The 288,358-nt window shown below is 37.2% G+C and overlaps 2 protein-coding genes across 17 annotated transcripts; both read right to left on the bottom strand.

Moving 5' to 3' along the window:
- Positions 1-141,021: 141,021 nt before the first annotated feature.
- On the bottom strand, positions 141,022-245,343 carry IL15 (interleukin 15). Of its 16 annotated transcripts, none has more exons than XM_055384736.2 (9): positions 244,532-244,801; positions 224,987-225,108; positions 192,279-192,492; positions 154,695-154,805; positions 153,601-153,698; positions 152,158-152,242; positions 146,176-146,220; positions 144,198-144,335; positions 141,022-141,444 (listed from the first exon to the last, which is right to left on the bottom strand). In XM_055384736.2, exons 4-9 carry the CDS (start codon positions 154,704-154,706, stop codon positions 141,334-141,336), a joined length of 489 nt encoding a protein of 162 aa, XP_055240711.1. In that variant the 5' UTR covers positions 154,707-154,805; positions 192,279-192,492; positions 224,987-225,108; positions 244,532-244,801; the 3' UTR covers positions 141,022-141,333. The 16 variants fall into 16 exon arrangements, 15 of the variants coding, with proteins under 15 accessions (XP_055240711.1, XP_055240709.1, XP_063561632.1 ...); XM_055384734.2 differs by lacking the exon at positions 244,532-244,801 and adding an exon at positions 244,056-244,468; XM_063705562.1 differs by lacking the exons at positions 192,279-192,492; positions 244,532-244,801 and adding an exon at positions 245,235-245,343 and having other exon boundaries at positions 154,695-154,793.
- A 22,769-nt stretch (positions 245,344-268,112) lies between these two features.
- LOC129533069 (T-box transcription factor TBX1-like) lies at positions 268,113-276,028 on the bottom strand. The gene is made up of 2 exons (XM_055384728.2): positions 275,343-276,028; positions 268,113-272,452 (listed from the first exon to the last, which is right to left on the bottom strand). The coding sequence occupies exons 1-2, from the start codon at positions 275,748-275,750 to the stop codon at positions 272,435-272,437; spliced, it is 426 nt and encodes a 141-aa protein (XP_055240703.2). The 5' UTR covers positions 275,751-276,028; the 3' UTR covers positions 268,113-272,434.
- Positions 276,029-288,358: the final 12,330 nt, after the last annotated feature.

Genomic DNA, 288,358 nt, shown 5'->3' with positions numbered 1-288,358 from the left:
TTTCAAAAAATTTCCCTTTGTTTTAATATTCAAACATACCATTTTAGCATGGATATATTACAGCAGGTAGCTAGTAGGACATGAGCAGAGCAGGAGAGGGATTCCCCTATCCCCCTCCACCCACTCCCCCCACCCTCAACCAAGGATATCAGGCAACCATTAGGTGATGGTCAGGCAGTTGTTAACTTTCTCTCTAATATAATAATCGGTCACAACCAGTGCCAGGGAAAAGCAGTCTTCCAATAAACAGAAACACCTGAAACGTGATCAGCAGCTTTCCAATAAGATCTCAGAAGTTGGGAGTTGGGCAAATGTCCTCAAGCATGTGCATTAAGAGACAAAAATGGTGGAGTTTAACTGGCATATGACCTTCTAGGGACATTTGACTGGTAAGGGAAAAATACCTCATGTGAGAATGCATACAATTCCAGTAAAAACACTGTGCATGCTCCCCTCCCAAGAGCTAGCAGGCCACTGCACATACAGACAGCCCACCCTAAGGAAAGAATCAGGGGATAAGGAATATAAGACCCCAGAAGCATGCTGATATGGTTTGGCTTTGTGTCCCTATTCAAATCTCATCTTGAATTGTAATCCCAATGTGTCTAGGGAGGGGCCTGATAGGAGGTGATTGAACCATGGGGGGCAGACTTCTGCTTTGCTGTTCTCATGATAGTGAGTGAGTTCTCATGAGATCTGATAGTTTAAATGTGTGTGGCTTTCTTTGCTCGCTCGCTTTCTCTTCTGCTGCCATGTAAGACATGCCTTGCTTTCCCTTTGCCTTCCTCCATGATTCTAAGTTTCCTTTCTCTCCAGCCATGCAGAGCTGTGAGTCAATTAAACCCCTTTTCTTTATAAATTACCCAGTCTTGGGTAGTTTTTTACAGCAGTTTGAAAACAGACGAATACAGAAAACTGGTACTAGGCATGGGGCACTGCTATAAAGATATCTAAAACTGTGGAAGCGACTTTGGAACTGAATAACATGCAGAAGTTGGAACAGTTTAGAAGACTCAGAAGAGGACAGGAAGATGTGGGAAAGTTTGAAACTTCCTGGAGACTTGTTAACTGGTTTTGATCAAAATGCTAATAGTGATATGGACAATGAAATCCAAGCTGAGGTGGTCTCAGATGGAGACAACACAAATATTGGGAACTAGAGTAAGGTAACATTTGCTATGCTTTAGCAAAGAGACTGGTGGCATTTTCTCCCTGTCCTAGAGATCTGTGGAACTTTGAACTTCAAAGAGAGGATTTAGGGTATCTGGTGGAAGAAATTTCTAAGAAGCAGTGTTAAAAAGTGGCCTGGTTGCTCCCAACTACGTATAGTCATCTGTGTTCACAAAGAGGTGATCTGAAATTGGAACTTATGTTTAAAAGGAAAGCAGAGCATGTAAGTTTGGAAAATTTATTGGGACCATGTGGTAGAAAAGAAAAACCCATTTACTGGGGAGGAATTCAAACCAGTGTTTTCAGAAATTTGCATAAGTAAAGGGGAGCTGAATGTTAATCCTTAAGACAGTGAGGAAAATGTCTCCAAGGTATTTCAGAGATCTTCATGGCAACTCCTCCCATCAAAGACCTGGAGGCCTAGGAGGGAAAAATGGTTTTGTGGACTGGGCACAGGGGCTCGCTGTTCTGTGCAGCCTTAGGACATGGTGTCTTGTGTCCCAGCCATTCCAGCTCCAGCTCCAGCCATGGCTAAAAGGGGTCAAGGTACAGCTCAGGCCACTGCTTCAGAGGGTGCAAGCCCCAAGCCTTGGCATCTTCCACGTGTTGTTGGGCCTGCAGGTGCACAGAGGGTAAGAGTTTGGGAGGCTCTGCCTAGATTTCAGAGGATGTATGAAAATGCCTGGATGTCTCAGCAGAAGTCTGATGCAGGGGCAGAGCCCTCATGGAGAATCTCCACTAGGGCAGTGCAGTGGGGAAGTGTGGGGTTGGAGCCCCCACACAGAGTCCCCCCGGGACACTGCCTGGTGGAGCTGTGAGAAGAGGGCCACCATACTCCAGACCACAGAATGGTAGATCCACTGACAGCTTACACCATGGGCCTGGAAAAGCGGCAGGTACTCAATGACAGCTTGTGAAAACAGCTGTGAGGGTATACCCTGCAGAGCCACAGGGGCAGAGGTGTCCAAGACCTTGGAATCTACCCCTTGTATCATCTTGACAAGGATACGAGACATGGAGTCAAAGGAGATCATTTGAGAGCTTTAAGATTTAATGAGTGCCCCACTGGGTTTCAGACTTGCATGGGACCTGTGGCCCCTTTGTTTTGGCCAATTTCTTCCATTTGGAATGAGAACATTTACCCAATGCCTGCACCCCCATTTTATCTTGGAAATAATGAACTTGCTTTTAATTTTATAGGCTCATAGGTGGAAGGGATTTGCCTTGTCTCAGATGAGACTTTGGACTTGGACTTTTGGGTTAATGTTGGAATGAGTTAAGACTTTGAGGGACTGTTGGGAAGGTGTGATTGTGTTTTGAAATGTGAGAAGGATATGAGATTTAGAATGGTCCAGAGGTGGAATGATATGGTTTGGCTCTGTGTCCCCAGCCACATCTCATCTTGAATTGTAATCCCCATGTGTCAGTGAAGGGGTCTCATAGGAAATGATTAAATCACAGGGATGGACTTCCCCCTTTCTGTGCTAGTGACAGTGAGTAAAGTTCTCACAAGATCTTGTTGTTTGAAAGCGTGTGGCACTTTCTGCCTCGCTCTTTCTCCTGTAGCCATGTAAGACATGCCTTGCTTCCTCTTCATCTTCTGCCCTGATTGTCAGGTTCCTGAGGCCTCCAAGCCATGTGGAACTGCAAATCAAGTCTTTTTTCTTTATAAATTACCAGTCTCAGGTAGTTTTTTTATAGCATTGTGAAAATGGAGTAATACACACGCCAGTGTGTAAAACTCCAGTTCAAACCACACAGTTGATTTCTCAAGTTGCCTGCTTGGCCCTCTTCCAAGTGTACTTCACTTCCTTTCTTTCCTACTCTAAAGCCTTTTAATCAACTTTCACTCCTATTCTAAACTTTACCTCATTCTTTCATTCTGCCTTATGTCCCTTGGTTGAATTTTTTCCTTCTGCAGAGGAAATAATTGAGATTGCTGTAGATGTGTGCAGATTCACCACAGATAGCAAATAGGTATGTGCTTTTCCTTAATGCTCCTCTTTGACCTATTATGGGTTGTTCAGTCTGAGACCTTTCATATTTTTAAAATTATTTAAAGTTTGCCTATTTCAATTAGTTTATTTTTCATAACTAATCTAGCTTGATTTTTAAAAACTTTCATACCTTAATTATTCCTAATATTTTCCCTTGTCCCTTTTCATATGTTAATTTGGATAATTTTATATTCTTGGTCCTTTTGTTCTAGTACTTGTGCTCTAATAGAATCTTTAATAAAGCATGTTTAATTTCTTTTGAAATATTTGAACTCTTCAAAGACTTATTATTTTAGTTTGTGAGCTTATATCCCATGAGAATACTGGCTACACTGTCAGGCAGTACATGCAGAAGAAAAGCAGTCTCCAGTCTAGTGAGCTCCAGTCACCTCCTGGGATGAAGGAGCTGGATGAGCTCTTGGGGAGAGAGCCCCAGAGACCAAAAGATAAACAGAACAATAAAAACACTCCTAATTCCCGCAAATATGGGAGAAGTTTATTAGGAGAGCCTCTTCAAATTATAATTTACTAGCCCTTGGAGAATTTGAATAGGGAGGTATTGGAAGTAACTGCTTGAAAGTATTTTTTTTTTTAAATCTCATCTTCATAGCTACAAGACTTCTTATCAGGCATGAATTTACTTCTGATGGTAACTGGACTAGAGCTTTGAGTAGCAGCCAGTGCAAAGATCAGGAACTGTTTGTCCTGAGGCAATGTCAGGGGAGAAGCAAAAGCAGAACTTTAAACAGTTCCTTTATTTGTTGTCTTCCCACAGCCTCACCTGGCTATTTCCTTCTTCAGGGAAAAGCTGCATCCCTGCACAAGGGTTCAAAATAATGCCTCTCATGCCAATAATTTTTAAATTATTTTCTACATTTCTTTGTTGTTATTGTTTTGTTTCTCCACTTTAAGTGTTCAAGTATTGAGCTTGGGAAAGAAAGCCAGCTATCTCTCTGGTTTGACTTTTTTTTGTAGGAACCTTGACCTATGAGGGCATCTGACAACTAAAATGAGTGACTGAGGCATAACTCTTAATCACTGAGGTTTATTAAGCCTGCTTATGGTGCATCCGGGAAAAAGACAAGCCACAGACACATGTATGGCTGTTTCTCCAAAGAGGTTTTCAGGAAATTTAGTATTCATATCTTCCCTTAGAGTTGGAGGGAGAAGGTATGTAGGGAAGGAGGTTAGGCAAATAGTTAACATTTCTGTGAGACTTTAGTTAGTGCCCAGTAAATCTACATTTTACATAAGACAAGGTGAATGTTTGAAAAGAAAAGTGGAGTAAAGGAAAAACCAATTATGCAGATATCTCTGGGTAGGTGGGGGAAATGAATCTGGCCTTTATTCTCCACCTGAGAAGAAGAGCTTGTAATGACAGTATCAGTGTGGAGTTTTAGGAGCTAAAATTAGATAGCTCCTAAAGGTTATAATTGGCATGTGATTGTTTATGGAAAGCCAGCAAAAGATTTATTTCTGAAAGACCTGTGGAGGCAGTCCTTCAGCAGATGCTGGAGGCCTTTTATCTATCCATAGGGATCTGGCTGAGACATAGTATTAGTAACAGATATTCATTTGGAAAAGAGTACTGCAAGACTCAGCCTTTTTTCCTTTTGCATAAGAAGTTTGGGGGATCCTGAGATTGTTTTATTTTCCTTTGCACATCTTAATGTGGAATATTGCTCCAAGATTTTTTAAATTAAACTTTTTATTTTTTATACAGATAGATCTTATGTATTGTGCTTTACTTCGCTTTGCAGATACTGCATTTTTTTTTTTTTTTTACAAATTGAAGGTTTATGGCAACCCTGCATCAAGCAATTCTATAAGCACCAATTTTCTAACAGCAAGTGCTCACTTCTTGCCTCTGTCATATTTTAGTAATTCTTGCAATATTTCAAACTTTTTCATTCTTATTATATCTGTTATGGTGATCTATAATCAGTGATTTTTGATGTTACTATTGTAATTGTTTTAGGTGCCATAAACCGCATCCATATAAGAGAGCAAACTTAATCAATAAATGTGTGTGTCCTGACCTCCCCATCAATCAGCCATTCCCTCATCTCTCTCCCTCTCCTTGGACTTCCCTATTCCCTGAGACACAACAATATTGAAACTAAGCCAGTAAATAACACCGCAATGACCACTATGTTCAAGTGAAAGAAAAAGTATCATTTCTCTCATTTTAAGTTAGCTAGAAATGATTAAGCTTAGTGAGGAAGGCATGTTGAGAGCCCAGATAGAGTAAAAGCTAAGCCTCTTGCACCAAATAGTTCCTCAGCATTACTGTGTCATTTTACATTCTACAATGTGTGAGTGATCCAGGTTCTCCATGTTGTCACAAGCACTTGGTATTGTCACTGCTTGCTATTTAAGTCATTCTGTTAAGTGTTTAGTGATATCTCATTGTTTTTAATGAGATATCATTGGTCTGAATTTGCATTTTACTGGTGGCTAATGAATTTAAGCAGCTTTTCATGAGCTAAGTTCCCATCTGTTTTTCTTTGGTGAAATGTCTCATGATTTTTGCCCATTTTTAACTTGATTATTTGATTTTTCACGGTTGAATTATGATATGTGTATGCATAGGTATATAGTATCTAGATACTAATCCTTTGTCAGATATGTAATTTCCAGATATTTTCACTGAGCTTATGGCTTATATTTTTATCGCTTTAAAAAAAATTTTCACAGAGCAAAGTTTTTTAATTTTGATAAGTATAATTTATCACCTTTTAATTTTACATATCTTACTTTTGATGTCTAAAAACTCTTTGCCACAGTCTAGATCCCAATCCCCCCATATTTTTAAAAAAGTTTTATTTTTACATTTAAATCGTTTATCAACTTAATATCTGTACAAGGTATGAAACTTAGATGAATGAATATATTTTTGCCCATATAAGTCTAATTGCCCCAGCACCACTTGCTAATTTGTTGAATTACTTTTGCACCTTTGTCAAAATGATTTGTGTTACTACTGATTACAGTAAAATTACAGTGTGATATTGATAAAGAATGAACACATAGATCAGTGGAACAGAGTAGAGAGCACAGAAATAGACTCATACAAATATAGTCAACTGATCTTTAACAAATGGTAAAAGGAAGTTCGACGGAGAAAGGATTGTCTTTTCAATCCTTGCAGAATGATCTGCACAACCTAAAAGAAAATCTGCTGACACAAGTGCACAACACTGGTAAATGAGATAAGCTTCCTGATACCGCTGCATGCTGGCCTCACAGGACACAGTGAGCCTGCTTTCATACCCAGTACATTGTTACTACACCCAGCATCTGAGAAAGTCACCATACAAAGGCCATCTATAATCAAGGAACTTATACAGAGTCTTTGCCACTGAAAGAACCCAGAACCAAAGCCAAATATTCTGCACAACACACATTATAGTCACATCCTCAAGGGAAGAAAAATCCCATCAAAATGCAGAAAGTTTAAAAATATGGAAAGATAGCTTATCCAGATGAGAAGAAATCAGAGAAACAATTCTGAAAGTATAAAAAAACCCAGAATATTTCAACACCCCCAAAGGACCACATTAACTCTCTAGCAATGTGTATTAACCAAAATGTACTTTTTGAAATATCAGATAAAGAACTCAAAATATTGCCTTTTAAAGAAGGCCCATGATATCTAAGAGAAAGTTGAAAAGCAACACAAAGAATTCAGAAAAACAATTCAGGATATAAAAACAGACAGACATTATTTTTAAAAAAACAAAAACAGAACTTTTGGAAATTAAAAATTCACTGAAGGATTTACAAAATAGAGTTGAAATCTTCAAGAATAGACTTGTCCAAGCAGAAAAATTATTTTATAGGTGGTAGACAGGTCTTTTAGAATAACCCAGTCAGATAAAAATAAAGCAAAAAGAATTTACAAAGACTTTGAGAAATACGGGACTGTGTAAAGCATCCAAACATACGATTTGCAGGTATTCTTAAGGGAGAAGAAGAAAAAGTAAAAAGTATGAAAAAACAGGTAAGGGAATAATTCAGGAAAACTTCCCTAGTCTTGCTAGAGATCTAGACATTCAGATACAATAAACTCAGAGAACTCCTGAAGGATACATTGCAAGAATCTCACCAAGGAATATAGTCATCAGAGTATCCAAAGTAAACATGAACCAAAAAGTGCTAACAGTGGCAAGAGAGAAGCATCTAATCATCCATAAAGGAAATCTCCTCATACTAACAGTGGACTTCTCAGCTGAAACATTATATGCCAGAAGAGACCGGGGTCCTGTTTTCAGTCTTCTTAAAGAAAACAAATGCCAGCCAAGAATGTTGTATTCTGCTAAACTAATCTTCACTAATTAAAGAGAAATAAAGTCTTTTTAAGGTAAGCAAACACTAAGAGTTCATCAACACTAGACTCGTCCTGTAAGAAATGCTCAAAGAAGTTCTAAACGTGGAAATGAAAGGATGATTCTCATCATCACAAAAACACATGACAATGTAAAACTCACAGGTTATATGAAACAATTACACAATTGAGACTGCAAAGCAACCAAGTAATAACTAACATTATGGCAGGGACAAAACCTCATGTACCAAAACTAACCATAAATATAAATGGACTAAATGCTCCACTTAAAAAATATAGGCTGGCAGAATGGATAACAAAACAAGATCCAACTATATGCTGCATAGAAGAAACCTACCTAAATGGTAAAGACATTTACAGACTCCAAATAAAGGTGAGTAAAAAGAGACTTCATGCAGACAAAAACCAAAAGTGAGCAGGAATAGCTATGCATATATCAGATAAAACACTTCGAATCAACAACAGTTTAAAAAGACAAAGAACATCATTATATAAAGATAAGGAGATGAATTCAACACCAGAGCACCCAGACTGATACGACAAATACTACAAAGTATTTGTCTAAGGCCTAAGAAAAAAATACAGATCCCAATAAAATTATAGTGAATGTCAATACCCCACTGACAGCGCTAGACAGGTCATTGATGCAGAAGATCAAAAAAGAAATTCTGGTTAAATTGGATGCTAGACTTAACAGATATTTACAGAATTTTCTACCCTAGAACAATAGGATATACATTCTTCTTGCCTGCACAAGGGATAGTCTCAAAAATTGACCATGTGCTAGGCCACAAGGAAAGTCTTAATAAATTTTTAAAACTTGAAATAATATTAAGTACCTTATTCGAACCACAGGGGAATAAGACTATAAATTGACACCCAGAGGATCCCTTAAAACTACACAAATACTAAATAATCTGCTTTTGAATAATTGTTAGGTCAAAATGAAATTAAGGCAAAAATCGAAAAATTTTTGGAAAGAATGAAAATAGAATCACAACATACCAAAACCTCTGGGATAAAGTAAAGCAGTGCTAAGAGTAAAGTTTATAATGTTGATGTCTGCATCAAATAGGTAAGAAGATCTCATATAAACAACCTAACATTGCACTTAAAACAACTAGAAAAAGAAGAACTAACCATACCTAAAGCTAGCAGAAGATAATAAATAACAAAAATTAACAGAACTATATAAATTGAGATTTAAAAAACACAATACAAATGATCAATGAAACAGAAAGTTGCTTCTTTGAAAATGATAAAATTGGTAGAATACTAGCTAGATTAAAAAAGAAAATAGAGAAGATTAAAATAGGCACAATAAAAAATGATAAAGATGTCATTACAACTAATAGGAGAGAAACAGAAAAGCTCATCAGAGGCTACTATGAGCATCTCTATGCACACAAAGTAGAAAATCTAGAAGAAATGGGTAAATTACTGAAAACATACAGCCTCTTAAGATTGAACCAGGAAGAAATAGAAATCCTGAACAGGTCAATAATGAACAGTGAAATTGAATCAGTTATTAAACATCTGCCTGGGGGTGGTGGGGGAAAGCCCAGGGCCAGACAGCTGGATCCCAGCCAGTTTATTTCAAACATGCATGGGAGAACTGAAACTAATCTTACTGAAACTGTTCTAAAAAATCAAGGATGAGGGAATACTCCCTAACACATTCTACAAAGCCAGCATCACCCTGAAAGCAAAGCTAATTAAGTGTACAACATGAAAAAAATATACAGACTGGCAGGGCACGGTGGCTCACGCCTGTAATCACAGCACTTTGGGAGGCTGAGGCAGGCAAATTACAAGGTCAGGAGTTCGAGACCAGCCTGGACAACTTGGTGAAACCCCGTCTCCACTAAAAAAATACAAATTTTAGCCGGGCATGGTGACGTGCGCCTGTAATCCCAGCTGCTCGGGAGGCTGAGGCAGGAGAATTGCTTGAACCCCAGAGGCAGAGGTTGCAGTGAGCCGAGATTGCACCACTGCACTCAGCCTGGACAAAAGAACAAGACTCCATCTCAAAAAAAAAAAAAAAAGAAAAAAAGAAAAAAATATACAGACCAATATCTCTGATGAATTGTAACATATACACCACACTAAACAATATGTTATAAGGGAAACTGGGTAGGATGAGAGGCTATATAGGACTTTTCTGTACTTTCCACTCAATTTTTTATAAACCTAGAATTTCTTTTTTTGAAATAAGTCTAATAATAAAAGATAGTTGGGCATATTTTATGGTTTGGCTTCTGCAATTTTTATTCTGTTCCATTGAGCTACTCTTCTACCAATACTATGCAGTCTTGAATACTCTACCTATACAATTAGTCTTGAAATCATTTAGACTGATTAAAATTCTACTTTATTATTAATTAAATAAATCATTTTAGCTATTTTACTTCCTTTGTTTTTTCATACACATTTTAGAATAATCTTGTCTGTATAGAGGAAAAAATCTTGTGTAATTCAATAAAAGTTACATTAAATCTCTATATCATTTTGGGCAGAATGAACAGTTCTATCATGTTGAGGCTTCTTATCTATTTGATTTCTCAGCACTTCGTAGTTTCTAGAATACTCTTGATACCTCATACAGTCCTCTACATGTCTTGTTAGATTTATACCTAAGTGTCTCTTTTTTTTCCTGATTTTAGTGGTATTGTATTTTTAATATTACTACCTTGCATTCTTTGCTACTATTTAGAAATATATTAGGTTGTTGTAAGAGTAATTTCCATTTTGGACTGTGAATTTTAAATCATTATAATTAGTCTCAAACATATCTTTATCAATCAAAATAGGAACCATTACAATCAACACATTTTTGCCAATAAGAAATGTTTGTTTATTCCTGTAGTGTAAAAATCTGTGCTTCAGAATTTGATGCAATCTTGGAAAGCATTTTCTGCACCCTACTGGTTGTGGAAGTGTTTTCCCTGCAAAAAGTTGTTGAGATCCTTGAAGAAGTGGTAGTCGGTTGGCGAGGGGTCAGGTGAATATAACAGATGAGGCAAAACTTTGTAGCCCAATTCATTTGACTTTTGAAGCATTGGTTGCGTGACATGGGGTCAGCCGCTGTCACGGAGAAGAATTGGGCCATTTCTGTTGACCAATGCCTGCTGCAGGCATTGCAGTTTTCAATTTATCTCATCGATTTGCTGAGCATACTTCTTAGATGTAATGATTTCGCCAAGATTCAGAAAGTTATTTTGGATCATACCGGCAGTAGACCACCAAACAGTGACAAAGACTTTTTTTGGTGTAAGTTTGGCTTTGGGAAGAGCTTTGGAGCTTCTTCTCAGTCCAACCACGGAGCTGGTTGTCATATAAAATCCACTTTTCATCACATATCACAATCCGATTGAGAAATGGTTCATTGTTGTTGCATAGAATAAGAGATGACAACACTTCAAAATGACAGTTTTTTAAAATTTTCACTCAGCTCATGAAGCACCCACTTACCACTTTTCCAATTTGCTTCAAATGCCAAACAACCATAGAATGGTCGACATTGAGTTATTCAGCAACTTCTCATGTAGTTGTAGGAGGATCAGCTTCAATGATTGCTCTCAATTGGTCATCAGCTTCACATGGCCGGTCACTATGCTCCTCATCTTCAAGGCTCTTGTCTCTTTTGCAAAACTTCTTGAACCACCACTGCACTGTACCTTTGTCAGCAATTTCTGGGCTAAATGCATCGTTGATGTTGCAATTTGTCTCTGCTGCTTTATGATCCATTTTGAACTCAATAAGAAAATCGCTCAAATTTTCTTTTTATCTAGTATCATTTCGAGTCTAAAATAAATATAAAATAAAGAGCAAGTAATAAGTCATTCGCAAAAAAAAGCGAGAAATGTGCGTTAAAATGATGTACAACATAACCACATTTATTTAAGAATGTATTCCAATATCAAACAGCAAATTTCAACAATGCAACAACCGCAGTTATGTTTGCACCAACCTGATAATGGAGCTTTTTATGTTTATGAAACCTTGCTGAAAGCACTTACTAGTTCTAGGGGTTTTATTGTGTACAGCCCTTGAAAGTCTCTGTAGACAATCATGTTATCTGCAAAGTATGTAAGTTATAAAAGTCTAATTGGAGTATTTAATCCATTTAGTTTTAATGTAATTCTTCATATTTTAGGGCTCAAGCCAACCATTTTATTTTTGGTGTTTTGTTTATCATCTTTGCTTTTTATTTCTCTGCTTACTTTTTCCTGGAGCTATCTTAAACATTTTTTATAATTCAATTTTGATTTATCTGTAATATTTTTAAGGATGTCTCTTTAGACAGCTTTTTTATTATGAGACTATTTATGCTAGAAATAAGATTCTAAATTGACTGTTCTTTTTTTTCAGTGCTTGCTGTTTTTAATAATTTTTCTTTATCTTTAGTTTTCAGAAGTTTGACTACATGTTTCTTGGCATGTCCTTTGTTTTTTTCTTTTGGGAGTTCACTCAGCTTCTTGAATCTATAGGATTGTGCTTTATGCCAAATTTGGGAAGTTTTCAGTCATTATTTCTTTGAGTACCTTTTTATTCTCTCCCTTTTTTATCTTTCTTCCAGATGTAGATGGCATGAGAGTCAGAACTTTATTATAGTTTCACAGTGTTCCATAGTGGGCCTATCCTATACAAGCCTATCCTCAAAGTCCAAGGAAGTTGAGAGGCCAAAGAAAGAGGCTGGCATATCCAGTTTCTCAGAAATACATGTTTAGTAAGGGCCTACAAATAGAAGCCATGTCTGTGTTTTGGGCTGTGGTGAGACCAGGTGGTGGAACCTCCCACATTCCGAAGGGATGTGTAGGACAATTGAAGTACAATAACATCAAGGTTGTTTTGACCTAAGAGCAGGATTTACAGTAAGTAAGTGCTCTTCGCCAAGAAACAAAAGACATACTGGAAATCTTAGAGGCCTTCCTAGAATAGGGGTTAATCAGATGTCAACATGGTGGATTAGCCTCCAAGATGAAGTTGCTTTAGCCTCCACATACAGGTTCCTAAAGCTCTATTTTTTTCTGTCTAATTTGTTTTACAGATTAAGTAATTTCTTTTTTCTATCTTGAAGTCCACTACTCTTCTTTCCATTCTATTCAATTTTTTGAGCCCATTCATTGAGTTTTTTTATAGTTATGGTATTTTTTAGTTCTAAAATTTCCATTTGGTTCTTATTTATATCTTCTATATTACTGTTGAGATTTTTCTTTTTTCTGAGACATTCTGATTTTTTCTCTGATATGTTTATAAATTGCTCATGAAAAATTTTTATGATGACTTTTAAAATCTTTGTCAGATATTTCTAACATTGTTGTCATCTCTGTTTTGGCATCTGTTGATTGCCTTTTTTTCATTTTTGAGATCTTTCTGATCCTTGCCATAATGAGTGTTTTTCAATTGAAACCTGGATATTTTGGGTGTTTTATGGAACTCTTGTTCTTATTTAATCTTTCTGTTTAGCTGTCTTATTTTGACACCATTCTAGCGTGGAAAGATGTGAGCACCACCTACTGCCAGGTGAGGATAGAAGCACAGGTTCCACAATTAGCATGCATTGACACCTGAGGGTAGGAAGAGTCCTCATTGCTGCAGGAAAAGGATGGAGTTGTAGCTCTCCAGTAGGCCTCCACTGAACATCGCCTTGCCTGGAAGGGATAGGAGTGCCTTTTAACTGCTCCCCTCAGAGCCTCTGCCTACACCAGAATGGAGGGGTCTTATTACCACTGGCGTTGATGGCAATCCTGATTCTCTATTTAACTTCCTCTGATATCACTCCAGTCAGGAGTGGGTGGAGGTCACCTTATGATGGATAGAAATTCTACATCCACAAGTAGTCACCACTGACATCAAGGGGAGGGAGATGGCTCATTATCTACCCAATAAGGATGAAAGTCCTGGCTTTCTAATTGGCCTTCTCTGACACCACAAAGGAGGAATTAGGTGCCTTATTACAGCCTAGAAAAAGTGGAAGTTTACTTCCCTACTCAGTGGAAGTCTACTTTCCCCACCCTTACTGGTAAGTGTGGAGCCACAGTTCTTTTCTGTGGTAGATGGCTAGAATAAAGCATTTACTGTATAAAAGATTTTTGTCTTGCTAGGTTGTTCCTTTCCTGGTACTTTGGCTAGAAAAAATGGCCTTTTATGGGTCTCTTATTTTCTGTATCTGTTGGTGTTTGCCGATTGCCAGCTTCTTCAACTGAGATATATGAGGCAAAGAAAAAACCCAAGTAACTTACCAGAATGTTGTTCCTTGAATCCAGAGTTTGCTAGCTAGTCTGTCTTCTTTTTCTACCTTCAATGTCTTCTTATGTTTGTTTTATATGTAATGCCCAGAGTTTTTAGTTGAACTTAGTAGAAGAAATAAGAAAAAAAATATGTCTACTCCATCTTTCCACAAGCAGAAGTCCTTCTCCCTGATTTTAAAACCTCAATTTACCAAGAAGTTTAGCTACAAATTTTACATACAAAAAAGTTAAGTATTAGTCATTTGCTAATCTGGCCACTAAACATTTGAGTGCAGCTCTTTTCCCTGTTTCGTCATAAAGGCTTAACACCTCCTTACACAAAAGATCTTCCACTGATTTTTGGAGGTGTTTTTTAATATTAACATTATCAAAACTACAGAGGTTTTCATTTTGGCATCATAATTTTAACATTTCAATGAAGAAATAAAAATTTGCCCTTGTTTATTTAAAAGGCTGAATAATATTCCACTGTGTGGATATATCACACTTTGTTTATTCATTTATCTGTCAATAAACATTGCTAAAATAATTAAATAGGAGGCAATTCAACTGAGGCAGCTTCAGTGCCCTGAGATCCAATATAAGCAACCTAAATCTAAATTGAATGCCTTCCTTGTAACTAATTTAGAGAGAGAGAAAATTTAAACTTAATCAATCAGAAACCATTAACTAACTTCAAACTGCATAACTAGAAATTTCCACTGGGTAATCCAAATAAGGCAACTACATAACTATAAACAATTATTTTCTTTGCTTTGCTTTCCCACTCACCTTATAAAACCCTGTCTTTGAAACCTTTCCTCCCCCACCAACTAGCACCACAATTGAGTTCTGTCCAATTCATAAATTGCTGTTTGCTCAAGTAAACTTTTAAAATGATTAATGTGACAGTTTAAGTTTTAATATTTCGGTTATTTTCACATCTTGGCTATTATGAATAATGCTGCAATGAATACAAGAATGCTAATATCTCTTCAAAAACCTGATTTCAATTCTAGTGAATTGAACCAGAAGTAGGATTGCTGGATCATATGGTAGTTCTATTTTTAATTTTTTGAGGAATCTCCATGCTGTTTTCCCTAGTGGCTGTACCATTTTGCATTCTCACCAACAGTGTATAAGGGGTCCCAATTTCTCCATATCCTTGTGTACACATATTATTTACCCATTTTTTTTGTCTTGTTTTGCTTTGGTTTTATTTATAATGGCCATTGTAGCGTGTATGAGGTGATATCTCATTATGGTTTTGATTTACATTTCCCTAATGATTAGTGATGTTGAGCGACTTTTCACATACTTGTTGGCCATTTTTATGTTTTCTGTGGAGAAATGCCCATTCTCCTTAGCCCATTTTAAAATGAGGTGTTTATTTATTTATTTATTTATTTTACTATTGAGTTGTAGAATTTCCTTATGTACTTTGGATTATAACCTCTTATCAGACATATGGTTTGCAAATATTTTTCCCATTCTATTAGTTGCCCTTTCACTCTATTGATTGTTTATCTTGCTGTTTAGAAGATTTTTAGTTTGATGTCATTTCACTTGTCTGTTTTTGTTTTTGTTGCCTATGCTTTTGGTGTCATATGCATAAAATCATCCCCAAGAACATTGCCATGAAGTTTTTTTCCCCTATGTTTCTTCTAGAACTTTTACAGTTTGGGACCTTACATGTAAGTCTTAAATCCACTTTGAGTTCTGGATTTGCAACAATGCAGATGAACCTTGAAAATAGTATGCTAAGTGAAATAAACTAGTCACAGAAAGACAAACATTGTATGACTCCACATATATGAGGTGTCCAAAATAGTCAAATTTATGAACTCAATGAAAGGGCAGTTGCCAGGGCCTGGGGGTAGAGGGAATGGGGTTGCTAATCAACAGGCATAAAGTTTAAGTCAGGCAAAATACTAAGCTCTAGAGACCTACTGTGCAACATTGTGCCAACAATAATGTACTATACACTTAACAATTTCTTAAGAAGGGAGTAGATCTCATGTTGTGTTCTTAACACAATAAAATACAATGAAATGAAAGTTAGCCTTGAGGAGGCCTCTTGTTTAAATTGGAAGGAACTGCATTGATAAGATGTTTTCTTGGGAAAACTCTTTACTAGAAAAGTAATGAAAAGACTGAGCTTTAGATCAAGATTTTTTAAGTCATGAGTCCAGCAAAACAAAACAAATACCATGACAACAACTCAAACTGAGTTGTCTGAACAGATTATAATAAGGGTACTTTTAATATTTTGGCCTGGGTTCAGATAAAGGTATTTGGGGCTGTGGACTAAAAGCTGTTAAAAAAGAGGCCTGCCTGCCTGCGTGCCTCCCTTCCCTTCCCTTCTCTTTCCTTCCCTTCCCTTCCCTTCCTTCCTTTCTTCTTCTTTCTTTTTTCTACTTTTTAGTAAGGATGAGTAGGACATAGACCACACCAGCAACTTCAGATTGAGAAAAGAGATCTACATAATATCACCCTCTAAGAACAGGTGTTGGGGTAAAATCAGGGAAATATCAGAGTTTATATCAAGTTTTAAGTTTCTCATGTAATGAGCTCTCCTGTTTTGTTGTTGTTGTTTGGTTGTTACCATTGAGTCTTCAATAAGGTTTTCTTAAATACTTGAGCCGTGAGTGATGTTTGAGGAAATTAAAGGTCTGAGTTACTCCCCCAGTGGGGTAGAGCTTTGCTGACAAAGGACAACTGCTAGAGTCCCAGCTCTGACATTCAGTGCTGATCACCAGGGAAGCCGGAAGAAGGACCCAGATGAAAAGGACTATGGGAAGAAGAGGTTGTGTTCTCTGCATTGCATTCTGTTATATGGGAAGGGTGAAAAGCAGCAGTCCCCTAAAGTCTAAAGAAAGTGACAGTTTTCAAGTTATATCTCCTTTTCTTTATAAAATATTTTAGCATCTTTGCAACTTAGACCGTATCTCATTTCTATTAACCAGCCATAGCATTTTCCAGAAAACTACCAGCCCCTTTCAAAGGTCATGGCTGTCCTTTTCCCTATTGAATATTTAAGAGTGAAAAGAATTGTAATTGCAAATGGCCAGCTATTTTTAAAGATTCAAGCTTTTCCTCTTCCCTCAACACCCCCACCAGCCCCAGCACAGAGTGAAGTTTATTCTCAATTAAGTTCTCCTGTGCCTTATCCAGCCTGGCACAGAGATAGGCAGGCTGGGGCAAAGATAGGGCTCCAGTGGCTGAGGGGCCTCTCAGGCCATGCTGTGTCTGACTCTCCCAGCCTAGCTGAGTCCACTGCACCTCTCTGCATTGCCCTGGGGAGAGAGAAGGAGGTGCAGGTTTCTGAGTATTTCCAAATGGAGTGTGAAAATCAAGAGATACATGTATTTATATGCAGTGGCATCTTAAAAACAAACAATGACAGTATTTGTCTCAGTTTTAGTTTTCTACTATTCCCTTGATTTTTGAATTTCTGCTAAATATTTCTTACCTGTTAGCTTTCTATTAATCAGAACCTGGATTTGTGATTGCGCTTCTCTCTGAAATATGCTGGCCTGATTATACACTGGAATGATGAGAAAAGCAACTTCTAATCATTAGCAATGTAAGAAATTCCTGAAAAACATTCAGTGATCACCTGTGAAATGTGGACAGTGATACTAGTCCTTGAATACATGTAGAAAGTAACAAGCGTAATATCAATTTCCTTGCAGGATGAAGCTGTCTCACATATGATAAACCTTTCATTTCACAGGCATCATTCTCTGTTTTCTGGTGCAAGGAAAATCAAAGGTCCTCTCATTAGTTTATTAAACTTCAATTCAGTTCCTAGAGATTTAATGAAATAGCCAAGGTCTAAATGCTAGATAAGCTACTCATTTTATAAAGTGTTTTCCTACAATATATTATTACATCCCTCCCCTGCTTTTTTTTTTGTTATTGTTGTTCAAAACAAGGCAATAGATTAACCTCTCCTCCTTCCTTCTCTGACATCCAACTTGATCTTATTCTATATGCATTAACTGAAAGCTGTTTTTATTATTGAGAAATCCTATGGCAACGTGACATAGGTGTTGCAGATTACATGTCAATTGTGAATACTATGTAGTAACTGCCTCCATTTGTCTTGGTCAGTTTGGGCTGCTTTAACAAAGTACTATAGATTGGGTGGCTCATAAACAACAGAAATTTATTTTTCAGAGTTCAAGAGGCTAGAAGTAGGAGATCAGAGTGCCAGGTTAGGGCACTCTGATGGTAGGGCTTTGGTGAGGGCTTCTGGGTTGCAGACTACCAACTTCTCATTGCATCCTCACATGATGGGAAGAGGACAAGCTAGCTCTCTGAGTTCTTTTTAAAAGGGCTGTAATCCCTTTCATTCTTATAGCCTAATTACTTCCCAAAGGACCCACTATCAGGGGAACCAGCCCCCAATATTTCAGCATACATTCTTTCTATTTTCCCTAAGTGTCGGTCAGTCTGAGAAATAAAGAGAAAGAGTACAAAGAGAGAAATTTTATAGCTGGGCCTCTGGGGATGCCATCACATATTGGTAGGACAATGATGGCGACCCCAAGCCACAAAACCAGTAAGTTTTTATTAGGGATTTTAGAAGGGGAAGGGATGTACGAACAGGGAGTATGTCACAAGGATCACATGCTTCAAAGGGCAATAAAAGATCACAAGGCAAGGGCAAAATTAGAATTACTGATGAGGGTCCATGTCCTGCTGTGCATGCATTGTCTTGATAAACATCTTAACAGGAAACAGGGTTCGAGAGCAGACAACCAGTCTGACTAGAATTCACCAGGTTGGAATTTCCCAATCCTAGCAAGCCTGAGGGCACTGCAGGAGACCAGGGTATATTTCAGTCCTTATCTCAACCGCATAAGGCAGACACTCCCAGAGCGGCTGTTCATAGACATTCCCCCAGGAATGCATTCCTTCCCCAGGTCTATCAATTATTAATATTCCTTGCTAGGAAAAGAATTCAGCGATATTTCTCCTACTCGCACATCTGTCTATAGGTTTTCTGCGAGAAGAAAATTATGGCTCTATTCTGCCCAATCCCGCAGCAGTCAGACCTTATGGTTATCTCCTTTGTTCCCTGAAAATCGCATTATTCTGTTCTTTTTCAGGGTGCACTGATTTCATATTGTTAAATACACATGTTTTACAAACAATTTGTACAGTTAATGCAATCATCACAGGGTCCTGAGGTGACATACATACTCAGCTTATGAAGATGATGGGATTAAGAGATTAAAGACAGGCATAAGAAATTATAAGAGTATTGATTGGGGAAGTGATAAATGTCCATGAAATCTTCACAATTTATGTTCAGAGATTGCAGTAAAGAAAGGCATAAGAAATTATAAAAGTATTAATTTTGGGAACTAATAAATGTCCATGAAATCTTCACAATTTATGTTCTTCTGTAGTGGCTTCAGCCGGTCTCTCCATTCAGGGTCCCTGACTTCCCCCAACAACCCACCATGGGAATTAGATTTCAGCATATAAATTTTGAGGACACACACACATTCAGTTCATTACACCATTATTTCACAGAAAGTTAGGTTTTATGCAATTATAATTCTTTTCCTATGGAAGAATCCTTTTCCATTATACTTCATTACCTCAAAGTGGCACTTAAATCTTCCATTGACTTTTATAACAAAGAATACAGTGTGATATGTCCCCCTGAAAAATATATTACTCATTATTTTGTTCCAGTGTTAGTATAGTATGTTTTAATAATATGATTTATAGCACAATGTTGTAATATAATTTATTTATGACAATTAACCAAATGATCTTTTGTCATAAGTTATCAAGGTTAGAATTATGGTTGTATAAATAAACTTTCTGATACAAATTTCTTTTTTAATTATTTCCATATATACTGTTCAGTATACTATGAATATGAAATTGTTTATTACTGTATATTTGTTATCACATTGTTAAGAAAAAATATCCAAAACTTCAAAATAGAGCAAAAGGATGACTGCGTGTCTTCTTAATGCTATTCTGGGCCGTTGCCTAACAGATCCACCTGAGAATTCTCTATGATATATCTTTGTTTGAGTTTCTAAGTAACACTGATTAAATCTCAGATTCTGTGAAGTTACATGTTAATTTTTTTCAGAAAGAGATACAAATGATTTCTGGCAGTTAAAAAGATAAGTCCGTAAGTTATGGTTTTATTGCCCTATAAGATATTAACCAGTTTTTTTCTCACCTAGAAAACTTATTTCACATTTTAATTTCTCTATTGATTATTCAAATCTCTGTTCTTCAAGTACTCCTTGCAGCAACTTCATCTGTATTTTGGTTTGCTCTTTCTGAATGAATCAAAAGTAGCAATAGAATTTACCTTTGCTAACTTATTTTTCCCCTTACTCTGATTTTTTGTTTTGTTTCTGTTTCATGTTCAACTTTGGTTCTGGTTTTGGTTTGCACAAAGCCAATACATAGTTATCTATTAGGGACATTGAGTATTTATTATCTAAGAATGTGAGACTATAGGAAATCTGGTTTGTAGTTATTTTGTTTGTACATGTTTCCAGTGTCCTCTGGTCATTCATATACATGTTCAGTGATTCATTAGAAGGTCTCACAGGACTCCAGGCACCTTAATTGTACTCATGGCTATAGTTTACTACAGCTAAGACATAAAGCAGAATTAGCAAGGACAAAAAGCCTCATCAGGAGGGATCTGGAGAGATCTAGGCACAACTTCCAAAGTTCTCCCTCAGGAGGGTGTGCAATACATGCCCCTTCCTCCAGCAATGAACTGTGGTAACATGCACAAAGTGTTTCTGTCTGGGAAAGCCTGCTTTAGACAGAGCAGAAAGTTTTTATTGGAGGTTGGTCATGCAGGTACTCTCTACCTGTGCTACCAGCCGCGGTTATCAAAAGCCCAGACTCCCAGAAGGAAAGCAGGTGTTCATCATAAATCACATTGTTTGCACAAACACTGTAGACAGGCTGGTACATTAGAGTTCAGTGCCCCCAGGCATGCAAAACAGCTTTATAAATTAGTCATGTGGGAAACATTTCAAAAGCCAAATTTTTAGGTGCCAGTCAAGGTCAGCCGCACAAGCAAGCCCTTCTACAGAAATGTGAGAATTAGGAAACATCAAGCTTGCTGCGTTAACATTTTCTCACATAGCATGTTTACTATTATGTACATTTGGACTCACGCCATAATCCCAGCACTTTGGGAGGCTGAGGTGGGTGGATGACGAGGTCAGGAGTTTAAGACCAGCCTGACCAAGATGGTGAAACCCAGTCTCTACTAAAAATACAAAAATTAGCCAGGCACGGTGGCGGGTGCCTGTAATCCCAGCTATTCAGGAGGCTGAAGCAGAAGAATAGCTTGAACCCAGGGGGTGGAGGTTGCAGTGAGCTGAGATCGTGCCACTGCACTCCAGCCTGGGTGATAGAGTGAGTCTCTATCTCAAAAAAAAAAAAAAAAAGAAAGAAAATATGTGACGGTTACCAGATATGTTTTTTGAGATCTGTACTTTGGTATCTTAACCAGTGAGATTGTTTGTCCTGCATTTACTTTTTTATTATTATTATTGCTTTACAGATGTTTTCATCTGCACTTCGGACTTTCCTTCAGGTAAGCTGAGAGGAAAAATTCTGTCTCAGATGAAGAAAAAAAAAGTATTAAAGTATGTTGAAAAAGACAAACCTGGGCCAAAGGCTCGTAGTAGATTGAGATGAGGATTAAGAATTGACTAGGCTGGGTATGGTGGCTCACGCCTGTAATCCCAGCACTTTGGGAGACCGAGGCGGGCAGATCACGAGGTCAGGAGATCGAGACCATCCTGGAGAACACAGTGAAACCCCTTCTCTACTAAAAATACAAAAAAAAATAAAATAAAAATAGCCGGGCGTGGTGGCAGGCGCCTATAGTCCCAGCTACTCAGGAAGCTGAGGCAGGAGAATGGCGTGAACCTGGGAAGTGGAGCTTGCAGTGAGCCGAGATTGCGCCACTACACTCCAGCCTAGGAGACAGAGCAAGACTCCATCTAAAAAAAAAAAAAAAAGAATTGACTATTGGATTTAGCAATAAAGCATTTGACTGCATTTACTTTTGGTCCATAGCTGAAGTTGCTTGTCTGAAGCTGCATGCTGTCTGCCATGGACTGAAGTTTGTCCCCCACCAAATTCATATGTTGAATTCCTATCCCTCAATGTAATGGTATTTGGAGATGGGGTCTTTGGGAGGTAATTAGGTTTAGATGAGGTCATGAGGGTAGGACCCTCTTGATGAGATCAGTGCCCTTATGAGGGGACACACCAGAGAGCTTACTTTCTCTCCACCATGTGAGAAAACAGTGAGGAGGTGGCTGGCCATCTGTAAGCCAGAAAGCATGCCCTTAATAGAAGCCTACCATTCTGGCACCCTAATATCAGACTTCCAGCCTCCAGGATTGTGAGAAAATGAACTTCTATTGTTTACGTATGTAAGCCACCCCATCCAGAGTATTTTGTGATGGCAGTCCAAACTGACTAAACACAGTCTGTGTGTCTATGTGCCAATAATTAAGCAAAACTTTTGCTTCTTATTGTCTGAGCTTAAAATATTTTCCTATTTTCAAAGTATGTGAATAAGCAGAATTATAAATTCTATTAAATGAAAGATCTCTGTTTCTAAGTAGCTTATAGAGACTAATAAAAGTATAATATATACATTTTTAAATGCTGTCATGACTCAGTTTTAAGGCTCTGGCTAGAGGCCAGTCTGTTCTCCATCTTAAGAAGTTGAGTAAGTTGCTTAACCACTTTCCACATTAGGCCATCATACATCCTCCCTAATTTCCCTGAGGCCAGGTACCAGACAACTAGGGACACACCTTAAGCCCCAGAACCCACCAAAATCATTCAAATTATCCTATCCAGGGAGCCTGTGAAACCCAGCTAATCCCACCAGACCTGCAAGACCTGAGCTGCCCCTTACAGCCACAGCTTGTTGCCACCTGTCACAGGGCACCACCTCGTGTGGCCATGCCTGGCAGTGTTGCAGACCTTTCTCCTTAGTTCAGCTAAAACTGGGTTCTTGTCATGTGACCAAGAAATATTAGGCTTGCGGACACATAGAAGGGTGAGGAGCAGAATTTATTTGGAGAAAAGGAAAAAGGAAAAATAACTCTCAGCAAAGTGAGAGAGAGTCCTGCTAGCAGGTTTCCCACCTCACTGATTGAATCCCAGGTTCCCACCCAGGAAATGAAAACACCAGGCTCCTCCCTGCTGCAAATGGCTTGAACTTCCCGAGGCTCCACTCCGTCCTCCCAGTGCACAGGTGGGCATTGTTCAGAGAGAATCAGTTGGGAAAGGGTGGGCTTCATCTGAGACCAGCATTCTGGGTTTTCAGCCTTCAGGCTGTTTCAGGCTTGTGAAGGCGGGGTTTCGCTGGGTATCCTTGGCTGCCTCTTGTCTCTATCAGCAGGCTTCTCTTGTTGGGAAGTGTAAGTAACAAAGAGTCCTGCCTTTCATCTATCTGAGTGTCAGTGTGCTGGTTCCGGCCATGAAAAGGATATTACCAAACATACAGTGTACATAACACAAGAAAATAAAGAGTTCCCAGGAAAAAATTTCTATTGCTTGGTATATACTATTATTGGTTTCTCCCCCTCCACCAGAGAATAAAGCCCTAATTTCCTAAGGCATCCTTTGTATATAATTAACTTTTCTCTGATGCATCTACATTACTATTAGGTATGTACTATCCTTGGGAGAATTGAAAAAATAGTCACTCAAATTATTTTCTGTGTTCTGTGGTTCAGTGAGGAATTCCACTCTAGAGAAACTATCTAAGCTTTTAGGGTTAAGAAAGAAAAACTTCTCTCAGCAATAGCTCAGTAATTTATTTATGTAGCAATTCACATTCATATGTTCAAAACGCATCCATGGAAAAAATGAGATTGGCTTGATGAGTTTTAAAAACAGTTATATATCTTTTTCCTGACTTTTTCAGTGTAAAGTATAGAATAAACCTTTTTTTATAAGATTTGGGTTTCTTTTCTCATGAAAAGACTGTTAATGTGAATGTCCTAAAATTCTATATTGGTTTATTCTTCAGATTAATGAATACTCTTCCATATAAACATTAAGATTATAAAACACATCAAATTATGTATTCAGTTAATCAAATTATAATTCCAGCAAACTTTTAGATATCAATAGTGATTGTGTTATTTTTCCATTTGTCAGTCTAAACCAACCAGGATTCTGAGTTAAATTTAAAATCTTGATTAATATCATAATTAATACATAATCTTTGGAGGCACGGATAATTTCTAAGCAACACAGAATACTGAAAATTTGATTACCAAGCATAGTTTTTATTTAAAATGTTACAGAGTGACTATACCTTTGAGATATGTTCAAGAACATTTTTATTTTTGCCACTTTAAGAGTGTCAAAGGAACGTGTGATTTTAGAGGTTGTGTAATGTGTACTCATGAGTTTCTCTGGTCTGCCAAAATACTTGTGTAAGACAGAGAGTTCTCAATCCTGCCTCCCACTTTTTGTTGTGAAGTAGAACTTTGTACTTTGGTGGAAAGTTTTAATTGCCATAGATGAGCATGACTCTAGATGGAAAAATTATGGCAAATAAATACAACCATTGTATGCAAGGTAATGAAATGTGTTCTTGTTTTTTAAAGGAAAAAGATAATAGTTTTATTCTAAAATAGTGTGTCAAGATAAGTAGGTATAGAACGTTGTGTAAGGTTTTAGGAAAATAAACTTTTTTTTTGGTCTGGGGTTATATCCCCAAAAAGTATGAGTCTGAAAAGAAGCAATGGAATGTGTTGGTACACTTTTGATGAGTTTTCTTATCAAGGGAAAAAACAAGTTTGTGAATTCTTTACTACCAAGGCCTTGTAGTACTCAGTTCCTCTGAACAAGAAATGATAAAAGGTTAATTTTTAACTTTTGTGTAATTTTCCATACAACAGAAATCTTGCACCTCATCAGAATAACTTTTTTTGTGCATTTTCCTTGCTTTGATTATCTACCCTTGATCATTTTTTAAAAAGTTATTTCTGAAAGAGCTAAGGTCTGTTAGAATTAGGTTACCTTTTGCTATATCTATTTTAAAATATTCTTTTGACATCATGATTAATAGGTAGCCAGGCTACACCCATTTATTTTTCTTAGTCACCCATGTTCCTCTCTTAATCAAGGGTCTAATCTCCTCTGACAACTCTTTTGATTTAGCCCTCCTTAAAAAGAGATTGTACATTTAAAGAAATTAATATCAAGATATCTTTTATACATAAATAATGTTTGGGGTATTCCAAAAGTCTCTGGATAACTATAGAGGTTCTTCTTTCACCTTATTAAGGGAGAAATACTAGTAATAATTAGGTTGTTTGATATACTTGTTATTTCTTAATTAGTTCTTATTTGATGTACTTGGTATTTCTTAATTAGTTCTACCCTATTGTAAGAGCTGCATAGGAAGAGCTGTGAAATCAAGAGAATCAAGAGACACTGAACTTTTTCTAAATTAGTTTTGTATGGGAAAATATACTAATTCAAATACATTTCAGAGATTATCCCAAACAATTGAAATGAGTGACTTAGGCATAAGTCTCAATTGAGGTTTATTAGGCCAGCTTTAGGGTGCATCTGGGAAAAACAGCCACAGACACATAAGTGGCTGATTTTCCAGAGAGGTTTTCAGGAGGGTTAGTATTTATACATTTCCTTAAAGGGCACAGGGAGAAGGCACCTAGGAAGAGGGGAAGGTAGGCTGTAAGGCAAATGGTTACAAGACTTACTTAATGCCTAGTAAACCTACATTTTACATAAAATAAGGTAAATGTTTAAAGAGAAAAAGTGAATAAAAGAAGACTCAATTATGCAGTCTTTGTCTTCATTCTGCACCTGGGATGATAAGATTATAATAGACATTAACAGTGTGGAATTGAAGAGACTCTAGTTTTATAATAGGAGCTAGACTTAGACTGTAGACTTAAAGTTACAATTGGCATATCCTCGTTTATGAGAGGCCAGCGAAGAATTTACTTATGAATGATCTGTAGAGGCTGTCCTTCAGCAGATGCCTCAGACCTTTTGCCTTTCCATGGGAATCTGGCTGAGGCATGTTAGGAGCAGATATTCACTTGGAAAAGGATGCTGCAATTATCTTCTCTTTTGCACAAGAAGGCTTGGGGTCTGGATATTTTTAAATTCTTACTTATATCCCTATTATAGAAAGAATTGGAAGGCTCCAGGATTTAGGCAATGCTCTCACAGTTCATAATATGTTTTACCTTTAGAGGAAATATGGATCAAATCTTTATGATATCACTATCTATTATAACCCAACAGAGAATTTTACTCCCATTGAATCTTACAACGTTGCTTAATGTAATAAATTAATCACCAACAGATGATTTATACTCTCATGTCTACCTGAGGACTCATTATAAGCTACAGTTTAGGAATTTGGTCCTCAGAAAAGAATCATGTTCTGAGAACATCATGGAAAAGACTACCAGCTAATTCAAGGCATAGACTTTTGGATATCAGGGGACTGACTGAAGATTTCCAAATTTTTTTTTAGTCAAGAAACAGGCAATGTTATGAAGGCTTGGGTCAGATTGGTGACCCAAGATCTAATAGAACAAATTCTTGTTTGACCAAAAGAGTCAAACTCTGTAAAATATTTTAAAAGGTTTATTCTCAGAAAAATATGAGTAACCAAGGCCCACAGCACAGCCACAGGAGGTCCTGAGAACATGTGCCCAAGGTAGTTGGGTTACAGCTTGATTTTATACATTTTAGAGAACAGAAGTTATAGGCAAACATCAATCAATATGTGTAAGGTGTACATTGATTTGCTCTGGAAAAGTGAAACAGCTCAAAGCTGTGGGGTGGCAGGGGATGGGGGGGCATCTTTCAGGTCATATGTGGACTCAAAGATTTTCTGATTGGCAATTAGTTGAAAGAGTAGAAAAGTTATTATCTAAAGACCTGGAATCAATAGAAAGAAGTGTCTGGGTTAAGATAAAGAATTGTAGAGACCAAAGTTCTTATTATGTAGATGAAGCCTCCAGGTAGCAGGCTTTATAGAGAATAGATGGTAAATGTCTCTTATCAGACTTCAAAAGGTGTCAGACTCTTAGCTAAATCTCTCCTGGATCAGGAAAAACATGGAAAGGGAAAGAGATTCTCTACAGAATGTAGATTTTTCCCACAAGTGATAGCTTTGAGGGGCCATTTTAAAATATGTCAAATAAATCTACTTTGAGGTAAAATACTTAAATTTCTTTCAGGGCCCACTATCTGTCATGTGATGCTAGACTATAGCCAGTTTGAAGTTTGGTATCTTCTTGCCACAAAAAGTCTTAAGATCTCCGTTTTAATGTTAATTCTGTTCAGTTGTGGCTGAATTCTAAAGGGAGGAGATTATATTGAGGCATGTCTGACCCATTTTTTCCATCATGGCCTGAACCAGTTTTTCAGGTTTACTTTGGAATCCCCTTGGCCAAGAAGAGGGGTTCATTCTGTCAGCTGGGTGTCTTAGAAGTTTATTTTTGGTTTACACATTGATGAAGTAGGACTGAATGAGCTGGTGAGGAAAGTCTAAATGTGATTTTTCATTTTGAAATATTATTGGTCACATTTTTTAGTGTACTATTTTCTGATGGAAATCTGTTGCTATTTCTTTGTAGAATATGCATTTGCAAACTAAAATGATACTTTAAAAAGTGGTGTCTTTTTCCCACTGACATCTCCAGGAACAGGAACAAATACTGAGTCTCTACTTTTCATGGCAATGTACTTATTTGCGTAGATGCACTAAGATTCTGACCTCCTTTTTTACCAGTATGTAATTAGACAAATCCATTGTGAATCAAAGACACAGTGAGAATAAAACTCACTTATTCACATAAGAAAAGCCCACAATTAAGGAAAAGGGATTGTATTTCATGTATGGAAGCAATGTCTATAAATCCTTTCCAGAATACTGGTATGATAACAGGGTTCCTGCCTTACAGATATTAAGGAAGTTTGTTTTCTGACAGTTCAGGAACCCTGTTATTCTCAATGAGAGAATTTCACTAACATTACATATACTGCAAGCAAAGTTTGGTGGAGATGAACCCCTTGCTTGGTTCCTATACTTGAGAAAGAAGAGCAAATAGAGGCTTTTAAAAGTTCAATCCTACATTCTTGATGAAATCCCACATATAATTTAATTCTCTGACAACACTTTATAATCACAAGGAAGGTCTGATAAGATAACACCCAAATTTGTAAACAAGTAAGCTGGTTGATGCTTGCCTTTTCAATGTCATACTGAAATGTTGTCTAACATACTCAGCCAAAGATTATTTCTCTATACAATGTGCTTTAGGTTGACTCACTATTTACTCATGATTGGGTTTAAACTGGGTGCAATTATATGATTAACAAAACTTATTTGTTAGAGATGCAAATAATTGCTATCTAATAGAAAAAGGTTGCTATTCTACTGTAGGACATTAATCACTTTTGTTTCTGACTTAAACTTGTTTCAGTATGCCTTTCTAAATTGACTATATAAATCTCTTTGATGCTTTTTGAAGTAGTTTAACCATTCTGTTAGTTCCTTCATTAATGAGTTAAGTATATTTTTGATGGCTTCTCACCACACTATTTATGTGTTTCATGACTTTAAGTTTCTTAAAATTATAATTCAGTGGCATAGTAGTTTGCAAAGCTAACAATTCAGATATAGCTATTAGTTCCTAAATACTATATTTGCTATTTAAGTAAGGAAGGTGCCATCTAGCATTGGGAAAGGTAGCACTTGATTATTTTATATTTGCATGTTTGTAAATACATAGACACACATCTTTATTAAAGTAGCCAAACATAGCATTCACAAATATAGTTAAGATTTAGTTAAAGACAAATACCTACTAAGAATTATTCTATGTCCCTGTTACAAGTCTCTCTTCTCTTTGGTTTATTGCTAATAACATCATTGTCAAATAATTAATTCTGCATTTATTTTATCATATACCTCCAATGCAAAATTATTCTTCACAAATACTTGCTTTTGCGTGGACTATTTATTCACTGTCATGTGAAAAGGCTTGGTGCCATTATTGCTTCTGTTCTGTTGTTTACCTTTCCAGATTTTATCTATTCTTCAAAACTCAATTGACAGCCCTGGATTTATGAAACTTTTCCTTAGCCCTTTTAATAAAGTTATTTGCTTCTATAGTTCCAATCATATGTCTCTATTTTATTGGTTAGCATTTATATTACAGTTATTTATTTGTATGTTTTTCCCATTTGATGTTGAGAATCATGCGGACAATAACTTTGTCTAATGACTAAATAAAATTTGACCTGTCCCACAAAGCCTACTAAATTGAATCAATCCTTTCCCTTCTCAAGCATCCTATAATATTGACAGCCTCACTGATTATATTATTAAACATGTGCTACTTATGATAGCTGTTGGATTTTTCTCCTTAACTGTATTTTAAATTGCATATGGTAAGCATTTAGTCTTTTTTTTTCTTTTTTCTTCAAATGAACTTCAAACACATTGAAGGCAGAATCTGTGACATCCTGCTTGCTATATGTATTCCAAAAGGCATTACCATATTGTCTTACATTACAGTAGATACTCCATAAATATTTTGTTGATTTTGATTTTGACTCTTACATATTGCTAACTTCAATTTTTGTTCATATCTGAGTAGAGTACAACTTTCTAAAATTCTCATAAATGTCAGGATTTTAAACAAATATTTTGTTTTCTTTGTTTTATGGGACATGCACATAGTCCAGAATATAAGGTTTTCTAGAAGTATGCCAGTATGCCAGTATTTTTCTTTGCCAGCTGTGACTTCCCTTCTATACTCAATCTGGAAAAATTTGAAACTGTTGCTTCAAGCTAAGCTTAGTAGACAATTTTTTTTCCCATGTACATTAGACTCTACTTCATTCCATAGAATATAAGCAGAAATTTGGGGTCAATAGATAGCAATAGTACAAATTTCAGTAATTACTGTCTGTTTTGTTTTTCTGGTCAACAATTGTATGTCCACGCCAACTCCTTTCAAATCATATTTCTAGCAGGTAATGGATATTAATTAATATGCATCACTTATAATTATTGTTTATTGATTGTTTATTTTCTCATTTAAAGTACTGTGCAGCCTGCCTTCTGATGTTTTAAATAAGATTTTGACTTAATAAATAGTTACCAGATATGGCATCTAGAATTTCAAATCTCTTTTAAGTTTTTTTCTTATTAGTCTTTCATCTTTACTACTTTACCAAAGTTGATTTTAGCAAAGTCACCAGTTTTCTACACTGTGCTGAATCCAGTGGTTAATTTGTCATCCTTGCTGTACTTGACCAACAAGCAGCACAGGCCACAGGTAATCACTTCCTCCACTTCTACGCTTTCTTCGCTTTCAGGGTACTGTACTTGTTTTTTTCTCTCTATCTCATGAGCTCTCCCTCTGTCTACTCTGATGATTCTTTCCCATTTTTTTGATCTTTTAATGTTTTGATGTCCCAGGGACTTGGCTATGTTCTCCTACTTATAGTTTAGGTAATTTAATCTAATCTCATTCAGTACCATGGTTTTATATGTCATTATGGGCCAAAAATTCTGTTTCTCTCATGCACACCTTTCATCCACTTGAATATATTTTAAGTATCTTCAATTTAAAATTGCCCAAAATGAACTTGAAATTTTCCTTCTAAGTGCATTCTCCTCATAGTCTTCCCCATCCCAGTGTTTGTCAATGTTATCCTTCCAGTTGCATGATTTATTTTCCTCTCATACTTACATCCAATTCATCAGCAGTTCTATTTCAGAATATTTTCTGACCATATTTCACCATATTTGCCGCTATCATTCTGGTCCAATCAAGGATCATTATTGTAACTATTGAAGTAACTCCTAAGTGTTCTTTCTGCTTCTGACTCCCCATCACCACCTTTTTGTTTATTCTTACACAGCACTTAGGGTATTCCTTTTAAAAAAGTCAGATCATGTCACTCATTTAAAAATCCCCACCTCAGGACATTTACACTTACTAGTCTCTCTGGCTAAAACACTTTTTTTTTAACACCCATAACTTGCTTCCTCTTTTTCCAGGTTTTAATCACATTCTTCATAAGTCATTCCTTCACCACCTTGCTTATAATTGTAATACCACCCCTACCAACACATACCAACTGCTTTCCTCCTTCCATAAGCCTTTTCATTTTCTAACATACTATGTATTTCACTAAAAAATAAAAAACAAATGAAATGTTAGCCTCATCCTCTCATTATAATGTCAGTTCCATAAAGGCAGGCATATCTGAAGGATTTCTTCACTGCTATATTTCCGGTGTCAAGAGAAGTACCATATAGAGGGGATCAGTAAATATTTATTGAATTACTTAATTAATTTTTTAAAAAACATAGGATCAGACTACAATAAGCTCTGAAATTAATACATCTGTATTTTTCATCTGACAGTTGAAAATTAGATGCCATTAAAATTAAAGCATATTATAGTATTTGAATATAGCATCACGTTTAATCCAGAATATAATTAATTTATATATCCTTCAATTTACAAAGGATTTGTAACAGTTGTTTCTATTTGGATGTTGACAGTTATTTGAAAACTGTGATGGGACACTCAGCCTGTCAACCTTGAATTATGAAATTTGGAACATAAGATTAAGTATAGCGTTTATTCAAGTGCAACACTTGGGGATAGCCACCTGGGAAACATAGACTCCAAAAGAATGGGCCAGCGTTTTAAAGTGGGGAAGTTAAGGTTTTACTTATGTAGGCAGTTAACAGGGTTGCAACATTTTCCTTACAAGGTGGGTAAATACCTTAAGTGATTATCAATTTGCTACATTCCAAGGAAGATTGCTTTAACATTACATTAGGAGAAACAATGGTCTTAAGGGGTCTTAACTCTGGCACTATTTGGTCGTTTCTAATCATTTACAGGACAGGACTGAGGAAGGGATTTAATCTGTAATCAGAGAGGCAGAAGTTGCAGCTACAAGCTACGTGACTCAGGCCACATAGCCATATTCGACTCGAGGCTCAAAATAATTTAAAGTTCAAACAGCTTTAAGTTTGAATTACTTAATTTCACATTTTTCCCTGATCATCAAGATTTTTCAAAGAAAACGTCATAAACTCATAAATGGTTTTTGCTCCTTTTATGTTCAGGAGCTTCATCCCATGTCACTAGGAAGGCTCATTGCTAGAGTCATGTACCATGGTGAGGTGAGTCTGTTAGGCTTTAAAGCTGATGATGTATAGGCCAAATTTATAACACAAGTCAGGCTACACAGTCACATCTTTGATCAATGTAATTATTTGATTGAGTAATGTTCTCTTGGCCTCAGCCACTGATCTTAAGCAAGCAGAAATACAAATCATGAGTAACTTAATAACCAGAAAAATGACAAGTATCCTTATGATTATAATAATAACAACTTGAAGACTAGAATGAAATAGATAACTTAGTCCTAAGGGTAATCAAATAAGCAAGTCATTTAGAGGATCAGTGTTTCTTATGTCTTGTAGTGATTTAGATTTTGCATTATTCTCTCTAGTTGAGTTTCCATTTCTCCAGAGGTGTTAATATAAGTACAACAAGTGGTATGAATTACCACACAGACATCCTCTTTTTCAGCCAATAAATAATCCAGGGGAATTCTATTATCTGGTACTACCTGGGTTAAGGAATTTAAAGATCTTTGTTGAGCTACAGCTCCCCTTTTGCTAGAAGAATAGTAGCAGTTTTTAAACTGCTATAAAGAACTTCCCTGAGAAGGGGTAATTTATAAAGGAAAGAGGTTTAATTGACTCACAGTTCTGCATGGCTGGGGAGGCCTCAGGAAACTTACAATCACGGCAGAAGGGGAAACAGTCACCTTCTTCACAAGGTGGCAGGAGAGAGAAGAGCAGGGAAAACCACCACTTATAAAACCAGCAAATCCCATGAGAACTCACCCACTATCACGAGAACAGCATGAGGGAAACCGCCCAGATGATCTAATCACCTCCTACCAGGTTCTTCCTTTGACAGGTGGGGATTATAATTTGAGATGAGATTTGGGTGGGGATACAGAGCCAAACCATATCACTGACTAATGGTGGTTGATAGGTTTTGAATCATGTATCTATTGATATGGACTCCAAGCACTTGGAATTAGTATTCTCAAAATGCTTTCATGTATATTACCATCATACTTTGCTAATATAGTTGTCTTCACTCTGTAATGGAGAAAAAAGGAGAGTTCTTTCATATTTTCATGCAGGGACAAGACAGGCACAAAATGTCCCAAAAAGCATAAGCCCTCTACCTGCCAGCTACTAAGGAAATAATGTGCCCATCCTTGTATGGGCAAATCAGTTCTGATGCCACATACAAAAACATAGCCTGGGGAGGCTGGGTGTGGTCGCTCATGCCTGTAATCCCAGCACTTTGGGAGGCCAAGACGGGCAGATCACCTAAGGTTGGGAATTAGAGACCAGCCTGACCAACATGGAGAAACCCTGTCCCTACTAAAAATACAAAATTAGCCAGGTTTGGTGGTGCATGCCTGTAATCCCAGCTACTCGGGAGGCTGAGGCAAGAAAATCGCTTGAACCCCGGAGGCGGAGGTTGTGGGAGCAGAGATTGTGCCATTACACTCCAGCCTGGGCAACAAGAGTGAAACTCTGTCATAAATAAATAAATAAATTAATTAAATTAAATAAAAACATGGCCTGGGGGAGCACAGGTGATTCTACTAAGAAATTATTGTTAATAGACTCACTCATGGGGAGTGCTGAAAATACCAAATTAAAACATCAGTTTCTTTCTCAGCAAGGATTACAGAATACGTTTACATGGTGGCTTACTGATTTATTGTTGGTACTGTTTAGCCTGTAGTACAGGGATCGAGGAGGTCCATGGATATAATCTAGGTTAAAGCTTGGGGCAACCGCTAACAACAAGAGACAAATTAAAACAGTGTTTCAGGATAGGAAGAAGTCAGACCTAGGAAATTAATCCAGAGGGGAGTTGCTCCAAATGAGTGGTGACATTAAGGAGATCTTAAAAGTCAATGACAAACATTACTAATGACATATATTAGTCGTGAATAGATCTAGGAATTATATGGCAGATCCAACAATCAGATAGGTTTCTTCCAGTGGCAACACTGTGGGATAGTTTAACCAAAGTGTTACCATGTCATTCTAGGCATTGAGACAAAGGAACAACCATAAGGAAAAAAAGGGGTTCATTTTTTTAAAAATCAGACTATTAACCCAACAGCTCTGCAAAGTCCTAAATAACAATTATTTCTCAAAATGTAACAACAGTTCAAAAACTTCAGCAAGTTGTGACATAGACTTCCAGCAAACCAGGCCTGGGGTCTTGAGATTTCGCTGTCTTCATCAGGTGACATCTTCTTATCCTTGTGTTGACTCAATTTAAGTTGGAGGTCATTTTCCAGTGAAACATTCCACTCAGGAGATTCAGTCTTCTTTAAATGAGAACTATAAGTGCATGAAACTACACCTTCTAATTTTGCAGCACAGGGGTTAGTAAGAAGTACCTGATAAGAACCTCTCCATCTTGGTTGGAGAGTCCTTTAAAATAAGTCATTTTTTTTTTAATTATACTTTAAGTTTTAGGGTACATGTGCACAACGTGCAGGTTTGTTACATATGTATACATGTGCCATGTTGGTGTGCTGCACCCATTAACTCGTCATTTAACATTAGGTATATCTCCTAATGCTATCCCTCCCCCCTCCCCCCGCCCCACAACAGGCCCCGGTGTGTGATGGTCCCCTTCCTGTGTCCATGTGTTCTCATTGTTCAATCCACATCTATGAGTGAGAACATGCAGTGTTTGGTTTTTTGTCCTTGCGATAGTTTGCTGAGAATGATGGTTTCCAGCTTCATCCATGTCCCTACAAAGGACATGAACTCATCATTTTTTATGGCTGCATAGTATTCCATGGTGTAAATGTGCCACATTTTCTTAATCCAGTCTATCATTGTTGGACATTTGGGTTGGTTCCAAGTCTTTGCTATTGTGAATAGTGCCACAATAAACATATGTGTGCATGTGTTTTTATAGCAGCACGACTTATAATCCTTTGGGTACATACCCAGTAATGGGATGGCTGGGTCAAATGGTATTTCTAGTTCTAGATCCCTGAGGAATCGCCACACTGACTTCCACAAGGGTTGAACTAGTTTACAGTCCCACCAACAGTGTAAAAGTGTTCCTATTTCTCCACATCCTCTCCAGCACCTGTTGGTTTCCTGACTTTTTAATGATTGCCATTCTAACTAGTGTGAGATGGTATCTCATTGTGGTTTTGATTTGCATTTCTCTGATGGCCAGTGATGATGAGCATTTTTTCATGTGTCTTTTGGCTGCATAAATGTCTTCTTTTGAGAAGTGTCTGTTCATATCCTTCGCCCACTTGTGGATGGGGTTGTTTTTTTCCTGTAAATTTGTTTGAGTTCATTGTAGATTCTGGATATTAGCCCTTTGTCAGATGAGTAGATTGCAAAAATTTTCTTCCATTCTGTAGGTTGCCTGTTCACTCTGATGGTAGTTTCTTTTGCTCTGCAGAAGCTCTTGAGTTTAATTAGATCCCATTTGTAAATTTTGGCTTTTGTTGCCATTGCTTTTGGTGTTTTAGACATGAAGTCCTTGCCCATGCCTATGTCCTGAATGGTATTGCCTAGGTTTTCTTCTAGGGTTTTAATGGTTTTAGGTCTGACATGTAAGACTTTAATCCATCTTGAATTAATTTTTGTATAAGGTGTAAGGAAGGGATCCAGTTTCAGCTCTCTACATATGCCTAGCCAGTTTTCCCAGCACCATTTATTAAATAGGGAATCCTTTCCCCATTGCTTGTTTTTCTCAGGTTTGTCAAAGATCAGATGGTTGTAGATATGCGGCATTATTTCTGAGGGCTCTGTTCTGTTCCATTGGTCTATATCTCTGTTTTGGTACCAGTACCATGCTGTTTTGGTTACTGTAGCCTTGTAGTATAGTTTGATGTCAGGTAGCGTGATGCCTCCAGCTTTGTTCTTTTGGCTTAGGATTGACTTGGCAATGTGGGCTCTTTTTTGGTTCCATATGAACTTTAAAGTAGTTTTTTCCAGTTCTGTGAAGAAAGTTATTGGTAGCTTGATGGGGATGGCATTGAATCTATAAATTACCTTGGGCAGTATGGCCATCTTCACGATATTGATTCTTCCTACCCATGAGCATGGAATGTTCTTCCATTTGTTTGTATCCTCTTTTATTTCATTGAGCAGTGGTTTGTAGTTCTCCTTGAAGAGGTCCTTCATGTCCCTTGTAAGTTGGATTCCTAGGTATTTTATTCTCTTTGAAGCAATTGTGAATAGGAGTTCACTCATGAGTTGGCTCTCTGTTAGTCTGTTATTGGTGTATAAGAATGCTTGTGATTTTTGTACATTGATTTTGTATCCTGAGACTTTGCTGAAGTTGCCTATCAGCTTAAGGAGATTTTGGGCTGAGATGATGTGGTTTTCTAGATATACAATCATGTCATCTGCAAACAGGGACAATTTGAGTTCCTCTTTTCCTAATTGAATGCCCTTTATTTCCTTCTCCTGCCTCATTGCCCTGGCCAGAACTTCCAACACTATGTTGAATAGGAGTAGTGAGAGAGTGCATCCCTGTCTTCTATCAGTTGTCAAAGGGAATGCTTCCAGTTTTTGCCCATTCAGTATGATATTGCCTGTGGGTTTGTCATAGATAGCTCTTATTATTTTGAGATACGTCCCATCAATACCTAACTTATTGCGAGTTTTTAGCATGAAGGGTTGTTGAATTTTGTCAAAGGCCTTTTCTGCATCTAGTGAGATATCGTGTGGTTTTTGTCGTTGGTTCTGTTTATATGCTGGATTACGTTTATTGATTTGCGTATGTTGAACCAGCCTTGCATCCCAGGGGTGAAGCCCACTTGATCATGGTGGATAAGCTTTTTGATGTGCTGCTGGATTCGCTTTGCCAGTATTTTACTGAGGATTTTTGCATCGATGTTCATCAGGGATATTTGTTTAAAATTCTCTTTTTTTGTTGTGTCTCTGCCAGGCTTTTGTATCAGGATGATGCTGGCCCCATAAAATGAGTTAGGGAGGATTCCCTCTTTTTCTACTGATTGGAATAGTTTCAGAAGGAATGGTACCATCTCCTCCTTGTACCTCTGATAGAATTCAGCTGTGAATCCATCTGGTCCTGGACTTTTTTTGGTTGGTAAGCTATTAATTATTGCCTCAATTTCGGAGCCTGTTATTGGTCTATTCAGAGATTCAACTTCTTCCTGCTTTAGTCTTGGGAGGGTGTATGTGTCGAGGAATTTATCCCTTTCTTCTGGATTTTCTAGTTTATTTGTATAGAGGTGTTTATAGTATTCTCTGATGGTAATTTGTATTTCTGTGGGATCGGTGGTGATATCCCCTTTGTCATTTTTTATTGCATCTATTTGATTCTTCTCTCTTTTCTTCTTTATTAGTCTTGCTAGCAGTCTATCAATTTTGTTGATCTTTTCAAAAAAACCAGCTCCTGGAATCATTGATTTTTTTGAAGGGTCTTTTATGTCTCTATTTCCTTCAGTTCTGCTCTGATCTTAGTTATTTCTTGCCTTCTGCTAGCTTTTGAATGTGATTGCTCTTGCTTCTCTAGTTCTTTTAATTGTGATGTTAGGGTGTCAATTTTAGATCTTTCCTGCTTTCTCTTGTGGGCATTTAGTGCTATAAATTTCCCTCTACACACTGCTTTGAATGTGTCCCAGAGATTCTGGTATGTTGTGTCTTTGTTCTCATTGGTTTCAAAGAACATCTTTATTTTTGCCTGCATTTCGTTATGTACCCAGTAGTCATTCAGGAGCAGCTTGTTCAGTTTCCATGTAGTTGAGTGGTTTTGAATGAGTTTCTTAATCCTGAGTTCTAGTTTGATTGTACTGTGGTCTGAGAGACAGTTTGTTATAATTTCTGTTCTTTTGCATTTGCTGAGGAGTGCTTTACTTCCAACTCTGTGGTCAATTTTGGAATAGGAAATTGACCACAATAGGATGTTGTGCTGAAAGGAATGTATATTCTGCTGATTTGGGATGGAGAGTTCTGTAGATGTCTATTAGGTCTGCTTGGTACAGAGCTGAGTTAAATTCCTGGATATCCTTGTTAACTTTCTGTCTCCTTGATCTGTTTAATGTTGACAGTGGGGTGTTAAAGTCTCCCATTATTATTGTGTGGGAGTCTAAATCTCTGTAATTCTCTAAGGACTTGCTTTATGAATCTGGGTGCTCCTGTACTGGGTGCATATATATTTAGGATAGTTAGATCTTCTTGTTGAATTGATCCCTTTACCATTATGTAATGGCCTTCTTTGTCTCTTTTGATCTTTGTTGGCTTAAAGTCTGTTTTTTCAGAGACTAGGATTGCAACCCCTGCCTTTTTTTGTTTTCCATTTGCTTGGTAGATCTCCCTCCATCCCTTTATTTTGAGTCTATGTGTGTCTCTGCACGTGAGATGGGTTTCCTGAATACAGCACACTGATGGGTCTTGACTCTTTATCCAATTTGCCAGTCTGTGCCTTTTAATTGGAGCATTTAGCCCATTTACATTTAAGGTTAATATTGTTACATGTGAATTTGATCCTGTCATTATGATGTTATCTGGTTATTTTGCTTATTAGTTGATGCAGTTTCTTCCTAGCCTCAATGGTCTTTACAATTTGGCATGTTTTTGCAGTGGATGGTACTGGTTGTTCCTTTCCATGTTTAGTGCTTCCTTCAGGTGCTCTTTTAGGGCAGGCCTGGTGGTGACAAAATCTCTCAGCATTTGCTTGCCTGTAAAGGATTTTATTTCTCCTTCACTTATGAAGCTTAGTTTGGCTGGATATGAAATTCTGGGTTGAAAATTCTTTTCTTTAAGAATGTTGAATATTGGCCCCCCACTCTCTTCTGGCTTGTAGAGTTTCTGCCGAGAGATCTGCTGTTAGTCTGATGGGCTTCCCTTTGTGGGTAACCCGACCTTTCTCTCTGGCTGCCCTTAACATTTTTTCCTTCATTTCATCTTTGGTGAATCTGACAATTATATGTCTTGGAGTTGCTCTTCTCGAGGAGTATCTTTGTGGCATTCTCTGTATTTCCTGAATCTGAATGTTGGCCTGCCTTGCTAGATTGGGGAAGTTCTCCTGGATAATATCCTGCAGAGTGTTTTCCAGCTTAGTTCCATTCTCCCCGTCACTTTCAGGTACACCGATCAGATGTAGATTTGGTCTTTTCACATCGTCCCATATTTCTTGGAGGCTTTGTTCATTTCTTTTTATTCTTTTTTCTCTAAACTTCTCTTCTCACTTCATTTTATTCATTTGATCTTCCATCACTAATACCCTTTCTTCCAGTTGATCGAATCAGCTACTGAGGCTTGTGCATTTATCGCATAGTTCTCCTGCCTTGGTTTTCAGCTCCATCAGGTCCTTTAAGGACTTCTTTGCATTGGTTATTCTAGTTAGCCATTCATCTAATTTTTTTTCAAAGTTTTTAACTTCTTTGCCATGGGTTCGAGCTTCCTCCTTTAGCTTGGAGTAGTTTGATCGTCTGAAGCCTTCTTCTCTCAACTCGTCAAAGTCATTCTCCATCCAGCTTTGTTGAATTGCTGGTGAGGAGCTTTGTTCCTTTGGAGGAGGAGGGGTGCTCTGATTTTTAGTTTCCAGTTTTTCTGCTCTGTTTTTTCCCCATCTTTGTGGTTTTATCTACCTTTGGTCTTTGATGATGGTGACATACAGATGGGGTTTTGGTGTGGATTTCCTTTCTGTTTGTTAGTTTTCCTTCTAACAGTCAGGACCGTCAGCTGCAGGTCTGTTGGAGTTTACGGGAGGTCCACTCCAGACCCTGTTTGCCTGGGTGTCAGCAGCGGAGACAGCAGAACAGCGGATATTGGTGAACAGCAAATGTTGCTGCCTGATCGTTCTTCTGGAAGTTTTGTCTCAGAGGAGTACCCGGCCATGTGACATGTCAGTCTGCCCCTACTGGGGGGTGCTTCCCAGTTAGGCTACTCGGGGGTCAGGGACCCACTTGAGGAGGCAGTCTGTCCATTCTCAGATCTCCAGCTGCATGCTGGGAGAACCACTACTCTCTTCAAAGCTGTCAGACAGGGACGTTTAAGTCTGCAGAGGTTTCTGCTGCCTTTTGTTTGGCTATGCCCTGCCCCCAGAGGTGGAGTCTACAGAGGCAGTCAGGCCTTCTTGAGCTGCGGTTGGTTCCACCCAGTTCAAGCTTCCCGCTACTTTGTTTACCTACTCAAGCCTCAGCAATGGCAGGCACCCCTCCCTCAGCCTCGCTGCTGCCTTGCAGTTTGATCTCAGACTGCTGTGCTAGCAATGAACGAGGCTCCATGGTCGTAGGACCCTCTGAGCCATGCGCAGGATATAATCTCCTGGTGTACCATTTGCTAAGACCATTGGAAAAGCGCAGTATTAGGGTGGGAGTGACCCGATTTTCCAGGTGCCATCTGTCACCCCTTTCTTTGACTAGGAAAGGGAATTCCCTGACCCCTTTTGCTTCCTGGGTGAGACGATGCCTTGCCCTGCTTTGGCTCATGCTCAGTGTGCTGCACCCACTGTCCTGCACCCACTGTCTGACACTCCACAGTGAAATGAACCCAGTACCTCAGATGGAAATGCAGAAATCACCCGTCTTCTGTGTCGCTCACACTGGGAGCTGTAGACTGCAGCTATTCCTATTCAGCCATCTTGGCTCCTCCCCAAGAAGTCATTTCTAATAGACAAAGTCTCCTAGTTGAAGTTGTGATCCTTGAGTTCTTCATCTCTCAGGCAATCACTATGGAAGGAAGCTTTTACTAAATTATTGTTTTTACTTAGATGTTTTATAAGGCTGCTGCAATAATATAACATATTGTCTTTTAACATCATAGATTCACAATTTCCTGGAGACAATTTCATAGGTTATAAACAGCTGGTGTTTACCAAAGGTGGTCAATCTTAGGCTAAGCAAAGCTAACAGAAGACCTTTGGCCAAGGAATTTAAAAGCTTCAGTTAATTTTGCCAAATGAGTTTTGATTATTCTGTTTGTGCATTTCACTATCACAGGTGACAGGTTGACATGCACAATGGAAATGTTGAAGAATCGACCAGATTTTACATATTGACTGAACTATTTGTCTAGTGAAATGAGTACCTCCATTGCTATGAATTTCTAGAGGAAGTCTCCAAGCAGGAATAATTTTCTCTGAGAGAATTTTACTTACCACGAAGGCTGTTGCTTTTCTACATAGACATGTTTCTACCCAATAAGAACACATACACATCATCACTACAATGTATTGCATCCTTGTCATGGTGTAGCTGAATAAAATCTAATTGCCATACCTAGAAAAGGCCTCTGGTAAAGGAAAATGACCTTGATAACTATATAAAGCTTTTCCTGGATTGTACTTTGAGCAGATATGGCAGCAATTGTACATCTTATGAGCAACAGTTGAAGACGGCTTTTAATAATGTTTTTTTCCCAAGTAATCATTTCATCAGGGCTCCAATGAGTTAAATCATGCACATAAGTTAAGATGGATGACTGTAATTTTGTTACAAGTATGGGAAGGCCATTTGGTTTATATCATAACCTGGGGTCAGAAATGTATGCTTCTCTTTTTGTTTCCAAATTTTCTTGTTCTGTTTTTGGAGCTTTGGATTGAGAAAATTTTATATCAAATGTTTCTTCAAATACTAAAAAGGGTTGCTTTTTTTTGTTCAGATACATTTAGGGTAGGCCTTTTTGCTAATTTTTATCTGCTAATTTATTTCTTTTGCTTTCTGTAATGTCTGACTTTGAAGGGCCTGGAATCTTGATAATGGCTAATGATTGTGGCAATAGTATGGCTTCCAATAATTCTGAAGCCAGTTATTCTTTTTTTATGGACTGATTGGAAGAGGTTAAAAATCCTCTGTTCACATGGAATTCTAAAGTCATGAATTATCCCAAAAATGTATCTACTGTCTATACAAATATTTATTATTTTTGCCAATTGACAAGCTCTAATTAATATGATTAGCTCTGCTTGTTGAGCTGAGATTGTTTCTAGTAGCTAAGCACTTTCTATTGCTCAATTAAAGATACCATAGTATAACCCGTCACATATGTTCCAAATTCATCTTTTAAGTAAGATCCATCTGTAAACCAAACAACATCAGTGTTAGTAAGGGGAGTTTCTTGCAGAAAAATGAGAGAGAAGCTAGTTAGTTAAGATCATTGCAATCATGTGGCATTTCCTCTCAAGGCAGGGGCAGAAGAGTGGCAGCATCAAAATTGCTATTACATCTGGAGACTGGAATATGATGAGCAGAAAGAAGAATTTCCTAAGAAGGCAGTCAACTAACTGAATAGTGTTGGGTGTGATGCAAGTTTAGAAGCACTTCTACAGAAGGTGGAACAAAGACAGTGAGGGAGATTCCATCACTATTTCTTCAGTTGCTGGTATTAACAGGATGGTAGCAGTTATTGCTCTCATGCAAGGTGGCATTCCATTACCCAAAGGGTCCAGATGTTAACTATGTAGTGTATCAAAACAAATTTCTTAGGGAAGTCAAAATTCTAAAAGTCTGTTCTTAATATTTGTGAAAAATAAGTTGGGATCTTAGTATATCCCTGAGTCGTGACTGTTCATGTGTATTTTCTGTCTTCCCAACTGAAAGTGAAGAGAAATTGACTGTCTTTATCAGTAGGAATGCTAAAGAATTCACTACACAGGTCTATTACAGTAAATACTTCACCTTTAGTTAGGATGACAGTCAACAATGTATATGGGTTTGATACTAGTGGATGTGAAGAGATGATTATGTTATTAATTGCTTTCAGATCCTGTAGAAATCTCCATCCTCTACCATTTGATTTTCTTACAGGGAGGATTGGAGTGTTACATGGGACTGTACAAGGGGCAATCAAGCCTCTTCTTATATAATCTAAGACTATAGGCCTCATTTTCTCCATGGCCTCTGATCTTAGAGGGTATTGGTTAAGGTTCAGAAGAGGTTTTGATGGATCAATTTGAATTTTGATTGGGGCAGCCAAGATAATTTTCCTAATACCAGTGGAAGATTCTGACCACAATTGATTGGGTACTATTATTAATAGCTCTTGTAATTCTTCATTATTTAATAATTTTGCCTCATCCATGGCAATATGAATTGCAATTCCTAAATTGAGATGATTAGATTTCAAAAACTATTTGTATCTAATAACTCTATTTTATCTTCTAATTGTAAATACAGTTCCCCCTTTTGAGAGGATTTGTGGGTGGACGCTTAGGAAACCAAGTAGAAAACTTGTGTTCCCAATCTAATTGAAAAACTATAGGTTCTGATTTATGAGTTTATATACGAGTATTTATTACACTCACCATCTGTAATTATTTCTTCTACAAGGAATAGGACTTTGAAATAAGATGAGATTATTACTCTAACATAGTTCAAGTGTCAATAAGAGTTGTGTTTATTCTGTATTTAAAATAATTCCAATTTCCCTGAAGCTATTCCTACAGAGAAAAAAGAAGGTCCCTTTGATGATCTTGGAACATCCTTATTCTTCTCTTTCTTTGGTCTATTGCTGCTTTTTTTCCATTTTAATTTTCCACAATCCTTCTGAAGCATTTTGCAGTGATTGCAAAGTAGGGGAAAAGATTACTTTTGAAATTTAATAGGCCATTGAGGGGCTATGAGTTGGTTGGACAATTATTTTAATTGTAAACTCATAACCCTATTTGCTGTACCTCTTTGTTTAGCTTTCCTTTTTATTTTCTTTGGTTGGAACATGGGACATTGATAGTCAAAATTAAGCATATCATGAGTTTGACAGGTAGCCCAAATGGGGCCATTGTATCTTTATTATAATTTCCAATTTTTAATCTAATTTGTTTATAAAGTTTGAGTTAAGAAGAGTATTATTTTGTTGGCTAGCCTAACTTTCTTTTGATAGGTCTGAACATTGTTTAAAGATTTTTTCAAATCTTTCATAGTATGACATTACAGGGTCATCAATATCTTGTTGGCATGGTTATATTTTGTTCCAGTCAACCACTTTTTAGAAAACTAAGGGAAGAGCATCAAGTAAAGCTTTAGCAGTAGTGTAGGCTTATTGGGGATCTGCTTCAGAAAATGTGTGCAAGTTCTCTAAAGGATTTCTTCAATTCATGTTTGCTATCCAATCTTTGTCTTTACTTTCTGACAGCAATATGTGAATCAGTTGATACAGATCAGAGAATCTGGGATCATAAGCTTGGATATTTAATTCAAATTCTCTAGAAAATCCAACAGGGTCCTGAAGAGGATCAGGGAATTCTTTAATCATGCCCTCGAATTATACCTTTGACCATGGTTGGACATAGAATATTTCTGAAATTGAGCCAGAACAGCAGAAGGAGGAAGAGGAAGGAGAGGAAAGTCTAAGCAAGGATGTTCTGAAAATGGAGGATAAATAGAAGGATGAGCAGACAAAGGAAAAGAAATTTCAGGAGTCTGTGTTCAATTCAGAAATTATTTTAGACAATTTTTTGTTTCTCTTACAAAGGAATGACTTTATCAGAACCTCTTTTGGAGGTTTCTAAGTACCACTGAAAATAGCTCTACCACTTGTGTTTTGTTTTGTTATTTTAGAGCGAACTTTTTCTAATTGAGCATGCAGATAAACTAGTTTATGTATTTCAAAGGTACACCATTCTGGCCACTGTAATTTGGAGTCATTGCAAGTTATGTGTGACAAATTTTCTAAACATTTGCATGAAGAGGTGCCATAATTATTAAACATGAATTCAGCTGATGTTTCTAGATCTGGTAAAGAAGGAAGACTTAGTTTTAGATGCATGATTACCCATAATTTCTATTTTCCTCTTGAAGATCAAAAGACTTCATGGAAGGTTTTTGTACCAAGTCTGCTGACTGTGGGAATAGTTTCTCAAGGTGTCACTCTTGAGTTGGTTCTTCCTTTTTATGAATCTTAGTGGTCCTAAGTAACTTGGGTGCTTAAGGCACTAGGGGATCAGCCTTTATGCATGCCCACCAGATTATGCAAGCTTTCCTGTATGTTCTTCTCAAGGGATTTCCAGTGAGAATATTTCATGTCATGAGTGATAGTGATAACTTCCAACACTCCCATAAGATGTTTGTCACCTAAGATGCCTCTCAGCTGGAGGAACAGTGGCTCTTATATTTAGGACTTATTTTGACCTCACAGAGAGTCTTTTATAATTTTGGTCACTCAGGAAGAAAGTTTAGACTTGTCAATTGAATTCGGCTCCAGAATTTGGCCAGTTTTAAAGATTTACAAACTATGCTTAACCCACAAAGACTCATTTCCTTTTTTCAAAGAGAAACTGATTTCTCCTTGATTAAAATTTTGAATGAGAGAAAAAGTTATAGAAACATCAACAAGTAATTCAAAATGAAACTTTAACCTTAGAGAAAGTGAAGTTAAGATGAAAGTCACAAATCTTTGATCAGTAGAATCTCTAGAGAATACCAAACGAAACACTTCTGCTTAGCAATACAGCTTCAATTCCAACACTGTTGAGGAAATGTGTATAGCTGAAATAATGTCCAACTTCAATCACACCAGGAAGTTCAGATCCCAAAAGGGGCCTTCCTTTACACTTTCATCATGATTCCCCAAGAAACATCCTATCAGAACATCTATTCCAATTTCAAATTACCTTTACAGAAAATTTTCTTTGCGTTGGTATTCATTTCAAAGTTGTTAGCCTTCCAGAAAATGTTTTCCAGACACCAAATTGAAATCTCTAGTGGTTTGTTAATAGTTATTTCCTCTTGTCCCAGCACATTAAAAAAGAACAACTAATCATCAATCTCATCTTAAGATAGTAAATGACTGACTAGTAATAAATGCACTGTTATTCTGCTTAAATCTTACATATATATATACATGCATACATATATGCATATATATTTGTATTTGTTATTCAAACCTTCAATATTATCAACTGCCTTCAAAAATCTTCCCCCTATAACCATCAAACATTGCTCTTACATTTAGAAAAGGAAATAACAAAGAAAAGATAATACTAAATGAAACCTGTGTAGGGAGGAATACACAAACTCAGTTTCTCCCATTATACTCTCAAAACACTCTTCTGACACCAGATTCATGGGAATTTCTCCCCAATAGCAAACAAGCACTCAATTCTGCAGTGGACATCAGCTGGGTGTCTTCTAATTAAATACAGTTTTGACATGATCTACCTGGAGACAGTATCAGATCCTGCAGTTTGAGAGTTCGGTCCCACAAGAGTGCCCCCATCCATTTCCTAGGCCCAATGCAGGCCCCAGGTTGTTTTACCTATACTTCTGACTGGCCAGCAATAGATCGTGATTCCCATGATCCCCTCCTTGGGATTATTAATTTGGTGGAGTGACACATAGAACTCAGGGAAACGCTTATGTTTACTGGTTTATTACAAAGGATGTTACAAAGGATACAGATGAAGGAAAATATAGGGCAAGGCATGTGAGAAGAGGCGTGGAGCATCCATTCCTTCTCTGGGCGAACCACCCACAGGAACCTCCACGTGTTCAGCTATCTGGAAGCTCTCTGAGCGAACCACCCACAGGAACCTCCACGTGTTCAGCTATCTGGAAGCTCTCTGAACTCAGTCCTTTTAGATTTTTATGAAAGTCTCATTATGTGGACATGATTGATTAAATACTTAGCTATTGATAATTAGCTCAATCTTGAGGCCCTCTTCTCTCCGTAGAGATTCAGGGATGGAGCAGAAAGTTCCAACCCTCTAATTATGTCTTGGTCTTTCCTGTGACTAACTCCCATTCTGCAGCTACCTAGGGGCTGCCACCCATCAATTAACTCACTGGCACACAAAAAGACATCACTTTGGAGATTCCAAAGATTTCAAGAGTTGCATAATGGGGACAGACCAAATACATTATTTTACAATATCACAATACCTTAGAATATTAGACTTCATCATTAATGAATATTAGGATCTATTTTCCTAATTGTGACACTAATTATCATTGACTGAAAAATGACACAGATACTATTATAAGAAAATAACATTTAAAAGACTCTTTTCCAACATTACCTTCAATGGCTGAAATCATAGAATCTTGGAACTGGAAGGCACCTTAAAATTACACAACTCAATGTTTTATTGTTTGAATTACATGGACAAAGTGATTCTGTCAGTTTTTTCCAAGCTGACACAAAGAAAAGTGACAACCAGAAAGGAATGTCACACAAATAGCTTATTTTTGGAGAAGAGCTATCATGCCCTGGATACTCCTTTTAAGGTTTGTCCCTGTCCAAGAGCAGAGAGAAAAAATTCAAACAAAAATTCACATTACCTTGTGTTACTGTCAGAAGGATACCTTTATCCCTCGATGCTTTAACCCTACCTGAAACTCAGAGTATTTGTATGGAATTTGCTTTTCTTTTTCCTCTTTGAAATAACAGGTCTCAAAGCAACAGCAGAAGAAAACCAAGGTAGGAACTGCAGAGAACATAGAAGATCATAGCACACACATTTTTGCTCATGCCTCATGGGCTTTTACAAATATTGCCTTGAAAGGTGCCTAAAAAAGCTTGAGAAATGAGATAAACCATTTCAATTTTAAAGACATCAGGGAAGATTCCACATGCATTTCAAGCTTGCATTTTATAACTTACTTGATGGTGATGATGATGATGATGATGATGATGATGATGATGAACTGAGTGCTTACTTTCTGCCAGACACCATCCAAAGTACTTTCCATTATTAACCCATTTGTACTCCTAACACTTGTATCAGATAAATGATACATTTATTACCATTTTACAGAGAAGGAAACTTAAGCACAGGAAGGTTAGGAACTTGTTTAAGATTAAGTGATTCAAATGCTAGCTTACATAGACATTTTTTTCTGCAACATTTTTCTAATGTAAGCAGATATCATATCTCTTCTGAGAAATTCTGTAACAGTGATATCATTGGTTTGATTCACTGGCTATTTATTTCTTTTTTTCTTTCCGTTGTTAAGTACCCATTTGGTAATCAAACAGCAGTTATTCTATGGACCAGAGACTTCAGCTAGTCTCTTCTCTCTCTAAGCAGACAGATATTTGCCCAAAATTAATTTCTTTTTAAAATAAACTTTATCTAAAGCAATTTTAGATTTGTAGAAAAATTGCAAGGATTATACAGTGAGTTTCTACATACACTACACCCAGTTTCCCCTATTATTTACATATTAATACTAGTATAGTACATTTGATACAGTTAATGAACTGATACTGATATGTCATTACTAAAGTCTACACTTTATTCCAGCTTCTTTAGTTGTTACCTAATGTTCCGTTTATGTTCCGGCATTCCATCTATGATATCACATTGCATTTAATTATTATGTCTCCTTAGTCTATACTTGGTTAATAGTTTCAGGAAATTTGTTTTTGTTTTTGTTCATTCTTTGAGGACTTCTACATCAACAGTCATGTTATCTGTAAAGAAAGTTTTATTTATTCTTTCCCAATCTATATGCCTTTTATTTCCTTTCTTTGTCTTAATGACCTAGCTAGGAATTCCAGTATAATGTTGTCTAAAAATGGTTATGGACATTCTTACTTCATTCCTAATCTTAGGAGGAAAATGTCAAGTTTCTCACCATTAAGTATTATATCAGTTACAAATAATTTGTAGGCAATATTTGTCAAGTTAAGGATGCCAATCATATCAAGTTGATTGATGGTGCTTTTCAGGTTAACTGTAACCTCATTTTCGGCCTTCTTGATCTATCATTACTGAAAGAGGGGATGTTTATGTCTTCGCTTATAATAGCAAAAATTGTTTTCCTTCGCAGTTGTATTAGTTTTTGCCTCACATATCTTTATTGGCTGTTGTTAGGTGCAAAAACATTTATAATTGTTATGGCTCCTTGGAGAACCCACTCTTTTATCTTATTTAGTGTGACTGTTTATCCATGATCATTTTTTCTTGTTTTGAAGCCTACTTTGTCTGAAATTAACATGGTTGTTCCAGCTCTCTTTTGATTACTTTCAGCATAATATATCTTTCTCCACCCTTCATTTTTTTTTTGAGATAAAATTTACATAGCATAAAATTAGCAATTTTAAAGTTATTTAAAGCAATTTAAAGCAATTTAGTGGCATTTAGTCTATCAACAATGTTGTGCAACCACCACCTTTGTCTCATCCCTAAACATTTTCATAACCTAGAAGGAAACGCCATACCTAATATGCAGTTATTCCTCAATCATGTTTCCCTGCAGCCTCTGGTAACCATGAATATGCTTTCTGTCTCTATGGATTTTCCTAGTCTGGACATTTCATACAAATGGAATCATAATATGTGGCCTCTTGTGTCTGGCTTATTTCATTTAGCATAATGTTTTTGAGGTTCACCCTTGTTCTAATGTATATTTGTACTTTATTATTTGGATAGCTAAATAATATTTCATTATATCTATATACTTACAATTTGTTTATCCATTCATTCATTGATGGACATTAAAGTTGTTTCTACCTTTTGGCTAAGGTGAATAGTGGTGCTACACACTTTCACTATTAACCCGAATCTTTATATTTAACATAGGTCTCTTCTAGACAGCTGTTTTTAGGTGTTCTTTTTTTAATCCATTCTGACAATTTCCATCTTTTAATTGGTGAATTTAGACTCTTCACATTTAAAGTGATTATTGATATATTTGGATTGTTTGTAACCATTTCTTATTCATTGCATTTGTTCCTTATTTCTTTTTCCCTCTTGTCTGCTTTATGGTTTTAATTAAGCATATGTTTATTATTTTATTTTAAATCCCATCTTATCCTATCAGCTTCACATTTTTACAACAAATTTTTAGTGGTTGTCTAGAGTGCACAATATACATTTTTTAGTAATCTATGTCTACCCCCAAATTATGCTATACCATTTCACATGTAATGCAGCTATCTTGTAACAGCAAATTCCCACTTCCTCAATCCTTTCCCTTAAGTCATTGCTCCCATTTATTTTAGTCATCCATCTCCTATAATCACCCATTACATTGTTATTAGTTTTTACTTTCAACCAACAGTCATCTTTTAGATCAATTATGAATAAGAAAAATAGAAGATTTTAGTTTACCTTTCTTTATTCTTTCTATGATGTTCTCTCTTTCTCGATGTACATCCAAATTTCTGATCTATATCTCTGTCCTTCTCCCTAAAGAATTTATTTTAGATATACAACCATGTCGTCTGCAAAAAGGGACAATTTGACTTCCTCTTTTCCTAATTGAATACCCTTTATTTCCTTCTCCTGCCTAATTGCCCTGGCCAGAACTTCCAACACTATGTTGAATAGGAGTGGTGAGAGAGGGCATCCCTGTCTTGTGCCAGTTTTCAAAGGGAATGCTTCCAGTTTTTGCCCATTCAGTATGATATTGGCTGTGGATTTGTCATAGATAGCTCTTACTATTTTGAGATATGTCCCATCAATACCTAATTTATTGAGAGTTTTTAGCATGAAGGGTTGTTGAATTTTGTCAAAGGCCTTTTCTGCATCTATTGAGATAATCATGTGGTTTTTTCTTTGGTTCTGTTTATATGCTGGATTACATTTATTGATTTGCGTATATTGAACCAGCCTTGCATCCCAAGGATGAAGCCCACTTGATCATGGTGGATAAGCTTTTTGATGTGCTGCTGGATTCAGTTTGCCAGTTTTTTATTGAGGATTTTTGCATCAATGTTCATCAAGGATATTGGTCTAAAATTCTCTTTTTTGGTTGTGTCTCTGCTCGGCTTTGGTATCAGGATGATGTTGGCCTCATAAAATGAGTTAGGGAGGATTCCCTCTTTTTCTATTGATTGGAATAGTTTCAGAAGGAATAGTACCAGTTCCTCCTTGTACCTCTGGTAGAATTCGGCTGTGAATCCATCTGGTCCTGGACTCCTTTTGGTTGGTAAGCTATTAATTATTGCCACAATTTCAGATCCTGTTATTGGTCTATTCAGAGATTCAACTTCTTCCTGGTTTAAAAAAAAAAAAAAAAGAACTTATTTTAAGATTTCCTGCAGGGCAAGTCTAATGGCAATAAATTCTCTCAGTATTTGTATATTTCAGAAAGTATTTCTCCTTCAGTTTAAACAAATAATTTGGCTTAATATAAAATTCTAGGTTAGTGACTAATTTTTCAACACTTCAAAATTTCACTCCCCTGTCTTCTTACTTGCATAATTTTGGAAGAGATGTTCACTGCACTTCTAATCCTTATTTCTCTCTGGATAAGTTCCTTTTTTCTCTCTCTCTTCTGGCTCCTTTGTTTTTAGCATTCTGCTATTTGAATATGATATGCTTAGGTGTAGATTTTTGGGTATTTATTCCATTTGGTGTTTTCTGAGCTTGCTGGATCTGGTGGTTTGTTATGTCTCATTAGTTTTGGTAAACTCCTGGCTATTATTACTTCAAATATTTCTTTTTCTCTGTCCCCTCTTTTTTTTCATGTTGTAGACCAACTATGCATGTTTGATAATTTTTGAGGTTGTCCCACATTTCTTGGCCATTTTGTTGTGGTATTATTATTATCATTTCTTTTTGCATCTCTTTGCACTTGATTTTGGAAAGTTTCTATTTGCCTATCTTCAAGCTCACCGATTCTTTCCCTGGCTATTTCCAATATAATCATGAACTCATCAAAGTTATTCTTCACTTCTGTTCCAGTGTTTTTGATTTCTAGCATTTTTTTTTATTTTTCTTAGTTTCCACTTCTCTGCTTATATTACCTATCTGTTCTTTGATGTTGTCTACTTTTTCAAAGTTCCCTTTTTGGGCTTCTCTTTGTTCATTACTCTCTTTCCCTTGGTGAACTTACCAACTCTTATGGTTTTGTCACAAGAAAGCCAATGAACCCAGATTTTTATTTGTAGCCCTATTTTTTAAAAATCCATATCCACATATCTTATAAACTTTTATAGACTCTAACATAAATGGTCCAACATTATCTAAAATGAACATATCCAAAATATAATCTCATGTCACTTCCATCACACTTCCATCCCCAATTTCCCTTGTTCTACTTCTGTTAATGTGACCATCATTAAGCAAGAAAAAAGATCTTAAATTGATCTTTGATTTATTTCTTAACCTCAAAATCTACTAAATAATTTATTAGATTTCTTTATTGTTATGGTTATTTCCTCCTTCCCAATTTTACTTGCAAGCTCAAGTTCAGGCTATCATTAGGTTTTATCTTGGCTTTTACAATTACCTTCTCATTGTCTGGTGATCCCTCATTTTTCTCTTCAAACAATGAATAGATTTATTTTTCAAATTGCCACTCTGATCATATTATTACATGTTATTAGCTATTTTAAAATCCACCAATAAGTCCCTGTTGGATACGAGAGTAAATGTGGCTTCCTGTGGAACTTGGCATCCTTCACAATGTGATTAACCCCATCTTTCTAGTCGTTCCTTCTTTCAGTGTTCACATTCCCACAGTTCATCCAAAGTGAACTGCTGTAGATTCTGCCCTAATTCCCAGCCTGTGTGTTCGTTTTATTCTATTTTTCAAGGTTGATTTTGGTTTTTTGAATCGTTTTTCTTTCTCAACATTCATATCACATTTTATTATTATATTTTTTAAATTTTACTTTAAGTTCCGGGACACATGTGCAGAAAGTGCAGGTTTGTTACATAGGTATATGTGTGCCATGGTGATTTGCTGCACCTATTGACCCATTATATAAGTTTTCAACTCTCCCCCACCACCCGCCAACAGGCCCTGGTGTGTGTTGTTCCCCTCCTGTGTCCATGTGTTCTCATTGTTCAATTCCCAACTATGAGTGAGAACATGCAGTGTTTGGTTTTCTGTTCATGTGTTAGTTTGCTGAGGATGATTGCTTCCAGCTTCATCAATGTCCCTGCAAAGGACATGATCTCATTCCTTTGTATGCAGTATTTAACCAATATTGCATAGTATTCCATGCTGTATACGTACCACAATTTCTTTATCCAGTCTATCATCGATGGGCATTTAGGTTGGTTCCATGTGTTTACTATTGTAAATAGTGCTGCAATAAGCATACATGTGCATGTGTCTTTATAGTAGAATAATTTATATTCCTTCGGATTTATACCCAGTAATGGAATTGCTGGGTTAAATGGTATTTCTTGTTCTAGATCCTTGATGAATCACCACACTGTCTTCCACAATGGTTGAACTAATTTACATTCCCACAAACAGTGTAAAAGTGTTCCTATACAGCCTTGACACCATCTATTGTATCCTGACATTTTAATAATTACCATTCTGACTGGTGTGAGATATCTCATTGTGGTTTGGATTTGCATTTCTCTGATGATCAGTAATGTTGAGCTTTTTTCATATGCTTGTTGGCCATGTAAATGTCTTCTTTTGAGAAGTGTCTGTTCATATCCTTCGCCCACTTTTTGATGAGGTTGTTTTTATTTTCTTGTAAATATGTTTAAGTTCCTCATAGATTCTAGATATTAGACCTTATTAGATGGGCAGATTGCAAAACTTTTCTCCCATTCTGTAGGTTGCCTGTTCACTCTGATGATAGTTACTTTTGCTGAGCAGAAGCTCTTTGGTTTAATTCGATCCCATTTGTCAATTTTGGATTTTGTTTTGATTGTTTTTGCCATTTTTGTCATGAAGCCTTTGTCCATGCCTATGTCCTGAAATTGCCTAGATTATCTTCTAGGGTTTTTATGGTTTTAGGTTTTACATTTAAGTCTTTAACCATCTTGAGTTAATTTTTGGGTCCAGTTTCAGTTTTCTGTATATGACTAGCCAGTTTTCCCGGGACCATTTATTGAATAGGAAATCCTTTCCCCATTGCTTGTTTTTGTTAGGTTTGTCAAAGATCAGATGGTTGTAGATGTGTGGTGTTATTTCTGAGGTCTCTGTTCTGTTCCATTTTTCTATATGTCTGTTTTGATACAAGTATCATGCTGTTTTGGTTACTGTAGACTTGCAGTATAATTTGAAGTCAGGTACCGTGATGCCTCCAGCTTTGTTGTTTTTGCTTAGCACTGTCTTGCTATATGGGGACTTATTTGATTCCATATGAAAATTAAAGTAGATTTTTCTAATTCTGTGAAGAATGTCAAGGGTAGTTTGATGGGAATAGCACTGAATCTGTAAATTACACTGGGCAGTATGGCCATTTTCACAATATTGATTTTTCCTATCCATGAGGATGGAATGTTTTTCCATTTGTTTGTGTCCTCTCTTATTTCCTTGAGCAGTGGTTTGTAGTTCTCCTTGAAGAGATCCTGCATGTCCCTTGTTAGCTGTATTCCTCAGTGTTTTATTCTCTTCATAGCAATTGTGAATAGGAGTTCATTCAGATTTGGTGCTCTGCCTGTCTATTGCTGGTGTATGGGAATGTTTGTGACTTTTGCACATTGATTCTGTAGCCTGAGACTTTGCTGAAGTTGCTTATCAACTTAAGGAGTTTTGGGACTGAGATGATGGGGTTTTCTAAATATAGCATCGTGTTGTCTGCAAACAGAGACAATTTGACTTCCAGTCTTCCTATTTGAATACCCTTTATTTCTTTCTCTTGCCTGATTGCCCTGGCCAGAACTTCCAATACTATGTTGAATAGGAGTGGTGAGAGAGGGCATCCTTGTCTTGTATTGGTTTTCAAAGGGAATGCTTCCAGCTTTTGCCCATTCAGTATGATATTGGCTGTGGTTTTGTCATAAATAGCTCTTATTATTTTGAGATATGTTCCATCAACCCTACTTTAATGAGAGTTTCTAACATGAAGGGATGTTTAATTTTATCAAAGGCTTTTTCTGCATCTATTGAGATAATCATGTGTTTTTTGTCATTGGTTCTTGTATGTGACAGATTACGTTTATTGATGTGCATATTCTGAGCCAGCCTTGCATCCCAGGGATGAAGCTGACTTGATTGAGATGGTTAAGTTTTTTGATGTGCTCCTGGATTCAGTTTGTTAGTATTTTATTGAGGATTTTTGCATAGATGTTCATCAGGGATATTGGCCTGAAATTTTCTTTTTTTGTTGTGTCTCTGCAAGGTTTTGTTATCAGGATGATGCGGACTTCATAAAATGAGTTAGGGAGGATTCCCTCCTTTGCAATTGTTTGGAATAGTTTCAAAAGGAATGGTACCAGCTCCTCTTTGTACCTCTGGTGGAATTCAGCTGTGAGTTCATCTGGTCCTGGGCTTTTTTTGGTTGGTAGGCTGTTAATTACTGCCTCGATTTTAGAACTGTTTATTGATCTTTTCAGGGATTTGACTTCTTGTTTGTTCAGTCTTGGGAGAGTGCATGTATCCAGGAATTTATCCATTTCTTCTAGATTTTCTTGCTTATTTGTCTGAGGCGTTTATAATATTCTCTGATGGTAGTTTGTATTTCTATGGGGTCAATGGTGATATCCCCTTTATCTTTTTTATTGTGTCTATTTGATTCTTCTCTCTTTTATTCTTTGTTAGTCTAGGTAGCAGTCTATCTATTTTGTTAATTTTTTCAAAAAACCAGCTCTTGGATTTACTGATTTTTTTGGAGGGTTTTTTTGTGTCTCCATCTCCTTCAATTCTGCTCTGATCTTAGTTATTTCTTGTCTTCTGATAGCTTTTGGATGAGTTTGCTCTTGCATCTCTAGCTCTTTTAATTGTGATGTTAGGGTGTTGATATGAGATCTTTCTAGCTTTCTAGTGTGGGCAATTGGTGCTCTAAATTTCCGTCCTAACACTGTTTTAGCTGTGTCCCAGGGATTCTGATACATTGTCTCTTTGTTATTGCTGGTTTCAAAAAAGTCTTGATTTGTGCCTTAATTTCATTATTTATCCAGGAGTCATTCAGGAGCGGGTTGTTCGATTTCCATGTAATTGTGTGGTTTTGAGTGAGCTTCTTAAATAGTTCTAATTTGATTGCGCTGTGGTCTGAGAGACTGTGTTATGATTTCACTTCTTTTGCATTTGCTAAGGAGTGTTTTACTTCCAACTATGTGGTTGATTTTAGAAAAAGCACCACGTAGCACTGAGAAGAATGTGTATTCTGTTGATTTGGAGTGGAGGGTTCTGTAGATGTCTATTAAGTTCACTTGATCCAGAGCTGAGTTCAAGTCCTGAATATCCTTGTTAATTTTCTGTCTTGTTGATCTGTCTATATTGACAATGGGGTGTTAAAGTCTCACACTATTATTGTGTGGGAGTCTAGGTCTTTTCATAGGTATCTTAGAACTTGTCTTATGAATTTGGGTCCTCCTATATTGGGTGCATATATATTTAGGATAGTTAGCTCTTCTTGTTGAATTGATCCCTTTACCATTATGTAATGCCCTTCTTTGTCTTTTTTGAACTTTGTATGTTTAAAGTCTGTTTTATTAGAGCCTAGGAGTGCAACTCCTGCTGTTTTTTGCTTTCCATTTGCTTGGTAAATTTTCTTCCATCCTTTTATTTTGAGCCTCTGTGTGTCTTTGCATGTGGGATGGGTCTCCTGAATACAGCACACCAATGGTTCTTGACTCGTTATCCAAATTGCCAGTCTGTGTCTTTTAATTGGAGCATTTAGCCCATTTACATTTAAGGTTAGTGTTGTTATGTGTCATCATGATGCTATCTGGTCATTTTGCACACTACTTGATACCATTTCTTCATAGTGTCACTGGTCTTTATATTTTGGTGTGCTTTGTAGTGGCTGGTACCAGCTTTTCCTTTTCATATTTAGTGCTTCCTTTAGGAGCTCTTGCAAGGCAGGCCTCATGTTGACAAAATCCCTCAGCATTTGCTTATCTGGAAAGGATTTTATTTCTCCTTCACTTATGAAGCTTAGTTTGGCTGGATATGAAATTTTGGGTTGAAAATTCTTTTCTTTGAGAATGTTGAATATTGGCCTCCAGTCTCTTCTGGCTTACAGGGTTTCTGCTGAGAGGTCTGCTGTTGGTCTGATGAACATTGCTTTGTAGGTGACCTGGCCCTTCTCTCTGGCTGCCCTTCACATTTTTTCCTTCATTTCAACTTTGGAGAATCTGATGATTATGTCTTGGGGTTGATCTTCTTGTGGAGTATCTTAGTGGTATTCTCTGTGTTTCCTGAATTTGCATGTTGGCCTGTCTTTCTAGGTTAAGGAAGTTCTCCCAGATAATATCCCGAAGTGTGTTTTCCAGCTTGTTTCCATTCTCTTCATCTCCTTCAGGTACTCCAATCAATCATAGGTTCTATCTTTTTATGTAGTTTCATATTTATTGGAGGTTTTGTTCGTTTCTTTTCATTTTGTTTTCTCATTTCATTTTCTTTTCATTTTGTTTGTTTCTTTTCATTTTCTTGTCTGCGTGATTTATTTCAGCAAGGTGGTCTTCAAACTCTGATATTTCTTTCTTCCACTTGGTTGATTCAGCTATTGATACTTGTGCATGCTTCATGAGGTTCACCTAATATGTTTTTCAGCACCATCAGGTCATTTATATTTCTATCTAAACTGGTTATTCTAGTTAGCATCTCCTCTAAACTTTTATCATGGTTCTTAGCTTCTTTGCATTTGGTTACAACATACAACATGCTCATTTAGCTCAGCAGAGTTTTTTATTACCCATCTTCTGAAGCCTACTTCTGTCAATTTGTCCATCTCATCCTCTGTCCAGTTCTGCACTCTCGCTGGAGAGGCATTGTGATTATTTGGAGGAGAGACACTCTGGCCTTTTGGATTTTCAGCGTTTTTTAATTGATACTTTCTCATCTTCATGAGTTTGTCTAGTTTCCATCTTTGAGGCTACTGACCCTTGAATGGGGTTATTGTGGGGACTTTTTTGTTGTTGATGCTGTTGCTGTTGCTTTCTGTTTGTTTTTCTTTCAATGGTCAGGTTCCTCTTCTGTAGGGCTGCTGTGGTTTGTTGGGAGTTCACTTCAGGCCCTATTCACCCGGTTCACTGCCATGCCTGGTCACTCAAGGAGGCTGGAGAATAGCAAAGATGGGTGCCTGCTCCTTCTTTTGGGATCTCTGACCTCAAGGGGCACCAACCTGATACTAGTATGATCGCTGCTGTATAGGGTTCTGGCAACCCCTGTTGGAGTGTCTCACTCAGTTGGGTGGCATGGAAAACAGGACCTGTTTAATGAAGAACTTTCACTGTCCCTTCGTGGAGGTGGTGTGCTTCTCTGGGGGAAAACCCACTCGTCTGGGCTGCCTGGATACCTCAGAACATCTGCTGGTCTGCAGAGACTCTGGCTACCCCTCCCTCTAGAGGCTCAGGCCCAGGGAGATCAGGGTTCTGTCTCTGCACCCCTGGGTGGAGTTTGGAGTTCTTGTAGGGAGGCCCTGCCCAGTGAGAAAGGGAAGAGTCAGGATCAGACCTGAAGAGGAACTCCAGTTACAGACTGCCATAGCTGGTGTGTTGGGCTGTGGGGGACACCTCTTGGGACTAAGCTGTCCAGACCCCCTGGCTCCAGCAGGAAAAAAGTACAGCCTGGAGGTATAGAGATGGCTGCTGCCCTTCCCATGCCCAGGGAGCTTAGCGTGTTAGGTAGTTATCAGTCCCAGTGCTGACTGCTCCCTCTCCCCCAAGGAGCAAAAAAGGCTTAAATGCAGGCAGCTGCAGCTGTGGTGCTGGTTGCTCCTCCCCTGGGAACTCAGCAGGCTTAAGCAGATTCTAGCTGAGAGGCTGTTGAGAATCTGTGTGGCTCCAGGGTTGGGACCCTAGACCCCAGTGGCGTGGGTTCATGAATGGGATCTTCTGATCCATGGGTTGCACAGTTCCCAGGTTGGGTACCATGTTCACTCACTGCTTCCCTTCGCTAGGGGTAGGGGCTCCCCTGCCCTGTGTGGCTTTCAGGTGGGCCCCCACACCACACTGCTCTTCCTTCCTCTCTGTGGATCACACCAGCCACCTAGTCAGTTCTGATGAGAGAACCTGGATACCTTGGTTGCTGGTGCAGGATTCACACACTATTATGGTTCTTTTCAATGGGAGCCTCTGATCACCACTGCTTCTAGTTGGCCATATTAGCCCCGCCCCTCTGTATCACATTTTAAATGAACTATTTCTTTACTTTTTATCCTTTTAATTTTATCCTCAGATTGAAGAGAATCCTATTTCTCTGAACCTCTATAAAAATAATTGTAAGTCTGAAGTTATCATTTTATTTCTTGTTTTAGTTACATATTTCACTTTATCTTTACCTTCCTCAGCCACTGTTTGCAAGCTCTTAAGAACAGAGACAAAGTAATATTCATCCTTATATTAAGTTCTCAGTACACTTCATAGCACTTAATAGTTATTTAATATGGGTACATTTCAAGTAAACAAATATACATTTTACCCTCTTTTTTGTCTCAGCTATATAGAATGTACATTTAGGATAATAAAGAAAGAAAGAGGCTCTAAAAGTGAAATATTTGTTCTAGTTTCACCTTAGAAAACCAGAGTTTGACAGCTTCACAAAGAATTAAATAACAAGTCCTGATCATGAGGACCATCTAAAAAGAGCAGGTGATGGCTGGGTATCAAAAGCTCCAGGGTCATAGCAGCTAGCAAATTCATGTAGACATTGTATGCCTAATGGTAGGTCTTAATATCATAGCTTCAATTGATAATTACATATACTAAGGTTGCTCAAAGTTTATTGTTTACTTCAAGACTAGCACTGCCAGTTATGAATCAAATGTATTAAGAAATATTTTCTCTTGGTGTTTCATAATGAGAAAGTGTCTTCATGCCAATAAACTTCTCATGTGATTGATGTTGGAATGCAGAGCTCTGATGGCCTTAGGAACTGCTACTGCCAAGGCCCATACATCTTGGAAAATCACTGATGCCTGAAATGTAGCTTAAAAGTGGAAAAATAAAGAGGTAAATGAAGTAGACTACAGTAAGGTAATACTCCAGGGCCAAACTGTGACTTTGAGGAGATCAAAGTGTCTTCTAGCCTCCTGCCAAACATCAGTGCTTGTGTTCACCTTATTTTTGGACTTTTCAACTGAAATATCTGAGAGCTATCTTAAGTTTGAAATTTTCTACTGTCGAAGAAAAAAATGTGAAGGCCAGGATTTGGGGTTTATTCTTCTTTTGTCTTGTATTTGCATTCATGGTATTACTCAGACCCCATGATTATAGTTCATCCATTAAAAATGAATAATTTAGTGATAAAAAATTTTTATATTTTCTTTTGTTTTTGTTTTTTTTGAATCATTTTGTAATCAGTCATATTTGAACACTGATGTGAAAGAAGAAACTTTTGTTCCCCATAACTTCAACCTAGGTGAGAAAAACACTGTGCTTTTTCCCATACCATTTTATTAAATTTATGAGATCCTTTTCATTTCTGCTTTTATTCTTTGTTTCTTTGTTGTTGTTGTTGTCTTCACTTGTACAATTGTCCATGAATCTAAATAAATTTTTGTGCCACCTACATATAAAGATGAATTAGGTTTTTAGCCCATAAGAAAATTATAATCTAAAGAAAAAAGTCACATAAAGAAACAAATACAATAATATTAAGTTATGGGTACTCTGGTCTAAGTAATTACTGAATACAGAGAAGTTCCAAGGAAGGTACTGATCAGTTTTACCTGGGTTGGTGTCAAAAAGTCTTTACAGAGAGAGTAACACATGAGTCTTACATGTTGGACACATGTTTGTAAGCAGGATAATAGGTAAAGGTCATTCTGGTTTCAGGATGAAACATGATTGATAGCTTGGCAGTGTCCACGTGGTACATCAAGGTCATCACCCATCACAATGTATGATGAGAGTACAGGGGACTAGGACTGTGGCAGTGGATAAGTCTAGGTTACTCATGTAGGATGAGTTTCTTGGCATTATACTTAAAAGCAAATGTTTCTCTTCTCTTTGTCTTCAACTCTTTCTAGTTTTTTTTTTAATTCCCATGCTAGTGCTATGAAATGTGTTCTCTAACTATCAATTAATTCTCTAGCTTGCCCAACACATTTTTAAATTTTTGCTTCTTAACCCTTACTTGCTCTGATCCTGTTATCTAAGGCTTGCTTTGTTTTGCAATTGTTTGTTCCCAAGCATCTTTAGATAATATATGAAGTTACAAAGGAGATTTTAAAATTCATACACTGGAACCACATTATCAGGAACAAATTAGCATTGTCAATATATTAGTTGAAGTTAGGGAGAGGAGCAAGTGTCAATGTCTGTAATTATCATCTCCAAATATAAAGGAAATAAAGTTTACATCTACTTGCTTATCTATTACTATATTCCCAAAAAATGACTAAATGGGTTTTCATCAAATTTGCCCTGATCTAAAATGTAAAATACTAGATGTCAAGTATCAATCACGGGATAGGGGGAGGAGTCACAAAGAAGTAGACTTTCTTTTTTTTAATCACTGAATAAGGTTTAATGAGAAGCCCGTCTGGTTTAGTAAGGAGAAACATGCCATGTTGTTAAAACAAAGTACACAGAGAAAACAAACAGAGCTTCAAGTCACAAGTCTTGAGAGAAAATGCTTTGAATTCCAAACAGTGATTTTTCAATTAAACTATTTCTCACATGGGAAACTCCAATTAATTGCTCCAAAGTGAGTTGAATACAAATGCATTTTACTTACTTATGTACGCTTCCTTGACCATCTGTCTGTCAAAGGCTATGATTCTCCCGATGGACAAAAGATTGGCCAGAATTTCTATTATTTATTTAACATCTACCAGGATGTTTCAGGCATAGTCTGTAGGCCCTGTACTTACATAGTGGCTTTTTCCTCTAGCTATTCCTACAGACCTGTGCATTAGGTTATATCATTGCCATTTTATAATTTACATGACAAGACTCAAAAAATAAACATTGTAGCCTAAGTCACATCAGAGGGTTCACAAGCAGACTTGGTATCTTGCTCGAAACCCCACACCTATAGCACATGGATTCTAGTTAATAAACTAGATAGAGCTCTGTTTAGAGGAAAGTTGAAGCATAGTATTATTTACACATATTAGAAGCAATCCATTCTGACTCTGGAAGACAAAGTCTTGAGAAAATAGGACTTTGATTCTGGCACTAGGAGTTAGTTAGCCTGTAGCTAGCAGTTGCATTTATAGACACAAGAGCCTCTGAGTCAGCAGAGGTCCACTGATATTCATGTGCCTCTGCATATAAGATGTCCACAATTGGAGAAGAATTGGAGAGTGAACTATTCTTAGGAGAAGTTTTGTTTTCCCACTCTTGTCCCTCACTTGCTGTGTAATCAACTTAATCCAATATTCCCTCAGCCATCCTGTTAAACTAAAATTAAAAGCAATATTCGTGGCCATCTAAAGAATTTCTAAAGGATTTTGACATACTCTAATGTAATGTATAATATAATCACCTAAAGCTACAGTTCTTTATATCAGGCATCTCAAAAAAATATCCTGGCAGTGTTATAGCTTCTGGTCTCTAGTATATTTTTCAAATACAATATATTTATTTCTCAGAACATTCAACTCAATGTTCTTCTCCAGGGAAAATAATTCAATCGGAACCCCAAGCCTTTATAGTGTAGCACTCCAGAAACGAGTGGTATTACTGAGAAAATAATTGTTTCACTAGATAACTCTTTAAAAATAAAAGCTGCCACAACACCCAATTTGAGTAGAATATAATACACTATTACAGAAATAACTAATTTAAGTATAGAATCAACAATAGTACCTTATTTCCAAAATTACAGTTTACATAAAGCTTTCTCAGAATTCATAATTCTATGTTTATTTTAGAGGCTAGCTAAAGTGATATCAAATAATAAATGAAATTATAACTTCAGATTTTAATCTTAGAAGTCACAGTGAAAAGTGGAGTGGGCTTCCTTTTTATTATACCTTGTGTGTTGAGGGGTCCCCCAGACCATCCTGGGTCTGATGATTTCTTAGGAGGACTCACAGGACGCAGTTTATAGTTGTACTCATAACTGTGATTTATTACAGCAAAAGGATACAAGGTACAATCAGCAAAGGATAAAGCCACATGGGGCCAAGTGTGGGGAAAACCAGGTACAAGCTTCCAAGAGTCCTTTCCGAGTAAACTAATGTACTATGCACTTAATTTCTCCAGCAATACACGAAATGTCATCTACCAGGGAAGGTCTTTAGAGACTGAGTGCCCAAAGCTTTTATCGGGGGCTAGTCACATAGGCACTCTCTGCCTGGCATGTAGCAAAATTCTAGACTCACAGAAGGAAGCAGTTGTTCGTCCTGAACCACATTATTTGTATAAGCATTTTGTAGACAGTGAGTAACTCACCAGTTCTGGGGATGGTAGGAGCCTTCTCCAAATCCGAGGTCCCAGACATCTGCTAAGGGCTAGCTTTGCAAACAGGTCTAATGCTCGCTGTCCTAAGAACTGCAGTCTCAGGCCTACTATGTTAACTCCTTTTGCATACTTGGCTAGCTTGAAAGTCAAACCACTTCTAGCCCTTGTGGCTCATTCACTTGCCCAAAGAGATCCTAGACAGACAGACTGAAAATCATAAGGAAAAAGATGAGAAGAAAAGCAGGCTCATTAAAACAACATCTTGTGAGGATTAATGAGCTATTCCCCCAGGGAGAGGCTCAAGCCTCCACTAAGAGACTGCAATTTCACAAGGCATGTGATGCTGTATCTGATGATGAGAGCTTAAAAGTGAGGGGTACTGACCTTTCTCAAGTGCATTTGCTCTCAGAAATAATAATTAATAATGAAAGATTCAAATCACAGTGCTGACATCATTTGGCATGAAATTACCCTTCTCCTTATCAAAACCTGAGCGATAGTCTTTTTTTCTTTTCTTTTTTTTTTTTTTTTTTTTTTTTTTTCCTTTTTTAAATTCCTCAGGAGGAACACTAGGCACCTTCACTGCCTGGTTTTACTGTTCCCCAGCAGCTCAAGCTCTAAGATCAGCAAGGGTAAATTCCAATTGGCCGACCTCACACTATGGCACAGGGATAATAGGAACTAATTTAGTTCTTCATGATGATATGATAATGCTCCTTCTCAGGGGGTATGAAATGGAAATGAGCTCCTTTGTGGAATACCAAGAAGGAGGAAATCATGGAACTGGAAAATAAGTTTGGCTTTTCGAGGCTAAATTTTGCTCCTTTTCTGTAAACCCTAAAACTGTATTTGCATAAGGCTTGGATTAAGAGTCAGCAGGAAAAAAGTAAAGGAAAAAGAATGCCTGCAATTACCACTGTGACAGTTCTCCATTTTCCCCTGGGGACCAGGGTATAAGAAGAAAGAAATAGATGACAATTTGCTAATTGTTCTGAAGTGTTTTAGACAGGTCTGATTTTATGCTAAGGAACAAAATTAAATTCTCTGAAATACCCTCTCCAACAAAAGAACTTCTCCCCAGGGAGCAGAGGAAACCAGAAGAAACATTTAAGGGTGAGTTTCTGCAAATTGTTCCTACAATCTCCATTCTTACCTCATAGGTTTTGAAAAAAAATAAATGAAGATAATTTGGGGAAAAATTAAAACATGCATCCATAAATGGCCTCTCAAGTGCTTTATAAAGACTTTCCCCTTGCTGTTTTAGATAAGATTCTGATTTATATTCGAGGTATCCTGCTGTCTTTGTCTTTCATCACAAGCAATAAAAAGATAAAAGCCATCTTTTATAGAGCTCTCCCACAATTTCAAATTTTCATATTCCTACGTATTCATCAAAAATCTAAAATATTTTTTAAAATTGTTCATTAAATAACATTGGAGGGATTTTATGTTTATATTATTTTGTGATTTTTAAAGATGGAATTCCTGAAAGAACCATCATCCTGACAAACCCTCATGTGAGTCCCTTTCATTTCAGGCTGCTGCCGTTTTCCTTCAGAGCCTGACACCTCTGTTGATGCCATCCCTTAGACTTATGTCTGTGTTCTTCATGATGTCTTTCCTCCAAAAGGAATATTTCATTCCTGGTGACTGCCGTAAATACATTTTAAATGTAAAGCATTTCCACTTAAAAAAAAAGATGGACTTGGCTAAATTTTTATGAAGACATTATAAAACAGGATTTTGAATTTGATTAAATATTTGTATTTATTATTATCATAATTCTTGCTGTAAACTCATAAAGTAAAGCTTGAAATGTGGTGACAAATAGATGCAGGTCACTTCATATTAATTTGTGCTGTGGTAACATGTGTACAAAACTAAGCAATTTAGACAGCCCTTGCCTTAGAGAAGCTAAACAAAGGATATTGAAAAACCAAGAGAGACAGCTGGGTGACAGCACAAACTAAAGCATTATGTACAGACTTTGACCAGACATGAACTTAAGCCTGGATCAGATTCTATCTATAAAACTTTAGGTTGAAAATATTTACAAGGTGCCAGCTCTCCAGACATTTACCTAACATTATTTTACCTGCCATGCTTCCCACTGGAGATATAAGGATGAGATTGCATTTTATACCTTGTCCAAATGTAAGCCCACGGTGGAATTCTCAAACCTACTTCCTTATTCTGTATTGGCAGATTATTACATTTTTCTCCTCTCAGAAATGGAAATCAAGAAGACATACCGATAAGTTGTCACATGGTGTAGAAAAATGTTTTAATGTAAAACAAAAAGTGAATTTTGGGGCCGGGCATGGTGGCTCATGCCTGTAATCCCAGCACTTTGGGAAGCTGTGGCAGATGGATCACCTGAGGTTGGGAGTTCAAGACCAGCCTGATCAACATGGAGAAACCCTGTCTCTACTAAAAATACAAAATTAGCTGGGCGTGGTAGGGCATGCCTGTAGTCCCAGCTACTCGGGAGGCTGAGGCAGGATAATTGCTTGAAGCCGGGAGGCGGAGGTTGCAGTGAGCCAAGATTGTGCCATTGTACTCCAGCCTGGGCAACAGAAGAAAAACTCTATCTCAAAAAAAAAAGTGAATTTTTGGGGGACTAGTCAACACACCCTGGCTAGAAAATAGTTATAAGTTTTCATTGTGTCACTTTTCTTAAGAACGATAAAGAAGGTATTCCAGTAGTAATTAGATTACTTCTTCTCCTGACCCTTGAGCAATTATCCTTTCTTTGATTAATTTTTAGGAAGAAATAAACCAGTGAGGGTTGACCCCTGAATCCTACTGCCACCATACAGTATTTCCATAAGAGGATAACCTAGTTAAGTGAGGAACTATTTCAAACTGGAATGAAAGAAGGACCACAGGAAGGGTTGCAGTCACAGCTGACCCAATAACTTGTGGAGTTCAGTGAAAAATGGAAATTCAGTTTCCCTTGTTCAAAAATTGTTAAGAAGTATAAGATAGTGACAGCAGAGAATTAAAAAAAAAAAGAGAGAGAGAGAAAAAAAAAGCTTGAGACCCTTCTGAGTGTGGGTCCTTGTGTGACTGTAGAGGTTGCAGACCCATGAAGCTGGCCCAGGTTACAGTATCAGACATGCGTAGCTGGAACCAATCTTTCTACCCCAGCCGAGGACCTATGGTAGGATCTGATTCTGCATACCAAATTTCCTTCTCCTCTTACAGAGGTCTCCTTTTCAGGGTCCTTTCTAGGTTCCTCTGTGACCTGTTTGTTATTGGATATGTATGCCACGCAACCAAACACTTACAATATGTCTGTATATTTAAAACCAAATGTAAAACAAAATCCAGATTATTTTCCAATTATAGGAGCCTCTCTACCTTCTATGTATCCAAGAATGGAAGTGGACATACAGGGAAATGGGCAATAGTCAGCCATATAACAGGGCCACTGAAGACCTAATGCGGGATACATTGGAAAATGAAAGCCACTGTCTGACTCATCAGCCAACCCCCTCACCCCTTTGCACCTCCCTAAATATGCCATACGAGGAGCCTTAATACATATTTAGCATCTTTACAGCAAACTTGCTTCTTAGACCCAGCAGTCCGATAAGTTTGGATGCAATGAATAAAACAAATATTGCATTGCCTGTTTTTCTGTGTCCTTATGCCAAGGAGATGTGCTTCAGCCCCAGTGTTTTCATTCCCTCCTACCAATTTACATTTTCTATGGCTTCTATGCCTAATTGCTTGGTTAGGCCTTAATTTGTTAAGAATTAAGCACACACATTCACATGCAAATTTTCAGTGCCTCTAATTGTGGTGACCAGGGACCACATTAACTTCTGAGGCAACCCAGTTGAAATTGGTGCTCAGCCCACATGCCGGCCTCTGTTTGTACCCCAGTGTGTAGTTTCAGAATAACCCCACACTGAGTCATAAATGAGTAATTCAGTATGTTCAACTCCTCTTCCTTTCAAAAATCCAATCACATCAGGAAGAATAAATTCTGCTTGACAGATTGATAAAGATTTGGGGGAAAATATATTGAAAAGGGCGATGGGGTTTTACTCAGCAGCTCAAGTTAAACCACCTTCATCTCTTATAAGAATAGTAGCAATGAAATTTGTTCTCGCCTTTCTCAAAAAATGTAATTAGAATGCAGGGAGAAGTATATGAAAGGGATAGGATTATTTATAAAAGTTTTAGAATAAATCTTTCTGGGTCAGGAGATTTGCCCAGTGGCAAGAATTTAATACATAAGCATAATTCCTTAGAGAACTTTTGCTCTAGGGATTTCTTTCTCCTTTAACCAGGGGAACTTGAAGAAATGAAAAATTTTAAAGACATGTAAGAAGCGGATGGGCAAAACCCAATTTGATCTCTACTGTAATGGTATTACTCCATTTTTGCATTAAAGAATAATACCTATAATGTAAAGATTATGCCAAGTACTCTATAAAATAATACAAACCTTGAGGCAGTCAACCCGGACTTGCTTCCAATTGCACTTGGAACGACACACACACACAAAGATATGCCAAGAAATGTAGTGTCAGCAAAGCATGTGGGGCTGGCAGTTTAAAGAAGGAGGAAGCTGAGTCTTACCCCCAAAATAAAGAAACCAATTATATAGGATGAAAAATATAGTTCAGAGCTTTGAAGGGTCTATCATATGTTTATAGTGAAAGTATGAAATGATCACAAATGCGGCTTCCTTGACTGAAAAAAATGTTTGTGTGTATATAGGTACAGTCATGCATTACTTAATGACGGGCATATGTTCTGATAAATGCATCATTAGTCGATTTCATCCTTGTGCAAACATCATAGAATGTACTTACACAAACCTACATGGTATAGCGTGCTACACACCTAGGATGTATAATATAGCCCATTGCTCCTATACTACAAACCTATATAGCATGTCACACCACTGAATACTGTAGGTCATTGTAGCACAATTGTAAGTATTTATGCACCTAAACATACCTAAACATAGAAAAGGTACAGTAAAAATACAGTATAAAAGATATTTAAATGGTACACCTGTGTGGGGCATTTACCATGAATAGAGCTTGTAGGACTTGAAGTTACTCTGGGTAAATCTGTGAATGAGCGGTGAGCGAATATGAAGGCCTAGAACATTTATTTTACACTACTGTAGATTTTATAAACACTATACACTTAGGCTATACTAAATTTATTAAAACACTTTTTATTTAATAATAAATTAGCCTTAGCTTACTATAACCTTTTTACTTTATAAATTTTTTAAATAGTTTTGTTTTTCACTCTTTTATAATAACTAATTAAAACACAAACACATTGTAAAGCTGTACAAAAATACTTTCTTTCTTTATGTCCTTATTCGATAAGCTTTTTTCTATTTTTTTTAACTTTTTGTCTTTTTGTTGAAAACTAAGACATACCTGGGTGTTGTGGAGGGGGCCTGTAGTCTCAGTTACTTGGGAGGCTGAGGCATGAGGATCACTTGATCCCAGCAGTTCAAGGTTGTAGTGCACTATCATTGTACCTATGAATAGCTGTTGAACTCCAGCTTGGGCAACATAGCAAGACCCCATCTCTAGAAAAAAAAAAACCTAAGACACAAACACACACATTTGCCTAGGCCTACACAGGGTCAGGATCATCAATATCACTGTCTACTACCACCTCCACATCTTGTCCCACTAGAAGGTTTTCAGGGACAATAGTATGCATGGAGACGTCATCTCCTATGGTAACAGTGCCTTCTTCCAAAATACCTCTTGGAATAATACTTCCCGGAATAACAGCAACAAACAAGTGTAATTTGAAATTAAAAATATAATACCATTAACATTAGCACCACCAAAATGAAATACTTAGCTGTAAGTCTAATAAAATAGGTACAAGACCTATAAAACAGAAACTATAAAACTCTGATGAAAGAAATCAAAGAACTGTAAAACTGAGGCTGTTCTACAGTTAACTTTTTAAAATAAATAGAACACTCTAATATAACCATAAAAAGTATAATATAGTAAATACATAAATCTATAACAATTTATCAGTATTAAATATTATGTATTGTACATAATCAAATGTGCTATATTTTTATATAAGTGGCAGTTCAGTAGTTTATACCAGCCTCACCACAAATATGTGAGTAATGCCTTGTACTATGATGTTTGAATGGTTAGGACCACTGTGGTATATGCAGTCTGTTAAATGCCATTATATGGAACATGACTCTATACATACAAATATGTGTATCTATAATATATATATGAAATATATATAGTCAGCATAGTATGTATATCTTTTGAGAGAATTCTGTATGTAGAGTCACTGAAAATGTGTCAATGTCCAGCCAAACATCCATATGTGAAGCCCAAATTTCACTTTCATAACATTTCATGCTGACCTATATCTCTGTTTCTATCCACAGAGAAAGGTCAGAGACCTAACCAGAAATAGCAGTTAGGTTTTATCTCACATGCCAAGTCTATTATAGTGGCTTTCCAGGGAGCTGGGTTGAGAAGAATTATGTATTTATGTCTGAGATCAGCAGAAAAAGATTACGATGATTGATTAGTGATGTCTATCATGGCACACAAGAGAAAAAGTTACTATAATTTTTTATCTTTGTTCTGGACTTAACCAAGTTTTGGAAAATTGATGGAGGGCTTCTGAGTGGTCATGTTGTGCAGAAATTCTGGATGTGGTTTAGCCATCGTGGAGGTACATGACCTGCCTTCAAGAGTGACCCATCTTACACACCTGGTAGACAGGGAGAAGCATTCACTTTAAGGCCATAAACTACCTGGCTGCTCCCAGCTAATGACTGAGCATGGTGAAAGTAGTGATCAGGTGATTTTTACTTGATGAGGGACTCTTCTAAGGAACAATCTTTCCCCCAAGGCTCCTCATCTGCCGGGCTTAGACTTTCTTGGAGATGTACTGCCTTACTCTTCTTATTCAGTCCTCTGTCCCTTCTTTTCTCTTTTCATAAGTGTCATTCCTGAGTGTCATCTGAAGGTTCTTGCTGCCTGCTTCTCCTTCCTCTCCTCTCTCTCCATTCTACATTCTTCACAAGTGTTTTCCCAATTAATATCTTGCACTTCTAATTGCCTACAGTGTCTTATTCCCAGAGAACAGGAATTGATACACTTGGGAATCAAGTTACCCTCAAACTTGGCAGAGTACCTCAACAAAATAAAATTTATTTCCTCTATCCCTTATTTCAATAATGTTTAAGTAATATTTATATTAATTGATGCATAGCTTAACACAGATGCTCCACTATATAAAACTTTCATAGAAACAAAGCTATGTGCCTGAGCAATAATGCATCATCAGCATCCACCACTAATGGTCCAATTGTGGAGAATTACTTTGGGTGTCTGGACCATGGATTCTGTATACATCTTACCCAGCCTGAAAGTAGTGAAGATTCGATGAAGCACAAGGAAAGAAAAGGAAATCTATACTTTGTGTCTCTTCTGTTCCTGACATTAAGCTTGAATTTGACCTACATTTCTAGGACAGAAATGATTACTGTATCTCTTACTGTTGGTTCAGAAGACCTCAGTTTTGATTATGATAAAGTAGCTTGCATTTTTAAAGTGCAGTTTATACCAGGATGTATATTATATGCACCTAGTTCTTATAATTTTATCACTTAAAGTCAAGGCATTGCACCGACAAGTTTCATCAGCCCCAAATTATCAATTTAACATTAACTCAGTGGATGGCACAGAAGCTGTCATATCCCCCTTTATTTCCTATGCCCATGTGGCCTCCAGTCCTGGCTTTGTATATGTTGGGTTGGTTAAAGATAAGGGAGACTTCACCAGTTGGATTATTTTTCCCATCGTGGCATGCCTTCTTGGGCTTGGCCTGTATTCAGCTCTATTCTCACTATTCCTTCAGGAATCTCCAGGTTTTGTCACTCCCTCCCTCCAGTAATATAAACGTACATGATCTGCTCTCTTTTCACCACCCGCTATATTTCTACATGAATAAACATGGCTGTGAAATGACAAAATCAAACCCATAATCTTTAGTCAGTTCTGATAACTATGAGTTTATGGTGTTGGAAAAGCTCTTTTACAGAACACATTTATTTTATAAAGAAACATTTGCTATTTGCTATGTATCTCCTTTAAATAGCAAATGATTTTCATTGTATTTAATATGTGATATATATTTTATATACATATTCATGAGCATTGTGGAATCTCTTTAAACTTTGTTCCTCGATGTTTACATTTATACTCTTTTAAAAAAATGGAGAGATGGCGTCTCACTCTGTTGCCCAAGCTGTTGAACTCTTGGTCTCAAGTGATCCCCCTGCCTCAGCCTCTCAAAGTGCTGGGATTACAGATTTGAGCCACAGCACCTAGCCTAAATTTATACTTATTAAAATCACAAGTAAGGAAACTGAAGGAGAGGAAGCCCAAGAAAGAAACTTGCAAACAGCATTGAGATAGAAAGCTTAGATTCTTCTAGACTTGAACAGAATTACATCAGATCTTCTAAAGAAAAAAAATAAAGTCTAACTTAGGCACATGTGTTATAGGCAAATGAATAAATAGCTTCACCTTATAGTGGGACAGAGCTTAATGATTCATTTCTTAGGCAACAGCAGGATATTTTCCTGTTGGAATTTTAAAAGCCTATTCTTTGTGGTGAATGATGTATTTATTTTTTTCATTCCTCCCATATTATTCCAGTTCACTGCACATGCTTCTAAAATTCTTTTCATAGGACTGAATTTCGTTCTTTTGGAGAATCCCTCTGAGAATCAGAAAAAGAAATGAATATCTGTAGATCTGGTTTCAGATCATATTTTTGACTCATCACTAATGTAAGGAATACTATTTAGAGACTAAAAGATACCAGATTCTTGGGCAGGGGTTGACTGCTTTGTAACTAAAGTACAGATGAGAGTTTCTATAGATAAAATCCTACAAACTTTGTTTGTTATCCACAATGCACTTCTGGAATTTCCATTTCTTTATCCATAGTACTGTGATGAGGCCCAAATGGAAAGATAAATACGTCATTTTAAAGGCCACATCATTGGATATTTGTACTTAATTTTTGACCATGTTAAGAAAGTTTGGATCTATTGTTCAAATCTATAGTTATTATTTAGTTAAATTTGTTGGCAGAAGTTTAATACTAGAGGGAAAAGTATCTCTAGGATTTCTATTCATAGAAAGAAAATCAGTGACTTAAGTCTGAGATACGGGTCCTTAAAGCTTTTGATTTGATATATATGGTCATCCACTAAACCAATAATTAAAGCTACCTTCATGCCTTAAGTGTCTATGTCAGCTCTCAACATTATGAGCAAACTTTTCCTACTTCAAAGGTATAAAGTAACATTTAATATTTATATTAAAGTAATACAAAGTAATTTAATGTATATTGAATGTATATGTAATTTATTTATTTATTTTTATTTAATTTATATATAATTTAATGTATATAGTAATTTGATATTACTCGGTAGTTTCTAGGGAGATAGTCTGTCAGGCTCACTATACGGAGCAGACAGGCACTGCAGTCAAAAGGACGAAATTTCCTTTATAGAGCATTGATGCTGCTAACCTCAACTGCAAACTCTTCCTTCCCACATTCTTTTTGGGCTGTGACTTATTCAGGGTATTAACTTCTCATTTCTAGTTCCCTGCTTTGGGCTCATATCCAGCTTCATTTATTTTCTGGCTGTGTCATCTACTTCACCTCTCTAAGCTTAAGATGCCCTGTGCATAAATGAGGTTATAATGCCAAATGCAGATAAAGGGGCAGTGCTATGGTCTGAATGTGTCTGTAAAATTCATGTGATGCAAACTTAATCCCCAATGCAATAGTGGGAAGGGGGGCCTTTTGAGAGGTGTCTAGGTCATGAGGACAGAGTCCTCATGAATTAATTTATGTTGTTATTAGAAAGGGCTTGCTGGAGTAAGTTCACTCTCTCTAGTCCTTCCACCTTCCGCCATTTCAGGATGTAGCAAGAAGGCCTACACTAGATGCCTGTGCCTTCATCTTGGACTTCCTGGACAGAACTATGCTAAATAAATTTCTGTTGTTTATAAATTACCCAGCGAATGGTATTGTTTTAGCAGCATAAATGAACTAAGTAGTAATATTTTAAAAATTACATATAAAGTATTTATCAAAGTGTTTAACAAGAATAAAAAATAACCATTCTTTTTAGGCTTTCTAAGCATAATAACCCAGATTTGAGATACCACTCCAAAGAGATAATTTCACATACAGAAAAGACCATATGCACAAAGATGCTCAGTAGTGATAGTAACAGAAGTGAAAGATTGGAAACAATGTATAACAACACTAGATAATGCTCATAGATTGGTAAATAAAATAAATTTCATGCAATCATGAAAAATTATGACTGTAGGTTAAAATATAAAAAATAATATGCAAAACTAAATTTACTATGTGGTTGAAGATATGTAAGAATATGAATGTGCAGAATAATACACTGAAATTATATAATTGATTCTCTTAAAGTGATGGATTATAGATAATTCCAAGATGTTGTTTCCTTGGTTTTTCAGAGTTTCTACAATGTGGTTATATTCTTTTATAAACAAAATTGTACGAAGAACCTCATCATTATTTGAGGTCTGGAAGCCTGGGGTGGTGAAAAGAGAAAGTTATCTTTTCTTAGCTGGCTTTACAACTTTGGAGATTACTGGAGTGGAGCAGCTTCAGTATCAAGGTGGCTGAGGGATGGAGGTAACATGAACCGAGAAGGCTGAGGGTGAGGTCCAGTTTCAATCCTGAAAAAGGCAGGCCAGAGCAGAAGAGTTTTTTCATATTATTTCTACTTCTGATGAAAAAAAAAGCACACAATGTTTTTAAAGTTTCTATTAGCCCACGTCATAACCATTACCAAAAGCCCAAGAAATCATAAGTACCAAGGGGCTTGATTCTGCATTATAAGTCTTTAAGTGGTAAATACTTCACATGGGTACCTTGGGATTAGTTCATTTTACACATACATTTAAAATAATCTTAACCTACTCAGCAATTCTACACGTTCAGCCTCCTCTCAACCTCTAACCTCTATTATTTTATGATCCCCAATTACTAGCCCCAAGTAAAATACTCTCCATGTCATTTTTGCTTTTAGTAATCTTATTTTTTAACTATCATTATTTTCTTTTTCTGTGTCAATTTATCCCTTGCTCTCTTAAATACATTTCATGGTCACGTACCCTGATCTCTCTAGAATCCCTATAATACTGGAGCAGGTTTTCCTAAAAAATATTTCAGAAAATCACTTCTCTTTAACCTCAAAAAACTTTTTCAAATGGACATTCTTCATGCCCCTAATACTTATGTTTCAAAACACTTTAGAGAAGGAAGATAGCCCTTGTTCCCATCTGCCATTCCCAGTTATTTATGTGGCTTCCTTTGACCCACAAATTCTCTCTTCAACTCCAAAATATCCTTCTCACTATTATGAAATCTACTTGTGCAAAACCTAGTACTAGAACTGTGAGCCCATTTCAATATTTTTGTATTTATTTATTTAACATTTTTTGTCTGGGTACAATGACTTATTCCTGTAATCCCAGTGTTTTGGGAGGCCAAGGTGGAAGGATTGCTTAAGACCAGGAGTTCAGGACTAGACTGGGCAACATGGTGAGACCGTATCCGTACAAAAAAAATTTTTTTTAATTAGCCAGGCATGATGGTGCACACCTGTAGTCCCAGCTACTCGGGAGGCTGAGGTGGGAGGATCTTTTGAGCCCAGGAGTTTGAGGCTGCAGTGAGGTGTGGTTGTACCTCTGCACTTCAGTCTGGGTGACAGAGAGAGACACCATCTCAAAAGAAAAAGATAATAAAGTAATACTATGAATAACTCTATGCCTGCAAATTTGATAACCTAGATGAAATGGAGCAATACCTTGAAAGACACAATTTTCCAAAACCCACACAAAAAGAAATAGACAATTGAAATAAGCTTTTATCTATTAATAAAATTGAATCAATAATTAATAACCTTCAAAAACAGAAAACACCAGTCCCAGGTGGGTTTGCTGAAGAATTCTATCGAACATTTAAGTAGCAGATTATACCAATTCTCTACAACCTCTTTCAGAGGATAGAAGCAGAGGGAATACTTCCTAACTCATACTAGAAGACTAGAATTAGACAAATACATTAATTACAAGAAAAAAACTACAGATCAATGTTTCTCTGAATATGGATGTAAAAATCTTCAAGAAAATATTAGTGCCCAAAAAAGAATTTTTAAAAATTATATATGATGACCAAGTGTAATTTATCCTAAGTATGCAAGATTGTATCAACTTTCAAGAATCAATAAGTGTAATTCATTACATCAAATAGTCTTAAAAAGAAAAATCTATATCAACAGAGGCAGAAAAAAACATTTGACAAAATTCTACACGTATTCATGACTTAAAAAGAAACCTCAGTAACCTAGGAATAAAGATAATTTTCTCAGCTTGATAAATAATGTTTACAAAAAACATACGGGTAACATAATACTTAATGATGATAAACTCAATGGTTTTTCACTAAGGTCAGGAACGAGGCAAGATGTCCTCTCTTAGAGGCACTGCTTTCCAACATTGCTCTGGAAGTCCTAGATAATATAATAAGACAAGAAAAAAAAACGTAAAAGGTGTAGAGATTGAGAAGGAAGAAACAAAATAATCTTTATTTGCAGATGATATGATTATGTAGAAAATCGTGATGCATTGACAAAAATACTGTTGGAACTAATAAGCCATAATAGTAAGATTGCAGGATACAAGATTAATATGCAACCGTCAATTGCTTACCAATACAGTAGTCTTGGTTTATCTATGGTTTTGCATTCCACAGTTTCAGTTACCTGCCATCAACCCTGCTCCAAAAATATTAAATAAAATATTCCATGAAGAATTCATAAGTTTTAAATTGTATGCCATTCTGAGTAGCATGATGAAATTTTGCTGTGTCCTGCTTTTTCCCACCCAGTATGTGAATCATCTTTTTGTTCAGCTTATTTGTGCTGTATATACTACCCACCCATTAGTCACTTAGTAGCTATCTTAGTTATCAGATTTAAAAAAGAAAGCACAATAGTATCTACACGATTTGGTACTATCCATGGTTATAGTTATCTACTAGGGATCTTGGTATCCCCTGTGGATGAGGGGGGACTAAAGTATACCAGCAATGAAAAAGCGTAATTTGAAATTTTAAAATACAATACCTTTAACATTGATACCCCCAAAGTGAAATACCTAGCTATAAATCTAATAAAATATGTACAAAATCTATAAAAGGGAAACTATAAAACTCTGATGAAAGAAATCAAAGAACTAAATAAACGAAGAAATATTCCATGCTCATGAATGGAAGCACTCAACATTGTTAAGATGTCACCTCTTCCCGACTTGATATATAGATTCAGCGCAATCCCAGTCATATTTTCTAGATATTAACAAACTAATTCTAAACACTCAGAGTAATCAACACAATACTGAAGGTGAAAAACAAAGTTGGAGGACTGACAATACTCAACTTCACGCCTTATTATAAAGCTATAGTAACCAAGACAGTATGGTATTGATTGAAGGACAGACAAATAGATCAATGGAACAGAATAAAGACTTCAAAAATATACTTACATAAATATAGTTAAGTGATCTCTGACAGATAATCAAAGGCAATACAATGGAGAAAAGATAGTTTTTGCAACGAATGGTACTGGAGCAACTGGACATCTACATGGGAGAAAAAAAAGAATCTAGTCACAGACCTTAACGGTCTTTACAAAAAATAATTCAAAATGCATTACAGACCCAAATGGAAAATGCAAAACTGTAAATTCCTAGAAGATAATACAGGAGAAAATATAGATGACCTTGGGTTTGACAATGACTTTTTAAATACGATACCAAAGGCACGATCCATGTAAGAATGAATTGATAAGCTAGACTTTATTGAAACTAAAATTTTATGCTCTCTGAAGTTACTGATAAAAGAATAAAAAGACAAGCCACTGTCTAGGAGAAAATATTTGCAAAAGACATATATGATAAAGAACTGATATCTGAAATATATAAAAAACTCTTAAAACTCAATAACAAAAAATATATAATTAGATTTTTAAAATAAAGACCTTAACAGACATCTCCCTAAAAAAGATATACAGATGTCAAAAAAACATATAAAACATGTTTCACATCACAAGTAATCAAAAAATGCAAATTAAAACAATAAGATACCGCTACACTTATTAGAATGGTCAATATCGAGAATACTGACAACACTAAATGCTGATGAGGATGTCCAGAAACAGGAACTGTCATTCGTTGCTTGTGGGAATACAAAATATTAATAGTAAACCCACTTTAGAAGATAACTTGGCTTTTTCTTACAAAATGAAACATGGTCTTATGATATGATCCAGCAGTCATGTTTCTTGGTGTTTACTAAAGCAGTTGAAAATTTATGTCCATGAAAAACTGCACACAGATGTTTATAGAAGCTTTATGCATGATTTCCAGTATTTGAAAGTGACAAGGATATTGTTCAGTAGGTTAACAGGTAAACTGTGATAAATCCAGACAATGAAATATTATTTAGTGCTAAAGAAATGAGCTATCAAGCCATGAAAAAATATGAGAGAAACTTAAATACATATTATTACATGAAAAAAGCCAATGCAAAATGGCTATATATAGTATGAGTCCAAGTATATGACATTCTGGAAAAGGTAAAACTTTGAAGACAATAAAAAAAATCATTGGTTTCCAGGGATTAGTGGGGAGAGAGGGATGAATAGGCAGAACACAGAGGATCTTTAGGGAAGTGAAAATACCCTGTATCATCCATATTGATGGATATATGTTGCTAAATACTTGTCCAAACCCATAGATGTACAACACCAAGAGTGAACCTTAATGTAAACAACTTTGAGTGATAATGATGTGTAATGTGGGTTTATCAATTGTGACAACTGTAACACTCAGGTGGCAGGTGTTGATATTGGGGAAGGCTATGCATGTGTGGGGACATGGGGGAAATGTGATACCTCTGTGTCTTCCCCTCAATTTTGCTGTCAACTAAAACTGCTCTAAAAAATGAGTCTTAAATCAATCCCCGGGGGGTACTGCTCTTCAGAGAATGCTTCCACCATTATGACCACCCTAAGGCATGTCACCTCATATCTATTTATCTCCTAGTCATTATAACATCTTTAGTTTCCATTTTGACATCAACCCAAACTTCAAATTCAATATGACCATATCTGAATTCATCACCCCTTCCTGTCCTTCAGACACACTTGGGGCATTGTTCTCCTCCCCTGGCTGATAATGGCCCCCACTACTTTGACTCACTCACCACCCAGCCAATCCAAGTTATGCTCATTTGTTCTGTTGTTGTGCCTCTTGGCTCACTCCTTTCCTTTCCAAACATAATTTTGCATATATTTTTTCTATTCTCTCAACAATAAGCCAAGGGATTTTATCCTTATGTTACATATGAGCACTCTGAAGGCCTGAAGATTCAGCATATTGCCTGAAGAACACAGCTAGCTCAGGGCAGAGTCAGAACTGGCACCCAGAGCCAACTGACTCCAACACCCATGTTCTTTCTATTACAGCAAGGTGTCCCTTTAGCAGAAGTCGAAGGTGGAGGTATCTTCAGTTGTAATAAAAAATTATTTAAAATTATTTAATATACATTAAGAAACATACACTAGTTAAGACTTAGTCCTTTTTCAATTTGTTTTTAATCTTTTAAAATAGATGGAGAAAGTCCTATTTGGTGCTAGAATACAATTAATATCTCTCTAGAACTTGCTATTCTTCATTTTCAATAAGAAGAGATCAGGCCTCAGGCTCAGAACTTTGGTAGGCAATAAAATCTAGGTAGAATTTACTGTTTTGTTTTTATGGCAAATGACACTGCTTTTATTCTATTTTTGGCAAATGACCATGGTTTTCTTAATGCAGTAAGGGTAGTAATATATACTTTTTTCCAAAACTAAATGTATTTGAATTTTAAAAGTGAGTCAATGTCAAAAATATATTTAGTAAATAACAGGACACCTGCTACTCAAAATCACAGAATTCATGATGGTAAAATATGAATTGCTGAAATATGGGAGGTAAAAATAAGCATAACAAAGTTGTTTTCTGGAATATTGACAATTTTTTTGCTTATCATTGCCACAGTAGTTCTTCAGGAACTCATTTTCTCAATGGCCTTCAACAGGCTTCCTTCTCACTATAGGCTTATTTATTTCAGAATAAGAAGGCCCTTAGATGTCACCTAGACCAACCTTCCATTTTATGGAAGAAGATTGAGGCTCAAAGAAAGAAAGTGACTTCTTTAAGGTCACCCAGAACATCATAACTGTTTAGTGACTAGAGCCTAGGTGTCTTGATCCCTCATCCACACTGTCTTATCAGTGCCAAAGTGCTTGAATTACATACATCCATCACACACATTCATCATTACACACTCTTCGTTCCCATACCTGAATTAGACTCCAAGCAATCTCTGTCAGATTCAGCAAGAACATTAAGCACTATGCCCCAAGACATTTGTTGCATTGTATTTAATGACCTAATTTCTCGCTTATGTCCCTCAAAGAGTAATAGCTAGGTACCATCCTGGGAGAGTTGGGAATAATAGTCACTCATATGATTTTCTGTGGCTTTAATTCTTTTGCAAAATCCCAATTGGAAAAAAAAATCACAAAAGTACAGTAATCAAAACAGTATTGTACTGGCATAAGACAGATATATAGGCAATGGAACAGAATAAAAACACCAGATATAAACGCACACATATATGGTTAAATAATCTTAGACAAGAATGTCGAGATTATACAATGGGGAAAGGATAGTCTCATCAACATACAGTGTTGAGAAAACTGTCTACCCACATGCAGAAGAATGAAATTATATTCTTATCTTTCATCATACACAATAATCAACTCAAAATGGATTAAAGACTAAAATATAAGACCTGAAACTATAACATTTCTAGAAGAAAACACAGAGAAAAGTTCTATAACATTGGTCTTAGCAATGGTTTCTTAGACAAGACACCAAAAGCACAGATAACAAAAGCAAAAATAAGACAAGTGGAACTATAACAAATAAAAGCTTCTGTGCAGCAAAGGAAACAATCAACAGATTGAAAAGACAACCTTCAGAATGAAATAAAATAACTGTAAGTCATGTATCTAAAAAGGTTTAATATCCAAAATATATATTAAAAAACTCCTATGGCTAAATGGCTAAAAATCCTCCAAATAGTCTGATTAAAAAATGGCCAAAGGACTTGAACAGACATTTCCTCAAAGAAAATATGCAAATGGCCAACAGGTATATAAAAAGATGTTTAACATCACTAATCATCACGGAAATGCAAATCAAAATCATGATGAGATATCGCCTCAATACTTGTAAGGATGACCATTACACCAAAAAACAGAAAATAGCAAGTGTTGGTGAGGACATGGAGAAATTGAAATTCTTGAATACTGTTGGTGGAAATATAAAATGATGCAGCTTTTATGAAACCTCAGCTGCTTCATCTACAAACAGCTGAAATGATGCAGCTGTAATGAAAACAGCATGGAGATTCCTCAAAAAATTAGAAATAGAACTACACATGATTCAGTAATCCCACCTCTGGTATTTATCTAAAAGAATTAATTAAGATCTCAAAGAGATGTTTGCATTTCCATATTCATTGCAGCTTTATTCACAATAGCCAAGAGTTGGAAACAACCTGAATGTCTATCAAAAGATGAATGGATAGACAAAAATCTGCTATACACATACAGCGGAATATTATTTAGCTTTTAAAAAGAAACAAATCCTGTCATATGCTACAACCTGGATAAACATGGACGAACCATGAGGAAATTATGCTAAGTGAAATGAACTAATCACAAAGGACCATTGCTTCATGATTCCACTTACATGAGGTATATAAAATAGTTAAACTCATAGAAGCAGAGAGTAGAATGGTGGTTGCCAGCAGTTGTGGGGAGGGATAAATGTAGAGTTGTTCTTCGATGCTACTATAGACTTAAGTAAATTGTGTCCCCATAAAATGTATAAGTTGAAACCCTAATGACCCCAACTGGTTGTATTGCAGACAGGACCTATAAGGAGTGATTTAAATAAAGACATAAGGGTAGAGCTCTGATCTGATGTGATTAGTACCCTTATCAGAAGAGGCACCAGTGTGCTTGCTCTCTCTCTTTTTCCTCGAGTCCACAAAAAGAGGTCATGTGAGCACATGGCAAGATGGAGGCTTCCTACAAGCCGGGGAAAGGACCCTGAGAAATTGATAATTCTGGCACCCTGATCTTGGACTTCTAGACTCCAGGACTGTGAGAAAATAAATAGTTGTTGTTTAAACCCTCTTTTTAAATGTATTTTGTTGTGGCAGCCCAAGCTTACTAATACAAATGGACATAAAGTTTCAGTCATGCAGAACGAAAAAGAAATTAGAGTTATGCTGTACAGAAATGTGCAAACAGTTAGCAATACTGTACTATACCCTTAAAAAATTGTTAAGAGGGTAGATCTCACATAATGTGTTTTTACCCCAATAAAAAAAATGTGGTGGTAGACATTTCTATGAAGTCTCATGTACCAACGTAGTCCTCTTCTTTAAACCCCTTTTCCTACTCATATTCATCCAAATCATTTCACCCTCTCTAAGCTCAGATTTTGTCAATTGTTGCCTATATTTTATTATATTGCATCATTATTTTTGCATATTATTTATTTCATTATTTTAGTGTTCCATTTATTACATATTATTTATTGTATTTTTTTACTTTAAAAAATTGATTTGAAGAAGTAGTAGAAACACGTGGTATAAAATCCAAAAGATACAAAAGGGTATGCAATGGAAAGTCAGTCTTCACTCACCTCTGCCCCATGTCTTCTGGTTACCAGCTGTCTTCTCAGAGACAATTCCTTTTTTTTTTTTTGACACAGAGTCTCGCTCAGTTGCCCAGGCTGGAGTACAGTGGCGCGATCTCGGCTCACTACAAGCTCCGCCTCCCGGGTTCATGTCATTCTCCTGCCTCAGCCTCCCGAGTAGCTGGGACTACAGGCGCCCGCCACTGCGCCCGGCTAATTTTTTTTTGTATTTTTAGTAGAGACGGGGTTTCACCGTGGTAGCCAGGATGGTCTTGATCTCCTGAACTTGTGATCCGCCCGCCTCAGTCTCCCAAAGTGCTGGGATTACAGGCGTGAGCCACTGCGCCTGGCCAACAATTCCTACTTCTTGTATAGTCTTCTAGGTGTAGTCTATGCATAGACAAAGATATATACACACACACACACACACGCACACACACACATATATTTGTTTACACAAATGATAGTACATTTAACACAGTGTTTTGCACCATCCTCTTTTCACTTAGAACTATGTCTTGGAGATTATTCCATATAAGTACATACAGGTCTACCTCATTCTTTTTAAGACCAACAATAAAAGACGCATTTTTAAAAACAATATAAGTTATGTCTATACCAAAAATCATAAGATTAAGCCCTGGGTTCCAATCTCAGGTCTACCATTTACTAGATATGTTACCCTAGGCAAATTGCTTAACCTTTCTGTGCCTCAACTTCTTCATCTATAAAAGAAGGATAATATTCATTTCCATGTCATAGCTTTATTAAAAGAAAATAAATTAGTCAATACACACAAAATACTTAAAATGAGTCTAATGCATAGTAAGTAAAATGTCAATACACATAAAATACATAAAATGAGTCTAATGCATAGTAAGTAAAATAAGTCAATACACACAAAATAAAATGAGTCTAATGCATAGTAAGTACTCAACATTTTTCTATCATTATTTATCCTATTCTCTGTTAAAATATATTTAGAATTTATAAATATATTTATAATTTTTTGATGTCACAAATAATTTTGCAATTCATATTTTCATATAAAGTCATTCTGCACATATGCAAGAATATCTGTAGGATAATTTCTGAAAGTAGATATTTTCTAGGTCAAATGGAACATGCATTTTATATGCTCATACACATTTCCAAGCTACATTCCATAGAGACTGTAATAGTTTATTCCCTTAAACAGTGATATGAGTGCCTCTCTCCTCTCATCATCACCATATGACAGCTAAAGAATGATACTGCAGCATAACTCTAATTTCAATTACCTTTTTACATTAAGCATATTTTTATATGTTTAGGAGTCTTGTTTATTTTCTTTTCTCTTTTTTAAAGATTAATCTATTCATACACTTCCCTTATTTTTTATTTCTTTTCTTCATTTAACTATCAAATGTTTCTAAAACATAGGTAGTTAGTGAAGAACCTTTAACTCATTTATCTTTTTACTAAAATTGCAACCTCTGTCTCAAAATTACTTAGAAGCTGCTCTCCTGATTACTCCCTTTAATCATCTTCTCAGTGAGGATTCTCATTCTTTCTACAGTATTGAGCGTACTTGCCCATCCCACTTCCTGGGGCATTCAGGAACTTCTGGGATACACAGTGGCTTTTCCTGGGAGCTCTCCTTTGCTGTTTTTGACTCTCAATGGTGACCACATGGCCCTTCTGCTAGCTAAACTTAGGTTTACCATATAATTTGTTATCCAACCCAAGGATATCTTTGAGAGAAAAAAGGTGCTTTTAATAAGCATTCCATGGCAATAGTTGTCAAGAGGTTCTGTCTCAAGCAAACCAGGACATATGCTCACTCTAGTCAAGTCCCTTAACAATTTCCATTAAATACTTTATTTTTTTCTCAAGTATCCAGAGCTTTCTTTTTTATAGCAACTACCACTTATTTCTTGAAGTTGCACTTGCTAAGATGAGGTGGATACTAGAGTGTGTTCATCCAAATACCCTGCTTCCTTGGTGCAACCCAAATCAAACATGTAATCGCTTGGAATTTTAAGAGTTGTTTAACCAATAAGTTTAGGGGTATAAGAAGGGGCATATTATCAGATAAAGTAAGCATGCTTATGTCTGAAATAGTACCTAAAGGGACAACTTCAGATGAAGCATGCGATCAGGGAAGATTAGCTGACTTCTTGAAGGTGGATATCCAAGGTATTTCTAGAAGCTCAAAATGACCACATCTTTGCAACAGAAGATAATAATAAGTTTAGTTTTGAGCCATCTGAAGATCCTGTCTTAATATTGTGATTGCTCATCTAGGAAAGGCCACAAATGTTTTAAATTTTCTTAACCAAAAGGAATTCATATTTCACCAGACAAGGAGACCCTCTTAGAACAAGAGGTCGGAGGTGGTCCACTGATCCGTGATACTGTAGACATTGAATTTCTCCCTCGGAGAGGCAGCCCATCTACCCCACAGACCTGTAAGCTGTAGAGTTGCTTGTGGTTTTCATTCAGGTTAAATTTGGGCTGCACCAATCAATTTGGTGAATTGATTGATTCACCAATCAATATGTGAATTTTCCACATTCACATATAAGCCTGGTTTATGGAGGCAGCCTTGTGCTTTTTGGGTAGTTGATAAAAGAACTTTCTTGTGGCTGGTTACTAAAATGTGTGGTATAAAGACTGTGCTTATGGAACAGAAATTCAGAAGATTGGAAGGGATTTGCCTCTACAAATAAGTTTGGTGTAGGGCAAGTTAGGACCTCCTGCTATAAAGGTTTCCTCACTCTAATAAATTTCTTCATAGAGACCCATCTGAAGGCAGAAGAGGCCCAATGGGGACAGAAGAAATCAACAACTTCAAATACAACGTTGTCTCAAGATATAAGTCTATGTCCGTCTGTAGTTTGGTATAAATCAGAACTCTTATTCATTTGTATATAATATGAATCTCCCATGCTTTCCACATATGGATTTGCCAGCAGACCAAGGTAGAAGGCCCTGGAAATGAAAGGGAGGGAGTTTATTCGAGGGGATTTGCAGTGGATATATACACTGTGGAAAAAAAGGAATAATTGTTGAAAAGAGGCAGGGCAGGAAAAATTTTATATATCAAGTCCAAAGAGGAAGATGAGGATAAAATTAGACAGTAAAAGCGCAACATTGAAAGGTAGTGGAAGCAAAACAACATCAGATGAAAAGATTGATTTTGGATGAATAGTTTAGGACATGGGGTAAGGGTGGAGGTGGGAAAAGAAGCTCCTCTTCACCAGTGTGTGTTTAATAAAAATGTCTGATAGCTAAAATGTGTGACATACGAGTAAATATGGTTGGAGCATCTGAATTCTGTGTGGGATTTTCTCGACCAAAGCTATCCAAAGTCTAACCTCATGATTTCACAGTGAAATAGCCACTCTTACTCAAAATCTTCCTTTCTTCCAGGCACAGAGTCACCTAGGATCACACAGATCTAGCTATTCTACTTATTTTCTTCTCTCACCTCTGGGTACATTACTCCATTTAAAAGATGGGCTTTAATTATACCAGTGACTGGCTCAAAAATCTACAATGATTTCTACAGTTTCCAAGAATAATATTGAAAGCATTCATCACATTCCTTCCACCTCGAGCCTGGTACAACACATTGAACCCAGTATACTCTTAGCAGATGTTTATTTTCAAAATTTACAAATGTGTGATTTTCAAAGAAAGCCAATGGTACACATGAAAGCATTATTACCTTCTTATTATATATTATTATATAGTTATATTATATTATATTATCAATGAGGACCATGAGAAAGACAAAGAGAAAGTTGCACAATGACAGGGGAGAAAGAAATCAAGAATGCCTAGCTCTGACGTAGCCTCAGAATGCCATAGCTATCTCATTAGAACATGCTTCTTTCCTATCTGCTGGGCTACTGAAGCAGGCCCAGCATCCTCCGTATTACTGAGGCCCAGAGTCATTTATCACATCTGGGGTTGTTTCCACTGAATCTCTGGAGTAAGATGGAATTCTCTGCAGAACAATCCATTGCACACCAGAGCCAGCCTGAGGTTCCCTAGGGGCATGAGCATAGCTTACTTCCAAGATATTTCGGTCATAATGGAAAATAAGAGGTGGACCTGATTGCACAGTGAGGATGTTTTATAGATGTAGGAAAAAATGCAAATCTGTAAATATATAGGGTTAACTCTATAGATAAAGTGTTATAAAGGGTTAACTCAGAAGTCTTGGGAAGTTCAAACCCTGTATATTACAAAGAAGGGATTGGCCTTTGCTGGCTCCTAGGAGATAACCTCAAATTTCATGACGGATGCTGCTGACAAGAGTGTCTTTGTATAACTGGGGACTTGGTGCACACCAGAGAGTTTATGCTAACAATGTGAATTATGGTGGGGTCTTGGGCCACACCATATCAGTTTGACCTCTAGAGGAGCTACAGACAGTAACTAAGTGAAGCATGTGGGTGCTCCATGCTTAAGTGACCAACCCCCAATTAAAACTCTGGACATCAAGTCTCCGGTGAGCTTCCCTAGTTGGCAATATCCTGTATGTTTTATCACACATTATTGCTGAGAGGATTAAGTGGTGTCTGAACAACTTCACTGAAAGAACAACTAGAAGCGTGTGCCTGATCTCTCCTGGACTCTGCCTTATGCACCTTCCACATTTGCTGATTTTAATCTGTGTCCTTTCATTTCAATAAGCCATAACCGTGAGTATAACAGTTTTTCTGAATTCTGTGAGTCCTTCTCAAAAATCGTTGAACTTAAGGGTGGCCTGGTGGACCACTGACACAATACCTCTTGGTGATTTATTAAGGGGAAATAAGGGAAATTAAGGGGAAATCTGAGAGCACCCAGGTTACATGAAGGTGGTAAATGGACTTGCAAAATAAATTTAGTAATTAGCATTTGTACTCATACTTTATAGTTTGCGACTTGTTCTCTTTTGAGCCCTCCAAGACTCTATGAATGAATCATTCTCATTTTTTAGAGATGAGCCTGTATTATTTATCACTGTACAAGAAATTTTATTATTTATTACTGTGTAAGAAATATTTTTTACTGTGTATTTTACAACTTCTGAGTGTCAGGAATCCCAGAGTGGCATAGCTGGATGGTTTTTGCTTAGGGTTGCTCATAAGGTTTTGATCACCTGGGACTGCATCATCATGTAAAGCATTGATTGGAATTTCATTCTTTGCTTCTGAGAAGACTCACTCCAATGGCTATTGGCTGGAGTCCTCATTTCCTTGATTGTTGTCTGAAAGTCTCAGTTTCTTGCCATATAGGCCTCTCCACAGGGTTGCCTAAGTATCTTCAAGACAAAGCAGCTGGCTTCCCCTAAAGTGAATAAGGGAGAAGGAATACATGCCTATAACAGCAGCTTGTCTTTATCACCTCATCTCACAAGTGTCATAACATCATTTCTGCCATGCACTATTGGTCACAAAGGTGAAACCTTGTCCAGTGAGGAAAGGGATGACCCAGGGGCTCATTAAGGGTTATCTTGGAGGCTGTCTACTAGAGGCACTAGAAATTTGGCTAACAAGTATAAGGTCACATGTGAGTGGCAGAGCCACAAATGAATTTCTTTTGATTCCAAATTCCTTGCAAGACCTCTCACAACTGACCCATGAAAATTACTTTTCGCTATAGGGAAAGAGAAGCAGATGACAAGGTCTAATCTAATCCTTACATCAAAACTACAAGTAAATATTATCCCATTTTATAGATCATAATAAAGAGATTCAGAAAAGTTACACTGCTATAGTTATTCTGTAATAAAGTTGAGGAATAAAACCTAATTTGTAATGATCTCAGATGTATCCATATTCTATTACACTAAGTTGCCACTGTATTGTGCCTTAGGAGCAATAGATAAACTAAATCACCCATCTTACTTCTCCATTTCCCTCCTTTTTTTATCAAATTTGAGATGTTAATGATTATATTATTAAGAAAGATATAATGTTGCTTATTAAATTATGAGTTAATGCTTTAATGAATGTCCTACATGATTTATGAATCAGTCACACTAGCCTCTTCTTCCTTTGAAATTTCTTTTACCTACTGTGAGGAACTTGTCAATTTCTCTTGCCTTCAGTTACATTGCTTAGAGTCTAATAAGCAATCCTTTTCACATAGCCCAGTAACAAAACATAATCAAGCTTCACTGTTTACTTGACACTATTTTCTTTCTTAAACCTTTGGCCTTCGCTTTGAAAAAAAAAAGGAGGAGGAGGAGAAGGAGGACGAGGAGCAGGAAGAGGAGGAGGAGGGGGGAGAGGAGGAGGAGGAGGAGGAAGAATAATAATTTTAATTATCCCTCCAGCAATAAATACTTGCTTTGCTAAGAGCAAATTTATGCCCTGCTTTACTGTTTCTATTCCTTTTTGCTTACACACCAACTTTTCATTCAATAGCTAATTAGATTTTTTTCTTTCTTCTTCTTTTCTTTTCTCTGTTTTTTGTTTTTATTTTGAGGTAGGGTCTCACTCTGTTGCCCAGGCTGGAGTGCAGTGGTGAGACCATGACTCACTGCAGGCTTGATGCAGACTTGACCTTCCAGGCTCAAACCATCCTCCCACCTCAGCCTCCTAAGTAACTGGAACTACAAGCACTTGCCAGCACGCTGGGCTAATTTCTATATTTTTAGTAAAGATGTGTTTCACCATGTTGCTCAGGCTTCTCTTGAACTCCTGGGCTCAAGCAATCCACCTGTCATAGCCTCCAAAAGGCCAATTTGATTTTACCTGCATAATAGGTACAATGTACATATCAGTAAGTTAATGGAAGCAATGACAAATAAGTACAGTTATGACCAAATGGTGGACACCCAGCTGGCTGGGAATGATTGTAAAATGTCATTGGTGCTATGACAAACGCTGATTCCCAATTTGTTAAAATATCTAACTGTCTTGGAATCAATGAAATTCTATCATTGTCCAAGTTTTACTCCAACAGTGGTTGTCTGGACACACTCTAGTAAAATTTCAAGGTGAGAATCAATCTAGCTAAAATCAAGTCAGGCTTCTTTTACCTTACTTACAGCCTCAAGCAACTTTTATGTCAAATTATGTTTGGGATCACTCAAGAATAAGTGAGAAATCAATCCAAAATACTAAGCCTGATGTCCAAAAACGAGTTAGTCATGCATCCACATAGCTTATATTAATATGCAGTAGATCTCAACTGACAGAGGCTGACAAGCCTTATTAGGGTAAACTGTAAAACAGAAACAGTTGTCTTTGAAAAACAAGGACCTATGAATCTTCTTGGACCAGCAAGTTCAGGGAAAGTGAGTAAACTCCCAGAAAAAGATCAGGAATGGGTTCTGAGATCTAATGAAGTGAGATGGGTGGAGTGGCAAACATCATGTGTGGTTATATCACCCTGGCATAGTCACAAACATTTAGGAGACCTCTTTCATTTATTCTACAAGCAGTTGTTTGCTGTTCAGCTACAAATATTTTAGACACAATATAGTTTCCTATCTGCTGCCATAATTAACTATAAGCTAAGTGGCTTAAAACAACACAAATGTGTTATCTCATAATTTCTAGAAATCAAGATTCTGACACAAATCTCACTGGCTCAAAATCAAGGTGTTTTGCAGGGTTGTTTCTTTCGGGTGGCTCTAGGGATGAATGATTTCCTTGCCTTTTCCAGCTCCTAGAGGTCCTACTCTTCTTCAATCAGAGCTTCCTCTCTCCATCTTCAAAGCCAGCAACGTTGCATTCATCTATGCCTTTTTTTTTCTGTAGCTACATTTTCCTCTGGCCTCCTCTTCTGCTTCCCTCTTCCACTTTTAAGGACTCTTGGAGTTACACTGGGCTTACCCATACAATCCAGGTCCTATTTCAAGGTAATCTGATTAGCAACCTTAATTCCATCTGCAACCATTAACTCCCTTGTGCTATGTAGCCTAATATATTTACAGGTTCTGGGATTTGAATATTGGCATCTTTAGGGTGAGGGGCATTATTCTGCCTAACATGCTACTTTTGCTCTTGAGATGGCTTGTTATGTGATTTACAAAATAACCATAAAATTTGAAAATTTATCTTGGAGTGCTAGAGACTTTAGGCTCACTTATTTCACAAAGAGTATTTTTTCATTACTTACCACTGATTTGATGAAAGACCACCAGATTGAGTTTTAAAATGGAGATTATACTCTCTTTCCTGCTATTGCCTTTCTGGGGCAAATCACATTACCTTTCTGAATCATACTTTCTCACCCCTAACATGAGGGTAATTTTATATTTCTATATAGGAATGATGACATAAGCAAATATACACTAAAATATTGTCATTGCTACATAAATATAAGGCAATTTATCTATTAGTAATAATCTTGGTAATAACAATTAGAGTGTTCCCAATTTAACTACCAGTTTCTTGTGTCAGAGCTTCAAGGTATTAAATGTTCTAGAAGTTAAAGGCCCATACAAAAATGTTTCCTGTGTTTTTGATATGGTTTGGCTGTGTCACCACCCAAATCTCATCTTGAATTGTAGTTCTTATAATCTTCATATGTCCCGGGCAGGACAGAATGGGAGGTAATTTAATCATGGGGGCAGTTACCCTCATGCTGTTCTCGTGAGAGTGAGTGAGTTCTCATGAGATCTGATGGCTTTATAAAAGGCTTCCCCCGCTTTTGTTGGGCACTTCTCCTTGCTGCTGCCAAGTGAAAAAGGACATATTTGCTTTCCCTTCTGCTATGACTGTAAGTTTCCTGAGGCCTCTCCAGCCATGCAGAACTGTGAGCCAATTAAACCTGTTTCCTTTATAAATGACACAGTCTTGGGTATGTCTTTATTAGCAGCAGGAGAACAGACTAATACAGTAAATTGGTACCAAGAGTGGGATGCTGTTTTAAGGATACCCAAAAATGTGGAAGTGACTTTGGAGCTGGGTAACAGGCAGAGGTTGAAACAGTTTAGAGGGCTCAGCAGAAGACCAGAAAATGTGGGAAATTTTGGAACTTCCTAGAGACTTGGTAGGCTCAGAAAACAGGAAGATGTGGGAAAACTTGGAACTTCCCAGAGATTTGTTGAATGGCTTTGACCAAAATGCTGACAGTGATATGGACAATAAAGTCCAGGCTGAGGTGGTCTCAGATGGAAATGAGGAACTTGTTGGTAACTGGAATAAAGGTGACTCTTGCTATGCTTTAGCAAAGAGACTGGTGCCATTTGCTCCTTCCCTAGAGATCTGTGGAACTTTGAACTTGAGAAAGAAAATTTAGGGTATCTGGCAGAAGAAATTTCTAAGTGACAAAGCATTCAAGAGGAAGCAGAGCATAAAAGTTTGAAAAAATTGCAGCCTGATAATGAAATAGAAAAGAAAATCACATTTTCTGGGGAGAAATTCAAGCCAATTGCAGAAATTTGCATAAGTAATGAGGAGCTGAATGTTAACCACCAAGACAATGGAGAAAATGTCTCCAGGGCATGTCAGGGAGCTTCATGGCAGCCCATCCTATCACAGGCCCAGATGCCTAGGAGGAAAGAATGGTTTCCTGGGTTGGGCCCAGGACCCTACCTGCTATGCACCCTGGGTACATGGTACCCTGAGTTCAAGCTGCTTCAGCTCTGGTTGTGGTTAAAAGGGGCTGCCCATGTGCCAAGCTGATTTTTAAATTTTAAGTTTTCTTGTAGAGACAGGGTCTCTCTATATTGCCCAGGCTGGTCTCTACCTCCTAGCAATCCTCTCACCTTAGCCTGCCAAAGTGCTGGGATTATAGGCATGAGCCACTATGTCAAGCCATGTTTTATTTTTAAACAATTTATTTTTGTTTAATTTTGAAATACATAGTTTACTACATAATTTTAAATAATTTTAAAATAAATGTATTTTATTTAAAACCATTTATTTTAAACAATTACATTAATAAAATAATAATTAAGTGATCATTTTTCTTTCACACCATCTTCCTAAGCTTTATTCACTTCCTTTCTGAAATGCCTCTCAGTCAGGCTTTCTACTCACCAGGCCTATGGAGATAAACTCAAGCTGATGTCCTGCCATTGTTTGGTATCTTTGTACTCCTTGTGGACAGGGGTAGAAGAGCTTAGAGTCAGTGACAGTTAACTTCCTTCTTCTACAGCAAAACTATGAGCATTATATTTATAGAAATCTCTGGTTGGCAAAATGCTTAATGTTTTTTCCTCAGAAAATAATAATACAGTTTTTCAATTGTTCAGCCAGTGGAAAGGACACAGTCTGCCTATTCAAAATTTTCATTTTCCCTCCAGTGACTATGTTTTTAGTCTAATCTTTGTTAATTATTACTGGTTACTACTTATATCTGTTTGTTTGTTTGTTTGTTTGTTTGAGTCAGAGTCTCACTCTGTTCCCCAGGCTGGAGGCTGGAGTACAGTGGTTTGATCATGGTTCACTACAGCCTCGACCTCCTGGGTTCAAACAATCCTCTCTCCTCAGCTTCCCAAGTAGCTGGGACCACAGGCATGTGCTACCACACCCAGCTAATTTTTATATTTTTTTGTAAAGAAATGGGGTTAGATAAGGGGTTTCGCCATTGTGCCCAGGCTGGTCTCAAACTCCTGAGCTCAAACAATCTGCCCACCTCAGCCTATCAAAGTGCTGTGATTACAGGCTTGGCCCACCACACCTGGCCTCAGATTTTAAGGACATATCTTTATCTTCTCTTTTAAGATCTTTTCTTTAATCAAGAAAAGCATGCAAATGCTCTTAGACTAAACTAGATATTAATTTTACAATTTATGGAAAATTACTAAGAATACAGTCTCCTTTTAGAACTTTTTTTTAAAATGTGAGTTTTATCTCTAAAATCTCCTTCTGTAAGTCTAGGGTGTATATCTGTTCTGAGTGAAATCATATAGTGACTATAATTTAAATTAATTCCAGTAAACAAGAAAAAAGATTACTATATATTGAAATCAGCAAATCTAGCTCTCTCCTACAGCCCCTCCCTCCAGAATAACTCACTTTTCAGCATTATAATTCTGGGTATGATGTTCTCATTTCACTGTTACCTCTTATAGCATTGGGCTCCAGGGATGCAGAAAAACATTTTCCCAAATGATTTTCAAACTCAATCCATCCTTCAGTAATTACATTTGTAGATAATGGGAAAGAAACCATTAATGCAGAGTGCTTTTAAATCATAATTAATTGCACATGCAAATTCACTGCTAAATTTGGATGCTCAATTAGACAGTTAATTACATTGAAAATGAAAGTGTGCCCTTAAATTGACGGCCATGGGCCCTGGCCCACCTGTGTGCATCCTCTCACTTAAACAAGCAATATTCTCATTTCTTGATGCAATTGTAAGTAAGGAAAGAAAAAGAAGTACCACCTGGAGAGAGTGGAAGATGTGGCCAATCATAACTGTTACACAATTTACATCTCTAATATGGATGCTCTATTTTAAACAAGATCCTCTGAAAATGAGGCACCCTGGGGATTCCAGGAGTCTTAGCTCCTTCTAAAAACACTTAACTTATGGAGGAAATGCTGTGTTTATGCAATTGTTCATTTTTTGAACACTGTATTAGTCTGTTCTCATGCTTCTAATAAAGACATACCCAAGACTGGGTAATTTATAAAGGAAACGGGTTTAATTGACTCACAGTTCCACATGGCTGGGGTGGCCTCAGGAAACTTACAATCATGCCAGAAGGGGAAGCAAACATATCCTTCTTCACATGGTGGCAGCAAGGAGAAGTATCAAAAGGGGAAAAAGAGACTTATAAAACCATTAGATCTCGTGAGAACTCACTCACTATCACAAGATCAGCTTGAGGTTAACCACCCCTATAGTTAAATTACTTCTCACCTGGGCTCTCCCACGACATGAGAGGATTATGGGAACTACAGTTCAAGATGAGATTTGGGTGGGGACACAACCAAACCATATCATTCTGCCTCTGGCCCCTCCCAAATCTTATGTCCTCACATTTCAAAACACAATCATACTCTTTCAACAGTCACCCAAAGTCTTAACTCACTCATTCAAGCACTAATTCAAAAATTCAAGTCCAAAGTGTCATCTGAGACAAGGCAAGTTTCTTCCACCTATGAGCCTGTAAAACCAAAAGCAAGTTTTTTACCTCCTAGATAGAATGCGGGTACAGGCATTGGGTAAATACACCCATTCCAAATGGGAGAAATTGGCCAAAACAAAGGGGTTGTAAACCCCATGCAAGTCTGAAATCCAATAGAGCAGTCATTAAACCTTAAAGTTCCAAAATGATCTCCTTTGACTCCATGTCTCACATCCAGGTCCCGCTGATGCAAAAGGTAGGCTCCCACAGCCTTGGGCAGCTCCACCGCTGTGGCTTTACAGCCACTTCTGGCTGCTTTCATGGACTGGTATTGAGTGTCTGCAGCTTTTCCAGGTGCGTGGTGCAAGCTGTTGGTTCTGAGGTCTGGAGGACAGTGTCCCTCTTCTCATAGCTCCACTAGACAATGCCCCAGTGGGGACTCTGTGTGGGGACACTGACCCCGCATTCCCTTCTGCACTGCCCTAGCAGAGGTTCTCCATGAGGGCTCTGCCCCTGCAGCAGACTTCTGCTTGAACATACAGGCATTCCCATACATCCTCTGAAATCTATACAGAGATTCCCAAACCTCAACTCTTGACTTCTGCCCACCAGCAGGCCCAACATCACATGGAAGCCACCAAGCCTTGGGGCTTGCACCTTTTGAAGCAATGGCCTGAGCTGTACCTTGTGGGCCTGCAATCCCAGCTACTTGGGAGGCTGAGGGAGGAGGATAAATAGAGCCCAGGAGTCTGAGGCTGCATGAGCTATGCTTCCACCACTGAACTCCAGCCTGGGTGACACAGCAAGACCTTGTCTCTCTAAAAAAGTATAAAATAAAACATATGTGTGTGTGGTGTGTGTGTGTATGCTCAACATATACATTTTTAAAAGAATGAAAACCAAACAGAGCAATTTAAAACCATAGGTGAAAGTTTTCTCTCCCCCCTCAGACTCCTGGTTCTTCTCTCCAAAGGTGATTACAGTTAGCATCTTTCATGTATTTATGCAGACAAAAAATACATGTACTACAGTTTAAAATCATAGACAAATTTTTATATCATATTACAACCAGTCTCTATTTTGAGCCTTAATTTTTTTCCAGCATTAAAATAGCTTGGTTTTCCTTGCATATCAAGACATCTAGATATACCTCACTCTTTCTGAATGGTTGCTCTGAATACTATTGAACAGATATATTTGAGTATTCTCTTAATGATGAACATCTGGATTTTTCTAGTTTTCTATTTTATATGCAATAATGTTAATAACATTTATATAATTAAATTGCATGCTTTAGTGTAAATATATAGAGAATAAAGTTTTAAACACGAAGTTACTAGGCCAGTCGCAGTGGCTCACGCCAGTAATTCCAGCACTTTTAGAGGCTGAGGCGTGTAGATCACTTGAGGCCAGGAGATGGAGACCAGCCTAGCCAACATGGTGAAACCCCGTCTCTACTAAAAATACAAAAATTAGCTGGGCAAGTGCCGGGTGCCTGCAATAAGTTGCTGAGTCAGATGATACATGCATATGTCCATTTTAAATTTTAATAGGCGTTACCAAATGCACTTAAGAACACACCAGACCAGGCACAGTGGCTCACACCTGTAATCCCAACACTTTGGGAGGCCAAAGCGGGTGAATCACAATGTCAGGAGTTCGAGACCAGCCTGGCCAGCATGGTGAAACCTCGTCTCTACTAAAAATACAAAAAATTATCCGGACATGTGGCACATGCCTGCAGTTCCATCTACTTGGGAGGCTGAGGCAGGATAATTGCTTGAACCCAGCAGGCAGAGGTTGCAATGAGCTGAGGTCGCATGCCACTGTATTCCAGCCTGGGCAACAGAGCCACTCCGTCTCAAAAAAAAAGAAAGAACACACCAATATTCATCATCACAAACAGTGTATGAAAATGATAAATTTTTCCAACACTTTTAATAATCTATTACCAATATTTTAAAACTTTCCCCAAGCTAATGAAAAAATATATTGTTTTAATTTTCATAATTACTCTTGATGTTGCATATTTTTTACCTGCTTATTTTGGCAGTTTGGCATCCTTTGTTGTGAATGGCTCATTTGTACTCTTTTTAAATTTTTCTTCCTTTAAAAATAACTTTGAAAATTGATTCATAATTACTTATATTCTGGAATATAATCTGTTGTCAGTTCTATATGCAACAAATGTTTTCCATTCTCTATTTTCCCCCAGTGCTGCTTGCTGATGTCTTGTGCTCTGGGGTGCTGAGATATCCTCACTTTGTGCTACTCATTGTACTTAAAAAATATTTGGAGAAATTATTTGAAAAAATTATTTGAGGTCTAGGAAAAGGAGACTTTATACAAAGAGGATTTACATGTGTGTTACAATGTGACGCAAAGGTGCTACTAGCTCAAGGCAATCTCAAACCAAGTTCACGGCTTAAGTTTCCCATACGCCACAGAATGTGACCATTGGCTACTGTTGCTGTGTGTGTGTGTGTGTGTGTGTGTGTGTGTGTGTGTGTGTAACAATTTATGGTGAAGAAAGTCTCCACTATCATGTACATTACACCCCTTATCTTGTTCAAACCTTCAGCTTTGTCATTTGTTTCACCTTCCTTATCCTGCACAGATCTGAAAACAAAGTTCCTCTTTCTGGAATGTCAAAAGTTCTTAAGGCTAAATGACATCTGAGTTCTACTTCTTTCCCTAGAATCCCTGCTTTGCTTTTCCTTCCACTCTGTCCTGGTAATTGCTTACTTTGTTGTCAAGTACTTGATACTTTTCAAGAAGATTGTTAAAATAATGTATTCAGCATTTTTTAATTGTAAGCAGTGTTAAGATTTGTTTGAATAACTTAATTTTTTATGACCTTACCTGAAAGTCCTCTGCTTTTATCTTTATTATGCCTACTCTTCTATTCAGAAGAATATGGTGAATTTTCTGCTCTTTTTCAAGTTTCCTAAAATTAAAGTAAAATCGAATTATTCTCAGTTTTGTGTTTTTTGTTTTTTTTCCTAGTGAATGTTTTATGTGTATGATTTTTTCTCTGAAAACTGCTTTAGCTGCATCCACTGGTTTTGATATGTAGTTAATTTTAAATAGCAATTTAGTAATAGTAATTTCTTTTTAACCTAAGAATTATTAAATAGATTTCCTTTTTAAGATGTCATTGTTTATATTTTTATGGCCACTTCCATCTTACTAATTTTTTATTTATATTATTTTGTGTTACTAATTATAAACTAAGTAATTTATGTCTTCTGGAAGTATAAATATTCACTTTTTGGCTTAATACTTAATTTTTGTAACTGACACTTAAAAGGATTGTGTATATTTAAAAGGTTTCCTTTTTCCGGGGTTGGAGGTGAGTTTATGTTTCTCTGTATTTGTTTATTCTGTAGATATTTATTTAGTGCTATTATATGCTAAGCTCTGCCCTAGACTGTAAGGAAAGAATAATCAATAAAACTGATAATATCTCTGCCCTCAATATAATTGACATTCTAATGGAGGAGACTACCAATAAATAAATAAATAAAATGTATTTTTAATAATAATATCTATGAAGAAAAATAAGGCAGTGTGAGGAAATGGAGACTAACAGTGGTGCTAGTCTTACTAGGGTAGCCAGGAAAAGTTTCCTTCACGCCAGATATTGACAAGAGCCCTGAAGGCAATTAGAGAAGGTGCCTGTGGAAATCTTGGAGAAGAACATTCTGGAATGAAGGAACAGCAAGTTATTAGATACAGCTCATTAGTTATGTTATTCCAGTATTCTATTTCTTTACTCATTTTTTTTTACTGTTTTCAATTTCTCAGGAAGAGATTAGAAGATGTTCTTAAGATGGCTACTATAGCCAGATTTTGTTAATATCACAAATGTTTCAGAACAAAAATAAATTGAAAATCCAGCTATAAAATAAATGTGTAAATATTCTGCTGGTCCTCAAAGTGTTTACCTCAAATAAGTAAATGGGCCTGGGTGGGTGTTGACTTCTGGTATTAATGCAATTCTCTTCAGCATAAAGCTCTTCTAATTCTAGTCAACAGTTAAATCATTTTCCAAGTACCCCAAAGTGAAATCAACTAGTCGACAAAACCAGACACACAGTCTCCCAAGGATGCTTCTCATTTAAGGGAAAGACAAAATAAAGGAACCATACCACCCACACAACCGGGGGAAAAGCCACAAATAGCTACCCCAAAAATAGACCTAGCCCACAATTCTTAAGTATAATAGGATAACCAAGGATAACCAGGCATACGAGGAAAACAGAGTCATAAATCAGAAGACCAAGATATACAAAAAGAAGAAACAAGCCTTAGGTAATACAGGAAAGGCAAAAGAACTTAAATCCTCTAATTATTATCCTCAGAGAAATCTGTGGAGATACAACAAAGTACATAAAAGTAAAAAATACAATTACTGGCTGGGCGTGGTGGCTTATGCCTGTAATCCCAGCACTTTGGGAGGCTGAGGCAGGCAGATTACTTGAGGTCAGGAGTTTGAGACCTGCTGATCAACATGGTGAAACTCTGTCTCTACTAAAAATACAAAAATTAGCCGGGCGTGGTGGCTCATGCCTGTAATCCCAGCTACTTGGGGGCTGATACATGAGAATAACTTGAATGCAGGAGTCAGAGATTGCAGTGAGCCGAGATCTTGCCACTGCACTCCAGCCTGGGAAACAGAGGAGGGTCTGTCTCAGAAAAATGCAATTGCTAAAATTCAAATGTTAATAGAAGAGCTAGAAAACACTAGATTAGCTAGAAAAAGTCAGACATTCTGGAGAATTAGAGGGAAAAGTTCAATTCACAATATTATATGTATGAAAAAGAATATTAGAGACAGTGAACATGTTGCACCAATATCCAACTAATAAATATTCCAGAAGAAAAAACAGAAAAAATAGAGAAAATAAATATATCAAACTGAAGAAAATTTCTTTAGATAAACACATTTATTTAACGATGTTATACAGCCTCATATACTATGCTAAAGAATTTGGAATTAATTATATAGAATTATAGACAGTAGAATCTATAGTCTATAGACTATAATATATATAACCAATGAAAAGTTTTAAGCATGTAACATAATCAATATTTCTTAGGAAAAGATTTCCTATTGTCAATGTGGATTATGGACAGGTTTTAAAAAGTAGGTAAATGTTTTGGGAGTTTTTTTTTAACCAGTTTCCTTCATATATATTCTCTTTTTACAACAACTATATAGAGCATAGGTGTTATTATTTCCATTTGACAGTTTAGATCTGGAGAGATGCTGTAGCCCATATATTGCAGATCTGAACCTAAAGCTCAGTTTTTCTGATTCCAGTATTGTGTTCTCTTCCCTCTCAAGTATTCTTTGTCTCTGTTGACATTTCATATCCATATATGGCACCATTTCTGTAATAATACTTCATCTTAAGTCAAGTAGAAAATTTATCTTTGATAAATCTAAGGATATGTCAGAGACTCGCTTGCTGTTCAGTTAAACTCTTTTCTCTTATTCCTGGGAACACAGCTAGATGACATTTTCTAGATCCCTTGCAGTTAAATGTTGCTATGAAATGATTTCTAGCCAAGAGAATGCGAAAGGAAATTGTGTACATTTCTTCTAAGCTTGGCACCTAAAAACCTCTTGTGCTCCTTCCCCTTCTGCCATCTTGAAGCATCCGGGGGACACCTTGCAAGCCAAATGCTAAAGATAGTAAAGCAGTAAGACAGAAGGAGCCTGACTGAGTCATCCCTAGCGGGGGTCACCTCAAAATTCAACTACCTCTTATAGGTTTCACATGAGAAATAACTCTCACTTGGGGGAAATTACAATTATGCTTATTATAATTATATGCATAAATGTTGGCTAACTAAAACAAAAAGAAATCTGGAATCCACATGTCAAGATATTTAATCCTTCCATTGTCGAACAAGTGCCCAGAGTAAAAAAGGCCAATATTTTCCAAAATCTATAGTGAATCACAAATATACCTCTATTAGTTCACTGTAGTTCATTATCTTATCTTGCCTACATTGATCAAAACTTTAATTTTCTAAAACAAATGAAGTATAAACCTGCAAATTGAAAAAAATCCATACTTTAATAAAGTTTCATTTGGATTTTCTTTTGGATGTTCTTTCATTTCCTATTTACTCCTCAGGGCCTCTTAGAATATTGCCAAGTTGGAATCGTTAATTGTAAGTAGCCATTTGGAATTGCTTAATCAATGCTGACTTACAACCGAATGCAGAGAAAAGCCTCATTATCACAGCTACTTTCTGAATGAATTCCTAAGTATGTATAGCTCAGTGTTGCATGTAATTTTCTTTTTTATTTTTCTAGATAATCTCAATTAAACTGATTAGAAGTAGATCTATGTACATAAAGTATACAGATAAATTTTCTTTTCAGGAGTAGAGGATTTATTTCTAACGAAATATTTACCCTCAATGTGTCCAACCTCTTCACAATCTCTTTAGAGCTTCATCTAGCCCTGGAAGTGAAGTCTACAAGAGCACAAATGTGCCAGTATCATGGTGTTATGATTTTAGACAACTACATATTTTTTTAAAACTTAAAATAATTTGGTAATGAAAAGATCTAGAAAATTTTCTATCCAAGCAACAGTGGAGAAAATGTATGTGTGGTTTCATCATGGCCTCTATGTATTGCCAGGGTTATTGCCTCTAAACAGAGTTATGTGTAGATGTTAACAGCACTGTCGTTCAGTTAGGCTCCCCTAGGAATGTTGCGGTGGCTCACGCCTGTAATCCCAGCACTTTGGGAGGCTGAGGCAGGTGGATCAACTGAGGTCAGGAGTTCAAGACCAGCCTGACCAACATGGAGAAACCCCGTCTCTACTAAAAAATACAAAATTAGCCGGGAGTGGTGGTGAATGCCTGTAATCCAGCTACTTGGGAGGCTGAGGCAAGAGAATCACTTGAACCCGGGAGGTGGAGGTTGCGGTGAGCCAAGATCGCACCATTGCACTCCAGCCTGGGCCATAAGAACGAAACTCTGTCTCAAAAAAAAAGAAAAGAAAATAATACTGCATTTTATTTCAGTCAGTAATGATTTCCTTTACAAAAATAAAAACATATATTTAATACTGTTCAAATAATAATTATATATTTAATATAATTATTTTATATTATAAATTTTATATTATATTAATTAATATAACATAATATAATTAATATTAGAAAATAATAATATATTTAATACTGATTAAATAATCATGTTAAAACAAACATGATTATTAAGATGTGCTTATTTGATAATTAGAGAGCTCATTTATTTAACTTATGCCCCTGTGCTTTAGAAAAATCACAGCCCCTATATCTTTTAGTGTGTTATCAAAAGTTTTAAAAGCATGTGTATCCTTACACCTTTCTTTGTTACTTCAGAGCAGTCCCAGGATCACATTCCTTTCAGGTAGTGTCTTTATACTTTTTCATTGAATTACATTTATGAGTGACACAAATAAACTAAACTACTCTGTAGATATTAATAGTTGTTTTAAAAAGTAGCGTGCATGACCCAAACAAAGGTTAAAGGCTGTATTCAGCTGATAAGCATCCGGCAGCCCCGGAAGACAGGTACTTCTCTGAAAGGAGGCAGGTTGGAGTTTTAGAAGATGAGGAGAGTTTTGGCTCAAGCGGCAGTTTTCATCTTTGACTGCTGTGAAACTTGCAGTTGGAGGTTTTTTGTGGGATTTTTTTGTGCCTCTCACTCAGGATTGTTAGTGCAATTCCATCCCCATGCCTGTCATAACAGTACTTACCGAGAATGGTTCTTGCAAGCCCTGTGGTTTGTTGGTTAAGCAAAATGTGTGTGTCTGTGTGTGGGGGTAGGGGGAGGGGGACGCGTATGAAGGTAGCAAATAAACAAAACAAAACAAAACATAAAAACAAGAAAAAAAGAGAAAATTAAAAACAAAAGGAGACAAGGGGAAAATTGAAAATATTCTATTATATCTATTTCAGTCCTTTTAGATAGTGTGCAAAAGAAATATGCCTCCTATTCCATATGCTTTTTCATTCATACTTTCCCTTCTGTTTTGATCCACATCAAGAAGAAAAACATCCTTACCATGTAACATGTCTACATTTTTACACGTGAAAAACCACGGTGACTTCCTATTTAGAGTAGCACAATTTTCTATTTTATTCTTCCTGTAAACAAACCACCTTTTTGTTTGCTTTTTAAGTTTCTTTTCTGCCTCATACGTGGAGTTACTGCTCCAGTTTGCATTTCATGCTTGTTTACACATTCAATTCTTCCCTTACCAACATTGCTAGTACCTTGAAACTTTTTCGTAATCTCCCTTTTGACCCAGAAGACTTTCTTAAAGATTCTGGAATTAGAAAATCTTGGTAATATTTAGAGCATGACTTTTAAATGCTCATTTAAAAAGCACACATTTTTAAACAGAAAACATTGCATTCCCTATACATAGTAATAACTGAAAAATCTACATTGGTAATAATAGGGCTATTAGTGTTAGAGTGGTAGTCCTTTCAAGTTTTGAGCCATGATTCGGTTCTGTACATTTGGATTTTTTTTTTGAACATAACATACTTTGCATAAAAATGAAACAGTCACAGCCTTATTGGAGTTCAAATATACAAATGCTATCTTGAAACTACTGGTTAGTTTATTATCTCTCCTTATTTCATTGCCCTTCCCAGAAAAATATGACTTACATACATGGAAACAAATGTGAATGAAACTCAGTAAGTCTAAATATTATTCCTCTTCTTAGAATTTACAATTTATTGGAATTTTCTGTGCTTTTTAAAAACAAAAATTTCTGACAAAAGATGATCTGGTAATTTTCAAGTTTCTTATAGCAACTTAATAACCTTAATAACTTGAGATGAACAAGTTATTAAAGGTTGATTCATGATTAGTTTATAGTACAAACTATTAAAGTATCTTATAATATTAATTTAGACATAAGGCATTTTATTCTACACTTCAGAACAGACATGTCTGACCATCAAGGAGATGGACCTAGCACTTTGCTAAAGTCCAGTAACTATTAAATCAATCTGTTTGCTCTCTTGATGGCTTAACCTGCCCAAGAAAGCTGTTAAATATGTATTAGGCTGGTGCAAAAGTAAGTGTGGTTTTTTTTGCCAAAAACCACACTTACTTTTGCACCAAGCTAATGTATTTTACTTCCTTAAAGTCATTCACAAGAGACTAACCATTTATATGTCTTACATCAAGAGGGTGCCGTGGCATTTACCTGCCTGAAGTTGAGAGAGAAGCATACTTTTGGTAACTGGATAGTAACCTCACAAGCATAAAATAAAACTACTTGTTAGGTCAGCAATATGCATCAGACTCAGGCCAGGAAAGTCTATTATCTGCAGAGTTTTTTTCTTTTTCTCTTTCTTCCATTATTTACGGCATGAACTTCTTGTGCTGCCATCCATTGAATTTTCATAAACAGAACTGAATCATGCTGTTATTCCATCAAGGACTGGTGTGGATGATCTGAAAAATGAAAGTGGTTGATGCATGTGTAGAATGGAGGGTATATGTTCTCAGGGAAAATAAAACTGTCTGCTGTCAGTTCATTCCTAAGTACTCGTGATAATTAAATAGCGTTTTGTGACCATTTCAGTTTTAGCCAACGTTTTCCACTCTCCAACTTAGATTTGCACATTCTTTCTACTTAAATATGTTCCTGAGCCCCAGTTGTTTGGGGTCCTGTTATTTTGAATTATGATACTGAACAGTGAATAAAGAAAGAAGAATTTTCTATTTCATTAGAGGGCACTGATTATATGACAACTGACATAAAAATAAACTACTTCTCAATACTTCAGCACTAGAACATAGTAAATAATGCCATCAATGTGTTTTATGTATAGTCCTTCAAAGATGGGGATTTCTACTAGAAGCCTTAAAGGGTTGAAGTTTATCTTGGTTTTAGTGAGAAACTGAATTTTCAGATTATCAGCTTGGAACTGTTCTAAAGGCCTCAATGATTTGCTGAGCATCATCAAGTGAAAGAAGGACACCTTAATGGTCTCCAACCACTCAGGAAGAAAGCACAGACAAAAGGACTGATAGACAAAAGGAAAGAAGGGAGGGAGGGAGGGAGGGAAGGAGGAAAAAAGGAAAGAAGGAAGGAAGGAAAGAAGGAAGGAAGGAAGGAAAGAAGGAAGGAAGGAAAGAAGGAAGGAAGGAAGGAAGGGAGGGAAGGAGGGAGGGAGGAAGAGAGGGAGGGAGGGAAGGAGTGAAAGAAAAAGGGAAGAGGACAGGTGGAAAGCAGGGGAAGGAGGGTATATACGGTCAAGACAGCTCCATTCTCTAACCCATGGTTTTAATATTGAGCTTGCATAAATTCTCAGAGAATAAGCTTCTATAAGTTTACATCTTAAAGGACAAAACTTTTTTCTCTCTCTTCTGCTTTCTCAAGTTGGAATAGGGTAGGTCATCCTGCAACTGCTCAAATCCAGTCCCAGGGAATATGAAGACACTCGTTTCAGTTGTCCCTAAGGCGAAGACAGAACTTCTGGAATCTAAAAACCATCCCAGTTCCAAAGAATTTGCTCTCTGTTCTTGTACTTCTTCCCTTATTCTTCAGGTTAGTTTAGTGATTGAGAGAGCCAAAAAGACCTCATCCGCATCAGGTTGACTCCTATAAGATTCAGATGGGAAGATGAGATCAATTCATTTGCATGAAATTTAATTCCTTTTGAATCTCTTTGGGGGATGGGAGATGGCTAAAATATGGAAGTAAACAAGATTATCATTCGGAGAAAGAAAATGTGTACTGAACATAATTAGTAAGAGTGGTCAAAGGAAACAATATTAACCTGCGGAGCTCATATGGGCTTTTGGGGGTCAATGAGGAGGGACTTTATTGAAAATTTTTGTGAAATAAAATTGCCCTTCCAAAATTTCATTATATTTGAAAGTTAACAGCCTAAAACTGTTGCACATTTCAAGCTGTTTGGTGAGTCTGGAAGCTTTGTGATTCAGATTAATCCCGTGGTGGCTGCCTCCACCCCCATTGTTTTCTTTATTAGGAAGCAAAGATTCCCATATGTTTCCGTGTAAGACAGAATGACTCAGTCATTTTATATTTAATGCACCCTTGGATAGCTGCTTTAGATTTTATATGCCAGTACAAGAGCACAGCAATTGACTGTGACACCGTCTGTTGATGAAATAAAGAGACTGGCCCTGGAGACAAGAGAGCTTTATGTTCTGGTTGAAAAATGCAGAAAACACGAATTTGATCAATGCTGTTATTTGCCAATATCTCTAAAATGGACTCTTGGTTCCAGAATTAAGTTTAATCAAATAATAAAAGTGTTGAGATTGCCTTTATCAATATGGAGGTCATGTGCAAGGTGCTTATCCCCTAATACTCCTCAGGAACCAGTAGTATATTTACAAGAATTCATGGTGGGCAATGAAAGAAAGAACTATGTGAGAGGACTTCCATTTATCTCAAGATGAGGTCTGCCGGCATTACTTACTACCACATTCTTTTCTCTACAAACTACACCTTCCATACATGTAGAAGAACCTTGCTTGAGGTATATAGTTTGTAGGGATCTTCAAACATCAACCCAGAAAGTTGGCATAAGAAAAATACACTTACCTCTGTTTCAGTCAATAATTTTCTTTTTTTTTTTTATTTTCTTTTTTTTTTTTTTTATTTTTGAGACGGAGTCTCACTCTGTCATCCAGGCTGGAATGCAGTGGCGCGATCTCGGCTCACTCTCATGCAAGCTCCGCCTCCCGGGTTCACGCCATTCTCTTGCTTCAGCCTCCCGAGAAGCTGGGACTACAGGAGCCCGCCACCACACCCGGCTAATTTTTTTTTTTTTTGTATTTTTAGTAGAGATGGGGTTTCACTGTGTTAGCCAGGATGGTCTCGATCTCCTGACCTCGTGATCCGCCTGCCTCAGCCTCCCAAAGCGCTGGGATTACAGGCGTGAGCCACCACACCTGGCCCATTCAATAATTTTTTATTCACTTTATCAGGAGTTTTACCACAATTCATCCAGTCAAAAGACTTGATCCTTGCCAAAAACCTAAATAACACTTTACATTCTTATCTTTAAAAATCCATGGTCACCAAGTCCCATAGATTCTACCCCCTTGATATTTCTTAGTTCTGCCTCTTCCTGCACTAAGTTCTTAATTTATTCCCAAGCTCTGCCTGCATTATAGAAATAGATTCATAATTAATCATCTGTACCCAGTGCCCCCCCTCTTACCTATAAAACCATTGTCCAAAAAGTTGTCAATGTAAAAAATTGCACTGGACAAAGCAAAATACATTTTTTACTTTAATAAATTCTATTTATTGAAGGCTGTGTAAGACTAATCAGACTATCATTTATTCAAGACAATTGCAGAGGGAAAAGAGACTAAACTCAAATCCACGGAAACAAAAGCCCAGAAAGTTTTTAGGAGCTGGAGTGGGGGGACTTGTATGTCATCTGTGTTTGCTAATTGGCCTAACCGAAAGAGAAAGTAAGCTTTCTCCTGTCTTCAGGACAGGTGGTAGTTTTACAACTTGGAGCAAGGAGCCACTGAAGTTAAGTTTCTACCTCACCATGGAGGCTGAGAGAAAGGGGTGCTATCTTTTTGGATGATTACACTTCAAAGAAATGACTCCAAGGTCCTTAAGGAAGACATGCCCTGGGTTGTAAACCTGGCAACAGGCTTTTTAAGGAGATTTATATTCACTCCAAAGTGGCAGAGAAAGAATTTGTCATTAATAGTTTTCTAAAGTAAATGCTATAAGAAAAGAAAGCTCGGTGGGGTCTATAGTCAGAAAGAAATCTATGAGAGTGAGCAGGAGTTGCATATTTTTCACATTATCTTCGTGCTCCCATCATAGTGTTAGTTACTTTGAAAGTTCTCCTTTAATATTTTTCAACTAAATTAAAGGTGCAGTTGTTTGAAAAATATAAGGGCTTACAAATGGAATTCTTAAATTTCTCAATGGTAGTAAATCATCAACTTTTGAGGATAAATTTTAAAAATAATGTAATTTGGAAGTATTTTTGAATAAAAATTAAACCAATATTTTAAAAACCTGTAATAATTATTCTTTCACTTAAAGTTTAAAATTAGTTCAGAAGGTTTTATGCAAAAAGCACATCACTTAAGTAAAAGCCTAGTTCTAAGAACTTCCAAGGTCAATGCTCATTTATATAAAAGACATAGAATATGTTTGTTAACAAATTAGTCTCAATATTCTAGGGTGTTTGGAAAGCACCTCTGAGTAGGGTTATGTCTCTGTGAGTTCATAATAATTATATATTGACTAAATATTTTGGAATATTCTCATTGTTTAAGGCACCATAACAAAACAGGGTTTAAGTCCCGTGGCTTAACCAGTTTGACACATTTACAGTACTGTAAAATCATGCTCCGCTGTGATAATGAATCTGTTAGTCAGGCTTCTTGTAATGTTCAGACACTTTCCTGCTAAACAGCTGCTTTACTGCTTTACACCTGCTAGTGAATGAATTACATTCACTGAGTTTGTTTAGTTCAATTTAAATTTAGGGATCATATCTGAAAACATGAATTATTTAAATCTCCCAAGTCTTTGGTGGAAAAAAGAGATTCTTTAAAAATTCTTTCAAAGATAACTGAAATCTGGCTACATTAAGTTAATGCCATGGAGGAGGAAACATGTCAGGTCATGACTATTTGATAAAAAATAAAACTAGAAAACTTTAAAACATATTTTTGTTGAATATAATTTACATACTGTGAAATACAGAAATCTAAAGTGTATATGTCAAAAATTTTAATAAATACATACATTAGTATAATCTTGATCTCTGTCATATTTCAGAATTTTGTTTTTTCTTTTTCTTTTTTTTTCTTTGAGATGGAGTCTCACTCTGTGGCCCAGGCTGGAGTGCAGTGGTGCAATCTCTGTTCACTACAACCTCCGCCTCTCAGGTTCAAGCAACTCTCCTGCCTCAGCCTCCCTAGTAGCTGGGATTACAGGTGCCTACCACCATGCCCGGCTAATTTTTGTATTTTTAGTAGAGACGGTGTTTCACCGTGTTGGCCAGGCTGGTATTGAACTCCTGACCTCAAGTGATCTGCCCGCTTCAGCCTCCCAAAGTGCTTGGATTATAGGCATGAGCCACCATGCTCGGGCAAGAATATTTTTATCACCACAGAAATTTTCCTCATACCCTTTCTCAGTTAAAAGCCCACCTACAGCAAACATCCTAGATGTGTCATGCTTATTCTAGAAATTCATATAAATGGAATATTACATAAGTAGTTTGTTGGTTCTATTTACTTTCACTTAGCATAGTGGTTTTGGTGAGTCTTCCAATAGGAAATTTCAAAATTCACCCACCTTTATGTTTTCCTTTTTATTACTGATGAGTATTTAATCGTATGACTATATCACATTTTGTTAGTCCGTTCTCTTATCAGTGAACACCTAGGATGTTTCTAATTTGGGGTTATTGTAAATAAAGTTGCCATAAAAAATCATTGTATGGGTATACCCAGTAATGGGATTGCTGGGTCAAATGGTAGTTCTGTTTTTAACTCTTTGAGGATCCACCACACTACTTTCCACAATGGTTGAACTAATTTATACTCCCTCCAATAATGTATAAGCATTCCCTTTCCTTCTCAACCTTGCCAGCATCTGTTGTTTTTTTGACTTTTTGGTAATAGTCATTCAGACTGGTGTGAGATGGCATCTTATTGTGGTTTTGATTTGCATTTCTCTAATAATCAGTGATATTGAGCTTTTCTTTAAATTGTTCTTCCATAAAGACACATGCATGTGTATGTTCATTGCAGCACTATGCACAATATGAAAAAAATGAAATCAACCTAAATGCCCATTAATCGTAGACTAGATAAAGACAATGTGGTACATATATACCATGGAACACTATGCAGCCATAAAAAAGAATGAGATCATGTCCTTTGTAAGAACATGGAGGAAGCTAGAGGCCATCATCCTTAGCAAACTACCACAGGAACAGGAAACCAAATACTGCATGTTCCCACTTATAAGCGGGAACTAAATGATGAGGACATATGGACACAAAGATGAGAACAACAGACATTGGGGCCTATTTGAGGATGAAGGGCAGGAGGAGGGAGAGGATCCGAAAAAAACAAGGTACTAGGCTTAGTACTTGGGTGATGAAATAGTCTGTACAACAAAGCCCTGTGACACAAGTTTACCTGTATCACAAACCTATGCATGTGCCCCGATCCTAAAAGTTAAATAAAAGAATAAAATAAATCTAAAAGTCCTTGTATCTAAAAGGAAAATTGCTGAGTTGTATGGTAAGTATATGGTTAACTTCATAAGAAATTGCCAAAATCTTTCCCAAAGTTGTTCTACTATTTGATGCACCCCAAATCAATAAATAAGAATTCTAGTTGCTCCATGTATCTTCCAACATTTGGTGTTATAAATCTTTGTCATTGTAACTATTCTAGATGGTGTACAGTAGGTTCTTGCAATGGTTTCGATTTGAATTTTTCTGATGGCTAATGATGTGCAGCACCTTTTAATATGTGAATTGGCCATTTGTGTATCTTCTCAAATATCTGTCAAGTCTTTGCCCACTGGGTTGTCTTTTTATTATTGAGTTGTAATTGTCAGATATTTGTGTTAAGACTATTTTCTCCAGTTGGAGCCTCATCTATTTCTTTTCTTAATGGTGAAATTTTGTGAGTGGAAGTTTTAGTTTTGATGAAGTTCAGTTTATCAATGATCTTCTTTTCTGGTTAATGTCATCTGACTCTGCTCTAAGAAATCTTTGCCTAAGCCAACATAGTGAAGATTCTCCTATGTTATCTTCCAGAAAAGGGTCCCCAACTCACTCCGGTACTAGACCAGGGCCTATTAGGAACCAGACCACAGAGCAGGAGGTGAGCAGTGGTAGAGCAAGCAAAGCTTCATGTTTTTCGGTTTTTTTTTTTTTTTTTTTGAGACAGAGTTTCACTCTTGTTGTCCAGGCTGGAGTGCAGCAGTGCGATCCTGGCTCACTGCAGCCTCTGCCATCCCAGCTCAAGCAATTCTCCTGCCTCAGTCTCCCGAGTAGCTGGAATTATAGGCACCTGCCACCACACCGGGCTCATTTTTTGTATTTATAGTAGAGACAGGTTTTCACCATGTTGGCCAGGCTGGTCTTGAACTCCTGGCCTCAGGTGACCTGCTCACCTTGGCCTCGGTGGCTCACACCTGTAATCCCAGCTTCGTGTGTATTTACAGCCACTCCCCATCCCTCGGATTAGTGTCCGAGCTCCACCTTCTGTCAGATAAGCCTCAGCATTATATTCTCAAAGGTCATGAACACTATTGTGAACTGTGCACGCAAGGGATCTAGGTTGCATGCTCCATCCATCCTCCATCACCTGGCCCCAACATCTGTGGACAAATTGTCTTTCACAAAACTGGTCCCTAGTGGCAAAATGGTTGAGGACAGCTGTTCTAGAAGTTGTACAGTTTTAGCTTTAATTCTAAGTCTATAATCCATCTCACATTACTTTTCATTATGATGTAACATTTTTTCTCCTATATGAATATCCAATTCTCCAAGCAGTATTTGTTCAGGTGGTAGAAAGCCATTTCCTGGTCTGCAATGTCAGCCTGGTTGCCTGTAAGGGATTCCCTCAGTTTTGTTTTCCTTATCTCAGTACCTCTGCACTTATGTGGGTGGTTTCTTTCAGCTCTTCTGGTCCTCCTTTGATGGCTGACTCCTGTCACTTAGGATCAAGGTAAAGCTTGGAGTTCCTGTGAAGTTTCTCAGTTCTCTTTCCTGTCCTTATACTTAGGCAGGACCCATACGTGTATGCCTCAGAAGGGTCCTGCATCATCCCCAGTCATAGATTGCTGCTGTCCAATATTCAGCATAAGGCCTGGGATATGGGAGGGGTTCTCCTTTTTATTTTTTTCTTGAGATGGAGTGCTCCATCACCCAGGTTGGAGTGCAGTGGCACGATCTCGGCTCACTGCAATCTCTGCCCCCCGGGTTCAAGTGGTTCTCCTGCTTCAGCCTCCTGAGTAGCTGGGACTACAGGAACCTGCCACCACCCAGCTAATTTTTGTATTTTTAGTAGAGACGGGGTTTCACCATGTTGGCAGGGATGGTCTCGATCTCTTGACCTCATGATCCACCCGCCTCAGCCTCCCAAAGTGCTAGGATTACAGGTGTGAGCCACTGCACCCAGCCAGGGGAGTTTCTCTTAGTTCTTTGCTCTGCCCTCAGACTACAGCAGGTTGGCAGCACTTGCACTGTGAAAGGGTCTCAATTCTCCTTCCTTGCCAGCTATCTTTCTGGTGAGTGTTCAGTGAAGGCCTGTGTTAAAAAGTTGGCAGGCAGCGTAGGTTCTGCTTGTCTACAGGACCCTCAAGGTCTCTAAACTCTTATACCAGCCTGTACTTAGCCTTTAAAAATCCTTAAAAGTTCACCTGTTTTCTTCCTGCTGTGTCTATGGAAGTTTCCTCTTCTCCCTGCTACTTTACCAAAGATGAAAACATCCATGGTTTCCGTATCTCCTAAGAGGACTGGGCATTTCTCATACTTTAGTTCATTATGTTACTTTAAGAGTTTAAGTATTTGATGGGTTTAAAATATTTCCTTTTAGGTTATCTAGCTTGTTTTTATTTTGTGAGTGGCTGATTTCATCAAAATTAAAACTATGATACAGGGATAGTCTTCTCCATCAACAAATGTTTTAATGTCAGAGGAGATGTCTTCTGCACTTAGTTTCCCAAAATATTTAAGACAGTAGAGGTTGTAGCCGTTCTTGCAGTCACTAAATCAGCAACTTCTTGCTCTAAAGAAAGGCATTTTATAGGATTTTCAGCAGTTTTGTAATGTACATATGTATATTGCTAAGGCTTTCTTTTAATTGTAAAATCACTTATCCTTGATGACCTCAAAATACTAACACATCATGCAAAATGTCATATAAAATAATATGACTTCCAAGTTGTACTGGTCATTCCACTGTTACTGATGTTATTTGAGGTAATTCCTATTAAAACAAAAAACAACAGCATGGTCTTTAGCAGAATAAATTGCACAATTGGCTTGGCAGTAAACAGAATTTACTTAGTCACAATAATTAAATGTTGAGTATCAATGTAACCAGAAATTTTGATTTTGATATATTGACATGAGACAAAGCATATGGTGGGAACCAGGGTAAATGTAAGTGTAAAATTCTCATCTGCAAGAGAAGAGAGTCTGTAGGTAATGCCTAGAGCTGAAATATCAAGAAATAAGATACTTTAGCAAAGTATAAACTTGAGAAAAGTATTTTGAGAGAAGTCAAATACTCATTGAGCCATCACTTTAAACTAGATTGTTTCAAGAAGAAAAGGAACAGATTTGCAATAAATTTCCTTTTTTCTCACTTCCTCCCACTTGTTGGGTGGAGAACTGCTAAGCAATTAAATCCACTTGTTGGTTTTTCAAGATTTGAAAAACAAATTAAACAGAATTTTTCCACATATCGACTCCAATTTTTCTTTGTCTGAGTGGTCCACTCATTTTTACTTAAATGTGGGGAGCTCTTACAGTTGTTGCAATGCATATAGTCATAATCACATAAGTTTTCTTGGAATTTCTTTCTAAGAGAGGTTAATACATTTCTAACAAGTATGCTTTCTTGGAGATAAATAATAAATATATATAAGCTTGTACCTTAAATCTTCTTTAAAATCATTTGACATTATTAAATGCAGGTCCCAGATATCCTGTCCTTTTCACCTTTAAAATATAAAAAAAGTGAAAACAAACTCTAATCTACAGATGTGTAGAGAAACTGTGCTTTTAGGTATCTAGATTGTTTGGCTCACTTGAGACAAAGGCTGATGTCTGATTCTTACATAAATGCTGTTAGCTCTGCTCAGAGAAAAACTATGCTAGTGTCCTTGTGCTTCTTCTGTATGCATAGACACAAATCTCAGTGACACCAGCATAAACAAGCTGACAGGAGGATACGGTTTAAGAATTTACAAGATTTCTAACTGCCAATAGGCCAGGCATCCTCAGGCAAGCACCTTGTCTCCCTGTAGGCAAGGTAAGTAAGAATCCAGCTTTTATTTGGGGACTTAATTGTTGAGCAGCAAATCAGAACAAAGGGAGCAAGTAAAGTTCAAATGGTTGGTCAAGTTCAGGCTCTGAGAGGCTGGTATATGTGTCTCTATGAGAGGAATATAGCCATTCTTGGCAATGAACAGGTCACATCTTCCACCAAGGGACCCTTTTCCAGAGAGCAAATGCATGAGCTTTCCTGAAGTTTGCTTGCTTCTCTAACTCTCCTTTACCTTTTCTCCATTCAGTATTAAAGCTTCTTATCACTGACACACTCTTTCATTAGTTATGTTAAACTCTTCCAAAAAACTTTGCAAAACCCTAATTCACCATTTTATGCAGAATAACACTTTTCCCTTAAATTTTCATCCCAATCTAATATTTAATATTATTTTTCCACATATTTACTTGTTAGTATTGCTAATAACAGCAGAATGCTCTTGATCTGCTCAAATAATTAAGAATGACAGGCAGATCAAAAAACCAAAAGAGGATAGAGAGAGTCCAGGAAGGTATCTAAGTATATATGTAGAAAAATAATCACATAATAAAATACAATTTATTTACCTTTGGGGGAAATAATTAACTGATTATTTCAAATAATTTCAAAACCCAAAATGAAACCAAAAACCTACCTGGAGGAAAAATACATGGATTTAAATTTAAATTTAGGCTGAGAAAAACCTGTCCAAGTAAGATGTCGGGGCTGGAACCATAAATAAAACATTTGATAGATTTGACCACCACTACGGCATGGACATTAAAAAACTTCCTGTCAAGACATGATAAATGTACTTGATAATATCCTCTGAGTCATTTTCATGTTCACAGCCCTTTTTGAAGGAAGTACTCTACTCTAGGTTTCATGAACTGATAGGAGAGGATGCACAAAAGAAATGATGAAAAGGTAAAGGTAAAGTGCTGGTCTATTTAATATTGGCCAGTGCTTAATATCCTTCCTGCCTCCATCCTCCTACATAAACACTGACACACTGGGACCAGGCTGAGAATAGGCCAGGAGTCTTAGGTAAGACTTCTTAGATCCTATTCTCTAATCTTTGAATGTGAGTTGGCTTATCCACCCAACCACAAGAACTTGGAGCCAAGAGACAGATTTGTACTTTCAACTTACCCATGTACTCAGTCACAACCAGAACAAAGAAGGCCAGGAGTATGGCTAGTCTGGAGAAAGCTAGATAGAAGGCTATCCTTCTGAGTCAGGTCAGGTCAGACTGAAATACAGAACACCAGATGTATAAGACAAGGCAGGAGGCCAGGATGCACTTAGATCCAACTTTTAAATTAAAGACCTTAATTACTAATGAACAGAAGCCCTGTAAAGTGCTCTGTGGCCACTTCAATTAGCCACTCTTTCTCCCAGAATAGGATAGAGAATGGGATGTAGAAAAGTCAGATGTATCTCCCCCAACACTTCCCTAAATGTAGAGGCTTGGGTTGTGTTCAGTCTTTCCTGTGGGTGAAGTGGAAATGTGAGAGGGGATAAAAGACCCACTCAACAATAATGTGTCCTTAAAAATATCCATATCCTTTGATTGAGAGGCAACTATCTTACACGATTAATTGGACATAAATAAAATGATTTATCTCGAGGATACTCATTGAAAAGAGTTTGTAACAATGGAAGTATAAAATGACTAAGGTGCAACAATAGAAAAAAAGACTTAGAAACTGTATTATATTAATATGATAGACTGCTATATGGCCATTAAAATGAGGTTCACGATAAGTAAGGTAAAAATTTACTAAGTAGTAAATACAATATAAACTCTTTTAAAATGCACATACAAAAGAATGGAAGGTTATTAAAAACAGTTCACAGTGATTACCTCTAAGTGGTAGCACTGTATGTGATTTTAATTTTTTTATTATTAAAATCTGAATTATCCAATTTTTCTGTAAAAACACATAAGGTTTATATAAGTTAAGCAAAAACATTAATGAAAGAAAACAATCGATTTGGTCAATTATAATGAGAGGCACATCTCTGTCAGAAGTCAGGGAACAATATAGGTACCTGGATTGTGCAGGAACCACTTCCCTACAACTCAGTAACTGGCTCAGTAGGCTTACTGGGGGCTGCCTCTTATTAGGAATTATTATGGTCTCTCAAAAATGGGTTTCTTCTAAAATAAATGCTATCTGGCTTTACCTTTCCCTTTTTGACCCTACATTATTCACTATTACCTTCAAACGATCTGCTTTTGGAGATCCATAGATTCATTCATCTATTCCTCTAGTCACAAACATTTGCAAGTGGAATGAATATATGATTTACTAGTGCCCTGGGAAGGCAAAAAAGAAAACAGATTTCTCCTGAGACAAATTTGCTGCAAACTTGATGCCTATTTTGGGAAACAAATCATCCCTACTTGAAATAACTTGATTACACTTGCAAGATAATATTCTAACATGGCATCATGCATAGATTTTTGCTGAGGGCTGGAAAGAGTGGAACAGACTTGAATGACCTAGAGCGCCATGGTAAAAAGGTTTTTGGAGAAGGTGTGGCTTACCCCTAGCCTTACTGGGGAAAATGGCATTTGGCTTTGCAAAAAAGATATGACTGGCATAGCTGATGAGTAGGAGAGGAGAAAGTTTTAGTAAAATAGAGAGACATGAGGCTGGAAAATTAAAGTGTGGTCATTTGATGAAAAGTTTCAGAACCCAGATTGAGGAAGTGATTATTTGATTTCAAAGACAATAAGAAATTTTTTTGAACTTGTTTTCATAATCCAAGTCTTTTTAATTCTTCCATGATTTTTTCTATGGAGCTCATTGCTGGGGGCTAAGGGGGGTCAAGGGTGCCTCTTTTTAAATTTTACCATTTCCAGGTAATATCATCCCCAAACAAGACCCCCTCCAGGACCACTGATTAGAGCTGTGCAAGTTGGATTCTAAAGATCTGTTCCCAGACTCACAGAAACACCCTGTAACCCCCAAGATGCAGCATGGTAAGGCTCAAAGATGTTCTGTTGGATCCTTATGCTAAAAAGGACTAGTAGGTTTATGTAATGGGGAAGGGATTAGAGGTCTGAGTCAGTATGTGTGTGTGTGTGTGTGTGTGTGTGTGTGTGTGTGTGTGTGTGTGTGTGTGTGTATGTGTGACGGGTGGGGTTGACTCTCCTTTTCTCTTGGGGCATTCCTCTTCTCCTGGAGTTGGTAATATAAGCAACCCTAAGAATGCTTGGGCAGGGTAGTGAAATAAAATTTCCTCTATCTAAGGATTAAACAAATGTTCCATTCTTTGTTTTTCCCCACTAATGTGTTTTCTTATCCTGTTGGCCTTGGAGCTGAGCATTGAGATTCAAAGAATATGCTTGCAGGATAAAAGACAAGAGGAACCATAGTGCTATCATCCAGCATAGCTCACAAGGATTCCCTACTGAGGCTTAGAGGAGCCAAAACCCAAGCCAGTGATAGCTATTTATGTTTATGCAAGTATCTCTGTCTACTTTCTTCTTTTGTACATATATCTTTCTCAGAAACCGCTCTGGAAGAAGTGGCAATTGCAGCTAGGTTTTGGCCTTTCAGCAGTTGTGCAATAAAATGGTTGCAGGGACCAGGGAGTTACACAAATGTGAAAAACAGGCTGGTGTGGTGAAGCCTGTGACGACAGAAGACCTGTCCCATTGATAAGAAACACTGGGCTAAGATGAGTATTTTATAGAACCACAAAGTGACCTCAGAAAGTCATCAGGATCTCTCAGAAATGTCTAAAAATGTCGCAAACACAAAAGATTCCAAGCCACCTTTAAAGACTACCAGAAAAGCTAGGGGTGATGCATTTTGATCATTCTTCCCAGGGTATAGCAACCTCCAGGTGGAGTGAAGCAGCAGAATTCCATGGCTGATTGTTCAAAACTAGTCTCTTTGTGGACTCTGCCTTCCTTTTCAGATACCAATCATCCTTTCTCTTTGATTAATTTTCCAGTGTGTGATTGCTAAGACATTAAAGCAAAATCATCTGGAGTAACAATTTTGTTCTTAAGTTATTTAGGGAAACAGCTGTACAGAAAAGATCAAATTATTAGTCCTTGAGAAAAGTGATGATGGGAAGAAAATGAAAAATAATTTTGCCCTTGCTTTAAGAGAGAACAATCTGTGCAGCACTTAAGGTAAAATAAATAAATAAATAAATAAAAAACTTTACTCCAATCTGAGTCTAGAATGAGAGATTTATGCACTGAACAGGGTGGTTGACTTCTACCACTGTTCTGTAAGAGGGAGGATGATTGAGACAGTCACAGGGGCAGAGAGACAGCACCCAAGAGGTGAAGGTAATGAGGACAAAGTGGCAACAGCAAAAAATTCAGTGGTCAGAGTAAAGGTATTGGAGTATCCTTTTCCACGTACTTTTTTTGAGTAAACTTCTACTCATCCTTTAAATTTTTGGCTTCACCTTCTCACCTCCTTCAAGAAATATTCTTTAACCTCTACCAGGCTCCTTTCAAGAGTCAGCTCCTATAACACTCCCAAGAATAGATCTAAGGTGCACTTCCATTCAGTGCTCTATTGGGTTAGAGAGAGACATTAGTTCAAATTCTTAACCTGCTTCTTAATACATATGACCTTGGAAAGATTGGGGTTTTGTTGTCTTGAAGTGGAAGCTCTAACTGGGCAAGGAGGAAGAATATTGAGCAGGGCAGATATGACAACAAAGTAAGAAGTGTTCAAAAGGAAAGTATTCCAGAGGAGACATAGAATAGTAACTCTCAGTAGCAGTATCAACATCATTTTGTTAGAAATGCAAATTACTGTTCCTTTCACCACTTCAGACACTCTAAAGCAGAATTTCTGGGCTTGTGATCCAGCAATCTGTGTTCTAATAATCACTCCAAGTGAAATGAATGCATGCTAAAGTTTGAGAACCACTGCAATATACAAAGGGAATCATATAAAAGAGGTAGCCAAGATCAGGGTACGATGCCTAAAAGGAGTAGAAAAAAATGGGGCAGGGCCCATTACAAGCCTGCCTACTGTCAGAGTCCTCAGTCCCTTTAACAGGTGGGCCCTTGAAGTGTGACTCTACCTCCTTTCCCCATAACCCTGTCCTCCCCTGAGCTCTGGCCAATTTAGCCTTGAAAAGTGGAAAATTCCATCATACTGAAACTCTGCTGTAGTTACGCATTTTGCAAAGCGTTCTCAATGTCAGGTTACCTATAGACAGTAAATTTGTTGTGGAAATTTGCTGGCCACGCAGCAAATCCACTTAGTCTTCCCAACAATGGTTTCCATAAACCTCAGTTACTTCCAAAATTAAAGACTATTCCACAGTCCCAATTTATGGCTAATTAGCAATCATCAGGTTCATTCTTGTCGTTGAATGGCACAGTCAACATTTATATTCTTGCTTTATCTTTCTTTCTTTTTTTTTTTTTTTTGACAGAGTCTTGCTCTGCCGCCCATGCTGGAGTGCAGTGGCGCGATCTCCGCTCACTGCAAGCTCCGCCTCCCGGGTTCACGCCATTCTCCTGCCTCAGCCTCCCCAGTAGCTGGGACTACAGGCGCCCGCCACCACGCCCAGCTATTTTTTTGTATTTTTAGTAGAGACGGGGTTTCACCCTGTTAGCCAGGATGGTCTCGATCTCCTGACCTCGTGATCCACCTGCCTCGGCCTCCCAAAGTGCTGGGATTACAGGCATGAGCCACCGCACCTGGCTATTCTTGCTTTATCAAAGTAATAATTGAGTTACTAAAAATAGCATAATTTTTCTATAAGGAGTTGCATTCATAGAGATTTGTTCTTCAAAATGTCGTTTTGAAGTCCTATCAATGACTTTAATTCTGTTGTACTTTCTTGTCTGTAGCTGCCAATAGCCAAATACATCAGGTCAGGTGTAATGCAGATTTATTCAATTATCACTGAGTAGTTAAGCATTTGGGGAGCTATTCTAATGGGGATACACTACTCCAGAAGGCAGCCATAGGCCTCGTCAGACATCAGAACACCCTGTAGGCAGAACTAAAACTTAGCAGTTGAGTAGATAAGTCTAAACCTTCCTTTTCAGACAGACAGACTATAGTGTCAGAAACCAGAAACGTTTTATTTCCTGGAACTCCCAGGAACTCCCAGAACTCCCTTCAGAAAGGGAAAGGAGAACACTCTAATTGATGTCTCCGAAAAAAAAGTCATCTTCCTCTTACATAGTATCCACCAAGTAATGGCTATGGCTTCCAGAGAGAGTTCAGAGGCAACATACATTGTCCCTGATGCACTTGCTAACTCAAGGGTCCCTGTGGGAAGAATATTCATTTTGTAGCTAATGTAAATTACAGCACTTGTCTGTATTTCAGTGATTTCGAGTGACATTCTATTAAAGTTGTCCCTGTCATAAACAAGATGAGGTGATAATGGGAGAATTAAACAAGAATTAACACTTGGCTGGTAACCTTGAGCCTAATAGTCTTCAAGTATAACACGACAGTCTTTTTTTCTCTCCATTTTTATTCCGTGATCTATTCATACAAGTGGCAACTTCAAGAACTGAAAAATTATCAATTAGTACCTTTGTTTTCCACCACATTTGTTTACTACCATCTGCTTCGAGTCTTTCTCAATGATGAGACTCTGATAGTCAGTCACATTAATATAAGTTCCATGTTAATTATGACCTTGTTACTTTTCTAATAAAATAAAGTTGTGACCAAATCGTTCTGCCTTTGTAGCTTAATGGTGAGAACATAAAATAATTCATTAGCAACAGCAGTGACCTAGACTACAAGAAGGAATAACCGTGACATGCTCCAAAGCATTTAAGCCCCCAGCTCCATGTGACACTTGAGTGTTGTGATGCAATGCAACCTATACATATTTGATCCTTGAAAATCTGAGAAGGACAAAGTGAGGAGATGAGTAACCAAGGTCATACATCAAATCAATAATTAATATAAATAATTTAAGCAGTTACATTCAGCAGTGGTAATTAGATAAACATTGAAGTTTTGTTGTAGTGAGGTAAGTGAAATCTGGCAGACAGAATTGCTTGAAAATTAGTTGGGGATAGAAAATAGAAATATGGGAATATTGCAGTATTCACTATAGAAGATGACAACCAATATAACTGGTGCAAATAAGTGTTGAAGTTGGAATCAAAGTGAGAGAGTGCAGTGCTCATATTGGCTTAAAGGCAGCATTACCCAAAGCAACCAGCAGCTAAATCAAAAAGAGCAGTAAACAGTCAACTTGTATTGGCAGACTGCTGGTGAAATTTGATGGGTAGAAAAGGCTGGAACTCGAATTCTGCTTGGAAGCAGGAGATATTAAGTGGTAACGACTTTCCTAAGGAAACTCTTGGCATAGGTCTTACTGTACTCATTTTAAACCTGAGGCTATCGCCAGTTATGCTGATTGTAACTCCTAAGTAATCACCTCACTAGAGGCAAAGAAAACCAGAAAGTGCTTCAGAGAATGAAATTGGGAAAAAAGTTTAGTAGCTACTCTATACCAAGAACCGCAGTTGACATCTAACTTATAACAATTCTGCTAGTCAATAATATAATTACTGCATTTTTAGACTCAAGAAAATAAGCTTAGAGTGACTTGCCCAGGATCAGATAACTAAGACAACATCTAGTCCCATGTCTCTCTGGATGGTAACCTTCCGGTAATGGTTGTGGCTTACTGGAACAGTTCAGAGGCAAAAGCTCTCTAACGTTAAACTTTAAGAGTTTTACGCCTATGACGCTCACAGTGTGACACCTGGATCAATAGCATCATGTCTCCTGGGAGCTACTGAGTCAGAATCTGCATTTTAACAAGACCCTAAGATGCACCATAAAGTACATATACACAATTTACAAGGTACAACACTGCCTAACCCTTTGACTTAACAGGAAAAGTGAAGAATTCTTAAAGAGGCATTCTTAAACCTTTTTTGATTCATGGAACACTCTTAAAAGTCCGATTAAAACTATGAACCTTCTCTTAAATAAAGTAAGCACATTGTTACGCAAACTTTTATTTATTTTCTGAGGGTTACAAACTCCCTGAAACCTATGTGTGGACAAACTAGTTATCTGTAGACTCCAGGTTAAAAATGCCTTTGAGAGGTGATTAAGGTAGTGGAGAAATACAAAATCTGTATAAAAAGTTTGGAAAGTGAAAATCCATAGTGAAAGAAAAAAAGTGGACTCTTTCCATTAGCAGCACCGTACAGTCCAGTCGTGCATCACATAACATTAGGGTCAAAGATGAACCACATACACGGTGGTGGCTCCATGAGATTATAATGGAGCTGCCCTATAAAAGTGTACCATTTTAAACTCTTGTATGCCATATTTTTACTACATCTTTTCTATTTTTAGATATATTTAGATACACAAATCCTTACCATTGTGTTACAGTTGCCTACAGTGTTCAGTATAGTAACATGCTGTACAAGTTTCTAGCCTAGGAGAGACAGGCTATACCATATAGCCCAGGTGGTTAGTAAGCTATACCATCAAGATTTTTGTAAGTACCCTCTATAATGTAAGCACAAGGACAAAACTGTCTGAGGATGCATTTCTTAGAAAGTATCCCCATTGTTGGAAATGATTCCCTATTTAATAAATGGTGCTGGGAAAACTGGCTAGGCATATGTAGAAAGCTGAAACTGGATCCCTTCCTTACACCTTATACAAAAATTAACTCAAGATGGATTAAGGACTTAAATGTAAGACCTAAAACCATAAAAACCATAGAAGAAAACCTAGGCAATACCATTTAGTACATAGGCATGGGCAAAGACTTCATGACTAAAACACCAAAAGCAATGGCAACAAAAGCCAAAATAGACAAATGGAATCTAATTAAACTAAAGAGTTTCTGCACAGCAAAAGAAACTATCAGCAGAGTGAACAGGCAACATACAGAATGGGAGAAAATTTTCGCAATCTACCCATCTGACAAAGGGCTAATATCCAGAATCTACAAAGAATTTAAACAAATTTACAAGAAAAAAAAACCATTAAAAAGTGGGCAAAGGATATGAACAGACACTTCTCAAACGAAGACATTTATGCAGCCAACAAACACGAAAAAAAGCTCATCACTGGTCATTAGAGAAATGCAAATCAAAACCACAATGAGATACCATCTCACACCAGTTAGAATGGCAATCATTAAAAAGTTAGTAAACAACAGATGCTGGAGAGGATGTGGTGAAATAGGAATGAGTTTACACTGTTGGTGGGAGTGTAAATTATTTCAACCATTGTGGAAGACAGTGTGGCGATTCCTCAAGGATCTAGAAATAGAAATACCATTTGACTCAGTGATCCCATTACTGGGTATATACCCAAAGGGTTATAAATCATGCTACTATAAAGACACATGCACATGTATGTCTATTGCAGCACTATTCACAATAGCAAAGACTTGGAACCAACCCAAATGTCCATCAATAATAGACTGGATTAAGAAAATGTGGCACATATACACCATGGAATAGTATGCAGCCATAAAAAGAATGAGTTCATGTCCTTTGAAGGGACATGGATGAAGCTGGAAACCATCATTCTCAGCAAACTATCACAAGGACAGAAAACCAAACACCGCATGTTCTCACTCATAAGTGGGAATTGAACAATGAGAACACATGGACAGAGGGAGGGAAACATCACACTCTGGGCCTGTCAGGGGGTTGGGAGCTGGGGGAGGAATAGCATTAGGAGAAATACCTAAGGTAAATGAAGAGTTGATGGGTGAAGCAAACCAACATAGCACATATATACCTATGTAACAAACCTGCACATTATGCACATGTACCCCAGAACTTAAAGTATAATAATAAAAAAAGAAAATATCCCCATTGTTAACCAAACATGACTATAATTATACAAGCTCAGCCATATATGCATCCCTAGAAAATAGCAGAACTTTTTTTTTTTCTTTTTTTTGAGGCAGAGTCTCGCTCTGTGGCCCAGGCTGGAGTGCAGTGGCATGATCTTGGCTCACTGCAAGCTCCGCCTCCTGGGTTCACGCCATTCTCCTGCCTCAGCCTCCCAAGTAGCTGGGACTACAGGTGCCCGCCACCATGCCCAGCTAATTTTTTGTATTTTTTTTTTAGTAGAGACGGGGTTTCACCATGTTAGCCAGGATGGTCTCAAACTCCTGACTTCATGATCCGCCGGCCTCGGCCTCCCAAGGTGCTGGGTTTACAGGCGTGAGCCACAGCACCCGGCCGAAAATAGCAGAACATTTTTTATGTGGATACACTATATGGACTTACGTGGACATAATACATTTCCCTAGAAATTTTCTCTCTGTTTATTTCTCCACTTATTACTTCTCAATGGATTTTATTAACAGTTATTTGGAGTTTCAGTCCCAATTCCAATATTTTCCTCATTGACAAAAATATTTTTCTAAAATAATGTTTGGATACCTCATTCTTAGGGACATTGAGATATAATTTCAACTATGTTTTCAAAGACTATTTCAATAACTGTAACTATTCAGCTAGTTGTAAAGCTGTATATTTCAATTTTTACTTTATGAACTGTAAAGTCTGAAGCAAAAGGAAAATAAAAAAAATTTGGATTTTGAATAAAATTCCCACATTCTCAACCCTTTTCACCATTTAGTAAAATTTTTAACATTGTAACATCATCAATACTGACTGCTTCCTTTGCCCCCTTTTCCCTCTCCTTCGACTTTGAAGGGAGGTCTATCTTTATTGGGAAGAGATTCATTTTTTTCCTAACTAGATTAATTCTCAAGTCACCTGGAAGCAGTTGTGGACAATTAGTGATAGAAAAATAGATTAAATTATCAACTCATCTTCTCTTCTTTAATAAAGTCTTGGTCTTGTCCAAGTCTGTTAGCGCTTTGGTCTAATCTTACTTGGTCTTCAGTAGTGTCTTTCTCTTTTCCATTGTTTAAAAATCTTGTTGATATATTTTTTTAATTTATTTTTATTTCTATAATTTTTTAAAATTTTAAATATCTTAACTTTTATTATAGGTTCAGGGGTACATGTGAAGTTTGTTATATAGGTAAACATGTGACTCAGGGGTCTGGTGTACAGATTACTTTGTCACCCAGGTACTAAGATTAGAACCCAACAGTATTTTTTTTTTTCCTGAACCTCTCTCATCTCCCATCCTCCACCCTCATACTTGAGGCCTCTGTGTCTGTTGTTCTCTTCTTACTGTCCATGTGTTCTTATTATTTAGCTCACTTATCAGTGAGAACATGCGGTATTTGGCTTTTTGTTCCTGCTTTAGTTTGTTAATGAAGATGGCCTCCAGCTCCATCCAGGTTCCTGCAAAGGACATGATCTTATTCTTTTTTATGGCTGCATATTCCATGGTGTATATATATCAAATTTTCTTTAACCGGTATACTGTTGATGGGCATTTAGGTTGCCCATCGCATGTCTTTGATATTGTGAATAGTTCTGCAATGAACATACGTGTGCATGTATCTTTATGGTAGAATGATTTCTATTCCTCTAGGTATATAGAGGGTTAGAAACTCCCTGAGGGTCAGTAGTAGAATTGCTGGGTTGAATGGTAGTTCTGCTTTTAGCTCTTTGAGGATTCATCATACTGCTGCTTTCCACAATGGTTGAACTCCCACCAACAGTGTATAAGTGTTCCCTTTTCTCTACAACTTTGCCAGCATGTGTTACTTTTTGACTTTTTAATAATAGCCATTTTGACTGGTGTGAGATAGTATCTCATTGTGCTTTTGATTTGCATTTCTCTAAGATTACTAATGTTGAGCATTTTTTGATATGCTTGTTGGCAGCATGTATGTCTTCTTTTGAAAAGTGTTTCTTCATGTCCTTTGCTCACTTTTTAATGGGATTATTTGTTTTTTTTTTCTTATAAACTTGTTTAAGTTCCTTGTAGATTCTGGATATTAGATATTTGTCTGATGTATAGTTTCCAAATATTTTCTCTCATTCTGTAGGTTTCCTCTTTGTTGATAGGGCTTTTTGTTGTTGTTAATTTGTTTGTTTGTTTGTTTCTGTGCAGAAGCTGTTTAATTTAATTAGATTCCATTAGTCCAATTTTTTGCCTTTGTTGCAATTGCTTTTGGCATTTTCATCATGAAATTGTTGCCAGTTCCTATGTCCAAAATGGTATTAATATTTCCTAGGTTGCCTTGGAAGGCTGTTATAGTTTTAGGTTTTACATTTAAGTCTTTAATCCATCTTGAGTTAAATTTTGTATATGGTATAAGGAAGGGGTCCAGTTTCAATCTTCTGCATATGGCTAGCCAGTTACCCCAGCACCATTTATTGAATAGAGAATCCTTTCTCCATTCTTGCTTTTGTCAGCTTTGTCAAAGATCAGATGGTTGTAGGTGTGTGGCTCTATTTCTGGGCTCTCTATTCTGTTCTATTTGTCTACGTGTCTGCTTTTGAACCAGTACCAGGCTGTTTTGGTTACTGTAGCCTTGTAGTACAGTTTGAAGTCAGGCAATGTGATTACTCCAGCTTTGTTCTTTTTGCTTAGGATTGCCTTGGCTATTCAGGCTCTTTTTTGGTTCTGTATGAATTATAGAATTTTTTTTCAGCTCTGTGAAGAATGTCATTGGTAGTTTGATAGGAATAGCACTGAGTCTCTAAATTGCTTTGGGCACTATGGTCATTTTAAGGATATTCATTCTTCCTATTCATGAGCATAGAATGTTCTCTCATTTGTTTATGTCATCTCTGATTTCTTTGAGCAATGTTTTGTAATTCTCATTGTAGAGATCTTTCACCTCCCAGCTAGTATTCCTAAGTATTTTATTCTTTTCATGGCAATTGTGAATGGGACTGCATTCCTGATTTGGCTGTTGGCTTGGGTGCTGTTAGCATGTAAGAATGTGCAGATTTTTGTACATTAATTTTGTATCCTGATGCTTTGTTGAAGTTGCTTACCAGTTCCAGGAGCTTTTGGGCAGAGACTGTGGGGTTTTCTGGATATAGAATCACGTCATCTGCAAACAGGGATACTTTTACTTTCTTTCTTCCCATTTGGATTCCTTTTATTTCTTTTCCTTGCATGTTTGCTCTGGCCAGGACTTCCAATACTATGTTGAATAAGAGTGGTGAGAGTGGATATCATTGTCTTGTTCCAGTTTTCAAGGGAAATGCTTTTATCTTTTGCCTATTCAGTGTGATGTTGGCTGTGGGTTTGTCATAGATGGCTCTTCTTATTTTGAGGTATGTTCCTTCAATGCCTAGTTTATTGAGGGTTTTTAACATGAAGGGATGTGGAATTTTACCGAAAGCTTTTTCTGCATCTACTGAGATAATCACATGGTTTTGTCTTTACTTCTTTTTATGTGATGAATCATATTTATTGTTTGCTTATGTTGAACCAACCTTGCATCCCAGGGATAAAGCCTACTTGATCGTGATGGACTAGCTTTTAGATGTGCTGCTAGATTTGGCTTGCTAGTATTTTGTTGAGGATTTTTGCACCCATGTTCATTAAGGATACTGGCCTGAAGGTTTCTTTTTTTTGCTGTGTCTCTGCCAGGTTTTGGTATCAGGATGATGCTGTCCTCATAGAATGATTTGGGGAAGAATCCATCAGTTTTTTAGAATAGCTTCAGTAGGAATGGTATCAGCTCTTTTTTGGTTCTACCAGATTTGTACATCTGGCAGAATTCGACTGTGAATTTGTCTGGTCCTGGGCTTTTTTGGTTGGTAAGCTATTAATTACTGATTCAATTTTGGATCTTGTTATTGGTCTGTTCAGGGATTCAATTTCTTCCTAGTTCAGTCTTGGGAGGATGTATGTGTCCAGGAATTTATGATTCTTAATTTTGCTAACACTTCCCTCTTCCCTTATCTTTTCCTCACCATCAATATAGCTGCATGTTGATATGGATTCCCCATGTAAATTTCTTTACAAAATTCAGAATAATTATGAACCAGTTGTACTATTTAGTTTTACGAAACTAGTACAAAAATAGTAAGTTCTTACAAGTTTATGGAGGACAGAAAACACAACTATTTAAATTATAACAACATAACAGTTTAGAATTTTATCCTTTAGTAGCAATCTGATAAAATAATATTTTATGTAAATAACTTATCAGTAACTAGTAAATAAATTTAGTAACACTAAAACATCTGCAAAAGATGCAATTTAGATAACTACTAAATTGTACTACTGATGTAACATTTTATATTCTTTCTTTTTTAATTTTAAAGCAAGCAACAATTTAAAAAGAATAAATTTCAAAGTCAAAGGTACTAATTACATTCAATAAATTATTTTTTGGGTAAAATAAAGTTTGAGTATGCTAAACCATTGCATCTCAAAGTTTGCCCTCTCTTTCTCACCATTTCACATGTGAAACATAAATCAAAATCCCAAGCGGTAACAGAGAAAAAGAAAATTGAGGTAACATACAGTTTCTTCATCCTTACCATCATTAGGCTATCATTGCTTATTTCAACCTGTTTAAACACAAGACTATGTAGAACCAGAGGAGTCAAAATAGTGCCATCTGCGCCCAAAGCTGGTGTGAAGAAGTCTGAACTCTAGAAATCACTGTCAACTGAGTCCACTGGAGTTGATGGGCTACCTGCGTAACCAAGGTCTGTAAAATAACATCCATGTAGCGTACAATGTTTTTTAAAGGAAACAATAAATACGCGCTAGTTAGAAGATTATATGTGTGCTATGAAGAACAACCAAAACCTCAGAAATTGTTTAAAATTTAGACCAAAGAAATTTTTTTAGAGAAGAGTGTTTTACCATGGGTATTGTTTACACATAGTAATTGTTGACGTAGTCATCATAAAGGCAGACAGATATTTAGTCAGTTTCATTACTGTTTCTAAATTCCATACAAACAATGCATTTCCTTGAAGCCTGCACCTGGGAGTTCTGCTGCTGGACCTTGGTGCCAGAACTTGTAAATATGTTTTCCTTTGAACATATTTTATCTTTGCTATTTTAAGTAAAAATAAAGATGACTAAAAAGAAAAATAAATTCTTAGAAACAAGTTGGCACTGCTGAGAAACAGTGGCCTTATGAGAAACCAAGTTCCTTCAAATAGGGAACATCTGAAGCCCAATGACATACTCCAGAGAACTGTAATCTCATCATGATGACAAGGGGTTATACTTCATCTTACCTTTACTGGCTTAGAGTTACCAAGACCTGTCTGTGAGGGAAAAGGGTACCTCTGCATTGCAAACATACTCTCTCTTACTAAAGAGAAAAAAAATCCCTTTTACAACGGCCAGATCATCTATCAAAAACCCATTCAGTAGAAAACAGGGATTAGCATCATTGTGGCCATTTAGATGAAGTCTGTGGCTGCATGTTAACTGTCTGTTTCCATGTAGAGAAGCGTTGCTGGTCTCCAGATTCTTAACATGTGAAGTATTGAAGAATCAGAAACAAATGACCAGCAAAGACAATAACCATTTAAAAGAGTACTGCCTTGTGTTCGCTATTTTGAATTGAGTGTCTCATAGAAAGCATGATATTTTTCTTATTATGCTGTAGCATGGATAACAAGTCTGTGGTTTTCATTCGTCTAATAAAGTCTAGAACACCAAGAGCTTACGTTATATTTATAAGAGTGGATTTCTTTTCAGATGAGATGTTTAAAGCATTGCTATTAATAAAGCTGTGTGTAACAGCTGTCTTTATTTATTCATAAATACAGCACAAACATCTTACTTGTCAAAAGGAAAGGATTTTCTTCTACTATAAAAAGATAATTAATTCAGGCTGGATAAACTTAATGGTGCATTTGCCATCTGGGCAAAGCAAACAAAACACCAGTATATAATTGTGTGAAGAAAAAATAATCAAAATATGAAATAAAAATACATGATAAATTTTATTTTGATTTCTTGAACAACAAATAATTTTCCACCATAAGTATTATGCTCATGCTCATTTGAAAAGAAATATAAAAGGCAATAAGGCATAGAAAAATACACAACACAGCTCGGATAAAATTTCAGGTAGTGTCTTTTTTAAAATTAGTTTTATATGCCAGTGATATATATAAAAAGGTTTTCCAGGATGCATATCTTCTTGTCTTTACCCATGAGGGACAGAAACCCTTACCAATTAAAATAATGTAGCTAAAAGTACTTTGTGAACTTTAAAGAACCATAAATGTTTAAGATGACTATTGTAATTACCATCAACCTGGTGTGTCCTTAGCAGAATTCATAGACATATTGAGGGCTTTGACTTTGTTAAAAACTGAATGTGGCTGATGATCATAATCTTTAAAACTCTTGAAAAGATGGTGCCTGTCATGCACAACCAACACAGTGACATTCTAGCCTTACCTTTAGGCTCTTAGCTGTCACTTATTCAAAAATTTGCTTTTCTTATCCTCCCCTTAAACATAACAACTTTTATCTCTTCTAAGCTAATGTATAGCCTAACTTTCTGAGTCCCTGATTGTATGTAGTATAATTGTGCCTCAGAAGCTTTCTCTCTCTACCCAGCCACATCTACCTTGCCTCTATTCATTTCCCATGTTTTAACTGTACCCTGTCATCACTCAGCAGAGCACTATCAGCATGCTCCTGTGCCTTCCTCTAACTCATTTTTCTTACAGAGAATAATTAGCCCCCCTTATACAAAAAGTTTCCACTGAAAATCTCAAACAGTCGAAGAAATCTTGAGCAAGAAGAACAAAGCTGAAGGCATCATATTACCTGACTTCAAAATATGCTACAAAGCTACAATAATTAAAACAATGTAATACTTGCATAAAACAAACACACATATAAGTGAAACAAAGTAAAGAGCCCAGAAATAAATCCACACATTTATACTAACTGAATTTTGACAAAGGAGTTAAGAACACACAATGGAGAAAATACGGTTTCTTCAGTAAGTCATGTTGAGAAAACCATATATCTACATGCAGACGATGCTTATCTCACACTGTATACAAAAATCAACTCAAAACCAATTAAAGACTTAAATGTAAAGCTTGAAGCTATAAAACTACTACAAAAAAAAAAAAAAAAAACCAGTGGATAAAAGCTCTATGCTGTTGGTCTGGGCAATGATTTCTGGCTATGATCCCAGTAGCAACAAAAGCAAAAACAGACAAATGGGATGAAATGAGCTAAAAAAAAAAAAAAATCACCAGAGTAAAGAAGAAATATTTGCAAGCCACATATATGATAAGGAAGTAATATGAAAAATATGTAAAAACTCAGACAACTCAATAGCAAGTAAACAAACAGCTTGATTATAAAATGGGTAAATAACTGCATAGATATTTGTAAAAGGAAAACATAAATGTACAACAGATATATAAGAAAATGTCCAACATCACTAATACTCAGAGAAATGCAAATTAAACCAAAATGAAAAAGAAAAGATAACAAGAATTGGAGAGGATGCAGAGAAAAAGGAATATGCATTGTTGGTGGGAATGTAAATTAGTATATCCATTATGGAAAACTTTTTGGAGGTTCCTGCCAAAAAAAAAATAGAACTACCACATGATCCAGCCATCCCATTTGGAGGTATATAGTCAAAGGAAATGAACTCAGCATGTCAAAGAGATATCTGCACCCCTATGTTTATTGCAGTATTATTCACAACAGCCAAGATATAGAATCAACCTAACAGTCCATCAACAGAGAAATGGATAAGGAAAATATGGTATATCTACACAATGGAACATTATTCAGCCATAAAAAGGGAAGATCTTGTCATTTGCAACAACATGGGTGAACCTGGAAGACATTATGTTATGTGAAATAAGCCAGGCATGTAAAAACAAATACTTTATGATCTCATTCATATATGTAATCTAAAAAAGTTGATCTTAAGAAGTAGAAAGTAAAATGGTGATCATCAGGAGATAAGGTAGTGGTGGGGGAGCAGATTGGGGAGATGTTGGTCAAAGGTTACAAAATTTCAATTAATAGTAAAAACAAATTCAAGGGCTAGATCGTAAAACATGGAGACCATAATGCTGTATTATATTCTTGAAAAATAATAATATAGTACATTTTGTGTTCTTACCACAACTATGTCAGGAAATGTACATGTTGGTTGGTTTGGTTTGGTCATTCTGATAGATGTGTTTTGGAATGTCATGTTGCGCATGATAAATGTATATAATTTTATTTGTCAATTAAAAAAACAAAACCAGGCTGGGCCGGGTGGCTTACGCCTGTAATCCCAGCACTTTGGGAGGCCGAGGCGGGCAGATCACAAGGTCAGGAGATCGAGACCATCCTGGCTGACGTGGCGAAACCCCGTCTCTACTAAAAATACAAAAAAATTAGCCGGGCGTGGTGGCGGGCACCTGTAGTCTCAGCTACTCCGGAGCCTGAGTTAGGAGAATGGCTTGAAACCGGGAGGTGGAGGTTTCAGTGAGCCGAGATTGCATCACTGCACTCCAGCCTGGGCGACAGAGCGAGACTCCATCTCAAAAAATAAATTAATTAATTAAAAAACAAAACAAAACAAAAACAAAAAATTTGTTATCACTGAAAAGTAATCTAGAAAGTCCTTTTTTCAAGAAGCCATCCCTATGTTAAGATTTTGATGACAGATAAATTCTATCAGTCTTCAGATTTCAATGCTGGATTTATTTATTTTTAAAAATTTATTTAAATTGATATATTAAATTTTATGTATTTATTGTGTACAATATGATGTTTTGAAATATATACACATTGTGGAATGGATACATCTAGGTAATTAACAAATACACCACCTTACTTGGGTATCATTTCTGTGATGGGAACACCTAATATCCATTCTTAGCATTTGTCAAGAGTACAATATGTTGCCATTAACCATAGTCACCATACGGTACAATAAATGTCTTGAAATTATCCCTCCCACCTAACTATAAATATATATCGTTTGACCAACATCTCCCTAACCCTCCCTCCCTGCATAAATACCCCAGCCTCTGGTAACCACCACTGTATTCACTACTTCTTGAGATCAACTTATTAATATCCCGCATATGAGTGAAATCATGCAGTATTTGCCTTTATGTGCCTGGATTATTTCACTTAACCTAATGTCTTCCATGTTCATCCATGTTGTAGTGAATGACAAGAAATTCTTTATTATGGCTAGTGTTGCATTTTGTATGTACACCACATTTCTTTATCCATTCATCTGTTGATGGACTGATTCCGTATCTTGGCTATTGTGAATAATGCTGTGATAGGCATCAGAGTGCAGACATTTCTTTCACTGATTTTATTTCCTTTGGGTATATATTCAAAGCAGTGGGATTGTTGTATCAAATGGTAGTTCTATTTTTAATTTTCTCCATAAAGTAACCTCCATAAAGTAAACCTCCATAAAGTTTTACATAATGGTTATAACTAATTTACATTCTCACTTACAGAGTGGCAGGGTTCCCTTTTCTTTACATCTTTGCAACTTTTGTTAACTTTTAAAAAAAAATACTCATTCTACCAGGTGTGAGGGTATAACTTGTTGAGGTTTTGATTAGTGATGTTGAGCATTTTTTTTCATATATCTCTTGGTCACTTGTATGTCTTCCTTTAAGAAATAGATCACTGGCCGGGCACGGTGGCTCACACCTGTAATCCCAGTACTTTCAGAGGCCAAGGTGGGAGGATCAACTGAGGTCAGGAACTCAAGACCAGCCTGACCAACATGGAGGAACCGCATCTCTACTAAAAATACAAAAATTAGTCGGGCGTGGTGGCGCATGCCTGTAATCATAGCTATTCAGGAGGCTGAGGCAGGAGAATTGCTTGAACCCAGGAGGCAGAGGTTGCCATGAGCTGAGATCACACCATTGCACTCCAGCCTTGGCAACAAGAACAAAACTCTGTCAAAACAAAAACAAAAACAAAAACACAAAGAAAAGAAATAGATATCTGTTCAGGTCTTTTGTTCATTTATTAATTGGGTTACTTAATTTCTTGTGATTGAGTTGAGTTTCCTATATATTTTGGGTATTATTCCCTTATCAGACGTATAGTTTGCAAACAATTTCTCCTATTTTGTAGGTTTCCTCAAACTCTGTTGTTTTGCTGTACAGCTTTTAAATCCCATTTGTCTACTTTTTCTTTTGTTGCCTGTTCTTTTTGAGATCATATCCAGAAAATCATTTCCCAGACCAAATGTCATGGAGTTTTCACTCTATATTTTCTTTTGGCAGTTTCATAGTTTTGGTTCTCACTTTTAAGTCTGTAGTCTGTAATCCATTTTGGGTTGATTTTTTGATGTGGTGTGGGATAAAAGTCTAGTTTATTTTTTACGTGTGGGTATTCATTTTCTCAACACCATTTATTGAAGAAATCGTCCTTTCCCATTGTGTGTTTGTGGCAGTATTGCTCTTGATTCTTCTGCTCCATTGATCTCTGTGTCCGTTTTTTTTTTTTTTTTAACTATACCATGCTGTTTTGGTACTGTCAAAAAGCTGTACTGTTATTGGTTATTGTCTTTGGTACTATTATAGCTTTTTAGTGCATTTTGAAGGCAGGTAGTGTAATGCCTCCAACTTTGTTCTTTTTGCACAAGACTTCTTTGGCTATTCAAGGTCTTTTGGGATTCCTTATGAATTTGGGGATTTTTTTCTGTTTCTGTGAAGAATAACATTTCTATTTTGATAGAGATTGCATTAAATCTGTAGGTCACTTTGGATAGTATAGACATTTTAACTATATCAATTCTTTCACTCTGTGAACCTGAGATATCTTTCTATTTATTTTTGTTGTCTTCAATTTCTTTCATCAATGTTTTCTATCTTTTAGTGTAGCACTTTCATTTCTTTGGTTAAGGTTATTTCTAAGCATTTTATTTTTACTTTTTAGCTATTATAAATGAGACTGTTTGCTTGATTTCTTTTTCAGATAGTTTGCTTTCATGTATAAAAATGTTAATTGTTTTTGCATGTTGATTTTGTATCGTGCAACTTTACTGAATTTGTTTATTAGTTGTAATAGTGTTTTGGTGGAGTCTTTAGGGCTTTCTACATATAAAATTACACCTTCTACAAGAACAGATAATTTAACTTCTTCCTTTTCAATTTGGATGTCTTTTATCTCTTTCTCTGGCCTAATTGCTCTGGCTAGAATTTCCAGTACTATGTTGGATAGAAGAGGCAGGTCGGGAGTCCTTTTCTTGTTTCTAACCTTAGAGAAAAACATTTCAACTTCTCCCTTTTAGTATAATAGCAGATGTAAATTTTTCATGTATGGTGTTTATTGTGTTGTGGTACATTCCTTTCATATCTAATTTTTTGATAATTTTTTAAATGAAGGAATGTTGAATTTTGTCAAATGTTTTTTCTGCATCAATGGAAATGATATGGTTTTTGTCCTTCATTCCATTAATGTGATGTATCATGTTTATGGATTTGCTTAGGTTGAACCATCCTTTCATCCTTAGAATGAATCCCACTTGATCATGATGAATAATCTTTTTAATGTGCTGGTATTTTGTTGAGGATTTTGCATCTATATTCATCAGAGATATTGGCCTAATTTGTTGTTGTTGTTGTTGTTGTTGTTGTTCTGTTTTTGTCTGGTTTTGGAATCAAGGTAATGCTTACTTTATAAAATGAGTTTGGAAGGATTCTCTCTCCTTCAATATTTTTGAAGAGTTTGGTGTTAGTTCTTGTTTCAATGTTTGGCAGAATTCAGCAGTGAAGAGACCAGGTCCTGGACTTTTCTGTTATGGGAGGCTTTTTATGAGTGTTTCAATCTCCTTACTCATTATTGATCTGTTGAGATTTTCTTTCTTCATAACATAGTCTTGCTAGGTAGTATATGTCCAAGAATTTATCCATTTCTTCTAGATTACCCAATCTGTTGGTAATTGTTCATAATAATGTCCTATGATCCTTTTTATTTCTGTGGTATCAGTTGTAATGTCTCCTTTTTCATCTCTGATTGTGAGTGTTCTCTCTTTTTCCCTTGGACTAGTGAAAGCCTTGTTGAATTTGTGTATCTTTTTAAAAAATCAACTCTCTATTTTGTTGATCTTTTCTTCTGTTTTTTCTAGTCTCTATTATTTTTAATTTCTCCTCTACCTTTATTATTTCCTTCCTTTGAGTAATTTTGGGTTAGTTCTTGTTTCTCTAGTTTCTTAATGTGCAACATAGTTTATTTGAAATATCTTTTTGATATTGATATTTATTGATAAAAACTTCTCTCTTAGAAATGCTTTTGCTGTGCCTCAGAAGTTTCCATTTCTATTTGTCTTAAGACATTTTTAATTTTTTTATTGACTAATTGGTTGTTCAGGAACATATTAATTTCTGTGAATTTGTAAATTTTTCAAATTTTTTGTCATTGATTTCTTGTTTTATACCATTGTGATCAGAAAAGATACTTGGTATTATATCAACCTTGTTAAATTTGACAAGACTTGTTTTATGGCCTAACATATTAACTAATCTATTTTGGAGAATGTTCTATGTTCAGTTAAGAAGAATGTGTATTCTGCAACTGTTGGGTGGGATGTTCTTTTTTATGTCTGATAGGTCCAGTTGGTCTAGAGTGTGGTTTAAATCCAATGTTTCCTTTTAGATTTTCTGTCTGGATGCTCCATTCATGCTGAAAGTGAAGTGTTGAAGTCCCTTATTATTGCTGTATTGTAGTCTATCTCTTCCTTCAAAGCTATTAATATTTGCTTTATATATTTGGTTGCTCTGATGTTGGGTGCATATATATTTACAATTGTTATATCCTCTTGCTGAATCCTTTATCATTATATAGTGACTTTCTTGGCACTTTTTACAGTTTTTGTCTTAATGTCTATTTTATCTGATGTAAGTATAATTACTTTTGCTTTCTTTTAGTTTCCATTTGTGAAGAATATTTTTTTAGATCTCTTCACTGTGTGTCCTTATAGGTGAAGTGAATCTCTTTTAGGTAGCATATAATTGGGTTTTGGTTTTGTATCATTTATCCATTCTGTGTCTTTTTATTGTAGAATTTAATCAATTCACATTCAAGGTAATTATTGGTGGTTTAGGACTTATTATTTCCATTTTGTTAATTGTCTTTCTTTTTGTAGATCTTTTCTTCCTCTCTTACTTTCTTTGCAATTAACTGATTTTTTTTTGCTAGTAGTATGTTTTGATTCCTTTAATTCTATTTTTTATTTATCTATTATAGGTTTTTGTCTTGTGGTTTCCAAAAGGCTGACCAAAAAATCTTGTAAAGGTTATTTTAAGCTAACAACTTACCTTTGATCACCAAAAAAAAACCCTCTACACTTTCACTCCATCCCCTTCGATTTTGAATTTTTGATGTTGCAGTTTACATCTTTTTATATTCCATATCCCTTAGTTAATATTGTAGTTATTATTTTTACTTTTATCCTTTAACCTTCATACTAAAGATACAAATGATTTGCACACCACATTATAGTATCAGAGTATGCTAAATTTGACTGTGTACTTACTTTTACCAGTAAGTTTTATACTTTCAGATGTTTTTGTGTTACTCATTAGTATCCTTTTCTTTCAGCTTGATGAACTCATTTTAGCATTTCTTGTAAGACAGGTCTGGTGGTGATTAACTCATTTAGCTTTTCTTTGGTTGGGAGTTTTTATACCATCTTCATTTCTGAAGGGCAGCTTTTCTGGGTACAATATTCTTGGTTAATAATATTTTTCTTTCAGTATTTTGAATCATCCCACTTCCTCCTGACCTGTAAGTTTTATGCTGAGAAGTCTGCTGCTAGGTGTACTGAAACTTCCTTACATGTTATTTGTTCCTTTTCTCCTGATTTCAGGATCCTCACTTTGTCTTTGATCTTTAACAGTTTGATTATAATATTTATTGGGATAGTCTTGTTTGGATTGACTCTGATATTAGGTATCAAGGCAAAATTCTATGCTCATTTCTTTCCCTTTCTCACAAGCAGATTCTATCTCTCTGTGCCATGTGCCTGGGATTGGTGAGGGTGGGTGGGTAATGCAAATAATATAAAACCGTCCTTTCTACTCTCTTGAATGCATCTTTTCTTATTATTATGCTATAATCAGGCACTGTAATCTCTCACCTGGTTTCCTTAGCTATTTTGAAGGTATTTTCATGCATGGATAGTTGTTCAAATTGATCTTTCTGTGGGCAGAGGCAATCCCTGAAGAGAGCTATTCCATCATCTTCCTCAGCTCTCCTCCCCAGTTATGGATTCATATGTTAATTGTCCTGACTTCAGCCTCTCAAATTATATACACTGCAAAAAGGCTTGTTGTTTTGGACAGCAAGCAGATAATTACTTGCTGAAGTTTATGTCCATTAAGTTGAAAAGAATTCATTAAATGACTGCAATGATGAGGCCCATGTTAGATGTTGTTATTAGAAATTATTTTATTAACTTGGGATTTAGTGGTAAGGGAATTTTGACTTCACCTCTTTTCTTGACGGTAAAATAATACATTCTATATATTTTATGCATGTCAGAGTAAGTCTCATTTCTTTTGGTCAGACAGCAAATTCTTACTAGACCCTAACCAGTTGATACTTTTCTTACCAGCTTCCTCTTTAGTTTTTTCCTTTAGCCTTGCTGTACTGTCATTCCTTCCACTCTATGAAAATGCCATGATCCTTCCTGACTGAAGGTTTTGGTAAGCTGTTTTGCTGGTGGACTCTTCCCACTTCACCCCAGATAAGTCCTAATCATAATTCGTAGTTGGCCTCAGACATCACTTTCTCAAAGAAATTCTGATACCTTGAATGAATCAGATCCTCCAATTATATGTTCTTCTGGTGGTGTTCATTAGAAATGATGGTAAGTGAATAAGTTCTCAAGTTATTACTTTGATAATATGACTCTTCTGCTGAAATGCAATCTCTGTGAAGGCTGAGACTATGGCTTTCTATTCACAGCTAGAATTGTAGCATCTAACATAATGTTCACATATAATAGGTTTTCAAGAATGATGCTTTCAATATGACTAAAGGAGAGAATTTGTTAAAGAAAAAAAAAGTGAGGATGATGATGAAGACAAATCACCTGTTGGGTGACCCTGGATTCTCTGATGACCATATTCTGAAAGTGTTGACAACTTTGTATAAATTACTTGTAGAATTTTCAGTTCTACTTGTCTAACAATTTCCTCTTCAATTCCTCTAATTGTCATTTTGAAGTACATCATTGAAGAAGTAAAATATAGAATAAAATCATTAGCCTTTATTAATAATTCATTAATTTTTCTTCTGCGTGTCATCTGATAGATTATACAATTACAATTAGGACACTGTTTAATGAAGCTAAAGTTTACCTTGCATAATCAATTTCTTACTAAGGACACAATTCAGTCATCAGACACATTCAGAAACATTGAACCAAACCTCTATGGAAATGAGATTTTCTCTGTGCAAAATATTTATATATGGCATGCATACATTTAACCGTGGCTCACAAGCAATGCAAAGAGCTTAAGCTAAGTCTGACATAACAAAGATGAAGGAACTAAAATGCATTCTCTAGTATTTTTGTGCTAAGTTGGGGGAGAATGGAAGGAACAGCCACACTACTTGATTTTCATATTGTATATATTGGTTAACCTTATGAGTTATTGAATTTGATGGTCATAAACAGTAGCACATCAAAATACGTGATCCTCTCTCACAACAGTAGCAAAAGAAAAAAAGTAATTCTGTGACTTACTTTTCTAAGATTAAAAAAATGAGAGTATATAATACTAGCTTTGTGATTAGGTTTTAAAATTCTCTGGGCTCAACAATTATTTTATTTTGAGACAGAGTCTTGCTCTTTCCCCCAGGCTGGAGTGCAGTGGCATGATCTCAGCTCACTGCAAGCTCCATTTCCTGGGTTCATGCCATTCTCCTGCCTCAGCCTCCCGAGTACCTGGGACTACAGGTGCCTGCCACCACACCGGGCTAATTTTTTGTATTTTTAGTAGAGACGGGGTTTCACCGTGTTAGCCAGGATGGTCTCGATCTCCTGACCTCATGATCCGCCTGCCTCGGCCTCCCAAAGTGCTGGGATTACAGGCGTGAGCCACCGTGCCCGGCCTGGGCTCAACAATTATATATTGGTTCTGTTTACATTTCCATGTCCTCTGCCTTCTAGCCCTTTTTGTTCATCGCCAGGGAGAATGTAGAGATAATATTCTTTCATATGTCTTTTACTTTCCTGAAATTAAGAAAAGATAAAAACAAAATTCATCAATATAACTTTGAACTGTATATCATATTGTTACGCTTACCTTTACTATTTGAGTTTCTAAGTATACGTTTCTGTGCTTTCTTTATTATATGTTCTACATGGAAGATATTTTCAGCAATTAAGGCAGTAAATGAGACATAAACACAGTATCCTCTAGGCAAATGACACTGAGTTGGTTAATTAAGGAAGATAGTTCAAACAGGCAGATTTTGAATCCAAAGGAAAGACTGATTTTGTAAAGAGTATAAGCATGAAAAATAAAATTTAGATTGTTTTACACTATTATTTTGTTTCTTCAGTTAACTAATAGTATTTTAAAGTGGTTGCAGATCTATGCCTTGAGTTTTCTAAGATCAACTGAAGCGATCCATATCGAGTAACTAATGTAAGAATTTTAATTTTGAGCCCTGGTAAATTCCAAGTTTTAAGCCCACTTGTATGCCTATGTAACCAAAATGAACCATTGATCACTATAAAATATTATTTGCAAAGTGACTGGCATTATGATTTTCCTTCCCCCATCTCAGGAAGACTAACATTCCCCTAAAGACTGGACTGGAAACTTAGAGAAGAAAATGGTGCACTTTTCCTACTCTCCCTAATAGAAAAGCTACACAAAACAAAACAAAAATACAGGTATATTAAAAAATTCTATCTCAATTGAAATAAAAAAAATAAATCAACTGCCACAATCCACAACCCATAAACTTTAAAGAGTGGCTGCCAAATACTATTTCTCTGGAATGAGAGTAGGTAAGAAGCTGACAGCCAATACATGATTATTGGAAGTCAAATAGGATACAGATTTCTTCTAAACTTTCTGAAAGATATTTATAAGCACCGTTTGACTAGAGCAATAAGAACACATGTACATGGATAGGGCACTGGGGTGATAGAAGAATGTTTCAACAGAGAATGAGTTTGTACTATGGAACAGAGAGAAATCAAATTCTTAAGAGATCATTTCCCACCCCACAGTCACTCAGTGAGTATTACCAGAATTAAGGTGAAATAAATTTATAATAAAGCAAAAATATTTCATCTTTCTTACAGTTCCATTAGAAGAGAGCTTGCTAATTTTAGACAGTGTAGTGCAAAAAATATAAACAATTATTTTCTGTCAGATAACAATGGCTCCAACAAATCAACAGGGTTTTTCTTTATTATTATATAAGCATGGCAAAAAGAATGTGAAAATAAAATACCAGTATTTGGGAAAGCATGAAATATGAACACTGTCACTATTAGTTTTCTATAACAGGGGCATCCAATCTTTTGATTTCCCTGGGCCACATTGGAATAAGAAGAATTGTCTTGGGCCACACTTTAAATACACTACCACTAATGATAGCTGATGAGCTAAAAATGAGATGTATGAAAGTTTATGAATTTGTGTTGGGCCACATTCAAAGTTGTCCTGGGCCGCATGTGGCCTGCAATCCATGGTTGGACAAGCTTGCACACCATTCTACCTATCAGTGGAAGTTTATTATTGCCACCACCACCAAGATTTACTGATGGACATTATATGCCAGTTATTGCAATTTCTTTATTTCATAACAGTTGCTTTATACATCAATAACTAAATTACAGTGTAAAGAAGAGGATTCACATATAGTTCTTCTTTTTCTTACTGATAACAAATTCTTCCTCTGTTTGCTATGCTTAGTAAGGAAGTCAATGAGAGCCAGTAGTCAGTGGTTCCACACTGGCAGGAGCCTACCAGCATAGCTGTTGACCTGCAGCATTGGTACCCAGCCCCACCAATACATAATTTGACTATCACCCTTAAACAAATGCTATTTTGCAATAAGAGGTAAAATATCAGTGCAACTTAAAAAACAACACTTGCACATATTTTTATTCAACATTTTACATTATTCCACAAATATGTACAATTTCAATAATAAATTAAAAAAATGAGTAAAGTAAGTCTGAGAGAAGTTCATAGTCACTATATTACTCAATGACATTTTTCTGCCTTCATTTCTAAGAGTTCATCTGATCCAAGGTCTGATCATCTTCTTGACAGAAAAACTTGTTTTGACAGCACATTTGAAATGCCGAGTGTTTTGTTATGTCTAAGCAGCAGAGTGATGTTTGTTAATAACAGAAACACTTTAAAAAGAATCAATTGCAATCAAGAAGTGTTGATGAACATTTGGACAATATGTACAAAACTCTGCAAAAATTCTTTAATATTTTTTTCCTCCAGTTCCTCACATTCTTTGCATCCAGATTCTGTTACATTCTGCAAAATATAGAGAGAGATTAAATTGGCAATTTATAATTAAATTAAATATACATTCATGGGAATGGGACTATCATATCGTTTGAACCATATGGTGAGGTCTTGAGATATGAAAGCTTTAGCAAATAAATAGCATATTAGGAAGAACTATGAGAAAAGAGAACAGGGAGATTTGATATATGTTTATTTTTCCAATAATGGGTTAAGGACATTGAGAAAAATAAGCTGTGTCTATCAGACCATGGAGTTCCTGCTTTGAGCCCTTCAATGGTTTCCTAACATCTGCTTCTAGCATAAAGACCATGCCTCCCTGCATAGCACACGGGCTCTTCATGAGCTGTTCCTTACCTATTTATTTCACATATCCCCCTTGCCTCAATGTTATGCCCTAGAACCACTGAGTGAGCACCTGGCTTTCCTTGCCATGCACAGCATACTATTAGACGCCTCTCTGCCTTTGCTTTTCTCTCTGTTACATTCATTCCTATTTTAGCTGCTGCTACTCGCACTTAAGATTATTCAGGTACTCTTTTAGGGAGGCTTCTCTGAACCCCTGGGCTCCCAGGGCTGGACTCAATGTCCCATCTTTACATCTCAGAACCCCTTATTTAGACCTCTCTCACAATATGTCATGTATTCTATTCATATTATGAAGTTTTACTCTTTTTATACTGTAATACTATTCTCTAAGCTCTCTGCCAGAAGGGCAAAGCCAGTATGTTTGTTTCCCTAGCATTTAGCACAGGGCCTGACACACTGTAATCACCCATTGGTTGAACTGAGCCATTTAGGTGAATACCACAAATTGTTGTACTTCAAACACAGTCTCATGGATAACTAGAATGTTCCAAATGTAGCAATTAAGAATAAACTTTTTAGAGATCATCTGAACCATGAAGGCTGTGCCAGCAAAAATAAAAATTAGATTTTATATCCATTAACTATTTGGAATTCAGAATCACTGACATTTATCAAGCACATCCTCTATGCCAAGCACTGTCATATTTCATATAATGCTGTCTTATTTGATCCTGAAAATAATCATGTCAGATAGGAAGACAGAGATATTGACTCATCTCAACTGACATAATCAACTGAAATTCTTCACATCCAGGTCTTCTGACTGTGCAGTCCTGCCCACGCATTCCAGCACGTATGTCACACTCTGTCATGATGAGGGTGACTATCAACATTCACATTAAAGAGCTCATCATTTATTTTGCCATGAGTTACCTGTTGCGTGGCTCACTCTTTCCACCAATAAGATGGAGATAACATCATAAGAGTATTATAAACCTTAATAAACTCATTTCATACATATGTAAAGTATTTAATATATATGAGACACTGTTCTGGGAATTTGGATATAGTACTAATAAAAAACAAAAACACTTGTCCATTTTAAGCTGACATTCTAGTAGGGAAAAACAGACAATACCCGTTACATAAAATATATCGTATTCCAGATATGGGACATGCAGAGAAGGGGACAGTGAGTGCTCAAATAGGGAAGGGATTGCAACTGTAAATAGGTAAATCACTGAGAAGGTGACACTGAAGCGAAGACCTAAAGCAGTCTTGTATTTTTAGAGAAAAGTCAAGGTGTCCACCCACACAAGCTTAGGGCCTTTGTACTTTCAGTTGTCTCTGCCTAAACATATGTCCCTAGATACCCTTAAGGCTCATTCTCTCACATCTTTGTCAAATGGCAGCTTATTAGTTCAGCCTACCCTAACTGGAGCCCCAGTCCCCCTACCCTGCATCCTTTTTCACCACTGGACTTCATAAATAACCAACTTATTACTCATTTGCTGAGTGGTTGGTTTATTTCTGTTTCCTCCCTCTTTAACAGCGGGGATTATGGGTATTTTTTCATACTGTCTCCTGAGGGCTAAAAAGTATTTATGAAATGAACTAATTTGATTATGCCTCTTTGTTGCAAAACTGCTTTCTCTCTACCTTGCTTTGGCCACTGGTGTTTTGCCATGAAAGCCCTAATTCTTTGCACTTCAGGACCTTTGCACAGCTGATTCCCCAGCCTATCATACGAGTACCTAGAATTTGCTCTCCTGGAACCCTCTACTGCTCAAGTTGCCTGGGATGTCCCAGATTATACTCGAATCATTAATATTTTCATTGTTATCTTTTTAAAGCATTTATCTTCTCATAAGATAACAGACTCTGCAGACAGACTGCTTGGGTAAGAGTTGTGGCTCCCCATTTTACTAGCTGTATGAACTGAAGCGAGTGATCCAAGCTCTCAGTGCTACAATTTCTTCAACATTCAAACAGAAATAAAGATAACTATCTCACAGATTTATCATGAGGATTAAATGAATTATCAATTTAAAGCTCAAAGAATAGTGTCTGGCACACAGTAATAACTCAATACATGTGAGTTACTATTATTGATGTTAGACATTTGAGTATGTAATTAGATTAATGTCTGTCCACTGCACCTGACAATAAACACCTTGAGGTCAGTGACCTGTCTGTCTGGTTTGCAACTATAATTCTAGCACGGAAGCACACTACCTGGCATTATTCTGTAAATGTTTGTCTACTGAATCAATCATTGAACAGTTTAGCATTGTGTGCATGCTGGAGATGGTGCCACTTTTGCACGCCACTCCACTGGAACAGGACTCCTTCTCCTTATTGCCCCTTAGGAGGATCTGCTTGTCCATGAATGACTTCTCCAAATCAGGCCCAAAACATAAGATGCAACTCTGAGCAACTGTTGGAAAACTCACCCCATTAGAAGACAAACTGTTGTTTGCTAGGATGATCAGATTTTCTACTGTATCATGAATACTTGTATCGCCGGACTCAAGTGAAATAACTTGTAACTCCAAGAGAAAGCACTTCATTGCTGTTACTTTGCAACTGGGCTAAAAATAAAAGTTATAAAGAACAATTACTTTTTTCTGATTATTAATTTTCATACTGATGTAATTTTGATTTTCAAAAAGTCAATCCAAATATTTTATAAAGATACACAATATCCTTAAGAAATTTTACATAGGAGGCAGCTTAATTTTTTTTCTTTTGGCTTTAAAATAAAAACAAGAACAAACCAACAAAACACAATCAAGTAGGATGGCAATATTGTACAGAAGAACATGAAACTAGAAAATGCAGAAATAGTGGCCAGTTTTTCTCACCGAGCACATTTCCCCTGTGGAAAGGGTAATAATACTGGCCTTAGAGTCTGAAAACATCAATATAGACAGCTTATTTGTAAGAATTTTTAGAATCAATTGTGTTGTTAACATTTTAAATAGTGGTCCTGCTAATTATACTGTTCTTTCAAGTTCCAAATTTCCAGAGGGAGAGAAGTAATTCCAAGAAATTTATTAGATAAATTAAAGCAGGACTAGTGTCCACTCACAGGCTGATCAAATCAGAAAAGGCTCTCTTAGGTGCCACAAAAATATGTTTTCCACAACATTTACTTTAACAATAACTTAAAGAAAGGAAACAAGGAATATTTAGGGATTTGACCATTATTTGACTCTGTGTCCTCGATACCTTGCACAGTACCTGGGAGCCTGCAGACACTTCACAAATGCTTACTGAATGGATAAAAAAAATGAAGGAATACACCCATGTGCCCAGCACTGGTAATATTCCTTAACCCCAACAGTCACTGCTTAGGATTGAAAGACAAATACTGTCACCATATCAGCAATAATAAAACTGAGCTTCAGAAATGTTTAGCAATCTCCAAGGTAACACAAGTAAAAAGTGGTGGAGTCAGTTTTAAAATCTAAACTTCAATCTAAGGTTGTTTCTATAACCCATGGGTTGCAAAGTTATCTTCTTGCAAAAAAGCAATTTCAGGATGCTGAATTTGGTGGCTAATTGACTACTTTCCATTTTACAAAAAATGCAAAGAAAAACAGAATCCATGCTGAAGCCAGAGGAGGGAGACAATTTCTTTGTGCAGCAGCATGACCCAATTGGTTGGTGAATATCTCTTTTTTCTAGTTTCTGACTACGGTTTCTTTCCAATGCTTAGAAAGTCATCTATGTAAGAGAAGTTCTAATTGAGGAATAACGGAGAGAGGACATAGAGTTTGTTTTCCCTGAGGTGAAGTTGGGGATTCATTTCTTGGTTTTAGTAACAATACTGAAGGGAAGAACCACCAACAACATGACAAATCCTACATTCCTTAGGAAATGTCAGGGTATTAATGAAACAAGTTCAAGACCACTTTTCAGTTCTAATAAGTTTCATGGGTTATGTTTCCTTTCTCACATAGAGAATAATTAGAATCTTTTTCTGACAAATGTAGAGAATCATGTAAAATGCAGAACATGAATGATTTTAAGCAATTTATGGAAAATATGATTGCAGATGGTGATACATTACAGCATTAGAAATAACTGATATATTGGCTACTCTTAAATTGAATCAGTTAATCTGATTTTTGCATCTAATTGCATCATGATGCAACTGCATCACAAAAACGTATAATGTATCTTGTTTGACATTGATGGAAAAGACTCTTAATATTTTGATTTGGCACCATTACAAAAATAGCATTTATGTAGCTATCTGTCCCCAAGTCCCATCTCAATAATCACTAATAAAACTCATCGATCATATATTATAGAAACACACCAAAAGTTAGATTTTAAAACTACCATATTTTAGTTGTTACAAAAATATACTTTTAAAAACTTTAATAACAAGACAAATAGCAATTTTGAAAAAAGTATACTCACGTGAACATCACTTTCCGTATATAAAGTAGCATCAATATGCATAGACTGAAAAGAAACAAAATTAGACAATATTAAAAGCTATGCCCTGCTTTAAATATTATGAGAACAACCTACTGAAAACATTAAATTGTTTTTAATTCTTTTTTTATTTTGAGATAATTTAAAATTCATATGAAACTGTAAGAGTAAATACAGAGAGATCTTGTGTACCCTTCAACAAGCTTCTCCCAGTGGTAATATCTTCCATAACCACAGTACAATATTACAATCAGAAAACTGACATTAATGCAATGCACTCACCTTGTTCAGATTTCACAAGTTTTATGTGCCACAGTGTGTGTGCATGCATATGTGTGAAGTTTTATGCAATTTTATCACTTGCATAGATTCACATCACCACCACCACCACAGTTAAGACACAAAATAGTTTCATCACCACAAGGATTCTGCTGCTATTCTTTCATAACCAAAGGCACCTTTCTCCCCATACATACCTCATCATCACCCAATCTCTTTAAATTCTGGCAACCACTTCTCTGCTCTCCATGCCTATAATTTTGTCATTTCAAGAATATTATGTAAATGGACTCATATCATATGTAAACTTCTGAAATTAGCTTTTAAAAGAATTGATAGACATTTTTATGAGCCATTTAGGTTTACAGAAAAACTAGCAGAAAGTACAGAGACTTATACACCCCTTTGTTCTCCACCCCAGTTTCCCTATTGTTAATATCTTGCATTAGTGTGGTGTGTTTGTTATAGTTGGTGAATCACTATTATGATCTTAAGTGTACAGAATATTAGGGCTCATTATTTGTGTTGTATGTTTTACAGGTTTTGACAAATGTATAATGCCACCCATCATCATATATTAATATTTTCACTGCTTTAAAAGTACCCTGTGCTCTGCCTAGCCATTTCTCCTTCCCTCCAAACCCCTAGCAACCACTGATCTTTTTATTGTCTCCATAGCTTTGCCTTTTTCAAAATGTCATAGTTGGGATCATACAGTGTGAAGCCTTTTCAGATTGGCATCCCCATCTTTCACTCAACAATATGACTTTGAAGGTTTCTCCATTTCTTTTTATGGCTTGATAGCTTATTTCTTTTTATTACTGGATAATATTCTATTTTATAAATGTACCACAGTTTCTTTATGAAGATTGGCTTTTTTCACTCATCATAATACCCTGGAGATCCACCTAACTTGTGGGTATCACTAGTTTGTTCCTTTTTATTGCTCTGTAGTATTCCCTGATATGATATATCACAGATTTTACCAACTGAAGCACATCTGTTTCCAGTTTTTGGCAGTCATGAAAAAATCTCTGTGAACATTCATGTACATATTTTTGTGTGCACGTAGTTTTCATTTATCAAGAATGAATGTCTAAGAGTACAATTGTTGGATTGTAAGGCAAATGCATGTTTTGTTTCATAGGATGCTGCCAAACTATTTTATACAGTGGCTGTATCATTTTACATCATCACCAGCAATGTATGAATGATCCAGTTTCTCCACATCCTTGCCAGCATTATCACCCTTATTCATTTGTATTTACTTAGCATCATCACTATTTTTTATTTTGTATATGCTTATAGCTGTATGTAATAATATGTCATTGTGGTTTTAATTTGCATTACTTTCTAAACAAAATATACCCATTTTTACTACTTTCTCTCCAAAAAACTTGGGGTGATGTATAATTTTCCTTTCCAATCTGTATGCCTTTTATTTATTTTTTTCTCATACATTTTTTCTCTCCTGCTTCATAATTTGGCTAAACTTCCAATATTATTGCTATGGTTTGAATGTCCCCTCCAAAATTCAGGTTGAAACTTAATCCCCAGTGTGGCAGTATTGAGAGGTGGGGCTTTAAGAGGTAATTGGATCGCAATGGCTCTGCCCTCATGAATGGATTAGAGTATCAATGGGTTATTATGGAAAGGGAACTGGTAGTTTTATAAGAAGAGGAAGAGAGACCTGAGCTAGCACATGAGTACATTCAGCCCCTCGCCATGTGATGCTTTTTGTCACCTCTGGACTCCAGAGAGCCCCCACCAGCAGGAAGGCCCTCACCAGATGTGGCTCCTCAACCTTGAACTTTTCAGTCTCATAACCATAAGACATAAATTCCTTCCTTTATAAATTACGCATTTCAAGTATTCTGTTATAAGCAACAGAAAACTCAGACAATTATGTTGAGTAAAAGTGGTGAGAGAAGATTTCCCTGCTTAGTTTCCAGTCCTAGCAGAAAAACATTCAGTCTTATACTTACCATTAAGTATGGTAGCTCTAGACTTTTTGAACATGTTTTGTACCAAGTTGAGGCAGTTCTCCACACCTACTTTCTAAGAAATTTTAGCTTCAATAGGTGTTTATATCAGTCTGCTAGGGCTGCCATAAAAAGTACCACAGACTTGGTGACTTAAATAATAGAACTTTAATTTCTCACAATTCAGGAGGCTAGAGGTCTGAAATCAGGGTACCAGCAGTGTTGGTTTCTTTGGAGTCCTTCCTCCTTGGCTTATAGGTGGCCATTTTCTCCCAGTGTCTTCACATGGTTTTCTATCTCTGTGTATCTATACCCTTGTCTGTTTTTCTAAAGATACCAGTCATATTGCAGTAGGACCTGCCCTCATGACCTCATTTTAACTGATCCTATCTCAAAATACAGTCACATTTTGAGATACTGGCAATTAGTACTTCAACATATAAATCCAGGGGGCATAGGGAGGGACACAGGCCATGAGAGGTGTTGCATTTTATCAGATACCTTTTCTACATACGATTTTCTTCTTTAGCCTCTTGATAGGGTAGATTACATTGCTTGATTTTCAAATAATTGAGCAAGACTTGTGTACCTGAAATAAATTTCACTCGGTCATGGTGTATAATTCTTTTTATACATTGCTGAATTTGATTTGTTAATATTTTATAGAGCATTTTAATATCTAAGTTAATGGGAGATATTTTTGTAGTTGTCTTTTTTAGTAATGTCTTTATTTGGTTTTAGCATCACAGTAATACTGGCCTCCTAAAATCAACTGGAAAATGTTCCTTCCTCTTCTATTTTCTAGAATAGACTGTACAATTGTTGTTAATGCTTCTGTAAATATTTGATAGAATGATTCAGTGTAACCAGCGGGCTTGAAGGTCTCTTTTTGGGAGCTTGTGTATGATGAATTCAATGTACTTAGTGATTATATGAGTGTTTGGATTGTCTATTTCATCTTCATTATGTTTTGGTAGTTTGTGATTTCTGAAGAATTGGTCCATTTCCTCTAAGTTATCAGATTTGTGAGCATAAAATTGTTCATAGTTTTTCTTATTATCCTTCTAATGACTGCAGATTCTGTAGTGACAGCCCCAAATTTCATTCCTGAGATTTGTGTCTTCTCTCTTCTTATTTCTGTCAATTAAAGATCCATTGTATTGATTTTCCAAATAACCAGTTTTATGTTTCATTAATTTTTTCTATTGTTTTCTTGATTTCAATTTCATTAATTTTGGCTCTTATATTTAAATATTTTCTTTGTTCTGCTTGTATTGAATTTATTTTGCTCTACTTCTTCTAGTTTCTTGAAGCAGTAACTTAGATTTTTGATTTGATAATTCTCCTTTTTTTCTAATGTATTCATTTGATTTTAAAAAATGTCCTGTCAGTATTGCTTTAGCCGCATCACATATATTTTGATATGCTGTATTTCATTTTTTTTCATTCTATGTATTATGAATATCCTTTGAGATTTACTCTTTGACCCATGGACTATATAGAGGTATAGTATTTAATTTCCAAGCATTTGGAGATTTGCCCGTTGTATTTAATTTCTTGATTTCTGGTTTGATTCCATTGCGGTTTGAGAACAAATTCTGCATGATTTAAGTTCCGAAAAAATTTTTAAAGTTTCTTTTATGGCTCAGTATATATTTAGTCTTGATAAAAGAAAGTATATTCTGCTGTTGTTGGGTGTAGTGCTCTATGTATTAAATTAGATCCTGTTGGTTGGTTATATTGTATTTTTATGCCCTTTCTGATTTTCTGTCTAGTACTTCCATTAGTTACTGAGGAGGAGGCAGTGAAGTCCTCAAGAATAATTGTGGATTTGTCTATTTCTCTTTTATCCCTATTATTTTTTGTTTCACAAATTTTGAGTCTTCGTTGTTTGATGTGTATACATTTAAGAACATTATGTTTTCCCTCACAGATTTATTTTTTATCATTTTGTAATATCCCTCTGGATTATAGCAACTTTATTTTCTGTGAAGTCTACTTTATGTTAATAACATTAACTTTGATGTTAATATAGCCACTTCTGCTTTTTATAATTAATGTATGCATGTGTATCAGTCTAGAGCTGCTGTAATAAACTACCACAAGGTGGGTGGTTTAAAACAACAGAAATCTATTCATTTACAGTTCTGGAGACTGGAAGTCCAAAGTCAAGGTGTTGGTAGGGCCATGTTCCTTCTGAGGGATCTAGAGAAGAATCCTTTCTTGACTTTCCCAAGGTTCTGGTGGATCCTGGCAATCTCTGGCCTTCCTTGGCTTATAGCCGCATCACTCTGATCTCTTCCTCTGTCTTCACATGGCTTTCTTCCCAGTGAGTTACTCTGTGTCCTTTCCTTTTCTAATAAAGAAACTCGTCATTGGATTTAGGGCCCCCCTACTCTTGTATGATCTCATCTTAATTTCACTAATTATATTTGCAAAGATATTATTTCAAAATAAGATCACATTTTAAGGTTCCAAGAGGATGTGAAATTTGGGGGGACACTATTCAACCCATTATAGTATGCTATATCTTTTTCTGTCTTTTTAAATTTCAACCTATGTATGTCATTGTACTAGAAGTGAACTGCTTATAGATAGTATAGATGGGTGGTGTTTTGTTATGAATTCAACCAATCTCTCTCTTTTACTTGGTGTATTCTCATACTCTCCTGTGATACTAACCATAGGAATGCTGAATCTTTTGTTACTGTTGTCAAGATCAGTGATGCTTTTTTTTTCTTAAGTCAATTGTCTCTCTAGTATTCTGTTGTCAAATTAACTATCATTCCTCTGTCATTCATTCTGCTAATGAGCCTTTACAGTTTGCTTTATATTTCAGTTATATTTTCAGTTCTATAATTTCTATATGGTTCCTTTCATATCTTCTATTTCTTTGTTAAGGCATTTAGTTTTTCATTTGCTTCAAGAGCATTTGTAATTGCTTTTTGAAGTACTTTTTATAATGTCTGCTTTCAAATCTATGTCAGAGAATTCCAACATCTGATCCACTTCAATTTTGTAGTCTGTTGACTATATTTTCTCATTTAAGTTGTAACTTTCCTATTTCTTGGTACAATGGGTGATTTTCAATTGTATCTTGGCTTCATGTCTATTATGTTAGGACACTCTGGTCCTATTCAAATCTTCTATTTTAACATGCAGTCAGCCTGTTTGGATTTAGCATGCAAGTTCTAACCTATTTTTTAATGCTGTGATTCCAATGACAATTTAGTTTTCAGAACTTTGTGGTGCTATTTTGGTATGCTTGGTGCCATCGAGACTTCTACTGAAGCTGGTATTACCTGCTATGGCAGGAAGCACTTCCTTAGGTCAGGCCACCTGTTTTCTTGAGGTGGGAGAAGAGGGCCTTTAGTCCACAAGCAACAACAGCTGTTCCCTGGGTCAAGCAATTCTCCCTGCAGGTGCCACCAAGATATCTGGCTTCTCCAGATAGAGGAAGAGAATACCTCACCTGTGCAGACTAGAACTCATCCGTCTGGGCCGCTTATAAATTACGTTTTAAAGATAATTAGATTCTTAAACAGTAAGGAAAATACTTCTTTTCAAGCTTTATAAGATCATAAATTTCTACAAAAATATTATTGTTTCAAGTGTGGTTTCCTTAAGACAGACAGAAAAACACAAACAGAGACAAACTCCATAGCAGCTATACCAGGCATTTTATGGAAAAATGAGTACTCACTTGAATAAGATCTTCAATTTTTTTCAAATCACTTATTACATTCACCCAGTTGGCTTCTGTTTTAGGAAGCCCTGCACTGAAACAGCTGAAAGAAAAACCATAGAGCAAAGCATTTTGAAGGAGCCTATTCATCTTGATGAATACTATAGCAAAAGAGCAATCAATAATTTTTTATTCTGACCAGTGAAAAAATCAGTATTATCCTTGCTTCTGTGCATTCAACAGCCTTGTAACTGAACATAAACATTGAGCATATAGTACAATTTTGGCATTTTATGATAACTTGAGGCTTCACTAACCCGGATTAGAGAAAAGCCTAATTGTAGGCATACTTTATAAATAAACTGGCTCAATTTATCACAATGAAATAGAAGCAGTGCCAGATGTGTGGCAATGCTCAATAAATGATTTTGAATTAATTACTAGTTTCCTTTAAGTAGAGATTTAGAGAGACTTTGAAGTCTAATAAATAGGTAAAATTCTTAAAATGAGTAATAATTATTTTCATGTAATGATTTTGATAGTAAATTTTTTTTTACAATACATTAAACATGCCCCTTTCATGTTGCTCACACTCTTACTATGCTTGCAGCAGTTTTCTCCATAAACAGTACAGACTTCATTCCAGTGTAGGCTGAATGATCATATACTTACTCACTTTCACAAATTTCATAAAAATTAAAATTTAATATCCAGACAAAATACACTTATACTGACCAAGTAACATTGGAATGATGCTTAGAGCTTGAGGAAAAATAATCACTCACTTCCTGATGGATCTTACACAGAAGCATGATAGTCAACACTAATCTTTCTTATGATGAAGAATTACCTGCACAAATCTATGGTTCCCAATACCATGAAGGCATTAGTAGAGTAAAACTGAACTGAGAGTCAGATTATATAACTATAGGTTAGGTGCTTTGGGCCAACTGGGTATATTAGCTGCATCTAAGAGAGAAGAAAAAAGTTAATAGTCATGGAAACATATGAATTTTATTAGAAGGAAACAACAAAAGGCTTAAATAAAGAAAGAAATGTTTTAAACTGAACTAGGATAAAGATCAAGGGATAGGAGGAGTCAGTGTCAGGGACAGATAAAAAAGTAACATAAGCAAATTCTAAATATCTACTTTTAATTGCCATGGAAAATACGTAGTCTATCAATAAGTGGTATACTTCCAAGTTCAGTTAAATATCAAAAGGCCCAATTTATTTGAGGGCTATAATGCTCATTTGGACTATTACCACAATGTAGAAAAATGCTCAGTTAGGTGTTTACCAAACCTCTCTAAATCTCTATAGTCTGCCTTCTATCCCCCAGATACTGAGTACCTAGAGATATAAGCAAACTGAACGTAAACTAATTTAATGGAAAAGATATCCAAGGACAATCATCATGACCATGAACATAATGTTATTTATGCCTAAAGATAAAATTACCCCAAAATGAAGACATGAATGCCAGCTTCAGTTAGAAAGTGACTGTTTAGAAGTAAACACAAGTAGCACTGGATGGAAATACTTCTCAAATGTGGTTTCTGAAAAATATAATCAGAATAGACAAATGGTTAAATTTTGTAGTTAAAAAGTGAGGTTTAAAATAACATGTCAACATATTTTTAGGTCTAAAGATGTAAGCTTGTCATAATTTCATAATTAATGCCCCTTATCAAAAAATAATAAAACTATAATTTATCTTTTTTCACTTTCTCTCCTACCTCCAACTCTGTCTCTTATGCACAAAGTTCCTTAACAGGTATTTCTGCAGATGCATGTCAAAGATAATTTAACAAAGTTGACATATTTGTTAATTTACATACATACCAATGTCACCACTTAATGTTTTTATATTATCTTTGACCTCCTCCTCATCCTTCTCTCTTTTTTAATAGGTGAAAATATTTTATACAGCACAGGTTAATAACATGCATTACTAACAGAGATGCAATAGTTATATTAACTTCATGTAAATTATGAAAATGAATTATATTAATATTATTTGGTGAAAAACTGGATAAAATGGAACCAATTACAGATACTGTATTCCATCTTGAGAGTGACTAATAATTTTTCTTGGTGATTTAGGAAAATCATTTATCGTAGAACTTACCAGAGTTTTGGTACTTTCACCTGCCTCTTTTGTGTTGTCGAAGTTTTTTAAGTTTCAGAAAGCAGTGTTAACTGCCACCTTAACCACTAATTGTTCATGCTTCCTTTCAAAAAGATGAATGATACCCACACCCTGCCCTCTAAGACTACACAATTCAGTGAGTACAAAGACATTTAGAGAACACAAAAGAGTGGGATAAGTGAAATAACACATTTATAATGACAAGAAGAGCCTATCAAGATGGTCAATAGAGTTTTTAAAAACCTATTTATTTTCAAAATAAGAACAATCCAAATGTGAACAGACATCTGTGATATCTCAAGATCTTTGGAGAATAACCATGTAACTTATTGCAAAGACTCTGAGATTCAGACGACCTTTTAGGGAAATTCCATAGGATATTTTCATCTATTTTTTTTCTTACCGAAATTCTCATTACTCAAAGCCACGGTAAATCCTTAAGTATTGAAGAAGAGCTGGCTATGGCAAGGGGTTTCCAGCAGCCATCCATCCACGATGCCTCCTACAATACAATCTAGGGTAAAGTATGATCCATTAAAAACACAAGTGGACTAGTAAGAAAAAGAAAGGGAGGGAATTAATACTTATTGAACACCTACCTTTTAATAAGCACTCTATTAGTTACTTAACAGATGCATCACCTTTAATCTTTACAATAATGGTATGGAGGAAGGTTAGTAGCATTTAGGTAAGCTACTCTAGGCCCATAGCAAGTACATGACAGCCAGGATTTGAGGCCAGTTCTGTCTGATTACAATGCCTTTGCAAAACTTTTCTATTCTATTATGTCCCTGAATTGAAAAATTCCAGAGTCATACTAGTAAAAAGTAAAAACAAACAAATACTTAGATTTGTAGAAGTACTGATTGTTAATCCAGTTTACAATAGCAGTAGCCATTTCTACAGCCACTGAATATATATCTTCAGTCTTTTAAAGAAACCATTGTTAATCATTTGAGAATTTTATAACCAAGAAAATTTTATTTTTTCTCACTCAAATCAAGTGAAGAATATGAAGATTAAACATCCCTAAATTCAACTCCATGCCATTAAAAGCAGTTTATAACCAAAATATACAAAAATACAAACAACTATTTTCTGCCCTTCAAAATAGTATATACATGACCTCTTCCACAAAAAACCAAAATCTGCCACAACCCATGACATATTCACTGAATTAAGTTCCATAAACACAAAAAATTAAATTATTATACTTTTCAGATGTTTCTGAAATATAAAAAATGGCTGCTTTAAAATGTATTGTCTATAACTCATAGAAAGAAAAAGCTAACACTTATTTAGGTATTAAGCAAGATATAAAGGTGTATCCAATAGAAATACCTTTTTCTCCACAAGAACATATCAAATCTAATATTCCTGTTACATATGATCTAAATCACTCATTGATTGGTTTATTTAAAGCAAACCTTCCTTATCACTCTCATTTTACAATTATTCCCTTTGTCTATATTATCTCAGTGCTTCAAATTTTTTATAAAACTTTACCGTAATCTTCATCATTTCATCCAAAGCCTCTTAAATTCCCTACATCCCTTTTAGTTGTGGTATCCTTGAATCCACATTTTTCAAAAAAAAAATATTGACTTGGGATTGAGCAATGCCATGGGTGATATAATTCTTAATTAGGCCTTACAAAGCTACTTTTGTAAACAATGAAAATTTCATTCCTGGCCTGTTATAGCAGTGAGGCTTTACAATGTCACAATGGATTTTCACTACCCTGCTCAACTACATCCTGCTGGTATAAGTAAAAGAAGACTAAGTGCTTAGCCAGAATACTCCACCATAGAGTGTGGTTGCCAAACATGGAGGAATGCAACAGAAAATGTCCTCAAAAGTATCTAACAAAATCATGATAATGGAAGCCAGTGTAGATGAAAAGAAGTATTGGCCAGGCGTGGTGGCTCGTGCCTGTAATCCCAGCAGTTTGGGAGGCCGAGGCAGGAGGATCACCTGATGTCGGGAGTTTGAGATCAGCCTGACCAACATGGTGAAACCCCGTCTTTACAAAAAAATACAAAATCAGCCGGGTGTGATAGTGCATGCCTGTAATCCCAGCTACTCGGGAGGCTGAGGCCAGACAATTGCTTGAACCTGGGAGGCGGAGGTTGTGGTGAGCCGAGATCATGCCTTTGCACTACAGCCTGGGCAACAAAAGTGAAACTTCATCTCAAAAAAAAAAAAAAAAAAAAAAAGAAGTATTTTATAGCTCTGCTTGCTGCCTGAATCCATTTTCTGCTGCTATAAGAGAACACCACGAACTTAATTTACAAGGGACACAAGCTCATTTGGCTCACAGTTCTGGAGGCTGGGAAGTACATGTGCATGGCACTGACATCTGCTAAGGGTCATCCTGTGGCAGAAGGGTATAAGGTGAAAGCAAGCACATGAGACAGAGAGGAAACTGAGCCAAAATCACCCTTTAATAAGCAGCCCACTCATGCAATAACAAACTCACTCCCTCCGTAACTGCATTAATCCATTCATGAGGGCCCTGTCTAATGAAAGTGCCTAAAGAGATACCTAATTACCTGTTAAAGATCCCACTTCTTAAAACTGTCACAGTCACAATTAAATGTCAACATGAGTTTTGGTGGAGGCATTCAAACCACAGCATTCTGCCCCTACCCTCCCCTCTCTGCCAAATTCACATCCTTCATACAATGCAAAATATATTCATTCCATCCTAGTAGGCTCAAAAGTCACTCCAGTATTAACTCAAAAGTTAATACTGTTAGTTAATACTTATCTAAATTTAGTTAATCAAGTTATCTAGGTAATACTTATCTAAATCAAATATGGGTGAGACTTCATCCTGAAGGCAAATGTTCTGCAACCACGAGCCTGTGAAATCAAAATAAGCTATCTGCTTCCAAAATACAATGCGCAAAGGTATAGAAGAGACATTCCCATTCTAAAATGGAGAAATAGGCAAGAAAAGAGGGATAACTCATCTGAAACAAGTCCAAAACCCAACAGGGAGAACAATATTAAATCTTAAAGTTGGAGAATAATTTCCTTTCACTCCATATTTTGCATCCTGGGCACACTGGGTGGGGGTTGGACCCCTAAAGCCTCAGGCAGCTCAGCTCCCATAGCTTTCGTAGGCTCAGCCTATTCTTCAGCTGTCATGGGTTGGAATCTCATGCCTGAAGCTTTTCCAGACTGCAGCTCTACACTGTTAACCATAATTCTAGGATTTTGGTGGCAACCCCATTCCCTTGGCTCCACGAGGCACTGCCCTGTTGGGGGCTCTCTGTGGTGGTTCTGCCCCTGTGCAAAGTCTCTGCCTGTGCCCCAAATAAGTCAGCATCATCTTTTGAAATCAAAGTGGAGGAAGCCATGCCCCCTCAGCTCTTGTATTCTGTGAGACTGCAGGCTTACCACCACATGAATTTCACCAAGGCTTACCACCTGTATCTTGTGAAGCAGTGGGTCAAGCTGCAGCTGCGGCCACTTAAGCCATGGTTGGGGTGGCTGAAGACTGCTGCACCAAAATGTAGGGAGCCAAGTCCCAAGGCAGCCCTGGGCAGTATGCCCACGGAGAGCAACCAGGTGGGGCCTGGCACCCGAAACCATTCTGCCATCCTAGAACTCTGGGCCTGTGAAATAAAAGAGACTAAATCCCAGCCCTGTCCTCAAGGAGCTCATAGGGTAGGAATTGTTTGGAATCTTGTGATTGGATCTCACTGCAAGGTGACTGCTGACTCACGGCAGCACTGAAATCCTAGCAGGATGGTACTGCCCAGGGAAAATACATAGTGAGGTGAGCAAGTTAACGCAGGCAGGCATCTCTATAGTTTTCATTCTGGAGTGAAAACTGTCCCTTAGACTCGTAGTCACACAGTTGCCTCTGCTCTAGATTTTCCTTCTGCTTCAAATATTCTTCACCCAGATACTGTCAGGGCTCACACCGTTGCTATTTCCCAAGCAAATCATTGCTTGTGAAAATAACTGTAAACATCTTACATTCTATACCAATATTGTAGTTCTTCCCAGTGAGGAAAGATGATCTGACATACTTGATGTTTTGTTCTGCTTATTAACTTGTCTAATCACACATTTAAAATTAATTAAACATACAAGAATAAAAGATTTACAAGTATTGGTTTTTTGGGTTAAATGCATCATCCATTCATTCAAACCACTAGAAAAGACAAGCCGAGACTGAATAGAATATAGAGATTATAAGACAACATCACTTTCCTTGATTCATTTAGTAAATATTCACTGAATATTTATTATGGGCTAGGCATTTTTTATGACCTTGGAATACATCAATGATGGCAGAACACAATCTTGATTTCAGAAAGAAAGATGAACCATATAGAAAATGCACAAATAAGTTATTATAATTATGTATTTTATTAGAGAGTGAAAAATTATCTAGGAAAAAGGAAACAAGGTAAGAAGGGTGAGGTTGAAATTTTGGGTAGTCAGGGTAAAGATAGCAAGGGTGTGAGCCCCGGTGGTATCTCAGTGAAGACTATTTGAAGCAGAGGGAATAGCTAGGGCAGAGGCAACTGTGTGGCTATGAGTCTAAGGGACAGAAAAGAAGCCAGTGGAATGAGCAAGGGCAAGAGTAGTCTGAGATGAGGTCAGAAAGGTGGAGGAGAGGAGGACCTGAATCTGCTTGGGGTAGCAGTGGAGATAGATACATGTGATTAGAGTCTGGAATCATTTTTTATGACAGGACTAATATAATTTCCAGACAGATTGCAGGGTACAGGAGGAAACAAGAGAATGAGAATGACTCTGAGTCTTTTCCTCTGAACATCTGAGAAGATGGAGCTGACATCAACTGAAAAAAGCAAGCCTTGGACACAGCTGATGCCTTGAGGAGAGGGGACAGGTCAGGAGTTTCAGTTCTGGACATGCTGAGTTTGAAAGGCTCATTAGATATGCACAAGGAAATGTCAAATATGCCATTGGATACATAAATCTCGAGTTCAGGAATGTGTCTGAACTGGAAATAGATATGCAGCTCATCAGAGTGCTCATGAGGGAGTGGTGTAGGTAGAGAAAAGGACCAAAACCTGAGCATGGGATACTTCAGTATTAATTAGGTCAAGGATTATAAAAGAAGGACCAGGAAAGAAAAATCAAAAGGAATGACTACTGAATAAGGGGAAAATGAAGAGTATCGTATTCTAGAAGTCAGTCAAGGGAAGTATATCCAGCAAAAGGGAATGATGGACACATCAAATGCACTGACAGGCCAAGCAAGACACAGTTTCAGCACTGACCAGTGGGCTTGGCAACCCGGAGGTCATGTCAGATGACTCTGACAATAGCACTTTTAGGGGTTTGATGGAGGCAGAAGCCTGCCTGGGATGGCTGACAAGAAAGTAGCAAGAAAAGGTTTTTAAAATGCTAGTGCAGGCAATGTTTTTAAGAATCCTGCTCCAAAAGGGAGGAAGGAAAGGGGGTTGTTGCAGGTGGTAAGTGGTGGAAATAACATGTTTGCATGCTGATGGGACTGACTTATTAGAGAGGGGGAATTAAGGATTTTGGAGTGGGTGGGAAGTGCCAGAGTAACGTTCTCTAATAAGCAAGTGAAGATGAGGATGTTAGCTCACCTCCAAGAGGGGGCGAGGGCTGAGTCATCTACTGTCACGGGAAGGAATGCTGAGTTATAAGGGGGATGGGGCTGGTAGGTAGGTGTAAGTTTTCTACTATTACTTCCATTTTCTCAGTGAATTAAAATAAAAAGTCATGAGCAGATAGTGAAGATTGGAGGAGGATGGGGACAGGAGGAGGATGGGGACAGGAGGAGGATGAGAGGGAAGAGGACACACAAAATAGCCGTTTAGGTAACTGGGAGAATAGTATGAGAGCCTGACCTTTTGAAGGATCAATGTTGTGAATGGTTGTGGAGTGAGATTAGTCATTAGGGTTGTACGTGTTTTCTCCAGCCACAGTAAGCTGAAAGGGAAAGAAAGCCTGGAATAGGTACAGAAGTGGATTTAAACCTGTTATGTGTATACCAAGCAAGTACAAGGAAGAGAGGGGCAAGGGATTTCAAACTATATGTAAGGGAGCGATTGGGAGATTTGCCCAGGAAATTTTACTTCATTTCTTTATGATAGGACTTCATAAAGGTAGTGTTACTTGAATCATACCTTGAAGGTTGGATATATTCTAGGCATGAGTGAAAGGAGAAAAACAGCATTGAGGCAGAAGGCAGAACCCAAGCAAGGCCATATGCAAACAAGTATAGTGTGTTTTCAGATGACTGTGAGCCATTTTCCTAACAGTGTGAAAGTAGTGGTCAGTAAGACTCCACAAAACTGTCACCGTTGTTTAAAGCAGCAACTGGTTAACACTTTGTGTAGAGGGCCAGATAATGTTTTATGCTTTGCAAGTCTTGTAGACTTTGTTGCCAGTGATTAACTCATCCACTGTAGTGTAAGAGCGGCTATAGACAACACATAAACAAATGGGTATGGCTGTGTTCCAATACAACTTTATTTATAAAAACAGATGGTTGATGGATTTGAATCATCAGTCACCTGCTTTGATAAATAACTAGTCGGTTTTGATAAATAAACAGTTGGTTTGCCAGCTCTTGACCGCTACAGATCTCTTTTCAGTCCTAATTTAAGTACAGCTGAGAAAGTGATATCTTTAAACATCTCCAATCTTCCTATCATTAATCGCACTAAGACATTTTCAGTAATTGCTTTCAAGCTGTTTTAAATTGACACCAATATGAGATTTTCAAATAAGAAATGTCCTCAAACTTAATCTGTATTCAATATCAAGGCTAAATAAGCCCCAATACAAACTATAATAACTTGGGTTACTATAATGATTTTTAAAAATTCATTCATACAAATATTAGACCTGAGGTTGGTATTAATTCTCTTATAAGGCTACCCAATATGTTTATAAGGCCTATACATTTCAGTTTATCAAAATAAAAAAATGATTAGGTAACTACTTCATACAAAGGTATATAAATATATGTATCTTTTTAAATGAAACACCTTTAAGTTCCTTGGAATGCTTAAAATAAGACAAATTGGTTAATTATATTGAAATGTTTCCAAAGCAAACAATAATCTATATAAATATTCTTTGAGCTGCCAGGGACAGAGGTAGCAGTAAGATTTGGACATCTTAGTTTCAATCACTATCAAAAAGCATTAATTAAACAGATAGTGGGTAAATATAGAAACACTATATTTAAACAATATATTTATATATAGAAATATATATTTAAACAATATTTAATATATATTTAAACAATATATTTATTTATAGAAATATATAAAATAAATATAGAAACACCTCAGGTAGCTTATCGTTTAAGGTAAACAAGGGATATTCATTTATGTAGCTGGAGGGGATATATGGTAGATCTCTTACCACTCTCTGATCATAGTTTTCTGTAGCACTATGTTCATGGGCTATTGTCATTTGGTGCAAATGTTTTTGAAAATGTTTGGTATAAATGTTTTTGAAAAATCCCAGCTAGTATAATTCTCCAGGGCAGGAACAATGGACAGCTTCCTCAGGGCAGCAAAGATATATTTAACCTACTGTCCGGAAACAATCAATGATATCTGTTCCTCTAGTCAGTTTTCAAAAGCACTTCATTCAAACACTCACTAAGGTGAAGAAATTATCCCAAACCATAGTACAGAAGAAGAAAAAGTTGGAAATTATCAGATAGATAGGTCTAGATATTCCAACATAGTATCCAAAAGGAGTTCCATAAACAGACAGCAAAGAGACAACAGACAGAATGAAACAATCAAAACAGTCATAAAAGAAAAGTTTACAGAGATGAAGTAGAACACAAGCTTTCACATTGACAGGGCATAAAAGGGATAATTGAAAAACACAGCAATTTTAAATTGAATTTCCTAATTCCAGGATAATGAAACACATGCTAATAGAAAGCTATTTAAGGACAAAAATCAGAATGAATCTGATCATGGTACTTACAAGACAAGAGAATTCATCTTCAAGGTTCTAAGTGAGAATGAGTTTGAACCTAGAAAGCTATTAATATTTGAAAAGGAGGGCAAAAACATTCTTTCATAGCACATCTTAGAAAATATAAGACCCACAGAATGTCTATGAAATAATTAAGTAAAAAATGCATTCCAGATAAATTAAAAAGTTATTCAAAAAAGATGTGGGATATAAGAATGCAGAATTAGTAACATTTATATTTGAGTCTAAACAACTAATGGCAATTCATTAAAGTACATTTTTGACATCATTCATTTTGCAAAAATGTGAAATTCTTGTGGTCAGAAACCTTGTGTATCTTACTAGTTACTGTACCTACAACACCTATAAGCATGCTAAGCATATAATAAGCACATATGACATAATGACTGGATTTGATTTTTAATTTGTTTATATTATAAATAGATTGTCCCTATTCTCACAACTATCAGCATCTTAGCTGCACTAGCTTCCCTAACTAGAAGGTGGCCCAGCCAGTCACTGTAATAAATACTATCCTAAATAGCACACTAACTTTACCCCACATTTCATCTTTCTGCTACATTCATCTCGCCAATTTCAAGTTCCAAACTGCTAAGTATTTCTGGAAAAACCATGCCAGTATAATTTCATAAGATGTAACTTGCAATGGGCTTTCTCTACATCCTGCTAATTATTTCTTGCTCTCTCTGACGTTCTGTACCATACTTTTAAATAAACTTTATTGAGATACAATTTTAAGATAATAAAATATACACTTGTTTTAAGCATACAGTATACAGTTCTGATGACACTATACACTCATGAAATTACTACCACAACCATGATACAGAAAATATTTGTAATTATAAAAAATTATCTCATCCTCCTTTTCAGTCACTGTATCATCAGTCGCAATGCTAGGAAACTAGTGATTTAGCCATGTACTTTTACAAGTAGCAATGTGCAAGGAAAATCATGGATACTCTCCCTGGGGGAAATGGTGTAGGAAAAGGAAGAGGAGGAAGTAAACTCATACTCTGATGATTATTTTATTTGTGATAATTTGAAATACACTTATGCTAATTAATTGCAAAAAGTCAAGAGAAAATTTAACGATGAAAAAAAAAAAACCCAAACCAGATATGTATAATTTCCAAACCAAAATAAAATAAAATGAACAAACAAAACCCAAAGAATCTAACAGAAGGTTGTAATAGTAGTAGAGGTAGTGGGGACAGGCAGAAAGAGAGAAGAAAAAAAAGAAAGTGCAGTAAAAATATACAGAAAAAACAATGTGGGAGTAGTAAGTCTAAACATACCAGTAATCATTCACTCATGCAAGCAAAGATGTAAATAAACTATATTTGCTTACTAAGAGATGGATACTAACATTAGTTAAAAAGTAGACACAGAGATAAATTTTAAAATATGAGTTTATAAGAAATGAAACAAAAATAAAATGATAGGAAATGCTTAAAAATTACAAAAAAAAGATATGCCAAGTAAATATGACTGTAGTAACAAGAATAGAGAAAAAGTAGAACTCAAGTGAGAAGTACTAAACAATATAATGGATAATGCACATGGATAAAAGTTAAAACTCTCTGAGAATGTCCATTAACACTGGCTCTTGAACACCTCCCACCCCTAAGACCTAAGATTATACAGCTCAATGGTTTCTTGATACCAGACCCACTAATAGAGGGTATCCTGCCCCAGGGGCCAATAACTGTCTCCATTGCCGAGGCCCTGCTGTAATTCCACATTAACAGTGGACTGAATTTTTTAAAATGTGGTATATATACACCTTGGAATACTATGCAGTCATAAAAAGAAGGAAATCATATCCTTTGCAGCAGCTTGGATGCAGCTGGAAGCCATTATCATAGGCAAAATAATGATTTTTAATGATTTTCTGTTGAAAATCAAATACTGCATCTTCTCACTTATAAGTTGGGGTAAATAGAAACGACACTGAGTTAGTGTGGGGGGAGGGTGGGAGGAAAACAAGGGTTGAAAAACTACTCATTGATTACTGTGCTCACTACCTGGGTGATGGCATCATTCATACACCAAACTTCAGCAACACACAATTCACGCATGTAACCAACCTGCACATATACACCCTGAACCTAAAATGAAAGTTGAGAAACTAAATAAAACCCTCTGAGAAGATATAGTAATTATGAACGTTTATGTACCTAACAGTATAGCTTCAAATTATATAGAGAAAAATGAATATGAAAAATAAGTTATCAAATATTTTAACATAGTTTTTAGAAATTTAAACATATACAGAAATCAGTAAGGCTAGCATTGATATGCCAGTAAACTAGCTCTCAAAAAAAAAAAATCGTTGCTTTGTAGCATTTCCCAATTTTTGTTGTATAAAAACCTCACTATTCTGACTTCAAAATACCAATGGCTTAAAAGCTGGCTCATAAAATTCCTAACTATTTAACCATTGGCCCTAATGAGCCAATTAGAGGTGGCTCCAGCAAACCAATGCCTAGGGCAAATTTAAAAACACAGTGAACAACCTTTTTATGTAGTATATATGTACATTTCATTAAACAGATTAGATACATGACATCCTACACCACAGTGATAGCATATTAAAAATAAACATACAGAATATTTGTAAAAGGTCATCTATGACCTAGACCTAAAGTGTTTATGTCCTAGATCTAAAATAAAGTCTCAAACATTACACAAATCCGAATTCATACTTGTTACATTATATGATCACAAATCCAAAAAATTAATAGTATTGAACTATTAAATTGAATATTGAATTCCGAAAATTTCAATAATATTGAAATTTTTCAATATTGAAAAATTTCAATATTGAATAATATTGAATTACAAATTAATAATAAAAGAATAGCAAATAAAAAATCCCATCCACTTATAAACATAAAATTATCATTTAAAGTAATCCTGAATAAAAAAGGAAGTCAATCTGGAAATTGCACTTAATTAAAATACCTGTCCAAGTGAAGTTAGAAAGATGACTGACTATAGTTACCTGGTGCTTGTTCCCCCAACTAAAAGGGATCAAAACAGTGAATAAATATCTATAATTTGACTGGAGTGACTGAGGAAGTATGCTGGAGAGCACCCTGGCAGTGGCAACATCCCTGTGAAGCACAGAAGGTGAGAATAGCACCATAGAGAGGAGAGCAAGTAATCCACTTCTGCCACAATGTCATCTTCACCAGAATTAGCTCAGAGTCAGGGAGACTTCTTCTTATGGGGTAAAGGTAAGCTCTAAATCCCCAGCAGTCCCAATTGTTACCACACATGCCAGAAATCCTTGCTGCAGGAGAGTCTCCTGGTCCTTATAGGTTTTGAATCCAGTTTGGAGATTAGCCAGAAGTTTGTACAGCTGCACTGCCTCACAGTAGGAGCCCACATTGAACACCTCCCACCCTTAAGACCTAAGATGATACAGCTCAATGGCTTCTTAAAACCAGACCCACTACTAGGAGCCAATAGCAACTGACTGTCTCCATCCCTGAGGCCCTGCTCTCATTCCACTATGTTCACATGAATGCTTGCACCACCACAAACTCAGCTACCTAGAGCATAGACATGTCATAATGACCAAGACCCCAGTGTCCAAACTCACATGGCACCCCACTGTCTCAGGGAACAGGCAGATATGCACAGCAGGGAAGCTTCCAAACAGCCACTAGTCATGTTACCAACACATACCTGTGCTTCACAGCCAGCAAGCACTCTGAGCATGTATGTGCCTGCACCCAGCCTGGCAAGTGGTCATGTGGCAACCCACTCCCATGAAAGGCCACTGCAGAGCTGCCTGGCCTTGCTGCACCCACAAACATTCACATGCAGCCCGACATCCAGTCCTGCAGCAGCTCTGCCTCTCCAACAGACTGCCACAGGGATGCTTGGCATTGCTGTGCTCATCTAGTTTGGTGGCTGCCCTGCCTCACTGAAAAGAAAGCCACACAGCCACCTTGCTGGCAGCATCTCTGTAAGCTCAAGCCTGGCCCAACAGCCAGCACAGCAGTAGCCACTGACTCTCTGGAGAGGTAGCCAGACAGCTTGTCAGCTCTCTGTGCCCCCACATGCCCAACCTGAAAACTAACCCAGTGCTCCCACCCCAAGAAAACTATGCCACTACCTCAAAAGCTCTCACAGCGTAGACCACTGAGGCAATCACAGACATCACTGATGAGTATTACAGCCAAAGAAACTGCACAGATACCATGCTACTGAGTCCACCCAGAATCAAAGCCATTCACCAGACTGAACTTATACCCTAGGACTTATCTACAGGAAATGTCTCTCCCTGAAAAAGCTACTCCATAAAATTAGAAACAAAAACTATTCTACTATATGAACAAGTATCAATGCAGAGACAAAGGAAATATAATAAAAGCAAGAAAACATGATACCCCCAAAGGAACACAATAAATCGTAGTAGAAGACCCCAAGTAAAATGATACTGATGAAATGCCTAAAAAATAATTAAAAATTATGGTCTTTAAAAAGCTCAGTGAGATACAATAGAACACAGACAAACAATCAATAATTGGAATGAGAAATTCATAATATATAAATATAATTTTAAAAGAACCAAACAGAAATCTGGGAGCTGAAAAATTTGATAAATGAAAATTTAAAAAATATAAGTGAAATTTTTAACAATAGACTAGATCTTTCATGAAGGAATTTCTGAACTAGAAAACAGGTCTTTGAAATAACCCAGTCAGAGGAAAAACACAGAAATAAGAACAAAAGAGAATGAAGAAAGCCTACAGAATACATGGGATACAATTAGGCAAACAAATATTCATATTATAGGAATGCCACAGGAAGAAGAAATTTTTTTAAAGGCATAGGAAATGTATTTAAGAAATAATAGCTTTAGGCTTCCCAAGTATTCAGAGAGATACAAACATCTAGATTCAGGAAGCTGAAAAGTCCCTAATTAAATTGAACCCCAAAAGATCCTTTCTGAGGCACATGATTATCAAACTGTCAGAAGTCAAAGACAAAGAATTCTAAAAGCTGCAAGACAAATGTATTAACTCACATACAAAAGGATCTCTATTAGACTATCAGATTTTTCAGCAGACTAGGAGAGAATGGCATGACATATTCAAAGTGCTGAAAATTAAAAAAAAAAAATCAGCCAAGAACACTATATTCAGCAAAGCTATCCTTCAAAAATGAAGGAGAAATGAAGACATTCCCAGACAAACAAACACTGACGGGATTCATCACCACTTAACTGATCTTACAAGAAATGATTAAAGGAGTGGTACAATTGGAAATGAAAGGCTGATTATTACTATAATAAAAACGTGTGAAAATATAAAGCTCACCAGTATAGGTAAATTCATAAATCAAACTCAGAATATCCTAGTACTGTAATGTTATGCAAATCTTTTAATCCTCTAGTATGAAGGTTTAAAGTCAAAACGGTCAAAAATTACAACAGCTACATAATGGGTAAAGAAGTAAATTAAGGAAACAAATATATAAATAGTAAAGAAAAGAGAAAACATCTGGAGTATTTTTATGTGACCAAAATTAAGTTGCTATCAGATTTAAATAAACCATCAGACCCTTTATCCTTATAATAACCACAAAGAAAGATATAACACATATACAAACAAGAAGGAGAAAAGAAACCAAGCTTAGTAACACATAAAACCACCAAACCACAGAGATAAACAATAAAAGAGGAAGAAAGGAACAAAACATTTACAAAATAACCATAATCAGAAAGTAATTTTTTTAATGTTAGGAGTAAGTTATTATCTATCAATAATAACCTTGAATATAAGTGGACTAAATTCTCCAGTTAAAAGATAGAGAGTGGCTGAATGAATTTTTAAAAGGAACCAACTATATGCTGCCAACAAGCATAACACAGACTGAAAATGGAGGGATAGAAGAAGATATTCCATGCAAACAGAAACAAAAAGCAAGCAGAAATAGCCATACTTATATCAGATAAAATAGGCATCAAGTCAAAAACTGTAAAAAGAGGTAAAGAAGGTCATTATATAAAAATAAAGAAATCAATTCAATAAGAGGATGTAACAATTATAAATATTTATGCACCCAACACCAGGGCACCCAGATATCTAAAGCAAATATTATTAGACCTAACAGGAGAAACAGAGGGCAATACAATAATAGTAGAGGGCTTCAATATACCACTTTCAACAATGAACAGATCATCTAGACAAAAAATCAACAAAGAAACATTGGACTTAAATTATACCATAGACCAAATGGCCCTAACAGACATTTATAGAACACTGCATCCGACAGAGTACACATTCTTCTCATCTGCATATGGAACATTTTTTAGGATAGATCACATGTTAGGCCACAAAACAAGTCTTAAAATTTTTAAGAAGATACAGATCATATCAAGTATCTTTCCTAACCATAATGCAATAAAACTAGAAATCAATACTAAAATAAAAACTTCAGAAAATTTAAAAATACATAGAAATTAAACAACTTGTTCTTAAATAACCAATGGGTCAATGAGGGAAGTAAAAGTGAAAAAAAATTTCCTTCAGACAAACAAGAATGGAAACACAACATATCAAAACCTATGCGACATAGTGAAAGAAGCTCTGAGAGGGAAGTTTAAAATAGTAAATGCCTACACCAAAAAAGAAGAAAGATTTCTAGTAAACAATCCAATGATTCACCTCAAGGAACTAAAAATAATAAGAACAAACTAAACCCAAAATTGGTAGAAGGAAGGACAGAAATAATACAATTCAAAACATAAACAAATAAAATACAGACAAAAAAATGAATTCATATAAAAACCAAAACAAAGATTTGGCTTTTTAAAAAGATAAAAATCAACAAACCTTTATCTATGGTAAAAAACAAGTGAGAGATTCAAATAAATAAAATAAGAGATGAAAAATGAGACATAACAACTGATACTACAAAAATACAAAGGATCATGAGAGACTATTATGAATAAGTATACACCAAAATAATTGACGACATGGAAGAAATGAGTAAATTTCTGGACACATATGACCTATCAAAATTAAAATAGAAAATCCACCAAGAAATAGAAAATCTGAACAGACTGATAATGAGTAAAGAAATTAATAACAATTGATATAAATTATTATTTATTATTATCACTAATAAGTCTTCCATCATCAAAGAAAAGACCAGGACCTCAAAGCTTCACTGCTGAATTCCACCAAATATATAAAGTACTAACACCAATTCTCCTCAAACTACCAAAGAAAATTGAAGATGGGAGAATACTTTTAAACTTATTTTATAATGCCTGCATTAATCCGATTCCAAAACCAGACAAGGATACAACAAAAACATAAAACTATAGGTCAATATTGATGAGGAATATAGACACAAGATTCTTAATGAGAGAGTAGCAAACTGAATCCAACAGCATATTAAAAAAATCATTTAGTATGATTAAGTGGGATTCATCCCAGAGATGCAAGCATGGTAAGCATGGTATAACAAGCTAATCAATAAATATGGTACAACACATTAACAGGAAGAAAAACAAAACCCAGATGATAATATGCAGAAAAGCATTTGAAAAACTTCAACATTCCTTCATGTGAAGAACTCTCAAAAAATTAGACATAGAAGGAATGTATCTCAGTAGGTCATATATGACAAAACAACAGCTAACATCATACTGAAGGGGGAAGAGCTGAAAGCTTTTCTTCTAAGATTAAAGACAAGACAAGGATGCCTATCCATCACTTCTATTCAACATAGTACTGGAAATCTTACCCAGAACAATTGGGCCAGATAAATAAAAGGCATCCAAATTGGAAAGGAGGAAGTCAAATTGTCCCAGTTTACAGATGATAAAACTTTATATATTAAAAACCCTAAAGAATTCATCAAAAAACTTTTAAAATTAACAAATTCAGTAAAGTTGCAGGACAGAAAAACAACATTTAAAAATCACCAGCATTTCTATACACCAATAATGAATTAGCTAAAATGGAAATCAAAAAGGGATCCTATTTACAATGGCTACAAAAAATTAAAAAAATCAAATACCTAGAAATATACTTAACCAAGGAAGTGAATGATCGATACACATTTTTTTTTTTCAAGATAGCAGATAGGAGGCAGTGTTAGCATGCCTCTCCCACTGGCAAAACTGGAAAAATCCACAGACCTTTTGAAAGAAGTGATAGGCTGCAGCCTACTCCATGAGATAGGAAAAAAAATAAAAGTTCCCAGAGTATGAGACGGGGAGATTCTACCTTTGAGCACATATCCCCACTAAGGAATCTGAAAATCCAGGCCACAGGAGAAGGCCTTAATGCTACCAAGAGCTGGAACAAATTTAGGGAGCCTCGTGAAAATAAAAGTAGAAGCAGTCGTAGGAAGTGCCTTGCAGGTATTCTGAGTCTCTAGTATGAACCAAGGAAAGCCATTCCTGACTATATCTCACAGGAGCCCTCAAGAAAGTTAGCCAATGAGCTCAGGGAGGGGTCACAGGGTAAAAGAAGCTCCCAGCTGAATTTGTGATATAATTTTGAGTAGGGATGTACACCCAACAACAGAACTTGGTGGTGAGTGGGAAGAGCACTGCTGACCAGCCTTGAGGGCAGATGAGAGGAGGAGGGACGTGACCCAAAAGTCATGCTTGCTATTTCTGCAGGAAAGCTTATGGCCTCAGGCAGGTCTGAGTTCTGTGCATAGGCTATGTGGACCTAAACCTGGTGCTGATAGCAGGACACTTCAGGAGCGAGATTGGCCTTGCCAACTGCAAGGAGCTGGATGAGGTTTACTGCTGCCCGCTACTCCCCACTCCCTTTGTGAAATCTTCTGCATAGCAGAAGCAGTTATACTCACCTCTGGATCATTACCCTAGTGGCCTGCAAACCACCCCATGCCTCTTACAGTGGCTGCGGCAGGCCCCACCCAAGGGGAGTCTGAGCTCAGACCCACCTAACCCTGCCCTCACCTGGTGATATTTCTCCACTCATCCTAGTAGATGAACACAAATAACATAAACTTTTGGGAGCTCTACAGCCCTGTCCATCACCTAAGAAACCAGAATAATTCCCCTGGGCAACTTAAAGCAAGTTCAAATCCCACTGCTGCTACTGCAGCTGATGCTGTCTTGCAAGCGCCACCTCCTGGCTGGAGGCCAGCCAACTCAGGCCATCACAATACCTCTCAGCAGAATATCACTGCTCTCAGGAAGGAGAAAAGAGCTGTGGGATCTCAGCTTACACCACTGCCTGCAATACCCTGGCTATCCAGGGGTCCTGAGTCTGTCCACATGACAAGTTCACTATTAGTATAACCAGCATTCAAGAAAGCCAGCACACTAAGCCTATTGACAACCAAGGAATCTCAGTCTACGTCACTCCCCTGCCACCTCCATTCAAAGCAGGTGCTGGTATCCATTGCTGGGAGACTTGAAGAAAGGTCACATCACTGGATCCTTTGCAGACATTCTCCATCACCAGCCCAGAGTCTGGTAGCCCTACTGGGTGGCTAGACCCAGAAGATCAATAGTAATCACTGCAGTACAGCTCTCAAGAAGTCCCGTTTTTAGGGGAAGGGAGAGAACACCATATCAAGAGAACACCCCATGGAACAAAAGAGTCTGAACAGCAGGCTTAAGTCCCAGATCTTTCCACTGGTGGAATGTTTCTTTCAGCAGTGACCCAAGTGCAGAGCTGGGCACAATAGAGAAAGTCAGCACCTCTACGCCAACAGGTAGGCAGCCTCTGTGATCATGAAGGGTCTTGGAGAAGAGATCCTTTTTCAACCCTAGTACATCACTGCGGACACAACTGGAGTTTCTACCACAAGAATGCAGTGTATATGCGTCAATAGACAGCCTTCCTGGAACAATTCATGGTGATTGCAGCCCAACAGGGGGAGTACTCTCCATATTCAGGCCTGCATAAGAGGCAAGGTCACAATTCCCCACTACTTGGAGCATCAACATTCCTACACATGAAAAGAGGTGCCCGTATGATCTGAATAGCCAGAACACTGGTACAGGAGTGAGGCTATGAGGTGGATAGCTTTTCTGTTGGCCTGGCAGGGGAACTGAGGTAGCTCACACCCTTCATCCTGGTACAACCTCAGGACATCTAATTGAGAACTCCCTTAGCCACCTTCATCAAGGCTGGGATCCCTGCCCACCACTGAGTATTACATGTACCCACCTGCCTTAGCTACAACCAGTGACTACCAACGGCTACCTCTCCTATTGGACTGAAGCCTGAATCATCAACTCAGTAAATAAAATACTGGAGTAAAATTAAATAAATAAAGTATACAGCACAAGAGAATGAGATAAACTTCAAGAGATCCCTGCCATTCCAACTCCATAGGAGACAGTGAACTTGCCCACACAACAAGTACATAACTACTACAAACAACCAGCACACAAAGCCTCTCTATAACTAAGGAACTCATACAAAGTCTTCACCCTAAAAGCACCAAGAATTAAATTAGGCTAAAATAAAATATAAACATTAAAGTCAGATCCTTAAGAGGGAAAAAATAAAAAAAAAACCTCAGTCCCATCAAAAATAAATTCAAGAACAATTTAAAGAAATAGTCTACCCAAATTAGAAGGAACTAGAAAAGTAATTCTGGTAATATGACAAAACAAGGTTCTATAACACCCCCAAAAGATCACATTAGCTCCCCAGCAATGGATCCAAACCAAGAAATCTCTGAAATGCCAGATAAAGAATTCAGAAAGTTGACTATTCAGCTAGTCAAGGAGATACCAGAGAAGGTGAAAAGCAACTTAAAGAAATTTAAAAAATAATCCAGAATATGGATGAAAATTTTTCTAGAGAAATAGATATCATTAAAAAAATCAGAACTTCTTGAAATGAAAGACATGCCATGGAAATACAAAATGCAGTGGGAAGTTTCAACAATAGACTAGAACAAATAGAAGAATGAATTTCAGAGCTCAAAGACAAGGCTTTCAAATTAACCCAATCAGACAAAGACAAAAACAATTTTTCTTTAATGAACAAAGTCTCCAAAAAATATGGGATTATGTAAAATGGTCAAACCTAAGAATAATTCTTGCTCTGGATGGAGAACAGAAGTATAAAAGTTAGAAAAACTTATGTGAGGGAATAATTGAGGAAAACTTTCTTGGCCTTGTTAGAGATCTAGACCTGCAAATACAAGAAGCTTTAAAAACTCCTGGGAAATTAATTGCACAAAGACCATCACTAAGGCACATCATCATCAAGCTATCTAAAGTCAAGACAAAGGAAAGAATCTTAAGAACTATGAGAAAAAAGCATCAGGCAACCTATAAAGTCAAACCTATCAGATTAACAGCAGATCTCTCATCAGAAACCTTGCAAGCCAGAAGGGATTGGGGCCCTATATTTAAACCTTCTTAAACAAAAAAGTTGTCAGCTAAGACTTTTTTTATCCAGCAAAACTAAGCTTCATAAATGAAGGAGAGGGAAAGTATTTTTCAGACAAACACTGAAGGAATTTGCCCCTACCAACCCAGCACTACAAGAAATCCTAAAAGAAGTTCTAAATCTTAAAACAAAAGTTCAATATACACCAAAATAGAACCTCCTTAAAGAATAAATCTCAGCCAGGCACAGTGGCTCACTCCTATAATCCCAGCACTTTGGGGGGCTGAGGCAGATGGATCACCTGAGGTCAGGAGCTCGAGACTGGCCTGGCCAACATGGTGACACCCTATCTGTACTAAAAATACAAAAATTAGCCAGGCATGGTGGTGGGTGCTTGTAATCCCAGCTACTCAGGAGACTGAGGCAGGAGAATCGCCTGAACCCGGGAGATGGGGATTGCAGTGAGCCGAGACCACACCATTGCAACTCAGCCTGTGCGACAAGAGGGTAACTCCATCTCAAAATAAATAAATAAATCTCATAGGGTATATAAAACAATAACACAATAAAAAAGAAAGTATCTAGGAAACAACTAACATGATGAATAGAACAGTACTTCACATCTCAATATTAATGTTGAATGTAAATGGCTCCACTTAAAACATACAGAATAGCAGAATGGATAAAACAGCCACTAACCAAATATCTGTTGTCTTCAAGAGATGCACCTAACACACAAGGACTCAAATAAACTTAAGGGAAAGAGGTGGAAAAAGATATTCCATGCAAGTGGAAACAAAAAACAAGAGTAGCTATTTTTACATCAGACAAAACAGACTTTAAAGCAACAACAGTAAAACAAGACAAAGAAGGACATTATATACTGATAAAAGATTAGTCCAACAGAAAGATACTACAATCCTAAATTTATATGCACCTAACAATGGAGCTCCCAAATTTATAAAACAATAGCTACTAGACCTAAGAAATGAGATATACAGCAATATAATAATAGTGGGGGACTTCAATACTCCTCTGACAGCGCTAGGTCGATCATGAAGTTAGAAAGTCAACAAAGAAATAATGGACTTAAGCTATACCATAGAACAAATGGACTTAACAGATATTTACAGAAAGTTCTTCCCAACAACCACAGAATATACATTCTTCTCATCAGCACATGGAGCATTCTACAAGATAGACCATATGATAAACCACAAAATCATTCTCATTAAATTTAAGAAAATCAAAATCATATCAAGTATCTTCTCAGACCACAGTAGAATAAAACTGGAAATCAACTCCAAAAGGAACCCTCAGGACTTTATAAATACATGGAAATTTAATAATCTGCTCTTGAATGATTTTTGGCTTAACAATAAAATCAAGATGGAAATTTTAAAATCCTTTGAAAGGAATGATAATAGTGGCACAACTTATCAAAACCTCTGGGATACAGCAAAAGCAGTGCTAAGAAGAAAGTTAATAGCATTAAATGCCTACATGAAAAAGTCAAAAAGCACAAATAAACAACCTAATATCACACCTCAAGGAACTTAAGAGACAGGAACAAGCTAAACCCAAACATAGCAGAAGAAAAAAAATAACAAAGATCCGAGCAGAACTAAATGAAAATGAAAGAAAAAAATAAAAAAGATAAATGAAACTAAAAGCTGGTTCTTTGAAAAAATAAACAAAATGGATAGACCATTAGTACGATTAACCAAGAAGAGAGACGATTCAATTAAGCTCAATTAGAAATGAAACAAGAGATATTACAACCAATACCACAGAAATACAAAAGATTATTCAGGGCTACTATGGACAACTTTATGCATACAAACAAGAAAACCTACAGGAAATTGATAAATTCCTGAAAATATACAATCCTCCTAGATTAAATCAGAGAGAAATAGAAACCCTGAGCAGACCAATAACAAACAGCCAGGTTGAATCAGTAATAAAAAAAGCTGCCAACAAAAAAAAAAGTCCAGAACCAGATGGATTCACAGCTGAATTCTATCAGACATTCAAAGAAGAATTGATACCAATCCTACTAAAACTATTCCAAAAGATAAAGAGAGAATCCTCCCTAAATCATTCTATAACACCAGTATCACCCTAATACCAAAACCCAGAAAGAACAAAACAAAAAAAGAAAACCACAGAACAATATCCCTGTTAAACATAGATGTAAAAATCCTTCATGAAATACTAGCTAACCAAATTGAACAGCATATCAAAAAATAATACATCATGATCAAGTGAGTTTCATACCAGGGTTGCAGGGATGGTTTAACACATGCAAGTCAATAAATATGATACATCACATAAACATAGTTGAAAACAAAAACCATATGATCATCTCAATAGACACAGAAAAAGCATTTGATATAATCCAGCATCCCTTTATAATTAAAACTCTCAACAAAATAGGCATAAAAAGGACTTACTTCAAAGTAATAAAAGCTATATATATGACAAACCCACAGGCAACATAATACTGAATGGAAAAGCACTGAGAGTATTCCCCCTGAGAACTGGAACAAGACAAGGATGCTCACTTTCACCATTTCTATTCAACATAGTACTGGAAGTCCTGACCAGAGCAATCAGACAAGAGAAAGAAATAAAGGGCATCCAAATCGGTAAAGAAGACATCGATTGAATTGTCATTCGACCTCTTTTATAATAGCTGAAAAAAAAAATGAAGGAATATACCTAACTAAGGAGGTGAAAGACCTCTACAAGGAAAACTACAAAACACTGCTGAAAGAAATATAGATGACACAAACAAACGGAAACAGGTCTCATGCTCATGGATGGGTAGAATCAATATTGTGAAAATGACCATATTGCCAAAAGCAATCTGGTCATTCAATGCAATTCCCATCAAAATACCATCATTATTCTTCACGGAACTAGAAAAAACAATCCTAAAATTCATATGGAACCAAAAAGGAACCCACACAGCGAAAGCAAGACTAAGCAAAAAGAACAAATCTGGAGGCATCACATTATCTGACTTCAAATTACACTTCGAGGATATAGTTACCAAAACAGCATAGTACTGGAATGAAAATAGTCATGTAGACCAATGGAACAGACTAGAGAACCCAGAAATAAAGCCAAATAGTTACAGCAATCTGATCTTTGTCAAAGTATACAAAAACATAAATTGGGGAAAGAACATCCTACTCAATAAATAGTGCTGGGGAAACTGACAAACCACATATAGAAGGATGAAACTGGATCCTCATCTCTCGCCTTATACAAAAATCAACTCAAGATGGATCAAAGACTTAAATCTAAGAGCTGAAACCATACAAATTCTAGAAGACAACATTGGGAAAACTTCTAGACATTGGCTTAGGCAAAGAATTTATGACTAAGACCCCAAAAGCAAATGCAACAAAAACAAAAATAAATAAATGGAACCTCATTAAACTAAAAAGCTTCTGCACAGCAAGAGAAATAATCAGCAGAGTAAATGGACAACCCACAAATTGGGAGAAAATATTTGCAAACTATGTACTGACAAAAGACTAATATTCATAATGTACAAGGACCTCAAATAAATCAGCAAGAAAAAAACAAATAATCACATCAAAAAGTGGGCAAAGGACAAAAATAAATAATTCCCAAAAGAAGATATACAAATGGCCAACAAACATATGAAAAAATGCTCAACATCACTAATCATCAGGGAAATGCAAATTAAAACCACAATGAGATACCACCTTACACCTTACTAATGAACTTATCATTGTAACCAAAAACCACAGTTACCCAAAATCTATTGAAATAAAAATAGAAAGTAATAAAATTCCATATACTAAGAACTATAAACCTTTTCTGAACGAATGTGAAGACACTGAAAAAATGGAAAGCTATCCAGTGTTCATGAAGTAGAATTCATATTGTTAAAATGACCATACTACCCAAAGCAACCTACAGATTTAATGGAATACCTATCAAAATACCAATGATATTTTTCACATAAATATAAAAGAAATTCTAAAATTCATGTGGAACTACTAAACACCCCAAATAGCCAAAGGAATTCAGAGCAAAAAGAATATTGTAGGAGGTTCTTCATACTACCTGAAATATGCTACAAAGCTCTAGTAACCAAAACAGCATGATACTGGCATAAAAGACAGACGCATAGACCAATTGAACAGCATAGAAAACCCAGAAATAAGTTCACATGCCTACAGCGAATATTCAACAAGGGTGCCAAGAATATATATTGGGTAAAAGACAGTCTTTCGATAAATGGTGCTGGAAAATTGCATCATCACATGCAGAAAAATAAGACTAGACTATATGCAAAAGTCAAATCAAAATGAATTAAATATTTAAATGTAAAGCCTAAAACTGTGAAACTACCAGAAGAAAATATAGGGGAAATGTTTCATGACATTTGGCTTGGCAAAGATAATTTTTAAATAACTTCAAAATCATAGGCAGCAAAAGCAAAAATAGGAAAATGAGATTATATCAAATGAAGAAGCTTTTGAACAGCAAAGGAAACTATTAACAGAGTGAAGAGATAACACACAGAAAAGGAGAAAATATTAATATTTGCAAACTACCCATCTGAATATATAGTGTATATATCCTGAATATATAGTGAATTTAAACAACTCAAATTTGAAGAAACAATACCACTTGAAAAATGGGCAAAAGTCTCTAATTATCAAAAAGACAAAACAAGTGTTAGTAAGGGTGTGAAGAGAGGCCACAACTTATGCACTGTTGGTTAGATTGTTAACTAGCACAGCCATTAGAGAAAACAGTATAGAAGTTCCTCAAACAATTAAAAACAGAACTACCATAGGATCCAGCAATCCAACTAATGGGTATACATCCAAAGAAAATGAAATAAATATATCAAAGAGATATCTGAAATCCCATGTTTATTGCAGCACTATTTCCAAGACCCAAAATGTGGAAACAACCTTAAGTCTCCAACTAAATGAGTGGATAAATACAATGTGATATATATTCACAATGGAATGCTATTTAGTCATAAAAAGAATGAAGTGTTGTCATTTATGAGAACATGTGAACTTGTAGGACATCACGTTAAGTGAAATAAGCCAGACACAGAAAGACAAGTACTACATAATCTCACTCATATGTGGAATCTTAAAAAAAAAAAAAAAAAGGTATCATAGAAGCAGAGCAGAAGAGAGACTAGGGAGGAGAAGAGGCTTAGAAGGATTGGGAGAAGTTGGCCAAAGAGTATAAAGTTAAAATTAGATAGGGGTGGCTGCCATCAGGTAAGAACCTGGGACTTAATTGGGAAACCCATTTAAAGCATGTTGAGAGTGGGGAGAACATAAATTGGGTTAAATTTTAAAAAGCACACCAGGGCTACCATATTGAGGAACTATTTGTGTGGACAAGCATGGGCACAGGGAGACAAATTGGAAGGTGCTACAGTAATCCAAAGTAAATAGTAATGGACATGGAGAGAGGGGTATATTCTGATGGTGTAGGACTTGCTGATTAATTAGACATTACATTTGAAATGGAAGCCTAAAGGATGACTCTGAAGGTTTTGGCTTGAGATACCAAAAGAGCAGGGCTGCCATCTCTTAAGATGGGTGAAACCATGGAAGTACCAGGTCTGTGGGAAAAGTCCAGAGTTTTTTGAAAGTCTCATGCCTCTTAGATATCCAATTTTATCAAGATGTTGAGAAGGGGGCTGTATTTCAGGATAAAGGTCCAGGCTGGAGATATAAATTTGAAATACACCTGCCTATTGATGATTTGCAGGGCCTCAAGGCTGGCTGAGATCACCTAGCAAAGGAAGGAGGATAAAGAGGGTCTAAGAATTGAGCCCTGGGCTTCTCCAGTTATTTCTACTGCAGGCCTTCCATGATCTTAAATATAAGCACGTACCACCTCCCTTGCAACCAGATTCCACAGCACTGCCTCTTTTTTCCTTCATTGAAATTACTTGATAAAGTATCTGACCTGGTTAAGCTCACCTCTCTGCCTGCCTGATGCAGGTACCCCTGCATCAGACTGTACCTGGAGAAATATCATATATTGAATGGTGAAGCTCACTTTCAATTCATGATCTCTAACCTCAAGAGAACCAACCCTTAATAATGCCCAGCTATTTTATTACATTTAATAGTCCAGTAATTTTCTCAGGTGACTATCGCTCTGCTTCTCTTTTTTCCTTAAACCAATACTCTCCACGTTCACATGTGGATGATCACTTGCTTATTTCACCTAGAAAACAGGACTCACCAGAGGACTTCCACAGCTTCCATCTCTTTGTATCTGTGTCCATCTGCTCTGTTTTCCCTTTACAACCACAGATAAACTGTGCCACTACCTAAGGTAAAACCATCCATTGGTGCAGTAAATACTTGCCTTTTTAAACTTTCTCAACACCATTGTTCCATTAATTGAACCCAGTGTCTCCCACATCACCAGTTTTTCTGACACTGCTGGATCATTCATATCAGTAATACCTATATACAATTATTTCTCTCATATAGAAAAACTCTTGACCTCACCAATTCTTCCAACTACTGCCTAAGCTTTCTGTCTTCAGTACAATCAAAAAACTCTTAAAAATAGTCTATATGTGCTACCTCCTTCCTCTCCTCCCAGAATTTTCTTCCTTCCAGAATAGTGCCTGGAACAGAGTATGGGCTCACTAATTTTTTTTGTTTCAAATGACTAATGAAATTGTCTTATTTATCCAATAAATGCGTATCTAAATCATTTAATACTAATTTGTTATTCTTGTTTTCCCACTATCTAGAAGTATCTTTCGTACAATTACCACTCAATAAATATTTACTGTATAAATAAATCATAAATTCATTAATTTTTAAAGAAACAATCATGGAAAAATTGATAATATACCAAATAAGAAATAAGTCAGTAAGTGCAAAGAGATTTAGGGACCTATTAGTGTTAACTATTCAGTTCTGTTCAGCAGATATTTACTGAATATCCCCTATGTGTCAGGCACTATGGTTACAAAAGTGAATGAGCACGGTTCCTGTCCTTTAGGAATTTATAGAAAAACAACACATAGTATTTGATATGATTTGGCTCTGTGTTCCCACCCAAACCTCATCTCGAACTGTAATCCCCATGTGTCGAGGGAGGGACCCAGTGGGGGGTGATTGGACCATGAAGGCAGTATCCCCCATGCTGTTCTCGGGATAGTGAGGGAGCTCTCACAAGATCTGATAGTTTAAAAGTGGCAGTTTCTCCTGCATTGTCTCTATTGCCACCTTGCGAAGAGGGTGCCTGCTTCCCCTTTGCCTTCTGCCATGATTGTAAGTTTCCTGAGGCCTCCCCAGCCATGTAGAACTGTGAGTCAGTTAAACCTCTTTGGTTTATAAACTACCCAGCCACAGGTAGTATCTTTTTTTTTTTTTTTTTTTTTGAGACGGAGTCTTGCTCTGTTCCCCTGGCTGAGGCTGGAGTGCAGTGGCGCTCAGGTAGTACCTTTGTAGAAGTGTGAAAATGGACTAATACAGATAATTGGCAGAGGGGGGTACTGCTACAAAGATAATTTGAAAATGTGGAAGTGACTTTTGAACTGGGTAACAGGCAGACGTTGGAACAGTTTGGAGGCTCAGAAGAAGACAGGCAGATGTGAAAAAGTTTGGAACTTCCTAGAGACTTGTTGTATAATTTTGACCAAAATGCTGATAGTGATATGGACAATGAAGTCCAAGCTGAGATGATCTTCGATGGAGATGAAGAACTTGTTGGGAACTGGAGTAAAGGTCACTTTAGAAACTGGTGGCATTTTTGCCCGGACCTAAAGATCTGTGCAACTTTGAACTTGAGAGAGTTGATTTAGGGTATCCGGCAGAAGAAATTTCTAAACAGCAAAGCATTCAAGAGGTGACCTGGCTTTTCCTGAAAGTGTATTTATGTGCTCTCACAGAGATAGTTTGAAATTGAACTTATGTTTAAAGGGGAAACAAAGCATAAAAGTTTGGAAAATCTGCAGCCTCACCATTTGGTAGAAAAGAAAAACCCACTTTCTGTGGAGAAATTCAAGCCTGCAGAAATTTGCCTAAGTAACAAACAGCCAAAAGTTAATTGCCAAGACAATGCAGGAAATGTCTCCAGGCATTTCAGAGATCTTCAAGGCAGCCACACCCATTACAGGCCTGGAGGCCTAGGAAAATAAAAACAGTTTTGTGGGCCAGGCCCAGGGCCCAACTCCTTTGTGCAGCCTCGGGACATGGCACCCTGTGTTCCAGCCACTCCAGCTCCAGCTGTGGCTAAAAGGGACCAAGGCACAGCTTGGGCCATGCTTTAGAGGGTGCAAGCCCCAAGCCTTGGTGGTTTCCACATGGTGTTTGGCCTGCAGGTGCACAGAAGACAAGAATTGAGCTTTGGGAGCATCTGCCTAGATTTTAGAGGATGTATGGAAATGCCTAGATATCAACACAGAAGTCTGCTGCAGGGGCAAAGCCCCTGGAGAACCTCTGCTGGAGCAGTGTGGAGGGGAATTGTGGGGTTGGAGCCCCCACACAGAGTCTCCACTGAGGCACTGCCTAATGGAGCTGTCAGAAGACAGCCACTGACCTCCAGACCCTAGAAAGATAGATCCACTGACAGCTTGCAATATGATCCTGGAAAACCCACGGGCACTGAATGCCAGCCCATGAAAGCAGCTAAAGGGACTGTATGCTGCAGACCCAGTAGGGATGCCCAAGGCCTTGGGAGCCCACCCTTTGCATTAGCCTGCCCAGGATATGAGACATGAAGTCAAAGGAGATCATTTTGGAGCTTTAAGAGTTAATGATTGCCCTGTTGGATTTTGGACTTGCATGGAACCTGTGGCCCCTTCGTTTTGTCCAAATTCTCCCATTTGGAATGGGAACATTTACCCAATGCCTGAACCCCCATTTTATCTTGGAAATAACTAACTTGTTTTTGATTTTACAGGCTCATAGGCAGAAGGGACTTATCTTGTCTCAGATGAGACTTTGGACTTGGACTTTTCGATTAATTCCAGAATGAGTTCACACATTGGGGGAGTGTTGGGAAGGTGTGATTGGTTTCAAAATGGAAAAGGACATGAGATTTGGGCAGTGCCATGGGCAGAATGATAATGTTTGGCTTTGTGTCCCCACCCAAATCTCATCTTGAATTGTAATCCCCACATGTTGAGGGAGGAATCTGGTGTGAGGTGATTGGATCATAGGGGCAATTTCCCCCATGCTGTTCTCATGATAGTGATGGAGTTCTCATGAGATATGATGGTTTAAAATTGGCAGTTTCTCCTGCATGTTCTGTCTCTCCTGCCACTTTGTGAAGAAGGTGCCTGCTTCCCCTTCCCCTTCCACAATAACTGTAAGTTTCCTGAGGCCTCTCCAGTCATACAGAACTGCAAGTCAACTAAACCTCTTATGTTTATAAATTACCCAGTCTCAGGTAGTATCTTTATATCAGTATGAAAATTGATTAATACAGTATTATAGGATTTTTAGATGCAAGAAACATCCTAGAGATGATAAAAATAAATCATCTTAAAGAAATGATTAAAGTTAATCTAATACAGAAGAAAAGCACTTTCCTGGCAGAGTGGAAATAATGGGCAATGGCACAGAGGCATGAAACATGAAGCACACCAGTAAACTCCAAGCAGTTCAATTTTACTAGCACATAAAGTTGGATAAAGGGAGTGGCGGTAATATGGAAAATGAAAAACATAGGAGTACATCATGGAGAGCCTTTCTTGACAGGAGAAGTTGCTGTTCATTGTGTTCATGCATGTAATGGCATGATCGAATTTGTATTTGATGTAGAGTATCTGGACCGCTATGCAGAGGGCTTAAAGGAAGCAAGGCTTAGGGTAGGAAAACAAGTCAATTATTATTGTAGTAGTCCGCATAAGAACCTAAATCGAGAAAGTAGCAATAGGAATTGCAAAGAGGAAACTGATTGGAATAATACTTCATAGGAAAATTATCAGGTCTTGTTGGCTGTCTGGATATGCAGGACAAGGGAGAAGAAAGAATCTAGGATGACTAATAGGTTTTATTATTTGAAATGTCAGGGTAGTGGTGAGAGGTGACAGCGTGCTGTCAGTCCTCACAGCCCTCGCTCGCTCTCAGCGACTCCTCTGCCTGGGCTCCCACTTTGGCGGCACTTGAGGAGCCCTTCAGCCCACCACTGCACTGTGGGAGCCCCTTTTTGGGCTGGCCAAGGCCAGAGCCAGCTCCCTCAGCTTGCAGGGAGGTGTGGAGGGAGAGGCGCGAGCGGGAACCGGGGCTGTGTGCGGCGCTTGCGGGCCAGCTGGAGTTCCGGGTGGGCATGGGCTTGGCAGGCCCCGCACTCGGAGCATTCGGCCGGCCCTGCCAGACTTGGGCAATGAGGGGCTTAGCACCTGGGCCAGTGGCTGCAGAGGGTGTACTCGGTCCCCCAGCAGTGCCAGCCCACCAGCGCTGCACTCGATTTCTCGCCGGGTCTTAGCTGCCTTCCTGCAGGGCAGGGCTCGGGACCTGCAGCCTGCCATGCCTGAGCCTCCCACCCCCTCCATGGGCTCCTGTGTGGCCCGAGCCTCCCTGATGGGCACTGCCCCCTGCTCCACAGCACCCAGTCCCATCGACCACCCAGAGGTTGAGGTGTGCGGGCGCATGGCACAGGACTGGCAGGCAGCTCCACCTGCAGCCCCAGTGTGGGATCCACTGGGTGAAGCCAGCTGGGCTCCTGAGTCTGGTGGGGACGTGGAGAAGCTTTATGTCTAGCTCAGGGATTGTAAATACACCAATCAGCACTCTGTATCTAGCTCAAGGTTTGTAAATACACCAATCAGCATCCTGTGTCTAGCTCAGGGTTTGTGAATGCACCAATCGACACTCTGTATCTAGCTATTCTGGTGGGGCCTTGGAGAACCTTTGTGTGGACACTCTGTATCTAGCTAATCTGGTGGGGATGTGGAGAACATTTGTCTCTAGCCCAGGGATTGTAAACGCACCAATCAGAGCCCTGTCAAAACAGACCACTCAGCTCTACCAATCAGCAGGATGTGGGTGGGGCCAGATAAGGGAATAAAAGTAGGCTGCCCGAGCCAGCAGTGGCAACCCGCTCGGGTCCCCTTCCACACTGTGGAAGCTTTGTTCTTTTGCTCTTTGCAATAAATCTTGCTACTGCTCACTCTTTGGGTCCACACTGCTTTTATGAGCTGTAACACTCACCGCAAAGGTCTGCAGCTTCACTCCTGAAGCCAGCGAGCCCACGAGCCCACCAGGAGGAACGAACAACTCCAGATGCGCCACCTTAAGAGCTGTAACACTCACCGCAAAGGTCTGTAGCTTCACTCCTGAGCCAGCGAGACCATGAACCCACCAGAAGGAAGAAACTCCGAACACATCCGAATATCAGATGGAACAAACTCCAGATGCGCCACCTTAAGAGCTGTAACACTCACCACGAGGGTCCGCAGCTTCATTCTTGAAGTCAGTGAGACCAAGAACCCACCAATTCCAGACACATTTTGGTGACCACAAAGGGATTTTCGCCTATTGCCAAGTGGCGAGACAATCGCCAAGCAGTGAGACCATCGCCTATTGCTGAGCGATGCGACCATTACCTATTGCCAAGCAGTGAGTACCATCGGACCCCTTTTGCTTGCTATTCTGTCCTGTCTTTCCTTAGAATTCGGGGGCTAAATGCCGGGCACCTGTCAGCCAGTTAAAAGCGACTAGCGAGGCTGCCGGACTAAAGACGGGTTTCAGGCTTTCTGGGAAAGGGCTCTCTAACAACCCCCGACTCTTCGGAGTTGGGACCGTTGGTTTGCCTAGAACCAGCTTCCACTTTTCCTGTACTTCTGGGCTGAGCTGAGGGTCAACAGAGAGGAAAGCCATGCAACTCTGGAGTCCCAACAACAAGTTGGTTGACCCTGCGGCCATGAGCAGAACTCTCAAAGGCATGTCGCCCAAGCGAGACTCACGCATCTATCCTATCTATCCTGACCCTTGCCCCCTGGGTCCTAATGCCTGCCAGAAAAACTTCCTCTCGCCTCTCTTCTCTGAGGTTAGACCTGCTTCTAAAAATTGCTACCTGACTCTGGTGCTTTTCTAGTTTCTCCTATAAGAATGATTTCTAGTATAAACTCCAGGACTCTGTTACCTTCTTTAGGCACCCGGGCTCACCAATCAGAAAGACATAATTTTTGCCCAAAGCCTCATCATAGTGGGGACTACCTGGAATTTTAGGATCCCTCCTCAGACTAACAGGCCTAACAAAAGCTATTCCCAAAGCTAGGATATGGGAAGCCTTAGAAACTGTATCCTTCCTATTCATATAAGTGAGGACAAAAGGTGTCACTCCTCCAACTCTGGAGATCCCTTCCCTCCCTCAGGGTATGGCCCTCCACTTCATTTTTGGGGCATAACATCTTTATAGGACAGGGGTAAAGCCCCAGTACTAACAGGAGAATGCTTAGGACTCTAACAGGTTTTTGAGAATGCGTTGGTAAGGGCCACTAAATCCGATTTTTCTCAGTCAGTCCTCCCCGTGGTCTAGGAGGACAGGAAAGGGTGCAGGTTTTTGAGAACTCTACGTGGCCTGGGAGGAAAACTAGTGTTTCTGCTGCTGTGTTGGTGAGCGCAACTATTCCAATCAGCAGGGTCAAGGGACCGTTGCGGGTTCTTGGGCAGGGGTTGTTTCTGCTGCTGCGTCGGTGAGTGCAACTATTCCGATCAGCAGGGTCCAGGGACCATTGCAGGTTCTTGGGCAGGGGAGAAACAAAATAAACCAAAACTGCGGGCAGTTTTGTCTTTCAGATGGGAAACACTCAGGCATCAACAGGCTCACCCTTGAGATGCATCCTAAGCCATTGGGACCAATTTGACCCACAAACCCTGAAAAAGAAGTGGATCATTTTTTTCTGCACTACGACTTGGCCCCAATATTCTCTCTCTGATGGGGAAAAATGGCCACCTGAGGGAAGTACAAATTACAATACTATCCTGCAGCTTGACCTTTTCTGTAAAACAGAAGGCAAATGGAGTGAAATACCTTATATCCAAGCTTTCTTTTCATTGAGGGAGAATACACAACTATGCAAAGCTTACAATTTACATCCTACAGGAGGACCTCCCAGCTTGCCCCCATATCCTAGCCTCCCTATAGCTCCCCTTCCTATTAATGATAATCCTCTTCTAATCTCCCCTGCCCAGAAGGAAATAAGCAAAGAAATCTCCAAAGGTCCACAAAAACCCCCGGGCTATTGGTTATGTCCCCTTCAAGCTGTAGGGGGAGGGGAATTTGGCCCAACCTGGGTACCTGTCCCCTTCTCCCTCTCTGATTTAAAACAGATCAAGGCAGGCCTGGGGAAGTTTTCAGATGATCCTGATAGGTACATAGATGTCCTATAGGGTCTAGGGCAAACCTTTGACCTCACTTGGAGAGACGTCATGCTACTGTTAGATCAAACCCTGGCCTTTAATGAAAAGAATGCGGCTTTAGCTGCAGCCCAAGAGTTTGGAGGTACCTGGTATCTTAGTCAAGTAAATGATAGAATGACAGCTGAAGAAAGGGACAAATTCCCTACTGGTCAGCAAGCCATCCCCAATATGGATCCCCACTGGGACCTTGACTCAGATCATGGGGACTGGAGTCGTAAACATCTGTTGACGTGTATTCTAGAAGGACTGAGGAGAATTAGAAAAAGCCCATGAATTATTCAATGATATCCACCATGACTCAGGGAAAGGAAGGAAATCCTTCTGCCTTCCTTGAGCGGCTATGAGAGGCCTTAAGAAAATATACTCCCCTGTCACCTGAATCACTCGAGGGTCAATTGAGTCTAAAAGATAAGTTTATTACCCAATCAGCCACAGATATCAGGAGAAAGCTCCAAAAGCAAGCCCTGAGCCCTGAACAAAATCTAGAGGCATTATTAAACCTGGCAACCTTGGTGTTCTATAATAGGGACCAAGAGGAACAGGCCCAAAAGGAAAAGCGAGATCAGAGAAAGGCTGCAGCCTTAGTCATGGTCCTCAGACAAACAAACCTTGGTGGATCAGAGAGGACAGAAAATGGAGCAGGCCAATCACCTGGTAGGGCTTGTTATCAGTGTGGTTTACTAGAACACTTTAAAAAAGATTGTCCAATGAGAAACAAGCTGCCCCCTCGTCCATGTCCACTATGCCGAGGCAATCACTGGACGGTGCAATGCCCCAGAGGACGAAGGTTCCCTGGGTCAGAAGCCCCAACCAGATGACCCAACAACAGGACTGAGGGTGCCCGGGGCAAGCGCCAGCTCATGTCATCACCCTCACTGAGCCCTGGGTATGTTCAACTATTGAGGGCCAGGAAATTGACTTCCTCCTGGACAATGGCACGGCCTTCTCAGTGTTAATCTCCTGTCCTGAATGACTGTCCTCAAGGTCCATTACCATCCGAGGAATCCTGGGACAGCCTGTAACCAGGTATTTCTCCCACCTTCTCAGTTGTAATTGGGAGACTTTGCTCTTTTCACATGCCTTTCTTGTTATGCCTGAGTCCCACACCCTTATTAGAGAGGGATATATTAGCCAAGGCTGGAGCTATTATCTACATGAATATGGGGAACAAGTTACCCATTTGTTGTCCCCTATTTGAGGAGGGACTCAACCCTGAAGTCTGGGCATTGGAAGGACAATTTAGAAGGGCAAAAAATGCCTGCCCAGTCCAAATCAGGTTAAAAGATCCCACCACTTTTCCTTATCAAAGGCAATATCCCTTAAGGCCTGAAGCTCATAAAGGGTTACAGAATATTGTTAAACATTTGAAAGCTCAAGGCTTAGTAAGGAAATGCAGCAGTCCCTGCAACACCCCAATTCTGGGAGTACAAAAACCGAACAGTCAGTGGAGACTAGTACAAGATCTTAGACTCATTAATGAGGCAGTAATTCCACTATATCCAGTTGTACCCAACCCCTATACCCTGCTCTCTCAAATACCAGAGGAAGCAGAATGGTTCATGGTTCTGGACCTCAAGGATGCCTTCTTCTGTATTCCCCTGCACTCTGACTCCCAGGATCCCACAGACCACATGTCCCAACTTACGTGGACAGTCTTGCCCCAAGGGTTTAGGGATAGCCCTCATCTGTTTGGTCAGGCACTGGCCCAAGATCTAAGCCACTTCTCAAGTCCAGGCACTCTGGTCCTTCAATATGTGGATGATTTACTTTTGGCTACCAGTTCGGAAGCCTCGTACTGGCAGGCTATTCTAGATCTCTTGAACTTTCTAGCTAATCAAGGGTACAAGGTGTCTAGGCCGAAGGCCCAGCTTTGCCTACAGAAGGTTAAATATCTAGGCCTAATCTTAGCCAGAGGGGCCAGGGCCCTCAGCAAGGAATGAATACAGCCTATACTGGCTTATCCTCACCCTAAGACATTAAAACAGTTGAGGGGGTTCCTTGGAATTACCGGCTTTTGCCGACTATGGATCCCCGGGTACAGCGAGATAGCCAGGCCCCTCTATACTCCAATCAAGGAAATCCAGAGGGCAAATACTCATCTAGTAGAATGGGAACCAGAGGCAGAAGCAGCCTTCAAAACCTTAAAGCATGCCCTAGTACAAGCTCCAGCTTTAAACCTTCCCACAGGACAGAACTTCTCTTTATACATCACAGAGAGAGCTGGGATAGCTCTTGGAGTCCTTACTCAGACTCGTGGGGCCACCCCACAACCAGTGGCATACCTAAGTAAGGAAATTGATGTAGAAGCAAAAGGCTGGCCTCACTGTTTAAGGGTAGTTGCAGCAGTGGCCTTCTTAGCATCAGAGGCTATCAAAATAATACAAGGAAAGGATCTCGCTGTCTGGACTACTCATGATGTAAATGGCATACTAGGTGCCAAAGGAAGTTTATGGCTATCAGACAACCGCCTACTTAGACACCAGGCACTACTCCTTGAGGGACCGGTGCTTAAAATATGCACGTGTGTGGTCCTCAACCCTGCCACTTTTCTCCCAGAGGATGGGGAACCAATCAAGCATGACTGCCAACAAATTATAGTCCAGACTATGCCGCCCGAGATGATCTCTTAGAATTCCCCTTAACTAATCCTGACCTTAACCTATTTACCAATGGAAGTTCATTTGTGGAGAATGGGATACAAAGGGCAGGTTACGCCATAGTTAGTGATGTAACCATACTTGAAAGCAAGCCTCTTCCCCCAGGGACCAGTGCCCAGTTAGCAGAACTAGTGGCACTTACCCGAGCCTTAGAACTGGGAAAGGGAAAAAGAATAAATGTGTATACAAATAGCAAATATGCTTATCTAATCCTACATGCCCATACTGCAATATGGAAAGAATGGGAGTTCCTAACCTCTGGGAACCCCCACTGGATGCCACAGGGAAGTTATGGAGTTATTGCACACGGCGCAGGAACCCAAAGAGGTGGGAGTCTTACACTACCAAAGCCATCAAAATGGGAAGGAGAGGGGAGAACAGCAGCATAAGAGGCTGGCAGAGGTAGGAAAAGACCAGCAAGAAGGAAAGAGAGAAAGAGAAAGTCAGAGGAAGAGACAGAGAGACAGAAAGTCAAAGAGGGAGTGAGAAACAGAGACAAAGAAAAGGAGTCAGAGAGAAAGAGGGACAGACATGGAAAGTCAAAGAGAGAGTTAAAAAGAGAGGAAGAGACAAAGGAGAAGTGGAAGAGAAAGGAAGAGAGATGGAAGTAGTAAAGAAAATACAGTGTACCCTATTCCTTTAAAAGCCAGGGTAAATGTCTATCTACCTAGCCAAGGCATACTCTACTTATGTGGATCTTTAACCCATATCTGCCTCTCAGACAGTTTGCAAGAAATAACGAAATCTATCCTTACTTTACAATCCCAAATAGACTCTTTGGCAGCAGTGACTCTTCAAAACCGCCGAGGCCTAGACCTCCTCACTGCTGAGAAAGGAGGACTCTGCACCTTCTTAGGGGAAGAGTGTTGTTTTTACACTAACCAGTCAGAGATAGTACGAGATGCCGCCCGGCATTTACAGGAAAAGGCTTCTGAAATCAGACAACGCCTTTCAAATTCTTACACCAACCTCTGGAGTTGGGCAACATGGCTTCTCCCCTTTCTAGGTCCTGTGGCAGCCACCTTGCTGTTACTCGCCTTTGGGGCCTGTATTTTTAACCTTCTTGTCAAATTTGTTTCCTCTAGAATCGAGGCCATCAAGCTACAGATTGTCTTACAAATGGAACCCCAAACGAGTTCAACTAACAACTTCTACCGAGGACCCCTGGACTGGCCTGCTGGCACTTCCCTTGGCCTAGAGAGTTCCCCTCTGAAGGACACTACAACTTCAGGGCCCCTTCTTCGCCCCTATCCAGCAGGAAGTAGCTAGAGCGGTCATTGGCCAAATTCCCAACAGCAGTTGGGGTGTCCTGTTTAGAGGGGGTATTGAGAGGTGACAACGTGCTGGCCGTCCTCACAGCCCTCGCTTGCTCTCAGCGACTCCTCTGCCTGGGCTCCCACTTTGGCGGCACTTGAGGAGCCCTTCAGCCCACCACTGCACTGTGGGAGCCCCTTTCTGTGCTGGCCAAGGCCAGAGCCAGCTCCCTCAGCTTGCAGGGAGGTGTGGAGGGAGAGGCACGAGCGGGAACCAGGGCTGCATGCAGCGCATGCGGGCCAGCTGGAGTTCCGGGTGGGCATGGGCTTGGTGGGCCCCGCACTCGGAGCAGCCGGCTGGCCGTGCCGTCCCCGGGCAATGAGGGACTTAGCACTGGGGCCAGCGGCTGCAGAGGGTGTACTGGGTCCCCCAGCAGTGCCAGCCCACCAGCGCTGCACTCGATTTCTCGCTGGGCCTTAGCTGCCTTCCTGCAGGGCAGGGCTCGGGACCTGCAGCCCGCCATGCCTGAGCCTCCCACCCCCTCCATGGGCTCCTGTGTGGCCCGAGCCTCCCTGATGAGCACCGCCCCCTGCTCCACGGCGCCCAGTCCCATCGACCACCCAAGGGCTGAGGAGCGCGGGTGCACGGAGCAGGACTGGCAGGCAGCTCCACCTGCAGCCCCAGTGTGGGATCCACTGGGTGAAGCCAGCTGGGCTCCTGAGTCTGGTGGGGACATGGAGAAGCTTTATGTCTAGCTCAGGGATTGTAAATACACCAATCAGCACTCTGTATCTAGCTCAAGGTTTGTAAATACACCAATCAGCACCCTGTGTCTAGCTCAGGGTTTGTGAATGCACCAATCGACACTGTATCTAGCTATTCTGGTGGGGCCTTGGAGAACCTTTGTGTGGACACTGTATCTAGCTAATCTGGTGGGGACGTGGAGAACCTTTGTCTCTAGCTCAGGGATTGTAAACGCACCAATCAGAGCCCTGTCAAAACAGACCACTCAGCTCTACCAATCAGCAGGATGTGGGTGGGGCCAGATAAGAGAATAAAAGCAGGCTGCCCGAGCCAGCAGTGGCAACCCGCTCGGGTCCCCTTCCACACTATGGAGGCTTTGTTCTTTTGCTCTTTGCAATAAATCTTGCTACTGCTCACTCTTTGGGTCCACACTGCTTTTATGAGCTGTAACACTCACCGCGAAGGTCTGCAGCTTCACTCCTGAAGCCAGCGAGCCCACGAGCCCACCAGGAGGAGCAAACAACTCCAGATGAGCCACCTTAAGAGCTGTAACACTCACCGCGAAGGTCTGTAGCTTCACTCCTGAGCCAGCGAGACCACGAACCCACCAGAAGGAAGAAACTCCGAACACATCCGAATATCAGATGGAATAAACTCCAGATGCGCCACCTTAAGAGCTGTAACACTCACCGCGAGGGTCCGCGGCTTCATTCTTGAAGTCAGTGAGACCAAGAACCCACCAATTCCGGACACAGTGGGGCCACTAGTTGAAACTGTAAACAAGACAGGACTGATCTGAGGGAAAGTTAACTCAGTGTTGTACATGTTAAGTTTGGGAGGCTGGTGGGATATCAACAAAAGGACTCTGGCAGACAGATGAATATGTAAATCAGAAGTTCAAGAGATGGCAGAACTAGAGATATATAATGCAATGGTCTAAAACCATGAGTTCCAAAGAGATCAAGCCAAAAGAGCATATAAAGAGAAAATTGCACTGAGAAAAGGAAAGAACAACAATCTTTAACCTTTCTATAGATAATGGCTTCAGTGAAAGGCTTCTAATTGCTTCAGGTTATTGGTCACGGCTAACATACAGCAATTATAGCACTCTTGTATACTCTGATAGCACACTTTCTTGAATGTAAGATTTTTTTCAACTTGAACATCTCTGGAATTGGATCACGTTTTTAAAGCGATCTCCTCCCTCATCCCCAGAGAAGCTATTATTTAACACATTATTGCCTCTTGAAATTTTTGAAAATGCTTCAGGTAGTGGTCTCTAAGAATGAGACTCTGAGACTGGTTTACGTACACAAGGTATACTGGAAAAAGTTTTCAGGGTCACTACATGTCAGGGAAGGGAGGATAGGTAAATTGGTCAGAGGGAGGAGAAGGTCACTATTCTGTCACTAGGCAGACTTTGTGGAACTCTGAAGCTAGGATGATCCTTCAGGGGGTGCACTAGACCAGGGCCTTTGTAAACAACCCTACTCCACTCCTATTAAAGAAACACTGGGTGTAAGCTGCCCTTAGGGAGTAGCTGTGATCTTGCACAAAAAGAACTTGTCCCAGAGAGAACTGTCGTCTTGACAAGTAGCAAGCAGCACACCCAACAAATGGGATAACAAATTCTTCATCTCTGAAAGGATCTATGGACACACAACGGTATCCACTAGAAATGATATTTAAGAATGAAATGAATATGACATTTTTTTCTCAATATGATTAGATCTTAACATGATCATGAGGTATTAAACAAACTTGCTCTATCACAACTCATTTCAAATTCACTTTAGTAAAAGGCTGGGTTATTTAGAATTCTGTCCTGTTTGGAATAAAGAGGAGAAACACAATTATTGCAATAATTTTTTAAAAATAAAATAAAATTAAAAAAGGCATTCACTGCAAAATTCCTAGGGTTTTAATGAAAAATAATTTGCCAATGAAAGAGTAAAATAATTCGGGTAAGTGCTAATTTACTGAGCACTTACAAGTCAGAAGCAGCTTTACCATGGAATTCATGGAGTTGAGGCTTCAGAGCTCCTCACCTGCACTGCCTATATTGAGGTAGTAATAGCCTCAGGCCTTTAGTGGAGGTGTGGAGAGTGGTCCTAGCCTGTCCTCACCTTCTACGTCCTAAAAATCATCCTGAGTTTGCAGCAGATGCTGTCAGCAGGCAGGCTGCCAGCATTTCCTTAAATCTATCTACACTTCAATGACAACCTAACCCCAATGGACTTCAGGGAGATTTTGGACCTTACCTGTGACCCTAATAATGTAAAAGCAAAGCTTTGTCACCACTATCTCCCAGGCTCTTGGCTACTTTCTACTTCCTCCCCTCATCTCTCAGAAAGACCTGCCCTGCTTACAAGGATGAAGATGGGGAATCAAGAGGAGGCTGCCAGGATGGAGCCGCTGCCAAGGCACTGGCCTGTCTGAGACCATGCCAAGTGAGACCCAAAACCTGAACTTCTCTAAGGCTTCCTTCCAAACAATGAACTTCCCGGGCAAAAGGCCATGGAGGAAGTCAGAATGTGGCATTTCCAGTAATATGTTATGAATTAAGTAAATGAATACTTCCTAAACCAGCAACAATAAAAAATAAATAAGTTTCAATCCACTTTGCTAAAGAATGAATTTTCTTTCTATTCTCTTTATAGAAAATATTTAAAATTATTATTCAAAAAAGGAAATCTGAGTGTATGCATCTAAAAACGTGTAGAAAATAAAGTATTATAATGAACCAGGAAATTACTAGTAACAATAATATTTGATGATAACTGGGGTATTTTTCAGACCTTCGTTGCCTATAATTTCCCACTCTACAGACATACCTTTAAAATGTTCTAATTAACTAATTTTGAATTCATAGTTTGAAATTCATTTTCTTAAAGAGAGCTCAGACACTGTAAAAGCTTGAGGCCCTACGAACCTGGATTCTCTCTTGCCTATGATGTGTTAGGCACTTTGCCAAGCACTAAATTTGATGCTCACAATAACCGTATGAGGTAGGCACTGTCATTACCACACTTCACAGACAAGAAAGCTGAGAATGACGAATTTAAGGAACTCGTCAAAGGTGACTCACAGAGGAGTAGGCAGTGTCAGGATTTGAACATGTGGTCTCACTTCTGGGCTCATGCTCTTTAAATTCTGGACGATAATGAAATAGGAAATTTATTATTTTGATGCACCTTGATATGCAGCCTCTCATTTATGATTCAATATTTACTGTGCCCCTCCCACCTTTTATTTATTTATTTATTTATTTATTTATTTATTTATTTATTTATTTATTTTTGAGATGAACTCTTGCTCTTATTGCCCAGGCTGGAGTGCAATGGCATGATCTCGGCTTACTGCAACCACTGCCTATGGGGCTCAAGCGATTCTCCTCCCTCAGCCTCCTGAGTAGCTGGGATTACAGGTGCCCACCACCATGCCTGGCTAATTTTTGTATTTTTAGCAGAGACGGGGTTTCGCCATGTTGGCCAGGCTGGTCTCGAACACCTGACCTTGTAATCTGCCCGTCTCGACCTCTCAAAGTGCTGGGATTATAGACGTGAGCCACTGCGCCCAGCCTACTGTGCCCCTTTTTGATTAGGGGGATGTGCTAGGTTCTAAATAATATCAAACAGGTTTAAGAGAGTTCCTGCCCCCCCAAATCATAAAGACTAATGAGGCGACCCCAATGGCTGTAACAGTAAGAATAACAAAATGCAAAGATATTTTTAAATGTTATGAAGAAATGAAGGAGAAATAATGAATTAAACATTCTGATCTGCCAAGTGGAAGATTGTGATTAATGGTATATAAACATCTGATAAATCTTTTCATTCACGGAACATTAGGAAGCTAATGCAATAATATCCTAAAATTTCAACTCAATAGATATATTTGGGGCTATAAATTTCTACAGTTTAATTTCAGATTTACCAATTAACAGATGTTTTCTGAGTACCTATGATGTCACTGGCATTGTGAAGAGCATTTGGTGATTGAATCAAGAAATAAATTTGTATCTCGGAAAAAATAGCAGAGATTTTATAATCTACTTTTTTTTTTCCACGAGGGAGCTGAGGCCAAAAATGCATGGCATGTATTCCAAAAGTCATCTCTTTCAGGAAGTTTCTCCTTAAATGACCACAGTCACATATCATTTTACCTCTTTCTAAACACAGCTTAGGGTTTGTTGCTCTTTTATGACTCTTGTTCTTTAGTTGTGTACTTGTTTCATACATACTGAGTTCATGAGCTTTTCAACCTTTTCAAAAAATTATCAATTACATCTTTAACATCTAAAAACTATGCGCCCTCTCCTCAGAAAATTGCATATAAGCACATATCCAAACTTTAGATAAAATCCTCTGAAGTTAAAACATTGAATTCTCTAGGGGGGTCCTAGGACCTCAAATAGAGACTCTCTCTTTCGGAATACTGACTCTATTAAGTGATTGTCTATATATCTCCTATAGTGTATAACATCGCAATGTACATGACAGAAGTTTAATAAACGTCCATTGATTTGAATTATCGAATGACTAAGTAGTAGCCAAGAGGAAATACAAATCAGCCTTGTAATTCCCTACTTGGTTTTGACTTACACTATTTCATGACCTCTTTGTTAAAGAAAAAAAAAAGACATAATCACTGCCACTGTAGGCTCAGTTTTATAGAGGAAATACAATAAATATTAAACTACAAACTCAGTATACTACTTGTTTATGACTCTACATGCAATAAAAATTCATGTTTAGGTGAGGACAGCATCTGTAACATAGAAGACACTCAATATTTGTTGAGTTATTGTGAATAAATGAAAAAATAAATAATAAATAATACTGAATCAACACTGGTGCAAATGGAGAAGGCCTTGGAATGGGTGGTAATTGAGGTTAGTTTTGAAGAGTGGATAAAGTTTGAATAGAAAGAAGGAGGATATTCCAAGCTAATATAGACCTAGCATAAATAATAATAGCAAGTATGAGAAAACCTAAGAGGTGCCACTGAATGAAAAGTATTGGAGGAAGTCAAAGGAAATACATGTGGATAGGCAGGTTGAAGCCAAATTGCATGTGTCCTTCAAAGCCAAACGGAGGAATCTGATATGATTTGCTCATCAATGGGATATCACTTTAGATTCTTAGACAGTGATGCTGCCTAACAATTATACTTGACAGGGATTAGTCAGTAATTAAATGCATAACTGAAGAGAAAAAAAACATTTACACACTACTTTTTAACATCAGCTAGTATAAAAACTCAGACCAGTCGTTTACCTATTAGATAAACTAAGAGCCTAATCTGATAAATAGCCCTTCTACTTGAATAAATTCATTTACAATTCCTGGTCATCAGTGGTCATTCTTTTAACAGAAAAAAAAAAGACTACTGAGTACTGAAGAGTGAGAATTTATAGTTGATTACATGCTAAACTTCTGTGTTAATTTTTAGCTGTCTGGGTACAGGCTGGGTCATAATTAGTTGAGGTCATAGCATGAAATCTCCCAGCTTCTCCAACACATATCCCCAACAGGGGCTTTCACCTGCACTGTAGCACTCTCTGTTATTGTTGCTTCCATAAGTGTATTTTTGGGGAAGAAAACCCTGCTATGTATCAAGTATTCATATTGTGTCTACATTTCAGCCTGTCTACTAAAGCTAGTTATTAATCTCTACAAATCCATTCGCAGTATGTTTGGGTTATAAATCCCTTTAGAATCCTTGCTGTAGATAAAAGTAGATGTGAGCAATGCCATTTTTCCCCAGAACATCTGTACTGCTCTCTCCCCGACCTAAAGCTCTTTTCTGTATCTTTAACATCATCTCTATCTTCAAATAACTGTTATTCTAATAATAATGTGAAATTACACTTGAGAATGTTTTCCTAATATATGGACAAAATAAAAGTGAGCCAAAAGTTATTAAATGACTTGTTCCAGGTTCCCACAGTGCAGTTACTATAACAAATAAGAGGAGACACAGTCCACTATTGTTTTTTTTTTCTTTTTTCTTTTCTTTTTTTTTAGAGACGGAATCTCGCTCTGTCACCCAGGCTGGAGTGCAGTGGCGCGATCTCGGCTCACTGCAACCCCCGCCTCCCAGGGTCAAGCAATTCTCCTGCCTCAGCCTTCCGAGTATCTGGGACTACAGGTGCACACCTCCATGCCAGGCTAATTTTTTGTATTTTAGTAGAGACAGGGTTTCACCGTGTTGCCCAGGCGGGTCTCAAACTCCTGAGCTCAGGCAATCCACCCACCTTGCCCTTCCAAAGTGCTAGGATTACAGGCACGAGCCACCGCGCCCAGCCTATTGTTTTTTGTTTGTTTTTGTTTTTGAAATGGAGTCTCGCTCTGTCGCCAGGCTGGAGTGCAGTGGCATGATCTTGGCTCACTGTAACTTCATCTACCCGGTTCAAGTGATTCTCCTGCCTCAGCCTCCCGAGTAGCTGGGACTACAGGCACCTGCCACCACGCCGGGCTAATTTTTGTATTTTTAGTAGAAACGGGGTTTCACCATGTTGGCTAGGATGGTCTTGATCACTTGATCTCGTGATCCGCCTGCCTCAGCCTCCCAAAGTGTTGAGATTACAGGCGTGAGCCACCGCACCCAGCCCCTATTGTTTTTTGTTGTTTGTTTGTTTGTTTTTTCTTTTGAGATGGAATCTCGCTTTGTCGCCCAGGTTGGAGTGCAGTGGCGTGATCTCGGCTCACTGCAAACTCTGCCTCCCGGGTTCATGCCATTCCCCCGCCTTCCAAGTAGCTGGGACTACAGGCGCCCGCCACCACACCCGGCTAATTTTTTCTGTATTTTTAGTAGAGACCGGGTTTCACTGTGTTAGCCAGGACGGTCTCCATCTCCTGACCTCGTGAACCACCCGCCTCGGCCTCCCCCTATTGTTTTTATTATACCACATTGTCTCTCATCCTTCCCCCACTCCCCAGAGAAGGTTTCAATGTTGGCTTTCCATTGTGTGTGTATGTGTACACATGTATGTACATGTGTTCATGCGCCACTGAGAGAACTAAAGAGAAAAAAGTCTCCGTTCTTATAGAGTTGGCACATTTTTTAATGTGACTGTATATATTACTTATGTGTGTTATGGACATGCAGAAGTAAGTAGTAGTGACTTTCTGACAGATATATTCTAGCTAGTACTTTATTCTTTAAATAATTTTGGTCAAAAAGTTTATGTAACTCTAGGTAAAGTTATTTATGAGATTCAATTATCACTATTTCCCACTCAGCAAAGAAAATTCACAGTTAGACATCATTAAGTAAAATTTTCCTACTATTCAAATTTTCTTTCAACAATTACAAATTTTAATTTAAGGAGAGGTAGATATTTATGCAGAGAACAAAGCTGAATATTTGTGTATTAATCATTTATATGTGAACTTAATGGTTATACTTACCTTGTTAACTCTAAACAAATCTTTAGAAAAGAGATCACAGTTTAGAATAAACAATTTTTGAAGGGAGACAGGCACACTACAAAAACAAAAGGTTACATTAATGATCTCTACAGTAGAGTATACTAGCTCAAAAGTTGCATCTAATGTTTACTCCAAATCAAAAACATTAAACAATTGTTTAGAAAAATCACTTCTCAGCAGAAATTACTTCAACCTGAGCTGTAAGTTTGTGAATTAAAAGCCCACAGTATACTGCCGAAAGAAAATAATGATTCTTTGCCTTAGGAACAACAAAGTGGGTCATTTAATGTCTGTGAGTTATATACAACCAACAGAGAGAATAAGCTTTCTGCACCAACAACCACTTAGTCAAGCCAATTAACGACTTGACTTGAGCATCTGAAGAGACACTTTGGGTTATTAACTGAAAAGAAAGTCTTATAATAGGGTAAAAAGTCCTTGCAAAATAATTGCCTTTGGGAAAAAATTTTTTCTTAGTTTTCCAGCAGAAATATATGAAACATAAATTATATGGGGATGAAAATTTGTTAACAATCCTGTTATTTCACTTTAAATTCCCTCAGGTACCCATTGTCATGCTAGAACTGAATATTTACATCATGCAAACAACATTATCAGAAAAGACGAAAGAAATTGTTTTCCCACTCATGGCATTCTAGAACCTGTGCTATCATAAGGCATCAAGACACAGTGAAGCAGCCTGTCTGGACTGCCACTTACCCTTTTATTGATTTATTTTTAAATAAATAATGCATGTGAAGAAATACATGTATAGTTTAGAATCCCTTTGGACACTAAGAAAGCTGTTTTCAGGCAAAGCAAAATATTACTATGACTTCTATTACCCTTTAAAAAAGTCTTCTCTCTTTTTTTTTTTTTTTTACACAGGTTAATTAAACATGTCAACTTATTAGAAAAAAAGAGGAAGGAAGGAAATTATGTTTCACAGCACATCTTATATAAGAGATCAGAGCAAGAATCGAAAGGTGTTCTGTGAGAAGAAAAATGTACAATAATGGAAGACAGGCACTCTCTCAGACTGTACTCAATTAAGGTAAAAGAGGACCATTAATGAGTCTCAGAACTACAGAGAGAATATAAATGCATATTGGCTGGGCTGAATATATAGACATCAGCAGGTAAGGATACAAAGCCAGGATGACATGGCCACAAAATGCAAGTGGAGAACAAAAAGTTTTGATAAGGAAGAACTGGCACTGAAGCATGTTCATTGCAATACAAATCTCTCCAAAATGTACAATTAATATTTATTGAGGACTCCTTGGTGTGAAGTACTTCTTAGGAGCTGTACCTAGGGTAATGAAAGAGGTGAATTGTTGAATATAAAGAACATTTTGACCTTGATGTTGCAAATATCCTAGGAAAACACCCAAAGAACTTGGCTCTAGTGTACAGTAAAGATGGGTTGAACAAGACTATTGAGCCCCAAAAGGGAGGCTGGTGGGAGAGATGTTCTGTAGGAAGAAAGTGGTAAAATAAAGGAAAGTGTTTGTTTTAACTCAGAGCTGCACTTGCCAAATACAAAAGGCAAGCGCAGCTCTGAGTGAAAACTAACACCCAGGTTCTGAGCTTTTAATAGCACACAGGGTGGCAACCCATAAAGACAATTTCTGATCAAATTTTATGGAACTTTACTTCATAGCCAAGACATAAAGCCATCTCCATGAAGGAAGCTTTACAACAGGGCTTTCCATCAAGTGTTCGACAGAAACAGAACCATTGGAAAAGTCTCTGATATTCAAACAAAAAAATGAAAACAGTGATACAATATTCATTCAGTAGAATGAAGTGCATAAAACACAGGGGATAGCTCACTTCTGGACACGGTATTGGTGGCATTTGCCTTCCTGCCTCTCACAAACATAGCCACACTTTCCCTCCAGCTATAATAAAATACTGCTATCAAGCTAGATAATCAGCACATTGGCTTCCAAAGCACATGGAATTGGTAGTTTCCCTATCAGAATCCTACAGCTTTATGAAGCCACGTACTGACAGGATGGCAATGTAAAAAGAAAATAAAACCAAAAGAAAAACAGATAAACAGCTGTTTTCCCCTGCATTAAAGCATCATTGCAAATATATAGTAGTATAGGTTCTTGTATAGTGGAAACTCTTTTTGTTCTCTACGTACTGAATGACAACATGAATAGTTTTGTTCTGTTTTGGTTGCTATTTTCCAAACTTTATTGCCAGAAAAATCACTCCCTATGTGCATGTTGCTCATAATGTCCTCCCTTCTAGGAAGAGAAGTTATAGCTCATCCTCCATTTCTAATTTAACTGTTCATTTAATTTTCTTTAACACTTTAAAATATGTAGATGCTTTGACTTGTAAAAACCAGGCCATCAATTTTGGGGAGAATCCATCAAAATGATAACATCAGTGTTTCATGCAATATATTTCACAAAGAAAGGCAAAACTAACTTTTCTAAGACATTGTGTAGCCATGTTGGCCATAATCTGCAATCATCTGTTTTTTAATATTTTGGTCATGTATCCTAGACAGCAGAAATAATCATGTCTCATTTAAAGTAAGCACAAACATGCATGAATTATGACAAAATAGCATTCAAAATAAAAGATATTTCTGGTTAAATAAAAGAAAGAGAATAAAAGGAACACCTTTGAGATCACAAGAGTATACAAAAAATTGAAACCAAAGAAAGAATTTTATTGTGTAAAGAAGGAAAATAATCTTATAACTTGATTAAGTATGACAAGCCCCATGAGTATTCAAATTAATTTTACTATAATATTTACACATATTCACCTGTAAAATGTTTCCATGTCTTTATGAGATCCAGAGAACAAATTTCTTAGTGGTCAAACTAAAATAAATTAAATATTTCCAGCCTCTTGGATACTAAGCAAAGTATATCATAGCAGATGTCATTTAAAATAATAGAATTGTGGAACGGCTTGCTTATTTTTATAATTGAGAATAAGGAGGTCCAGCTGTATCTCGTGACTTGTCCCAAATTACTTAGTCATTGAGTAAATAAAAGTTGGACTTTGTTTCATACACAATCCATACTGCTCCTAATACCACTGAGCTAGTTATAATCTGGGAGGCTGTCTCTAGCCTGGTGAGTCATGAGGAAAAAGAAGACTGCATCGTTTTCTTAATGGAGGCAAGCAAACAAGATTCAAAAGCTGTTAACAAAGAAATTAATAGTTATCTCAAAATATGTTACACTTAACAACCTAAGAAATATACGGCATATATTTGTTTATGTTATTTAAAATCAATGAGGCCGGGCGCGGTGGCTCACACCTGTAATCCCAACACTCTGGGAGGCCTGGGCAGGCGGATCACAAGGTCAAGAGATCAAGGCCATCCTGGCCAACATGGAGAAACCCTGTCTCTACTAAAAATACAAAAATTAGCCGGGTGTGGTGGCACGTGCCTGTAGTCCCAGCTACTCGGGAGGCTGAGGCAGGAGAATCACTTGAACCCAGGAGGCAGAGGTTGCAGTGAGCTGAGATCATGCCACTGCACTCTAGCCTAGTGACAGAGTGAGACTCTGTCAAAAAAAAAAAAATATATCAACGAAATCACACATTTGCTTTTTTTTTTTTTCATTGTGTGCACCAGATCAAATATTCTGCTTCAGAAAAATCCATGGGGTCCCTAGTTAAATGATAGCTTTGTATGATCAAGTAAGGGATTTCTCTTGATTGACTTTGTTATCTTTTGCAGTTCCCTTAGCACATTATGGTCACTCAACTCAATTACCTCTGAAAAGGATTGAATTGAGCAGAAAACAAAATATGACTACGAATTTCCAAAAGAAACTGCAATAAGCCTGACTCTTAGTTAACCAAGTTTTTAAAGTATGTTCATAAGGTAAGCAGAAGGGAGAAAGGGTAGAAAGTAGAAATCAAAGCTTGTAATAAAATAGGGCAGAATAAACTAATAAACACAAGTGCAAATCACAGAAATATATGGGGCATAACAAAACCTAATGTATGCATTTCTGACCATCTGGATCTCCTATTTTACAGGACCAGTGTGCATGTAAAACTGTGCTGGAGACCTCTGAGGCAATATATTTATAGCAGTATATGGTACCAACATAGCCTGGCTATATAGGACTAAGACTGGTTTCCATATCACCACAGATAAAATTAGGCCCTCTGATGAATGTGGTATAGAGACAAAGCTCTGGAGTTCAACCAAACCCAGGCTTGACCTCTAACTCTGCCAATTACTGTTTTGAGCAATATGATATGGTAAGCAGAATTATGCCCCTTCTCCCACAGAATATCTCACACTAACTGTGCATGTGACAATGTATCACTCCTGTGATTGTTTCATGTTACATGGCATAGTTAACCTTAACATAGAGAGATTTTACATAGAAGGGGTGACTAATCTAATCAAACAAGCCCTTAAAAGCAGAGAACTTTATCTGGCTGGTAGGAGAAGGGAAAGCCAGAAAGACTCAAATCATAAGAAGGTTTCAACATGCCATTGCTGGTTTGAAGTGAGTGAGCCACATGAGAAGGAGCACAGGTAGCTTCCAGGAGTGGTGAGCAGCCCCTGTTGACAGCCAGCAAGAAAACTGGTACCTCACTCCTACAACTGCAAGTACAGCTGATCCTTGAACAACTCGGGTTGGGGCACTGATCCCCGGCAAAGTCAAAAATCTACCTGTAAGTTTTGACTCCCCCAGAACTAATAGCCTACTGTTGACCAGAAGCCTTATTGATAACACAGCCAATTAACACATATTTTGAATGTATTTCATATGTAGTAGGTACTGTATTCTTACAATAAAGCAAGCTGGAGAAAAAAAAGTTATTAAGAAAATCCTAAGAGAAAACATAATTATTATTCATTAAGTGGAAGTGGATCATCATAAAGGTCTTCATCCTCATTGTCTTCAAATTGAGTAAGCTGAGGAGGAAAAGGAGAGGTTGGTCTTGCTGTCTCAGGTGGCAGAGGCAGAAGAAGTGGAGGAGGTGGAAGGGGAGAAAGGAGAGGCAGGCACACTTGGTGTAACTTTGAGGAAATACATTGTAACTTCTGACTCTTTTGCTTCTTTATTTCTTTAAAATATTTCTATGTGGTAGCATCTTTCTTCCACTGTTCGCTTTAGTTTCAGTGCCTGTATCATAGAAGGGTCCATGTCATGAAAGAAGTTGAAAGTAGTCTTGAATAACAATAACCCTTCTGCCAGATTGTCTAATGTCAATTTGTTTTCTGGCACTGCTTCTTTTATAATATGTCTTCTTCCTCATAGTGTGGCACTGGCACAAAAGCATTCATCTCCATTAAGTTGTCTTCTGTTAATTCCTCTGGTGTGGTTTCTATTAGCTCTTGAATTTCCCCAAGATCCATATCCTGAAATCCTTTACCCCTATGTTTTTTTTTTTCTGCCATACCTACAATCTCATCCATAACTTCTTTGATTGGCTCTGTCATAAATCCTGTGAAGTCATGCACAACATCTGGACAGTTTTCTCCAGTAGGAATTTATTGCTTTGGGCTAATGGCCTTCACGGCTTGTTCAAAAACAACGACATTTTCAATTGTGTGATCCTTCCAGACTTTCATGATGTCCTTTCTATCAGGGCTCTCTTTCATGTCACTGACAATCCCTTCCATGAAGTACCATGTGTAATGAGTTTAAAGTCCTTATGACCCCTTGATCTAGAGGCTGAATTAGAGAAGTTGTGTTTGGGATCAAGTAGACAACTTAGACACCTTCGATCTTGAATTCATGGAGGTCTGGGTGGCCAAGGACATTGTCCAAAATCAAAAGAATTTTACTTGCAAGGTACCTCCTGACAAAGCACTGATAAAACAAATGCAGAATAGGGCTTCTCATTGTCCAGGTCGTCTTGTAAAAGCAAAAGACTGGCAGTTGGTGTTTATCTTTTCCCTTCAAGGCTCTTAGATTAGCAGCTTTATAGATGAGGGTGGTGTTGATCATAAACCTGACTGCATTTGTACAAAACAGTAGAGTTAGCCTATCCCTTCCTGCCTTAATGCCTTAAAACTTTCTAAATATGCCTTAAAAACTTTCTAAATATCAAGACCCAGACAAAAAAGACCAGCTTAATTCCTGGTGCTGGCTTCTATTTTTTACTAATAAATGTCTTCTGTGGCATTTTTTTCCCCAGAGTAGACACTTTTGTCTGTGTTAAAAACCTGTTCAGGCAGATATCCTTTCTATTTAATGATTTTTAATGGTGTCTAGGAAACTAGTATGCTGTCTCTTGGTCTATAGGTATGACTTTCTCATAGCAATCCTGTACCCACATAAAAGCTACATTTTCGATATGAGATACAAATGTATTTCACAAAATGTGCAAGGTTTTTGCACCTGCTGTTGTAGCTGCAGCTACAGCTTCAGGAATTTCCTTTTCCTAGGCTGGATTCATGTATCTTGAAATGATGGGCAATCAAAGTGGCAGTCCTCATTTTATGGTACATATCAAGCAATCCAACTTTTTCTTGTAATGTCATGACTTTTTCTTGGAAGCACTTCCAGCATCACTAGTGACACTTCCTGTGGGCCGTAGGGTGTTATTCAAGGTTTATGGTAGTACACTAAACACTATAACAAATACTCGAGAACTGCAAGAGATCACTTTTTACTTCAGTATGCAATTTACTGGAGATGAGCTGCTCACACAGGTTGATTAGCATCACAGCACATTTTATGCAGAGACTTATAGCACTGGAGTTCACCTCATTACCAACAGGAGGGGTTACAACATTATTACAGTACTTTAGTATGTACCACAATTAATTTTATGCCTCCATATCTTTGTTTATATTTCTGTCAACTCTAAGTGCTTATATGTGTAAATTCTGATACATTTTAACTTTTAATGATAGATTTGTGTATATTTTATGGTAGTTAATGATAAAAGAGACTAGTATCTCCAGACTAGTTAGTGTCACACTTAACTTTTTCCTAATTTTTTCAGTATTTCTAGGCTACACTGTTCATCTGTTTTTTTTTTTCAAATTGTCTCAAATATCCAAAAGAATCCCAATATAATTATTTTTAAAAAATGGGTATAAGTGGACCTGCAGCTGAAACCCATGTTGTTCGAGGTTCAAGTGGAATTTAATTCTGCCAACAACCTGAATGAGCTTGATAATGAATTCTTTCCAGCTGCCAGCTAAGAGCCCAGCCTGGCTGACACCTTGATTTCTACCTTCAGAGACCCCAAGTAGAACACCCAGTCCAGCCTGCTTGGCCTTCTGATCTACAGAACCATGATATAAGTAATGGTGTTATTTTAATTCTCTAAGTTTGTGGTGATTTGTTACATAGCAATAGAAAACTAATACATAGGGTAATTTATTTAACTTCCAGAGCTGCTGAAAAACAGAGATAATAATACAAATCATCAACAATTTTTAGGAAGCACATTGCATACATATTGCATACATAATCTTGTATGCAATGTGCCTAGCACACTATTTAGCATACAGCAATAAATTAATATGCTGTTACTGTACCTTTAAATATTTTATTTTATGAAACCAGAGATTTTTTATTTCTTTTTTTTTTATTTTTTTGAGGTGAAGTCTTCTCTGTCACTCAGGCTGGAGTGCAGTGGCGTGATCTTGGCTCACTGCAATCTCCGCCTCCCTGGTTCAAGCGATTCTCCTGCCTCAGCCTCCTGAGTAGCTGGGATTACAGGCAGGTGCCACCACATCTGGCTAATTTTTGTATTGACACATTTTATATTTCTGAAATTCTCTGCAAAATTGTTAGGGTACTACTTCTACCTCGGTTTCCCTGTACTTTGAACAGACTTACAGGTTTGTTTAAATTAAAATTAAGTCTCATGTGAGATACTACACAAATAATCAAATGACTCCACAAAGCACACAGAAGGTTCTGTCTGGTGATCTGTATTTGCATCCTACACTGTGATCTGTATACATGCTACACTTCAGCTGAGAATAAAAAAGCCAAAAACCGAATCCCCACTTCCCAAAATTTCCAACTAGATATCCTTAAAAATTATGGAATCCTAGTAAGCATACAAAAGTACAAGGGCTCTAGGCTGTGGTTCATTATTTCAATAAAGATCAACTGAAGAGTCACCTGAAACTTCTGCAAATTTAACACTTTAATATCAACTTTAGCTGAACTTTCTAAATATCAAGACCCGGACAAAAAAGATCAAATGCTGTGAATGTTCAATTTGCTTACATTGTTAGCTGGTCCAAATAATTCATAGATATCAAAGTACAAATATGGGTTGAATGAAAAGAGAAGATCATTAATTATGCTGGAATATTAGAAATGGTATAAAAAACTAGAATGTTTGTTTTTGGAGGAAACAAACCATATAATGAAATTAAAAAGAGAATGAAATCTATGCTACTGCTGTCAGAATGAATAAAGTAGTTTATATGTATGGTATAAATGGACAAAAATTAAGGAAAGGTGGCAAACTACAGAAGGTGAGTTGAAATATATTTTCAGATAGTAATAAATACATTATTTCACGTGTGTTCTGGAGGCAGATACAGTCAAATAACTTGTATCTAATAGCCAAGTGCTCTGAGAACAGTGGGGCAATATGTTCATTATTGTTTCAGAGGGTAAAAGGAAGCTGTAGAAAATTTTAAGAAGCAGAAAGATATAGTCAAAGTAGGTATGAGAGTGATGAGTAAGATACCAAAGGCATAATTGAGATATTTGATTTGTGTGACCTTAATTCCCATAGTAATTTGCTAGGGAACTATAAAATAAAAGTAAATCAAGAAAAATCATATCCTTGATCATATAAAGAACCATTTAATGAGAGACTATTTAGATACTTACAAAGCAGAATGTTTGATCTGTTGTACACAATGAAAAGATAGATCACTGTATGTTTTTTCTATTTCAGTGCTAAACAATTATGAGTCCTGATTCAAAAAAGAGATTTTCTATTGTACTTTTATCTGAATGAAAATGCTAAAGTGGGAAATTTTATTACAGTCTACCCCAAATTAATTCATTTGACAAATATCAGTTGCCCACTACAATGTTCTAACTGCTGTGCTAAGAAGTGAAGGTATAAACATGGTCAAAGTCAGCATCACGCCTCCGCTTATTGAGCTCATAGTCTAGTGAGGAAGAAAGAAAAGCTCACAGCAGCTACATGATACTGGGAGGCATTAGCGGAGGGTGCTATGCAAACATGCAAGAGAGGTGCCTGGCCAGAAGACTTTCTGGAGGAAGTGACATGGAAACTGGAACTTACAGGTAGGGAGACACTCATCAAAAGAATAGTAGGGTGCACTTCAACCTGAGAGGGCAACATATCTATAAGTCAAAAGATAAGAAACTGTCTTGTATTTTCAAGAAAATGAAAGGCATTCCTATAGCTAGAGTCTACGATCAACATACATCATTGGCTATAAACTGGTATGTTTTTCTTTGTTATAATGCTTTTACATATTTAAAGTCTACAGTTCATCTGGAGACTGAATATTTTTCAAAGTAGGATTCTTGCAACTCTCAAAAGTTTAGAATACCCTTATTTTACCAAAATGGACAAGTTTGTGTTTTCTGCTTTAGTACACATACCCTCAAGATAGTGTGGGATACAAATTATAAATTCACTGAGACTTCAAAACAACAAAAATAAATCAATGCAACAACATAATACTTTGTGGTGAGGTGTTTGAAAAGTAAGGCTGTCTAGTTAGAAATGATATTGAAACTACTTGATTAAAATAAAAAGAAAACAAAGTCACACTTCACCGCAACTCCATGCTCTGTAACCATTGGTTATATACTTAGATAAGAGGAAAACTGACTTAAAATATTTATCTTCTTGTTATAAAGGAATAAAAGTGACAGATATTAAGCAGTAAAGTAAAAATTTACCTCTTATTGCTAAAAAAATGAAGACAGTGTAATAATAAAGTAACAAGAATTAAGAACCTTCAAACTACTAGATTTTTTCACAGACAGACAAATCCTTCACTCATAACCTATTGGTTAGAAGTTGCTGCAATATTTCTTTAATTACAAACAACAATGACTATGAACTATATAGAACGACTCAAACCGTGCCTTTTCATACTATTATTCCTTGCTAGTAATGATGATTGAAACACACACACAAAAATAAGTACAACTGTTAGCCACTGTACACAGAAAAATAGACTACTTATATTTTACCAAATGGGAAATAAAAACCTGCCATGTGTATATGTGGTAGATAGTTTGCAAAGATGGCCACAACAGTCTCTTCCATCCCATGCGCCCTTCTCCAGTGTGAATTTGCCACTTCTCCCATTGAAAGGTGGAGTCTATCTTCCCTCCCCTTAAATCTGGGCTAGCTATGATTTATGTCCTAGCTATGATTTATGTCCTATGTCTTTATAACTAGTTATGACCAACAGGATATGGCAAAAATAATGTGTGACTTCCAACTCTAGGTCCCAAGAGGCCTTGCCATTCTGTTGTTACATCTTTGACTGTTTCTGCTGTCATGTAAGAAAATCCAGCTGGACTACCTAATGAAGAAACTGCATGATGAAAGCGGTTCACACAACAGCCATCACCGAGGCACCAGACAGGTGAGTGAGGAGATATCGAATGAGCCCAAACAAGACCAGGGAGAAAATCACTTAGTCAACCATTAAAACAATGAGAAACAATAAAGTGTTGTGATTTTAAGACACTAAATTTTATATGGTTTATCACACAACACATAACTAATTTACTACAAAATTTTAAATCACGAGATTCAGAAAACATGAGTTAGTAATCTCTTATCCAGAAATCCCTCAGTCAATAATATGTCATCTAACATTCTATAGCATTTTTGTAGTACTTTTCACAATTTCATTTTTCCCCATAGATAACCCTCTGAGTTATGTATTATTATTATTATTATCTGGACTTATAGAGGAGGAAATGAAAGCTAATGGTTTACCTAAGTAATAAGTGTTCCCACAAAATATGAGATTCCTCATTAGTCTATGAGCTTCTTTACGTAGGGGTTATATTACTCATCTTTCTGTCTCTAGTATATACATTAAGACTAGCATATAGAAGGCTATTTCTATATGAAATGATGGGTGAATGGTTAGATGGATGGATGAATGGATAGATAAATGAGTCTGCTCCTTCTTCTGCCATTTTAAATATTTAAGACAACTGTGATATATACACAACTCAGCCCATTGTGCAATGCATACATGAGCCCAGACCCTCCAACGTCTTTCTTCTCCATACTAGTCGTTTTAGCTATTTTTCACTTGAATTAGTACTTAGATATGTTATATTCCTGAATGTGTCTTTCTACGTAAGCTCCAATTTGCCAATGTTTCTCTCAAACACTTCAAGTATAAAGGTACTGGAACTTGGACATAATGTTGAATCTACAACTAATTTCTGTAATCTGCACTCTGCATTTACATATATGAAAGTAATACTCTATAGATTTCAAAAGTTTATCTGAAACGTATCATCTTAAATAAAGAAGTAAAATAATTTCTAGGTTGTACTAGTAAAAATATTGAATATTTCTATAAATCTGTTGTAAAAAGAAAAACATGTTGGTTAAACTTACAAGCAATAACATTCCATTAGGAAAATAGACTTAAACTCTAGTGATCTACTTGAATTAAGGGAATAAATGAACTCATTAATTATGGCCAGTTTAAGAGACTTCTTCAATTTGTGCCATTCATTTGGTTAATTTGGACAGAAGTAAGGAACTCATATTGTTTTTATTTAATTCTATCTATAGTGCCTTTATTTCAGTCAAATTTGAAAGGATATAACCCCCTTTAATCCCATAGTTAAAGCATAAATATTCTAATTCCTTGATGCCAGCACAGCTGGCTACAATTCTTATAGCCTGTCTTATTCTATCATGTATCATGATACTCTCATAAACTAAAGATTACTTTTAGCCTCTGTGACATCCAGTAAGCCAAACATTATTTTGCATTAATTTCCACAGAATTATGAAATTAGAAATTTTCTGAAACTATTTTTCTTAAATCCTAATCAACATTTGAAAAATTTTATTAATTTTATTGAATCTATTTTTATATCTAGTTGACGGAAGTCCTTAGTAACTTTACAGGGCTCAGAAAAAATAAGGTAAAATCTATTTCTGGGCAAAACACTTTCAATGTAAATATTTATATAATTTACAATAATAATCTATCTTAATTAGAATACTGTACATCTATGCTTACTCATGAGTTTTCAAATTATCCACACGGTGAACATTAATCTAGATTTCTAGACCCAATATCTCAGTCAAGGCTCTGTCATGAGCCAAGTTAGATTGCAGCTTTTTTTGGTGTCCTACATTTTTGCATTTTAAATATATATTAAAAGAATAGTAAAAAAAAAAAATACAAAGAATAAGATGTGACAGAGACCACATCTGGTCCACAAAAACTGAAATATTTGCCATCTGGCATTTTACAGAAAAAGTTTGCCAATCCCTGTCCCCCGGGATACTTCCACTTGAATAGCCTATTATTATTGCCTCAAACTTAATAAATCTAAAATCAAAATTTTTCTACCCAGACAACATTCTCTTCTTTTAACTCTCTATTTCTGCTAAATTCTACATGATGCAGCCATTATTCTTGGCTCAGAAACACCCTGGGCCCAAACCTCTCTCTGATCCCTGATAATCTCCTCCGTTTTCTTTTATCACCACTATTTGCAACAACTTAGTCTAGGCCTTCATCACCTTAAGGCTGAAGTCCTGTAAATACAATCGCTGTCTCACTCTTAATATACTCCTAATGAACTAATTTAAGTCAACACTACTTTCATCACACAACCACTCAAATTATTTCAAGGCTTCTTGTTGCTTGCCACATTGTGTGTCTAAATTCCAGGCACTTTCAAAGTCTCAATTAATTAGGCACCTGCATTTCCAACTTTACATTTTTCATTTAGCCTCCTAATATTTGGTATTAGCTAACAGATACCAAATATTTATTACTTTTCAGTTACTATTTTAGGTTCTTAACTAATTTTTTGTTACAGCAACTTTTTAAGAAAGGGACTCTTTTGTCATCATTTTAAATGACATTTAAATTATCATCATAAAATGATGATAAAATAATCCCTTTCTTATAAAGTTGTTGTAACAGATTGCCATTAAGATGACAAATCTGAGGAAAAAAGAAATTACATTATTTACCTAAAGTGACACATCTAGTAAGTGACAGCCCAGAACAAGAAACTAGGCAGCCTGTCTTGCATTCACGTTTTTAGCACGAAGTTAGGCTCCTCTTAGAATAAACCAGTGTAATCTCCTGTTTGTAAATCCCTATTGTCTAGCTTTCCTAAGGCTTCAATCATGAAAATGAAAGTTGGTCTAAATTGAGTTTCTACCATGGTAGAGAATGGAAACATGATTTGTCAATGGAGGCTAAACAGGAGGTTGCCCTTAGGAGAAAAAGGATGTGATGCAAGTTGGCATTTCAGCTAGTGGGTGGGAAGGCAAAGAGAAAAAAGGAAGAGGAAGACCTATGTGAGCTAAATTCTCATCCAGTACTGACATACCAGTAGGGGATTGAGAGTGGATTTGGTGGCATGCTTAGTCCCCGACAACCCAGCCAAACTCCTGACAGATACCAACATGAAGGGTAGTCTCACTCAAGAAACGACCAAATGTGACAACAAAGGTGAAAACTAGGTAGGCAGAGAGAAAGATTGAGTTCACTCATCTAAGCTTCTTCTCTGGAAGGAATCCAGAAGTTTCTGCCAAAACCCACAGGGAGCATGGAAGATAGCTGAGGGGAGAGTCAGAGGCTTGCACTGAAGAGGCAGTGGCCAAGTGGCATAAAGGAAGCTGAACCCACCACATCAGAGACACCTGGCCCAGGGAGGTAGGCTGAGGCACAGGAGAGCTGCAGTATCTCTCTCAAAGGGCCTTCCATCCTAAAGAAAATACCTCTCAACAAGGATGTGCGTGTATTTCCCGCCATATGTGGCACTATGTATTATCTCTATCTCAAAATCAATCATTTCATATGTTTTAATAAAATTATACAGTGATTTAATCACAACTGTAAAATATGTGTTAATAAAAGATAATTGTATATATACATTTTAATGCACAAATTAAATTTCTGTAAAGTGAACTTTACTAACTGTGACAGTAGTCAAAGTTTAATGTCCCATGAGAAGGTTAAGAATGTCAGGTTGGTTTTCACAGAATATTAACCTATTGTACCAGAAAATTAAAATAAGAGAAAGAATTAAATAAATAAGCTCACTAATGGTAGATGACGACAGTGATGTTCATGCTTATTTATCTATGCATGTATATCTAATCCCTAGAGGGTTCCGACAACTTTCGAAGTATTATATACATTAGGATACCAAGAAAAAAATAAATACACCCCGCAGTACCTCACATTATAAAAGAAATAAAAAACCAAAAGATGTTTTAAGAATTAATATTTGATTCAACTCTACCCTTCCTTCCTATAACTGAATAAACAGAGCCCCGGAAAGCAGAAGACAAACTTATTTCTTAATCTTGCTGGCTAGACAAGACACTCACATTTTAATTTTTTTAAAGTAAGTGGCATACAGAGTGAAAAAAAAGGTATGAATTAAACCATAGGTGCTGGGTGGAAAAACAGTTTTTTCTCTGCTCTCACACCACAACAATCAATACAGAAAACTTCTGTGACCAAGTTTGTGGGGATTTCTCCTAACCAACAAGCAAGCAATCAGTTTCTGCAGTGGACACCCAACTCTCTACCTGGAAATAGCATCCTGACACTATCTACCTGGAGACAGCATCAGATCACACAGGTTGGAGGCTCAGTTCCCACAAGCCCCAGGTTATTTCGCCTGGGCTTCTAACCGATCAGTTATAAATCAGAGTTCCCACAGCCCGGTCCTTGGGTTTGATTAATTCGTTAGACTGGCTCACATAATTCAGAGAAATACATTTACAACTTTATTATAAAGGATATTTTTAAAAATACAAATAAACAGTCAGATGAAGAGATGCATAGGGTGAGGTCTAAAGGGTCCTGAGCACAAGCGCTTCCATTCCTGTGTAAATGGGATGTGCCACCCACCCGCACGTGGATGAGTTCTTCTTCACCTTTCTGCAAGCTTCCACAAGTTCAGCTATTCAGGAGCTCCCATATTCTATCTTTCTGGGCCTCTTATGGAAAATTCATTGGATAGGAATGATTGGAAGCATGGACAATCATGTAAAAATACGACTGGACAAAGAGAGTATGACCTAATATGAATAGGCTGAGTGGGGCAACCCAGCAAGGACTGTTTAGACTTTTCTTGGCCTCTCTGTGCAGCATTCCTTCTTCCTGGGTATGGTGCAGGACCCCTTCAGAAATGGGGATCTTATGACTTACAATCAGACAATTTCTTCATGGCCAGCTCCAAGACACAAAGGAGGGAAGATGAGAGTATATTTTTAGTTTCTATGGCCTTCCTTGGGGAGAAAAAGGAGAAAGTTAAAAAAAAAAGTGGGGGGAAGCAGAAGGGCCAGGTGGGGTGGGTCACGCCTGTAATCCCAGCACTTTGGGAGGCTGAGATGGATAGATAGCTTGAGACCAGCATAGGTAACATGGTGAAACCAAATCTCTACAAAAGAACACAAACAATTAGCCAGGCAGGGTGGTGTGCACCTGTAGCTCCAGCTACTCAGGAGGTTGAGATGGGAGGAACACCTGAGTCCCGGAGGTCAAGGCTGCACTGGGCCAAGATTGTGCCACTGCACTCCAGGCTGGCTGAGAGAGTGAGACCCTGTCTTATAAAATTGAAAATTTTAAATTAAATGGTGGGGAGCCATCTCCTGACCTCGTGATCCGACCGCCTCGGCTTTCCAAAGTGCTGGGATTACAGGCGTGAGCCACCACGCCCGGGGACGTAGTGGTGGGCGCCTGTAGTCCCAGCTACTCGGGAGGCTGAGGCAGGAGAATGGCGTGAACCCGGGAGGCGGAGCTTGCAGTGAGCCGAGATCGTGCCACTGCACTCCAGCCTGGGCGACAGAGCGAGACTCCGTCTCAAAAAAAATAAATACAAATAAATAAATAAATAAAAAGGATGAGTCTGAGAGAGATTCTGTTTTCTGAGTCCTGCTTCTGAGCCCTAAAGAGCCCCAACATTATGACAAAAGGCTGTCTTTCACCTTTATTACTTAAAAGCTGTTTGGAAGCTGCTTCAGAAACCAAGAACAAAAGACTAAATACTTTAACAAAAGACATATACTTATTGTTGTAGTCACCTAGGAAATAACAAGGTCTATGGGAGTTATGAGACAGAAACTATGGACAGAAACCAAAATATATACATCATAATATCAACAACTCTTATATTCATCATTCCATGTCTCATCAATATGTAGGGGAAATTACCTAATCCACATTAGCAACAAAATTATACCATAGTTAGGAATGAATATGGTAATGTATGGAAATATACAAAGAAATCAATAAAACTAGATTGAAAGGCAAAAAGAACAATTAAATAATCTGAGAAGCATACTTTATTCCTAGATGGAAACTATATATTACAGAAATATCATTTTTCCAAATTATTTCATAAGAAATTTGGAAGTGAAATTGACATATAAGAATTGACATAAGAAGCGAACTTGACACTATGATCCGTAAGTTCATCCAAAAATGTCTACTGGTGAAAATAATTTTTAAATAGAAAAGGAATAAAGAGGAACTAGACCTAGTATATATTAAAAAAATACTAGGCCATAAAATAAAATACACTGTCATGATCCCTTTGAAATGTTTTATGCTTTTATTAAAAAGAGGGCAGTTTGAAGTGAAAGGTCAGCCAGTGATAATCAATTTCCTTAAAATTGATATGATTCTTATTAAACGTTTAGCATTTGGGTGTCATTTCAGAAATAAAATATAGTAATGTTTCTTAAAAAGTCAACACAGGAAGACTGATAGATCTGACAAAATAAGAATTATTAATTTCTCTAAGTTAATGTATAATAAACAAAATGATAGGATAACCAGACTTTTAAAAGGTGAAATAAAAATGATAAAATGTACTGGTTCCTTAACATATTAAGGAATTATAAAGTTTGGTTAAAAAAACAACAAAACAAAAATATCTCTAAATATAAAGAAGTTGAACAGATAATTTTAAGAAATGAAAATACAAATAGCACATGAACACTTTAAAGAACTCAACTTACACAGTAATCAAAAGAGGTGAAATTTTTCACCTTAAATAAAGGAATTGCAAATTTGTATTTTTATATATTTTTCTATAAAAGTAATATATTCACATGGCTAAAAAATGAAACAATATGAGAAAGTATGTATGTAAGAATTAGGCTTCAATTCCTGTCCCATTCACCCTATTTGTTGTCCCTCCACTCTGGTCTCTGTAGGCAACCATTTCTATTAATTCTTGTGCTTCCTTGAAAGTTTCTTTATAAAACGCAAGCAAATTTAGAAATATATACTTATATTCTCTCATTTCTTAAATAAAATCAAATAACAACTGGTGTCTTATGTGGGGCTGAATATCTTTTTTATGAGTTGAAATGCTATTTGCAATTCTTTTTATATAAACTGTTCATTTATGTTCTTTGCCAACAGCTCTATAGCTTGTACTTCCCCACATGCCCCAGTTTCTAAAAGTTCTTAATATATTAGGGGGAAAATGCTTGGTGATTGGAGAAGTAAATATTTTTCCCAGTTTATCATTCTTTTGAATTTCCCCAGAGGGTTTTTTTGTTGTTGGTGTGTGTGTGTGTGTGTGTGTGTGTGTGTGTGTGTGTGTGGTTTTTTTTTACCCACCAAAGAATTTTTTTAATGAGTCAGATTTATCTCTGTTTTTCCTATTTCAGTTGCTGGAATTGAGTAATGGTTAGAAACTCTCACAGGTTATTTGGGGGTTTTCTAAATATTAAGTCACAGAAACGTAAAGGTTTTACTTCCACCTGCTTAGGTCTTAGAGCTTAAGACTTAATTTGTCTCTTGTATCTGCTTTGTTGGTTAAAATCTCTGGTACAGCATCAGTAGCAGGGTTGAGAATTGTGCGTCCTTATCTGATTTATACTTTTAACAGAATAAGCAGAAATGCCTCTAGTGTTTTGTTATTCATTACAAAATGGCTTTGAGACAAGATTGTGTGTTTGTGTGCATGTGTGTTTCTGTTTGTTTGTGTGCATTCTTAGGGCTCAAAAAATAATATTTCAAAATGAAGGCCTCAGAAGCAGTCTCAGAAGCAAGTTTCTCTCTGATCTCCTACTCTCTCCTCTCAGCCTCATTCTTCCCCTAGCCTCATTCTTCCCCAAGGAGACCTGCAGAAACTAGAAGCCCTCTTCCTCAAAGCAGGTCATAGGAGCCAGAACCCCTTTTCACCAAAGCCAGGCATAAAACCTAAAAATATTACTCTAAACTTCCCCGACCTTTCCACGTAACAGTTGGCCAAAAAGAAACTAAGACTTCATTCCAGATGGGCCATATCCCATACCTGGGAGGAAAGAATGCTGCATAGATAGGGCAAGAAGAATCTGAACAGGCCTTGTCAAAATTTCCCTACCAGGTCTATTAACATTAGATCATGCCGTTTTTGCCAAGCACAGTTCTACATTGGCCATTTATGCTTCAATCATGCCTAGCTAATGAAGTCTCCATAAACGTTCCAAAAAGACCAGTATGAAAATGGATAGTTTACCCTGAGTCTTTGAGTCTTCATTTTTGAAGGCTTCTGTATCACATAAAACTATGATCAAATAAATGTGCTATGCATTTCTCTTGTTAATCTGTCTTTCGTTATAAGGGTGTGTAGGCTGTGACCTTTATAATAGGGAAGAAAGGGATCACCCCATTTCTGCCCCTACAGCATAAATAGTTTGTCAGTTCACCTTGTTTATAAAATGTTTTAACTCTTATTTTATTGAGTGGTCTTTTTAAAAAATATCCACAATGGCTGTTGAATTTTGTCAAATAAATATTCAGCATCTATAGAAATCAACATATGATTTTTAGACCAATTAATATGATAAATTATTTTAATAGAGTTCACAATCTTTCATTCCTAGAATGAACCCTACTTGATCATGATATTACTTTTTTAATGATTACTTTTTTAATGAGTTGCTGGATTTTTTTTCTGCCAATAATATGAAGAGTTTTGCACTGATATTCATAAATAAAATTGGGAAATAGTTTTTTTGTGAAATTTTTATCAAACTTAGATATCAGTGGCATTCTCACTTCACGGAAACAATTTGAAGTTTTTATTCTTCTTTAAGGGTTTAAATCAAACTGCAATTATCTCTTCTTAAAACAAGTCATTAGATAGAATGTAATATGCAAAGGATGCGTGTTGAAATAGCTAAGTAATAACAACAAAGGAAGAAAAAGCTACGTAAAAAATGAGTCAAACAGAAAAAAATAGGTTGATGAATACAAACACAAATACATCGGTAATTACATTAAATAAAAATGAACTAAATACTCCGTAAAAGACTAAGATTGTCAGGCTGAATTCAAAACAGTAACAAAGAACACAGCTACATGCTGTTTACAAGAGATGCACATACATAACACAGAGACAAAAACAGGCTGAAAGTAAATGGATGAGAAAATATATATCATGCAATATTAAATGAAATAAGCTGAGGTAGCTATACTAATAACAAAGCAGACTTTAAGGCAGGTAGCCTTATTACAAAGATGATGGTGTGCATTTCTTAACTATGAAAAGGTCAAACTACCAGGAAGGTCTCACATTCCAAAATCTATAGTCTTCTAGAATCACAGCTTTAAGGCTTATAGGCAAATTCACCGTCATTGCGGGTAATTTAAAAACATCTCTTTCAAAAGCTGATAGAATACACAGTAAAAGAAAAAGTCAACAAGGACAGAGTAGATGTGGAAAAAACAATAAACTTGACCTACCTGTTCTCTAAGGTGCATTGTACTCAATGGCAAAACTTACTTTTGTTAGGTCCTCTTGGAACATTTGCCAAAATTAACCATATGTTGGGCCTAAGGCAAGTCATGACAAAACTAAAAGGACTAAAAGTACTTAATGTTTTATTCTCTGAAAGAAATCTGGCTGTGAAATCTAAAAACAAAAAAGACAACTAGGGAATCTTCAATTGCTTGAAAATTAAGCAATACATTTTTAAATAATCCATGGAACAGTAAAGAAATCCCAATAGAAATCAGAAAAACAATACAGGTATGACGGGTACGACATCATCATGAGACACAGAAAAAAGTATTTTATTGAGGGGTATGATTCCAGGAAAGCAGAAAGAAGTGAAAATAAGGAGAAGAAATAATAGCAACAACAACAACAACAAAAAACAGAAATGGAGGGTGGAGGGAGCCAATATAAGGGAGTGCAACAGAGCTCGCCATTTCTAAGTGCACAGCGGTACACAAACTGTACTTTAAGAGGTCACACCCAGGCAGAGAAAAGGGGAAGAATGTGTTGCCAACTTCTGTATCCCATTGGTCAAAGATGAGCCACACAGGCTGTTAACTGGTCCGCATCTCCATACAAGGAGAAAAATCCCAGGCACTAAGTGCACAATGCAGGCAGGAATCCGATTCTGCCTGTCAGGATGCACCTTGTGAAGTCCATTGGATCTTACGAGGAATGGCACGTGCACCATCTGTGAGCTCCTCCAGCTTCCTCACTAGAAACTGCCACCAAGGGATACAACCCCTTCCTTCCAATGCATTTCTCTCCTTTTTGAAAGATGTGCTTTCTGAGATCTGCCTCTTGTGGGAACAAAAACATCTTTCTCCAATTCTCCCAGGAATGACTCCCTATTTGAGTTTAGCTCCCACTCAAAACAGGTCTCTTTCCTTCTTAGAATACTTACCTGATGACAGTCATCAACACCTGCTATCACTGTGGCTCCTCCACACTCTCATTCTTCCTGGCAGTATTTCCTGCACAAATTCTGCTAATTTCAGTTGCTTTTGCCTATCTACAGTAACACGTTCTGGATTTTATGGTTACTCACTGTCTCTGGGTTTTGCTAGACCTAGTTTGTGGGATTCCCTTCAATGCCATTCTCATAATTTTCTCTGTGGTTTCCAAGAGAATTACATTTGGCATAAACTGCTGCCCTATTCTTCATAGAACTGGAAAGGATTGTGAAACATCAGCACTGGTGAGGATGCAATATCACCAAGACTCACATAGAGATGATGAAGGTGTAGGGATGACAAAAGTGTAAATTTGTACATCATTTTTGGGATAAGAGCACCATTAAAATATTTATACTTTAGACATCTTAGTTCCCTTCCTAGGAAATGTATCTAATGAATTATCACAAATTTGGACAAAATTTATTCAAAAATATAATCACTGAAGTGCTATTTATAATAATCAACAATTAGAGAAAGGAATGATAGGTTGGAACCTATTTTAGAGTATTATATACACATTAAAATAATGTTTACTTATGTAATGTCACAGAGAAATGTCACAATTTCCTGGTAAACAAGCAAAACCAGAACGCAACTTTTCAATCTTTTTTATAACAACCACGTAAACAAAATAACCGTGTTAACAGTCATGTGTTTAGTTGCCTTCTAGTAATTACAGCAACTGGTGATATTTTCCCCACTTTAAACTTTTCTGTAGTTTTCACTCTTCTATAATGAGCGCATTACACCCTGATAATCAAAGAGATAATAAGAAACAAAATTAAAAGCTTTAACTAAATTGAGTTAAAAGTGGTGACTCAAGGCCACCCAAGCTTGTAAGCTGCATCCCCAGCTAAAATAAAAGAGGAAGGGCCTTGAGTGAAAGCATGCACTGGTGAGGTTCCTAGTAACTTAGTTTATACCCAAATTCTGCTTTATAAATGCATTTATTTTCAGAATGTAAAAATTATAGCAAAGAAATCATGATAAAGACTACAAGTGAGATTCGGTTGGCAGAAATGTTTCACAGCGAAAGTTTCTTTAGCATGGAGCGCATTACATTCCCCAGTTGACTATCCAAAATAAAAGCTACCTTCAAGGGAGTAACTGATACAAATAGTGCCTTTCTGGGTTCTTGTTACAGTAAGAGCAGAGCTCACCAAGGAACAAATTACACTTACTTGCCTGTTTTACTGTGCAAATTGAAAGAGATACTTGAGGTCTTTAATTCCACCTAAATCCTGACATGAATAACTATCACTGGCCACCAAGAAATAAGCAATCAAAATGTACCTGTTTTTAAGTATCCCAACAAAGGAAGCTGAACCTAAAAAATGTAGGAATCAAACAGAACTCATAAAAAGAAAAACAGAAGGCACACAACACTCTTCTTATGACTTCAAAACACTTATTTACTACTCATATACTAGGGGAGATCCCTGTTTAAATCTCTTGCATATTTCAAGCATGATTTCATTTAAGCAAAATTCCCCTGCCATAGCTTATTTGCCACAGAATTAATCAGAATAAATTTTTTTAAAAAGAATGTTTATTCATTTCCATCAATATCTCAGTGACAAGACACTTCACAACCACATTGCTATTACTAAAAATGTCTCAAATATTATCACTCAATACTCAAAATTTCCCCCTGCTTCTTTTTTAACCCCTCAATGGTAGCAATACCTAATCTGTGTGTATCAATAAGACACTGGCCGGGTGCAGTGGCTCATGCCTGTAATCTCAGCACTTTGGGAGGCCGAGGTGGGCAAATCACAAGGTCAGGAATTCGAGACCAGCCTGACCAACATAGTGAAACTCCGTCTCTACTAAAAATACAAAAATTAGCTGGGCATGGTGGCATGTGCCTGTAATCATAGCTACTCAGGAGGCTGAGGCAGCAGAATTGCTTGAACCCAAGGGGCAGAGGTTGCAGTGAGCCAAGATTATGCCATTGCATTCCAGCCTGGGTGAATAAGCAAGACTCCATCTCCAAAAAAAAAAAAAAAAAAAAAAGACACTAGGAAACTTGTTCTTGAGTTTGGGGAATTCTTAATAAAAATTCCAAAAAACAGGTTGGGCACGGTGGCTCACGCCTGTAATCCCAGCAGTTTGGGAGGCCGAGGCGGGTGGATCACAAGGTCAGGAGATCGAGACCATGGTGAAACCCCGTCTCTACTAAAAATACAAAAAAAATTAGCCGGGCGCGGTGGCGGGTGCCTGTAGTCCCAGCTACTCAGGAGGCTGAGGGAGGAGAATGGCGTGAACCTGGGAGGCGGAGCTTGCAGTGAGCCGAGATCGCACCACTGCACTCCAGCCTGGGCAACAGAGCAATACTCTGTCTCAAAAAAAAAAAAAAAAAAATTCCAAGAAACAATAATTTCTAGGAAGTTTATGAAATTAAGGGGTAAGTTTCAGTTTATAAATAATTACTGTCAAAGAACATGATTTCCATGTTTTTTCTTTGAATTTATAGTTATTTTATTTTCTCATACTAAAAATGATGGAAAAATAAACTGCCTTTTTCCTCTTAGAGTTCTTATAAAATGTTTCAATTTCCTTAAAGTCCTTTACTTATTCTACTGTTTATCTTGATCTAGTATACATGCTACAGAATTCTATCTGAGGGTGTTAATTAGAAATTATAACTGAAAGTGAAAATGAAATGTATATATTCACTTTACCAGTAAGAAGCCAGATGCTTGGATTTATTTCTGTGGCTTTAAAGTCACACGCCCCATAATGAAGTTTCAGTCAATGACAAGTACTGCATATACAATGAGGTGGTCCCATGAGATTATAGTGGAGCTGAAAATTCCTAGCAGCTGGTGACAAAGATGTCTGTATTAGTCCATTCTCGCATTGCTATAAAAAACTACTTGAGACTGGGTAATTTATAAAGAAAAAAATGTTTAATTGACTCACAATTCTGCAGGTTATACAGGAAGCATGACTGGGGAAGCCTCAGGAAACAATATCATGGCAGAAGATGAAGTGGAAGCAGGCATGTGTTACATGGCCAGAGCAGGAGGAAAAGAGAGCAGGGGGAGGTACTACACACTTTTAAACAACCAAATCTCGTGAGAACTCACTATCATGAGAACAGCAAGGGGGAAGTGTGCCCCATGATCTGATTACCTCCCACCAGACCCCCTCCTCCAACAATGGAGACACAAATCCAAACCACATTGACGTCATAATGTCATAACACAGTGCATTGTTCAATTTATGGTGATGCTGGTGGAAACACACTTACTGTGCTGCCAGTCATATAAAAGTATAACATAAAATTATATGCAGTACATAATACTTGATTATAACTATGTTGCTGGTTTATGTATTTATTATACTATACTTTTTATCATTATTGCATGGTATACTCCTTTTACTTATATTTTCTTAAAAGTTAACTGTAAAACAGCCTCAGGTAGTACCTTCCAGAGATATTCCAGAAGAGGGCATTGACATCATAGGAGATAACAGCTCCATGTGTGTTACTGCCCCTGGAGACCTTCCAGTGAGATAGGACGCGGAGGAGAAAGACAGTGATGTTGATGATCCTGACTCTGTGTAGACCTAGGCTAATGTGTGAGTTTATGTCTTAGTTTTTAATAAAAAAATTTAAAAAGTAAAAATTAAAAATTTTTAAAAACAGAAAAAAGCTTACAGAATAAGGATGTAAAGAAAAACATTTTTGTACAGCTGTATAATATGTTTGTGCTTTAAGTTGTGTTATTACAAAAGTCAAAAAGTTAAAGAAAATGTTTGTTTCTTAACTTTAAAAAATTATAATAATCTAAAGTTAATTTATTATTAAAAGAAGAAAAATATTTTAATAAATTTTGTAGGACCTAAGTGTACAGTGTTTATAAAGTTTACAGTAGTGTGAAGTAATGTCCTAGGCTTTCACATTCCCCCACCACTCACTCATTGAATCAACCAGAGCAGCTTCCAGTATTGTAAAATTTATCCATCTTAAGTGGCCTATGCAGGATATAATTTTTTATTTTTTATATTATATTTTTACTGTATCTTTTCTATGTTTAGATACACAAATACTTATCATTGTGTTACAATTGCCTACAGTATTCAGTACAGTAACATGCTGTACAGGTTTGTAGCTTAGAACCAACTGGCTATACCATATAGACTAGGCATGTATAGGCTATACCATCTCAGTTTGTGTCAGTGCAGCCTAGGATGTTCCCACAGCAGAATTGTGTAACAATGCATTTCTTAGAACATATCTCCATCATCAAGTTATACCTTACTATATTTTGTTTAGTTATCGAGACTGAACTTGACCTTACATTTTTCTAAAATACTCCTCAAAAGACTCAATTAGTCATTTAAAAAATCTAATCTACATTATCTTCTAATATCCTTACATAAACTCATTCAAAAATTAGATAGTTTGATTACACTTATTATTTAATTTTAAGCACGCAATTTCTTTCAAAATTAACCCAGTAATATACAGAAAGTGATATGCACAATTCTGTCATTTTATATGCCTAGAATTGACAAACTATCAAACTATGACCCAGAGGCCAACCCTCATCAGCCGCCTGTTTTTGTAAATAGTTCTGGTGGGACATAGCCATACACCTACACGATTATTGCTTCTTTCAGGTAATAGGGCAGAGTTGACTCATTGTGACAGTGAGCATTTGACTCTCAAAGCCTGTAATATTTACTAAGTGGCTCTTTTCAGAAAAAAAAATATGTGCAATATTCTGTGCCCTCAAATATATGCTTTAAGCATGCAATAACAAAGGGTATATTTTTTAAACCAAGATGCTCATTTTAAAAGCTGTGAGTATATATAACTTCACCTGTTTTGCCATATCTTCCTTATTATTAGTTATGCTATTATATAAAAGTATCTGTATTGCATGATAAAACTTTTAAAACTTTACTTACACGATCTTGTATGGGCTGGCTATCTGCTAACATTGATTTCTGTGCTCCATGTGACGTCAGCAGCATGGAACATGATGGAACATTGCTCCAAAGAGCCACATGGCCATATATTGGAATGGATTCTGTAAGAGTCAAAGGTACGGATAAGAGGATTAATAATTATGTATTGAGTAATCCTCCCTTCCTCAGATTTATGGTTACCTACATACCTGATCATGCTATAAAAAAACAGGAAGACTCATATGGAGAAAACTGCATAAGTCAAGACTGAACTTCTTGGGGAAATCTTTTCTACAATCCTCAGAGTTCTGCATAATTTAACTCATGTCCTTGCTGACTAGAGCTACATCATTTTGGAGAAAAAAATCATATATCATTTTTTAAAACCTATAATGCTTCATATAGCTCTCTAGTAAATTGTCTTTCTCTTTATCACAAAATATCACAAAGCACACGTGATGTCAAGTGTATTTGTGTGTTTGATATTGTTATTGACCAAGTCTGAAGAAGGTGTTGAAAATAAGTTGTAAACGTTTATTCTAAAAGTGAAGTGGCAAAGTCTCCACTCAAATACGAAGTAGTAAAACACACCACCATAATATAGTATAATATTTTAAGGTATATGTGATTCAGGGGAGTATAAATATGGCAACAGATTATATGATTAGAAAACCTAAAAACAGTGTAACTTCTATGTTTTTTGTAAGGGTAACCCAACTTATTATGCCATTTAAAAAAGTAAAGTAGTATAACTTATATTTTATAAAATAAATTAAGAAACATCTTAATCAAATTTCAGTATGATCCAAGAATCCATATGAAGCTTTGTGTTGAAGAAAAAGATTAAGGTTTTTTAGAAAAACTTACATTCAGTTTAAAAGTTGATCTTACACCCATACAGCCACCAATCTTAGAATTGTTTTTTTTCTTTTTGCTTTTTTCTCTGCATCATGTTTGTATAATACCGCCTTAAATTTGATTTCACTTCCCATTTCCTTATCTTAAAAGAACATTTTCTTTTTCTTGGATATATTTTCCATCCTCTTTATGAACCTTCATCAACTCTACCAGGCACACTTAAGAGAGGCCCATTCCCTGAGCCCTTTCTCCCCTCCTACCAGGAAACAAGCTTCCATCAATAACAACCACAATTGATGAATCCTGCAGGAGCATGAGAATGAAATTCACAAGTACCATAAATGACATAGGATGAGCATTTAGACCCATCTGATTCCCAAATGGAAGGTCCCTGAGAAATTGCTATAGCTGTTTGTCTATACCTGTTTGCTTCCTTGAGCTTCTAAAAGGAGAATAAATAAGAGCTCCTAAGAATGTGCTTTAAAGCCAGTTATGCTCCTCTCTCTTTTACACCCTATGCCAGTATATTTCCTCAATTTTATCAATATGGGCCAATGTTCCTAGGAAGATAGCAAGCTAGCTTCTCCAGCAAACACCCAACAAGAGGTAACCAAAATATTTTAAAAATATATTTTTATATTTTAATAAAAAGCTCTAATTCATCTCTTATGCAATTTTGCCCCAAGAGTCTGCCCCAAGTTAAGTAACATATACTTGAAAGCATTATGACAATGCACTTTTTTTCCATAACTGCACAGCAGAAATATTAAAAAGTTAGAGCTTATCTATCCACATCATAGGCCTCTATATGGCCAAGTATGTGTTTGGGAAAACTTATGTCTGACCTTGGAATTCAATTAGCACATACTGAAATGGAAATAGATGCAAAGAATGTTATAAACTCTAAAGAACTTTCAGCTAAGCATCCATATTTCATACAGCAAGAAACTGAGTCCCTGGAGACCAAGTGACTTGCTCTGACCAGCAAGACACTCTAGGAACTGATAAGCATTTCCTTTAAAAATTTGAAGATTCTATACAGAGTTGTAGTGAACAATGAAATTCATTGTTCCAGCTGACAGCTCATAGCTGAGCCCCTCCTGAGAAATGCTTTCAATGGAAGAAAGCTCTCCCTTCCAGGAATCTGGCCTGCTTCCCTTCCAGAGTTGGAACATCCCCAAAGGGCCATCCTGCCTCTAGAGGGCTCCCTGTTGGATCCAGTGAGGCCACTGTTCCAACTGCATCACAGTCCACCTTCTCCCTCTGCCCACCCTGTTTTGATCTGCCCTTACTTCCATCAGGTGTTGTTCTTTAGAACATGCCCCAGTAAGCCTCTCGCATGTATATTTCTATCTCAGTCTGCTTCCCAGGAACCTGACCTAAAACAATAGTGTATTCCGTTCCTTGAGAAAATGTGAGGTCGGGAAACACTTGGATTACATCGAAGCAGATTATTGCAAGATTTCTTTTAATTTGACAGTGTGCACTATAAACATCAACAAATACCCAGAGTTAATCAAAGTTATTTAACTATAGAACCCTTTCGGATATTGAACATCTCATGAGACTTGTGTTCTATGGAATATGGGCTGGGAAACAGGAATGCAGTCACTCTAGCTCACTTTAGAATATCAGTGTTGAAATTACTCATGTGAATATTTCCTGTAATAGCAAAAGAATGGAAAAAACCTAAATGTCCATCAGTAGGGTACTGCTTAAGTAAATTACATTACATGCATGCAATGTAATATTATACATCCATAGAAAAGAATGGGAAGTTGATTTTAATATTAGCATGAAAATATATCCAAGGTGTATTCTCAAAGTAAAAAGAAAAAGGTAACTCAACAGTGTGTATTTGTTTTCAGAAAGGGGGATGGTTAAATATATATGTGCATTTTTGTGTGTCTGCACAAAACATTTGTAAGGACATACACTAGAAAATGATAGCACTGGTTGCATCTATAGAAGGGAATTGGAAAGCGCTTTGAACCTTTTGAAGTTTAAACCATGGGAATGTATTATCCACTCATAAAATTAAAATCAAAATACCACAAAATATTATATAGCACAGATTTAAATATTTTGTCTAATCACATATGAAGAAAATTTGGGAAAAACTATGACATTCTCCATAAAGCTGCTTAGAAGATGAACTCCTGGAAGACAAAATTCATTTAGAATGCCCAAAGCATGGCACAGTTTCTGAACCAAAGGAGGCTGTAAATAATTTTTTTAATTGAATTATCCTTCATCATAAAAATCAGCCAATTATTACTAAACAATTTTCCAGTGGTGCCTCTTTAGATAATTGTTTAACTATTAAAATGTATCCTGTAATTTATAAGAGCCATTTTTTGACACCAGTCTCTATGTGATCACTCACTGCTGCCACAGAAGACATACCTTGTCTGTTTTAGCACAAAATACCAGATGAGAATTTGTAATGATGCACATTTCTTATTACCTGCTGATAATAACGTATTCGGTGAAAATGACACCTAATGATATAGTACATCTCCCACTCACAAATAACTGGATTCAAATATTGCTACTGCTTCTCACCAATCCCTTATAGAAGCAAAGAGATGCGATTACCATAATCCTCAGGAATAACACTTAAAATTAAATTTAAAAATCTAGGAACAGCTAATCTTTTACTAAGCACAAATGCACATTAGACCACAAATCCTCCAGCACTCTTTCTCCAGACAGTTTCTCTAGGCTTGGCTGCCATTCTTCTAATTGTTTATTATTCTTGCTGATTAGACCTCTGGCATCTCTTGTTCCAAATACTTAGCTTCACATGAAATGTATCACGTGATTTAGCCTGAGCACTGGATCTCTGTAGCAGTCCCAAACGTCTTGTTTCTAAAACATTGCTTGCTGGCCTACTTTCTGACAAGTAAACTAACCTTCTCAAGTCTATATAAAAAAGCAATAGTGCTTATAAAACTGCTAAGGGGGAGGTTGTCTCTATTAATAAAGTTTATTTGGCAACTAGCAGTGTTTGGACTCCTGAGCTCTAATGTGGTCAGTGTGGTTGCTTTTTTCTCCCTAGATTGGACAGCAGAACTTATCTTTTATAGCACTGCTGGTTCTTCCTTCTCCACTTGGGCTGTACAAATTATCTGAGACAGAGCTAACAGAGATCCTGTCCTCACAATAGAAGAATAGTCCGTTTTAGTACTTTATCTCCTCTTTCACTGGCCTCATTAACTATTCTTATCTAAATGGTTGTTATCAAAACTATTATTATAAATAGATTGCCATTCTTGTCTTCTTTATAATTTTTGCTTTTCATTTTTTCCTCTTTATATTACTTCTCCTATGCCTTTCAGCTTTTGTCTAAGGAAAATGGTTTTTGTAGACATCAAACACTTGGCATGCCTCATCCCTTCTGTGGGATTACAGATTTGTCACAGTCTTTAAGATTTTGACCCTTTCTGCTGGGTGTACTTGCTACAGGTTTCCCAAGATGGCTCCATTTTTTGTAGTCTAAGATGTCGGATTTCTTTGGAGGGTTTTACTGGCAGTGGCGGAGTGAAAGATGAAGGGGTACAGAAGGTAGAAGTGAGTAACTTTTTTCTTGCTCCAGAGCAATCCCTGAGTAACTAAGCCTGCATTATTAACTTACATGACCAAATTATTCATAAAATTAATTTTTGACAAATACAGAGTGAGAACAAAGAAAATTGAAAAATCTTACCGAATATATATATATATCATCTGGATTGGAACACAATATAGAAAATTATCTCCATTCAGTTATAAAACATACTTCTAGGAAACTAACATTAAATGTGGTCCATGTGGTGGGACCACAACATTCATTTAAAAAAATAAAATGTAAGGCGTACAAAGGCAGTTTTGTTACATGGCTATATTGCATAGAGGTAAAGTCTGGGCTATTAGTGTAACCATCACCAGAATAATGTACATTGTACAATTAAGTAATCTCTCATCCCTCAACCTCTTTCCATCCTCCAAACCTTTTGGATTCTCCAATGACTATTATTCCACATTCAATGTCCATGTGTACACATCACTTAGCCCCCACTTCTAAGTGACAATATACCACATTTGACTTTCTGTTTTGATTTGTTTCACTTGAGATAATGGCCTCCAATTCCGTCATGTTGCTGCAAAAGACGTGATTTTAATATTTTTATGGCTGAATAGTATTTCATTGTGTATGTGTGTATATATGTGTTTATATATATGTATATATATAGATGGTGTGTGTGTATATACGTATATATGGTGTGTATATATATACACACGCACACCGTGGAATCTCTCTCTTTGGATGTGTTGTGTAAATAATGGTGGAAGTGTTCATCTATTCTTTTATTATACTCCATACAGACTACGATCATTCGCATCTATTCATCATTAACGTATTACAATTTCCAAAACTATAGTTCATGTAAAATTGAGATTGAGAACTTCTTGATGAAATTTGGAGCTTTCCTAATCTTACCAGAACCATGGAATGGACTGGGGTCTAGAGACTTGGACCCTAGGCTTGATTCTGCCTTTAAACAGCTATGTGACACTAGCAAGGTACTTTATGTCTTTAAGTGTCAGTTACCTTGTCTTTAAAATAAGGAGATTAGACTGGAGGTGTCTAAAGTCCTTTCCAGTGCCTAAGTAACATCTATAAAGATCACAGGTTGAAAATCTCAGCATATGATAGAATCCATCCATGTTATGTTGGTTCCCTGAACCACCAGATTCAACACCAAAGGGATTTTCTCTGGTCTAATTATCTTAATTTTCAAGAAGAGAATAATAAGTGCAGAGAAATTAAATGTATTGTTCAATTTTACATAAAGAGGTTAAATCGAAATTTAACAATGTGTTTTGGATCCCTACTTTAATTCTTCACCAGAAGTTCATTCAGTTAACATAGCACAAAGCATATGCTATGCATTGTGCTGCTTCTCCATATTAACTTCAATTTCAAAAGGGCTCTGCTTCATCCATAAAATCCATGATAACAGTATGTTTGGGCTTACACCTCCATATGTATTGACTATATCTAAAGCGCAGTTACTAGTAGATATTGAGGGATTTTTTCATCTCACAGCTTAGCTCTAACTATCCTACACCATCACTGCTACCACCCAAATTCTACTACGTTGTAATTTGCTCCATTCCATTATGTCCAAATAGCTACATTCTGGGTCAGAACAATAAATTAAGCATCCTAGTTACAACTGCTCTGCAACAACTCCATTTCATCCTGGCTCACTGTAGTTCAATTATCACCTCTACCTTGGAGGAGTAGGAAGATGGGAGTTTCGCCATCTCCTTGCACCAATGGCTAATCCACCACTTTTGCTTTTATACTGCTTGGCACATAGGTAAACACTCAATACAAATGAATGGTGATTATTATTTTTGTCTTCATCACTTTACTGAATAGTTATGCCAACACTGGCATCCTCATCGTCTCCCAAAATGTAAAACAAAAAATGTTTTTCTGAGCCCTGTATTAAATTTGATGTTTACTATAGATTTTTCATAGATATACTTTAGTCAGTTTTGGAAAATCCAATCTATTTTTATTCTTCTCAGAACTTGACACTAACTTTTCCTGTATCCTTAAGATTATTTTGATAGATTTTCTGATGTTGAGCCATCCAGACAATCCTCAAATAAACCGTACTTAATTGCAGCAAGCGTGCTCCTACTGGGGAAGGTTGTGTTGCTGGTTTGTTTTACTGTTGTGTTGTGTTAGCTAATGCTTTTACTATTGAAAAATGTTATGGATTTTTAAAAATCTTTGGTCTGGCAACTTTTCTGAGCTCTCCCATTTGTTTTAGTAGCTTGTTAATTTGTATGGCTTTCATCTATAAATAATGAAAATTTCACCTCCTCTCTTTTAATCTTTATAATTCTTATTAATTGCACCAGCAAGGTAGCACCCTCTATAGGAAGTGTGCATGCTTGAGAGAGAAACCTGAGTTCAAGCTCCAGTTCCACCACTTCCTACTGGTAGTCCCTGCACCAGTCACCACACTTCCTGGTGCTTCAGTTTACTTATCTGAAAAGTGGGAAGGAAAGTATCTCATGAGTTTGAGAATGCGACATATGTTAACGTACTTGGGACTATGGATGAAAATAAATGTTAACTATTGAAATATTTATTGAATGAAGTTAAGAATGAAAGACACCTAACCCAACTCCGGACATTTAGGACAATATTCCCAGAGAAGCCATTATCAGACTGAGATTTCTGGACCAGGCGAGTCAGGAGAAGGGGGCACGGAAGAGACACTGGATGAAGTAGTGCATTCCAATGAGAGAAACGTGTCCAAATATTTGGCTATGAAAGGAAGTGTGTTGTGTTTAGGGGCAGAGAGTAGTTCAGGATCCTGGACACTCAGCTGTTTACATGCAAACAATAATTGTTCCACGAGACAGTAAGTTCCTAAAGAGAATCAAATGTGCTGCGTCTTTTTATCCTTCACAGCACTTGGCAGGGAGCCATGTACAGAGAAAGTGATCAATAAATATCCACTATTGTTTAGAACTTTTGGTGTGCTGTTAGCCTCTTTGGTTTAAACACCTTAGCCTGGAAGCCATGCTTTATAAGTTGCAGCGGCTCAGAGTAATATGGTTTGACTTAAGAAAGGCCAAGGTTTAGAAGATGAATGCCTCAATATCAAGTCAAATAAGCCATCAGCATAACCACATCTTTCCAGTTTTAGAGGTTCTTTACAAGGATCTTGCTTTTCAGGAGTAGAATCTAAAGATACCAAATACAGATTTTAATCTGATATTTGAGGTAACTGCAAATTTTTTTAACAGCATAACAAGAGAAGAAACCACATTTCTTCTCTTAAACCCTCAGGAGAAGAGACACTAAATAAATTAAACTTCCGCAATACTATTATTTTCACACAATTTCTCTCATCTTTTTTGTCCTACTGAAATAACTTCTCAAAATACTCAGCAAATAAAATAAAGAAAATGAAAGGATTTCTGTTTGAAGGAATTTAGAGAATAAGGTGTGCCTTGTTTTAATTTCCTTTCATTTACTGAAGCATTTACTTTGCAAATTTATAAAATTATCCCCTCTATAATAAAACTGGCACAAAATATTAAACAAACGTATTTGTTTTCAGTTCTCTAAAACTCATACTCCTAATAAGGAAGTTAAAGATTCTATTTGTAACCTGGCCCAAAGTACATCCCCAGAAAATTCTATTTCCCTTCCTGACCCTGATAATAGGAAATATGCTGGGAATAGTTTCCCAAAAGCCATGTGATCACCAGTAATATACTATGAGTCAAATATGGTCAAACTCCTTTTCTCAGAACCTGATCTAACTTGACCCCTCAGGAATATATGTTGGATCATTGACAACAAGAATAACATTATTAGAGCTCTACTATGTGCCAGGCAAGGTGTTAGACACATAAGGATGCAGTGTTTCTCAAACTTCAGCCCTTCCAACTCCACCATCACAATTCTTCTCATCTATGACCTTTATCATTTACTTGCGGGAGAGGCAATATGAACACAGATAAATACAGTGAAACACTGCAGATACTATGAGAGAAGTATCTATCAGGTGGAGAACACACAAAGGAAAGGTGTCAGGCAAGACAGGAGGTAAAGATAGTGTCTCGCCAGGAAAACATCACAGAGAAAGTGAGTCTTTAAAGATGATCCCTATGTAAGATTAAAATCCCTCTAGAGAGCAGCAGACAGAGTAAGTATGACAGGAAGGCAAGGGCTAGGAGGTGTAAAAAGCCTAGCCTTCTCTTTTGAAGACCTGGGAGCTGGTCAATTCCTCCTCGAAGGCCTTCCCGAATATCTCGTCTTTCAGGGTGCTTAGCTCAGTGACAGTCCCTCTAGTTGTCTTATGTGACCCTAAGCCATCTATATGTACATTTGCCTCCTGGGGAAATATCCTGACCATTTGTTTTAACCAGTAATTCTTTACTTAATTCACAAACCCAAATCTTGTACAAATAGCTTATCCAATCTTCAATCCAGTACTTCTAATCACTTACAGGACATTGTAAGTAGTGTATTCCACTTTTAACTCAATCGTGATATTTCCAAAATCAAGTTCATCCATTCCCCTACCTTGCCCCATGTGTTAGCTGTAATATATATCTGTTCCTAACATGTTTATCTTTCCTGACTCTCGTGGTTAAAATCTTGGGCATTCTCTGACTCTTCCCTGGGCTCTGCTCCTCCCACTCAATCAAGACCAGTCAAGTATTTAGGAAAGTCCCCAGCCCGTATTAGGCACTCAAAATTATTAACTGCTGAAGTGCCAAAATCAATTCAATGAATAAATAGAACACTGATAAATCAAATCTTCCTTGAAATTAGCTTGTCTTTCTATTCTCCATTCTATTTGCAGTACCCTACTACTTAGCATCCATTAATCCATTCATTCCCTCATTCATTTTTGTTTTAAATATTGCTTTAAATACTCAAGCAAATATTTGTTGAGAGACTACCATATGCCTAGCACTAATAGGTGATGGGAATATAGCAATGAATAAAATAACAAAACTGCATGTTCTCCTGTGGTTCATATTCTAATGAAGGGAGATGTTAATAATCAAATAATTCAATAAAACATACAAATCCATAGTCCCTTATATGAAAATATTAAATCAAAAAAGCTCCAAAAACTGAAAGTTTCTCCTTAATTCACTGATTAACAAAACACAAGCTGAACTAACATTAGACAATGTGTAAGCTGTATTTATTCCCTTTTGAGGAAGTACCTGAATAAGCTTGGTCGTTACATGATATATAGTAAACACACTATATTACTTTCCAAAATCTGAAAAATAATCTGAATTCCCAAACAGGGTTGGGACAGGGAGTGCTGGTGAGGCTGCAATTTGAAGTACATCAGTCAAGGATTACTTCATTGCAAGAGGGATATTTGAGACAAACCCCAAAGCAGGTACGGGGAAGGGGGTGATATCTGAGAGAAAAGCATTCTAGAAAGAAGGAATAGCAAGGTAAAAGACTCTTAGACAAGAACATAGTAGTATGGTTGATGAATAGAAAAGGTGCCAGTGTAACTGACTCAGTGAGCTAAGGGAAGAGTAGCAGATGGCAGACATCAGGGGTACAAATCACTTAGAGACTTAATATCCACTGTAACAGAAGTTGGCTTTTATTAGAGTGAGATGCGAGAACCACGTGGGGTTTGGAATAGAAGAGTAGCATAACCTGATTAATATTTTAACCGGATTACCCTTTGTGGTGGATAATCTCCAAAGACAGCTGCCATCAATCAATGCCTTTCCCCCATGAACATGCATGACACTCTACTAATCAACAGGTGGAATCTATGTCGTCTCCCCTTCAATCTGGGTGGCCTTCTGACTTGCTTTTCCCAAAAGAATAAAACAAATGTTAAAGTCTGGAAATTCCATATCCAAGCCTTAAGTGATTACAGCTCCAACTTCCTCTCTTATAGAAGTTGGCCAAGTTGCGAAGAGTCTGACAACCCTGAAACTACCGTGCTGTGAGAAAGTCCAGTTTAGCCATGTGGAAAGACTAAGTGGAGGAGAACCAAGGAGCCCAGACAACAGCCAGAACTGAGGCTCTATATGTGTGACTTAATGTCTGAGCCATCTCAGACATCCCTTGACCATTGAGTCATACCATCTGAGGCCACATACATTGCAGTGTAGAGACAAGTCATTCTCTTTGTGTTTTGTCCTAATTCTTAGGCTTCAGAAAATAAAATGGTTCTTATTTTACACCACTAAGTTTTGGGGTAGTTTATTATATGGAAATTAGTAATTGACATTGAAACTACTATGAGACTGAGTGGTGGGAAGACACCTGGAGAGAGGCAGGGACCCTGTTAGTGAAGGCTAGAAATGCAGTGACGAAATAGTTCAACCTAAGACTTGCTAGATTGGAAAATAACACCTATTCTCATTCTTGCCTTTCCAGGCAGCAAAAGATTCTCCAAGAAATAAGTAGTTTCAGGGCAAAGATCAAATCCAGGCTCTACTATTACATGTGCTCTCAGGTTGGAGATCAAATCAGGTGTGTGGCATGGAGGCCCTTCATTAAGAACTCTGAAAGGTTTAAAATGATGTCTCACAGACCTTGCCAACTAGTCAAAAGGCTTCTAAAAATGGTAAGGGTTTCTATGGCACCTTGACTTCCCAAAAAATTAAAGTGGAACTTGTCTCAAGGATTTTCTGGTTATGTCTTTTATCTAATGGAGTGAATGAATCTCAATAAAATTCATAGGAAGCCCCCCAAATTTTAAATATCATTGAACTTAAAAACAAAAAGCAGTTAAACAAAAGTGAGTATACAAAAGGTCTCTAAATTATTAACCCTCTAACATCAGAAAGCAGGCTACGCCACTGCAAAGAACAGCAAAAATTATTTCTCATAGAAAAGAAAGAAAGAATGAGAAAAGGAGCCCAAAGTGCAAAAGATGAAGTTAAGAGCCACAGAGGATCACTCCTAGGGAACAAATTTAAACCGTAATCAGGAACATGTATTGCTTCCAGAGCAAGAACTTGGGACATATGCCAGCTCTATTTAGACTTGCTATGGACTAGCGACTGTTATATGCCTTCTATTGTCTTGTTTTGAAATGGTATTTTTTAAAGCAATTGTCCTATTTTTGTTTTACCATTGTATGTTGGGACAAGGGGAAGGTCACAGATAACCTATCTTTTTAGCTACAGGTTGCTGCACTCAAGAAACTACATCAGAGAAATATCATCCTCATCTGGAGATCCAGTTTAGAGACTTAAAGTCTGAGTTTGATGCCATAACGAGATAAGCTATGGGGGATCCTGAAAGTCAATAATTAGTTAAATGATACAACTACTTGAGGCCAACATTATGTAAAGTCCAAGTTAGTCATGTATAGGGGTCACATACAGAGAGATGGATGCCTGGCCAGCCATGAGCTTTCCAGCTATCCAAGCTGATGTTCTAGACATGTGAAGGAAGATGCTTTCTTGAATGTCTCATCTCCAGCAGCCTAGGAGGAGTGAAGCAGCCGAAAGTAGCCTAGATCACGATAAATAACAAATTATTGTTATTCAAGTCACTAAGTTCTGGGGGTGTTGTTTTGTTTTGTTCTTGTTTTATGGCTGTTGATCCTTTAGATGCAGGGACAGGTAACCGAAACACTGTGGCTGCTATGTTGAGAACAGGCTGGAGTGGAGATAAGGGGACAAGCAGCAGGCACTTTTGCAATAATACTGTGAGACATGATAGCAACTTGAACCCAGGTGACAGCACTGAAAAAAAGGGTGAGAAGAGATAGGATGTGGGGCATATTTTGAAGGCCTAGCTAAATAATTTGGTGGCAGATTCAACGTGGAATATGACATAAAGAGGCGTTAAGGACAAATCCAAGATAGATTGATTGATTATCTATGGAACTAAGAGAATGAAATTGACATCAAGTAAGATGAGGAAGAAGGTGGGGCAAGCAGATATGGCAGTAAAGGCAGGAATCCAGTGAGTATTAGACATCCGATCAGAGATGGGTGAATAACAGCTAAATAGACTGCCAAATGAGTCTGGAGTTCAGGGGAGAGGTCATGGCTAGATTCACCCGTACATTTGTGAATCATCAATGTAAGAAGGGATTAAAAACCATGACACTAGATGAGATCACCAAGACAGAGAGTACAGATAGAGAACAGGCCTAAGGACTGAGCCCTCAGACAGCTATATTTACATGTTAGGGAAATTAGGAACTAGACAGAGACTGAAATTGTTGCTGGTAAGGTAAAAGGAGACTGAAATTGTTGCTGGTGTGGTAAAAGGAAAATAAGGAGAAGGGGAGTGGCTTGGAAGCCACATGAAGAACTCTCAGGTCCTGCTGAAAGGGTACATAGGTAGGGACCCAATAACTAACTACTGGATTTAATAAAAGGGATGTTCGTGGTACCTTTGACAAGTGTATTTCTAGTGGAGCAGTGGAGATGACAGCCTGGCTGGTTCAGGAGAGAAAGGAGAGAGGAAAACTGGAAACAGAGAATATAGTTAAGGTTGTAAGTTTTCCTGTAAAATGTGGGCAGAAAAAAACAGATATAGAAGTGAGCAGAAACATGAGGAGAAAAACATGAGTCTTTTTTAAAAATGGCAGAAGTTATAGCATGGCTACATGGTATTGGGAAAGACCCATAAGAGACAGAGAAAAAAATGGTGATGGAGAGAAAGAATGAATTACTAGAATTATGTCCTTGAGCAGATAATGAGAATGAAACTACACTCCTGAATTAACTGTGATGAATTTCTAGCTGGTTTCCTTATCTCTAATTGTCTTTTCTTCAATAAATTCTACCTCAAACTAATTTCCCTAAAATACTACTTTTATTACAGTATTCCAACATTGTTTTGCTATATTACTTATGTTTCCTATCTCTTTTACAGTTGTCCGCTTAGCTGTCAAACACTTGAATGATGATTGACTCATGCTGAAGTCAATACAAATAGACTCTGACCAACCCTCTGCTAAGCACATGGAGCACATTGTCCTTACTCAAAATGTAAGTGTAGATTCAGACACATAAAAATGAGTTTACAGACATTAAAGTTGTTATAAGGGAATGTAGACAGCACCAAATGAATTCATGTAAGGGAGAAAATAATTCTGCCTGGGCAGTAGGTGGGGACAGAAAAAGTTATAGAGGGTTAACATTTTGAGCAGGACCCATGAAGGCTGACAAAGAATGGCAAGTGTGTCTGGACACTGAGGCAAGGTGACTGCAGCTGAGGCTAGAAGGGGAGACTTCACTGCAGAGGCTATCCAAGCCCTACTAGAGCTTATTTCGCACTAGTCCCCAGTGGGAAACCTCTACAGAAGCTAGCCCAGGCTCTTTACTGCTCCCCATCCTACTCCCTGTACTTTGCTTTAAGCACAGTAACCCATGGTAATCCAGAAGCCAAAGGGAGGGTGTGGGAAAGAAGGCTGAACTATATATCCCAACTGAACAACACGCACCTCTGGCATACCCTACAACTTTCCCAGGGGTTTGTGGACATAGACGGTTCTAAAGGAACCAGTTTCAAGATCCGTTACTTCCATAAGAGCCCCTTTTACCAGAGATATGCCTGATGTGTGCCCAAAGCAGGCAGATTTCTGGCAAGTTCTCCTTCCTCATTTCCTCTTTCATAATTACCCTTCTCCCACTTTAGGAAAAAAATGCCTATCTCTCCCTATCGAGAATCTTAACATGTGCCTTGCCTCACCAGGGTGCCAAATAAAGGGGCAATTTGAAAAGCTGATATAAGAGACATCTTTAATCAAAGCATTGACATATCTAGTTGTATGATATATATTTCCAATATTGTTTTAGTTTGTTTTCAAGAGCACGTTATTATTTATTATTATTATTATTATTCTCCAATACAGGTTTGGTTTTCAAAACTCCACAAAACGTAGCAATATTCACACTTTTCAACAAAAATAATTTACATTCAAAACACTGATGCAAGAAATTTCCTTAGCACCTTTCTAAGTTTCTAGAAGCTCGAAAACCACATTGCGGCTTTTTTTCTTTTTAATTATACTTTAAGTTCTAGGGTACATGTGCACAACGTGCAGGTTTGTTACATATGTATACATGTGCCATGTTGGTGTGCTGCACCCATTAACTCGTCATTTACATCAGGTATATCTCCTAATGCTATCCCTCCCCGATACCCCCACCCCATGACAGGCCCCAGTGTGTGATGTTCCCCTTCCTGTGTCCAAGTGTTCTCATTGTTCAATTCCCACCTATGAGTGAGAACATGCGGTGTTTGGTTTTTTGTCCTTGCAATAGTTTGCTGAGAATGATGGTTTCCAGCTTCATCCACGTCCCTACAAAGGACATGAACTCATCCTTTTTTATGGCTGCATAGTATTCTATGGTGTATATGTGCCACATTTTCTTAATTCAGTCTATCATTGATGGACATTTGGGTTAGTTCCAAGTCTTTGCTATTGTGAATAGTGCCACAGTAAACATGTGTCTTTATAGCAGCATGATTTATAATCCTTTGGGTATATATGTTTTAGTTTTATGCTTAATAATCACTTATCAAAAATTTATGGTTCCTTTGATTAATTTCATAATGATAGTGTTTTAAATAACATAAGCTAGAATAATTTTCACAAAGAAAATCCTTCAAATAAAAAATCAAGTTTTCTGTACTTATTTTTGTTGCAGATGAGTCAGGAAATCAAATAACTTAAAAATAGAAAATCTTTAACAGTAAAATGTTCAATTAAGAAAAAATTATTTGATAATTTTAGAGGTCAGTGCTAACAGTGTGCAAGGACTACTTTGTCAGATTTCTATTAGAAGGCACATAAGCAAAATACCCAGGAAGGAGAAGTAGCATTCAGTGATATAAGGGACGAAAGACCCTCTCTGGGCTCCTTTAGTATGTCACAATGATAAGCAGAGCTTACCCCCACCACCACCGCCATCAACCTTACAACCATCATATTTTCCTGTTCTAGAACCATTTTCAGTTTCAATTCCCTCATTTCACAAAATAATTTGTCACTTTCCTGATTTTGTCTGCATCCTGTCAGCACTTGGAGGAACTATTAGCATTTAGAGAAGAAACAACTGTGTATTACATGCAGACTTTTAAAAAATCCATTTTTATATGGTCTACATAGAGTCTTCTGCCCCTGCAGTGGGATGAAACACTATAAAATAAATGCATACAAATACCCTGGCTCTGGATGTGAAATGTGGACAAATAATATTATTGAACTAAACTGAGATTAAAGAGCCTCTTTTTCTCCTCTTTCTGACTCCAGCACTAAACAACTTTTTTTTTTTGTTTAAAAAAGGGCAATATTCTTTGACATAGGCAAATTAATAAATAGCATTAAATCACCCCAAATGGTGACCAGGGTCTATTTCAAGGTAAGGATAGCAGCATTTTAGTTGTCAGTACACTGAACACCTGAGTTTTCTTAGAAGAGAATGCATATGATATCCGAAAAGGAGCATTAACATTAGAATCAAGATAAATCTCAGTGGAGTGTCTGTCTTACCTAGTTGTGTCCTAATGCAAGTGAAACTCTGCATGCCTTTTTTTTTTTCTTTGTAAATTCAGGATAAAAATGCAATGGTTATTCAAATTCAATGAGGACATAAAGATGAAGTGCCAGTATGGTGCCTGAAACATAGCAGAGGCTTCTTCTTTGAAACTTTCAAATTCACATTAGGTTCCTACTGGAATGGCACTGTTAATAACAATAATTTGTCCTTCAGGCTTTCTGTCAAGATTTCTTAGCTTCTTATGTTTATGTATTCAATACAGTCTGGAAGCTGAGTAAAAAGTAAACCTTGTCTGCCCACAGCTGTTAACAAATAGTACAGTACAATATATACATGCACACACATATATGCACATACACAGTATATATACACATATAGGCATATATGCACACATATAGACATATACTTGATAGTATTTAATTAGCGAAATTTACCATCAAATAGGTGTTAGTTAGTGCATTCCAGTACTCACTAAAATAACAATTTTTCCTTCAACTCCTCTATGGAATTTTTCCATCCAACCCATTCCTATAGGACAGCAGCAAGTATTTAAGCAACGTTCAGTGTCAGTAGTCTCATGCAGTTACTGTAATCAACGGGTAAGTAAATCAAAGAGCTAATATCGAGCAAAAGAAGTGGCTTCTTGCCAAACCTTCTACCATAACGCCTTCTGAAGAGAGGATGTCCCAAATAGTTAACTATATCATCTCCAGTTGGGATATTATGGGAAACTCTTCTTCTCTGACCTCTCCATGAATCCCAGACTTCTAGTTGTATGGAAGAAGGGATACATAGATAGGCAGAGACAGATGTCTAGATCAATCCACATTTGCCTACTATTTGTCAGGCTCTTTCAGCAGAAAGTGATGCAAATTAGACAAATGTTTTCATTCAGGGACCATAAAGGAAATTTCTCCAATATACCAAACACATACTTGATACCCAAATGAATATTATTTGATTATAAAGATAATCTTTAAATATATAATAATGTCAATTGCACAAGTACCATACAAACATTACTTTAAAACCGGCATTCTACCATTACAATGCTGCCTGAAAATAAATAGGGATTATCACTGTCAAATTGTACGAAATATTTGTATGCAAATAATACCATCCTCCATAAATACCACCAGTCTTAAATTTGTCTCAGTTGGAGTTCCAACTCTACCACTTTCTAGCTCTGTGACCTTGATAATTTCCTCAGCTGTAAAATATATTGCCTACCACATAAGTTTATTACGATGTTTTTAAAAAATACATCCTTAGAACAATGTCTGATACATAATAAGAACTCAACAATGTTAGTTATTATTCATACTGTTTCTCATAACTTAAGTTATAGGTCTGAAGACAGAACTCTGTATTATGATCAGCTAACCTTCAGAAAAATAGTTAACACAATGAGCAGAACTCAACATTAAACTCCAGGAGAGATGGGGGGAAAAGGACAGTAGTCTATATTTTCAAAAGATTTAAAACTGTTTTGGGTCAGAGACCCATTTAAAAAGCTGATCAAAGTTACAGATATTTTCCTGAGAAAAATCCACATGTACCCAGCATTTCAGGGCTGCTTTTCTAGCTGTCCTGAAATCCATCAGAGGCAGTAAATCTGAGATGGAGTATCCCGTAGGCTTTAAAACCTTCCACTTCCAAAACCTATTTCGATAAACTTTAAACCACTGTTTTCTCCATCCCCCAAGGAAATTTATAAACATATATTTCATTGACAAACATTGTGCCTTGCAATATAGCTGTTGACATTGGCTACATTAATTTCATGGATTAAAACAAAAAAGCATCATTTTAATCACCAGTAGTCTGCAGGAAAATTCCAACCAGAACTATAGCTTCCAATCAGGTTCTGGAGTTGCCACTCCAAATCAGCAAGGAACAGTGAAACCAAAAGTATGGGAACACCCTGCCTATCATAAGTTCCAGACAAGTTCCAGACCAATGGTCAACTGACCCTTCTCTGTCACTGTTGCAGAGCAGATGATACTGCAGGAGAGACTCTTCTGATTGACTAAAATTCTGTGAGAATTTTACATGAATAAGGACACGAAACGAAGACAATCATAACAAACCTTAAGATCTCTATGATACTTGTTAACTTTAAGCAAAACTAGCTTTTTCTTCACTTTTTAAATCTAAATGGCTTTTGCTGTATTTTCAGTTCTTCTCTTTATATGTCTTTATGTTCCTTCCCATGTATTTCCTTGCTCTGTTGGCCACATTACTTCACACGAAAACAACAGGAGTTTAAAAATTTAACCTGTATTATATCTTTTTTATTCATTTATTTATTTTTTGACAGGCTGGAGTGCAGTGGCAGATCATATAGCTCACTATAAACTGGAACTCCTGGTCTCAAGCTATCCTCTCGCCTCGGCCTTCCAAAAGTGTATTGTATCTTGATGCTTTCAGTAGAATGGTTCACCTTATAACCTCTACATGGCAGGATGCATAATCACCAGTTTATTCTGTAATACCTGAGCAAAAATTCAGTCCAGCTAATATGGCCTCTTTCACCACACTGACAAGATAAGGATGACGACCACTTAGTTGGCCACCACCAGTATCATAATATTAGATAGTAGTTTAAAAATATATAATGGAAACTAGCTGGTGACCACCACTTTACTTCCAGTTTTGAAATTGCTGACTCATCCTATTTAAGAATCTGTTGTAAGCATCATTTAAGAATTAGTTTGGTTTAGACATACTTTGAAGTCAACATAGTTTTTAATGCATGGAATTACATAAAGTCAAATGAACTGTATACCCTTGCTACATGCGGTCTTAATAACACTTGAAAAAATTGGCTGGATTTTCATTTAAAACCCACCTTGAATAATGATTTTATTTCAGTGAAATTCGCTCGTATTTTTTCCAAGTTCCTTCGACATTCTAGATACACTATCGCTTCTCTAAGAGATAACTGGCTGACGCAGAGTTGGAACCAATACAGACCCAGGCCTGACTGCCAAGCACTGACCATTCCTGCAAATTTCTCTCCCAGAAGACGTGTGCAAGCAAAGAAGAGGGCGATAATTTGATTTGGCAAAGGTAGGGATAGACGCGCACGCACAGACATCTGCACCGGCCCACAATGAGTTTGGGACCGGAGCAGTTAGGAAGTGGGGAGCTGCGGTACCTTTTCTTGGCCTTCCTGAGCTTGACTGGGTGCAGAACTCAGCCCTCAGGGCTGCGGGACAGCGTCTTCTCAGAAACCCGCAGCTTGGCTGGGGCCGCCAGACGCGCGTCCCTCACCCTCCCAGCGGAGCGCAGGGTGCCCGGCCCGCCTTGCGCTAGCCAGCAGCCTGGAACGCCGTAAGAGCGCAGCGCAGTAGGGAGTCGCACGCCAGGGGCAAAGGGACCTGCGATCTGCGCTCCTCCGGAAGCGGGAGGATGGCGAGGAGAGCCTCGGAAGTGTCATTAAAGGAAAAACCAAAAATTGAAGTTGCGGCTAAGTTTTCCCCATGAGAGGGCGGGGCAGCCCGGCCAGTAGGATAGACCGGAGGGTAACGCTGGAGCTGGGAGGGGCCCCGGGCGTAGGCTTTCGGGGAAAATTCCATCGCCCTTTCAACCACCACCACTCCCCTCCCAAGGCAGAGAAGCCGAGCTCTGTACCTCCATCGAGTCCTGGCTGCAGGGTGGGGGGCGACAGCCACCGCAGCCGGGAGGGTGCGGCCACCCAGTTCCCTCCCGGGGGGCGCCGGACTTCGAAGGCAGTGAGCGAGTCAGCTGGGATTCCCCCGGGCGCCTGCCACCCGGAGTCCCAACCCCCGGCGAAAAGAAAAGTGAAAGAGAAAGAGCCGGGAGCATAGGCGAAGACAAACACCTCCCGCGGAGACTGGGGGTGGGGCGGGTGGCAGCGGCTCCTGGATGACTGACTGCCCCAGGTGTCACTGCTTCCCGGCCTGTTTCCGTCCCTGCCGGGGCCTGGGGCGCAGAACTTGCAGGGCGAGCGCAAGGACATCGAGGAGCCCCAGCCCCGCCCTGCAGGAACACCAGCCACCGGTCTCCTCCTCTACCTGCCGGGACACCTGCAGAGAAGGCACAAGGACAGCCGCATCCCAAGCGACGGGCACCATGTGGGAAGCTTCCGCAGCTGAACCTGGAGACCCGGGCTGGGCTGGCGCGCATCCAAGTCTTCCTGAGGAAAGGGAAAAGGATGTCGGATCCCGATGCTGGGCGGCTACTCTAGACCGGCCTCTTGGTCCCCGCACAGGCTGCAAGAAGGAAACTTTGAAGCCCAACTAGGGGAAATGTTGGAAGAAGACACCCGGGTGGCAGATTTGTGCAAGACAGTTGGTACAGGGAGTGAACTTACAGCAATGAGCCTCTCTGCGGATCACTTTTCCAGCCTATTGTGTAGTCCAGTGTAAAATATCACACATGGTCCCATTTGATGGAAGCGTGAGATGTTGTTCTTGTAGTATTTTTACATTGGAGGAAGGAACTGAGTTGAGGCTGAGTGATTTGCATGCCATAAAGGCAGTAGCAAAGACCTCACGCTTAGTTTTGAAAGTACTTTGCAGAATCTTGCACTCTTGTGAATCACTGAAAATCCCTCTTGTACGGTGCTTTCCAAATTTTCAGAGTCATGGTTCAGAGAAAATGATGTCCTCCTGGAGCTCAGTTTAATTTAGTTTAAAATTTAATTATGTTTTTAATTACATAAATATGATAAATATCAAATAGAAAAATAATAGAAATTATTCACTTTCCATGTACATAAAGTTCCGTATAATTTCATATTTTTATGAAAAATTTGAGTTTATTTTCATTAACTCAATTTTTTGATATCAGTTTTATATTTGAAATAATTACTGATGGACTTTTTGATGAGAATTACATCAAACTCTAGATAGTCTCCATTAACAAAATAAGTGAGGTATAAAAATGCAAAAACAGTTTTTACAACCATTCAAAATTTCACCATAGTTGGAAATTATATTTAAGAATATGAAGCCATCATCCATTTCTGTTCATGACGATGTCATGTTGAATTTTCTTGTGATGGTGTCAATGGATTTCAAGACCAGTCAGAATTTTTCATAGCAATACATTGAAGCTCTGATATGCAGAATGAGCATGCATTGGGAGAGCAAGACTGCAGCTGGATTGGATCCCACCACAAGAATATAGCAGCCACGGAAGGACTGACATGCATATGTGTGAAGATAGAGAATAGGGATGAACAAGTGTATCATGTGTCCCAACCTCATTTTGGACTGTTGCAGAGCTTCCTGGACTCCTGCCATGTAAACTCCTCTAGCACCTCTTTCAGCTCCTTTAATGGATACTGTGTTCTCTGCAGCCGGTGAAGGAAGCAGGTGTCCAGACAATAAGACACCTCAGAGGCCACACTCAGCACCATCTAGCAGAGCTCAATATCAGATATTGCTGCTGCCAGAGGACATATCATCACATCTCAGATCTTGTCTCTCTTGGACTGCCCACAAACTCTATAGAAAGTTGCTCTCAGCTGGTGCTCACTAGCCTGTGGGCTTCAGCTTTGTTAGCTGTCTGCAGGACTCAGGGCCATCAGTATCTGACTGCATACTTTTAATACATTGAGACCACCAAGAACGTTCTGAGCTACTAGAGAGTTTTCACAACACTATGAAATTGACAGAAAGTTTACTTGTAGGGTGAACTTTAAGACATAATCTGAGTATATAACAGTAAGAAAATTGGTCTACAACTATTTATTGGGTTTCAACTATAGTAGGTTCTAGAACAAGATGGGCTAAATGATATATAAAGCATTTTGTCAGAGTAGGGAGATAAAAAACATAAATAATAGTAAAGTACAACTAAAAATTATTACAGTCATAAGATATGCTTTGCTCTACTATTTGCCTCCCAAATATGTTGGTCAAATTTGTTTTCATAAATACAGATTTTTTTAAAGTATTTTTAATTAGTTATGAATGCCTGCAGTTCAATGAAGTTGGGTTTGCAACATAATTTGTTTTTGTTGCATTGCACTCAAAAAGAAAAGTCTAATGTATGCAATTTGTGTTTTCAGTTGCCACAGGCTGTTTGGCAAAATATTGAAAATTACTCATACCAATGAACAAGTAAATTCTGCTGCATAAATTAAAGGCAAAGATGAAGATTGATGAAATAATTTGAAACTGTCTTAAGATAACTAATAAAATTACAGGGTAGAAAGAAGCGGAGATTAACTAAATCTCATAGAAGTGACCATAATAATCTTCCTGAATTCAAATAATTAATAAAATTATAGTTTAATAAATTTTTAATATCTTTTTTCAAAAACAATGTCAATTGGGCAATCGTCTTTAAAATAAATTACTAATAATTTATTTTCTAGCTTTTGTGATTACATGGAAGAAGTTACAAGTTATTTCATCTGATTTAGTGTTCAAAGTCCATGACTGTGGCCTTATTTATGGTTTTCCTAAGATTTAAACCTCCCATCAAGAACAAGTTGATCCCCTGCTCTTTGGAAAACATGGCCTGCCTGGGTTCTCTACGTTTCCATTCGGGGTAAAGCATGCTGAAATGCAGCATTACCTTGAAGTTGCTTCTCACATTTTTTTCTGGTGATCCTGACAATAGACAGATACTCTTGGCCTTAAATACTATTTAGGTTTTCAAGAGCTCCTCAAGTTGCTGCTTTTTCAGAACCACAGCAGTATTAGTTAGGACTTCTGTAGTTCCTCCAATCTGCTATTTCTCCAGTGCTGTGCTAAACACAAATGTTAACTTATTAAATCCTCACAGCAAAGCTATGAGATATAAACTATCATTATCTCCATTTTACAAATGGGAAAACCAAGGCCCAAAGAATTACACAGCTTGCCTAAGATCACATGGAAATTGACTGACCCAGCAAGGATTTGAACTCAGACAGTCTGGCTTGAATACACATTCCTACTCTCTGGTGCCTTTAAATTGGCAGCCATTCTCCACTGTTTCTAAAACTGAATTCATAAGGAAAGAAGCGTGGACCCCCAGACAGTATGTCTTGGTCCAATTTTGTTTGCTTCAGGGTAACTTTAGTCACCACCAGGCAGGAAACTTTTCAGTTTTCCTTGAATTTCTGCTTTCTCATCTTAAGTTTCTGTAATGAAACTGCAATAGATATTGCAGCCCTGCTACTAACATAAGTTATTTGAATAAAGTGACTGACAAAATGCTGGCAGAACATTGCTGCAGGTTTGAAACAGAGGAACCAGGAGCTGGCAGATTCTGATAGAGATGGGTGACTTTGAACTGAAATGTCAGAGTGTACCCATGACAAACAAGGAGAAAAGATGCCTAGTTTCAAGCTGGAGATTAAGAACAATAATAACTGTATTAGTCAGGGTTCTCTAGGGGGACAGAACTAATAAAATATATGTATATATGAAAGGGAGTTTATTAAGGAGAATTGACTCATGATCGCAAGGTAATATTCCACGACAAGCCGTCTGCAAACTAAGAAGCAAGGAAGCCAGTGGTGGATCAGTCTAAGTCCCAAAACCTCAGAAGTAGGGAAGACAACAGTGCAGCCTTCAGCCTGTGGCCTAAGGCCTGAGAGCCACTGGCAAACCACTGGTGTAAGTCCAAGAGTCCAAAAGCTGAAGAACTTCGAGTCTGATGTTTGAGGGCAAGAAGCACCCAGCACGGGAGAAAGATGAAGGCTGGAAAACCGAGCAAGTATAATCCTTGCTTGTTTTTCTGCCTACTTTATTCTAGCTGTGCTGGCAGCTATTTAGATGGTGCCTACACATTAAGGGTGGGTCTGCCTCTCTCTGTTCACTGACTCAAATATTAATCTCCTTTGTCAACACCCTCACAGACACACCGAAGGATAATACTTTGCTTCTTTCAATTCAATCAAGTTGACACTCAATGTTAACCATCACAATAACATACTTAATTTTTAATATATTTAAAAGTACATGTTATCTTAAATGCATTGATACTTAATGTAGGGGGGAAGGGGCTTAAGTAGAAAAAAGTGACAAGTTCATATGCTACCAGTACTATTCTGAACAGTCATTTAATGTTGACCTTAACAATTAAAATCTAGTTACAAAACATTAATAAGCCTATTTAGATTTATAATCTGAGAGTATATTATAAATGTATATAATGGATCTTGTCAGCATTTGTTTCAACAACAAATTGTAAAAAGGAATTTTACTTCTCTTCACATATATTGGCTAAAACATGGCAAATACATATTCCTTGAATTTGTTCTATGATTAAAATTCACGCATTTTTTACAACACATAATAACCTTTACAAAAAGTGTAAATCAAGTCAATACCAATAATAGGTTTATGTTAACAAAGTTAAACTGGCATTGGTTTTGACCCTATGGCTGGCAAATAGTTGGCCTTCAATAAATATTTGTTATATTAATCTTGGTTAAAAAAACACCTCTTGTTTCATAGTTTAAATACTTGCTAGAATCAAAATCTAGAAACTTATAGATATGTGTGTATGTATGTGTATATATATGTATGTATGTAAAAAAGCTCTTTCCATTATCATGAAATGATTTGATAATTTGTATATTTGTGTAACTTCATTCTGTGGTTTATGTGTGTTTAATCCTACAATCACTTTTCATTAAATTTTCAACTAAAATTTCTTCATAATATATATTAAAATTAGTTCTAATCACTGGTTAAAGTATCAATATAGGGTTCTGATCACTGGCTAAAATATCATTGATTTTGTTATTATGGTTGTGTGGGAAATTACCTTGATGAAATGGTAGCTTCCAGTTACTACCCTAAAAGTCTCAGAATAGAAAAACTTGCAGACCAAATAAAGATACCCAAATAACATGGTATATTAAATGAATTTAAAACACACAATGAGATGTAAAAAAATGGGGTACCAGGTTAACACAAAGTGTAGGGTACAAGTGTGTGAAAGGATCTCACTACCCAAATCCTGAATTATATAATCTTCACATAAACACAGCTATCTCCCTCCCTATGTTTCTCAGTCTCTGCCATGTCAACCTTCTCTGCTGATGCTGTGGTGACAGGGACCAAGGCTGAGGTTTGAATAAGAATGGAATGCACAGACGGAAGTTACCTAGGGCCAAAACACACACTCTCCCAGAGAGTGTGTTAGTCTGTTTTCATTTCCATAAAGGAATACCTAAGACTGGGTAATTTATAAAGAAAAGAAGTTTAATTGGCTCATAGTTCTGCAGGCTGTACAGGAAGCATGGCAAAGGCCTCTACTCAGCTCTTGGGGAGGCCTCAGGGAGCTTTTACTCATGGCAGAAGGTGAAGTGGGAGCAGGAATGTCACATGGTGAGAGCAGGAGCAAGAGAGAGGAAAGAGGAAGTGCCAGGCTCTTTAGACAACCAGATCTCATGTGAACTCTGGAGAACTCACTTATTACCATGGGGAGGGCACCAAGCCATTCATAAGGGAACCACCCTCACGACCCCAAGGTTTCCCTTTGACTTTCATGACTTCCCACCAGGACCCATCTCCAACACTGGGGATTACATTTCAACATGAGATTCAAAGGGGACAAAACTCCAAACCATATCAGACAGACATAGGAGCAAAATTCTTTTTCAATTAGCCTCCTAAACAACTATGGGTTTTATCTACACCTCATGAACACAAAACATGTGAATAGGTTAGAATGGGACCATGTTGGATGTCACCAATAATAGCCAACTTAAAGATTATATCTAAAAATGCCTGCATGAAAAGGGCATGATCATAACTACAACTTTCTATCCTTTTCTATTATAAGTAATATTCTTGTTCATTCTAGTATATATTTCATTTATTCTACCTTTAACATGTCTTTCAGGTTACAAACTTACCATCTATTTAACACATCAATGAATTTTGCCATACCAATAAGCTACTCTCTTTTGCATTGTTTATATTTAACATACATCCTATAATTTTTTGCTAAATATTCTCTAATTATATAGCAGAGTCATATTATGGCAGTTCTTCGTGATTACTTATTTTATTTATTTGAGACTTGTGTGCTTTTTGGCTTTGTCACATTTATAAGTTTTTATTATGCGTCAAGCTTGATGTCCTCAACTAAAGGCTCTCCTGACCTGTAGCATCAAGTCTGCTCTGATACTGAAACTTTCTCCTTCACATTTACGCCACTCCCTCCGACGTGACACCATCTTGGATCTCAATAACTCTCTGAAATGAAATCAAATCTGCTATAACCTGTGGGGGAATACAGATTGTGTATATACATAGATTCAATCCTGAGTCTATTCTCTACTCATACTTTATATTCTAAGCATGCCTTATACCCTAAATGTAAGCAAGAACAGTGCTTAACAATTTCCTAAGGTATGTTCTGACAAGTTTCCAAGATAAACAACAAGTCTTTATCTAAATAAACAACGGATCAAAGCAGAAATCACAGAAGAAACTATAAAATACTTTGAACTGAATGATAACGAAAACAAAACATACCAATATTTGAGTGACGCAGCTAACGGCTTTTAGAAATTTATAGTTATAAATACTCGTATGACAAACAAAAAGATCAAAATCAGTAGAATAAGCTCCTACCTTTAGAAAAAGAAAAATATACACAAAGTAAATTAAAGGAAACAAGAGCTGTGATGGAAGAAGAAAAGGAAAGGAAACAAGTTACTTATTTGAAAAGATCAATACAATTAGTAAATCTTTAGCTAAATTGTTTTTAGCTAATTGATTAAGAAAAAAGAGAGAAAATATAAATTACCAGCATGAGCATTGAAGCAGCAGACATTACCAATATACTGTACACATCAAAGGATAATAAGGAATATTAAAAACAGCCTTATGGCAATAAATTTGACAACTTGATAAAAAAGGACAAACTTGAAAGCCACAATTTATGAAAGCTCACATAAAAAAAGTTTAAATTGATCTATGTCTATTTTAGAAATTAAATTTATAATTAAAATCCTTCCCACAAAGGAAACTCCAGGACCAGATGGTTTCAATGGCAAATTCCATTAAACAATTAAAGAAAAAATATTAATAATACCAATCATACACAAATTCTTTAAGGAAACATAGGAGAAAAACACTTTCTAACTTACTGTAGAAGTCCAGAGTTATTATGCCAAAACCAAAGATATTACAAGAAAATAAATCTGCAGATATAGTTACATCTTTTCTAAACATTGCACAAAACTTCTTAACAAAATATTAGCAAATCTAATCCAAAAATGTATAATAAGGAAAAAGAGCAGCTAGAGATCTTCCATGCAATGTGTAGCTGATTTAACATTTGAAAGTCAGTCAATGTAATTTTCCATATTATTTGAATAAAGAAGAAAACCATCTGAAAAAATTTAGTGTTCAGCCATGATAGAACATTTCAGCAAAATAGAAATAGAAGGAAACTCCCTCAACCTGATAAAAGGCATCCATCTAAAGTCTACAGCTAACACCTTATTTTTAGAGAAAGATTAATGCTTTCTCCAAAGTTAGCTATAAGCAAAGATGTCTCCTCTCATCACTCCTATTCAACTGAAACTGGCTATCCTAGACAATGAAGAGTAACAAAAATAAATAAATATTTAAATAAATAACTAATATTGGGAAGAAATAGGTAAACTGTCTATATTTGCAGACAACAAATTTATGAGGAACCTACCAAAAATTTCTGGAATGACAAGTGAATTTAGTAGTGTCCCAGGATACAAGATAAATATGTAAACATCAATGATAATTTCTTATTTAAGCCATTAATAACAAGAAATTAAAATTTAAAAACTACAATTTACAAAAGCATCCAATACAGAATACTTAAGCATAAAGTTGACATCATGTACACTGAAACTACAAAATACAGTAGTCCTCTGCCTTATTGGTGGTTTTGCTTTCCAAGGTTTCTGTTACTCGAGCTGAATCACAGTTTAAAATATGTGAGTACAGTACAATAAGATATTTTGAGAGAGAACACATTCACATAACTTTTATTATAGCATATTGTTGTAATTTTGCTATTTTATTATTAGTTATTATTGTTAAGCTCTTACTATGCCTAATTTGTAATTAAGCTTTAATCTTAGATAGGTATATATAAGAAGAAACATAATATATGCAGGGTTTGGTACTATCTGCAGTTATGGCATCCACCAGAGGTCTTGGAATGTATGCTCCACAGATAAGGAGGGACTACTACGGTATTGGTGAGAGAAACTGAAGATGACATAAATTAGAGGTTGGTAAACTATGGCCTGCTGTTCATGCTCTGCTTTTGTTTTTAGAATACAACTATACTCATTTGTTTACATATGGCTATGGCTGCTTTTGCAATTGAGAAGTTGCAAGAGAGACCAAATAATTTAGCAAAACTTAAAATACTTACTGCTTTGCTCTTTACAGAAAATGTTTGCCAACCCCTCATAAATGCTTGGAGAGATATACCATGTCTATGAATTAGAAAATTTAATGCTGTAAAGATGTCAGTTCTTCCCAAAGATATCTATAGATTCAATGCAATCGCAGCAGGCTTTCTTGTACAACTTGATGAAGGGATACTAAAAGTGAAATGCAAATGAGGAACCTAGCAGAGGCAAATACATTTGAAAAAGAACAAAGTTGTAAGACCTTTACTACCAGATATCAAGACTTAATATGAAGCTTTAATAATCAAGTATATTCATGGCATAAAGATAGACAAATCAATAGAACGGACTAGAGAGGCCAGAAATAAACCCACACATGTATGGCCAATTGATTTTGACAATTGTGCCTAAGTAAGAGAATGAAAGAATAATCTTATCAACAAATGATGTAAAAACAACTGGATATTTCGGTGGAAAAAATACTCTAAATTTCCCAGCTTACATCATACTTAAAGTTAACTAAAAATGGTTGAGAGACCTAAATACAAAAGCTAAAAATGATAAAACTTCTTAAAAAAAAGCATAGGAGAAAATTTTCACAATCTTAGAGTAGGCAAATATTTCTTGGACAGAATACAAAATGTACTAATGATGAAAGAAAAAGATGACATAATTGGGTTTCATCACAATATAAACTGTTTTACCCTCTTTAAGGTCCAAAATGACTACCAATACAATAAAAGTTTTGGGGTCTCGTGTAATTTTAAAATCCTGTTTGATCTTATTTGATTTATTTCTCAAACTTATTGGTGTTAGAACCCTTTAACAGAACACCAATTAATCTTTTATAGAACTTGTATTGCAGAAAACACACTTACAAAGTGCTAGTGAAGGCACATTTTTTTTTCTTTTGGAATAAACTTTATTATCAAGGCTAATTTAGGGGCAAAGAGCCAGAACAGCCAAATAGTTATTTTTGCCATGGAATGTGCTGTATTTGATGCACTTACATTTTACTATAATGCTTCTAATGTTGGGGAGTTATAAACATTTCTCAATAGCAGTAAATATTTTTTAAAACAGCATTCTATAATAGCTGTACAATTTAACTAACTTGCTGTATCAATAGGTGTTTATAATTTTATTTACTTTTTATTCCAATCAAGATATCCTCATATAAAATTCAGCTGGAGAATGTGAAAATTTAAACTTAGGTCACACTCATTAAAGTGGTCTAAAACACACTGCCAGGAAGAGTTCTTAGTCCTAAAAGTCCTACAAAGAAACTTATTCTATTTCAATTTATTTTGAGAGAAACTGGAGCATAGGGAAATAAGGTGATTCATACCTAATGAAAAATCCAAGTAATGGCAGAATGCAGAACAGATACCTTGACAAGTGACGGGGATAACACTAAAGTTTCTCAGCTGTACATATTAAATTAAAAGAGACAATAAAGATTAAGTTTCAATATATCCCCAATATGAACTAATCAAAAACCAGCATTGGTCCAGTGTAAGAAAGCGTTGTCAATAAATAGTATATTAATAAAATACACCACAGAAGTAACCATTCTCATGCAGCTGAAAGAGCAAAGAAATTTTAGGTGAATGTAATATAATATTTGGGTTCTTATCCAAAACAACAAGAAAATGTGTTATATATTCCAAGAAAGCATTTAAAGGTTTATTATTGATTGCATAAACTCAGAAGCTCACACAATATTGAAAGGCAATTTCTCTGAAAAATGGCTTTCAGAGGTAAGGTTTGGCAGTTTTGTTCTATTTGAAACATGAATAAGAAATGAGATTATTTAGCAGGCAAGGAAAATCTTATGTTTGCAAAGTTTACTTTGATGCTCAAACATAGTGAAAATTGCAAAGGTGTTGGAAATAGTCATGCATGGTATTTGAACATCCTTTCATTCATACAAAAATAATGAACTATGAGGTATATACGTTGTGTTGAAAGCCTTGGTATTTTATTTGCACATCTCACCACACATAGAAAGGTCTTCTTTTTAAAATATATGCTTGTTTACATTTATATTGTAAACCACAATGTATCTGAGGTCTGTCTTAATCGATTTAGAAGTTTATTTTGCCAGGGTTAAGGATGATGACCTGTGATAAAACCTCAGGAAGTCCTGAACATGTGGGCAAAGCAGTATGGTTACAGCTTGATTTTATACAGTTTAGGGAGACAGAAGTTACAGACAAAGACATAAATCAGTAAATCTGAGGTATACATAGGTTTGGCCTGGAAAGATGAGACATTTTGAAGCAGGGAGGTTCCAGGTCATAGGTGGATTTAAAGATTTCTTGGTTGGCAATTCATTGGAAAACTCAAGCTTTCCATAAAGAAATGAAGTCAGCTTGAATTAAGATAAGTAGGGGATTATGGAGGCCAAGATTCTTGTCAGGTAGATGAAGACTCCAAGTAGCAGGTGTCAGAGAGATAGATGTGCATGCCTTTTATTGGACATTAAAAGGTATCAGACTCTTTGGAAAGAACTCCTTAAGTAAGAAGATTCTCTAAAAAAATGTAAATTCCCCCACCAAAGATAGCTTTTCAGGGCTATTAAAAAATATGTCGAGTAAGTATATTTTGGGATAAAATACTTTTATTTCCTTCAGGGCCCATTATCTGTCATTTGACATTATACCAGAGTCAGGTTGGAGTAGCCAAACCCCCAACTCAGCAACTTATCTAGGAATGGGGCACAGGCTGAAGACTGCTCTCTACAATCTTAGATGCAAGAAAAAAACTCAAACTTGCCTTCCTCGATGGAAGTAAGTGACAACTCCAGAAAGGAGTTAAACTGCTCTCCATTGTCATGGAAACAATTTTAGGATCTCTATTGTAATGTTAATGATTGGTCACTTTTATCTAGACTCCAAAAGGAAGAGGGTATAATGAGGCATGTCCAATCCCCTTTCCCATCATGGTCTAAACTAGTTTTTCAGATTTCTTTGAAATCCCCTAGGTTGAGAGAGTCATCTATTCAAGTTGGGAGACTCCCTAAAATGAATGAAATCAAGCTGTAACTGATCCACCTTGTGCACATGTTCTCAGCACCTTCTGAGACTGCATCACAGGTCACGATCCTTAACTTTGGCAAAATAAATCTCTAACTTGAGACCTGTCTCAGATACCTTTTGGTTTACAAATTGGTGATCAATGGAAGGGACCCAGGGTGGAGGTGCCCTGACTTTTCACAAATCTTCTCTCAGCGCTTGTTACCAGCTTGGTCTCTTTATTGCTCAAACCATGAGGACAATCTGCTGAGGTGAAAGAGCTTCCCCACTCCAGAGAATCTCTCAAATTTGGAGTGAAATCTAAGGTTCATTTTGCTGTACAGAAAAAGAAACAAACAAACAACCCTCCTTTTCTGGAGTTTTGCTCTCTTCCAATAAGGAAGGCAAATTTCCTTGCTTCCGTGACAAAGACGAGCAGTTTAACTTTTTTTTCTGGAGTTTCCACTTGTTTCCACCAAGTTTTTTTCCTGCTTCTAAGATTGTAGAGAGCAGTCTTCAGCCTGTGTCCCATTCCTAGATAAGTTGCTGAGTTGGGACTTGGGCTTGAAACTTCTGCTTAATAACTAAAGGTTTAGGTTGACAATCAGTGAGTCTTAATTTTTCCTCACTTTTAGAGTGTTCAGTAATTGTATACATTGTGTGATCATTTGCTTATTTTCTTTAAATTTGTTATTTGCCTGTACCTGTTTTTATTGTTGCCTTTTGTTGTTTCGGCCCTTCTTTCATTGGGTTTGACCAACTCTATAAGGTTTGGTCAAATCTGAAGGAAAGTCTCAAATTATGGGGAACAAGGCCTCTAAATTGGTTGAAATTCCCACAGCTGCAAAACAAAGGCAGGGGGAAGGGGGAAAAAAAAGTACATCAAAAAGAAAAATTAAAAAATTTGACTACAGGGGGTGCTTCATGTATCCAACAAGGCCACTTTTTGCTAGCCAAGCCTAAACTGAAAGAGCAATGGCAGCCACCTCATGTTGTAGTTCAACAGCTAAGATTTGCCCTTTTCACCCTAACAGCCTAGGTTTGGTTCTTACATCAAGTCCTTGCTGGTTTGATATTTGTGCTACTTTTGAAGTATCAGCTGTTTGTCCCAGCTAACATATGATAGTAACAGATTTAAAAGAATTTTTTTAAAGAGCTCTAGGGTTAAAGGTCAGCTTAATTAATAGCAAATATCCAGTGTGTGTGTGTGTGTGTGTGTGTATGCTTTTTTTCTTTATGCTTTTTTTCTCTCCTTGGATTTTTTTTTTTCTCAGTCAACTAAGTTCCATTTCTTCCTTTTACTTCTCCCTGTCTCTCCTTCCTCTTGCCACCTCTACCCCATGAGGGACCTAGAAAGAAGAAAGGAATTTCTGACAGCTTGGGATCCCTTGGGGGTAGGAGGTGGGTGGGGAGGAAAGGAGGCGGCGGGAGCAGTGGGCAGCTACACTCCTCTACTTACCAGAAATCTGTTTTTCCTCATGGGATACCAAGAGTTATAAGCAAGCAGATTTCCACTGAGGTCATAGAAAAAGCAAAAAAACAAAAAAAACAAAAAAAAACCTCTTCTCTCTTTTTGTACTGCATTACATATTTTTTACTTTTGAGGGTACTGGGAATTACTTTGCATTATGAAAAAATGTTTAACCTTGGTGTGTGTAATAGCTAGGTAAGAAATACACTTTTAGAGGCAGCTAATGGCAATTGCTTAAATAGTTCTTATTACAGGGGGTACCCTTTGCATGTTTAAAATTTAAAAAGGGTGCAGTTTAAACACTTAGAGAAATGTCTTCATAACAAATTGCACTGTAAGAACATAACATGGCCGGGTCTTATGGCATTTTCTCTTTTTTTGGTGACCCGGAATTCTCTGTGGCTCTGCCCTGAGCTCAGGGGTCCAGTTAAAAAATAGAGACTAAAGTACAAACCTACCTACTTTTCAGCAGGTTTGACTTTCAGGTTATCCAAATGGGCTTCCCATAAGGAAAAACAATCACTGCAGCAGGTTTTTTGTTTGTTTGTTTTTTGTTTGTTTGTAACTAGCCTAAGAAATAAATATTTCACATTTTATCAAATTAATTTCTGTATTGCTTTCATTAGGTTAAAAATTACTTAAAAAGCTAAATTTTAAAAGGATTAAAGTTTTATATCCACGTAAACTTCCTTTATCTCTTTTGAAGTATTTCAACTACCCATTTAGTTAAATGAATAGCTATTATTCTACAATGACCTGTTTTAATAAATTTGTTTTGTATCTTTAAACATCTTTAACAAACATGCTCAAAATAAAATCCTAAATTAAGTCTCTGATTTAGATTTATTGTTGGAGACTTATCAAAACTATAAAAATTAATCACCTCAAAGTTATAAAATCTTCCTACTGCTTCCAATTAAGTCATTAACTCCAGTATTACCACCTCCAGCCTGATGATTAGCTATCAGTTGAGACTCCCTCCAGCTCCATTAAAAATGATCTTTTATCAAATATTGTTAACTAACCTTTGTACTACTAAGTTCAGGGATTTAATTCCTGGATACCCCTATCTTCTCTAAAAGGGGGCACTGACTCTTACTGAATCCTAAACATCAACGCTGGTATCTGGCACCAAATTCAAGTTTACAAAAGCCTCATCTTCAAACCTGGGAAAAGATGGCAGTCAAAATAGTTTGCTTCCACATGACATTGAACCAGAACTGTGTGCAAAGACATAAGTACTCATTTAATAGTTTTCCTCTATCTAAATTAATATAATTTGTTTATGCCTTAATACTAGATCATTTAAATGTTTAGCTACCTGTGTATTTCCTTTTCCTGTCATTGTCAGATTTAGGCAGGTCTTATGTCCTTTTTGTTTAAAATTTTGCTAATTCTATATATAGCCTACAAAATTGGTTAATTCAACAAAGATTACCTTTTTTTTTTCTCTTTACCTGATGTCCCCAAAATGTTAAAACCATTTAAAATCCCATTCGGCCTTATCAGTTTTCATTGTTAGCACCCTGCTGCTAAAACTATATGAGTACCTTCCCTCTAAATCCAGGGACAGTCATGGAAAATGTGGGTGTGTGAGATCATAAGGGCCAATTTTGAGAGAGAGAATTAGTTCAGGCCCCCCAAATCAAGGACAGGCAAACAGATACCAAAACAGCTGGCAAAATGAGGGACTTTACTTCCTGGGATATTTCCTGGCCCTTTCTGTTCATCTCAACTATAAAGAATTTCCTGCTTCCCATTGAATTAAAAGAAAAATTACTGAGAGGATATCCAGATACCTGGTAATACAGTTTCCTGGGTGTAGTGCTCTCAGTTATGAGATTTATGCAAATATATGTAAAAAATGTTTTCAGCAACCTCAGGACAAATTACTAAAAAGACCACAAAAGCACGGTGGCACAACCAAAATTTCTAATTTCCTTAGCTAAAATGGTTTTAACAAAATGCTTATGTTTTGTATAGCTGATTGCTACAAGTCTATAGTTAAATCAAGTTTAAGGTAGCTCAATGCATGAAAGTTACAGATAAGCGACATTTGTAACCTTGCCTTTTGCATTTGGGTTTTACATGGTTTAAAGAATTCTAAGTGTTGATGAATTCCTGCCCACTTCCATTCCCATCTGGCCTAGAACATTTAAATTAGGTATCAGTCTTTTGTCTCTAAGTCTGTTGACCACGTGGGTCCCACTGAGGGTCAGGATGGACCGGGGCCAGGCAGCCACACCACCTCGGCAATGCTATGGGACAAAATAAAAGTTTGGCCATTGATGTTACCTCTGGCAAATCTTGGCCAGAAGAGGAAGAATGTAAACCAAAAATGAAATTCTAAGCCCCCAGCTGACTGAATGAATGGAGCCCCCTCTCAGTGTAGGGGATTCCAAAGAAATCTGAAAAACTAGTTCAGATCATGATGGGAAGGGGGGTTGGACATGCTTCATTATTCCATTTCTCTTTTGGATTTTAGATACAACTGACCAGCATTAACATTACAGTAGAGACCTTAAGACTGACAGAACAGAGTCTGTAGTAATGATACTTATTCCAGCCTGACTCTGGTAAAATGTCACATGACAGATAGCAGGCCCTGAAAGAAATCAGAGTATTTTATCTCAAAATATGTTTATTTGACAAATTTTTAATGGCCCTTAAAAACTATCTCCTGTGGGTGAAATTTACATTCTTTAGAGAATCTCCTTCCCTAGCTAGCTATTTCCAGAGAATCTGAAATCTTTTAAGGTCCAGTAAGTGACATTGACTTCTATACTCTCTGAAGCCTGCTACCTGAAGGTTTCATATACATGGCAAGAACCTTGGCTTCTGCAACCACCCCCACTAACTCCTGCTTACTTTAACTAAAGCTGACTTCAATTTTTCAGACAGAGCTTGACCCTTTCACTCAGTTGCCAGTCAGGAATCTTTGAATCCACCTGTAATCTGGAAGCCCCCTTTCATAAGATGTCCTGTCTTTCTATTCCAAACCAATGTATATCTTAAATTGATTGATTTATGTCTTTGCCTGTGACTTCTGCCTCCCCAAAATGTATAAAATCAAGTGGTAACCCAACCACCTTGGGCACATGCTCTCAGGATCTCCTGAGGTTGTGTCACGGGTCATGATCCTTAACCTTGGCAAAATAAACCTCTAAATTGATTGAGACCTATCTCAGATATCTTTTGGTTTACAATACCTATGCTTAGTTTAGGAAGGCAAAGATTTGTGGATTCGAAGTAGGCTTTGACAGACCCAAAACTTAATATTATCAAATCATCCTTTTACTATCACTTATTAACTCTGCATTCAGAATCTACTACATACCACAGACTATATAGAAGTAGCATAAGATATAATTCCTCTTTTCCAAAGGGACAATATCTGACATAATTGCTACTACTAAGAAGTTTATAATGTGTTGTTATTTCTGTACGTGGAACAAAACTGGAAACAGTGGTTTGCACATAGTCCTATATGAAAGGCTTTCCTACACAAAAGGAATTCTCTATCACAATTGCTTTGAAGTGATATCAGAATATCATTTTAATTGGCTAGCTTTTTCTCTATGATTGTTTGTGAAAATTTTCAGACCAGATGTGTGCTAATTCTTCTGTAGTCCAAAACTAGAGAAAAAAAGGAATCTTTATTAATTAAAGGCCCTAATACTTTACTCCACTTAAGCAAGTACCATGAGTCATACAAACTTGTCTCACTAACATAGATCTACTAAGTAAGATAAGATATTGTTTTTTGGTGTCAGCATGATATAATGTAAAAAATATAAAATTGTGAAACACTTTAATGTGCGCCCATTCTGAAATCTATTTGGCCTAAGTGGCTACTTTATTAATTTAGTAACTGAGAATTGAAATGAACTTGCCCAGGATCATACAAAAATTAATGGTGAATTCCATGTTTGAACCCATCACTAATTAACTGCAAAGCCTCATCTTCCCTGATATATTGAGAACTGGTTCATACATTATTAACAATTGGTATACACTAATTCCCACTCCATGGCCCTGGGGCTTCATATGCATCATTATTAAGCCTATATCTAAACTTTACATGGTAGAAATTATTATCTTCAATATACATGTGACAAAACTGGGATTCAAACAGGTTATGTAACGTGCCAGAGAACATATAGCTAGAGAACTCCATAGTACTTTTTCTTTTCTTTTAGCAATTTTTGATGCCAATCATAGTGCCATATACATACATTGAATAAACTGTTATCAAGTTATTGGATGAATTAATAAATATGGACGTAAAAAAAGCATAATGTACCATTTCTTTAATTCCTCTCATGTTTCAACAAAACACACACACGCATTGATTTTCATATCTTTTTTTTTTTTTTTTTTGGAGACAGAGTTTTACTTTGTTGCCCAGGCTGGAGTGCAGTGGTGCAATCTCGGCTCACTGCAACCTCTGTCTCCCGGGTTCAAGCAATTCTCGTGCCTCAGCCTCTTGAATAGCTGGCATTACAGGTGCCTGCCACCACACCTGAATGATTTTTTCTATTTTAGTAGAGACGGGGTTTCACCATCTTGCCTAGGCTGGTCTCAAACTCCTGAGCTCAGGCAATCCACCTGTCTTGGCCTCCCAAAGTGCTGGGATTGCAGGAATGAGCCACAGCGCCCGGACAATTTTCATAGATTTTCTTAAGGACCGAACCAATAAGTATAGAAAAACTATAGAAAAAAAGTCAATTAAAATGATTTTGTGACATTACTTCAAAGTAATGTAAAATGTACATTTTTTTTTCCAGAAACCTACAGAGCATTCAGTCTTATAGCTGAACTATCTGATTGTGTAGCCTGAATTCACAGTCTTTAATATTCGAGGAAAAATCTATGTTTACATCTGAAGTTCCAACAAAATGTCCCCAAATAAGCAGTAAAACATAGATTTTATTTGATAGCTTTTTAAATTAACGTAGAAAGCAATAGGTAATAAAATGCTATTTTGATTTGCAAAGGAAAAAAATCCATGGTCAAATGTTTTTCAGTTGATAGACTGGAAAAACTTCTGAAATTGAAGACAATTTGAGAAACCTTGTAGATAAACTGTGTAGCCTAGATATATTGAAAAACTTAAGAAAAGGTTAGGTATGTCATGAATGCAAAAAATGTATGCAAAGACCAGTCTATTTTATCATTTGCCACTAAAATATACACAAATCTATTATAAAATGTGAAAATTTATCACAACTTATGCAAAAAACACAGACCATTAGTGCCACTCTCAGCTGAGAAAAAATGTTAACAAATATAAAAATGCACTATTAAATCATAACTGCACAAAATAACTGCATTACATATTGTAATACTATAATAATTTGAGTCACCTCCTGCTGCTGTTGCAGCGTGCTCAAGTACTGTGAGTATCCCCTTAAAAAGCCCTGTGATGCTAATTATCTCCACGACAGCAGTTCTGTCTATCCAGTAAATTGCAAATCAAAGTAAAAAATGATCTCTTAACATTTCTTGAGGATTTTTCATAGTGTTTAGCGCCCTACCTTAAACTCGAATAACACGATGGGACCCATAGGAAGTGCCAGTAGTGATGCTCTAAGTGTTTCCCCACAAAAAGAAAGAAGTCATGATATTACAAGAAAATGCTGAATTGCTTGATTTGTACCACAGATTGAGGTATACAGCAGCAGTCGCCTGTCATTTTAAGATAAATGAATCCAACAAAAGGACCACTGTACTACACCAGGAGACACAAAAATCTTGTACTTTTTGTGAAATACTTTATCTCATATTGAAAACGCAACTTTTATGTAGGTGCTGTATTACCATAAGAAAGGCACGCCTATAGACATGAGTACGATTTAAGAAAAAGTGAAGCCATTTTATCACAACTTAAAGCAAAAGGAAGGTGAAGATTCTAAGCTGGCGAATTTAAGGCCAGCAAAGCATGGATTGATCATTTTAGAAAGAGGCTGAGCTCAAAAAATGTCAAGACGAGAAGAGAAGCAGCTTTTGCCAACCAAGAGGCACCATACTACCTCCCAGAAGCCAGTAATAAAATCATTAAGGAGAAAGGATATCTGCTTGAACAGGTTTTTAATGCAGTCAAAAGTGTCCTATCCTGGAAAAAAAAAAATGCCTCAAAGCACATTTATTAGTCAAGAAGAGAAACAAGCACCAGGAATTAAGGCGGGAAGGATTAAGCTAACTCTATTGTTTTGTGTAAACGTAGTTGAGATTATAATCAGGATGGCCCTTATCTATAAAGCTGCTAATTCCTGAACCTTGAAGGGAAAAGATAACCACCAGTTGGCAATCTTTTGCTCATATAAGAAGACTTGGACAAGTAGAAACCCTTTTCTGGTTTGGATGCACTGATATTTTGTCCCTGAAGTCAAGAAGTACCTTTGCAGTAAGGAACTGCCTTTTAAGGTTCTTTTGATATCAGACAATGGCTCTGGCTACCCAGAACCCCATGAGTTCAACACTGAAGGTATCAATGTGTTCTATTTGACCCCAAATACAATGTATGTAATTTGGCCTCTGCATCAGGGGTCATAAGGACCTTTAAGGCTCATTACACACACTGCTCTAAGAAAAGGATTGTCAATGCTTCGGGAGAGAACCCTGACAGAGAAAACATCACGAAAGTTGGAGAAGATTACACCATTGAAGATTGCATCGTTGCCATAGAAAAAGCTAAGAAAGCCATTGGGCCTGAAACAGTAACTTCCTGCTGGAGAAAACTGCGTTCAGATCACGTTGCATGACTTCGTGGGATTTATAACAAAGCCAATCCAAGAAATCACAAAAGAGATATGTAGATATGCCAAAAAAAAAAAAAAAAAAAACACCAAAAAACAAAGATGGAGTGATGGGTTTCAAGATATGGATCTTGGAGAACTTCAAGAGCTAATACACACCACACAAGAGAAATTAACAGAAGAGACTTGATGGAGGTGAGTCCTTCTGTGTCCGGAATTGGTTGGTTCTTGGTCTTGCTGACTTCAAGAATGAAGCCGCAGACACTCACAGTGAGTTACAGTTCTTAAATATGGTGTGTCCTGCGTTTTATCCTTCTGATGTTCGGAGGTGTCTGGAGTTTCTTCCTTCTGGTGGGTTCATGGTCTCACTGACTTCAGGAGCGGAGCTGCAGGCCTTCGCCGTGAGTGTTACAGTTCATAAAGGCAGCGTGTCTGGAATTGTTCATTCTTCCCGGTGGGTTCATGGTCTCTCTGGCCTGGGGAGTGAAGCTGCAGACCTTCACGGTGAGTGTTACAATTCATAATGGTGGTGCATCCGGAGTTTTTCCTTCCTCTCGGTGGGTGGGTTCGTGGTCTTGCTAGCTTCAGGACTGAAGCTGCAGACTTTTGTGATCAGTGTTACAGTTCACAAACACCACGCACATCCAAAAAGCCAACACCAACAAAATTTATTACAAAGAGCAAAAGAACAAAGCTTCTACAGCCTCACAGAGTACCCAAGCCATTGCTCCCGCGAGGTGGCTTGCAGTGGCCTGCTTTTATTCCCTTATCTGGCCCCACCCACATCCTGCTGATTGGTCCATTTTACAGAGTGCTGATTGGTCCATTTTACAGAGTGCTCATTGGCTGTTTTGACAGAGTGCTGATTGGTACATTTACAAACCTTTAACTAGACACAGAGTGCTGATTGGTGCATTTACAATCCTTTAGCTAGACAGAAAAGTTCTCCAAGTCCCCACCCAACCCATAAGCCCAGCTGGCTTCACCTCTCACAGGCACTCGTCAAGGCACTGTGCTGGCACCTAGCCCGGGCACTCCTGCAGCCCAGAGGGAGCTCATCCCAGACAACCAAGAGGAAAACAGGGGAAGCAAGAAAGAGATGGAGACCTGCCATCATGGCCAACGACCCCGCAAAGAGGGAATGGCGGTCCACGCATGGGACCCAGCCTCCGATCAAGCCCCGGCTGTACCAAGTGCAGGCCCTGTGGAGCCTGCGCCCACCTGGAACCCGCCTCAGCCTGCAAGCTTCGTGCCCAGCCCTGCCTCCTGTCCCCACCTCTCCCTCCATACCTCCCAGCAAGCAGAGGGAGACGTCTCCGGCCTCAGCCAGACCCAGAGAGGGGCCCCCACAGCGCAGCAGCGGGCTGAAGGGCTCCTAGAGTGCGGCCAGAGCGGACGCTGAGGCCAAGGAGGCTCCGAGAGCCAGCGAGGGCTGCTAGCACGTTGTCACCTCTCACTTATAAACCACTGCCAGATGATGAGGAAGATGACATAGAAGAAGCAGTGTCAGAATCAAATTGACATTAGACAATCTGGCAGAAGGGTTCCAATGATTCAAGACCGCTTTTGATGACTTACAAAATGGATCATTCTATACTTAGTAGTTAAGTATTTGAGGAGTCAAAAGTTATATGCAGAGTTTTGACTCCACAGGGAATCTGTGGGCCCAATGCCCACATTGTTCAAGGGTCAGCTGCATTTACTCTCGCAGTTTCAGGTGTTTCCTGTTTCCTCATTTAGATAGTGTACAAGCTAAGAGATGGTTAGCTTCTGAGAAGTCAAACACATAAATGTCTCAGAGTTGGAATAGGTTGAAAAGAACTGTGTGTGTGTGTGTGTGTGTGTGTGTGTGTGTGTGTTCATTTTAAAATAATCTCTACCTTGTGGTGCCAGTTTTAGGATTAGAGATGAATGCATGGCTCATGATAGGCAGTAAGAATATGGGTCTATCCTTAAGGAATGCAGAATACAGTAGGAAATATAGGACTTTGGGGAAAAGAAAGATCTATGTTCAAACACTGGGTTTACCATTTAATTTCTCTGTGATCATGAAGAAGTCCATTTTATATCTTCAGTTTCCAATTTATAAAATGAGGACAAACATACCATATATTCTAAGTTTTGTGAGAATTAATTTATGATCATCTGCTTGATCACATTTTCATTGATGTGAACATGTCGAAGTCAGGCTTTCACCAGGAGAAGCCAGCCGTCTGGCTGTCATGCACATTAAATTCAGCAAATTTAATATGGTTTAGTTGCTTCATCCAAGATTGTGTTATATAATTTGAATGTTTAATAGCATTATGATTTTATATCAAATGTCCTGATACTCAAGAACCCAAATAACTATCTTATCAAGATACCCTTTTCTCTAGAGAGTGCATGAATGGGCAGCTCACCACCAGGGTATGCTGCTTCGGTTACCTAGCAACCTTCCCTGATTTATACATTGTTTCTTGGTAATGGCAATGATTGTCGTCAAATATAGTTTTGGTCCGAGAAACCTCTCTTTTTCTCTCTCTCTTCCCCTAATCCCCTTACTATTTGAATTGAATACAGAAATACATAAAGACAGACATAGGAATGACTGTAATCATATCACTAAAAGATAATAAATGTTAAGTATAGCATCAGCCTTTTCCTTTGTGGTGATCATACTGGATATAGAGAGTCTTTTTAAAATTTATTTTAAAATTATATTTTTCATAGTGTAAAAATAATATATACCCTTTCCACTTAAGATATTAGCATTCCACATTATTTGACATCTTTCCAAATCCAAATTTAATGAACGTGTAGTATATTTTAATTAAGCATTCTTCGTTACTTGGACATGTATATTCCAATTTTGTAATATTACATAATTAGCAACATAGTAATCATCTTTGTATGCACATATTTTTGCATAGATCTGGCAATTTTTAGGATAGAGTTCAAGTAGTTAACAAACACAAAGCTCTTAATTTATGTCAATAAATTTTTAAAATAAATTTACTACTCCATATAACACTATATGAGTGCCCATTTCCCTGCACCATGCCAATATTTAGAAATATAAAACATTTTAATTAGTTGAATTAGAAGTTATTTTAATAATGAGTAGTTATAGCATCTGCATATTATAATTCAGTATACTTTATAAAGCTATATTTAACACTTAATCTTAAGATTATTTTCTATTTTTTTTAGAGATGGTCTCCCTGTGTTGCACAGGCTGGAGTGCAGTGGTGCAATCATAGCTTACTGCAGCCTCAAATTCCCAGGCTCAAGCGACCCTCCTGCCTTAGCCACCCAAGTAACGGGGATTACAGGCATGTGCCACCACACCCAACTAATTGTTCTGATTTTTTGTAGAGATGGGGTCTCATTATGCTGCCCAGGGTGGTCTCCAGCTCCTGGGCTCAAGAGATCCTCCTGCCTCAGCCTCCCAAAGAGCTGAGATTATAGGTGTGAGCCACTATGACCCAGCCACTTTCTTAATACTTACTGAATTGGCCACAATTTTAGAATATTTTTAAAAAATGATATTGGTGACTTGCTTCTTGATTTAGAATGATTCTGGTATTTTAACCTTAAATGTAGTTTTGCCTGTTGGTTAGAAAAATATTCTTTTCATGAAAGGAGTCAGCATATTCTCATTTAATAAGACGTTTTATTATTAAGATGGTTTAGCTATTAAGTGCCTTTATAGTACAACTGAGATTACCCTGTAATTGAACTCCTTTGGTTTACATAAATGATACATTTTTCCTTTAACATTTTAAAATAGTATATTACATATTCTAATATCAAACTATACATATAGTTTTGTTTAAATCTTCTTGACTTGTGGCTTATTCTTTTGCAATTTTGATGAATACAATAATTGTTGATTTGATTTTAGACATTTTTATTCACACATGAATTATATTATCCATTTTCCTTTGATATATATGTTATGCGATATATATGTATAATATTTATATGCTGTATTATTTGGAGTAAAAAAGTGTTCATATTTTTATATGCACTAATATTTTGTCTGTTATGAACACAAAATGACTTCTTCTCTAATCCAAAGTAAGTCAACTAGAAGTTTACCTTCCTTGATATTATTTAAAATGATAAACAGTTCAAACATTTGAACCAGAAAAACCTAGGCTCAAATTCCAACTGTGTGATCTTTAACAAGTAACTTCTTTGTGGCTTAATATCCTTTTCCATAATTGGAGAAATAATGCTAACTTTACATGTTAGTATAGTAGTAAGTGATATGACATATGCTTGTATTACTCCAGAGCCTACAAATAGGAGGCACTCAATAAATACATTGTGGATGTTATATCTGCTTTCGTTTACACCACTATCTGTAATCTTCTTACTTGTAGCTCTGCTGTTTTCCATGTTTATTGTCCTTTCATTATTTTCTTTACCTCATTATTTTATACTTCATTCTAAAAGAACTTTGAAATTTGTCTTCAGCTCACAGATGCAATTTTCTGTATCAATTTTCTAGCAAGGCCCGTTCTATTATTGCTATTTCATTGGTCAATTCTTCCTCTACGCAATTCCCATGACTTCCTAGTTGATTATGTTGTCTCCTTGACCTGTTCTTTACGTGTGTCAGATACGCGTATTTCTTGAAAACACCTCTTTAAATACTTTAGGGGAAACAGTTGTCTAACACAGTTTGTTCAAAACAGTTGTCAATAATATTTGTTTGCTTTGCTTCCTTTTCTGAGTTATTCCCAGAGATTTGATTTTCACTGTGGATTTTTTGGGTAATATGCTCCTCTTTCTCGTATACAAATATATTTTTTCCACAGGGATCAGATGATAATTTTCATCTATTTTTAAAATTATGAGCATTTGGTGCATATAAAAACATATATAACATAATAAATAATAATACAATGAAATAGAACATTTCCTAGGCTATTGAAGCTCCCTGTAAGCCCTCTCCAATTACCTCCCTTTGTTCTTCATGTATTTATATATCTCAGACCTTCTTTCTAGGATGTTTCTAAATTATATCCTTCATAAAGTATATTCTTTCCTAAAATATATCCTCTAGATGCTATTTCAGGGAGAATCTGCTGGAGATAGACTTTTTATTTATAAAAGTCTTTAATTTGGCTTTCTTGAAAGTTGTTTTTGCAGGGTGTATTATTTTAGGTTGAAATAAACTTTCAGCATTTAGAAAGTAAAATTCTAGTGACTTCTGGCTTCCATTGAGAAGTCTGTTGAGAAGCCAAATGTTAATCTAGTTATCATTACTTTGTAAATCATCCTTTATCTTTGCTTTTTCTAAGCAACTACTTTTTTATTTGGTCCTCTGCAGCTTTTCTAATTTCATATCTAGGTATGAAAATTTATTCTGTTTGAGACTTGTTAGTATCCCTCAGCCTGACTTAATTAGTTTTGGGAAATTCTTGACCATTATCCAGTAAAATATTGTCTATCTTCAGTGTATTATTTTCTCCAGAACTTTCACAGATATATGCTGAACTATCTCAGCCTCATGTTTCTTAGCCTCATATTTATACTTTTCTATGACTTTATCTTTCTGGGCATCAATTATATGTTTTTTGCATTTATATCTTCTGTGGCATTAGTTCTCTTTTAAGCTGCTATACCACAAACTTAGTTTTAATTCACTAACTATATTTTTATTTCTAAAGATTCAATTTTGCCTTTTCTCAACTATGCCTATGCATCTTTGATAGATGCTTGGTCTTTACTCATGTTTTTATTCCATATTTTATTCGTATAAACTTAGTCATACTCAGATTATATTTGTAATAATTCTAATATCGCTGACGTCTGCTATCAGTCCCGCTGTTGCTCACTCACAATGCCTAATTTATTTTTGGGTTGGTTTATGATCTCTGATTCTGAACATATGTTTATTAAAACTCTCTGGGAATTTCTTGAAGCTTGATGTGAGGGTGTGTTTATCAAGAAGGAATTTACCTATTTTCTCTATGTCCTAGAAAGCTACAAACTGAGATCTTCTTTCAATTAAAATTATTTAATTGCAAATAGTGTGAATTAAGGATGCAAGCCCACTGAAGAACAGACATGTGACCAAAAATATTTTAGGAAGACTACTGCTTCTCCCTTCACCCAAAGCAAATCCTAATCAGAGAATCTCTTATTTAATACTTTCTTTGACTTAGGTCTTTGTTAAGTCTGGGCTTTTCACTAAGGTCTTCAGTTGAATTCCTCACTATACAATGGCCCTATCTTTGTCTTTGACTCTCTCTTAAGCAGTCATTAAAACTAAAGCTCTAAGCTACCAGTGATCATATATCCTGGGTCGGTGAGGACCTTCAGCATTCAATTATTTCTTAGACTTGTGCTCTTGCTTCATTCCTGGCTTCAGAGAAATTTCATCAATCTCTAGATCACATTAATTTATCTAATTGCTATTTTAAAATTCTTACACAGAACTTAAATGATTTTTTGAACATTTCTTGCAGAATTTTTCAGATTCCTAGAACTCAAAATGGTGCTTCAAACTAGTGACTTCATATGAAGATTTTGAAATCACCAATGTGTTTACCATTGCATAGACGCAAAGAGAAATGTCCAGCAGATCCTGTTTAATTCCACCTTGCTCATGAATTTTCCTTTGTCCTCACCTAAGATATTTCTCCACTCCGAAGATTATACAAAAGTCTAGGATTGTTGGAAACAAAGTTGGACACAGACAGTGGATTACAGAGAAGGTCTCCACTGATAAACTGCTCAATTTTGAGTCTCTTTCTGACAATATATTCTCTCCTACTTCTTGGCCAAGTCTTTTCTTTCAGTTCTGTCTGCCTTCTTACCTTACTCCAATCATATTTAGTTTTTATAAGTAAGAAAATGAGACTCTGTAAGAGTATATTATAATCTTTCTGTACATGAATGGCTCCTCTGAGTAATTAGTTTTGCTTCTATGTTGGCCCACAGTGGAGGCAGAGAAATAGGTAGGGAAAATCCCCCTTTACAGGACAATTGAGAAAGCAAAGGTGGAGGAAAATGCACAATAAACATGTAGATAAATTCTTCAAGATTTTAGAGAGAAATTCATCAATTCCTTGCGGGATACCATTGCTTTTCTTTGGAGTAAGTAGGCAGGTTTCTTTTTCTTGGATCTCATACCAATAATTTCATGTCAAGAATATTAGTTTACTCCGGTCATTACTATTAGTTTTCAATTTCCTGTGCTTAAGTGTATAGATTCATTTCACTCAGTCCTACACAGTGTCTTCTGCCTGCTGAATTTGAAGCGATCCTGTCCCTACAGTTTCATGGGTAGTCTACAATCCCTGCCACAGCCGACCCACAGGAGTGCTGTTGCCCAACAGTGTTATTGTGCCAGTGACTGGCTATGTTCCAGCGCTTTGTTGTTACCCTTACTATTCAGTGAAGCCAGAGCTTAGAGGAATAATACTACTCAAGAAATATCACGTACTTAAGCCTGTGGTAAATGTATGTTTCTCAATGGCAAAAGTAGTCAAATGTGATATTAATTCTATTTCTTCAGTCAGATGTGAAGCTTATCTAGTAGTTATTATTTGACTCAAGCACTTTCTAATGTTAATAAGTAAATCAACTCTTCGAACAGGGCACAAGTATCACAAATGATTTGCAAACTGATAAGTATGGAAATAACAAGCATAACAAGTTTTCTCTTTTACCTTTGAATAGATATCTGTAATATTGGTGTAAGTTGATTTTTTTCTCTCTGTCTCCCTCCCTCTCTCCCTTCTTCCCTCCATCCTTTTCCCAGTTCTGTTATGCGTTCAGAAGGGAAGGTAGAGATGCCATAATTTTCAAGATCTATTTTGCTCAAATTGAGAAATAATTGTTTGACAGATACAGGGTGGAAAGCTTCAGAAACTGGCCAGAAGTTCAAACAGGAAAAATACAAAAAACTTAGCAGAGGGTTGTATCCTTTGCCCTTTATTTTGATGACCATGCCATCTTCTAATCCCCAGAAAAAAACTGGAAAACAGAATAAACATAATTTTCTGATTATTCTTATGTACAATAAATGGAATTAATACATACTTAGTTTTTAAAATTTGATATGTTTTGTTAAGCAAGATAGAAAGTAGTCAGAAAAATGATTAAGAGTTACTTAAGCTGGTTCATATATTTTTACTTTTAGTCTGCATCTCCTAATTTAATATAGTGATATATTTGACATTATGAGCTCCTTGATTTGTTTAGAAAAAACTCATCATCTTAAAAAAATCCTTCAAACTCAATGAATGATAAAAGTGCTCATTTTAATAGATGACATTTATTGAGCACTAACAATGTGCTACGAACTTGCTTGAGAGGTTTACATGTATTGCTTTCATTTCACCGCATTGCAGTGAGGTATGTATGACATTATCTTAATTTCACACTTGACAAAACTGAGGCTCAGAGAATTTAACGGACTTTCTGGTCCTCAGATAGTAAGTAGTGGATGCAAAATCCATATATGTCTGACTTCAAATCATTACTCCTATCTATGCTGCATATCAATATCTTTCATTAGGAAGAATACAGAATTCAAAATGTGATGGTGCCCTTAAATATGCTTGCTGCAAAGACAGAATATCTTCTTATTACAAAAATCTCCTCTCAACATAGAATTATAACATTTCAGAGTTGAAAAAGCCCTGCAAACCATCCGATCCTGTGTTTTCCATGTTGTGGAGCCAATGTGCTTGGTTTACTGCTACAAACACACAAGCGTGAAGGGAGGGAAATGTTCAAATTGTTCAAAGGAAATACACTGACTTCTGATATCTCTCAGACACTGTTTGAACTATTGGCTCAAGGCATTTCAATTTCAACTCTAAATAATGTTAAATTCCTTTTGGTGACATTATATCTTTGTGAAACTCACTGAATTTTCTAGGTTGAAATGATAAAAAGAAAGTACCACAGGATAATCAATGTGAAACAGGAGAAGATAGCAGTGTTCAATCCAATTTCAAAGTTTAAGAAGTTGTGCATTGCTCAATTAGTGCACACATACCATTAACAACTAGTTGTGTTTCTTTAAGAGTGAAACTTTGATAAATTTGTTTCAAATTATTTGCATTCTTTTTTCAAATGGATACTGAGTTTAGAACTTGCATGTACAGTATGATCTGTTTTGAAAATGCACCTATATCAGCTGCATCCCTATCAAGATCTCCATCATCTCTGGCACTGTGCAGTCAATATCTACTACATAGAAACAAACACTGTTCTGATTTCTATAACCATGCATTAATCATGGTAATTCAAGGATTTCATATAAAGGGGGGGCATAAAGCATGTGCTCTTTTATGTCTACCTTATTTTTGTCGGCATAATTTTGGGATTTTCATCCATGTTATTTTATATATACAAATAATTCATTCACTTATATTGCTAAGTAGTATTCCATTGTATGAAATACCAACATTTATTTATTCACCTGCTTTTGAATAGTTCATTTCCCAATGTATGCTATTATGCACAAAACCACAATAAATAATTTTATGTAAGTCTTTTTTGGTGGATAGACATATCAAGAACTGTGATAACTCTGGGATTTGACCCTACTTAGAAGCAAAGAAGTTAGCTTGGCATAGTTTCCAGGATTCTGACAGAAAATTATAGCAGCACAATTCACAATTGCAAAAATACAGAATCAGCCCAAATGCCCATCAATCAACTGTGCATAAAGAAACTGTGATATATATATATATCATAGAAGTTCAAACAGAAAAAAATACAAAAAACTTAGCAGAGTATTGTATCCTTTGCCCTTTATTTTGATGACCATGCCATCTTCTAATCCCCAGAAAAAAAACTGGAAAACAGAATAAATATAATTTTCTGATTATTCTTATGTACAATAAATGGAATATATATATATATAATATATATATAAAGGAATACTACTCAGCCATAAAAAGGAATGAATTAATGGCATTTGCAGCAACCTGGATGGAATTGGAGACTATTATGCTAAGTGAAGTAACTCAGGAATGGAAAACCGAACATCATAAGTTCTCACTCAAAAGTGAGATCTAAGCTATGAGGATGCAAAGGCGTAAGAATTATACAATAGACTTCGGGACCTCGGGGGAAAGGGTGGGGGTGGTGAGGGATAAAAGACTACACACTGGGTTCAGTGTATACTGTTCGGGTGATGGGTGCATCAACATCTCACAAATCACCACTAAAGAACTTACCCATGTAACCAGATATCACCTGTTCCCCAAAAACCTATGGAAATAATTTTTTCTTTTAAAAAAAAGAATGAAACCAAATATTTATGTATTTCATTGGAATTTTCTCCTCCCCAGGAAATGAAAAATTACAGCTTAAAAAAAAAAAGACTCGTTTTTGAGTCAGAAACAAAAGACTATTCTTTAAAGCACAGTAAGCATCATGACATGAGTATCCACAGATGTGTGTTCCCCTGACCTCCAAGTTTCATGGGGTAATACAGTGGGGCCCAGATGGATGCTTTGCATGCAAATCTGTGTTATAGCTATGAAACCCCAACCTTAGACAATCTGCATCTTTCAGAATAGGCTAGAAGAAATTGGACCTGAACTTTTCCCAAGAAAGAGGCATTATCTTTATTATATTGGAAAGTAAATAAAGTTACCCTTCATGCTTGATGGATATATTATTTCTATATTTCAAGGTTTTGTGCTTTTATAATATAAAAATGACCTTAAAGAAGTAATTTTCATTTCCAGTTCAACATGCAAAAAGCTTGTAAGTTGTTATTCTCATCTTCACAACAAGGGAAACTGCTGAGCAAACTGAAAATTAGTAACTCTTCTTAGATCCACCAAAGAATTGAGGTCCCCCAAATGGGACAGAGGGATAGATACAGAGAATCACAGCTTACCAAGAGCAGAAGCTTGTAGTAGTGAGAGGTGACAGCATGCTGGCAGCCCTTGTAGCCCTTGCTTGCTCTCGGTGCCTCCTGAGCCTCGGCGCCCACTCTGGCTGCGCTTGAAGAGCCCTTCAGCCGGCAGCTGCACCGTGGGAGCCCTTCTCTGGGCTGGCTGAACCCAACCGGGGCTGCCCGCGGCACTTGCGGGCCACTTAGAGTTCTGGGTGGGCGTGGGCTTGGCGGGCCCCACACGCAGACTGGCTGGCCCCGGGGCAGTGAGGGGCTTAGCACCAGGGCCAACAGCTGCGGAGGGTGTGCTGGGTCCCCCAGCAGTGGTGGCCCACCGGTGCTGTGCTCGATTTCTCCCTGGGCCTTAGCTGCCTCCCCACGGGGCAGGGCTCGGGACCTGCAGCCCGCCATGCCTGAGCTTCCCCGAGGAGCGCCACCCCCTGCTCCACAGTGCCCAGTCCCATTGACCACCCAAGGGCTGAGGAGTGCAGGCACACCGCGGGGGACTGGCAGGCAGCTCCACCTGTGGCCCAGGTGCGGTATCCACTGGGTGAAGCCAGCTGGGCTCCTGAGTCTGGTGGGGACTTGGAGAACCTTTATGTCTAGCTAGGGGATTGTAAATACACCAATCAGCACTCTATATCTAGCTCAAGGTTTGTAAATGCACCAGTCAGCACTCTGTATCTAGCAAATCTAGTGGGGACATGGAGAACTTTTGTGTCTAGTTCAGGGATTGTAAAGGCACCAATCAGCACTCTGTCAAAACGGACCAATCAGCTCTCTGTAAAACAGACCAATCGGCTCTCTGTAAAATGGACCAATCCCCGGGATGTGGGTGGGGCCAGATAAGTGAATAAAAGCAGGCTGCCCAAGCCAGCAGCGGCAACCCACCGGGGTCCCCTTCCATGTTGTGGAAGCTTTGTTCTTTCACTCTTTGCAATAAATCTTGCTGTTGCTCCCTCTTTGGGTCTGCACTACCTTTATGAGCTGTAACACTCACCACAAAGGTATGCAGCCTCACTCCTGAGGCCAGCAAGACCACGAAACCACCACGAAGAATGAACAACTCCGGATGCACTGCCTTAAGAGCTGTAACACTCACCATGAATGTGTGCAGCTTCACTCCTGAGCCAGCAAGACCAGGAACCCACCAGAAGGAAGAAACTCTGAACACATCCGAACATCAGAAGGCACAAACTCCGGACATGGCGGCTTTAAGAACTATAACACTCACCGCGAGGGTCCATGGAGATTAATTCTTGAAGTCAGTGAGACCGAGAACCCACACCTTAGAGCCAGCAACTAGTGGCAATACTTAAAGAATAATTGATAAATTACTGAAGACAGACTAGATTGAGAGAGAAAATGAACTGAGGTTCCAGCCTTACAGGGTTGGGGGTCCCTCATGCTTTCATGACTTTTAGCTCCAGGAGTCCCACCAGGCTCTCAGGGTGAAAAATAGAGAAAAATCCCCTCATCTCCTGGTTAGTGGAGGAACAAGTAGCCGTTCTGAAATATTCCCAGAGCATTCCGTTTTTCTGAACAAAAGCCTGCTCTTATGAGAAAATATTTTACCAGAGCTTAACAAACATGGGCTTTACCAGAGCTTAACCGACCCGTGGAAAGTGAAATGCCCAACTCTTGCCCTCTCAAACCTTCGTATCTCAAAGGGAATAGGGGAGGAAACTAATAAGCGTTGTGAAGGCTATAGATGAGAGGAACATGCCCATAAAAGATTGAGACTTAATCCTAAGATTATGGAATGCTTCCACTTTCCCCACACCTTACTACCACATCAATAAAACTCATGTGTAATAACAAAGGATTACAGTTTAAAGAACTGCAAGGCTCAGACTGTAAAACAGAGTCACTAGGCAAACCCAAAGACAACAGGGGATACAAATATAAGGACACTAGAGGAAATTTAAAATGGCACCAATCGCTATAGCAAACAGCAAGCACAACCTAACTCCTAGCCAGATAAACATGAAACCTCATACTAAAAGCCTATCTCATTCAATTTTTTTTTTTTTTTTTTTTTTTGAGACAGAGTCTAGCTGTGTTGCCCAGGCTGGAGTGCAGTGCTACGATGTTGGCTCAATGCAACCTCCGCCTCCTGGGTTCAACCAGTTCTCCTGCCTCAGCCTCTCGAGTAGCTGGGACTACAGACGTGCGTCACCACGCCCAGCTAATTTTTCTATTTTTGGTAGAGATGGGATTTCACCATGTTGGCCAGAATGATCTCGATCTCCTGACCTCACGATCTACCTGCCTCGGCCTCCCAAAGTGCGGGGATTACAGGCGTGAGCCACCACGTCGGGCCATTCACTGGTTTCTTTTACGTCGTATATTATGTATGCCTTTCAACTAAAAATTACAAGGTATGCTAAAAGGCAAAACCTAAAGACAAAGCAAGTATGGTAGAGATTTTGGAGTTATCAGGCTGAAAATTTAAAATAACTACAATTAATATGCTAAAGGATCTAATGGGAAAAGTGAATAACATGTAATAAAAGATGGGTAATATAAACAGAAAGATGCAACTCTAAGAAAGATTCAAAACAAGATGCTAGGAATCAGAAACCCTATAACAAAATGAAGAATGCCTTTGATGGGCTTAACATGTGAGAGGAAGGAATCAGTGAGCAGGAAGATAGGTCAATAGACATGTCTCAAACTGAAAAGCAAGAGGAAAAATAATTAGAAAGGTAGAACAGAATATCCAAGAACTATGAGACAATAACAAAAATATGATTCATGAAAGAAAATAATGATCAGTTAGACTTCATTGAAATGGAAAACAACTTCTCTGTGAAACACACTGTTAAGAAAATGAAAAGACAAGTAGCTAATGGAGAGAAAATATTTGCAAAACACATACCTGATACAAGACTTGTATCCACAATAAAAAAGAACTCTTAAAACTCATACAACAAGAAAATAAACAACCCAATTAAAAAATGGCCAAAAGATCTGAACAGACATGTTACCAAAAAAAAAATACATATGGGTGGCCAATAAAGATATAAAAGGATGCCCAATATAGTATATCATTAGGGAATGGAAAATTAAGACAAGACAGCATTACGTATCTATTAGAATGACTAAAATCTAAAACACTGACAACACCAAATGCAAGCAAGGTTGTGAACTGACAGGAACTCTCATTCATTGCTAAGGGAACGCAAAATGGTGCACCAACATTAGAAAGTGGTTTTGCAGTATTTTATAAAACTAAACATACTCTTACTATATGATACAATAATCTCACTCCTAGGTAATTATCTAAATGAGTTGGAGACTTATGAACGTACATGCACACAAATTCTGCATACAAATGCATAAGCAGCTGTATTCATAATTGCCAAAATAAAAGCAACCAAGGTAAATGAATAAACATTCATTCAATTGAGTATCACTCAACAGCAGAAAGAAATGAGCTATGTTTACGATCTTTTCATATACCTATTGATCACTTGTATGTCTTTTTTTTTAAAAAAAAAAATGACTATTCAGCTCAATTGCCCATTTTTCAATTGGGTTTTTTTTTTTTTTTTTTTTTTTGACAAAGTCTTGCTCTGTTGCCAGGCTGGAATGCAGTGGCACAATATTGGCTCACTGTAACCTCCACCTCCTGGGTTCAAGTGACTCTCCTGACTCAGCATCCCAAGTAGCTGGGATTACAGGCATGCACCACCATGATCATCTAATTTTTGTATTTTTAGTAGAGATGAAGTTTCACCATGTTGGCCAGGATGGTCTCGATCTGTTGACCTCATGATCCGCCCACCTTGGCCTCCCAAAGTGCTGGGATTACAGACGTGAGTTTTGTTTTTGTTTTTGTTTTTGTTTTTTCTCTTGAGTTGTGTGAGTTTTTGCCATTTGTTGTCACAAATGGTGTAAACTGAAGGAAATTTTGAAATTTTTAACACAAACGAAATTTTGCTAAATGAAATAAGCCAGACACAGTAAGAAAAACATTGCGTGACCACACTTATATGTGGAATCTAAAAAAGTCAAATGCACAGAATCAGAAAATAGAATAGTGTTTACCAAAGACAAAAGTTTGGGGCAAATGAAGAGATGTTGGTCAAAGGGTACAAAGTTGCCCTTATGTAAGATGAATAAATCTAGAGAGCTAATGTACAGCATGATGACTGTATTGCTTATTGGAAATTTGTATTGCTTATTGGAAATTTGCTAAAAGAGTAGATTTTAGATGCTCTCACCACACATACAAAAAAGGCAGCTATGTGAGAAGATAGATGTATTTGTTTGCTTTATTGTAGTAATAATTAACTGTGTTTGTGTGTATGTATACAAACATGTTGTATATCTTAAATATATATTTTTATGAAAATAAACACTCAAAAACTAGGAATAGAAGAGAACTTCCTCCATCTGATAAAGGACATCTGTAAAAAAATCCACTCTAACATCATACCTGATGGTGAAAAACTAGATGCCTTCTCTGAAAGATCAGGAAAAAGACAAGGATATCCACTATTGACACTTCTACTCATCATTGTATCAGATGTTCTAGTCAGGGAAGTTAGGAAAGGTAAGGAAATAAACTGTTTCCAGTAAAACTATTTCTATTCACAGGTAACATGATCTCATATATAATAGAAAATCCTAAGGAATGCACTAAAAAATATTAGAACTAATAAATGAGTTCAACAAGATTGCAGGATAGAAGTCAATATAAAAAAGCAAATTGTATTTCTATACATTTGCATGCTCAATCCAAAAATAAAATTAAGAACGCAATTTCATTTAAAATAGGATCAAAAAGCATAAAATACTTAGGAAAACTATTTTTAATAAAAGAAGTACAAAATTTATATCTGAAAACTACAAAACATTGTTAAAAAATTAAAGAAAATCTAAATAAACGGAAAAATTTTTCATTGTTCCTGGCTTGGACGAGTTTTTAATACTGTTAAAGTGGCAATGTTCCCCAAATGAGCTACAAATTCAGTTCAATACTTACAATTATTTCAGCTGACTTTTTTTTATAGAACCTGACAAGTTGATGCTAAAATTGATATGGAATGCAGGTGACCTAAAGTTGCCAAATCAATCTTGAAAAATGATAATAAAGTTGAAGGACTCACATTTCCCTTTTTCAAAATTTACTACAAAGCAACAATGGATACAGTGTGGTACTGGAATAAGGGTAAACACATAGATCAATGGTATAGAACTGAGACCAAAAATTGTTGACCATGCTTCTGTGGTCAACTGATTTTTGACAAGAGTTCCCAGATTATTTAATGGTGAAAGTAGAGTTTTTTCAACAAATTGTTGTGGGACAGCTGGATAGACACATGTGAAAGAATGACACTGGATCCTTAATTCACATCATATATACAAATGGACTCAAAGTGAATTAAAGCCCTAAATGTAAGGCTTAAAAGTATAACATTCTAAGAAGAAAACATAGGAGTAAATCTTCATGACCTCAGACTTGGCAATTAATTATAAAATAATATCAAAATCTTGAGGAATAAAGCAAAAAAATTGAAATTTATTTCAATTAAAAAATAAATTTGAAATATTTTATGCTTAGAAGGACACTGTCAAGAAAGTAAAATGACAACTCATAGAATGGGAAAAATATTTTCAAATTATATGACTGATAAAGGACATGTATATAATATGTAAATAACTCTTACAACTCAGCAATAAGAAGACAAATGATCAAATTTTAAAATGGGCAAAGGATATGAATTAACATTTTTCTGTAGAAAACATGCAAGTGGCCAATAAGCACATGAAAAGCTGCTCAATATTGTTAGTCATCAGGGAAATGCAACTAAAATTCCGTAATATGATGCCACTTCCCCGTCACTAGGATGGTTATAATAAGAAAGGCAGATAATATTAAAATAGATAACATATGTTAAACAGATGTGGAGAAACAGAACATTCGTATACTGCTGATGGGAATGCAAATGATATAGCCAATCTGAAGAACAGTCTGACAATTCCTCACATGGTTGCACATAGAGTTTCTGTGTGTATAAGTTTCCTGGGGCTATCATACAAAGTACCATAAACTAGGTGATTTAAACAACAGAAATTTATTTTCTTACATTTCCGGGGGCTAGAAGTCCCAAATCAAATGTTGGCAGGGTTGTTTCTTTCTGAGGCTACCAGGGAGAATATGTCCCTTACCTCTTTCCTAGCTTCTGTAGCCACATGTCTTTCCAGTCTTGCAGTGTTCTGCTTTTTCTTGTCCTCTTTCCCCCATGCATTTCTGTGTCCAAATTTCTCTTCTTTTGAAGTTCACCAGTCATAATGGATTAAGGCTCACTCTAATGATCCCATTCTAACTTGATTACTTTTGTAAAGAACCTCTATCTAGATAAGTCACATTCTGAGGTACCAGGGGCTAGGACTCCCACCTATCTTTTCTGGGGCATACAAGTCAACCCATAGCACCATATGACTGAGTATTTACACTCATATATATATATGTTCCCAGGAGAAATGAAAACATATTTCCACACAAAATCTTCTGCATGAATGTTTGTAGCAGCATTACTGTAATAGCCTAAAGGTGGAAACAACTGAAATGTCCATTGACTGATGAATGGACAATATGAAATATGCTAATTATATTAACTTATTTTTTTCAATAGGTTTTTGGCTGGTGGTGTTTGGTTAGATAAATAAGTTCTTTAGTGGTGATTTCTGAGATTTTGGTGCACCCATCACCTAAGCAGTATACACTTTACCCAATGTGTAATCCTTTATCCCTCGCCCCCCTCCCACTCTTTTCCTGAGTCCCCAAAGTCCATTGTATCATTCTTATGTCTTTGCATCCTCACAGATTAGCTCCCACTTATAAGTGAGAACACATGATGTTTGGTTTTCCATTCCTGAGTTACTTCACTTAGAATAATAGTCTCCAATTCCATTCAGGTTGCTAGAAATGCTATTATTTTATTCTTTTTTACAGTTGAGTAGTATTTCATGGTGTGTGTGTGTGTGTATATATATAATATATATATATTATATATGCCATATATGAAATATATATATACCATATATGATCACATTTTCTTTATCCACTCATTTATTGATGGGCATTTGGGGTGGTTCATTTTTTGCAATTGCAAATTGTGCTGCTGTAAACATGCATGTGTAAATATCGTTTCCATATAATGACTTTTTTTGCTTTTGGTAGACACCCAGAAATGGGATTGCTGGATCGAATGGTAGCTCTACTTTTAGTTTTTTAAGGAATCCCTACACTGTTCTCCATGATGGTTGTATTAGTTTACATTCCCACCAACAGGGTAATCGTTTTCACCACATCCCCACCAACATCTTTTGTCTTTTGATTTATGATTATGGCCATTCCTGCAGAAGTGAGGTGGTATCATATTGTGGTTTTGATTGGCATTTCTTTGATAATTAGTGATGTTGGGCATTTTTTCATATATTCGTTGGCCATTAGTATTATATCTTCTTTTGAGAATTGTCTATTCATGTCCTTAGCCAACTTTTTGTTTGTTTTTACTTGCTGATTCATTTGAGTTCATTGTAGATTATGGATATTAGTGCTTTGTAGGATTTATAATTTGCAATGATTTTCTCCCACTCTGTGGGGTGCCTGTTAACTCTGCTGATTATTTCTTTTGCTGTGCATGAGCTTTTTAATTTAATTAAGTCTCATCTATTTATCTTTGTTTTCATTACATATGCTTTTGGGTCCTTGGTCTTGAAGTCTTTGCCTAAGCTAATGTCTAGAAGGGTGTTTCCAAAGTTATCTTCTAGAATCTTTATGGTTTCAGGTCTTAGGTTTAAGTCTTTGATCCATTTTTAATTGATTTTTGTATAAGGTGAGAGATGAGGATCCATTTTCATTCTTCTACATGTAGCTTGCAAATTATCACAACACCATTTGTTGAATAGGGTGTCCTTTCCCCACTTTAGGTTTTTGTTTGCTTGTCAAAGATCCATTGACTGTACGTACTTGGGTTCAATTCTGGGTTCTCTATTCTATTCCACTGGCCTATATGCCTGTTTTTGTAACAGTACCATGCTGTTTTGGTGACTATAACTCATCCCTTTTACAATAATTAATCCCCTTTACAATAATAACTAATAACCAATCCCTTTTACAATAGCTGCAAAAAACTAAAATACTTAAGATTATGCGAAACAAAGGAGGTGAAAGTTCTCTACAATGAAAACTGCAAAACACTGCTGAAAGAAATCATAGATGACACAAACAAATGGAAACACATCCCATGCTCAGGGATGGATAGAATGAATATTGTGAAAATGACCATACTGCCCAAAGCAATCTACAAATTCAATGCAATTCCCATCAAAATACCACCATCTTTCTTCACAGAACTAGAAAAAACAATCCTAAAATTCATATGGAACCAAAAAGAGCCCTCATAGCCAAAGCAAGACTAAGTGAAAAGAACAAATCTGGAGACATTACATTACCAGACTACAAACTATACTATTAATTCATTTTGAATGGTTATCTAACCTTTATTCTTGATATATACCCCACTTTGTCTAGTTGTCCTTTGTGTGATGTGTGTGTGTATAAATTATTTGCTAATAATTCTTATAATTATTATAAATAATAATGTTATTTGTAGACTTAGGAGAGATATTGGTTTGTAACTTTGTTTTCTTGTAATAGCCTTCATTGGTTTGGGTGTTAATGTTATGCTGTCCTTACAGAGTGAGTTGATAAGTGTTTTCTTCTCCTTTATTTTCTGAAATAATTTGCGTACTCTTCCTTTAATGTTTGAGAAAATTTACTAGTGAAAAAATTTGATCCTAGGGTTTCCTTTGTGGTAAGTTTTTAAATTAAGAATTCACTTTCTTTAACAGATACAAAACAACTGCAATTATCAATTTCCTTTTTTTGTTTTTGAGATGGAGTCTCACTCTACCACCCAGGCTGGAGTGCAGTGGTGCAGTCTTGGCTCACTGCAAACTCCACCTCCCAGGTTCAAGCAATTCTTATGTTTAGCCTCCTGAGTAGCTGGGATTACAGGCATGCACCACTATGCCCGGCTAATTTTTGTATTTTTAGTAGAGACGGAGTTTCATCATGTTGGCCAGGCTGGTCTCGAACTCCTGACCTCAGGTGATCCCCTGCCTTGTTCTCCCAAAGTACTGGGATTACAGGCATGAGTCACCATGCCCAGCCCCTTGTGCTAATTTTAGAAAGTTGTTTCTTTCCAAAGAACTTTCTTTTATTTAAATTGTTAACTTTTGACATAGTATCCTTAATAGCCCTTTATTACCTTATAATATTTCATAACTACTAGTATGTTTCTTTATAAAATTCTTGATTAATGGTTTCATGTCCTTTTTCTTCACTGGGCTTGCTACAGATTTAACAATATTATTACTATCTTCAATAAACCAACCTTTGATTTTGTTGATGCTCTATTCATTTTTTAATCTTATGTTTTATATTTCATTTATGTCTGATTCAATTCTTATTTCTTTTGTTCTCTTCACTTTCTGTGTAATTTGTCCTCTCTCTCCACCTTCTTAAGCTGGTAACAATAGATCATGGATTTTATATGTTTTCTTTTTTTGTGTCATAGCTGCATAGTGATATAATGTTCCTCTAAGGACTCTTTCTTTGTTGCATCCCACACAGTTTGATATGCATTACTTTCATTATCTTTTCATTGAATCTGTGTTCTAATTTTCTCTGTGATTTTTTCTTTGACCTAGGGGCTGCATAATTTTCAAATATCTTGAGATTTCTTAGACATGTCATTGTTCTTAATCCCTAACATTATTGTTATATCGGTGAACATACTATGTATCTTTTTAATACTTTTAAATTTATTGATATATGCTTTATGGTTCAGTATGTGATCTGCTCTATTTGTCTACCAAGATGCTCATCAAAAAATTCTTTATCTTTTTATTATTATTTTTTATTTTTAGCATTTACACTTGACTTTTATAATCCATATCTCCAGTGAAATTTCCTATCTGTGGCATGGTAGGATAATGGCTCTCTAAAGATGTCTATGTCTCTCGGAACTGCTTCTTCCTCTCTCTGCCCTGTCAAGGATGAAATTAGCCTTAGGTCTCTTATTTCCTAGGGAGGATTGGTATCTTTTTACATGTGGTTCATTACACTGCTCTGTGATCTCAGCTAGGCTTAAATAATAAAGCTGTGATTTTTGTCAGTTATCCAACTTCTTCTCATTCTTCTGATGAAGATGATGCTCATGGAAATTTTCACATCCTAATAAGATGAAGAAAGATTACATTTAAGATTTAATTCATGCATTTGATTGTATTTTCTACTGACATCCAGAACTAATTAGGACCCTAGCCGACCATAATACTCACAAGACTCTTAGAATGATTTTACTTTTTTCTCTTCTCCATCATTGCTAACTCCCATGATCTGTTGAAAATATTGGGAAATTTCTATGCCTGTACTGTTTTTAAGAATCAAGGCTTGACAATTTCCTGAAGCATTGTAGTCATACTGTCAACTATTCTTTGGGCTTTAATATAAATTTTACTAGTTTCTTTGTTCTACGCTCTTGTATATTTTATTTCCTTTCAGTTAGATACACTTTTATTAAGCTATACTTTCAAAAATGTTTTCAGGTAGTAACATTTTTAAAAATGTATCTATTCCTCCCTTTTCAATATAATTTTGACTTTGTATATGTTAGATTTGTAATTATTTTCCCTAGTGGATTTTAAAATATAATCAAAGGCATATAAGTGTACAATGTGAATCACATTCAAAGAACATGCTTATGCTAGAGTACTTTTCTAAGAAAGTGCTAACAAATATTGAACTCTCATAAAATTTTTATCATCTCTAAACAACTGGACAAAATAATAGTTTTTCAACAAACACTTATTGAAGTTTTTCTATGAGCCTGAGATACTGCACAACACTAAGATTCCAAGATGCAGAGATGGTATCTGCTCTCAATTTGGAAGGAAATAAATGGTTACGATATAGACTTTAAAATGTCTTAATAAATTCAGAATGTCGTGCTTACAAGTAGAAGACATGGCAAAACCAGTCTGGCCCAACATCCTTGGAGGGGCCCTCGTATCTGAGTCTTGAAATAAATTATACTTATCTTAACAAAAAAGAAATTGTGGAGGAACTTATTCCATGCAGTGGGAGCAGCAGTTCAAATACCCAGAAGCTAAACAGAACACAACAGGTTTTGGGAACTGCCGCTGCTGCATTTCATGCAGTGTGTTGCATATACTGTAGGGCATAGATTCAGAAGGAATTTTAGACCCAGGTGCCTTTGGAGGCTCAACCATTGTAAGATGGCCAAATCACACACATATGTGTGTGTGTGTGTGTACACATATATAATATGTATATTATATATATATATTTAAGAAGGCATGCCCTGCTAGAAACTATTTTGAAATACTTAAATAGCTAAACATGATCACAACATTAAGACATATCCGTGAGCCAAATTTAACCACAGCCCACGAATTTTGCAGTACCTGGTCTAGCTAATAAACATTGTGAAACACTGTGTCAGAATCTTGCCGTTGAACCATATGACAATGGACTTCTCTGACCTTAGTGTTCTCACCTGGAGCCACTTTTTAAGTTATAACTCTTAAAAAGGATGAAATTATAAAAATATTAAAAATATAAACTGAAGATGCATTATGTCATTGAGGATACAGGGAGCAACCAAAAACAATAATCATGACGATCAAAACTCGTGAAACATTTACTTTGTTTTCCATAACATTTTGATGGCATTTATTTTATTTTATCTGATATCATACTATTTTCATGCTGCCGTCTCTCCTACCAGAATTTAAGACTTGTAGGGCAAAATCTTTGATATTTTTCATCCAGAAATGTCCCACAGCATTTCACTAATGTTGCACAAATCGTAGGTAATTACAAATAATGGTCAAGGTTAATATTAGATTTTAAAAAGAGAAAAATTTAATTTTTGAAGACAAAACTGCATGCCTCAATAAATAATCTTAGGAAAACTGAATTTCAGAAAATCATCTTTAAACAAACAAAGCTAAACTATAATAAATAAGAGTGATAAACAAGAAAAGAAATGATAAACAAGAAAGAGCAAAAACTGATTTGTTTTCCTCATGGTCAAATACACTGAAATTGTAAGAAACAATTTTCCTTTAATATAAAAGATGTTCACATTTTCTGCTGCCTGGTTAGGATATACAACAACATGTTCTCTAAATTATATTATCTTTTGCCATTGATATAGTCCAATTTCAATGTATAAATACAATGGAAATATAGTACTAAGGCATGCCTGTTTTCTGGGTACTTTTAGTTGAGCTTTCTCTGTGCTCCCACATTGCTTTGTTTTTACCATTATTATAGGATTAGTTGTGTGTAATTGTGGTTAGCTCTTTATATTTTTTTTCTCTGCTATGAGATTAGGAACTCCACTTGGGCAGAAACATTATCTTATTGATTTTTATAACTAAGACTGTGCACAGCACTTGGCATATAGGTAGTGTAACTCGTAGTAATACAAATATGTGTGAAATTTCCATATCAGATTCGATTTTTGATTGTGTTGCTCTGGGGCTTCCAACCTATTACAGGAGCAATAACGGTCATTGTTTCTGGGAGAAAGGCAGACAGTAGCTAGAACAATAAAATCATGTCTCAGCTTTGACTGGTAGATAAGATTCTTGTGTCCCAAATAAGACAATAATCTTTAAAGACATTTTGGTCAGACCACAGGAGACGTTTTAAATTCTGCCAGTTCTTAATACATGCCACACTCAAATTCAGCATTTAACTATCAGGCAAAGGTAGAAGATTACAGTCTCAGCCAACATCTAACTGCAACCAAATGAGACTGAGTGAGAACTCTGCTCAGTCCTTCCCATAATCCCTACCCATAAAGCCTGAGAAAAGCAAAACACTTGCGTTTTTTTCACACCAATAATTTGGGTAATTTATGCCTCAAAAGGAACTATAATTAATTATAATTATATACATATAA

The sequence above is a fragment of the Gorilla gorilla genome, chromosome 3 (genome assembly GCF_029281585.2).
Source record: "Gorilla gorilla gorilla isolate KB3781 chromosome 3, NHGRI_mGorGor1-v2.1_pri, whole genome shotgun sequence".
Lineage (NCBI taxonomy): Eukaryota > Metazoa > Chordata > Mammalia > Primates > Hominidae > Gorilla > Gorilla gorilla.
This window is presented reverse-complemented; position numbering and strand designations above follow the sequence as displayed.

What these genes read in the sequence shown, in the direction of transcription:
- IL15 (XM_055384730.2), bottom strand. Translation starts at nt 244,880, where the DNA reads ATGTCCTTGCGCTCGCCCTGCAAGTTCTGCGCCCCAGGCCCCGGCAGG. An exon ending in GCAGCCAGGACTCGATGGAG is followed by an intron (nt 225,109 to 244,531) that starts GTACAGAGCTCG and finishes TGACTCTTACAG; the next exon opens with AATCCATTCCAATATATGGC. An exon ending in GCCAGCCCATACAAGATCGT is followed by an intron (nt 157,227 to 224,986) that starts GTAAGTAAAGTT and finishes TCTCCATTTTAG; the next exon opens with AATGGGAATGTCTCTTCTAT.
- LOC129533069 (XM_055384728.2), bottom strand. Translation starts at nt 275,750, where the DNA reads ATGGCGGGCTGCAGGTCCCGAGCCCTGCCCCGTGGGGAGGCAGCTAAG.